Source organism: Python bivittatus, unplaced genomic scaffold, assembly GCF_059951505.1.
Source record: "Python bivittatus isolate LINGU-HERP-01145 unplaced genomic scaffold, Pbiv_v1 ctg000700_np1212, whole genome shotgun sequence".
Taxonomy (NCBI): domain Eukaryota; kingdom Metazoa; phylum Chordata; class Lepidosauria; order Squamata; family Pythonidae; genus Python; species Python bivittatus.
The window spans coordinates 101,353,055-101,636,976 of NW_028277098.1; the positions used below are offsets into that span (position 1 = coordinate 101,353,055).

Here is a 283,922-nt window from a genome sequence, read left to right on the forward strand (position 1 = left end):
CTGCTTATTTAACCTATATGCAGAGTACATCATGAGAAATGCCAGGCTGGAAGAATCACAAGCCGGAATTAAGATTGCAGGGAGAATCATCAACAACCTCAGATATGCGGACGATACCACCCTAATGGCAGAAAGTGAAGAAGAACTAAAGAGCCTCTTGATGAGGGTGAAAGAGGAGAGTGCGAAAGCTGGCTTGAAACTCAATATTAAAAAAACTAAGATCATGGCATCTGGACCCATCAATTCCTGGCAAATAGAACGGGTAGAAATGGAAGCAGTAACAGACTTCATTTATTTGGGCTCCAAGATCACCGCAGACGGAGACTGCAGCCATGAAATTAAAATTTTCCTTGGGAGGAAAGCTATGGCAAACCTAGATAGCATATTAAAAAGCACAGACATCACCTTGCCGACAAAGATATGGTTTTTCCAGTAGTAATGCATGGCTGTGAGAGCTGGACCATAAAGAAGGCTGAGCGCTGAAGAATTGATGCCTTTGAACTGTGGTGCTGGAGAAGACTCTTAAGAGTCCCCTGGACTGCTAGGAGGTCAAACCAGTCAAACTTAAAGGAAATCAACCCTGATTCCTCCTCATTGGAAGGATTGATAATAAAGCTCAAGTTCAGATACTTTGGTCACCTAATGCGAAGAGAGGATTCTTTGGAAAAGACCCTGATGCTGGGACAGATTGAAGGCAAAAGCAGAAGGGGACGGCAGAGGATGAGATGGTTAGGTAGCATCATTGAAGCAATGAGCATGAAACTGAGCAAACTCAGGGAGGCAGTAAAGGATAGGAAGGCCTGGCGCGATATGGTTCATGGGGTCACGAAGAGTCGGACACGACTTAACGACTGAACAACAACAACAATATTGTAAATATTCTATAATATCCAACGCGACCCTAACATTGTCTCTTAAGCAATGTCTTTTACGCAAAAATCCACATTGATCATGATGAATAAATTCCTGCAAAATTGTTTTTAACCATTCTGCCAACACTGGAGCAAATATTTTATAACCATTGTTCAACAATGAAATTGGTCTATAATTCTTAATTAAAAGAGGATCCTGTCCTTTAGGTAGAAGCGCAATGTTAGCTTCCTTCCATGAGTCAGGCATTGCCGCACCCAATAATATAGAGTTCATCAATCTTTTAAAAGGTAAAAGAATCTCATCTTCAAAACATTTATAACATATTGCAGGTAACCTATCAGGTCCTGGTGCTTTTCCCAGTTTGGTTCTCTGGATAGCTTCAACTATTTCAAAAATAGTTATAGGACTGTTCAATATTAATTTCTGTGGCTGTGAAAGTTTTGGTAAATTTGCTTGTTCAAATATTCATCAACCTTTTCTAAAGAAATTTCTTGTTTTCTATATAAGTTAGAAAAGGAATTGTGAAATGCTTTTTTAATTTTTTCATTGTCCAATAGTTCCACATTTCCTTCTTAAATTTTAGAAATCATTTCCTTGTCTCTCTCTTTCCTTAATTTGTATGCTAACCACCTTCCTGGTTTATTTCCAAATTCAAAGTGTCTCTGTTTAGCATATCTTAACTTCATTTCAATTTCTTTCACAGTCAACACTGAAATTGTTGATGTAGTAACTTAAGTTGATAAACAATATTATTATCAGATGGTTTTTTTCTGGAGTTCCTTTTCCTTCAACTTAATCTGATCTAAAATCATTTGTAATTTTTGTTGAGACTTTTTCTTAAGAATACGATTACGATAAATAAAATTTCCCCCCATCACCGCTTTACTGGTATCCCACACTGTTTTTAAAGCCACACCTTTATCTAGATTGATCTCAAAAAAGTCCTTTAGTTTCTTCTTACAGTCCTCCACAACATTTTCTTTTTGCAAAATAGATTCATTCAACCTCCACCTAAAAGACCTAGTAAATTTGTTAATTTTCATGCTTACAGGATTATGGTTTGAGAAAATCTTTGGTAAAATATCCACTATAGAAATTTTATTTGCCAAGTCCATTGAAACCCATATCATATCAATTCTTGAAAAAAATCTATGTGTCTCTGAATAAAAAGTAAAATCTTTTGCCAGTCCATTTTGATATCTCCACGAGTCCATCAGTACCAAATTATCCATTAAATCAAAACAGGACTTTGGTAATTTTCCTTGCTTGGTTTTAATTTGCTTTTCAGATGTTCTATCAAGTAATGGTGAAGCAACTCCACTCCAATCTCCCATCAGACACCAACTTTGGTACGAGAAAGCTGACAATTCATTCAAAAGCTGCATAAAAATTTTGCTCTTGTCATTCGGAGCATATATTCCCACAACAATCATTTTAGGTCCACGAATCTCCACTTCAACAACTACATATCTACCATAATAATCTGTTAACAATAAATGTGATTTCAAGTAATTTTTAACACATTCCTGGCCCAAATTCTTATTTACCAAATATTTTGTATCTTTCTTCTTTATATGTGTTTCTTGCAAACAAATTACATCATATTTCAATTTATTCAAATAGCGAAAGACCTTTTTTCTTTTCTGTGGAGCATTTGCCCCATTTATATTCCATGTACAACATTTCAAAGCCATCTCTATGCAGGTGGTTCCTTGGTTCAGAGCATATATTCCCACAACAACCATTTTAGGTCCAGGAATCTCCAGCAACTACATATCGACCATAATCATCTGTTAACAATAAACGTGGTTTCAAGTAATTTTTAACATATAATCCAATTCCATTTATTTTCTTCAAATTGGCTGAAACACATTCCTATCCCAAATTCTTATTTATCAAATATTTTTTATCTTTCTTCTTTATATGTGTTTCTTGCAAACAAATTACAGTGGTACCTCTAGTTACGAACACCCCTCCTTACGAATTTTTCGAGATACGACCAGCTCCAGCCCCAAAAATTTACATGTTGCGAACCGCCTCAAGATACGAACTGGATCCGTGGCAATTTTCCCTCCCGTTCCACGTGGTCCGCGGCCTTTTTCCGCCCATGCCACGTGGTCCGCGGCCATATTTCCGCCCTGCCGTGTGGTCCGCGGCCGTTTTTCCGCCCCTGACGCGTGGTCCGCGGCCGTTTTTCCGCCCCGATGCGTGGTCCGCGGACGCCAGAACAGATTAACAGTAATTACATTGAACATTATGGGAAAATTTGCCTCGTGTTGCGACCAATTCGAGTTGCAACCAGAGTCACGGAACAGATTAAATTAGTAACTCGAGGTACCACTGTACATCATATTTCAATTTATTCTAATAGTGAAAGACCTTTTTTCTTTTCTGTGGAGCATTTGCCCCATTTATAATCCATGTAAGACATTTCAAAGCCATCTTTATGCAGACGATTCACCACAGTCTTGAGGAATGACAGCTGTCTCTTCCCCGTATGTAACCACATCCGTTTGCTTAATTCCAGATGTATCCTGTTCCAAGTTGGTTCCAAATCTAGCTAAAAAGTCCTTAGCCTTAGAAATCAAAGTTAATTTCAATCTTTGTTGGTGGTAGGAAAAACTTATCCCTTCCAGTTTTTCCCAACGACAGGGAATTTTGTTTTTTTTTAAAACATTTGTCGGAAATGCATATTTTTTTCTCTTCCTTAAAATCCTTACTGCTATTTCTTTGAGGACCATTATATCCATACTCTCAATGTTAGGTATAGAGTCAAAGTGCGCCTCCAAAACCAAATCCCTTGTGTTTCTCCTAGAAAACTGTACCAGCACATCTCTTGGCTTACCATGTACAATTGCATATCTGGAGTTTATACGAAAAACTTTTTCTATCTCGTCTGACATTTTATCTTCTTCCCAGTCAGTTAGTTCCTCTATGACACATGTAATCATATCTGTTAAGTTTTCTTCTTTAACTTCAGGGATTCCCCAAAGCCTCAGCCAAAACCCTTTATCTCTCGACTCCAATAATGCAATTTTGTCCAGCAATTTTTCCCTTTCATTTTCCAGCAAGTCAACTCTATCATTAAGATTTTTAGTCCCTCCTTCTAATTCCTTTTCCATTATTTCAATTTCCTGATCAATTTTTTGATCTAACTTTTTTTCAAGTTCAAGAAACTTTAAATCAAGTGCTTGAGTAACACTTTGGGTGATCATTTGTGTTGTTTTTTTTAAAGTATATTCTTCAAACATACCTTTTATCCAATCAACCTCACCAGAGCCACATCTTGTTAACTTTCTGATGGCCATTATCTTTATTTCTGTCTTCTTTTTTCCCCCTTACTTGGAAGGTGAGTGGAGAAGGCTATTCCTTCCTTTCAATAATCCAGTAGTCCAAATATAATACTTTCGCTCCCTCTTTGGTCCAAGATAGTATTCCCAGCAATCAAATGTAACCAGATATCCACAACTAGAAACAAAGCAGAGGGGGAGGAAGTCAAGAGCCAATGACAGCTTAGGAAAATCGGCGGACCAAAACTTTCCCCCAGCGTCTAAAAATAAATCGCTCCTACTCCACAGGAAACCACTTATATAAAAATCTTCCTTTTCAAAAACAAAGGTAAGGTGTACGCAGAAACATCATCTCCTGAAAATATACAAAACTTTCTACAGCACTTTAAAGCTTCTGAGTTGCGTGCTCCTATTTCAATCTTTCCAATCCAGTATAATGCACTTAGAAATCCCCCAAAAATAATGAAAAGCCAAGCAAGAGAAGAAGTATTTCTGTAATGGGGATAGCCTCCTTACATTCTTTGAATAATAAACAACAAAGGTGATTTTAGAAGTGGGGGGGGCGGAAGTAGTGTCTGTTTAAGGAGGCTTTAAACACGGCTCCGACAAGCTGTTCCACCCGCTTCCCAGCTGGTCGCTCACTGTCTGGTCGCATCCGACGAACGTTTGATAAGCTATAGCCGTCCGGAAGAGAAGAGGTACAATTCAAGGCTTCTCCCTGCCCGGAGAGAAAATTCTCGGAAAAAATTCTATCACGCTTATAATTTTGGCTTCAGTGAAGCTCCAGCTGGAATTAACCTTCCCCCATCCTTCCTCCACCGGAAGTCCAAAATCTCTATTTGCTGATCTTCATTGTTTCAGGTTCTGCTAAGAAACATGGCCATCCCATGGTGACCACCCATGGGATGGATGGATGCACTGAAGGCATCTTCATGCACTGGGGTCTTCATGTGGTGCCTCTAAACCGGCTGACATAATTTATATGGTTAGGACCTTTCCCATTGTGATGCATGTAGTGGGTGGGTGGCTGGCTCGATGAGGTCTCCTCACGTTGTCCTGAATTCCTGATGGCTTTATGGATACGTTCATGTACCTTTCTTGGTGAGAGTATGGAATTGGCTTGCCACTGCCTTCTTCCAAGGTATTTTTTGACTTCCCAGTCTCTCCTCCATCCATGTGATTTCCTGGGGATAGTGGAGGTGGTTCCATCCATGACCTAACCATGTCCAACCCTGTTGATTTTCCTGAGATCAGACAAGGTCATGAGGTGCCTCCTGGTCACTTCATGGAGATATCCTTCTACTTTCCCTGGCACAGTATTGTTATTGTTATTGTAAGAATGAGTTTTGCAGGATTTTTTGGGACCCCTCAAAAAATGACCTTCCAGCTAATGTGTTTTCTCCTACTTTCTTGTAGGTACAAATTCCACTCTGTAAGGTAAATCTACTTTTCTCTTTTAATCAGAAAGCTGGTTGATTCGGGAATATGAATAAAGTAGAGGCCATCACAACCTGGTGTACTCCAGGTTCACTGGGCAACAATTTCCGTCAGTCTCAGCCCCCGGGACCCACAGCTAGTTCCCTGGATGGTAACAAACCGGGCTAATGTTCAGCTAATGTTTGGAGTGTAAAACTTGTTTGTTGACATTGGCTAATGTTGTTTTATAAAAGCAAAATCTGGCCTTTTCACAATCTGCAAATCACTCTGGATTTCTGGCAAGGAAGGTTGAGCAGACAGGAGGGCACCAAACATTATCAGCGTTCACACATGTTAGCTGTAAAGTCGGGTTAACAAGCATCCTTGTTGCATTCACAACACATGCTACAAAAAGGAGGAGGAGGAGGAGAGGAAGAAAAAGAGGTGGAAGAGGAGGGGAGGGGAGGGGAGGGGAGGGGAGGGGAGGGGAAGGGAGCAGAAGCAGGAGGAAGAAGAAAAGCTCATTATGGCTTAACATAACAGCTTGGGACAGACGTCCTGCTATGATAAAGGATGAACCCCAAACTAAGCAAAAGTTTATCTACCATATAGTGCGAATGTAAAAACTGCTGTTAAGAAAAACAGTAAAACCGTGATAGGAAAGAGGATGAGAAGACAAGGCTTCCAAGGCCCCCGGTTTCAGCTCGTGTTGATCAGTCTCCAGGCTGATGGGATGAAACCGTCTTACAACTAGGAGAGTGTTTCAACCACCTGAGATAAAAGAAGCAAGAAATAATGTGAGCCAAGAGACAAAACCGCAGGAAATGTATTGAGAGCCTAAGATTCTAGGCGTCTCTTCTCCTGCTTGTCAAGCGTGAAGCAGCAAAACTGTTACTCTAATTTCCCTTTATCTGGTGAAAAGAACTCCCAGCGTCTGCTGATTACTTTTGGACTTAACAGATTATGATTAAATGCGTAGAATGATAGGAAATTGCATTTAATGCCAAGGGCAAACATTAGATTAATAATTGAGCTATCTGATCAACCCTCTTAAGAGAAAGGAGAAAGGATCCCTCAGATAAACCCAGATTAAAATAGGAAGTTTAAAGTAAAACCATATGAGATTTCTTCCTTCCCCGTGTTTCACGTTGACCGTGTAGCAATCTCTTAAGGTAGGTTGCTCAGAAAAAGAGCCCAGAAGTGCCTCTATGGCTGGTCCAAAGGTTTTTGTTGAGAAATGGCTGAAGGCAAACTTAAACCCCCGTCTCCCCCACCATAAATCAAGAGTAAGGAACCTGTAGCTTTGAAAAATTAAAAAGTGAGTGTGTGAGATTTGCTATTTTCTCTTTGGTGATCGGAGTTTTTGGTCCCACCTTTAGGTTTCATGCATCTGAGAAGGCTCCTGGACTGATGAATCAGGAACGCTGAGCTAAATTTCTTGAGCTGCTGGGCAGAAATAATAATTTCAGAGGTCATCTCTTCAGCCTCAAATGCCTAACTTTGATCATTTACTTTCATCCTGAGTCGATGCAGTTTTTTGGACTGGGACAGAGAATCAGCCTAGATAAGTGGGTCATCATCCTGTGGTTACTGGTGTTATTTTTTGAAGGATCACTGTATTAAAATAGGAAAAATAACCCTCATTATTCCAAGAAAATAAACCTTTTTAGCGCTGCAGACCTCTAAGAGGTGGTACAAAGTTGTTTCTTAAGCGTTCTGTCTGTACCCTTAAGAGTTGACTTCCTTCAGCACTGAACCTGCAATGTTTTGAAAGCTGTTTTTGCACTCTACCCTCCGCCAGAGATTCTGTCTAGTAGGTGTAAGCTAATAAAGAGCAGAGCAATTCCAGAGCTGTCTCGTGGAGTTTCTTGGGCTGAACCTGACAGCAATCTCGCCAGACTCACTCTAACTCCCAAAGTCCGCAAGTAAACACTACGAATTCCTTATTGTGGTGCCAGTCTCATCCTCTTTGAGTTCACACGCTCAGTCTGTGGGCTGAGGAGATGCTTCTCCCCATGACCTTGAACCTCCTCATCCAAGTCCTCCATCACAGGAAGCATTCTAAGAAAAGAAAAATAATTCAGAGCTGCAGCCTAGGGCTTTAGAGGGAAGGACGCCCACCTGCTAAATGGGTGTGTCCTTCCAGCCCCCGCCCACTGTGGCTGCCATTTTGTGAAAGTGTTCACCATATGACCTTAAAACTCACCAAGTGGCAACTGATCCCCAAACTCCCCCAGACTAGGTAGAGTTGATGGGCACTGGGCACTTCCCTCCATCTCCACTGCTCTTTCACGGACCTCTGAGTTGGTGGGATGCAGGCAAAAATAGGTTTGGCTGGGATGCGGGCAAGGCTTGCAAGATGCCTAGTTGACCCTTGGAATGGAGGAAAAGTTAAAGAGTGTTATTAGGTGCGAGCCAATAAAGGAACTGAACTGCACTGGATTGCCTCGTTGCTCTTCTTGGGCTGACCCTGACAGGGAGACTCTGTTGGCTTCAGGGCTTCTGCTCCACGAGTGGCCGGCTGTGAGATCCTGTTCCTGAAGTTGGGCTCGCGAGAACAGCTGGGACTGGTGCTGCTCTACCAGCCTCCCTGCTGGGCATCAACCCCCCTGCCTGAGTTCTGGAGGCGGACTTGGGTTGGCGGTGGAGACCCCCAGGCTGATGGTTCTGGGGACTTTAATCTGCCGTCCCTGGGACGTGCCTCGGAGGCAGCCCCGGGGTTCATGGCCACCATGGCAGCCATGGGCCTGTCCCAGATTATTTGCGACCCGACTCGGGACAGTGGCCTCACACTGGACCTGGTTTCTTGTCCGAGCAGAGGCAATGTGATCTGAAGGGGGAATTACAGCTGCCCCCTTGTCATGGTCCGAACATGCCCGGGTGGCCTTGAGATTCTCCTATGCTACCCCGCTCCACAGGGAGGCAGGCCCATTCGATTGGTCGCCCCTGGCAACTGATGGACCCGATGGGGTCCCCGAGGGAGCTGGGGGCTATACCCGAGGAGCTGCTGCATGGTCCAGACCCTGGCCACCAGATGGAATAGGAAGGTGGCCGAGGCCTTGGATAAAACGCGCCCGTGCCGCCTTTCTTGACCCACCGAGCCCGATACTCCCCATGGTTCACGGAGGAGTTGAGGGGTCTGAAAATTATTAAGAGATGTCTAGAGGGCCACTGGAGGAAAACAAGGACTGAATCCAACTGAACACAGGCGAGAGCCGCCATTAAGGCCTACCTTGTGGCGGTGAATATTTCTCTGCTCTTATGCATCCGCAGAATGCCGCCCAGCGGCCCTGTTTAAGGTCACCTGATCCCTTTTGGGAAAGGGGGGCCCAGTGACCCACCCACGGGACCTCACAGAGGGGTTTTCTGGGCATCTGGAGGATAAAATCGCTTGGATCGTTCCCAGTTGGATGCCAAGCGTGTGGCATGGCCTGTGGAGATGGATGCCTGGGGTACGGACCTGCCCTGTTATCTGGGAACAGTTTGATCCTGTTGGACCTGAGGAAGTGGGCAGGGTCCTCTGGCCTGTAAATGCCACCAGCTGCCCATTAGATCCAGGTATTCAAACCTACTATGGTGTGTTGCTCGGGTAAAAGGCAAAGGTGTGGTGCAATTTTGTGTTGATAAAGGGAAGTTGTAACTTGGCCGGAAAGGAGTTGATTGCACAATTAGGACTTAAGATTACTGGGGAAGATGGGGAAATCGCAGTGAAATTACTGGAATTGAGAATAGAGAGTCAGGAACAAGTAGATCCAAAATCCTCTCCTGCAGGAAAAGGGAGAAGAGCTTTTCCAGATCGGGGAGTCCCAACGCTGGAGGCTGCGAAAGCCGTGTTTGATTATCCTGAAAGCCCTTGTGCCACTCCTCAACGTCTCCAGGAGCCCGCCTTAGCTGTTTCCGAGTGCGTGGAGCCTGTGTTTGATAACGCCCTCTGTCCCGGTGAAAGCTCAAACCCTCGGGAAACAACCTTCCGCTGGACTAGCTGCGCTTTATCTTTGATGCCTCGTATCCACACGTGGCCAGGTGGTTTAAGGAGACCGCAGAGCCTCCGCACACTCTGAGGCTGATGGCGAAGCCAACAGCAGATCATCTGCCTACTGGAAACACGGTCTCTTTCAAGGGGGATGACCACAACCCCAGATCACTGGCCAGGGCCGTCCCAAATAGAGTTGGGCTCTTCTTGAATTCCTGGGGCAAAAAACCCCAGCCCAGTATATCTGGGTCTTTTGTGCCATCTGAGGATCTTCCCACTCAAAAGCAAACAATTTCTGGCTTCCCTCTCCCAGCGAGATGCAGGAAAGGCATCCTTTAGATCCAAAACTGGAAACTGCCCCAGAGGCTGGTATAGTTGTCAGCAACGTATAGGAGTTAGGCAGCAAGGAGTATTGCAAGGAGATGCCCCTGGACCGATGAGCCCATGTTCCAGGAATTTGTCGTCTTCCAACAACACGGATACCCACGCAGCTCTATCAAAAGTGCCTGACCACTCAATTTATTACAACACAACCCACACAAGCCATGAAAAGGATCACGCTGCCATACATCAGAAACGCCTCAGAAACTACCAATAGGCTATTACAGCCACATGGCAACTCCGTAGCGCACAAACCAGCTAAAGCTAAATACTACGTTGTTGCAACAGCGGATGTCCAGTAAGTAGGCACACCTTGTGGTAAGATGCATGCACCTTTTATTCCCTGTGCAGGAGCGAAAAGACCCTCCTGCATTTCCCCATTGGTTAGGCACTCAGGAGTTTGCAACCTATCCAATACGCCTAATACAAGTCACGGACGTCCCGCCTTAGTTTACATCTCCCATTACCCTTATTTTAGAAGCCCCTTTCCCATATTCATTTCCTTCCTTCTATGGCAGTTTCGACATTAGCAGTACGTGCTCAGCGAGGTGGTTTCAGATCTTGTGCAACTATTACAAAACCAACTCAGGTCGGTTCAGAGACTCACGTACACGAGTTCCCTTACACATTACCACATCTTCTGCATTTCAGCTCTTCTTATTATTTTAAGCAGTCAGGTACTACTTTATGCTAAGATCCCCCTATGCAATTGAGGACTAGTAACTTGATTGTGTCATTCTATTTGCTTTGCTTAGAAAATCAGGGGCCTGGGAGATCCCCTTTTACTACTAGTTGCTCATTAGAGTTTATTTTAAAGCATATACTGTCAAATTAGTTTACCTGCGAAAAAAACACTTTTATCATTTCTCACATGCCCAATCCCTGATTAGAGGCAAATGCCACTCACCCTCGCCTCTCTGCTGCCGTTTCCAGCCGTCACCCGTCCACCCAGCCACTCTCTGCCTCCGTCCCTTGCAATGACCCCTTGGGCTCTCGGTTTCTCGCTTCCAGAGACCACTCTGGCGTTCGGCTACACCACACTCTTGAGGGGACCGAACAAAGTGTTCAGGGCGCACCTTCCCATCGATACTGTACTGGTGTTGAAGTCCGAGAGGTCTCCTGGCTGGCTCGCCAAACTCCTGGACCCAAAACGGGGTTCTTAGCCCGGAGACGACTGCCAATAACTTCGCCGGACCCGAGAAACTCTTTAGAGTAAATTCCTTTATTGGTGCGCCACAGTAAAGGGGATGCCTCTATCTAAAGAGGCTCCCTGAACACAAAGAGATCAGGGTTTTTATACATTTTGCTTCAAGGAGATATAACATTTAGAGATTACTGATGGTTCAAGAAGTTCTTCATCACCTTAACTGGGATTTCCCTTTGATCTTTTCTCTGCAGTGGACCCATCCCCATATCCTTTGTTTCCTCAAGAGATTTCAACTGCAGGTGAATATGGTTAATAGGTTACCACGGTTAGATGTAGCTGGATACTGAGGGGAGACGCGCCCGCTGCTGCGAACGGGAATTAGCAGGTGCCCCAGCAAGGGCCAGCCCTGGATTTTGGACCCTTGGGGGAAAGGTGTCTCCCATTGCCCCCTCCGAAGGGCCAGGTGAACAGGCAGGAGCGGCCGGGAAGGGCACCAGAGCACTGAGCTTTGGGAGGGCCAATGGTGGTCCCTGGCTTGGTGTGGGCCGTGGGATGGACCGAGGAAACGTGCACGTTGACACCTGTTCCTTGCATTCTGGATGGCGGCTTCAGGGCTTCTGGCGACGCTTTGTTTAAGGGCTGCCCGCACCTGCACCTCACCCAAGCTCCTGGCCTGGCCTGGTCTTCTTCTTCGCCATCTCCCTTTGGGGTGGCCTCCATCTCATCCCCCAGCCAGCAGTGAGGCCGGCTTCGGTCTCCCCCTGGCTGCCTCGGTATTCACTAGCCTTTTCTCTCTTCCTCCTACGCCATCTAAGGCAGCCTCAGAGTGGGTGAAAGTGGCTGGTCGTTGTCCGTCCCGTTCCCTTGGGGTGAAGTTGGGGGACTCTAGTGGTTGTGAAAGGTCAGCGTGAAAAAGCTGTGGGAAAGTTTATTTGGCTTCTGGGTCTGGGGACCTGTGTGTGAGTGCCGCAGCCGTGCCTGGCTCCAGATTTGTGGAGGACAGGCAGGCTGCCCATGGTGGGCCTCCCCACGCCCCAATTCACAGAGGGCCTCCAGGAACACGGCCGTGTGGTCCAACCATCTTCCACTCTTCTGCAAGTATGTCCAATGGATGTGAAGCTGCTTTAATTTTAAGCCTGATTAGTTTTCATGTGGTTTAGTGTACTGTGAGAATCCGGTCTCTATCTAGCTTTTCCTTCAGTAGCTTCTTTCCCAAAGTGACCTTTTGTTAGCATCCCCCAAAACTACATTCTCTTCTCTCTCTCTCCCACACATACACACCGCACATCTTGGGAACGGCTGGGAGGACATCAGGAATCAGCTGGCCCAGAGCTTCTAATTTTGAATTAGAATACTGAATTCTGTTGATTTTTATTGATTTTTATTGTTGAATATTGATGATTGCCCAGAGTCTCCCCACAGTGAGATAGGTGATGACAAATATGAAATATAAATGAAAAATAAAAAGAAATTAGAGATGATTTCTGGAAATTGCCCAAGTTTAGAAGAAGGAAAGGAGACTTCCTCTTTTGCTTCTTCTGCTGAAGGAAAGATATAGTGGGGGCAAGACACGAATTAACTGCAGACATTTCTCCTGCCGCTATCAGCATGGCTATCTTGAGGTCCTTCTTGGGAACCCCTGATCCGCTTCAGCTGCTGTATCTCCTCCTTCTGCGGGATTTGGGTGAGTGTTGGCATTTGAAATCAGGCAGGGTCCATTCTCAGATTTACAGCTGGAATAAAATCCTGCAAGATTTAAGGCTGCTTAAAACCTGCCGTGCTGCTCTGAACAGTGAGACGAGCAGATTTCCCAGCAAAGGTCAGTCCCAGATGCTGAATTTGGGGAGGAGGAGATGTCTCCCATTGCCTCCCACCCCAGGTGGTAGGAGAACAAAGGAGAAGAGCATCGGAGCTCTGAGGTTCTGGAGATCAACTGGGGCCACCTGGTTTGATGCAGTCCTTGGAGTGGGGACCCTGGAAGTCATTCACCACCTGGAGTGAAGTTTTCTTCCTGGGATCCAGCATTTTGCGGCTAGCTGAGAAGGAGGGTTAAAGCAGCCCCACCCTCTCCTTAATTGGAGAGTTTCTTTTATAAACAGGGAACTGAAAACAAGCAGGTCGGGGTTACGCATATATGGCGTTGTGGCGTTCCGTGTGCCAGAGAAACAGCCTTCAGGCTATCTTAGCAACAGACCTTATTTACCGTACAACATCAGTCCGCACCTTGCTCTGTCATGCACCCACCGCACCCCACAGGTGTGAGTACTTATTACCCAGAGCTAGTGACTTCACACTAAAATAAAATTTTACTTCAGAGTATACTCTAACAATGTGAATGTGTGGAGGAACAGAGTCGAGCCCCGAGGATGGGAGATGGTGAAACCTCAAGAAATCCTTCTTGGCAGAAGCAGCAGACAGCTTGAGATGATGACCGGCCGGTGGCCGATCCAGCAACGCACCACCGGCAGAAGCAGGCGTCCTTCTTGGCTGCAGAGGACCAAGCTCTGCCTCGAGAGAGAGCACTTGGTCCTTAACTGCAGATCAAGTTCATTCAGAAGAGCACTGAAACCTTGTGGACGGCCCAGGGCTGTCGGGCCAGCTTAAAGCCAAGGGAGGGCTTCAGCACAGCCCACCAACGGAGCCCCTCGGTGCTGGACTGGCAAGGCAGGAAGTGCTGAAGGCGAAGTAAGAGATTAAACATCCGTTTTCTTCCAGGCCATCCCCCCGGCTGGACCCCGCAGCTTTGCCAGAGGACAGTCATAGGCAGGGGCCAGGCGGGGGGCACCGGGCAGGACAGCAGGATCATCAGCAGATGTTGCTCATTCCCCCTCTGGAAATGGCTGAGGGGCTGTTCCCTGGGCTGAGGGGGGCAATTCTCGCCTTGAACTCTGCAGCACCTCACAAAGTCCTTCTCTTTACCGGCATCAAAACTTCCCTCGTTGAGACTCAGTGGGTGACCCAAATTTTTGCCTTGTGACGGGGGGGGGGGGGGAGGGAAACATCGCTAGAACATGCATGATGTTCTTCCATGCCAACATGTCTCTCTTTAGCCTCCATCCAAGCGGTAGCTTTGGTGCATGGCAGAAGTATTCTCCCCCCCACCCTTTAAAAATTGGGTCTCTGGTTTTGGGGAGGTTTTTTGCACCTTTCCCAAATGTGAAATCTGCATCTCCATATCTATATCACCGTGAGTGAGTTGGGCAGCCATATAAATTACTTTAATTAATTAATTAAATATGTATATCTATATATCTAACTACATCTCTATATCGATCTCTATCTGTGTCTCTATCTCCATATCGGAAACTGAAACAGATATATAGCACATTCCCACCTGGCCTTTGCTTTAGGAAAGACGGCTTGGGGGCTGTCTCCAGAAAGTGCTCCATGTGGTCTTGGGAAGCGGTGAAGGAAGGGAGACCAGAACATAAACCGGGCCCTGATGGAGCACCTGCTCCCCCAGCCCATCTCGTCCAGCAGCCTGTTCTCCCCGTGGCCCACCAACTGTCCAACGAAGCCCAGCAGATGAAACTCCCACTGCCCCCCCGGCTGAGAGCCATGGGTCCCCAGGACTTGCAGCAATTGATCCAAGATAATCAGCTATTGCTTATGGCTTAGGCCCTTAAGCGGAAAAAATACATAACTAAAGCATTCCTATTATTATTTATTTTGTTCATTTACTAACATTTTTAAACTGCCCAGTAGCTGAAGCTCTCGACATGGCTTACAGTAAAACACGCTAAAAAGGTACAAGGTGAATAAAAGCAAATTAAATGTAAAACTAACATACCGCCTGTATACCACTAAAACTCTCCTGCCTGTAACATTCACCTGGGCTAAACGGTGTGTCGTAACGCAACAGTTTTTGAATTAATGTACCTCAGATGGGCTAACTTTCAAATGGTTTGCATTCAGGAAATGCAAGTAATTCTGTTCTCTAAAGGGGCACCACCCATTCTTCTGTCTCAAGAAGAGCAGTGACCACTTTCTAGAGAAAACCTAGTATAGAAGTGTCTCTTTCTGTTTCAGTTGTTGGAGGACAGAACGTGGAGATAACCCAACGTCCGGAATCCCTGTCAGTGACAGCCGGAGAGACCCTCAATCTGACGTGTATCCTGACTGGGGAGAATCCACCAGGAGCAGTGCGGTGGTACAAAGGCCTGGACAGAAGCCAACCTCCCATTTACAGTGATAAAGAAGGAGCTCTGAACCGGGGGGTGAGGGTCTTCCCAGGTTCAAGCACAGACTTCAGCATCTCCATCCAAAACATCCTCCCTGAAGATGCTGGGACCTACTACTGCGTGAAGGTCACGACAGGGAACCCAGAGAGACAGCTGGCTTCGGGGAAAGGCACCGTGGTCTCTATGATTGGTAGGTGGCACCCCAACTTGATTTCCAGGGAGACGTGGGAGTAAATCACATGTTTGGGGCAAATTCCCTGGTTAAAGCTGAGTCTCTCTGACCAAAAGCAGTCTTGGAGACTCCGGTATGGTCTATGAGGGACCGTCAGTTGATGTCTCCCTCCTTCCTCTCTCAGCCAGGCCATCCCAGCCTTTGCTCCGTGGCCCTCCAGGCAGAATTGAGGCAGGGTCTCGGGCCTCTTTCAACTGCTCCTCAGAGGGATTCTCCCCCCGAGAGATCACAGTCACCTGGTTGAAGGATGGGAAGGAAATAGAGGAGGCCCAGACCAAGATTCTGGATTCTGGTGAACAGCAGAACATCTCGTACCGAGTGGAGAGCACGGTGGAAGTGCTGCTCGGGAGAGGAGATGTGAGGTCACAGCTGACCTGCCAGATCCAGCACAGCTCCTTGGAGGCTCCCCTCCAGCAGGACTTTCCACTTGGTGATATCCTAACAGGTAGGTGAGCTCTGGTCGTGGAGAAGGACGAGGCCACGGAGTCTGGATGTGGCCGAGGTCCCCCGATGGCAGAGGAATGGCTACAGCCAGGCCCCACTTCTAGCCCCCTCAGTCATGGAAGCCCACCTAGACCAGCCATTCTTTCTCAGCACAAGGGGCCTCACAGGGCTGATGTTGTGGGGAGCAGCCCTTTAGGAAAGCAGCCAGGATCTTTCTCGGGCACTTGGGTCAAGCACAGTAGAGTTCCAAACGGGTGAACTCACTTATTTTCCCAATGCTGCAGTCCCAGGCCAGGCCCAGTTGGTCTTCCAGCCCCTTCCGCACGTAGGAGCCATGAGTTGGAAGCTCTTCTGACTGATCTCTTTGTCTCTCTTTGCTCAGTTAGCCCCACATGGGTCTTTGAAAGCCCACTTTACCCTTTCTGGCTGAATACCACTGGGCTGGTCTATTGCCGCATGGAATATTTTTATCCTGATGATGCCAAAATCGAGTTGTTTTGGAGTGATATCCCAAGGAAAAAAGGAAAGGTTGACCCGATCACCCTGAATTCTGATGGGACATATTCCCTTGCGGCTTCCCTGGTGGTGATGGCCACGAAAGATAGAAATGGCTCAAAGATCACTTGCGTGGCTCAGCATAACTCCCAGCCTGCGCACAGTGGAACAACGACACTGTTCATCGAGATGCCACCTGAATACAACAGAAGTTTCGAAGGGAGTCCAACAAGTAAGTATGGACTTTTAGAATAATTCTTCAGAGTTTTTTTTTACCCCCGCACCTCTTTTTCTGCTTCATTCCTCTTTGATCTTTTGGTCTTTTCTTGATTTGACGACAACATGCATCTCTTAGATTGCTCTAAAATACTGTAGTGAGGGGTCTGTTGCTCCAGGATTCAGCCCAGGTGCTGTGTGCAGAAGATCTAGGACCAGGGCAAGAGGTCCTGCCTTGGCACAGGTGAGTGTGGAGACCCACAGAGATGACCTTGAAGAAACTATGTGAAAACAGTTAGCAAAACAGGAAGAAAACCGTAGAAAGGAATACAGACTAGCTCCCCTTAAATATTTTGAAAAATAAGAGGGAGGGAAGGAGAACACTCTCAAACCTTTCAAGGTCAGCCGAGTCAGAAAACAGACTCTACAAGTAGTACTGGAACTCTGCTTTTCTGAGATAGGCTAGAGCGGTGTTTCTCAACATGGGCAACTTTAAGAGGTGTGGAGTTAAGTCGCCCAGATTGAAAAACACTGAGCTAGAGTAACAGACCCTTGAGAGCTTGAGAGCATTTTCCATCTCTCCCTCCCTCTTAAGCTCCAGAGAGTTAAGATGGAGCTAACCTGAGTTTCTTTCTAATGTTCTCTTCTCTTCCTTGGGTTTAAATCATGTTTTGCTAACTGTCAAATTCCTTCCCCAAGGTCATTTCCATGGAACTCTATCCTGAGACTGTGAAACACAGTCTCTTGTGTTTACTTTATCCCTCTTCCTTCCTTTCAGAGAGAAATCTGGAGGTCTTTCCCTGATTCATTCTTCTTTATAAAACTCAAGTTTGTGCTACAGGTGACATGCAAGTACGTGAAAATGTGGGGAAACAGGCCACGGGGTGTTCCAAGGGCCAAATCGGAACAGGTTCTGTTGGGTTTCACTGATCTTCTATTTCTGTGGTTCTTCTTCTGGTGGCCTGATAATCTGTTGTTTACAGTACTCTTAAAATCAATATAGTCAGAGGCGATGTCAAAAGAAGTCAAGGTAGTGGCCCGTGAAGGGGGACGTTTCGCAATTGGACATTTGTGGCTGCCATCTAGACTTTCTTGAGCCTCCTTGCCGAAACCCCTGAGGACAGCATTCGTTTCGGTTTTATTCCACCAAGCCGCTTTGGATATTTCTCTTCTTTTATTCTGTGAGCTGCCCAGAGTTGTGATGGACGGGTGTGGTCTATATATTTCAACAAATGCATTTCATAAATAAACGCTAGCCGACTTAGAGGACAGCTCTTCTCTACCCTAAACTGAACCCATACGGTCTTTCTGCAGAACCAACCATTCTAATCGTTGCTGTGGTGGTTAGTGCACTCCTGGTTGTTTGGTGATTGCGGTTACCTACCTCGTCTACTCAAGACACGGCAAAGGTAAAAATCTGTATTTGCTTTTTTTTTTATCAAGACTTTTATTAAGACATAATAAAACTAATACAACATTTTATAAAAATTCTCTTTCAAATTATAATTGAACGTAAATTTCAAACCTTCGTTCCACATATTTTCCCATTGTTCCAACATGATACTGTACTCAAAGTTTTTAGCCCATTTAATCATACATTCCTTGACTTGTTCATCTTCTACGTTCATCTGTAACAACATCTTACACATTTTAGCAATAACATGCTCATCATTTATACCGAGTTGAGTCTCACAATAAGATATTTCATTCACAAATCTATAATTCTTTTTATCCATTTAAAACTTAAAATGTTCAAAGAATTGCATATGAGTAAACCAGTGACATATAAAACCTTCTAATTCTAACTGTTCTCTTGTTTTAAAACCTGATTCACCCTCCTCAAAATTTAATAAATCTTTCTATTTTAACCACTTCATTTCTCCCACATTTTCTCTTCTAGTAAATGCTTCCTGAGGTAACAACCACAAAGATACATTAGGAGACAGTCTTACCTTATATTTATTCCAGATCCGCAGTAAGGCATTCCTCATATAACGGTTCTTAAAATCCTTACTAACTTTTACTTTATCATACCACAAACAGGCATGCCACCCGAATCTTAATTCATGACCTTCAAGTAGTAATAATTCTTTATTCTCCACGGTTATCCACTCCTTCATCCAAAGCGAACAACAAGCATCAAAATACAGTTTTAAGTTAGGCAGACCCAAGCCTCCTCGTTCCTTAGCATCTTGTAACAATTTATATTTAATTCTCGGTTTTTTGCCTTGCCAAATAAAATTAGATATATCTCTCTGCCACTTTTTAAATGGTAGATCTGTAGTCAAAACTGGTATAGTCTGAAAAAGAAATAACATCCCAGGCAAAACATTCATTTTCATCACTGAAATTCTCCCCATGAGAGACAATTGTAATTTTTCCCACGTTACCAAATCTTTTTTCATTTCATTCCAAATTTTGCCATAGTTATTCTGGAACAACACACTATTTTTAGTAGATAGAATCACCCCCAAACATCTCACCATTTTTTCAGCCCGGAAACCTGTCTCCCTCATCAACAAATCCTGATCAGGCAGGGTCATGTTTTTAATTAACATTTTTGGTTTCTGTTTATTTTTAAACCCGCCAGTGAGCCAAATTCCTTCAGGTTCTTTGTCAAGTGCTCAGCAGATACCAGAGGGTCTAGTAATAGCAAAACTAAATCATCAGCCAAAGCCCTCAGTTTAAAAACCTCTTGTTTAATCTTTAAGCCGTTTATTTGTCCATCCCTTCTAATGTCTCTATTAAGAACTTTGAGCACCAAAATAAAGAGCAGAGGCGAAAAAGGGCAAGCTTGTCTTGTTCCTTTCTGTATATGGCATGATTCAGTTAATTCCTCATTCAGAATAATAGTAGCCTTCTGAGGCGTATAAATTGACTTTATTCCCTGTATAAAATGTTCTCCAAAGTCCATACTTTCCAAAACTTTAAACCTAATCACCCAATTCAAATTATCAAAAGCTTTCTCTGCATCCAAAAAAGTAAGAGCCGTTCGACATTCATTATGATATTGTAACCCCTTCATGCATCGCTGCCTGGTCGTGGCAAAGGGGCTTGCGCAACTCAGTGAAGCCATGAGCTATGCTGTGCAGGGCCACCCAAGACGGACAGGTCATGACAGAGAGTTCTGACAAAATGTGTTCCACTGGAGAAGGAAATGGCAACCCACTCCGGTATCCTTGCCAAGAGAACCCCATGGACAATGTTAAAAGGCTAAAAGATATGATGCCGGAAGATGAGCCCCTCAGGTTGGGAGGTGTCCAATATGCTACTGGGGAAGAGTGGAGGGCGATTCCAAGTAGCTCCAGAAAGAGTGAAGCGGCTGGGCCAAAGCCGAAAGGATGTTCAGCTATGGATGTATCTGGAAGCGAAAAGAAGGTCCGATGCTATAAAGAACAATATTGTATAGGAACCTGGAATGTAAGACCTATGAACCAAGGCAAGCTGGATGTGGTCCAACATGAGATGACAAGATTGAACATCGACATCCTGGGAATCAGTGAATTGAAATGGACGGGAATGGGTGAATTTAATTCAGGCGACCCTTATGTCTAATACTATGGGCAAGAAACCCTTAGAAGAAATGAAGTAGCACTCATAGTCAATAAGAGAGTGGGAAAGGCAGTAATGGGGTACAACTTCAAAAACGACAGAATGAACTCAGTGTGAATCCAAGGCAAACCATCCAACATCACAGTAATCCAAGTCTATGCCCCAGCCACTGAAGCCGAAGAAGCTGAAGTAGACCTACACAACCTTCTAGAACTAGCACCAAAAAAAGATGTCCTTTTCATCATAGGGGATTGGAATGCTGAAGTAGGTAGTCAAGGAATAATCAGAATAACAGGCAAGTCTGGCTTTGGAGTACAAAATGAAGCAGGGCAAAGGATAATAGACGTCTGTCAAGAGAACAAGCTGGTCATAGCAAACACTCTTTTCCAACAACACAAGAGAGGACTCTACATGTGGACATCACCAGATGGTTAATCATCTGTTAACAATAAACGTGGTTTCAAGTAATTTTTAACATATAATTGAATTCCATTTATTTTCTTCAAATTGGCTGAACAACATTCCTGTCACAAATTCTTATTTATCAAATATTTTTTATCTTTCTTCTTTACATGTGTTTCTTGCAAACAAATTACAGTGGTACCTCTAGTTACGAAGGCCCCTCCTTATGAATTTTTCGAGATACGACCAGCTCCAGCCCCAAAAATTTACCTCATGTTGTGAACCGCCTCGAAATACGAACCGGATCCGTGGCCATTTTCCCTCCCGTGACACGTGGTCCGCGGCCTTTTTCCGCCCATGCCACGTGGTCCGCGGCCATATTTCCGCCCTGCCGTGTGGTCCGCGGCCGTTTTTCCGCCCCTGACGCGTGGTCCGCGGCCGTTTTTCCGCCCCTGATGCGTGGTCCGCGGACGCCAGAACAGATTAACAGTAATTACATTGAACATTATGGGAAAATTTGCCTCGTGTTGCGACCAATTCGAGTTGCAACCAGAGTCACGGAACAGATTAAATTAGTAACTCGAGGTACCACTGTACATCATATTTCAATTTATTCTAATAGTGAAAGACCTTTTTTCTTTTCTGTGGAGCATTTGCCCCATTTATAATCCATGTACGACATTTCAAAGCCATCTTTATGCAGACGATTCACCACAGTTTTGAGGAATGACAGCTGTCTCTTCCCCGTATGTAACCACATCCGTTTGCTTAATTCCAGATGTAACCTGTTCCAAGTTGGTTCCAAATCTAGCTAAAAAGTCCTTAGCCTTAGAAATCAAAGTTAATTTCAATCTTTGTTGGTGGTAGGAAAAACTTATCCCTTCCAGTTTTTCCCAACGACAGGGAATTTTGTTTTTTTTCAAAACATTTGTCGGAAATGCATATTTTTTTCTCTTCCTTAAAATCCTTACTGCTATTTCTTTGAGGACCATTATATCCATACTCTCAATGTTAGGTTTAGAGTCAAAGTGCGCCTCCAAAACCAAATCCCTTGTGTTTCTCCTAGAAAACTGTACCAGCACATCTCTTGGCTTACCATGTACAATTGCATATCTGGAGTTTATACGAAAAACTTTTTCTATCTCGTCTGACATTTTATCTTCTTCCCAGTCAGTTAGTTCCTCTATGACACACGTAATCATATCTGTTAAGTTTTCTTCTTTAACTTCAGGGATTCCCCAAAGCCTCAGCCAAAACCCTTTATCTCTCGACTCCAATAATGCAATTTTGTCCAGCAATTTTTCCCTTTCATTTTCCAGCAAGTCAACTCTATCATTAAGATTTTTAGTCCCTCCTTCTAATTTCTTCTCCATTATTTCAATTTCCTGATCAATTTTTTGATCTAACTTTTTTTCAAGTTCAAGAAACTTTAAATCAAGTGCTTGAGTAACACTTTGGGTGATCATTTGTGTTGTTTTTTTTAAAGTATATTCTTCAAACATACCTTTTATCCAATCAACCTCACCAGAGCCACATCTTGTTAACTTTCTGATGGCCATTATCTTTATTTCTTTTTTTTTCCCCCTTACTTGGAAGGTGAGAGGAAAAGGCTATTCCTTCCTTTCAATAATCCAGTAGTCCAAATAAAATACTTTCGCTCCCTCTTGTGGTCCAAGATAGTATTCCCAACAATCAAATGTAACCAGATATCCACAACTAGAAACAAAGCAGAGGGGGAGGAAGTCAAGAGCCAATCACAGCTTAGGAAAATCGGCAGACCAAAACTTTCCCACAGCGTCTAAAAATAAACCGCTTCAACTCCACAGAAAACCACTTATATAAAAATCTTCCTTTTCAAGAACAAAGGTAAGGTGTACATAGAAACATCATCTCCTGAAAATATACAAAACTTTCTACAGCACTTTAGAGCTTCTGAGTTGCGTGCTCATATTTCAATCTTTCCAATCCAGTATAACGCACTTAGAAATCCCCCCCCAAAAATTAAAAGCCCGGCAAGAGAACAAGTATTTCTGTAATGGGGATAGCCTCCTTACATTCTTTGAATAATAAACAAAGGTGATTTTAGAAGTGGGGGGGCCGGAAGTAGTGTCTCTTTAAGGAGGCTTTAAACACGTCTCCGACAAGCTGTTCCACCCACTTCCCAGCTTGTCGCTCACTGTCCGGTCGCATCCGACGAACGTTCGATAAGCTATAGCCATCTGGAAGAGAAGAGGTACAGTTCAAGGCTTCTCCCTGCCCGGAGTTTGCTTCGTGTCTCGGAAAAAATTCTACCACGCTTATAATTTCGGCTTCAGCAAGGCTACAGCCGGAACTAACCTTCCGCCATCCTTCCTCCACCGGAAGTCCAAAATCTCTATTTGCTGATCTTCGTTGTTTCAGGTTCTGCTAAGAAACATGGCCATCCCATGGTGACCACCCATGGGATGGATGGATGCACTGAAGGCATCTTCATGCACTGGGGTCTTCATGTGGTGTCTCTAAACCTGCTGACATGATTTATATGGTTAGGACCTTTTCCATTGTCATGCATATAGTGGGTGGGTGGCTGGCTCGATGAGGTCTCCTCACATTGTCCTGAATTCCTGATGGCTTCATGGATATGTTCATGTACTTTTCTTGGTGAAAGTATGGAAGTGCCTTGCCACTGCCTTCTTCCAAGGTATTTTTTGACTTCCCAGTCTCTCCTCCATCCGTGTGATTTCCTGGGGGAAGTGGAGTGGTTCCATCCATGTCCTAACCATGTCCAACCCTGTTGCTTTTCCTGACATCAGCCAAGGTCATGAGGTGCCCCCTAGTCACTTCATGGAGATATCCTTCTACTTTCCCTGGCACAGTATTGTTATTGTTATTGTTATTGTTATTGTAAGAATGAGTTTGGCAGGATTTTTTGGGACCCCTCAAAAAATGACCTTCAGCTAATGTGTTTTCTCCTACTTTCTTGTAGGTAAAGACTCCACTCTGTAAGGTAAATCTACTTTTCTCTTTTAATCCAAAAGCTGGTTGATTCGGGAATATGAATAAAGTAGAGGCCATCACAACCTGGTGTACTCCAGTTTCCGTCAGTCTCAGCCCCCGGGACCCACAGCTAGTTCCCTGGATGATACCAAACCGGGCTAATGTTCGGCTAATGTTTGGAGTGTAAAACTTGTTTGTTGACATTGGCTAATGTTTTATAAAAGCAAAATCTGGCCTTTTCACAATCTGCAAATCACTCTGGATTTTTTGCAAGGAAGGTTGAGCAGACAGGAGGGAACCAAACATTATCAGCATTCACACAACATGTTAGCTGTAAAGTTGGGTTAACAAGCATCCTTGTTGCATTCACAACACATGCTACAAAAAGGAGGAGGAGGAGGAGAAAAAGAAGAAGAAGGGGAAGAGGAGGGGAAGGGAAGGGAGCAGGAGCAGGAGGAAGAGGAAAAGCTCATTATGGCTTAACAGAACAGCTTGGGACAGACGTCCTGCTATGATAAAGAATGAACCCCAAACTAAGCAAAAGTTTATCTAGCATATAGTGCGAATGTAAAAACTGCTGTTAAGAAAAACAGTAAAATCGTGATAGGAAAGGGGATGAGAAGACAAGGCTTCCAAGGCCCCCAGTTTCAGCTCGTATTGATAAGTCTCCAGGCTGATGGGATGAAACCATCTTACAACTAGGAGAGTGTTTCAACCACCTGAGATTAAAGAAGCAAGAAATAATGTGAGCCAAGAGACAAAAACCACAGGAAATGTATTGAAGAGCCTAAGATTCTAGGCGTCTCTTCTCCTGCTTGTCAAGCGTGAAGCAGCAAAACTGTTACTCTAATTTCCCTTTATCTGGTGAAAAGAATCTGTGCGTCTGCTGATTACTTTTGGACCTAACAGATGATAACTAAATGTGTAGAATGATAGGAAATTCCATTTAATGCCAAGGGCAAACATTAGATTAATAATTGAGCTATCTGATCAGCCCTCTTAAGAGAAAGGAGAAAGGATCCCTCAGATAAACCCAGATTAAAATAGGAAGTTTAAAGTAAAACCATATGTGATTTCTTCCTTCCCCGTGTTTCATGTTGACCGTGTAGCAATCTCTTAAGGTAGGTTGCTCAGAAAAAGAGCCCAGAACTGCCTCTATGGCTGGTCCAAAGGTTTTTGTTGAGAAATGGCTGAAGGCAAACTTAAACCCTCGTCTCCCCCACCATAAATCAAGAGTAAGGATCCTGTAGCTTTGAAAAATGAAAAAGTGAGTGTGTGAGATTTGCTGTTTACTCTTTGGTGATCGGAGTTTTTGGTCCCATCTTTAGGGTTCATGCATCTGAGAAGTCTCCTGGACTGACGAATCATGAACGCTGAGCTAAATTTCTTGAGCTGCTGGGCAGAAATAATAATTTCAGAGGTCATCTCTTCAGCCTCAAATGCCTAACTTTGATCATTTACTTTCATCCTGAGTCGATGCAGTTTTTTGGACTGGGACAGAGAATCAGCCTAGATAAGTGGGTCATCATCCTGTGGTTACTGGTGTTATTTTTTGAAGGATCACTGTATTAAAATAGGAAAAATAACCCTCATTATTCCAAGAAAATAAACCGTTTTAGCGCTGCAGACCTCTAAGAGGTGGTACAAAGTTGTTTCTTAGGCCTTCTGTCTGTACCCTTAAGAGTTGACTTCCTTCAGCACTGAACCTGCAACGTTTTGAAAGCTGTTTTTGCACTCTACCTTCCACTATAAAAACATAATGGCCATATTCACACTAAAAAACTCAATTTCAAGGGCCAGGTAGACTTCACAACCCAGGAAGCAGCAGCCCCAACATAATGTGAGAAGGACTAAATTGGCTTAAAATGTCATGGCTCACTTTTTGAGACCATAATTCAGACCTTTTATGGGCTTTTTGGCAGTTTGGATCGACCCAAATGCCAGAAAAGGCAACCCATTCTGAAAATGCAGACCAAAGCAAATTTTGTAACCTGCTGAACTTTACAAAGTGGTCGGGAAGGAGACCTAAAATGCCATTATGTGAAGGACGGGCCACGTCAGGCCATATTAAAACCCACAGTCATATAGAAATATTCTTGGTGAAATCCTGGGGCTTAAGTCTAAGTGGAGACAGCAAAGCGTTACACAGATTGGAGGAGGCTAATTTTAAAAAATAAGCTGGGAAAAATGGCTGGTCCTTTGCTTGATGTATTTGTTCATTTTTTATGAGATGCCACCCACTCCGTTAATAGTTCAGGCAGCTTACAGAAATAAAAACAGAACTATGCAATGCAGTGCCATTTTTTTTTAAGTAGGTACAGAAATACAACTGAAACTGATCTTCTTTAAAAATAGAACAGTATAAAAAAGGCAAACGATTAAAATACAATTAAGACGTCTTGATAAATGAGGCCGCTTGGAGCCCCATCTCTGGGCTGTGGCAGCCATCTTGACTTTTTTGACTCCCCTCTCTGAGGACACCCCTGGATCCAGAGGAAGCGCCGGTATTGGCAGGTCATACAACGCACAACATCACACAACAAATTCTGCCTCTTTGGACTTGTAACGCCATGCAGGTGAAGAGAGACGGATTTTGTGTTGTGACAACACAACACATGTTTGTGTTTTGGTGTCACCGTGGGGGTAAATGCAACCAGGGCTGCCTTTCGCTGAATCTTGTTAGCTAAATCCGCCCCTCACCTTAAACCGAGTTCCTCAAACCATGGTGTTTGTACCCTGCGGGGGACCCTAACCAAACCCAACAGGCTAAAATTCACCCAATGCACCACACCCCCCACATACACCCACATCGAAACCAAAGATAAAACTTAAGCCAATCTTTGCATGTCCTACCGAGTGGAGAGCCCGGTGCAAGTGCTGCTCGGGCAAGGAGACGTGAGGCCGCAGCTGACCTGCCAGATCCAACACAGCTCCTTGGAGGCTCCGCTCCAGCAGGACCTTCCACTTGGTGCTGTCCTAAGAGGTAGGTGAGCTCTGGGTCACAGAGAAGGACAAGGCTACGGAGTCTGGATGTAGCTGAGGTCCCCCAATGGCAGAAGTAATGGCTCCAGGCAGGCCCCAGTTCAAGAAAAAAGGAAAGGTTGGCTGGAGGACCCAGAATTCTGACAGGACATCTTCCCTCAACAGTTCCCTTGAGGTGATGGCCACCAAAGACAGGAACCCCTCACTGTTCACTTGAATGGTACAGCGTAACTCCCAGGCTCTGGTCCATGCAACAACAACACTGTTCATTGCGATGCAACTTCTTCTGAGGATTTGCTGACCCTCACCCTGCAGGTTGTTCCTGTCTTTTTCAGATTTTTTTTTTTACACGATGTGAAATTAGGCATCATTAATTCCCTCTTCTAAATAGTTCCCACTGTCTTTGTGATCCTTTCCACACTAAAAGCGGAGCTGATCTCGACTCCAAGGAATTTTTTTCTTTCGCATCAAACACGATCATATAAAATAAACCAGACAACTAGTTCTTACAATGGGGCAAAAAAGTATTTAGTCAGCCACCAATTGTGCACGTTCTCCCACTTAAAAGATGAGAGAGGCCTGTAATTTTCATCATAGGTATACCTCAACTATGAGAGACAAAATGAGAAAAAAAATGAGAAAAAAAAATCCAGAAAATCACATTGTCTGATTTTTAAAGAATTTATTTGCAAATCATGGTGGAAAATAAGTATTTGGTCACCTACAAACAAGCAAGATGTCTGGCTCTCACAGACCTGTAACTACTTCTTTAAGAGGCTCCTCTGTCCTCCACTTGTTACCTGTAGTAATGGCACCTGTTTGACCTTGTTATCAGTATAAAAGACACCTGTCCACAACCTCAAACAGTCACACTCCAAAGTCCACTATGGCCAAGACCAAAGAGCTGTATTAAAATAGGAAAAATAAACTTCATTATTCCAAGAAAATAAAACTTTTTAGCGCTGCAGACCTCTAAGAGGTGGTACAAAGTTTTTTCTTAAGCCTTCTGTCTGTACCCTTAAGAGTTGACTTCCTTCAGCACTGAACCTGCAATGTTTTGAAAGCTGTTTTTGCACTCTACCCTCCGCCAGAGATTCTGTCTAGTAGGTGCCAGCTAATAAAGAGCAGAGCAATTCCAGAGCTGTCTCGTGGAGTTTCTTGGGCTGAACCTGACATCAATCTCGCCAGACTCACTCTAACTCCCAAAGTCCACAACCAAACACTACGAATTCCTTACTGTGGTGCCAGTCTCATCCTCTTTGCGTTCACACGCTCAGACTGTGGGCTGAGGAGATGCTTCTCCCCATGACCTTGAACCTCCTCATCCAAGTCCTCCATCACAGGAAGCATTATAAGAAAAGAAGAATTCAGAGCTGCAGCCTAGGGCTTTAGAGGGAAGGACGCCCACCTGCTAAATGGGTGTGTCCTTCCAGCCTCTGCCCACTGTGGCTGCCATTTTGTGAAAGATGTCAAGTTGAGCCTTGGAATGGAGGAAAAGTTAAAGAGTATGAATTAATGAACAAAGTTTAAAAAAAAAAGAGAGAAGAAAATCAATAGATTGCCCACCTGTAAAAGAAAGAGAGAGGAGGATGAGGCATCAGACTGAATGAAGATGGCTGATCTTATGCAGTGGAGTTGATATGAAATTCACTATACTGTAAAATATGATCCACCATCTCAGGATCGGTACCGTGAGAGGGGCAAAATCTTTGAGAGATGGGCATTTTCTGAAATCTACCCTATAGCATATTTGATGGTGCCACATTTCATCTGGCTTTTGAAAGGGCTCTTCTGTATTTGTTTAAATATAAGCTATGCAAATATTTAGGGAGTTGAAAAACAGATCTGTGGTTAATTCTAAAAGTTACAGGTGAACATGATACTTTGGCTGTAGCTGTTAATTCCTGTCCTGGATTATCCCCCAGTCTTTGTTTGATACAATGAATGCGGATGACATACCTCTGGAGAATAAATAATCAGGATCCATGCCAATCTTCCTTCCTTCCTTCCTTCCTTCCTTCCTTCCTTCCTTCCTTCCTTCCTTCCTTCCTTCCTTCCTTCCTTCCTTCCTTCCTTCTTTAATTTCTCCCTGCCCATCTCCTGGGGGCTCACACAAAACATTAAATCCATAAATATCAATAAATACATAAAACATAAGAAATTAAACAAAACATTACTAAAAAAGAAGGAGAAAGTCCAAGAAGATGAAGGATCTGGGACTGAAGACAGCAGGCCTCTATGGGGCTAGCCATCCCCACACTTGATGTCTTCCCTCCCTGCCCCAGGCCAAGTGGCAGAACCAGGTCTTCAAAGCCCTCCGGAAGGCCAGGAGTGAGGGGGCCAATTGCACCTCCGGGGGTGGAATATTCCAAAGAGGGGGGGCTACCGCAGAGAAGGCCTTATCTTTTGAGTCACCTGTTTAAAGCACATATCTGCAAAGGGTTCATCTGGGATCCCCAGAAGCTGCCTTCCTTGTTTTGAAAAGATATATTTGCAACCAAAACTTAATAGTCCTTAATCAAGCCTTTTTTTCAAAGGGCATGGCCCAGTTTGCAAGAGAAAAAAAGAATTTGGAACACAGCTTGGGACACTTAGAAGAGATCGTAGAAATTTGACCTGCAAGTGTGCTATGAGATTATTAGCAACGTGATCCAAATTGAAGCTCCATTTAAAATTTGAGATGCGAGAATTGATCCAAGATAATCAGCTATTGCTTATGGCTTATGCCCTTAAGCAGAAAAAAAAATCAGGAAAGCAACACAATTTAAGAAAGATGGATGGATGGATGGATGGATGGATGGATGGATGGATGGATGGATGGATGGATTCCAAGACAGGGACTGGGAGCAAACACCGGCTGCTTCGCTAGGCTAGACGAGGCAAGCCGAAGGTGAAACCAAGGGGCTGAGCAGCACAGCTGGTTTAGGTTTTCACCTGGCTGCCCTGGGGGTTGCTTGGCACCAGTTTGCCAGGAGTTGGGGTGCCTTGGCCCTGCAAACTTCGTGGCAAGCAGTCTGAGGTGAACAGCCTGACCTGGAATGGCGCAGTGGGTGGCTCCAGCCAGGCCCCGCAGGGAGTGCAGCAAGTACAGGAGGCGGCCTGAATCACCGACCGGTGCCCAGCGGAGCTCAACGGAGGGTGGGGGAGCTCAGCAGAGGTTGGCAGAACAGGGCTGCACAGCTGAGCGGCTCAACGGGGGTTGTGGTGAGAGACCCCGATCCTAAAGGTACAGCGCAGTGGGCGTCCCAGATTGAGTGCCATGGCGAGTGTCTTGGGGTGCCAGGTCGTGCCTGGCAGAGCCTGGTGGAGGCTGGTATGGCTCGGCACAGGCTGGCAGGAGCTCATCGGACGCTGACGGAGCCGGCCTATACACCCAAGCACCGCAGCGAACAACAGAGCCAGTGGCCTGAGACGAGCGCTGGGGCCCTGGTCTGCAGCGGCCTGGAGAACAGCCGAAGTAGGGCCGGGTGGCTTCAAACAACCGAAGGTTTACTGGACTGGTGCTAGAGCAACGGTGGTACCGCAAACGGGACGGGGGCAATAGCCGAAGAATTGGCGGCGACGGCCCAAGGCCTGCAAATCAGCCAGAGCCTGGGTCTGAGGTGCAACCTGAGGGGTGGCCTAGGTGGTCAACTCAGCCGGCCGCTATAGCCTCTGCAGAGAGGGCAGAGGTGGGTAGGGGTCCCACCTGGGTGTGAGAGTTTGGGTGCCCTTCTCTGGGGTGAGAGACAGGGAGGGAGCCCAATGGTGAATGCATAGAATGTGAATGAGGGGTGAGTGACGTGAGGATGCTCGCCCCCCCCCAGTGAAAGTCGGGGAGGGAGGGGAAGTAGACTGGGTACCCCCTCCCAGTAGCAGCTGACATCTGGGAGTCTCTCTTGGCCTTCAGGGCGCTGCTCCACAAGTGGCCGATTGTGAGATCCTGTTCCTGAAGTTGGGCTCGCGAGAACAGCTGGGATTGGTGCTGCTCTACCAGCCACCCTGCTGGGCATCACCCTCCCTGCCTCACCTCTGGAGGCCAACTTGAGGCTGCCGGTGGAGATGCCCAGGCTGATGGTTCTGGGGATTTTAATCTGCCGTCCCTGGGACGTGCCTCGGAGGCAGCCCCGGGGTTCATGGCCACCATGGCAGCCATGGGCCTGTCCCAGGTTATTCAAAAACCGACTCAGGACAGTGGCCTCACACCGGACCTGGTTTCCTTGTCCAAGCAGAGGCAATGTGATCTGAAAGGGGAATTACACTTGCCCCCTTGTCATGGTCCGATCATGCCCAGGTGGCCTTGAGATTGGGGCCACAGGGAGGCAGGCCCATTCGATTGGTCGCCCCAGGCAACTGATCGGCCCAATGGGGTCCCGGAGGGAGCTGGGGGCTATACCCGAGGAGCTGCTGCATGGTCCATGGAGACCCTGGCCGCCTCCTGGAATAGGAAGGTGGTCGAGGCCTTGGACAAATCGCGCCCGTGCGGCCCCTCTTGACCCATCGAGACCGATACTCCCCATTGTTCACGGAGGAGTTGAGGGGTCTGAAAAGGATTAAGAGACATCTAGAGCACCACTGGAGGAAAACAAGGACCGAATCCAACTGAACACAGGCGAGAGCCGCCATTAAGGCCTACCTTGTGGCAGTGAATATTTCTCCGCTCTTATGCATCCGCAGAATCCCGCCCAGCAGCCCTGTTTAAGGTCACCTGATCCCTTTTGGGAAAGGGGGGGCCAGTGACCCACCCACGGGGCCTCACAGAGGGGTTTTCTGGGCATTTGGCGGATAAAATCACTTGGATCGTTCCCAGTTGGATGCCAAGCGTGTGGCATGGCCTGTGGAGATGGATGCCTGGGGTACGGACCTGCCCTGTTATCTGGGAACAGTTTGATCCTGTTGGACCTGAGGAAGTGGGCAGGGTCCTCCGGGCTGTAAATGCCACCAGCTGCCATCTAGATCCAGCTGGTGAAGGCGGCTGAGGAGGTGACGTGTGGGTGGGTCTGGGCGATGGTGAATTCTCTCTTGAGGGAGGGAGTGCTTCCAGCAGCCTTTAAAGAGGCACTGGCACACCCACTCCTCAAGAAACCATCACTGGATCTCACCGTACTGGATAATTTTCCTCCAGTCCAGAAAGTGGTGGGGTTGCAGCTCCAGAGGATCCTCGTTGAAACGGATTATCTGCACCCTTTTCAGCTGGGTTTCTGGCCCGGATACCGACGGAGGGACCCTAGGAAGTCACAGGTACGTGATGGGTAATAAAGGATCAAAGAGGAGGGACGCCTCCCTGGGAAAAGGGAAGGAACAAAAGGCAAAGGGAGAGGAACCCCACGTTCCAGAGGATGCTCCCTTGGGGAGAATGTTAAAATATTGGGACTCATTCTCCTTCACCAGGAATAAAGATAACGAGAAAATGATAAGGTACTGTGCACAAATTTGGCCTACGTATAAAATCTTGGGAGGGTGGGTATGGCCACCCTATGGGACTGATGATCTCTCTATATGCCAGGCATTAAATGTAACTATTAATGAAGCTAAGGTAGGGACTGAGGAATCTCATGATGGGCAGCTTGGGTTAGGCAAAACTGAGAATAAATTAGTGAAAATGAATGCCTGGGATGCCTCAGATAATCTGCCTCCATACCCGGGGGCCCGGGTGACTCAGGCGTGAGCGGGCCGGTCCCAACAGCTCCTGACTTGCCAGGAGAAACCAAACAACTAACGGAACAAAATGAGGAAATGGCAAGTAAAATGAGGCGAGGGTTGGAGGGGGATTTTCACCAATGGGAGTTAGACTCAGGAGCCCTGTGATGTTGTGGCAGGTTTCGGCAGGTCCCTTTGGGGGCGCGAGGATGTGCTTTTGTGGAAGCTCCTTTAGCCGGGGCTGAGGTGAGGCAATTTAAAAGGGAAATCCGAAATTAATAGAAGATCCAGTAGAAACTGGTAAACAGGTGGATCAGTTCCTGGGTCCGGCAGAGTATTCGTGGAAAGAGCTGAATGCGGTATTTAGTATCTTGTTCTCGGGGGAAGGACTAACTATGATGAGAGAGAGAGCTGGGGCTTTGTGGAAGCAGGACAGCCAGGGGGGTAATCTTCAGAGGAATATCCCAAACACAGATCCACAAAGGGATGCCAATCATGATGGGGACGCGGATAGGATCAGAGCCTATCGAGTGGATATGATTAGAGGAATGAAGACTGCAGGGCCCCAAGCTTTAACCATTAAAAAGCGCTGGAAGTGGAACAAAAATAGGAAGAGGCCCTTTCAGACTGGTTGGAAAGACTGAAGGGGCAAATCCAAAAATATGGGCACTTAGATCCCGAAAAGCAGGGGCACAGATGGTGTTGAAATATCAATTTGTGGGGAAAGCTTGGGAAGATATTAGGAATACATTGCAGAAGATGGACAATTGGGAGGGAAGGACTGTGGATGAATTGTTAAGGGGAACACAGAAAGTGTTTGTCAAGAGGGATGAAGAAACAGAAAAGGAAGGTTAAGACGATGGTACAAGTGTTGCAGAAGGAAGGAAAAGGGTATGGGCAGAGGGAAGAAGGAGCAGGAGTAGGCAGTACGGGGAGGGGGAGACCTCCTTTCCAGGCGAAGGGAGCAAGGAGAGAGGAAGGAAAAGGAAGAGGAGGGCTAGAGAATCGCAGATCACGTCTGGGACGAAATCAATGTCCCATGTGTAAGGAGGAAGGGCGTTGGAAGCGGGAATGCCTGAGGGGATGCAACTTGGGAAAGGGGAAATAAAAGCTCAAGGGGTGGGGTGGGGGGAATGTGCTAACGGCAAAGGTATTCAAACCTACTAGGGTGTGTTGCTTGGGTAAGGAGGCAAAGGTGTGGTGCAATTTTGTGTTGGTAAAGGGAAGTTCTAACTTGGCCGGAAAGGAGTTGATTGCACAATTAGGACTTAAGATTACTGGGGAAGATGGGGAAATCGCAGTGAAATTACTGGAATTGAGAATAGAGAGTCAGGAACAAGTAGATCCTAAATCCTCTCCTGCAGGAAAAGGGAGAAGAGCTTTTCCAGATCGGGGAGTCCCAACGCTGGAGCCTGCGAAAGCCGTGTTTGATTATCCTGAAAGCCCTTGTGCCACTCCTCAACGTCTCCAGGAGCCCGCCTTAGCTGTTTCCGAGTGCGTGGAGCCTGTGTTTGATAACGCCCTCTGTCCCGGTGAAAGCTCAAACCCTCGGGAAACAACCTTCCGCTGGACTAGCTGCGCTTTATCTTAGATGCCTCGTATCCACACGTGGCCAGGTGGTTTAAGGAGACCGCAGAGCCTCCGCACACTCTGAGGCTGATGGCGAAGCCAACAGCAGATCATCTGCCTACTGGAAACACGGTCTCTTTCAAGGGGGATGACCACAACCCCAGATCACTGGCCAGGGCCATCCCAAATAGAGTTGGGCTCTTCTTGAATCCCTGGGGCAAAAAACCCCAGCCCAGTATATCTGGGTCTTTTGTGCCATCTGAGGATCTTCCCACTCAAAAGCAAACAATTTCTGGCTTCCCTCTCCCAGCGAGATGCAGGAAAGGCATCCTTTAGATCCAAAACTGGAAACCGCCCCAGAGGCTGGTATAGTTGTCAGCAACGTATAGGGGTTAGGCAGCAAGGAGTATTGCAAGGAGACGCCCCTGGACCGATGAGCCCATGTTCCAGGAATTTGTCGTCTTCCAACAAAATGGATACCCATGCAGCTTTATCAAAAGTGCCTGACTCACTTTTTATTACAACACAACCAACACAAGCTCAATTTATTACAACACAGCCAACACAAGCTATGAAAAGGATCACACTGCCATACCTCAGAAACGTCTCAGAAACTACCAATAGCGTATTAAAACCCCATGGCAACTCCGTAGCACACAAACCAGCTAAAGCCCTCCAGAACATCTTAAGCAAACCAAAAGACCCAGTAGCCCAAGCAGAAGAAACAGGAGTCATCTACAACACACAGTGTAAGGACTGTGACAACCACTATATAGGAGAGACAGGCAGAAGACTAGCAGCGCGCATCCACGAGCACCAACTAGCAGTCAGAAGACATGACAAAAACTCCTTAATCTCCCAACACATGGACAGACTTAGCCATAGGTTAAACTAGGAAACTGCCAACATCTGAGACCAAGCAAAATCCAAAAATGCAAAGAGTTCTTGGAAGCTTGGTATTCAGACAACGCAGCCTTGAACAGGCACATAGAGATAACCAACATCTACCCGCTTTTCAGAGAAAGACAAAAAAACAAAAGACTGGAGCATCTCCTCACCAGCAATCCTCACCCAGATAAGCAGAGATTAGTACCAAGATTACTACCAGACATACAAGCAGGACACAATACCTTACTCAAGGAACTACCAGAGGAAAAAGTAGAGCAAAACCAAACCCACCCCCCCACCATCACTGGTAGGGTCCCTTTCCAGTAAAGGGGTAGGACATTCAGGTACATACAAAAACCGATGGGTCACTTTCTTTTTACCAGTTTGACATTCCACAGCTTGCAGCGGGGGTGAGGGTGGGGGTGGGGGGCAAAATTAGGCAATAGGGCAAAAATGCACCTCCCTCCCCCCTCTGCTGAGGTTGCATAGGTCTTCTTGAGAGAAGTTACCGCTTTTTCCTACCAGTAGCAATGGAAGGAAATAATGTTACAAGGGAAAACATGTGAAATGCAGATTTTAATTAAAAAAAGAAACACTTAAAAGTCCAGCCTATCGACTGCCACCACCTTTCTTTTTCCACATTGGAGGGGGAAGCAGGTTCCCCCATTCCCAACACGCTAACCCTACACTCACCCTTCACAAACCCTCTTACAACATACCATGTGCTGCTGCTGCGTCTTCTTTTCCTTTTTGCTTCCATCCACAAGCATTTTCTGATGCCTTTCAAAAGACCACCTTGTCCGTTTGCACTCCATCTTCTGTCACCGTGCCCAACCCTTCTACTTTCACTGAGACCCATTTCCAGCTCAAAGCAGTTCAAACAGACTTCAGTCTTCTTCTACTTAAGGTTGCCACTTCCTGACCACTGGAGCTCTTCTGTGCCTTTACATGGAGAGGAGACCTCCTCTCCTCTGACCCAGAGTTCGATCAAAGGGCCCCAGAATCCCAGATCTATTGGAGGATTCTTGCTAGAGGTGGTAGCTAATAAACATTGCTGGACTGAATTTACATGGTCTCTTGGAGTTCCTTGGGCTAGGCCTGACATCAATCTTCCCGGACTCCAACCCCAGCTCCCAAGTAATGCCAGCCACAACACTGTGAATTCCTCAGGGGGGTGCCAGCCTCATCCTCCTCTCTCTCCCTCTCGCCTCAGGAGACGGAAGAAAATGTTTTCCTCCCTGAGTCTGGCCTTCATAATTCCATTCCATCACAAAATAGGAGTTGGGTGAGACAGTCAGCTACATCGACTTTCCCCACATCCCCGTGTCCTGCAAGGTTATGCTGCTGAACACACAGGGGAATTTTCCCTATGATTTGAGCTTTCTTAGTCACTGGCCCATCTATGATGGGAGGCGAGGCTTTCAGTGGGTCTAGCATTCGCTTATAGATCCGAAAGTAGTTTCTGATTTTTCCAGCAGGTGGACCTCTTCCCTCAAAAGCAAGTTTGGCTGTGGAATTATACCACCACTGAGGTGGGGTGGGGAAAGCCCGGTGAATCTCAGTTGGCATGGGCAAACATACCCAACAATCATTTGCCACCTTAGGGTTGCCTTGTTTAAGCAAACTATAAGAAAGATTCAGAGTCTGGTCTATCTAGGTGTTTCTTTTAAGGGAACTAGTAAACTTCTTGGTGTCTTGTCGATTTGGCACCCTTGGAATCCTCAAGGTAGGGTGCGGTTTTGGCTTCAGGACTCTGCCTAAATGAGGAGACTTACCAGCCTCAATATCAGTGAGCAAAGACAATCCAATTACCAGTGAGCATAAAACAAGGTTTTTCAGACAAGCATTGCGGTGCCTTTCCTCAAGGATCAAGGGCATTAAGGCAGGTGTTCTTCCTAAAATAGAGATTAGACCCATTCTAAAGAAAAACAGAACAACAGAGTCACAGAACTACAAAATAAAGAAAGATCGTCTGGCAGGGATTCCCAAAAGAGTCCAGTTCACATCAGTCAGGAGGCGACAAGTCTCTGGGGGATGTTTGAGGACGGTGCAATCTGAGCCTCAGGCCTTCCAGCTGCCGGGCTTGCCACTCTGGAGAAGGGGGCTTGTGGACCTCCTTAACACGGGAACCATGTACCCACGCTTTCGCACCTTCAACTTTCACGGCTGTCGGGGTGCTGAGCAAAACTTGTTTTGGCGATGACCACTTTGGCTCGACACTGGAGGGCGACAGTTCCTTAATTAGGACCCATTCTCCTGGTTCGGCAAGCGGTGGCTGTTCGGTAGCAGGAGGTAATGCAGCCTGTGCCTGTTTTGAAATAGAAGACAATACCTGCACCAGATGAAGCAAACACTGAGTGATGTTTTTCTCTCCTGTGTCACTATTCTTGAGGTCTTGGGACACAAAGGGTCTCCCATACATCATTTCAAAGGGGGACAGGGCCAGCGTCCCCTTGGGGAGGGCCCTGATGCGGGTAAGAGCTATGGGCAAGACCTCGGGCCAAGGCAAATGGGTCTCCTGACAAAGCTTGGCCACATGTGTCTTCAGAGTCCTGTTCATTCGCTCCACTTTAGCAGAAGCCTGGGGCCGATAACTAGAGTGCAGATGCCATGGGATTTGGAGGAAGCGGCTGACCCCTTGAGTGACCTGAGAGGTAAAATGCCGACCGTTATCTGATTCTAATCCCATGGGAACACCGAACCTGCGGATAATGATGTTTACAAGGGCTTGCACCACCTCTCTAGCCTTTTGGGTGGTTGTGGGGATTGCTTCTGGCCATCCTGTAAAAAGGTCTACAAAAACAAGAAGGTTGTGCTTGGCTCCACTCTTAGGCATTTCGGTGAAATCTACTTGCCAGGCTTCTCCAGGAAATCGGGCAGTTCTTAGACGCCTGGGAGGTGTGGCTCTTCCTCCACGAGGGTTGTTTCGCTGGCACACTTAACACTGCATGACTACCTGTTTGCATGTGGGTGTGTAATTAAAACTGGTAATGAATCAAGATTAGATATTTAGATATTGGTCCCTTCATCTCCTTACTGCTTTCCTCCTTTGCTCCTTCCGCTGAGGAAAGGTCTTGCAGGGCGCGGTGCAAAGGAGCCCAGATGCCTCTCCGGCAGTGATCGGCATGGCTGCCCTGAGGCCCTTCCTGGGGATCCCCAGTCCGCTTCGGCTGCTGCTGCTGCTGCTGCTCGTGCGGGGCCTGGGTGAGTGTTTGCATCTGAGGCGAGGCTGGTGCCGCTGCTCGGACCTCCAGCTGGAAGGTGGATGTTGAGGGGAGACACGCCCCACTGCTGCAAACGGGGGATTAGCAGGTGCCCCAGCAAGGGCCAGCCCTGGATTTTGGACCCTTGGGGGAAAGGTGTCTCCCATTGCCCCCCCCCCCCGAAGGGCCAGGTGAACAGGCAGGAGCAGCCGGGAAGGGCACCAGAGCACTGAGCTTTGGGAGGGCCAACGGTAGTCCCTGGCTTGGTGTGGGACGAGGAAATGTGCACGTTGACACCTTTTCCTTGCATTCTGGATGGTGGCTTCAGGGCTTCTGGCGACACTTTGTTAATGGGCTGCCCGCACCTGCACCTCTCCCAAGCTCCTGGCCTGGCCTGGTCTTCTTCTTCGCCATCTCCCTTTGGGGTGGCCTCCATCTCATCCCCCAGCCAGCAGTGAGGCCGGCTTCGGTCTCCCTTGGCTGCCTCGGTGTTCACTAGCCTTTTCTCTCTTCCTCCTACGCCATCTAAGGCAGCCTCAGGATGGGTGAAAGTGGCTGGTCGTTGTCCGTCCCGTTCCCTTGGGGTGAAGTTGGGGGACTGCAGTGACTGGGCACAGAAGCAGTAAAAGCAGGAGGAGAATCAGCCATGGGGCTGCCCATTTCATGCCAATCTTCAACTCAGCAGCAGGGAAAGGACCTCAGGCAGAATCTGGCTCCTTCATGACTGTCTTAATCCGCTAACCTTCAGTCTGCTGTTCAGATCTGCAGCTGAGGCGAGGGATGCAGCAAGTCCCCAAAAGGAGACCTGGTCTGCAGCAGCCTGGAGAACAGCTGAAGTAGGGCCGGGTCGCTTCAAACTGAAACCTTATAAAAAAGGGCTCCCAGTTTCTCTCATCTTTTATTTCCTTACATTTGGAAGCCAGAGGGATGACAAGGAAGCTGACGTTCATGAACCTTCACGCATTTGCCTCATTTCTGTTACGTGGAAGGCTCTAGGCAGACGTCCTGTCTCCTTAAGTGTTGAGGCCATAAGGATTCGGGTGGAGGTGACCCCGGTCTGCTAGCCTTCAGAACAACCTGCAGCCGCTCTGGCGATCCCCCTGCAGTCTAGGAAACAATCAAGCAATAAAACCCCGAACTCTGACTAGCAAGCAGTTGGTCATCGGGAAGATAGGTTTTCCCCAGTAATAAGGAGGATCCCAGCCTTATGCCACTTTCAGCCAATCGTTTGTTAATTGCTGTATCTCTGTGTAAGGAATGTGTATAAATTCTTCTTCTTTGGGTGTGACCGAGGCTCTTCTCTGCCTTAAGGGGAGACCCCAGCTGACTCTATTGGCTCACTTTCAATAACACTTTAAAATCTCAGCTGGTACTTTCGTGTCGATCTTCTGCTGGACTGAATCCTAACTGGGGAGAGTCAGAAACTCAAATCTGGCTAACAAAAATGGGGGCTTGTCTGGGGTTTCTTTAAGTGTCCGGTGATCCTGAAAGGGGGGAGGCCCTTTGGGGCCCGGTGACCCCTAAGGGATCCACAAAGGGGAGATCTGACGATTCCTGCCTGGGAATTTCCCTTGAGCTGCACCAGAACGGGTGAGTACATTCGAGTACTCCAAGCAGGTTTTTCCAGTTGAAAGGAAAAACCGGGCGGTCCGGTTGAAAGGAACGGGGTGTGTGCCTATTGTCTTGCCTCCCGGGGGCGACCAGGACTGCTCAGCGAACGGGGAATAGATGCCCCAATTTTGGCACGAGGTCTGAGACCAACGACTGCCAGAGTTGAAAGCCAGTGTGCTCCGTTCGCCACTAGCTTGTCCCGTCCTGCTGCGAGTGACGGTCCGCGTGTGTGAGTGAAAGCGAGCGGGACCCGTGGAGAAAAGTCCTAGCGCTAGGTGTGCGGAAGACTTCTGGCATGGGCAGCTGTGCCAGTAAGCCACACCCTCACAGGGGGACGCCTCTCGGGTGTGTAATTAAAAATTGGCGAGCTCTGGGAGATTCCCGGTCTGGAATGACGAAAGAGAGATTAATTTATCTTTGTAACAAAGATTGGCCATCTCAAAAGGAAATTTTCCCTCCGTGGCCGTGGCCGGAGGAGGGAAGCTTAGAGGCAGAGACCATTGGGGCGCTGATTGATTGGTGCAGACTAACTCCAGGCAAAATAGAAAGAGGGAGAGGGAGGGGCAGGGGCCGAGGAGGAAGGCCCTCCCTAAGAAGAGATCAGTGCAGGATCTGCAAAAGGACGGGGCACTGGGGGAGACACTGCCCAGAAAAGGGAAGAGGCGCCCAGCTAACCCTTGGAACTGAAGACAGCGCCTGACGGGGTCCCGGGGCCTTTGCTTTACCACCTGGGGACCCCGTGGTTAATAGACACCGGCACCACGTATTCTGTTTTGAGCTAAACCCCCCCAAACAGAACCCACTTTGTCATTGACAAAAGGGAAAACAGTAGTTGATGCCTCGGGGAGAAAGGAGAGGGTGGCCTCGATGGAGTCTGTGCCCATAGAAGTAAACGGAAGAAGGCTGGAGCACCAGTTCCTTTATATGGACAAATGCCCTGCCAGTCTTTTGGGGCGAGACTTATGGATGAAATTACAAGCAAAAATTCTCTGAGTTCTCTGAGGATGGCTGTACTGTCCAATTTGGGAATCCAGAGGCATGCAATTTTATTTTGACACTTAAAAGCCAGCCGTGCTCAACTGGATTAGATGAAATTGTAGATCAGGTTGTCTGGAGATTTATTTATCTATCATCCATCCATCCATCCTCTCTTCATCCCTTTCAGTGCCTTGGCCAACCCTGGTTGTGTTGGGTCCTGGTGAGAAAGTACAGGTGGGAATGTGTGCAGAGTTAGCTTAGTGTAAGAAAATCAATGAGGCTTTACTATTCCTCTGATTTCACTCATGTTCTGTGTGTTTTTATTTAAAGATCCTTCAGTTGAGCTGGGGGGTCTCTGCACCCCTTGCACATGTGAATGGATATAATTCTCTAATTCTCTTATAATTTTTCTAATTATAATTGGGGGTTCGACCAAAAGACCTCCAAGGTCCCTTCCAGCGCTATGATTCTGTGATTCTGTGATTCTGTGATTCTATTCTCCACCTCGACACCAGAAATGGGCTTCCTTTTCCTTCCATCCACACCCAGATCTCAGGCTAAGAGAAATCCAGGGATCCCTTGAAACTGGAAAGCAAGGGGAGAGACCAGGGCTCTCGTTTCCTTACAAGGCAGTGAGTGAGGGGGTCTAGCTATAAGTTGGGCAGACTCCATAAGAATCCAGGTCTGTCAAATTCTCCTGCCCCGGGCACTGCTCTGGAACAGTGCTTTGAGGCTTCCTTGATCGGGTTGGGTGTGATCACAGTTCTGGGCAAGGGATCCACGTTCAACACAAGACACCTCGTTTGAGGAGGTGCTGAGATGGCGTGAGAGAGCTGTAACTGCAGCCTGGGCTCCTCTTTCTCAGGCGTGAAGGCCCAGGACCCAAAGGTGCGGCAGTCCCCGGAATCTGTTCAGGTACTAATCGGAGAAGACCTCCACCTGGAGTGCCTGGTGTCTGAGCAACTCCAAGCCGGTCCTGTGAAATGGTTCTTGGGGGAAGGTCCCAGCAGAAGCTCATCTACGCAGACAAGCAAACTCCTGGACTCAATCAAAGAATAAAGAGGAAATCCCCAAGTTCCTGCCCAGATTTCACTATCTTCATCGACAATGTTACTCTGGAAGGTGCAGGGACATATTACTGCGTGAAGGAGAAGAAAAGCACGGGGCACAGCAAGGACTGGCTCAAAGGACGTGGGACTCTAGTGGTTGTGAAAGGTCAGCGTGAAAAAGCTGTGGGGAAGTTTGTTTATTTGGCTTCTGGGTCTGGGGACCTGTGTGTGAGTGCCGCAGCCACGCCTGGCTCCAGATTTGTGGACTGCAGGCAGGCTGCCCACTGTGGGCCTCCCCATACCCCTATTCACACAGGGCCTCCAGGAACACGGCCATGTGGTCGAACCATCTTCCACTCTTCTGCAAGTATGTCGAATGGATGTGAAGCTGGTTTAGTTTTAAACCTGATTAGTTTTCATGTGGTTTAGTGTATTGTGAGAATCCGGTCTCTATCTAGCTTTTCTTTCAGTAGCTTCTTTCCCAAAGTGACCTTTTGTTAGCATCACCCAAAACTACATTCTCTTCTCTCTCTCACACACATACACATCGCACACCTTGGGAATGGCTGGGAGGACATAAGGAATAAGCTGGCCCAGAGTCTCTAATTTTTTGGATGATAGGAGGAGACCAGCCACTGAATACTGCTGATTTTTACTGATTTTTATTGATGAATATTGATGATTGCCCAGAGTCTCCCCACAGTGAGATAGGTGATGACTGTCGTGCAGAGTGCAAATCACAAACACTCCGGTTTGTGCAGAGCGCAGCAAAAACTCCAGGAAAAGTTATCCAGGAAAGGGTTATCACAATGCAATGTCCATTTCTTGTTTCCCAAAGAAATCCAGTCAGAAAATATATACTAACTGGTGTTTATTGATAAAAATGCAAAATTCCATAAAATGCAAATATCATACAAAATATAAAGAAAAACACATCTTCTCATGTAATGTAGCGTCCAAGACTTATTAGCAACACAAGCTTAACAAAATCTCTAGCTACAAACTCTTAGAGAAGAGGTACACTACTTGATAATTTGTTACAACTACGTAGCCCATAAAACCTACATAGTGGCTAACACTAAAACAACTAACAACTACTCAGAGAGGCTGAACATTTTCCTCCCCTTGTATTATAGCTCTATGCCACCCCCACTGGGTAACTAGCATACACACGCCAATAGGTGGTAGTAAATAGCACAATACACAACACACAATAACAGGTGTTTTTCACATGATCTCTGTAGCCAGAATATTATTTGTTATTGTTGTAAAGATAACGGGATGAATCCTTTCCCATGAGAAAGAAAATCCTGACAATGACAAACATGAAAAATAAATGAAAAATAAAAAGAAATTAGAGATGATTTCTGGAAATTGCCCAAGTTTAGAAGGAAATGAGACTTCCTCTTTTGCTTCTTCTGCTGAAGGAAAGATCTAGTGGGGGCAAGACACGAATTAACTGCAGACATTTCTCCTGCCGCTATCAGCATGGCTATCTTGAGGTCCTTCTTGGGAATCCCTGGTCCTCTTCAGCTGCTGTATCTCCTCATTCTGCGGAATTTGGGTGAGTGTTGGCATTTGAAATCAGGCAGGGTCCATTCTCAGATTTACAGCTGGAATAAAATCCTGCAAGATTTAAGGCTGCTTAAAGCCTGCTGTGCTGTTCTGAACAGTGAGACGAGCGGATTTGCCAGCAAAGGTCAGACCCAGATGCTGAATTTGGGGAGGAGGAGATTTCTCCCATTGCCTCCCACCCCAGGTGGTAGGAGAACAAAGGAGAAGAGCATCGGAGCTCTGAGGTTCTGGAGATCAACTGGGCCACCTGGTTTGATGCAGTCCTCAGACCTGGGACCCTGGAAGTCATTCACCACCTGGAGTGATGTTTTCTTCCTGGGATCCAGCATTTTGCGGCTAGCTGAGAAGGAGGGTTAAAGCAGCCCCACCCTCTCCTTAATTGGAGAGTTTCTTTTATAAACAGGGAACTGAAAACAAGCAGGTCGGGGTTACGCATATATGGCGTTGTGGCGTTCCGGGTGCCAGAGAAACAGCCTTCAGGCTATCTTAGCAACAGACCTTATTTACCGTACAACATCAGTCCGCACCTTGCTCTGTCATGCACCCACCGCACCCCACAGGTGTGAGTACTTATTACCCAGAGCTAGTGACTTCACACTAAAATAAAATTTTACTTCTGACTCTGACACCCCTCCAAATTTTCTTTAGTGTGAATCAAACCCGTCATGTCCCAGTGTTTTTGTTTAGATAAAGGTTTTGTCCTAACATCTGCTATGTTATACTCTGACATACAATATTCCAATCGTATTAATCCCTTCTTCACTGCCTGCTGCACATTACAATATTTAATATCTACATATTTACTCCTTGTCTGTACTCCTTCAGTTGTCGCCATAGTGATCCACGTTTCTGAATCCTCATACCCTGTAATAGGAACAAGCATAGGTACATTTAGATCTTTAAACGATTGAGTATAGCATATAAGATCATTACGTGCATCGGACAAGGGAGGATATTCGGCTTCTGCTGTGGACGCTGCCACTGCGTTCTGTTTTCTTATTCTCCACTGTTGTAAATTTCACTATAATTCCTGTTGTCGACTAAGTCAAAACGCTTCTCTGAGATCCTAGTGCTTTGTTTCTGAATAGGATACCGTTTGGATTTTGCTGTCTTACAAATACCGCAATCCAAATACGTCTTGCATTGCTTCAGCTTTAAACGCTCCCTTACATCAGGCATTTCAGCAGCGGTTCTAAAATGAGCGTGCCCCAGCCTCCTACGTATTAGATGTATACACCCATCACCAGCCGGCTTATTGCTAAACAGTGTCCGTACTGTTATCTGGCTACCTGCATGCGCTAGCACTGTACACATTTTGTTCCTTATTATGCCCCGCGCACATATCTTACCATTCATCTCACCGGCGCATCCTGTACCTTTAAATGAAACCGAGTAGCCTTCCTGAGTAAACATGACACCCTCAGCAAGTTATACTCTAGTGTAGGTACATATGAAACACCCTCAAGAGTCCTGTTTAAGCTAGGGACGTGCACTGAACCGTGTCCATGCACGGGTGTCCTCTTACCATCTGCTAAACTGACATACTGTTGAGTCACAGGTTGAAAAGAAACAAAATCTTCCTTTCTGTTGGAAAGGTGCCGTCCCGCTCCGCTATCAAGCAGCTTTGCAATCTCTGTGAAGATGTGTTCTAGAGCCGCACTTAAAACACCTTCTCACAGCAAACACACCCTCCGTTTCTTTGCTGCACGCTGGTGCCTTTAACCCCTTCACACTTGGCTTTCTACCGTTGCTCTCCTGCGCTCTCTCTGTCCGTCTCTGTTCTTCCTCAGGCAGAGGACCAACAAGGTGATATAGGGTAAGCTGTCGTTCAGGCATCGACTCTAAGCTTGTAATTAACACAGTCCAAGAGTCATCTAACGAACTCAAGATTCTGTAGACTTTGTTTGCCTCGGATATTTGCATTCCTCGCTCCCGTAGCTCCGCAAACAAGCTTTGCATGGTGTGCAAATGCTCCGATAAGCGCTCCCCCTCCTGCAGACATTTCATGTACAAACGACGTGTCAAAGCAATCTTAGTAGCAGCTGTCTCACGAACATGCAGCCGCCTTAACATAGTCCAACGTTCAGCAGCAGTCTGTAGACCACCAACATGCAGCAACTGGCTATCTTCCAACCCCAAGATAATACACGACCGGGCTTTTTCTTCAGCCCTTAGCTGCCTGTTATCAGGATGTGCTGGGGGATTACTCACTGCTTCCCAGAGATTCTCCCTTCGAAGATACGTCTCCATTTTCACACACCAAGACGTGTAGTTCCGCTCATTGAGATGATTTCCACCACTCACGGCACACACGGCCTCAGCCTCCATGTCTTCTGCTGGTACTTACAACGTGTTGACTTCACCAGCAAACAGGTCTGCACAAACTCACGGAGTAAACACCATCCACTGGGCCCATAACCTGTCGGGGTTTCGCATATATCGTGTTGTGGCGTTCCATGTGCCAGAGAAACAGCCTTCAGGCTATCTTAGCAACAGACCTTGTTTACTGTACAGTATTTACAATACTTACAAACATCAGTCAGCCACTTAACCAGAGAGTGCCTCCAGAGAACATCCCCTGAGAGCATCTCTCTAAATACCCAACACTGCACTGATCATATGCCTTGCTCTGTCATCCACCCACCGGACCCCACAGGTGTGAGTACTTATTACCCAGAGCTAATTCCTTGACACTAAAATAAAATTTTACTTCAGAGTATACTCTGACAATGTGGATGTGTGGAGGAACAGAGTCGAGCCCCGAGGATGGGAGATGATGAAACCTCAAGAAATCCTTCTTGGCTAAACAGCGGACAGCTTGAGATGGTGACCGGCCGGTGGCCGATCCAGCAACGCACCACCAGCAGAAGCAGGCATCCTTCTTGGCTGCAGAGGACCAAGCTCTGCCTCGAGAGAGAGCACTTGGTTCTTAAGTGCAGATCTAGTTCATTCAGAAGAGCACTGAAACCTTGTGGAGGGCCCAGGGCTGTCCGGGCCAGTTTAAAGCCAAGGGAGGGCTTCAGCCCAGCCCACCAACGGAGCCCCTCGGTGCTGGACTGGCAAGGCAGGAAGTGCTGAAGGCGAAGTAAGAGATTAATCCATCCATTTTCTTCCAGGCCATCCCCCCGGCTGGACCCCACAGCTTTGCCAGAGGACAGTCATAGGCAGGGCCAGGCGGGGGGCACCGGGCAGGACAGCAGGATCATCAGCAGACGTTGCTCATTCCCCCTCTGGAAATGGCTGAGGGGCTGTTGCCTGGGCTGAGGGGGCAATTCTCGCCTTTGAACTCTGCAGCGCCTCACAAAGTCCTTCTCTTTACCGGCATCGAAACTTCCCTCGTTGAGACTCAGTGAGTGACCCACCTTCTGGCCTTGTGAGAGAGGGCGAAACATCACTAGAACATGCATGATGTTCCTCAAGGCCAACGTGTCTCTCTTTAGCCTCCATCCAAGCGGTAGCTTTGGTGCATGGCAGAAGTATTCTTCCCCCCACCCTTTAAAATTTGGGTCTCTGGTTTTGGGGAGGTTTTTTGCACCTTTCCCAAATGTGAAATCTGCATCTCCATATCTACAGTCAGGTCCAGAAATATTGGGACATCGACACAATTCTAACATCTTTGGCTCTATACACCACCACAATGGATTTGGAATGAAACAAACACAATGTGCCTTAACTGCAGACTGTCAGCTTTAATTTGAGGGTATGTACATCCAACTCAGGTGAACGGTGTAGGAATTACAACAGTTTGCATATGTGCCTCCCACTTGTTAAGGGACCAAAAGTAATGGGACAGAATAATAATCATACATCAAACTTTCCCTTTTTAATACTTGGTTGCAAATCCATTGCAGTCAATCACAGCCTGAAGTCTGGAACGCATAGACATCACCAGACGCTGGGTTTCATCCCTGGTGATGCTCTGCCAGGCCTCTACTGCAACTGTCTTCAGTTCCTGCTTGTTCTTGGGGCATTTTCCCTTCAGTTTTGTCTTCAGCAAGTGAAATGCATGCTCAATGGGATTCAGGTCAGGTGATTGACTTGGCCATTGCATAACATTCCACTTCTGTCCCTTCAAAAACTCTTTGGTTGCTTTTGCAGTATGCTTTGGGTCATTGTCCATCTGTACTGTGAAGCGCCGTCCAATGAGTTCTGCAGCATTTGGCTGATGTGAGCAGATAATATTGCCCGAAACACTGCAGAATTCATCCTGCTGCTTTTGTCAGCAGTCACATCATCAATAAATACAAGAGAACCAGTTCCATTGGCAGCCATACATGCCCACGCCATGACACTACCACCACCATGCTTCACTGATGAGGTGGTATGCTTAGGATCATGAGCAGTTCCTTTCCTTCTCCATACTCTTCTCTTCCCATCACTCTGGTACAAGTTGATCTTGGTCTCATCTGTCCATAGGATGTTGTTCCAGAACTGTGAAGGCGTTTTTAGATGTCGTTTGGCAAACTCTAATCTGGCCTTCCTGTTTTTGAGGCTCACCAATGGTTTACATCTTGTGGTGAACCCTCTGTATTCACTCTGGTGAAGTCTTCTTTTGATTGTTGACTTTGACACACATACACCTACCTCCTGGAGAGTGTTCTTGATCTGGCCAACTGTTGTGAAGGGTGTTTTCTTCACCAGGGAACGAATTCTTCGGTCATCCACCACAGTTGTTTTCCGTTGTCTCCCGGGTCTTTTGGTGTTGCTGAGCTCACCGGTGCCTTCCTTCTTTTTGAGAATGTTCCAAACAGTTGTTTTGGCCACGCCTAATGTTCTTGCTATCTCTCTGATGGGTTTGTTTTGTTTCTTCAGCCTAATGATGGCTTGCTTCACTGATAGTGACAGCTCTTTGGATCTCATCTTGAGAGTTGACAGCAACAGATTCCACATGCAAATAGCACACTTGAAATGAACTCTGGGCCTTTTATCTGCACATTGTAATTGGGGTACTGAGGGGATATCACACACCTGGCCATGGAACAGCTGAGAAGCCAATTGTCCCATTATTTTTGGTCCCTTACCAAGTGGGAGGCACATATGCAAACTGTTGTAATTCCTACACCGTTCACCTGAGTTGGATGTACATACCCTCAAATTAAAGCTGACAGTCTGCAGTTAACGCACATTGTGTTTGTTTCATTCCAAATCCATTGTGGTGGTGTATAGAGCCAAAGATGTTAGAATTGTGTCGATGTCCCAATATTTCTGGACCTGACTGTATATCACCGTGAGTGAGTTGGGCAGCCATATAAATTACTTTGATTAATTAATTAAATATGTATATCTATATATCTAACTACATCTCTATATCGATCACTATCTGTGTCTCTATCTCCATATCGGAAACTGAAAGAGATATACAGCACATTCCCACCTGGCCTTCGCTTTAGGAAAGACGGCTTGGGGGCTGTCTCCAGAAAGTGCTCCATGTGGTCTTGGGCAGCGGTGAAGGAAGGGAGACCAGAACATACAGCAGGCCCTGATGGAGCACCTGCTCCCCCAGCCCATCTCGTCCAGCAACCTGTTCTCCCAGGGGCCCACCAACTGCCCAACAAAGCCCATTGGTCTACCAGCAGATGGCACTCCCACTGCCCCCCCGGCTGAGAGTCATGGGTCCCCAGGACTTGCAGCAATTGATCCAAGATAATCAGCCATTCTTATGGCTTAGGCCCTTAAGCAGAAAAAAATACATAACCAAAGAATTTCTATTATTATTTTTTTTGTTCATTTATTAACTTTTTTAAACTGCCCAGTAGCTGAAGCTCTCGAGATGGCTTACAGTAAAACACGCTAAAGAGGTAGAAGGGGAATAAAAGCAAATGAAATGTAAAACTAACATACCGCCTGTATACCACTAAAACTCTCCTGCCTGTAACATTCACCTGGGCTAAACGGTGTGTCGTAACGCAACAGTTTTTGAATTAATGTACCTCAGATGGGCTAACTTTCAAATGGTTTGCATTCAGGAAATGCAAGTAATTCTGTTCTCTAAAGGGGCACCACCCATTCTTCTGTCTCAAGAAGAGCAGTGACCACTTTCTAGAGAAAACCTAGTATAGAAGTGTCTCTTTCTGTTTCAGTTGTTGGAGGACAGAACGTGGAGATAACGCAACGTCCGGAATCCCTGTCAGTGACAGCCGGAGAGACCCTCAATCTGACGTGTACCCTGACTGGGGAGAATCCACCAGGAGCAGTGCGGTGGTACAAAGGCCTGGACAGAAGCCAACCTCCCATTTACAGTGATAAAGAAGGAGCTCCGAACCGGGGGGTGAGGGTCATCCCAGGATCAAGCACAGACTTCAGCATCTCCATCCGAAACATCCTCCCTGAAGATGCTGGGACCTACTACTGCGTGAAGGTCACGACAGAGAACCCAGAGAGACAGCTGGCTTCGGGGAAAGGCACCGTGGTCTCTGTGATCGGTACGTGGCACCCCAACTTGATTTCCAGGGATGGAGAAACATCCACCCCAGTCAATCGAGAGAGACGTGGGGCTAAATCACATGTTTGGGGCAAATTCCCTGCACAAAGCTGAGTCTCTCCGACCAAAAGCAGTCTTGGAGACTTGGGTATGGTCTATGTGGGACTGTCAGTTGATGTCTCCCTCCTTCCTCTCTCAGCCAGGCCATCCCAGCCTTTGCTCCGTGGCCCCCCAGGCAGAATCACAGGGTCTCGGGCCTCTTTCAACTGCTCCTCAGAGGGATTCTCCCCTCGAGAGATCACAGTCACCTGGTTGAAGGATGGGAAGGAAATAGAGGGGGCCCAGACCAGGATTCTGGATTCTGGTGAACAGCAGAACATCTCGTACCGAGTGGAGAGCACGGTGGAAGTGCTGCTCGGGAAAGGAGACATAAGGTCGCAGCTGACCTGCCAGATCCAGCACACCTCCTTGGAGGCTCCCCTCCAGCAGGACTTTCCACTTGGTGATATCCTAACAGGTAGGTGAGCTCTGGTCGTGGAGAAGGACGAGGCCACGGAGTCTGGATGTGGCCGAGGTCCCCCGATGGCAGAGGAATGGCTACAGCCAGGCCCCACTTCTAGCCCCCTCAGTCATGGAAGCCCACCTAGACCAGCCATTCTTTCTCAGCACAAGGGGCCTCACAGGGCTGTTGTTGTGGGGAGCAGCCCTTTAGGAAGGCAGCCAAGATCTTTTCCCGGGTACTTGGGTCAAGCACAGTAGAGTTCCAAATGGGTGAACTCACTTATTTTCCCAGTGCTGCAGTCCCAGGCCAGGCCCAGTTGGTCTTCCAGCCCCTTCCGCACATAGGAGCCATAAGTTGGAAGCCCTTCTGACTGATCTCTTTGTCTCTCTTTGCTCAGTTACCCCCTCAGTGCACTTTCTCAGCTTCATATCTTCCCATGTCCCGCTGAACACCACTGGGCTGGTCCTTTGCAGCATGGAAAATTTTTATCCTGATGATGCCAAATTGGAGCTGTTTAACACGGGTACCCCAAGGAAAAAAGGAAAGGTTGGCCCGAGCACCCTGAATTCTGATGGGACATATTCCCTTGCGGCTTCCCTGGTGGTGGTGGCCACCGAAGACAGAAATGCCTCAAACATCACTTGCATGGCTCAGCATAACTCCCGCCCTCTGGCCAATTTCACTAGAACACTGCTCATTGAACACAACAAAAGTTCGGAAGGGAATCCAACAAGTAAGTGTGGACTTTTAGAATAATTCTTCAGTGTTTTTTTACCCCCGCCCCCCTTTTTCTGCTTCATTCCACTTTGATCTTTTGGTCTTCTCTTGATTTGATGACACCATGCATCTCTTAGATTGCTCTAAAATACTGTAGTGAGGGTTCTGTTGCTCCAGGATTCAGCCCAGATGCTGTGTGCAGAAGATCTAGGACCAGGGCAAGAGGTCCTGCCTTGGCACAGGTGAGTGTGGAGACCCACAGAGATGACCTTGAAGAAACTATGTGAAAACAATTAGCAAAACAGGAAGAAAACTGTAGAAAGGAATACAGACTAGCTCCCCTTAAACATTCTGGAAAATAAGAGGGAGGGAAGGAGAACACTCTCAAACCTTTCAAGGTCAGCCGAGTCAGAAAACAGACTCTACAAGTAGTACTGGAACTCTGCTTTTCTGTGATAGGCTAGAGCGGTGTTTCTCAACATGGGCAACTTTAAGAGGTGTGGAGTTAAGTCGCCCAGATTGAAAAACACTGAGCTAGAGTAACAGACCCTTGAGAGCTTGAGAGCATTTTCCATCTCTCCCTCCCTCTTAAGCTCCAGAGAGTTACGATGGAGCTAACCCGAGTTTCTTTCTAATGTTCTCTTCTCTTCCTTGGGTTTAAATCATGTTTTGCTAACTGTCAAATTCCTCCCCCAAGGTCATTTCCATGGAACTCTATCCTGAGACTGTGAAACACAGTCTCTTGTGTTTTCTTTATCCCTCTTCCTTCCTTTCAGAGAGAAATCTGGAGGTCTTTCCCTGATTCATTCTTCTTTATAAAACTCAAGTTTGTGCTACAGGTGACATGCAAGTCCTGAAAATGTGGGAAAACAGGCCACGGGGTGGTCCAAGGGCCAAATCGGAACAGGTTCTGTTGGGTTTCACTGATCTTCTATTTCTGTGGTTCTTCTTCTGGTGTCCTGTTAATCTATTGTGTACAGTACTCTTAAAATCAAGATAGTCAGAGGCGATGTCAAAAGAAGTCAAGGTAGCGGCCCTTGAAGGGGGACGTTTCGCAATTGGACATTTGTGGCTGCCATCTAGACTTTCTTGAGCCTCCTTGGCGAAGCCCCTGAGGACAGCCTTTGTTTGGGTTTTATTCCACCAAGCAGCTTTGGATATTTCTCTTGTTTTATTCTGTGAGCTGCCCAGAGTTGTGATGGACGGGGGTGGTCTATATATTTCAACAAATGCATTTCATAAATAAATGCTGGCCGACTTAGAGGACAGCTCTTCTCTACCCTAACCTGAACCCATACGATCTTTCTGCAGAACCAACCATTCTAATCGTTGCTGTGGTGGTTAGTGCACTCCTGGTTGTTTGGTGATTGCGGTTATCTACCTCGTCTACTCAAGACACAGAAAAGGTAAAAATCTGTATTTGCTTTTTTTATCAAGACTTTTATTAAGATATGTAAAAAGTACAATTAAAATACAAATCGGAAACTACAAAAGAGAGATAATGCACATTATTTCTATCAACACAAACCATCTAATCATTAAATCCCACAATCAAAGCTTCATTTTTTCCCAACCCAAGCACGTAATCTAGGAAGGGTTGCCACGAGGAGACAAATTTAGGAACAGTATTATCTCTTATTAAAGCTGTTAGCTCCACCATTTGAGCCAAGTCCATTAGTTTAATAATCCACTCTTCCACTGTAGTCATTTATGAATCTTTCCATCTTTGCGCATATAACAGTCTTGCAGCTGTGATCATATATAGAAGCAAAGATCCATATTGTTTCTCCAATCCTTTCTCCATTAAACCCAGTAGGAACTATTCTGGGTTTTTTTGAATATTCACTTTAAGAATCTTTTGAATAGCAATGCATATCTGGTCCCAAAATTGTTTAGCCTTTTCACAAGTCCACCAAAGATGATAAAAGGTCCCATCGTCCTGTGAACATTTCCAACAAACATTTGTTATACCAGTATACATTTCTGATAACTTATCAGGAGTTAAATACCAGCAGTACATCATTTTATAAAAATTCTCTTTCAAATTATAATTCAATGTAAATTTCAAACCTTTGTTCCACATATTTTCCCATTGTTCCAACATCATACTGTACTCAAAGTTTTTAGCCCATTTAATCATACATTCCTTGACTTGTTCATCTTCTAACTTCATCTGTAACAACATCTTATACATTTTAGCAATAATATGCTCATCAATTATACTGAGTTGAGTCTGAAAATAAGGCATTTCATTCACAAATCTATAATTCTTTTTATCCATTTAAAACTTAAAATGTTCAAAGAATTGCATATGAGTAAAACAGTGACATATAAAACCTTCTAATTCTAACTGTTCTCTTGTTTTAAAACCTGGTTCACCCTCCTCAAAATTTAATAAATCTTTCTATTTTAACCACTTCATTTCTCCCACGTTTTCTCTTCTAGTAAATGCTTCCTGAGGTGACAACCACAAAGGTACATTAGGAGACAGTCTTACCTTATATTTATTCCAGATCCGTAGTAAGGCATTCCTCATATAACGGTTCTTAAAATCCTTACTAACTTTAACTTTATCATACCACAAACAGGCATGCCACCCGAATCTTGATTCATGACCTTCAAGTAGTAATAATTCTTTATTCTCCACGGTTAATCACTCCTTCATCCAAAGCGAACAACAAGCGTCAAAAGACAGTTTTAAGTTAGGCAGACCCAAGCCTCCTCGTTCCTTGGCATCTTGTAACAATTTATATTTAATTCTCGGTTTTTTGCCTTGCCAAATGAAATTAGATATATCTCTCTGCCACTTTTTAAACGGTAGATCTGTAGTCAAAACTGGTATAGTCTGAAAAAGAAACAACATCCCAGGCAAAACATTCATTTTAAGCACTGAAATTCTCCCCATGAGAGACAATTGTAATTTTTCCCATCTTACCAAATCTTTTTTCATTTCATTCCAAATTTTGCCATAGTTATTCTGGAACAACACACTATTTTTAGTAGATAGAATCACCCCCAAACATCTCACCATTTTTTCAGCCTGGAAACCCATCTCGCTCATCAACAAATCTTGATCAGGCAGGGTCATGTTTTCAATTAACATTTTTAGTTTCTGTTTATTTATTCTGAAACCCGCCAGTGAGCCAAATTCCTTCAGGTTCTTCGTCAAGTGCTCGGCAGATACCAGAGGGTCTTGTAATAGCAGAACTAAATCATCAGCCAAAGCCCTCAGTTTAAAAACCTCTTGTTTAATCTTTAAGCCCTTTATTTGTCCATCCCTTCTAATGTCTCTATTAAGAACTTTGAGCACCAAAATAAAGAGCAGAGGCGAAAAAGGGCAAGCTTGTCTTGTTCCTTTCTGTATATGGCATGATTCAGTTAATTCCTCATTCACAATAATAGTAGCCTTCTGAGACGTATAAATTGACTTTATTCCCTGTATAAAATGTTCTCCAAAGTCCATACTTTCCAAAACTTTAAACCTAATCACCCAATTCAAATTATCAAAAGCTTTCTCTGCATCCAAAAAAGTAAGAGCCGTTCGACATTCATTATGATATTGTAACCCCTTCATGCATCGCTGCCTGGTCGTGGCAAAGGGGCTTGCGCAACTCAGTGAAGCCATGAGCTATGCCGTGCAGGGCCACCCAAGACGGACAGGTCACGATAGAGAGTTCTGACAAAATGTGTTCCACTGGAGAAGGAAATGGCAACCCACTCCGGTATCCTTGCCAAGAAAACCCCATGGACAATGTCAAAAGTCTAAAAGATGTGATGCCGGACCATGAGCCCCTCAGGTTGGGAGGTGTCCAATATGCTACTGGGGAAGAGTGGAGGGCGATTCCAAGTAGCTCCAGAAAGAGTGAAGCGGCTGGGCCAAAGGCGAAAGGATGTTCAGCTGTGGATGTATCTGGAAGCAAAAAAGAAGGTCCGATGCTGTAAAGAACAATATTATATAGGAACATGGAATGTAAGATCTATGAACCAAGGCAAGCGGGATGTCTCCCTCCTTCCCTAACCCTAACGCAAAGAAGAACTGTACAAGAAAGATCTTAATGTCCCATCCTGGTGTGATCACTGACCTTGAGCTGGACATCCTAGAGAGTGAAGTCAAGTGGGCCTTAGGAAGCATTACTAACAACAAAGCTAGCGGAAATGACAGTATTCCGGCTATTTAAAATACTAAAAGATGATGCTGTTAAAGTGCTGCACTCAATATGCCAGCAAGTTTGGAAAACACAACAGTGGCCACGGGATTGGAAAAGGTCAGTTTATGTTCCAATTCCAAAGAAGGGCAATGCCAAAGAATGCTCAAACTATCGCACAATTGCACTCATTTCACATGCTAGCAAGGTTATGCTCAAAATCCTACAAGCTAGGCTTCAGCAGTACGTGAACCGAGAACTACCGGATGTATAGGCTGGGTTTTGAAGAGGCAGAAGAACTAGAGATGAAATTGCCAACATTCGCTGGATCATGGAGAAAGCACGAGAGTTTCAGAAAAATATCTACTTCTGCTTCATTGACTATGCAAAAGCCTTCGATTGTGTGGATCACAACAAACTGTGGCAAATTTTTAAAGAGATGGGGGTACCAGACCACGTTACCTGTCTCCTGAGAAATCTGTATGCAGGCCAAGAAGCAACAGTTAGAACCGGTCATGGAACAACCGATTGGTTCAAAATAGGGAAAGGTGTACGACAAGGCTGTATACTGTCACCCTGCTTATTTAACCTATATGCAGAGTACATCATGAGAAATGCCAGGCTGGAAGAATCACAAGCTGGAATTAAGATTGTAGGGAGAATCATCAACAACCTCAGATATGCAGACAATACCACCCTAGTGGCAGAAAGTGAAGAAGAACTAAAGACCCTCTTGATGAGGGTGAAAGAGGAGAGTGCAAAAGCTGGCTTGAAACTCAATATTAAAAAAACTAAGATCATGGCATCTGGACCCATCAATTCCTGGCAAATAGAAGGGGTAGAAATGGAAGCAGTAACAGACTTCATTTATTTGGGCTCCAAGATCACCGCAGACTGAGACTGCAGCCATGAAATTAAAAGACGCTTGCTCCTTGGGAGGAAAGCTATGGCAAACCTAGACACCATATTAAAAAGCAGAGACATCACCTTGCCGACAAAGATATGGTTTTTCCAGTAGTAATGCATGGCTGTGAGAGCTGGACCATAAAGAAGGCTGAGCGCTGAAGAATTGATGCCTTTGAACTGTGGTGCTGGAGAAGACTCTTAAGAGTCCCCTGGACTGCTAGGAGGTCAAACCAGTCAATCTTAAAGGAAATCAACCCTGACTGCTGATTGGAAGGATTGATAATGAAGCTTAAGCTCAGATACTTTGGTCACCTAATGCGAAGAGAGGACTCTTTGGAAGAGACCCTGATGCTGGGAAAGATTGAAAGCAAAAGAAGAATGGGATGGCAGAGGAATTAACCTTCCGCCATCATTCCTCCACCAGAAGTCCAAAATCTGTATTTGCTGATCTTCGTTCTTTCAGGTTCTGCTAAGAAATGTGGCCATCCCAGGGTGACCACCCATGGGATGGATGGATGCACTGAAGGCATCTTCATGCACTGGGGTCTTCATGTGGTGCCTCTAAACCTGCTGACATAATTTATATGGTTAGGAGCTTTCCTAACCATATAAATGGGTGGGTGGCTGGGTTGATGAGGTCTCCTCACGTTGTCCTGAATTCCTGATGGCTTCATGGATACGTTCATGTACTTTTCTTGGCGAAAGTATGGAAGTGGCTTGCCACTGCCTTCTTCCAAGGTATTTTTTGACTTCCCAGTCTCTCCTCCATCCATGTGATTTCCTGGGGGAAGTGGAGTGGTTCCATCCATGTCCTAACCATGTCCAACCCTGTTGTTTTTCCTGATATCAGACAAGGTCATGAGGTGTCTCCTGGTCACTTCATGGAGATATCCTTCTACTTTCCCTGGCACAGTATTGTTATTGTTATTGTAAGAATGAGTTTTGCAGGATTTTTTGGGACCTCTCAAAAAATGACCTTCCAGCTAATGTGTTTTCTCCTACTTTCTTGTAGGTAAAGACTTCACTCTGTAAAGTAAATCTACTTTTCTCTTTTAATCAGAAAGCTGGTGGATTCGGGAATATGAATAAAGTAGAGGCCATCACAACCTGGTGTACTCCAGTTTCCGTCAGTCTCAGCCCCCGGACCCACAGCTAGTTCCCTGGATGATACCAAACCGGGCTAATGTTCGGCTAATGTTTGGAGTGTAAAACTTGTTTGTTGACATTGGCTAATGTTTTATAAAAGCAAAATCTGGCCTTTTCACAATCTGCAAATCACTCTGGATTTTTTGCAAGGAAGGTTGAGCAGACAGGAGGGAACCAAACATTATCAGCATTCACACAACATGTTAGCTGTAAAGTTGGGTTAACAAGCATCCTTGTTGCATTCACAACACATGCTACAAAAAGGAGGAGGAGGAGGAGAAAAAGAAGAAGAAGGGGAAGAGGAGGGGAAGGGAAGGGAGCAGGAGCAGGAGGAAGAAGAAAAGCTCATTATGGCTTAACAGAACAGCTTGGGACAGACGTCCTGCTATGATAAAGAATGAACCCCAAACTAAGCAAAAGTTTATCTAGCATATAGTGCGAATGTAAAAACTGCTGTTAAGAAAAACAGTAAAATCGTGATAGGAAAGGGGATTAGAAGACAAGGCTTCCAAGGCCCCCAGTTTCAGCTCGTATTGATCAGTCTCCAGGCTGATGGGATGAAACCATCTTACAACTAGGAGAGTGTTTCAACCACCTGAGATTAAAGAAGCAAGAAATAATGTGAGCCAAGAGACAAAAACCACAGGAAATGTATTGAAGAGCCTAAGATTCTAGGCGTCTCTTCTCCTGCTTGTCAAGCGTGAAGCAGCAAAACTGTTACTCTAATTTCCCTTTATCTGGTGAAAAGAATCTGTGCGTCTGCTGATTACTTTTGGACCTAACAGATGATAACTAAATGTGTAGAATGATAGGAAATTCCATTTAATGCCAAGGGCAAACATTAGATTAATAATTGAGCTATCTGATCAGCCCTCTTAAGAGAAAGGAGAAAGGATCCCTCAGATAAACCCAGATTAAAATAGGAAGTTTAAAGTAAAACCATATGTGATTTCTTCCTTCCCCGTGTTTCATGTTGACCGTGTAGCAATCTCTTAAGGTAGGTTGCTCAGAAAAAGAGCCCAGAACTGCCTCTATGGCTGGTCCAAAGGTTTTTGTTGAGAAATGGCTGAAGGCAAACTTAAACCCTCGTCTCCCCCACCATAAATCAAGAGTAAGGATCCTGTAGCTTTGAAAAATGAAAAAGTGAGTGTGTGAGATTTGCTGTTTACTCTTTGGTGATCGGAGTTTTTGGTCCCATCTTTAGGGTTCATGCATCTGAGAAGTCTCCTGGACTGACGAATCATGAACGCTGAGCTAAATTTCTTGAGCTGCTGGGCAGAAATAATAATTTCAGAGGTCATCTCTTCAGCCTCAAATGCCTAACTTTGATCATTTACTTTCATCCTGAGTCGATGCAGTTTTTTGGACTGGGACAGAGAATCAGCCTAGATAAGTGGGTCATCATCCTGTGGTTACTGGTGTTATTTTTTGAAGGATCACTGTATTAAAATAGGAAAAATAACCCTCATTATTCCAAGAAAATAAACCTTTTTAGCGCTGCAGACCTCTAAGAGGTGGTACAAAGTTGTTTCTTAGGCCTTCTGTCTGTACCCTTAAGAGTTGACTTCCTTCAGCACTGAACCTGCAACGTTTTGAAAGCTGTTTTTGCACTCTACCTTCCACTATAAAAACATAATGGCCATATTCACACTAAAAAACTCAATTTCAAGGGCCAGGTAGACTTCACAACCCAGGAAGCAGCAGCCCCAACATAATGTGAGAAGGACTAAATTGGCTTAAAATGTCATGGCTCACTTTTTGAGACCATAATTCAGACCTTTTATGGGCTTTTTGGCAGTTTGGATCGACCCAAATGCCAGAAAAGGCAACCCATTCTGAAAATGCAGACCAAAGCAAATTTTGTAACCTGCTGAACTTTACAAAGTGGTCGGGAAGGAGACCTAAAATGCCATTATGTGAAGGACGGGCCACGTCAGGCCATATTAAAACCCACAGTCATATAGAAATATTCTTGGTGAAATCCTGGGGCTTAAGTCTAAGTGGAGACAGCAAAGCGTTACACAGATTGGAGGAGGCTAATTTTAAAAAATAAGCTGGGAAAAATGGCTGGTCCTTTGCTTGATGTATTTGTTCATTTTTTATGAGATGCCACCCACTCCATTAATAGTTCAGGCAGCTTACAGAAATAAAAACAGAACTATGCAATGCAGTGCCATTTTTTTTTAAGTAGGTACAGAAATACAACTGAAACTGATCTTCTTTAAAAATAGAACAGTATAAAAAAGGCAAACGATTAAAATACAATTAAGACGTCTTGATAAATGAGGCCGCTTGGAGCCCCATCTCTGGGCTGTGGCAGCCATCTTGACTTTTTTGACTCCCCTCTCTGAGGACACCCCTGGATCCAGAGGAAGCGCCGGTATTGGCAGGTCATACAACGCACAACATCACACAACAAATTCTGCCTCTTTGGACTTGTAACGCCATGCAGGTGAAGAGAGACGGATTTTGTGTTGTGACAACACAACACATGTTTGTGTTTTGGTGTCACCGTGGGGGTAAATGCAACCAGGGCTGCCTTTCGCTGAATCTTGTTAGCTAAATCCGCCCCTCACCTTAAACCGAGTTCCTCAAACCATGGTGTTTGTACCCTGCGGGGGACCCTAACCAAACCCAACAGGCTAAGATTCACCCAATGCACCACACCCCCCACATACACCCACATCGAAACCAAAGATAAAACTTAAGCCAATCTTTGCATGTCCTACCGAGTGGAGAGCCCGGTGCAAGTGCTGCTCGGGCAAGGAGACGTGAGGCCGCAGCTGACCTGCCAGATCCAACACAGCTCCTTGGAGGCTCCGCTCCAGCAGGACCTTCCACTTGGTGCTGTCCTAAGAGGTAGGTGAGCTCTGGGTCACAGAGAAGGACAAGGCTACGGAGTCTGGATGTAGCTGAGGTCCCCCAATGGCAGAAGTAATGGCTCCAGGCAGGCCCCAGTTCAAGAAAAAAGGAAAGGTTGGCTGGAGGACCCAGAATTCTGACAGGACATCTTCCCTCAACAGTTCCCTTGAGGTGATGGCCACCAAAGACAGGAACCCCTCACTGTTCACTTGAATGGTACAGCGTAACTCCCAGGCTCTGGTCCATGCAACAACAACACTGTTCATTGCGATGCAACTTCTTCTGAGGATTTGCTGACCCTCACCCTGCAGGTTGTTCCTGTCTTTTTCAGATTTTTTTTTTTACACGATGTGAAATTAGGCATCATTAATTCCCTCTTCTAAATAGTTCCCACTGTCTTTGTGATCCTTTCCACACTAAAAGCGGAGCTGATCTCGACTCCAAGGAATTTTTTTCTTTCGCATCAAACACGATCATATAAAATAAACCAGACAACTAGTTCTTAAGTGAAATTGTCTTACTCTACTCTTAAACAAGACCGTCTTTATTAAAGTCCAGTATCTTAAAACTTTCAAGTATACTACGTTTTAAGATAATGGACTTTAATAAAGAAGGGCTTGTTACATAGAGAGCCCCTTTCCAGGAGTCGGCATTTCACATATTTGGATTTTCTACTGTGTTAAACCATTCTGGAATGAGGTTGGAATCATAAAAGTGGGAGAAAGAGAGACAGAGAGAGGAAAGAAAAGGTGTGAAATCTTTGGAAGCAATTTATGGATTTAGAAGGAAGCAATTTCTCCTTACTAGTGAAGATCCCTGCATGAGTCAGTTTCTGATAGGGAAGGGATAATGCATGCCAGTCTCTTCTTCTGAAAATGATGGCCTCGGTGTTCCTCCACATTTCCTGCTCTCTTCATCTGTCACCAAGCCCATTTTTCAACCATCATGAGATGCCACCATTGGTATTCTTGGGAGTGAACAATAAAATTAAACACTTTATACACACACACACACACACACACACACACCCTATTTCAAGGAATGAAAGATGTCGTCCTTAGATGTAAGCCTATATAGGAAGCATTCTAAGAAACAAAGAATAATTCAGAGCTGCAGCCTAGGGCTTCAGAGGGAAGGACGCCCACCTGCTAAATGGGTGTGTCCTTCCAGCCCCTGCCCACTGTGGCTGCCATTTTGTGAAAGTGCTCACCATATGACCTCAAAACTCGCCAAGTGGCAACTGATCCCCAAACTCCCCCAGACTAGGTAGAGGTCATGGGCACTGGGCACTTCCCTCCATGCTCTTTCACAGATCTCTGAGTTGGTGGGATGCGGGCAAAAATAGGTTTGGGTGGGATGCGGGCAAGGCTTGCAAGATGCCAAGTTGAGGCGTGGAATGGAGGAAAAGTTAACAAGTATGAATTAATGAACAAAGTTTAGAAAAAAGAGAGAGAAGAAAATCAATACATTGCCCACCTGTGAAAGAAAGAGAGAGGAGGATGAGGCACCAGACTGAATGAAGATGGCTGATCTTACGCAGTGGAGTTGATATGAAATTCACAATACAGTAAAATATGATCCACCAGCTCAGGATCGGTACCGTGAGAGGGGCAAAATCTTTGAGAAATGGGAATTTTTTGAAATCTACCATAGAGCATATTTGATGGCAACACATTTCATCTGGCTTTTGAAAAGGCTGTTCTGTATTTGTTTAAATATAAGCTATGCAAATATTTAGGGAGTTGAAAAATAGGTCTGTAGTTAATTCCAAAAGTTACAGGTGAACAAGGTACTTTGGCTGTAGCCGTTAATTCCTGTCCTGGATTATCCCCCAGTCTTTGTTTGATACGATGAATGCTGATGACATGCCCCTGGAGAACAAATAATCAGGATCCCTGCCAATCTGCCTTATTTTCTGAGTCCTCGGCTTAAACCACAGATCTACAAGGAGTCATTTGGGATCTCCAGAAGTTGTCCTTCCTTGTTTTTAAAAAGATATATTTGCAACCAAAACTTAACCGTGCTTAATCAAGCGATTGTTTTCGAAGGGCATGGACCAGTTTGCAAGACAGAAACAGAATTTGGAGCACAGCTTGGGACACTTAAAAGGGATCGTAGATATTTCACCTGCAAGCGTGCTATGCCATTATTAGCTATGTGATCCAAATTGAAACTCCATATAAAATTTGAGATGTGAGAATTAATCCAAGATAATCAGGTATTGCTTATGGCTTATGCCCTTAACCAGGAAAAACAGATCAGGAAAGCAAGATAATTTAAGATAAATAAAAGGGTTCCAAGACAGCGACTGGGAGCAAACGCCGGCTGCTTCGCTAGGCTAGACGAGGCAAACCGAAGGTGAAACCAAGGGGCTGAGCAACGCAGCTGGGTTAGGTTTTCACCTTGCTATCCTGGGGGCTCCTTGGCACCAGTCTGACAGGACTTGGGGTGCCTTGGCCCCATGAACTTCATGGCAAGCAGTCTGAGGTGAGCAGCCCAAAGGCAAATGGCACACCGGGTGGTTCCAGCCGGGCTCTGCAGTGGGTGCGGCAAGTGAAGCAAGTGGCCTGAATCACCAAGTAGTGCCCAGCGGAGCTCAGCAGAAGTTGGGGGAGCTCAATGGAAGCTGGGGGAGCTCGGCAAAGTTGGCAGAACGGGGCTGCACAGCTGAGCGGCTCAACGGGGTGTGGCGAGTGGCCCCGATCCTAAAGATACAGCACAGCGGGCGTCCCGGATTGAGTGGCATGGCGAGTGGCTTGGGGTGCCGGGTCGCACCCAGTGGACCCTAGTGGAGGCTGGTGTGACTCGGCAGAGGCTGGCAGGAGGTCCTCGGAGGCTGACGGAGCCAGGCTGCACAGCTGAGCACTACAGCGAACAACAGAGCCAGTGACCTGAGATGAGCGATGGGGGGCCTGGTCTCCAGCGGCCTGGAGAACAACTGAAGTAGGGCCAGGTAGCTTCAAATGACTGAAAGTTTACCAGACTGGCTCTGGAGCAACAGTGGTGCCTCGAATGGGATGGGGACAATAGCCAAAGAATTGGCGATGGCCCAAGGCCTGGAAATCGGCCAGAGCCTGGGTCTGAGGTGCAACCTGAGGGGCAGCTTAGGTGGTCAACTCAGCCGGCCTCTAGAGCCTATGCAGAGAGGACAGAGGTGGGTGGAGGTCCCTCCTGCATGTGAGAGTTGGGGTGCTCTTCCCTAGGGTGAGAGACTGAGAGATCTTTCTCTAACCAAACAAGTCAATTTTGCCACCTCTGCTAGTTCCATCATCTTCACCAACCATTTCTCCACTGCAGGTGTTCCAGAACCTCCCCATTTTTGTTCTTCTAGTTGTCCCGCAGCAGTGATCTAATAAAAAAATTCTGCCACGGATTTTTTCTAGTTGTCTGTCCATTAATCCCAACAAAACAAGTTCTGGTTTCAGCTGTATCTTAGTCTTTAAAATCTTTGTATAAGGACAGGTACACCTCATTTAACGACCATTCGTTCAGCGACCGTTCAAAGTGGTGTTGGAGCTGAACAAGTGGTACTTATGACCGGTCCTCAAAGTTCCAGCCATCGCAGCACCCCCACGGTCATGTGATCATGATCTGGGCACTTGGCAACTGTCTCACACTTACGACGGTTGCAGCGTCCCACGGTCACATGATCACCATTTGCAACTTTTCCTGTTGGCTTCCCACAAGCCAAGTCAACTCCAGCAGAGCCATCTTTGTGAGCTCAGGAATTATCTGTTATATTAGGTGAAAACAAGGCCAGGCACACAAAGAGGAAACAAGAAACCACAACAGGAGGCGAGTGAGTTATACCGAAAGATTCTGGTAACTGCCGCAGATCACAGGAGGACACAACTAATTTCTCTATCACCTAAGCTCCTGTAGAAACAACTCATGTCTGAATCTTCTCAGCAACAAGTCATTGCATAAGACAAAGTGAAGCCAAGAAAGGAATGGAGCTATTTCTGTGCTGGACCACACTCTCCCCTCGCCTTGTGTGTGGGGGCTGGCTACAGTATGTGGTAAGAAAGTGCAGGGATGAATGTTTGTGGAACTAGCTTTGCTTCAAATCAATATGGCTTTGTTGCTGCTCTGGTTTCACGCAGGTCCTGCATCTCTTTGTCTAAAGAAGCTTTAGATAAAGGTTTATTCTGTCTTGAGAATCTCTTCACCTGTGGACAGTGTGGATGATGTCTTACCACTCTCTGCCTGTTCCACCATCCCTGTTTCTCCAGTCACAATTTTTTTTCTCTTCCCCTTGGTTGAACTTAGGTATTTTGGATAAACAATCCAAAATTGGGCAAATGGTCCAAGTTAGAAGAAGGAAATGAGGGTTCCTCTTTTGCTCCTTCTGCTGAAGGAAGTCTTGCGGAGCAAGACATGAAGTAACCCCAGACGTCTCTCCTGCAGCAATCGGCATGGCTGCCTTGAGGTCCTTCTTGGGAATCCCTAGTCTGCTTCAGCTGCTGTTCCTCCTGCTTGTGCGAGACCTGAGTGAGTGTTTGCATCTGAAATCAGGATAGTGCTATTGTTCAGATTTCCAGCTGGAAGATGGATATTAAGGGAAGATGTGTTCCGCTGCTATGAACAGGGAGATTAGCAGATTCCCCAGCAAGGGCCAGCTCTGGATTTTGGATCCTTTGGGGTAAAGATTTCTTCCTTTGGCCCCTCCCTGAATGGCCAGGTGAACATGCAGGAATAGTCAGGAAGAGCATCAGAGCACTGAGATTTGGGGAGGGCCAATGGTGGTCCCTGGTTCGGTGTGGGCCTTCGGATGCATCGAGGAAAACTACACATTGACACTTGTTCCTTTCATTCTGGATAGCGGCTTCAGGGCTTCTGATGACCCTTTGTTTAAGGGCTGCCCACACCTGCACCTCACCCAAACACATGTCCTGGCCTGATCTGCTTCTTTGCCATCTCCCTTTGAGGTGGCCTTCATCTCATCCCCGAGCCAGGAGTGAGGCTGGCTTTGGTCTCCCTTGGTTGTCTCGGTGTTCATGGAGCCTTTTCTCTCTTCCTCCCACACCATCTAAGGCAGCCTCAAGGTGGGTAAAAGTGGCTGGTCATTGTCCGTCCCATTCCCTTGGAGTGAAGTTTGGGGACTGCAGTGATGGGGCACACAAGCAATAAAAGCAGGAGGAGAATCAGCCATGGGGCTGCCCATTTCATGCCAATCTAACTGTCTGCCATGGACAACTCTTCAACTCAGCCATGGGGGAAGGCTCCCAGGCAGAATCTGGCTCCTTTGTGACTGTGTTAATCCGCTAACCTTCAGTCTGCTGTTCAGATCTGCTTTAGTGATGGGTTTGGCACTGTCAGGCTCAGCCCAAGAAACTCAGCGGGACAATTCAGGAGCAGTTCAGTTACTTTATTAGCTTACACCTACTAGACAGAATCCGGCCAGACTAACTCTAACCCCCAACGACAGCAACTAAACACTCTGCATTCCTTAGGGTGGTGCCAGTCTCATCCTCTTAGTTTTCACATGCTCAGGCTGTAGGCTGAGGAGATGCTTGAGATTCCTCTCTGACTCCCTATGATCTTGGACCTCCTCACTCAAGTCTTCCACCACAGGCACTCGGTGCACTTGATGTGTGCTGGGAATGGGCAGAATGACGGGAGGGGGGTGCCAGGAATGGAGATTTATTTATTTATTTATCTATCATCCATCCATCCATCCATCCATCCATCCATCCATCCATCCATCCATCCTCCCTTCGTCCCTTTCTGTACCTTGGCAACCCTGGTTGTGTTGGATCCCGGTGAGAAAGTACAGTTGGGAATGTGTGCAGAGCTAGCTTAGCTTAAGAAAGTCAACGAGGCTTTACTGTTCCTCTTATTTCACTCATGTTCTGTGAGTCTTTATTTAAAGAACCTTCAGTTGAGCTGGGGGGTCTCTGCACCCCTTGCAAATGTGAATGCATATAATTCTCTTATTCTCGTGTCTCCTCTCATAATTTTTATAATTATAATTGGGGGTTCGACCAAAAGACCTCCAAGGTCCCTTCCAGCACTATGATCCTGTGATTCTGTGATTCTATTCTCCACCTCGACACCAGAAATGGGCTTCCTTTCCCTTCCACCCACACCCAGATCACAGGCTAAGAGAAATCCAGGGATCCCTTGAAACTGGAAAGCAAGGGGGAGAGACCAGGGCTCTTGTTTCCTTACAAGGCAGTGAATGAAGGGGGTCTAGCTATAAGTTGGGCAGATTCCATAAGAATCCAGTCTGTCAAATTCTCCTGCCCTGGTCACTGCTCTGGAACAGTGCTTTGAAGTTTTCTTGATCGGGTTGGATATGATCACAGTTCTGGGCAAGGCATCCACATTCCACACAGGACACCTCATTTGAGGAAGGGTTGGGATGGCATGAGAGAGCTGTAACTGCAGTCTGGTTCCTCTTTCTCAGGAGTTAAGGCCCAGGACACAAAGGTGTCCCGGGTTCCTCTTTCTCAGGAGCTTAGGCCCAGGACACAAAGGTGCGGCACTCCCTGGAGTCTGTTCAGGTACTAATAGGAGAAGACCTCCACCTGGAGTGCCTGGTGTCTGAGCAACTCCAACCCGGTCCTGTGAAATGGTTCCTCCGGGAAGATCCCCAGGGGAAGCTCATTTACGCAGATAAGCAAACTCCTGGAAATGATCAAAGAATAAAGAGGAAATCCCCAAGTTCCTGCCCAGATTTCACTATCTTCATCCACAATGTTACTCTGGAAGATGCAGGGACATATTACTGCATGAAGGAGAAGAAAAGCACGGGGCACAGCAAGGACTGGTTCAAAGGACGTGGGACTCTAGTGGTTGTGAAAGGTCAGCGTGAAAAAGCTGTGGGAGAAGTTTATTTTTTTGGCTTCTGGGTCTGGGGACCTGTGTGTTAGTGCTGCAGCCATGCCTGGCTCCATATTTGTGGACTGCAGACAGGCTGCCCACTGTGGGCCTCCCCATACCCCAGTTCACACGGGGCCTCCAGGAACACAGCCGTGTGGTCCAACCATCTTCCACTCTTCTGCAAGTATGTCGAATGGATGTGAAGCTGCTTTACTTTTAAGCCTGATTAGTTTTCATGTGGTTTAGTGTACTGTGAGAATCCAGTCTCTATCTAGCTTTTCCTTCAGTAGCTTCTTTCCCAAAGTGACCTTTTGTTAGCATCACCCAAAACTACATTCTCTTCTCTCTCTCACACATACACATCTCACACCTTGGGAATGGCTGGGAGGACATCAGGAATCAGCTGGCCTTGAGATTCTAGTTTTTTGGATGACAGAAGGAGATCAGCCACTGAATATTATTGATTTTTATTGATTTTTATTGATTTTTACTAATTTTTATTGCTGAATATTGATGATTGCTCAGAGTCACCCCACAGTAAGATAGGCGGTGATAAATATGAAATATAAATTAAAAATTAAAAAAAAATAGAGATGATTTCTAGAAATTGCCCAACTTTAGAAGAAGGAAACAAAGTTCCTCTTTTTCTCCTTCTGCTGAGAGAAAGATCTTGCTATTCTTCCTTCTTCTGCGGGATCTGGGTGAGTGAGACATTTAAAGTCCGGCAGGTTCCATTCTCAGATTTACAGCTGGAATAAAATCCTGCAAGATTTAAGGCTGCTTAAAACCTGCTATGCTGATCTGAACAGTGAGATGAGAAGATTTGCCAGCAAAGGTCAGTCCCAGCTGCAGAATTTGGAGAGGAGAAGATTTCTCCCATTGCTTCCCACCCCAAGTGGTAGGAGAACAAAGGAGAAGAGCATCGGAGCTCTGAGGTTCTGGAGATCAACTGGGGCCACCTGGTTTGATGCAGTCCTTGGAGTGGGGACCCTGGAAGTCATTCACCACCTGGAGTGATGTTTTCTTCCTGGGATCCAGCATTTTGGGGCTACCTGAGAAGGAGGGTTAAAACAGCCCCACCCTCTCCTTAATTGGAGAGTTTGCTTTATAAAAAGGGAACTGAGAGCAAGCAGGTATGTGGATGTGTGGAGGAAAAGAGTTTTGCCCCGAGGATGGGAGATGGTGAAACCTCAAGAAATCCTTATTGGCAGAAGCAGCAGACAGCTTGAGACGGAGACCAGCTGGTGGCTGATCCATCAGCTCACGGAAGGCAGAAGTGGGCTTCCTTTCTGGGTGCAAAGGAGCAAGGTCTGCCTTGAGAGAGAGCACTCGGTTCTTAAATGCAGATCAAGTTCATTCAGAAGAGCACTGAAACCTTGTGGAGGGCCCAGGGCTGTCCAGGCCAGCTTAAAGCCAAGGGAGGGCTTCAGCACAGCCCACCAACGGAGCCCCTCGGTGCTGGACTGGCAAGGCAGGAAGTGCTGAAGGCGAAGTAAGAGATTAAAACATCCATTTCCTTCCAGGCCATCCCCCCAGCCAGACCCCGCAGTTTTGTCAGAGGACAGTCATAGGCAGGGGCCAGGCGGGGGGCACCGGGCAGGACGGCAGGATCATCAGCAGACGTTGCTCATTCCCCCTCTGGAAATGGCTGAGGGGCTGTTGCTTGGGCTGAGGGGGGCAATTCTCGCCCTTGAACTCTGCAGCGCCTAACAAAGTCCTTCTGTTTACCGGCATTGAAACTTCCCCCGTTGAGACTTAGTGGGTGACCCCACTTCTGGCCTTGTGAGAGACGGAGGGAAACATCCCTGGAACATGCATGATGTTCTTCCACATCAACATGTCTCTCTTTAGCCTCCATCCAAGCAGTAGCTTTAGTGCATGGCAAAAGTATTCTCCCTTCCCGCTTTTAAAACTTGGGTTTCTGGTTTTGGGGAGGATTTTTTTCCACCTTTCCCAACTGTAAAATTTCCATATCTATATCACCGTGAGTGAGTTGGGCAGCCATATAAATTACTTTAATTAATTAATTAAATATGTATATCTATATACATATCTAACTACATCTCTATATCGATCTCTATCTGTGTCTCTATCTCCATATCGGAAACTGAAAGAGATATACAGCACATTCCCACCTGGCCTTCACTTTAGGAAAGACGGCTTGGGGGCTGTCTCCAGAAAGTGCTCCATGTGGTCTTGGGAAGCGGTGAAGGAAGGGAGACCAGAACATACCCCAGGCCCTGATGGAGCACCTCCTCCCCCGGCCCATTTCGTCCAGCAGCCTGTTCTCCCAGGGGCCCACCAACTGCCAATGAAGCCCACTGGTCTCCCAGAAGATGGCACTCCCACCGCCATCCAGGCTGAGAGTCATGGATCTCCAAGGCTTGCAGCAATTGATCCAAGATAATCAGCTGTTGCTTATGGCTTACACCCTTAAGCGGAAAAAAAGAAAATCAGGAAACCAAGTTATTTGAGATTAACATAAATGTATGCCAAAGTCCAGTGACAGAGCTCACTTCTGAGGGAATGCAAACACAGTCTTAGCAGTTCCGTATCAAAATTCATCGCAATATAGAGCTGCCAAAAACAGGGGTGGGGGTGGGGGTGGGGGCTCCTACATAAGTAAAGGGTTCTTTATTATTTATTGTGTTCATTTATGAACCTTTTTAAACTGCCCAGTAGCTGAAGCTCTTGGGATGGTTTACAGGAAAACACACTAAAAAGGTACAAGGTGAATAAAAGCAAATGAAATGCACCACCTATGTACTATTAAAACTCTTCTGTCTATAACATTCAGCTGGGCAAAACGGTGTGTTGTAAGGCAACAGTTTTTGAATTAATGTACCTGAAATGGGTTAACTTACAGAATGCATCCAAAATCCAGGACCCACGACTCCCGTGGGATTGAAATTTGGCAAAGTTGTGACCATTTCAGCACCACCGCGCCTTCCAACTACACTTCCCAGAAACCCATGGGTTGCATGGTTCAGGGGAAGATGGGATGGGCATATCCCTGCCCGCTTTCCCGCTTGCCTCTGGCCCCTGCACCCAATTGGCTGGCGGGAAGGCCCAAAATGGGCGAAGGGCGATTGGCTGCTTTGAAACCGAGGCCAAAATTTGGCATCCCTTAACGGCAGTGGACGCTGGGGGAAGGATGAGGGAGCGAGTCGGATGCCTGCTGGGGAGGCACAGCTGGCTGCAGGGCACCGATGGTTGACGGGTGAGCCCTCTTCCTCCCTCAGGGACATGGCAGGATGGGGAGTGGGGGTGCAGTTTTCCTCACAGTTTGCTGCACCCTTGCTTCCCCCCCCCCTCAGCAAAATGGTGGGCAGTTCCACAAGTCAGCCAAGGAGCAGGAGGAGTGATTTCCGATGCTCCCCGCCAGTTTCCCACAAGGAAAGTCAATGGGGAAGCCAGCAGGAAGTTGCTCTCGCTCCCCCCGCTTTTTGTCCTGGGTCATTCTGTCCCTCTGCTTCAGTAAGGAAATATCTCTGAAAGGATGAGCCTTTCATGACTGGTCTAGTATGAACTAGGCAGCTGCAAGGCGGTCATTCAGAAATGGCCAGGAGTCCTAGAGCATTGATCCCGGAGTCCAGAAGGTTTGCATTCAGGAAATGCAAGTAATTCTGTTCTCCAAAGGGGCACCACCTGTTCTTCTCTCTAAAGAAGAGCGGTGACCACTTTCTAGAGAAAACCTAATATAAAAGTGTCTCTTTTTGATTCAGTTGTTGGAGGACAGAACCTGGAGATAACCCAACGTCCGGAATCCCTGTCAGTGACAGCTAGAGACACCCTCAATCTGACATGTACCCTGACTGGGGAGAATCCACCAGGAGCAGTGCGGTGGTACAAAGGCCTGAACAGAAGCCAACCTCCCGTTTTCAGTGATAAAGAAAGAGCTTCGAACCGGGGGGTGAGGGTCGTCCCAGGATCAAGCACAGACTTCAGCATCTCCATCCGAAACATCCTCCCTGAAGATGCTGGGACCTACTACTGCGTGAAGTTCAGGGCAGGCAACCCAGAGAGACCGCTGGCTTCGGGGAAAGGCACTGTGGTCTCTGTGATCGGTACGTTGCACCCCAACTTGATTTCCAGGGATGTTTGGGGCAAATTCCCTGCACGAAGCTGAGTCTCTTTGACCAAAAGCAGTTTTGGAGACTCTGCTATGGTCTATGTGCGACTGTCAGTTGACGTCTCCCCCCTTCCTCTCTCAGCCAGGCCATCCCAGCCTTTGCTTCGTGGCCCCCCAGGCAGAATCGGGGTAGGGTCTCGGGCCTCTTTCAACTGCTCCTCAGAGGGATTCTCCCCCCGAGAGATCACAGTCACCTGGTTGAAGGATGGGAAGAAAATAGAGGAGGCCCAGACCAAGATTCTGGATTCTGGTGCACAGCAGAGCATCTCGTACCGAGTGGAGAGCACGGTGGAAGTGCTGCTCGGGCAGGGAGACGTGAAGTCGCAGCTGACCTGCCAGATCCAGCACAGCTCCTTGGAGGCTCCCCTCCAGCAGGACTTTCCACTTCATGATATCCTAAGAGGTAGGTGAGCTCTGGGTCCCAGAGAAGGACGAGGCCACAGAGTCTGGAGTGGTTGAGATCCCCCAATGGCAGAGGAATGGTTCCAGGCAGGCCCCGCCTAGCCCCCCCAGCCATGGAAGTCCACCTAGACCAGCCATTCTTTCTCAGCACAAGGGGCCTCACAGGGCTGTTGTTGTGGGGAGCAGCCCTTTAGGAAGGCAGCCAGGATCTTTCCCCGGGCACTTGGGTCAAGTGCAGTAGACTTCCCAACGGGTGAGATGTATTTTAATCCTGATTGTCGCTGAATTGTTTTAGCTTCCTTTAGCAGTATATGTTATTTTTCCTTTGTATTTTTGCTCAGTGATTTTGCATGCTGCCCAGAGTCACATTATTTGAGTTGGGTGGCCAAAGATGTGTAATAGAAAGTTGGGGGTGAGGGGAGCAGTTGACATCCAAACGAATGGCAGGAGAGAAATCTACGCAACACACCTGAAATAAACACATGAGGACAGAGCTGAGATTTGCTGAAAACTGGAGGGAGTTCCTTATTTCTTTCCTTTTTCATTGTGTTAAGTTCAGGTCTTGGGTCTCCTGCCCCCAAACAGTGGAAAAGGAAGCCCTGAATTTCACCAACAAGGGTTCTGTTCAGAGAACTGACTCACTTCTTTCCCCAAGGCCGCAGTCCCAGGCCAGGCCCAGTTGGTCTTCCAGCCCCTTCCGCACGCAGGAGCCATGAGTCAGAAGCGCCTCTGACGGATCTCTTTGTCTCTCTTTGCTCAGTTCCCCCCAATTTACACCTTGTTGCTGACCCACCTTCCCCTGTCCCGCTGAACACCACTGTGACGGTCACTTGCAGCATGGAAAATTTTTATCCTGATAATGCCAACATGGAGCTGTTTAGCAAGGATACCCCAAGCAAAAAAGGAAAGGTTGTCCAGAAGACCCGGAAGTCCGACGGGACATCTTCCCTGAAGAAGTACTGGGAGGTGCTGGCCACCAAAGACAGGAACTCCTCACTCTTCACTTGTGTGGTTCAACATAACTCCCAGCCTCTGGTCAATGCAACAGCAACATTGTTCATTGTGATGCAACCTGAAGGAAGTAAGTATGGACCTTCAGAACGTTTCTTCTGAGGGTTTGCTGACCCTCACCCTGCAGGTTGTTCCTTTGTTTTTCAGATTTTTTTTTTCACTATATGAAATTAGGCATCATTATTTCCCTCTTCTAAATAGTTCCCACTTTCTTTGTGACCCTTTCCACACTAAAAGCGGAGCTGATCTCAACTCCAGGGAATTTTTTTCTTTAGCATCAAACATGATCATATAAAATAAACTGGACAACTAGTTCCTAACTTAAATTGTCTTACTCTACGCTTAATCAAGCCCTTCTTTATTAAAGTCCACTATCTTAAAACTTTCAAGTATACTACATTTTAAGATATTGGACCTTAATAAAGAAGGGCTTGTTGTAAGGTTTACCCTGTTCGTCTCAGAGAAACTCTCGTGACACGTGTGTTCAGCAAAGAAGTTTACTCAAGCGTAATGTAGTAAGTACAGACAAAGCCAGGACTGGATTGGCACCTTTTACAATACAATTTATAGTTCCCCCGTTCCCGTGCTTAGCCCCTGTTGCTTGGTTACAGATTACCCCCAGTAATCCCCCCCTTTACTCAAATGGCAGATTCAGTCCAGCTCTTTCGTGTTCTTGATTGGTTTCTATCGATGGCATTGTTGTTGTATTTGTTGGGTCTTTCTGTTGCTGACAAAGCCGGGAGTTCCCAATCACATGCTGATTGCTTTACCTCTAATCCGCTGCTCTCCCCTTTGTCTGCAGCGCCCGAGGCAAATTGGCGTTGACACAAAGTATCCGCTTGCAGATTAGTTAAGCAGCCCCAGCTGGCCCACTAATCAGTTCGCGGTTTCCCACTTCTCCTTTTCCTTTGCTAGCACTTGAGTGGTGAAACTGATTAAGCACGGCTGGGCAAGTTCCTAGCCGTGCCGCACCGGCTGAATCTGACACTTGTTACATAGAGAGCCCCTTATACATAATCAGGTATTGCTTATGCCTTATGCCCTTAAGCAGGAAAAAAGAAAAGAAAAGAAAATCAGGAAAGCAAGATAATTTAAGATAAATAAATTAAAAAAATTTTTAAAAAGGATTCCAAGACAACGACCAGGAGCAAACGCCCACTGCCTCGCTAGGCTAGACAAGGCAAGCCAAAGGTGAAACCAAGGGGCTGAGCAACGCAGCTGAGTTTGGTTTTTACCTGGCTGCCCTGGGGTCTCCTTGGCACCAATGTGCCAGGAGTTGGGGTGCCTTGGCCCTGCAAACTTTGTGGCAAGCAGTCTGAGGTGAGCAGCCCGAAGTGGAATGGCGCAGTGGGTGGTTCCAGTTGGTCGGCACAGTGAGCGCCGCAAGTGCAGTAGGAGGCCTGAATCAGCGAGCGGTGCCCAAGGGAGCTCAACAGAGGCTGGGGGAGCTCAGTGGAGGTTGGCAGAACCAGGATGCACAGCTGAGCGATGCAACAGGGGGTGTGGCAAGTGCCCCCGATCCTAAAGATACAACGCAGCGGGCGTCCTGGGTTGAGCGGTGCAGCGAGTGGCTTGGGGTGCTCGGTTCCGCCCGGCAGAGCCTGGTGGAAGATGCTGTGACTCATCGGAGGCTGACAGAGCCAGGCTGCACAGCTGAGTGGCACAGCAAACAGAGCCAGCGACCTGGGATGAGCGATGCAGCAAGTCCCCCGAAGGGAGGCCTGGTCTGCAGCAGCCTGGAGAACAGCCGAAGTAGGTCTGGGTCACTTCAAATGACGGAAGGTTTACAGGACTGGTGCTAGAGCAACGGTGGTACCTCGAATGGGACTGGGGGCCATAGCCAAAGAATTGGCAGCGACAGCCCAAGGCCTGGAAATCGGCTACAGCCTGGGTCTGAGGTGCAACCTGAGGGGCAGCCTAAGTGGTCAACTCAGCCAGCCCCTATAGCCTATGCAGAGAGGGCAGAGGTGGATAGGGGTCCCACCTGGGTGTGAGAGTTTGGGTGCCCTTCCCTAGGGAGGGAGCCCAAGGGTGAATGCATAGAGTGTGAATGAGGGGGTGAGTGTTGTGAGGATACTCACCCCCCAGTGAGAGTCGGGGAGGGAGGGGAAGTAGACTGGGTACCCCCTGCCAGTAGCGGTTGTCATCCGGGAGTCTCTGTTGGCCTTCAGGGGTTCTGCTCCACAAGTGGCCGGTTGTGAGACCCTGTTCCTGAAGTTGGGCTTGTGAGAACAGCTGGGATTGGTGCTGCTCTACCACCCTCCCTGCTGGGTATCACCCTCCCTGCCTGAGCTCTGGAGGCCGACTCGGGGCTGGCAGTGGAGTCCCCCAGGCTGATGGTTCACCTCCTTCCTCCAAGGCTGGTCCCAATCAGTGTTGACAGAGAGCGAGAGGTCCAGCCCGCGGCCCCTCCTTTGTGCCCCAAAGATGGCACATGTTACCCCTTTGCTGCGTGATCTGCATTGGGTCCCAGTTTGCTTCTGGGTCCAATTCAAGGTGTTGGTTGTCACCTTTAAAGCCCTACATGGCATGGGACCGGGTAACCTGAGGGACCATCTCACCCCCATTATATCCACCCAGTCAGGCAGAGAGGGTATGCTGCAGACCCTGTCAATGAAAGAATGTCAACTGGTGGGCTCCAATAAGAGAGCCTTCTCTGCAGTGGCCCCCACCCTATGGAATACCTTTCCCCAGAGGCGAGGCAGGCCCCAACTCTCTTGTCCTTCGGGAAGAAAATCAGGTATGTGGATGTGTGGAGGAAAAGAGTCAAGCCCCAAGGATGGGAGATGGTGAAACCACAAGAAATCCTTAGTTGTCGGAATCAGCAGACAGCTTGAGATGGTGACCAGCTAGTGGCCGATCCAGCAACTCATGGCGGGCAGAAACTGACTTCCTTTCTGGGTGCAAAGGAGCAAGCTCTGCCTTGAAAGAGAGCACTTGGTTCTTAAATGCAGATCTAGTTCATTCAAAAGAGCACTAAAACCTTGTGGAGGGCCCAGGGCTGTCCAGGTCAACTTAAGGTCAAGGGAGGGCCTCAGCACAGCCCACCACTGGTGCCCCTTGGTGCTGGACTGGCAAGGCAGGAAGTGCTGAAGGCGAAGTAAGAGATTAAACCATCCGTTTTCTTCCAGTGCATCCCCCTGGCCAGACCCCGCAGCTTTGGCAGAGGACAGTCATAGACAGGGGCCAGGCGGGGGGTAGCGGGCAGGACGGCAGGATCATCATCAGACGTTGTTCATTCCCCCTCTGGAAATGGCTGAGGGGCTGTTGCCTGGGCTGAGGGGGGCAATTCTTGCCCTTGAACTCTGCAGCACCTCACAAAGTCCTTCTTCTCTTTACCGGCATCAAAACTTCCCCCCTTGAGACTCAGTGGGTGACCCAACTTCTGGCCTTCTGAGAGAGGGGTGAAAACATCCTTGGAACATGCATGATGTTCTTCCACACCAGCATGTCTCTCTTTAGCCTCCATCCAAGCGGTGGCTTTAGGGCATGGCAGGAGTATTCTCCCCCCCCATTTCAAAATTGGGGTTTTCTGATTTTGGGGGGGTTTGTTTGCACCTCTCCCAATTGTAAAATCTCCCTCTCCATATCTATATCACCCTGAGTGAGTTGGGCCACCATATAAATTGCATAAATAAATAAATAAATAAATAAATAAATAAAATGTATATCAATATCTATCTATATTTCTATATTTATATCTCTATCTCTGTTCTATCTCTATATCAGAAACTGAAAGAGGTATATAGCCTGTTCCCACCTGGCCTTTGCTTTAGGGAAGATTGTTTGGGGGCTCGGGGGCTGTGTCCTAAAAGTGCTCCATGTGGTCTGGTGAAGTGGTGAAGGAAAGGGAGACTAGAACATACACCAGGCCCTGATGGAGCACCTCTTCCCCCGGCCCATCTCGTCCAGCAGCCTGTTCTCCTCGTGGCCCACCAACTGCCCAACGAAGCCCACTGGTCTCCCAGTAGATGGCACTCCCACCGCCATCCAGGCTGACAGCCAAGTATCCCCCAGACTTTTAGCAATTGATCCAAGATAATCAGCTGTTGCTTATGGCTTAGGCCCTTAAGAGGAAAAAAAGAAAATCAGAAAACCAAGTTATTTAAGATTAAGATAAATGTATGCCAAAGTCCAGTGACAGAGCTCAGTTCTGAGGGAATGCAAACACAATCTTAGCAGTTCATAGCTACATAGAGTTGCCAAAAACAGGGTTAGAGGGGCTCACACATAAGTAAAGGGTTCCTATTATTATTTATTTCGTTGATTTACTGAAATTTTTAAACTGCCGAGTAGCTGAAACTCTTGGGATGGCTTACAATAGAACACACTAAAAAGGTACAAGGTGAATAAAAGCAAATGAAATGTAAAACTAACATACCACCTGTATACCACTAAAACTCTCCTGTCTGTAACATTCACCTGGGCAAAATGGTGTGTCGTAGGGCGACAGTTTTTGAATTAATGTCCCTCAAATGGGCTAACTTACAGAATGCAACCAAAATCCAGGACCCATGACTCCTGTGGGATTGAAATTTGGCAAAATTGTGACTGCTTCAGCACCACTGCGCATTCTGAGTACACTTCCCAGAAACCCATGGGTTCTGTGGTTCAGGGGAAGATGGGATGGGCATATCCCTGCCCACTTTCCCAATTGCCTCTGGCCCCTGGCCCCAATCAGCTGGCAGGAAGGCCCAACAGGTGAGTGGTGATTGGCTGCTTTGAAACCAAGGCCAACATTTGGAATCTCTTAACAGCAGTGGACGCTGGGGGAAAGACGAGGGAGCGAGTCGGATGCCCTCTTGGGAGGCACAGCTGGCTGCAGGGCACTGGTGGTTGGCAGGTGAGCCCCCTTCCTCCCTGGAGGGATGGGCCCCTTAGGGACATGGCAGGAGGGCCCTTGGTTCCACACACACCCCCACAAGCAAAGTGGCAAGAGTGAATTCCAACACTCCCCGCCAGCTTCCCACAAGGAAAGTCAATGGGGGAGCCGGCAGGAAGTTGCTCCCACTCCCCCTGCTTTTTTGCCCTGGGTCATTCTTGTCCTCTGCTTAGTTAAGGAAATATCTCCGAAAGGATGAGCCAGCAGGTCACAGGTGGTCTAACATGAACTAGGCAGCTTCAAGGTGGTCATTCAGAAATGGCCAGGAGTCCTAGAGCATTGATCCCAGAGTCCAGGAGGTTTATATTCACGAAATGCAAGTAATTCTGTTCTCCGAAGGGGCACCACCCGTTCTTCTCTCTCAAGAAGACCGGTGACCACTTTCTAGAGAAAACCTAGTATAAAAGTGTCTCTTTTTGTTTCAGTTGTTGGAGGACAGAATGTGGAGATAATGCAACGTCCAGAATCCCTGTCGGTGACAGCTGGAGAGACCCTCAATCTGACATGTACCCTGACTGGGGGGAATCCACCAGGAGGAGTGAGGTGGTACAAAGACCTGGACAGAAGCCAACCTCCCATTATCAGTGATAAAGAAAGAGCTTCGAACCGGGGGATGAGGGTCGTCCCAGGATCAAACACAGACTTCAGCATCTCCATCCGAAACATCCTCCCTGAAGATGCTGGGACCTACTACTGTGTGAAGTTCAGGGCAGGCAACCCAGAGAGACAGCTGGCTTCGGGGAAAGGCACCGTGGTCTCTGTGATTGGTAGGTGGCACCCCAACTTGATTTCCAGGGATGGAAGGAGATCCACCCCAGTCAACCGAGAGACCTGTGGGTGTAAATCACATGTTTGGGACAAATTCCCTGCACGAAGCTGAGTCTCTCCAACCAAAAGCAGTCTTGGAGACTCAGGTATGATCTATGTGGGACTGTAAGTTGATGTGTCCCTCCTTCGTCTCTCAGCCAGGCTCCGTGGCCCCCCAGGCAGAATCACGACAGGGTCTCGGGCCTCTTTCCACTTCTCCGCAGAGGGATTCTCCCCCCAAGAGATCACAGTCACCTGGTTGAAGGACAGGAAGGAAATAGAGGAGGCCTTAAAGGGATCTTAAAATTTCACCTGCAATTGTGCTCTGTTATTATTAACACATGTGAACCAAATTGAAACTCCATATAAAATCTGAGATGCAGTTTTGGCATTAAAAACATTTATTGCTGCAGGAACAAATCTTCTTCCTTCTGAGTAAAAATATTAAAGTAACGCCATCATAGTAGATTTGGCTTTTCAGAAGTATTGCTTACAATGACGTTGCCAGCTTAGAGCACTGTTTAAATAAAATGCCCAGAAAACAAAAATTCTCTATTTCTGTTATTAAATGATCTTGAATTTTCCAGATGTGCTTTTTAACCTTTTTTTCAAAAACCAAAAATTTAGTTTTATCACAGTTAATTTGTAACTGATTTTCTTGGCAATACCTCACTAGCGCCTCAAGTAGGTGCTCCAGCCCCAATCTACTGTGCGGACGAAGAACAGCGTCATCTGCATATGACAAAGCACAAATTTTATTTTTGGTAATGGTGAACGTCGGTCCTCAGCCTGAAGTAAGGTGGTCTCCAGGTCACTGAGACAGATGTTAAATAGCGCAGGGGCCAGGATGCAACCTTGTCTCACTCCCTTCTTCATCGTAATATCGTCGTAGGTGCCCCTGTTCAGGTGCATCCGACGTGCATTATATAGTCTCAACGTAGTACTTGTTTTAGGTATGTATGACACCTGTCAGAAACCAAATTCTACAATTTAGCTCCAAGTTCGGTTCTTCTAGGAATCAAAAGTGGCTTTATTGAGACTAAACCAAAACGATCCGCTGTCTTTTCCCCACAGGCTCACAGGGGCAGTCCACCTTTGGCCTCTGGATGGGGCTTTTCCTGAACAAAATAGGAGTGGCTCTTTTCCTCCTCGGCCTTTTCCGAATCAAGGAGCGCCGATGCTGTGTTGCCAGATCTTTTGCTGGATCTTCCCAAGAAGTGAGACAGGCTGAAAGTTCAATTTAAGAACTCCTGTTCCCGACAATGTTCAGGATGAGAAAGGACCTGGCCAGGAAATGAATAATAATGTTATCAAAATGCTTGTATAATGTTTCGCTCTCCGAACCATATAGCGTGAGAACCATACGAAACCAAGACTGAGATATAAAAATTCAAGCTCACCGTGTTTTGCCATATCTGTGACTCCAATGAACCTATATTAAAACATAAATACTGATTCTTTATTTAAAAAAGAAAACCAAGCAAGAAAATGGGAGTAATTGTTCTTTCGATGGGCATTTAAAGGATGATTCAGAAAAAAATAAAAAGTATTTGGTGACGGAAGTTATAAATGAGCAAATATAAAAATAACACAATTGCGGGGTGTAGACAGGCTTCTCTAATAGTAAGAAGTGATATAAGATGATAAATGTCCACGTTCAATACTTGTGTCTAAGCTATTTGTATAGACAGATATAATTTAACAGAACTTACGTCACTCTATAATTTATGTAATGGTACAAAGAAAGATATGGTGAGGCTTTCCGGTACTTTACTGTATTTAATTATTTGAATTAATTGTCTATGTCAGTGTTTCTCCATCTCTGCAACTTTAAGATGGGTGGACGTCAGCTCCCTTTTTCTCAAACGACACCCAGAATCACTTTTTCCACCCAGAGACACTTTTTCGTGAGATGAGCGGTATCCAAAGTTGAAATATAAATAAATAAATAAATAAACAAATAAACAAATAAACAAATAAACAAATAAACAAATAAATCTCCATCTGTCTCTTCTACTTTTGGACACTACTCTAAATTTAGAATCCCAGACTCTCTGTGTGTATTCTTCCTTAGTCACTCTTCTGTGGGACAGAAGAGACAGACAATTGGTCTAACTTTAGAAGAAGGAAATGAGACTTCCTCTTTTGCTCCTTCTGCTGAAGGAAAGATCTGGTGGGGGCAAGACATGAATTAACTCCAGACATTTCTCCTGCTGCTATCAGCATGGCTGCCTTGAGGTCCTTCTCGGGAATCCCTGGTCCTCTTCAGCTGCTGTTCCTCCTCCTTCTGCGGGATCTGGGTGAGTGTTGGCATTTGAAATCAGGCAGGGTCCGTTCTCAGATTTATACCTGGAATAAAATTCAGTGCACGATGAATATGAAGGCTGCTTAAAACCTGCTGTGCTGCTCTGAACAGGGAGACAAGCCGATTTCCCAGCAAAGGTCAGTCCCAGATGCGGAATTTGGGGAGGAGGAGATTTCTCCCATTGCCTCCCAGCCCAAGTGGTAGGAAAACAAACGAGAAGAGCATCAGAGGTTCTGGAGATCAACTGGGGCCACCTGGTTTGATGCCGTCCTTGGAGCAAGGACTGTGGGAGTCATTCACCACCTGGAGTGAGCCGGCATCTTTTCTTCCTGGGATCCAGAGCTTTGGGGTTACCTGAGAAGGTGGGTTAAAACAGCCCCACCCCCTCCTTAATTGGAGAGTTTGTTGCGTTCACGAAATGCAAGTAATTCTGTTCTCCGAAGGGGCACCACCCATTCTTCTGTCTCAAGAACAACAGTGACCACTTTCTAGAGAAAACCTAGTATAGAAGTGTCTCTTTTTGTTTCAGTTGTTGGAGGACAGAACGTGGAGATAACCCAATGTCCGGAATCCCTGTCAGTGACAGCCGGAGAGACCCCCACTCTAATGTGTACCCTGACTGGGGAGAATCTGCCAGGAGCAGTGCGGTGGTACAAAGGCCTGGACGGAAGGCAACCTCCCATTTACAGTGATAAAGAAAGAGCTTCGAACCGGGGGGTGAGGGTCGTCCCAGGATCAAGCACAGACTTCAGCATCTCCATCCGAAACATCCTCCCTGAAGATGCTGGGACCTACTACTGCGTGAAGTTCAGGGCAGGCAACCCAGAGAGACAGCTGGCTTCGGGGAAAGGCACCGTGGTCTTTCTGATCGGTAGGTGGCACCCCAACTTGATTTCCAGGGATGGAGGGAGATCTACCCCAGTCAATCGAGAGAGACGTGGGGCTAAATCAGATGTCTGGGGCAAATTCCCTGCACAAATGAGTCTCTCTGACCAAAAGCAGTCTTGGAGACTCGGGTATGGTCTATGAGGGACTGTCAGTTGATGTCTCCCCCCTTCCTCTCTCAGCCAGGCCATCCCAGCCTTTGCTCCGTGGCCCCCCAGGCAGAATCAGGGCAGGGTCTCGGGCCTCTTTCAACTGCTCCTCAGAGGGATTCTCCCCCCGAGAGATCACAGTCACCTGGTTGAAGGATGGGAAGAAAATAGAGGGGGCCCAGACCAAGATTCTGGATTCTGGTGCACAGCAGAGCACCTCGTACCGAGTGGAGAGCACGGTGGAAGTGCTGCTCGGGAAAGGAGACATAAGGTCGCAGCTGACCTGCCAGATCCACCACAGCTCCTTGGAGGCTCCCCTCCAGCAGGACTTTCCACTTTGTGATATCCTAACAGGTAGGTGAGCTCTGGGTCTCAGTGAAGGACGAGGCCACGGAGTCTGGATGTGGCCAAGGTCCCTGGATGACAGAGGAATGGCTCCAGCCAGGCCCCACTTCTAGCCCCCCCAGTCATGGAAGTCCACCTAGACCAGCCATTCTTTCTCAGCACAAGGGGCCTCACAGGACTGTTGTTGTGGGGAGCAGCCCTTTAGGAAGGCAGCCAGGATCTTTCCCCGGGCACTTGGGTCAAGTGCAGTAGACTTCCCAACTGGTGAGATATATTTTAATCCTGATTGTCACTGAATTGTTTTAGCTTCCTTTAGCAGTATATGTTATTTTTCATTTGTATTTTTGCTCAGTGATTTTGTGTGATACCCAGAGTCACATTATTTGAGTTGGGTGGCCAAATATGTGTAAGTGAAAGCCAAAATGGAGTTGTTTAGCAAGGATACCCCAAGCAAAAAAGGAAAGGTTGTCCAGAAGACCCGGACGTCCGATGGGACATTTTCCCTGAAGAGGTACCGGGAGGTGATGGCCACCAAAGACAGGAACTCCTCACTCTTCACTTGCAGGGTTCAACATAACTCCCAGCCTCTGGTCAATGCAACAGCAACATTGTTCATTGCGATGCAACCTGAAGGAAGGAAGTATGGACCTTCAGAACGTTTCTTCTGAGGGTTTGCTGACGCACACCTTGCAAGTTGTTCCTGTCTTTTTCAGATTTTTTTTTTTTACACGATGTGAAATTAGGCATCATTATTTCCCTCTTCTAAATAGTTCCCACTGTCTTTGTGATCCTTCCCACACTAAAAGCGGAGCTGATCTCGACTCCAGGGAATTTTTTTCTTTAGCATCAAACACGATCATATAAAATAAACGGGTCAACTAGTTCCTAACTTAAAACATCTGGCTCTACTCTTAATCAAGCCCTTCTTTATTAAAGTCCAGTATCTTAAAACTTTCAAGTACAGGAATACCTCAGTTCACGAATGCTTCTGTTCACGAACAGATCGGTTCGCGAACAGCAGCATTCGCAAACTTTTGCTTCCATTCACGAACTCCGCATCAGGTGACGAACACGACCCGCGGCCATCTTCCCTGCTCTGACACGTGGTCGTCGCTTCCTCTAGGCGAGATCATGGTCCTTATGGAGGGGGACTCTCCCTCCAAACAATAACCGCCTCCCCACCCACCTTCCTGTCCTCCATGCCAGAAGTCGCCTCAAGCAAGGTTAGTGTTCTCTCTTTTCATACTGTACTGTACTGTACTTTGTGTCATATTTTTGTGGTTTAAAAAAAACAATACATATGGTTCAGAACAGATTAACCTTATTTACATTGAACCTTATGGGGAAATTTGATTTGGTTCGCGACCAATTCAGTTCGCGACCAGAATCGTGGAACAAATTAAGTTTGTGAACCGAGGTACCACTGTATAGTACGTTTTAAGACATTGGACCTTAATAGAGAAGGGCTTGTTATATAGAGCGCCTCTTTCCAGGAGTCGGCAGTAGAGATTTTTCTACAGCTTCACTCTCTTCTGGATCTGAATTGGAGCAATTGTGCTGGTGGGGAATGGGACCCCTTCTGGACCAGGTGATCTGTTGAATCCCAGGGCTGTGCAGATGTGGGAGATCCTGGCCTGCCTGTAGGGTGAATCCATTCAGTGGCCCCACTCACACAGCACCCTGACCGGGTCACAGGAGGTGGGTATCTACTGGTGGCTGGACCATATGATCTTCCCAGGTTAAAGCTCTATTCACACAACACGTCAAGCTGAGTGAGGTTTAACCTTCATTACTTTTTTCTGGCTTGTTCTGAGAACCCGGACTATTTTCTAGGGTTTATCTCTCTCAGGAGCTTGCTTCTCAAAGTCACTTTGGGGTGGTAGCAGCACCCAAGACCGAATCCGTACACGCTCACAGCTTTCACTTCTCTCTTAGGAAATCTGAGGGAAGGTTAACAGGCAAGGTGGGGTGGGGATTACAGTCGGTTCGATGAACCAGGCAGGCCTGCTGACATGCTCATTCAAGGACTGGAAGAGCTGGGCATCTAGAAATGGCTGGACTGCTTGATCTTCCAAGCCAATGGCGCATATGATTGCTTGGATCCGTGTTTGGTGTCATTCAGCATGCTTGGATGGCCCAGAATTTTCCCCAAATCCCATCTGGCCTTTTGCTTAGAAGTTTGCTCCCAAAGACACCTTTAGGCACTCACACACAGACATCCCCCACTCCTCTCAGGAAAACCTTGTAGGTGGACTGGGGTCCTCAATGTTTTGGATGACCCTGGAAGACCAACCAAAGACTGTAAACCTCTGCTTTAGAGATGATTCCTATCACCCTTTTGACCAAAATGAAAAGCCTGCAGAAGGAGAAGCTACAACAAGCTCCCAGTCTATCAGAGCGGTGTAAAAAGTCCACCTTCCCTTAAACTATCAGATACCAATGTTCTACCTCCATGTTCGGGGTGTTACATGACTTCCATCACCACCACCCCATTGCCGCCAGTCTGCCCATTCTATAGAATCGATAGATCTCTTCCTGCAATCACTGAGCACCAGGACCTAGATAGCTCCTAGAGCTGCTGCACTGTATACAGTCATCTGAAGTGCAAGGACCTGTGAATTGGAGTCCTGGTAGAGGATTTGAACCCCAAACCATGAGAACAAACTAGCAAGGGAATTAATTGATCCCAAAGACAGCCTAAGGACAGTTTGGTGTAATGGTTGAGGTGTGGGACTAAAAACCAGGAGACTGTGAGTTCTACATCTCTCTTTGGCATGAAACCTGGTTGGGTGGCTTTGGGCTAGTTCTTTCTCAGACTAACCCATTTCACAGGGAGGTTCGTGGAGGTGGGAGCATAGATATCTACACCACAAAAGGAAAGGTGGGATATAAATCTAGTAACAATAAAAGGGAGCTACAAGTCATCCTGGAAATTGTCACCTCCCCATTTCCCTGTCCAGAAGGAGGGAATTTGGGATGAGAAGATTTCCAATTAAAATAATGGCCCTCCTTAGGAGGACGAAGCAGCAAGGGAGGGAAAGTTTGGGTCTGCAAGAAACCTCTGTCTGCACCCTTGAAAGACTCAATCTGGAATTAGAGAAGGAAAAAGCACTCTGGATACCTGGGAAGGTGCTATTTCACAGCTCCCAGAGATCTAGAACTGTGGAGAAGACTCTGAGGCCCACCTTGGAGGATGAAGTGAGAATTCCTCTTTCACTTCTTCTGCAGAGGGAAAGAGTTAGAGCGGAGAGAGGTGAAGCAAACACAGAAATCATGGTGGAGGTCTCCTTCTTGGTTGACTTCAGCCTCTTCTTGAACAATCTCCCTCTGTATCTTTTACTTTTGGACATTACTGTAAATTTAGAATTCCAGACTCTCTCTGTGTATTCTTCCTTAGTTACTCTCCTATGTAGCAACAGTCCAAAACTGTTGGTCCAACTTTAGAAGAAGGAAATGAGAGTTCCTCTTTTGCTCCTTCTACAAAAGGAAATGCCTTGGGTGGGGCAAGAAATGAAGTAGCCCCAGATGTCTCTCCTGCTACTATCTATGCTACTATCGGCATGGCTGCCTGGAGGTCCTTCTTGGGAATCCCTGGTCTGCTTCAGCTGCTGCTCCTCCCACTTGTGCAAGACCTGAGTGAGTGTTCACATCTGAAATCAAGCTAATGCCATTGTTCAGATTCCCAGATGAAAGATGGATATTAAGGGAAGACACGCTCTGCTGCTCTGACCAGGGAGATTAGCAGATTCCCCAGCAAGGTCCAGCTCTGGATTTTGGATGTTTTGGGGTAAAGATGACACAGAGCTGGGGGGAATTGCTAACACTTTGCAAGATAGATTCAAGATTCAGAAGGCTCCTGACAGACTTGAGCATTGGACCCTATCCAACAAGATGCAGTTTAGTGGAGAGAAAAGTCAGGTCCTGCACTTAGGCAGGAAAAACCAGATGCACAGGTACAGGATAGGCAGCACCTGGCTCAACAGTAGTGCCTATGAGAGGGATCTAGGTGTCCTGATGGGCCACCACTTAAGGATGAGTCAGCTTTGTGCTGCAGCTGCCAAAAAAGTCAACACAGTCCTGGGCTGCATCAACAGAGGGATAGTATCACGTTCAAGGGAAATGATAGTACTGCTCTAGACCGCACTGGTGAGGCTACATTTGGAATTCTGCATCCAGTTCTGGTCCCCACCATACAAAAAGATGCTGAGGCCCTAGAAAGAGTGCAGAGAAGAGCAACAAAGATGATAAGGGGCATGGAGGTTAAGTCTTATGAAGAACCGCTAAAGGAACTAGGTATGTTGTGCTTAACAAAGAGAAGACTGAGGGAAGACAGAATAGTCTTCCAGTCCTTGAAGGGCTGCCCCAGGGAAGAGGGCATTGATTTATTCTCCATAGCACCTGAGGGTAGGACAAGAAGCAATGGGTGGAAGCTCGTCAGAGGGAGATCCAAACAAGAAATACTGTAAGGAGGAATTTCCTGACCATGAGAACTATTCAGCAGTGGAACAGCTTGCCTCCCGGACTTGTGGGTGCTCCATCGCTGGAGGTTTTCAAGCAAAGATTGGACAGTCATTTGTCCAAGATGGTATGAGGACTCCTGCCCTGGACGGGGGTTGGAGTAGAAGACCTCCAAGGTCCCTTCCAACCCTATGATTCTATTCTTCTCTGATTCTATGAAAGATTTCTTCCATTGGCCCCTCCCTGAATGGTGAACAAGCAGGAACAGCCAGGGAGAGCATCAGAGCACTGAGGTTTGGGGAGGGCCAATGGTGGTCCCTGGTTTGGTTTGGTGTGGGCCTTGGGATTCATTGAGGAAAAGTACATGTTGACACTTGTTCCTTGCATTTTGGATAACAGCTTCAGTGCTTCTGATGATGCTTTGTTTAAGGGCTGCCCACACCTACACCTCACCCAAACACATGTCCTGGCCTGATCTTCTTCACCATCTCCCTTTGAGGTGGCCTTCATCTCATCCCCAACCCAGGAGTGAGGCTGGCTTTGGACTCCCTTGACTGTCTCTGTGTTCATGTAGCCTTGTCTCTCTTATTCCCACACCATCTAAGGGCAGCTTTCAAAGTGGGTAAAATCAGCTGGTTGTTATCTCTCCTGTTCCCTTGGTGGGAAGTCACAGAATTCAAGGACAGGGAACAGAGGCAAATGAGGTAGGTTAGAGGCTGGCAGTGTGGATAACAAATTTCACGCTCATACAGTTTTCTGCCAGCTCAGAATAAGGAGGAAGCACTTCAGCTGAACTGTGGGGAAAGCCTCAGCAGGATCCTCACACCTCACTTTGAGGTTCTTCCTCAAGGCTTCACTAATGTGCTACCCTCTGATGGACAAGCCCTCTTTGCTGCAGTAACGAGGGCAGGAAGTGGTTAGCTCTGTTGCTTTATGCCACCTCACTTACAGTCAGTCCTTTGAGGTCAACCAGATGAGGCCACAGATACCACCAAAACTCCAGAATGCTATTGATCTCGGCTCCAAGAACAGAATCTGGAGAGCCTGGCGGTGTTTCCCCATCCCTTCCTCTTATACCAGAGAGTCAAAGCAGGGCATCTTGAGTTTCTTTCTCATGCTGGTGCGGTTTCCAGGGCTGAGCTCACATTTAGGTAGTCGTCTCTGCAGGTCATTTCTGTGCAATCAGAGACAACTCTAAGTGGTTTTCAGTTCAAAATCATGCAGCATAAAATTCTGAAGACTAAAACAATATGGTGATCATCATAATGTAACATAATCAAAATAGTACAATATAATAATGATATATTAACATTCATTCAGTGGTCTCCAAAAGAATAACCACCTTGAGAAGGGGGGTTTTGTGCTTCTGGGGGGAGGTTGTTGCCTAGGAGAGCCCCCCCCCCCCCGAGAATGCCTGAGTACCCACACATTAGTTCTCCTGACACTGGAAGAGAGAAGAGGGGTGCCTAGCAGGCACGCCATCCTTTCACACAGAGTAGCAGTATTTTCCTGAACTGATCTTCCTGATGTTACCCATATCCAAGCCCTACATGGCCTTACTGGTAATAATCAGCCCCACTGGCCCACAGATGGGAACCACTGAGGTTCCTGTAGCAATGGTGTTACATGACATTCTAGTCATTCTAGGACTGACATGCATGACAATATTTGCAGCTATGTTTTGTACCAGCTGAAGTATCTGGATAGTGTTTAAGGGCAGCCCCAAGTAGACCAAACTACAGTAATCCAACTGAGAGTGATAAGGGCATGATGAGTGTCCTTGGTGTCCTTGCTCCAGGAAAGGCCACAAGAGGGGCACCAACCTCAGCTGGGCAAATGCCCTCCTGGGTACAATCAGTACTTGCTCCTCCAGCAAGAGTCCCAAGTCAGGAAGACCCTCCAGCAAGAGCCTGCTTCTTCAGGAGGAGCACAAACCCATCCAGAATCAAAGCTGGCATGGTCAGAGTGTTGACTGGTTCTGAGTTCGCAGCCACTCTGTTGTGTTGGGGTTCAGTTGAAGCCCCTTTCTCCCTATGTAGGCCCTGATGGATTCCAGCCACTGGAACAGGCATCCCAGTTCATCTGTTTAACCGCTTTTCAAGTTCCCTGTCTCACGCAGACAGCCAGCAGCTTAGCAAACTAGTGATTTTATTTGAACACTATGACAATAAACTCATGAAATAATGCAATCTAGTGATATGTACAAGTGAATTATCTACAAAACCAATATGTTCTTCTATGTATGTACAGAATAATATAAGGAATCGAGTCTTAACATAACTTAATTCCCCCCTCCCTTTTTGCTTATAACCTATTACTGCTCCTTGTCCCCTCCTTATTCAGTTACTGACACTGAGTTTTCTCCCACCTGTCCTGCTGCCAAACAGAATCCTTTATGCACAAACTGTAATGGACAGATGGAATAACCTTGAGAAACAGGAGGAAGAGCTGCAACCAAGACAATGGTCAGATAAAAGAAACCTGAGTCCTGGGCAGAGCTGTAACCTGAGAAAGCGTCTCAGACGTGACCCTCCCTAGTTCACATGAAGATAAGGGGGGCGGGGGGAAGCACATTCAGACTTGCCAGATTCTGTCACCATAAACTTATAAATAAGAGTGGTCTTGGCTGGCATGACTTTGGTTTCCTAGTGTGGACCACCTTGAAGGGCTGACACAAACTCCCATTGTCCAGCATCTTTTATTGTAAACCACCCAGAGTCGCTTCCTCATGAGATGGGTGGTGTCTAAATATGAAATATAAATAAATAAATAAATCTGCTTCATCATACAACAGGTCTGTAATCTCCAGACTTAGCAGGCTGGGTTCTTTCTTCATTCCACTCCACTCCACTCCAACCAGCTGATGTCCTCTCCAGCAGCATGTCCTGCAGCATCTGAAATATATCCCCCACACACACCCCAACACGCTTTTCCGTTCTCCTTCTATCTTCTATATCTAGGTCACGTACATGCCATTATGCAGATGAATTCTAGCATTTTTTCCTCTTTTCTGCATACATACTCTTGGTCATCTGCCTTCTCTAACAAAACAGTCTGTAGCCTTGGTACAGACCCAATGGCTTTGAACAGAAGAGGGTCTCTGTAGCTCAGGGCTGAACAGAAGAGTCCTTGGTGCTCCCTGAGCTTGGCTGTTGTCTTGTAGACATCTCATTACCCAGCTAGGGAACATCATCAGGGCAACAGAGTGTGGAGTTTGCTCTCTGTTTATATACAGTAGCTTGCACTGCCACTGATGGTGGGGGTGTGGTTTTCTCCTTGGTAGTTCCTTGATTAGGGTATTGTTTTCTGCTTGATTTTTGTCTGGCGTTAATTCCTGTTTATCTGGACATTGGCTGCTGGAGAGGATGTGTTCTGGTCTTTTTGTTTCCTCCTTAGCATTTTGTTGTCTCTTTTGAATGGCGTGTAAATGTGGTTTATCTCTATGTGCCTGTTGATGGCTGCCTTGTCTGAATGCCAAGCTTTCAGGAATTCCCTCACATTTTTGGACTTAGCTTGGTCTAAGATGCTGTTTCCCAGTTGAAACTGTGGTTGACTCTGTCCATGTTGTGAGATTAAGGAGTTTTCATCGTGTCTTCTGACTGCTAGTTGGTACTCGTGGATGCACTCTGCCAGCCTTCTGCCTGTCTGTCCTACATAGTGGCTGTTACAGTCCCTACACTGTATGTTGTGGATGACTCGTTTTTCCTTCTTGCGGTACTGGGTCTTTTGGTTTGCTTAAGATGTTCTGGAGGGCTTTAGCTGGTTTGTGTGCTACGGTGATGCCGTGTGGTTGTAACAGTCTGTTGGTGGTTTCTGAGATGTTTCTGATGTATGGCAGTGTGATCCTTTTCATAGCTTGTGTGGGTTGTGTTGTAGTAGGTTTAGTGGGCAGGTACTTTTTCATAAAGTTGCATTGGTATCCATTTTGTCAGAAGATGTTGTATAGGCAGTCTGTTTCTCCTTTTTTTGCTGTTCTAGGTTTCTGCAGTGTGTTTGTGCTTGTCTGAATCATGTTCTTACACAGCTCCTCTTGTGGGAGGTTGGATTGTTACTTTGGTAATGGAGCACTTGGTTAGTGTGGGTTGTTTCTCGATAGAGCTGCATTTCTAATTTGCTGTCATTTCCTCTGCTGATGATATTAAGGAAGGGTAGTGCGTTGTTTTCTTCTCTTGTGAAACATTTGGGAGTGAATCACATGTCCCATGCAGCTCCAGTTGAGGAAGCTTGATGGCTGTAACCTAAAGTAACCCAGATCAATGCCACAAAGTCACAAGAAGAATGGCAGAGAAGAAAAAGGGGATGCGATCTTCCAATGGGTTCCCACTCAAAATCTCTTTCCTCCTCCAGGGTGCAGTAGTGACATCTAGTACCTTAAAAGGCAAAATCAACCTTCTCTGATGTGGCTTCCTTTTGCTATTTTGATCTACTGTACAACTCTCATCACTGGCCTTTCTCTGTGGGTTGTGACTTTTAGAGGACAGCCAGTTGGAAAAGACTGGGCCTCAGCCTATGTGTTTAAAGTTTAGCTCTCAAAATTATTTCAGATTAAAAAATTGGGAAAAAATAATCAGGTCCTCCTGCTTCTGGGAGATTTGTTGTATAAGAATAATTCTCCATGGGTTTTGGGGTTCCTGACTCTTGGTAGGAGGGAACGTCATTTGATGTCTCCCTCTTTTCTCTCTCAGCCAGTCCATCCCAGCCTTTGCTTCATGGCCCCCCAGGAAGAATCAGGGTGGGGTCTCAGGCCTCTTTCAATTGTTCCGCGGAGGGATTCTCCTCCCAAAATATCACAGTCACCTGGTCAAAGAATGGGAAAAGAATTCAGGGTGCCCAGACCAAGATTCTGAATTCTGGTGAAAAGCAGAGTACCTCGTACCGAGTGGAGAGCATGGTGGAAGTGCTCCTCAGGCAAGAAGACATGAGGTCGCAGCTTACCTGCCAGATCCAACACAGCTCCTTGGAGGCTCCCCTCCAGAAGGGTTTTCGACTTGGTGCTATCCTAAGAGGTAGGTGAGCTCTGGGTCACAGAGAAGGACGAGGCCACGGAGTCTGGACGTGGCCAAGGTCCCCCGATGGCAGAGGAATGGCTCAAGGCAGGCCAGGCTCTATTCTCCCCAGCCATGAAAGCCAACTTAGGCCAGACACTCTTTTTCAACCCAAGCTATCTCACAGGGTGGTGGCTGTAGGGAGCAATGGTGGGTGGGAGAGCACTTTGTATGCTGCCCTGAGCATTGAATGAATGGCAAAACAGAAGCCTAACAACCACCTTTAAAATAAATAAATGAATAAAAGAAGGCAGGGCTGAGGTTTGCTGAAGTTTGGTTGTGGTTCCTAATTCCTTTGTGTTTTTAATAGCATTAAGTTCAAATTTTGTGTGGGAAAATTTGCAAAACCAAGCCCTAGGTTTCACAAACACAATGGGTGGGTTCACAGAACACACTTATCTGGCCAGTTGAAGACCCAACAGTTGCATTCACTCAACAAGCTGACCTTGATAACTTTTAACCTCAATTATTTCTGTCTGTTGGCTTCTTTGTTTTTGATGAGATATGTGTACCTGGCCCATTTCGTCAGTTTCCAGTGCACTGTATTGTCTGAACCCGGAAAGGATAAGGATGTTGTAAGAATGTAGCCGGTCAAGGATTCCAAGAGCTGCAGAAATAAAGGGCTGAGGCCACCAGTTGGTCATCCTAGATCTGAGGGGAAATAATTGTCTTGCCACCAGGTTGGATAGTTTTTAATTGATATTTTTATGGCTTTGGGAGAAAATAATGCTATGTCCTGATGGAAAAAGACAAGGCTCCCTCCATCCCATTTTGACAGGAAGAGCCGCAGTTAAAGCCTTCCTGCTCCATGCAGTTGGAAATCTTGCACATTCAAGACACCATTGGCTGACGTGCTGCTACTGTGTCCAGATGAAGCTGGTCCAGTCTCCCTGGGTATCTCACCAAAGGCAAAAGGAAGCTGGGGCAGGGGCAAGGAATCAGTAAGAAGTGGGGGCAGACCCATGTTTCCTTCCATTTGTACAATTTCTTTGGCTGCCTGGGTTTGAGAAGCTCTTAAGCTGGTGGAACTCCATAGATGACATCAACTTCAGTTGAAAGTGCAATGCTTTGTACCTGAGAGAAAACAGCTCCTTGGCCCTCCAGCAGCCAGAGAGGGCATCCTCCCCTCCAGAGTAGCTTAGCTAGGGAGACAGGTCATCAACGTCTGCCCTGGGGCCACATCTAACCCTCGGACTCATTTTAATGAGTTGAAATTAGTTTGGCTATCAGATGGGAGCTCTCTGTCCCTTTCAACTTGTTTGGGAGAGAGAGGAGAAAGAGAATGGATACAACCCCCAGACAACTTGCTTTTAGCATGTGAATGCTTGATGCCTGAAGGAATACAGGGTCAAAAAAGATTTGGCACCCAGAAGCCAGGTACTAAAAAATTGGCCACTGCTCCTCCCAGAACCAGAGGTTTCTGGAGCAGGCAGAAATTCCACCAGGGCAGCTTCCTTTATCAAAGCAGAATTATGCCTCCAGGATGTGGCCTGAAATTCAAACTTGGAAAGCAAGTGGCCACATTCAGCTTCCCCAGACAACTTGGGGACCCTTCAAATATGTAGGTTTGGAGGAGGTCTGATTGGGGAAGCTTCAGTTATTCTGCCTGGAAATATGTAGGTTTTAATGATGAAGGCAGGTGGAGGATAAACTGAAAATATACCACTATTGGCTTGTCATATGTTCTTGAGGACATTTTTGGCTATGGGCTTTGACCCACGTTATAAAGATGAGTCTCTTTGGATTGATGCTACAATCCAAAGCCAGACCCAGTTGATCTTCCAGCCCCTTCTGTGTGCAGAAGCCTTGACTCTAAAGCTTTTGACTGACCTCTTTGGTTTTGTTTGCTCAGTTCCCCCCAGAGTGCACGTTGACACCAGCCCACCTTCCCCAGTCCAGGTGAACACCACCGTGATGGTCACTTGCAATGCAGAAAAATTTTATCCAGAGGATGCAAAAATTGAGTTCTTTACCAAGAATCCCAGTACAAAAGGAAAGGTTGACCCTATGACCTTGAATTCAGATGGGACGTCCTCCCTTAAGGGTCACATGAAGGTGATAGCCACTGAAGATAGGAACTCCTCACTGTTCACTTGCCTAGTCAAACATAATTCGCGTCCAGCAATCAAGAAAACAGCAACACTGTTCATCAGGACAAAGCTTGAAGAAAGTAAGTTTGGCCTTCAGAATTTTTCTTCCTTCTCATCTCATCTCAGTCCAGGTTGACCCTTTCTATCTGTTGTTGACTCGTATGCACAGCAAGTAATGGACTTACATCACATTGCTCTAATGAAGAGTTCCTACTTGCATCATGAGATTCTCCACACTTCAAGACTTGATTTCAATTCCAGACACTAATCTCTTTGGTGTAAGGAGAATGCTCTATAAACAAAGTAATAGTCCTTAGTATATGATTGTTTAAATTTCCTTATTAAACTTGACTTAAGCTAACGTTTTAAAGTACAGGTCCTTAATAAAGAACATCATATTCGATATAGAACCCCTTCCCAGACTCAATCTTTCACACATTTTGGGTTTTCTATGGTATTTTCTCTTCCTTTCTCCTTCATCCAAAGTCCTGCTGATGTGCTGCACTGCAGATGCCAGTGTGTCAACTGTCCAAGTATCTAAAGCCATTTTGGACTTGTGTCAGAATCATAAAAATGAGAGAGGTGTGAAATTTCTTGAAGACCACTTCTGGTCTTGAAAACCATGAAGTTCCTGCATGAGTCAGTTTCTGACAGTTGAGGGACAATCTAACCCAGTGTCTCTCAGCCTTGGCAGCTTGAAGAAGTGTGGACTTCAACTCCCAGAATTCCCCAGCCAGCCAAACTGGCTGGGGAATTCTGGAAGATGAAGTCCACGCATCTTCAAGTTGTCAAGGTTGAGAAGCACCAGTCTAACCATTCTCCTGCACTAACATTCTTGGCTCCAATGTTAAATTGCATTATCTTTTTCTCTTTTTGTGACCAGGCCCAACTTTCAACAGAGGTGCCATCAGCGGTACCCTGTGGGCATGACAGCTTTACTTTACTTTAAAGGCCCTGGTTTCACTGAGGAAGAGAGAGGACAACTTTTGACTGCATTGCTTATTCTCTAAATGGTCATTTTCCCCCCTTTACCTGAGTAGGGGCACCGGTAGGCAACCTTTTGGAAAACAGAGGCAGAGTTTCGGTGATTCTATTTCTTCAAAAATTCTTTAGGAACATTCCTTTTGTGGTGCTGGCTGCAGTCAGTGACTTAAAATCTCTTCTGCTATCAGTTTATTCAGATCACTGATGCTGGAGTTTTGCTTTCCAGTTGTTTGATTCACTAAATTTCCTTGAGATTAAAAAAAAAAGGGGGGGGAAGCACACCTTGGATCCCTGCAGTGATTCCTTAAACATAAATGCACTGGTGGACACTAGCTTCCAAGCTTCATGCCTTCATAAATTAGATTCTGACATTTTAAAATAAACAAAGAGGAAGCAACTATGGGAGCCACCAACCTCGGAAGGAAGCTCTATTAGTAATAGCGGTCAAGAAAAAAGATCAAGTCAGTCATGAATGCTGGGACAATGTTAAAAAACAGTAAGGCTCCAGGTGTTTGGAAGAATTCTGACCAAAAGACTGTACGAGGTCACAAAACTGAAGTGCTGGACAGCTTTATGGTGGGCAAAGGGTATGCACTCCAGATTTTTGCTCCTCAGAAGTGCAAATGATGCTGTGTTGTTCTCAGAGAATCCCAATTTGGAGCAAATGTTAGATATATTGTATGATGCAATGGAGATTATGGCTCTGTTAAGTAATCTAAGATCAAAGCGGTTATGTATGACAGGGAAAATGAAGTGAACCACTGCAAGCTTTACAGATAGACCTCGCTTAACAACCACAATTGGGACCAGAATTTAGGTTGCTAAGCGAATCATCGTGTGACCGGACCCAATTTTATGACTTTTTTTGCAACGGTCGTTAAGCGAATCACTGTTGTTAAGCAAATCACGCAGTTCCCCACTGATTTTGCTTGCCAGAAGCCAGCTAGGAAGCTTGCAAATGGTGATCACATGACCCCAGGACGCTGCAACTGTTCTAAGTTCGAGCTGGTTGCCAAGTGCCCAGATCACAATCACGATAGCAGGGGCACTGCAACAGTTGTAACTTTGGGCACCAGTCGTAAATCACTTTTAGCACTGTTATAACTTTGAATGGTTGCTAAATGAATGGTCGTTAAGCGAGGACCACGCGTACATAAATGATGAAAGCCTAGAGCAAGCCAATGTAGTTAAAAATGCAGCATTTTTCCATAAGGAAAGGAAGCTACAATACTAACAGAGAATCTTCCAGCTTTGTTACAAATAAATCAAAACGATCCACTGTCTTTTCTCCACAGGCTCACAGCAACAGTCCACCTTTGATCTCTGGACAGGTGGTCTCTGGATGGGGCTTTTCCTGAACAAAATAGGACTGGTTCTTTTCCTCCTTGGCCTTTTCCAAATCAAGGAGCGCCGATGCTGCATTGCCAGACCTTTTGGCAGATCTTCCCAAGAAGTGAGACAGGCTGAAAGTTCAACTTGAGAGCACCTATTTCTGACAACTTTCAGGATGAGAAAGGACCTGGCCAGGGAATCAAGAATAATGTCATTTAAAAAAAATTGTACAATGCTTCTTTCTGCAAAAATCCTTGTCATTTATAAATGAATAGAACCCAAGAGAGAAAAATCAACTCTGCATCTTTTTGTCATACCCAGGACTCCAAAGTTAAATTAATCCATCTTAAAATTTAAATACTTAAAAAAGAGCGAGCTGAATTACTATTAACCTTGGTTCTTTTTAATGCATACAAACCAAAAAATTAAGTTACGGGATCTACCAAGAGTATCCTGGACCTCAGGGGCTTTCGATACCACTGACCACAGTATCCTTCTGGACTGACTTTGGGATGGGAGTGGGAGGCACTGTTTTGCAGTCTTTCTCCTTTCTCCGTAGCTGGTTTCAGTCAGCACTGGTCGGGGGGTGGGAAGAGGTCGAGCCCTAGGCCCCTGCAGTGGGGTTCCTCTGGGTTTGGGTCTCTCCCCTCTTAACATCTACAGTGGGGCAAAAAAGTATTTAGTCAGCCACCAGTTGTGCAAGTTCTCCCACTTAAAAAGATGAGAGAGGCCTGTAATTTTCATCATAGGTATACCTCAACTATGAGAGACAAAATGGGGGGAAAAATCCAGAAAATCACATTGTCTGATTTTTAAAGAATTTATTTGCAAATCATGGTGGAAAATGAGTATTTGGTCAATATCAAAAGTTCATCTCAATACTTTGTTATATATCCTTTGTTGGCAATGACAGAGGTCAAACGTTTTCTGTAAGTCTTCACAAGGTTTTCACACACTGTTGCTGGTATTTTGGCCCTTTCCTCCATGCAGATCTCCTCTAGAGCAGTGATGTTTTGGGGCTGTCGCTGGGCAACATGGACTTTCAACTCCCTCCAAAGGTTTTCCATGGGGTTGAGATCTGGAGACTGGCTAGGCCACTCCAGGACCTTGAAATGCTTCTTACGAAGCCACTCCTTCGTTGCCCGGGCGGTGTGTTTGGGATCATTGTCATGCTGAAAGACCCAGCCACGTTTCATCTTCAATGCCCTTGCTGATGGAAGGAGGTGTTCACTCCAAATCTCACAATACATGGCCCCATTCATTCTTTCCTTTACATGGATCAGTCATTCTGGTCCCTTTGCAGAAAAACAGCCCCAAAGCATGATGTTTCCACCCCCATGCTTCACAGTAGGTATGGTGTTCTTTGGATGCAACTCAGCATTCTCTCTCCTCCAAATACGACGAGTTGAGTTTAGACCAAAACGTTCTACTTTGGTTTCATCTGACCATATGACATTCTCCCAATCCTCTTCTGGATCATCCAAATGCTCTCTAGCAAACTTCAGATGGGCCCGGACATGTACTGGCTTAAGCAGGGGGACACGTCTGGCACTGCAGGATTCGAGTCCCTGGCGGCATAGTGTGTTACTGATGGTAGCCTTTGTTACTTTGGTCCCAGCTCTCTGCAGGTCATTCACTAGGTCCCCCCGTGTGGTTCTGGGATTTTTGCTCACCGTTCTTGTGATCATTTTGACCCCATGGGGTGAGATCTTGCATGGAGCCCCAGATCGAGGGAGAATATCAGTGGTCTTGTATGTCTTCCATTTTCTAATTATTGCTCCCACAGTTGATTTCTTCACACCAAGCTGCTTGCCTATTGCAGATTCAGTCTTCTCAGCCTGGTGCAGGTCTACAATTTTGTTTCTGGTATCCTTCAACAGCTCTTTGGTCTTGGCCATAGTGGATTTTGGAGTGTGACTGTTTGAGGTTGTGGACAGGTGTCTTTTATACTGATAACAAGGTCAAACAGGTGCCATTACTACAGGTAACGAGTGGAGGACAGAGGAGCCTCAAAGAAGTAGTTTCAGGTCTGTGAGAGCCAGACATCTTGCTTGTTTGTAGGTGACCAATTACTTATTTTCCACCATGATTTGCAAATAAATTCTTTAAAAATCAGACAATGTGATTTTCGGGATTTTTTTTCCCATTTTGTCTCTCATAGTTGAGGTATACCTATGATGAAAATTACAGGCCTCTCTCATCTTTTTAAGTGGGAGAACTTGCACAATTGGTGGCTGACTAAATACTTTTTTGCCCCACTGTATGTGAAACCTCTGGGTGAGGTCATTCAACTCCACAGGGTACAGTATCTCAGTACACTAACGATAGCCAGCTATACATCTCTACTCCTGGCCAGGCAGGTGATGCTGTTGTGTTGCTGACTGAGTGCCTGGAGCCTGTGGGGGTCTTGATGGGGAGGAACCAACTTCAACTCAATCCCAAGATGGAGTGGCCTTGGGTTTCTGGTCCACCAAGGCCTGGTGATCTGTCATTTTTGACTCTGGACAGGGTAGCACTTCCCTAGACTGAGCTGGTGTGCAACTTGGGGGTCCTCCTGGACTCAGATTCGCCTTGTGTGCCAGTCGTGCTCTTTCCTGGACTTAGAGGCCTTGCTCATGGCCACTCATGCCTCAGTCACTTCCCGTTTGGATTACTGCAAGGCACTTTACATGGGGCTGCCCTTGAAGACCACTCAGAAGCTACAACTGATCCAGAACACAGCAGTGCAAACAGCACTGGGTGTTTCTAGGTTTGCCCACATTACACCTCTGTTGCATGAGCATCTGGGCAACAAACAGCCATTCAGCGATGACAGGGACTTAATGTACCAAAGTCCCTTCTTCTGTTCCAGAAGGCACAGTCCCAGATTTTCCTACAGCTTCTCATCTCTTCTGAATCTGAACTGGAGCAATTCTGCTAGTGGGGAATGGGACAACATGTTGAATCCCAGAGCTATGCAGGTAAGGGGAGACTCTGGCCTGCCTGGTCCCCTTTGCCACTGAATGGAGCTTCCCCCATAGGGTGAACACACCCAGTGACCCTGCTCACACAATGTCCTGATTGGGTCACAGGAAGTGGGCATCTACAACTGGCCAGACCACACGACCTTCCAAGGTTATAGCTGTATTCACATAACATGTGAAGCTGGGCAAGCATTAACCTTGACTAATTTTTTCCTGGCTTAGTGTGTAGCCACAACTCAGTCTGTCCTCTAGGTTCTCTCTCTGATGACCTGAGATTTTATTATCCAAGAGACCTAGTTCTCTCCAGGATTTCAGATCCCCAAGAAAAGCCCTGTTACCTCACCCTCTCAGGTATGTTTGGTGCTCAGGCCCTCTCAATGGTGCTTGTCAAGGAAGTAAGGCTAGTTCCACCTCTGTTGATTTTCCACCAGGAAGTAAAGGCATCTTTGTGCAGGCAAGCTTGGGGCATTTATGCTAAAAAAAACTAGGTGGATGCAGATTTCTAAAAAAAAAAAAAAATTGGGTTCTTACATTCTTGTTGATCTTGATTTCCTCAAAGTTTGGTGGAAAGATGGTACTAGTTTAATAAAATACAGGGCTTTGGCAAAACTCTGCATGCAAAGAATCATGGAGGGCAAAGAACACCAAACAAGCTCACTTGCTAGGAATGACTGGTGAGCCTCATTCTTTTCATTTCTAACCCAATCCTGTGCATGTCTACTCAAAGTAAGTACCAGGAAAATATACTAAGGGCCGTAATTGCAAGAAATTACGAATGCTTCCAACTCTGTATTGACAATGGCAGAAGCTTACCACAGATATCTTCCTAGATACATAACCATGGTGCCTGTTCAAAGCAAAATGGGTTAAAAAAAAAATGAAAATGGCCAAACACAACCTCTCAGGTAATTTGGAGAAACCACTGAAGCTACAGAATGGGCAGAGAAATGCCAACCCTTACCCATGTATGTAGCATTTTTTTTATCCCCAGGTCCAACAACATGGACCAGGGGCCCATGAACTACAAGTCTGATGTGGCAGCTGTAGGGCCGGCCCCCACCATCGAGCAGGCAGGGACCGAATTTGACACGGCTGCACTTGGAGGTCGTGGAAGAGGGGAAAGCAACTCCTGACTGCAGAGGTGACAATTTTAGCCTAGCAACTGGAGCCTCAGAGAGCAGAACTTGCCATCAGGAGGGCGTGTTCTGAAATATACCACACCCTTCAACTGGCTCATTAACACTTGTGCATGCATGCCTGCCTGCCTTCAAGTCAGTCTTGACTCTTGATGACTGTCTGGAAAAGTCCCTGCAATTTTCTAAGCAAGATTATCAGAAGCACTTTGCCCCTGCCTTTTTCCTAGGGCCAAGAGGGACTGGCCCAAAACTGCCCAGCTGGCTTTGCACCCAAGGCAGAACTAGAACTCACGGTCACAGAGTTCTGATTTTCTATCAACACGTTAGCCTTCCTTGTTTCATGCATCCGAAAGAGCACTCAGGGACAATCCCTGAAAGATGCCAGATGAGATGCTTCAACACTTCCTAATTCATTGTGCCAGATATCAAAACTGACCCCAGAACCCTAGAATCTTGCAGGCAATTGTCTAAGACCAAAGCATTCCTTGTTTCCTTGCCACTCACCTCTGCAGAGATAAAAACAAGGCAGCTGGAGCCATGTGATGTGCACAACATCAGCTATCTTAATCCAAAGTCTTCCACAATAGATGGAAATTCAGCTTCCTTTAGAGAAAAAGATGATGGGAAAATGTAAAGGAGCATTCTTTCCTTAATTGACGCTCATTCCTTCTTTCGTCAGTTCAGTTCCATAAGCCAATATTTATCTGTAAATCTTCATCATGACTCTACTCTTCACATTATCTGCTTACCTTGTGTTTGTTACCACTGGTCTTGAAGGTGCCACAACCCATGCCCAGATGCCACCAAGCTCCTTGGTCTGGCTTGAGAAATCTCACACCCATTTCCATGAAGCCATTTTTGTATCAGAACAATGACTTTCACTGCATCAGCACCAACTTCATTTCCTAAAGTCCATTCAACCAATCCTGCTCCATGTCTGATTTTTCCTTCATCAACCCATCCCCAGCTTCCCAATTTTAGATTGCCAGTAGCCTGGGAAGGCAATGGTCTGCAACCCATATTTGATTCTAAATAAAGGCAGCAATGCAGTTTGATTGGAGGAAGACTAATTCCTATGCGTTTGAGGTTTACTGACTCTCATGAGAGCTCTCTGTCTTTCAAAAAGCTTTTTGTTTTTATGAGCCAGTCAGGCAAAGGCCTAGAAAATGCCTTTTACAACATGCCATGCTTCTTTTGAGGTTAGAGTGATGTGTAAACCTAGTCTATTCAGTCATTAAATGGTGACAATGCACCATACAATGCAGAAAACGGTCATTCCATAACTATACCATGCATGTTACGTGAATGGAGCCACTAGACAGCAGTTTTGGCAAGAATTGCAGGCACAAGCTTCAATATTGAAAAATAAACAGCTAAAGTGGCATGATGGAGAATTATATTCACATTAAATTGCACAGATATTTGATTAGTACTATGTTGAGCTACAGAGGCTCCAAGGATGCTAATTTCTACTTTTCTAAAACTAGAGATTCATGGCAAATCAGAAATTATTGTCGAGACAGTATTCAAGGTAGAGGATACAGGGAAAGAAAAACTGCTTAGACCAGTGTTGTCCAAACTTGGCCACTTTAAGATGAGTGGACTTCAACTCCCAGAATTCCCCAGCCAGCCTGGCAGGGAATTCTGGGAGTTGGTCCATTCATCTTAAAGTGGCCAAGTTTGGACAACACTGGCTTCAACAAACAGAAGAGGGCTGGTTGTCTATCTCCTACAGCAAGGGTCGGGAACCTTTTTGTCTGAGAGAGCCATGAACACCACATATTTTAAAATGTAATTCCGTGAGAGCCATACAATATGTTTAAAACTAAATACAAGTAAATGTGTGCATTTTATGTAAGACCAACACTTTTAAAGGAGGTTAGGCCCAAGCCAGGGGCTCGATTTTCGGCCACTGGTGGAAAGTGGCACCATGCCTGAAATATGTCTCGTACCTCGTTGGGGCCACAAACAGGGGGCCAGCCCAAGATGAGGACTCACCCAACAGAGCAGGGGCAGCGGAAGCAGGATGCAAAGCGGTGCACCCGGATCGCATTCGCGTGGGCCGCCGACGGGAGCTAGGCCGAAGCCGGGGCCTCGATTTGCAGCTGCCTGTGGAGGACGATGCGGCTCCAGGCCCGTTCGGCCGCGGATGCTGCGGGGCAAGGTAGGGTGAGTCCCAAGGATGCCAGATGCGCTGCGGAGGAGGGCGTGGCCTGCGCTCGGCGGATAGAAGACGTTTCTAAGCCTTACCCCGTTATTTTTTTTATTAAAGATTTGGCAGCGAGCCAGATGCAGCCATCAAAAGAGCCACATCTGGCTCGCGAGCCATAGGTTCCCAACCCCTGTCCTACAGTATCTGTCCAGCCAATTTCAGAGGATTGGCACACTCCAACTTCCTTTGATTAAACAATGCCATCTATCAGGACCCCAGAAGTGCGCCTTCTCTGGCATAGCAGCCACTCTCTGGAACAAGATTCCCCCAGTGATCCAGATGGCCTTCACCCTGCTGGTGTTCAGAAGAGCCTTGAAGACCCGCTCTTTGCCCAGGCCTTTGGTGAGGGTGATCAAAGCCCCCTTCTGGGTAACATGCGTTTGCTTTGGCTGTTGCCCAGTTTGTGCTGTCTTTGTTTTTATCACTGTTTATTTTACAGTTATTTCTATGAACTGTCCAGAAGTAAGTAAGTAGCTAGCAAGGGTCCAGTGTGGGATCCTGCTGGAGACTTTCCACCCTGTCTGCGCAATAGCACACATGCAGAGGAACAGATACAAATGTCTGCAGAAAAACTATCCCCAGAACCCATAAAGAATTCTGAGGCCCATGAACTACAGATATTACTTTGGCAGCTGTTTGGACCAATGCCCACCATGAAAAGGTGAGCAATGAATTTGACACAACTGCAGAGACTTCCCCCAGACAAATCAACTCACAGCTGAGGGAGCAGAGAGAAAACAGGATGAGCTGCAAGAGAATTCTGAAGCAAGAAAGCCCCTTTACCTCTCTGTGTCAGACTGCATCATCGCGTTCTTCTCATCTTCAGTCCCTGCCCCAAGCAGCCCTGGAGACATCACCTACTTAGGAACTTGCTCTGGCCTCAAGTCAAAATGCTAGAAGATAACCATTTAAAAATTAACATCCCACGCAAAAGAAACATACCATTCCACAATTCTGTGGCAGGAAAGGTGTGTGCAGTATTATTATTACCCTGCCTCCCTCCCTACCCTGAAAGAGGTAAATCGGAGGAATAGGTTACCGCACAGAGGGGTTCCTTCCCCTTCGCTGGAGGTTTTCCAACAGAGGCTGCTGGGTCGTCCTCTAGCAGGGACGGGGTAGTGAATCCTGCAGGGTGCAGGGGCTGGTCTTGATGACCTCTGAGGCCCCTTCTAACCCACTCGAGCACTCACAGGGCATGTGGGGGGGGGCTCTGCGCGAGGCATTCCCCCCCCCAAATCCCTTTTCGCCCAGCGGGCTGCCGGTGATCCTCAACGCTGGGCTAACCCGCCTTGGCAAGGGCGGAGAAGCCGAGCCTGGCGGCCAGCCCCGTCGCCAAGGCCGAACGGGGAGCATCCGGGCCCGCAGACTCCATCCCCCATCATCATCATCATCATCATCATCATCGCCGTCGCCCTCGTGAGGATGATGATCCGCGTGAGGGATCCAGAGACCCTGCCCTGGGCCGACCCCAACCCCACCGGCGGCCCTGCCCAGCCCCGCGCTTACCGGGGCTTCCGTGGCCCAAACGCCTTTAAAGCCTTCGGTTCTCCGCCAGGCTCTTCGCCTCCCTCGGCCGCCATGCTGCTCGGCCCACCACGCTCTCCTCGCCCTCAGAGGAGCCGGAAACGGGTCTGACGCATAAACCCTCATTTCCTCCTCAACCGGAAAGCGCTTCGCTTTCTCAATCGGCCGACGGAAGGGGAGTGGCCGGAAATGCCTTCGACGCCATCTTTCCTAAAGGCATTGCCGCTCATCCTTCAGAGGCAGTGGTCTTGGGCGCCCGATTGCCCAACAAAGGGCCCCTTTGCCGAAAAGAAACGCAGTGAGGGGATAGTAACAGCCGAACTCTTGTCTCCGCCATGAATGGTGCTCTGCTCTGTTGGACTGGCTCGTTACCTCAGTATTAGTCAGCAGTCAATGTGGGATAGACGTGCGGCTCTTCTATTTTCTTATCTCTATGGTCTTTTCCCCGCCCACGTAGACGGGCCAATCCGCGATTCGGCGTCCGTAGCGCGTTGCTAGGCAACTGCTCTAGGGGCGGGCCTTGCGGGACCGTATATATAGCCAGAAGCCGCCATTTTCTCATTCAGTTGCCAAATCGCTGAGTGGGGGTTATATTCCGGAGCCTCATAACCTCGAGGAGGAATTTATGGGAATTTACTTGCGCCGCGAGTTCGTGAGACGTGGGGCACCACGTTAAAACGGCGGGAACCCACCCTGGTTCTTTCCAGGTGTCCGGGACTGCAGTTCCCATCACCCTCAGCCGGCCTAGCCCTCCATGCCGGGCGCTCCGCGAAGGCCAGAGGAAGGTGGGAGCTGCTGGGGGGCTTCCAGGGCGAGCCCCAGCCGCCCCCGCCCCGCAGGGAGCCCAGGTGGGCCTGCTGGGAGTTTAGGGGCCGAGCAGAGAAGACGGGCGGCCTTCGCGCGGGGCGGTCTGGGCGGGGGCGGGACTAGATGACCTCGGCGACCTCCTGCCGCGCGCGCGCCGCTGCCCTGGCGCGTCTCTGCCCCCTGCTGGGAAGAGCGGGAGCTGCAGCCGCCTGGCGGGCATGGCAGGAAACGCGACCAGCTTCGTTTTTGCAGCTGCCGCTGTTGCTGCTCCCTCTTCTGGCCTCGCCTGGCAGGTGCAGCCCGTTCGCTGGCGTTTGTGTGCACGGGAGCTGCTTTGGGGCTTGTTATCTATCAGATCCGTGTCCTCTTATTTTGTTACTTGTTTCTTGCAATTGATATATATGTCAATTGAGTTACGTTTTAATTTGGGGGGGTTGTGTTTTAATTTTCTTTCTTCCCTAGCGTTTTTCCCGCAGGTGCAGAGTCCGTTTGTACTTTAGTGAGGGAAGCCCCCTTTGCATGATGTGGGCTGGCTTTTCTTTGCTCCTATCCAGTTTTTTGTCGCCCTCGCCATCTTTGGTTCTTCCATTTTTGTCTCTTACTGTATTTTTTTTCTTGTTTTTAATGTTTTAGTTGTGTATCGCCCAGAGTCGCTGGGAGGCCTACAAATGAGACAAATAAACTGATTGTTCTTTGATTGAGCTATATTTGTTTTTATTTTTATCATTTAATTAATAAGCATCATTTAGCTGATTTACACAGCTGCCCTTTTGGCACACCATCCAGGGCAGCGAAGAAGTATTCATTCATTGCTTGTCTGCCAGTCTGTACCATAGAACAAGTTCAAGCAATGTTGGGTTCAAGTCTTGACTCTGCTGCACCTTCTTTCTCCCCTTCTTATGCTCCAGTGAATCCGGGGTGGGGGGGGCAGTGTATCTCTGAGCTGCTTCCTAGTGTTATCTTATTGCTCTGGACTTTAAAAAGTGTTTCAGCCCTTTTGGCCTAGGGAAGGGCTCTTGCATATTTCCGTCAGTCATCTTCATTTCTCTGCACAGAAATTGCTGAGGAATTTATTGCTGGAGAATTCTGGGAGTTGAAGTCCACACCTCTTAAAGTTGCCAAGGTTGCACTGCTCTACAGCGGAGTTCTCAGCGTCACCTGACTTAATAGCTGGGTTTGCAGAGGAGACTGGACAAGGCTAAATGGGATTGTTAACTTGCAATTCAGTAGACTGTGGAAAAGGTTTTTTTTAATTAAAAAAAAAATAGTAGGAAGCTGACAAGCTGGAAACTAATTGCATATACAAGAATGCCTGTGCACCCCGGCGTTCCTTGAAAATAAAAATGACAGGTATCTGTAGCCAATTTTTTTTTTTCTTGAAAATTTATTTCCATGTCTAGGGGGAAAAAACCAGTAGCTGTCTGTATTCATATGTATTTCACCAGGTCACTTACAAATCTAGCCTACTTCATTCACAGTGTGCAAAATGTGGATTTTGAGGTTCCTTGGTTGGACTTTTGGGGCTGAGTGCGTTGTACAGACTTGACCCTTTGGGGAGTTTACTATTCAGTGTGTTGCAAGAGTTGACAAAAGAGGCAGGTGAGTAACCAAGCTCAGTGTGTTGTGTGAACACATTTTAAATATCCTTAGGAGCTTCCAGTAAAATGGAGGGTGCCGGGTTTTTTTTTTTTTTTTAATTGGCACTTGATGACTCAAAAGTAGCCACTGTGGCAATCATTTTGTGCTTGTGGCTACAAAAAGTTCTCAGTATCCCAGACAGCAATGAAACCCGCCCCCATGCCTCCCCTGGTCACATTCTGGAGCCCCACATTCAGTTCCTACAATCTCAGCCTGCCCCTTCTTCCAGGATGAGTTGTGGGGAGAACCAGGGGCAGGATACAAATTCAATAAACAGTTGAAAAGCAAGAATGAACTCAAGCCGTGCCATTATGGAAGATTTGTTTTAACATCATCTGAATTGTGGGAGTTCATTTATTTCTCAGAAAAAGCACATGCAATTCAGTTGCTGGCATTTACCCAATATACTTATTTTATTATTGAATTAGCTCATTTTCTGGGCTCAAACAATACACTGGAGTGTAAACTATCAAAACGGGAAGGATGTTCAAAATATACTAAGCCACCAAGAAAAAAAAAACCTAACCAAGGTCATCCCTGACTAAGTTTAGCCTGTTAGACAAATGCAGTGGCTAAGCCTTGACTTCATCTTGTGTGAGCAGAGCTGGTGAGTGCTTGAAAAGTGGCAACCCCATGGAGTCTGGGAAAGAGAAATATCTTTAATAATGCTGGGGGATTCTGGGAGCTGAGATTCACACATCTAGAGTTAGTTGCCCAAGCTGGGAAGCGTTGACTCAAACCCCGGCTATAATTTTGGTGCCGTCTGTTTACCATCAGTCCAAAAACCTACACAAGGAACTTGGTTGCTTCGACTTAAACAAAAAAAGCACCCATAGAACCACCAGAATTTCCTTTTTACTGAAAAACTCTAATCAGAGGACATAAATTCCAAAGATTTCAGAGGACGCTATTAGATTGCAAGCAAGTAGCCTGAAATTCTAGCTTTGACTCCCGTTTCCAAAAATGACCAAGCAGACGCCTTCATGTTTTGCTTTAATACAAAGTGGTGGCATCACAGCTCCAAAGGGTCCTGGAGGAAACGGATTATCTGGACCCTTTCCAGTCAGGTTTCAGGCCCGGCTATGGAATGGAAACGGCATTGGTCGCACTTATGATCTCTGGCGGGAGCGGGATGGTGGAAGTGCGACCATCCTTGCTCTCTCAGTGGCTTTCGACACCGTCGACCACGGTATCCTATTGGGACAGCTCAGGGAATTGGGGGCGGGCGGCATGGTCTTGTGCTGGTTCACCTCCTTTCTTCGGGGCCAATCCTAGTCAGTGGTGATAGGGGGCAAGAGGTCCAATCCTCGGCCCCTCCTTTGTGGGGTGCCGCAGGGCTTGGTTCTCTCTCTGCTCCTTTTCAACATCTACATGAAACCGCTGGGCAAGATCATCCGTCATCATGGGGTGAGGTATCATCAATACACTGATGATACGCAGCTATACATCTCCATCCCTGGTGAAGTAAGTGATGCCATGGCTACCCTTTCGCAGTGCCTGGAGGCTGTGAGGGTCTGGATGGGGAACAGGAGGCTCCGGCTGAACCCTGGCAAGACCGAGTGGCTGTGGGTTAATGGCTCCTCTGTATCCGGGACTTTGTCATCTTTGGTGCTGGATGGGGTGGCGCTGCCCCAGACAGACCCAGTGCGTAATCTGGGGGTCCTCCTAGACTCACGGCTCCTGCTTGAAGAGCAGGTGGCAGCCGTGGCAAGGAGGGCCTTTGCCCACCTTCGGCTGGTGCACCAGTTACGCCCCTTCTTGGATCAGGAGGCTCTCCAGTCAGTTATTCATGCTTCCAGGTCCAATTCGAGGTGTTGGTTTTCACCTTTAAAGCCCTACATGGCCTGGGACCAGGTTACCTGAGGGACCGCCTCTCCCCCATGACTTCAACCCGTCCCACCCGATCACACAGAGAGGGCATGCTCCGGACCCCCTCGGTGAAAGAACTTCGACTGGCGGGGTCCAGAGGGTGGGCTTCTCTGCTGTAGCCCCCGCCCTTTGGAACATTCTGCCCCCGGAGGTGCGATTGGCCCCCTCACTCCTGGCCTTCCGGAGGGATTTGAAGACCTGGTTCTGCCACTTGGCCTGGGGTGGGGAGGGAATACCTCAAGCAGGGGGATGGCTAGCCCCATAGAGGCCTGGCATTTGCTGCTCTGAACCACTGGCCTTCTAGACTCTTTCCTTTTTTAGTAATTGTGTGTAGAGGTTTTTAATTGTATATTTATTTATTGTTTTTAACAAGTTGTGAGCTGCCCAGAATCCCCCATTGGGCGGAGATGGGCAGGGATAAATTTAATATATAAATAAATAAAAATAAATAATACAAAGCACTTTGGACTTTCAGCCAATGTTAGGGACGTGTGTATGGAGGCCAGCCTTCCATCAATCTGTCACATTCAGAGTAGCCCGGCATCCCATTGCATTCCCACAAGGAATGAGCAAATACTGGAGAAAGATGGCAGGCAAGGGGGGAAAAAAAAGGGATTTCAAGCCCCAGGGTTTTATGGAAGCCTGGCATGTTTTGGAAATACTGCTTTCTCAAGAGCAGTCTTCTAACAGATCTGTAAGCTAGTTGAATGGCTCCCCTTTTTGCTGCCATAAGGATAAGTTCAGCAAGTAGAAACTCGTGCACCGTGGGCACATGGTACAAATGCTTGGGAAGGAGACAGGAAAAATGATGGATTAAAATGGAAGGGTGGGATCAAATGGAAGAGGCTAATGGGCACGTCCTTGAAAGAGCTCCAGTTATTATCAGAGGTGGGTCAAGATGGCCCAGGCTTGTCCAGGCACTCACCAGGAGTCAAGCCAGACTCAAAAGCAGTAAACGAAAAGAGCTGGACTCGCTCGGTGTGGCAAGGCAGAAAAAAAGTGAGCCATGCTTAGTACATTTGGGGTGATTGCAGTTGCTAAAGCTTTCCTTGACCTGATTTCACACGTTACGTGAATGTTGACAGAGAGATCCGAGACAAGCAGCATGGGTGGTGACAACCAATTGTGGAAACTCATTCAAAACAGCAGGCGTGTGCCAAGCTGCCTACCATCAATCCAAGAACATCCTGGCCAGTCCAACCCACTCCAGATAGGCTGGACTGCATCTCACAGCACACTCCACCCAGCACATTCCATTCCCGGGCTTAGTGAGGTGTAACCCAACACATCTGGGTGGCACCAGCTTGGCAAACATTATGTAAATGGGCAGGTTTTCACGCCCAACACCAATTCCCTGTAGAAATGAAAAAGCAAAAGCTTGAATTTAAACCCAGTCAGCATCACAGCTGAAACCCAGAAGGTAACCTGACCCCTTTTTGAAGTATGGGAGGGTTCACACAACCACCCTTAACCAGTCACTGGCTGAAACAGGAGAGAGAAAACTATAGAGATGGCTAGCTTATACGTATGATACATTTCTTTTTGTTTTGTACCACCTCAGTTTCAGGATACTTGGAGCCCAAGCAGCTTTAGCTCGCGGAATGATGATTAACTGCAGTTTATCTGAAGAAGGATCATGTGCTTAGACATCTCCAAGCAACTTCCAGGCCTCTGTAATGGAGACATCAGCAGCTTCGTAATCTCCAAATCTTTTGGTGGCAGTCACTATAATCCTTCGCCAATGGCCATGCTTCTTCAAGTCACTGGGAGTTCTACACTGACAAATATCCACAACAGTGTTTCTCAACCTCGGCAACTTCAAGATACATGGACTTCAACTTCCAGAATTCCCCAGCCAGCCATCTGTAAAGTTGCCAAGGTTGAGAAATCCTGAACTACAGGATATATCAAGCGGCTATTTTCATACAAGGTCGCCTCTGCTTTTGTCTTTTCAGCCCATATACAGCTTTGCAGTTGTGACTGTTTTCAGCCACAGGTAACTTAGAGTGAGAAAGATCACGGCGCAGGAAAGCCGAGCAGACCGCCCAAGTTCCAGGTTCGCTAAAGGAGGTCTCTTTACCCTTCCACAACCGGAGTTCAAGGTAGAGGACAGCATCAAGACACCGGGGCATACGGACGCCATGTTTGCCCATGTGCATTTGCAGCACAAAATTCAACTTCAGCTGCGGGAACTTAGGAACTTATCCAGCCGTCCTCCCCTGGGGCATCTCCCAGCCACGTGGACTTCAACTCTCACAACTGCCACTGCCAACAATTCTGGGTGTGGAAATCCACACATCTGGAAGGCACCAAGTTTGGGGGATGCACAAACGAGGCTGGTCCGTGTCCCAGAAAAAACAGGAACTGCATTACAAACCTCCCACCTTCAGCGAAGGCAGTTTTCTTCCTCTCGGCCTCTTCCGAAGGGCCCTCTCGACTCATCATCTGAGCCCGGCTCCACGTCAAGACAATTGTGAAACCTCTTGGGAGCATTTGGCCAAGTAAATATTGTTACTGTACATTATTACTGTCGTTTTATTCTCTTTAAAATCCCTGACAGCCTCCCCCCACCCCCGAGCCCCTCCAAAGCGAGGTAGGGATAAATCATGCAAACAAGATAAAAATAAGGAATTCCGTGAGTAGGATGGAAGAGCGGAGAGGGAAAGCTAATTTTAAGATTTTCATAATGCCATCCATCTTCCAAAATGTAGTGCCCCCTAGGTCCGTTGGATTCCGACTCCCACACTCCCCAGCCTGGACCTGAAGTCCTACACAAACAGACGGAGATGTTCCCTTTGTTATCTGTTCCCAAATGTGTAAAAAGCCAAGTGCCACATTCAGCAACCAGCAAGGAAAGACATGTAAAAACAGGTTTTCAGTCCTAGAAGTCAAAATCCATCACCCTGCTAGTTTTTAGAGTATGAACTGACTAGAGGGTGAGATGCGGTTTTCTTTCAATGATTTTATTTTTAAAAAAATTAAAGACCTCCATGGCACAACTTCTCAGCACAATTAAGGGTTAGTTTAAACAGTGACACTACAATTTCATCCAGGTAAATCCAAGGCGGAGGGGTGGGGGGAACAACCCAAATCTAAATTTCAACAGAATTAAAAAAAGATCACTTCAAACAAGATCTTAAAAAAAAAAAAAAAAAGTCAAATTTGCAATTAGGACTATTTATACTGGCTTTTTTTTCTCTCTTCCGGCCATCTAACACAATGCAAAACCCCCCCAAGAAAAGAAAATCCCCAGGAAGTGCTGAGAAATTTAAAAAAAGTGTTCTGATACAACGTATACAGATGAGGTAATTTACAACACAGATGTTGTTACAATCTGCAGGTTTCCTTGGTGCCTCCCTGTTTGGGCAGCAAGGCCAGGATAAGCACCGGGAAGAAAGTTTAGATCGGTGTTTCTCAACCTCAGCAACTTTAAGATGCGTGGACTTCAACTCCCAGAATTCCCCAGCCAGCCTGGCTGGCTGGGGAATTCTGGGAGTTGAAGTCCACGCATCTTAAAGTTGCCGAGGTTGAGAAACACTGGTTTAGATCACTCCCTGAACCAAATGTTTCCATCTCGCCTTCTCGCATAAGGTTTGATGGATCCTGCCCCCCCCTTCCAATCCTCGCCACCTTGCACCCGGCACCCCCTGGTCCTGGAAAGCAGCTGAGGGCACGCAACTCTTCCGCCCCACTCGCCAAATTCAAGGATTGTACAAAGAGACCGAAGGGTGAGTCGATCGCCTGCTCAAGAGCCCTACGGAGGGCCTGTCCCAGTGCAAATCTAGGCACGCCTGTTCCGTGGCTGTCCCGCCAGGTTTCACGCCAGCTCAAGGGCATGGCTACCCGCCGCGGGCCATTCCTGCCAGCGGGGATCCAGAAGTCATTGCTCATCAGCAACGCACCTTTCCAAGGAGAGGGAGGGAGGGAGGGGCAACCGGTCAGGGTCCCACGCTATCACTTCCTGCACCGGCACCCAGGTCCGATCCCGCCAAACGAAGGCCGTTGGAGCGAAACAGGAAGGAGCACACCCGCAGGAATTCCGACAGCGGAAGTTGCATATATTATTAAACTCAAGTGATTGAGGCTCCCAAGAGAAGTGGGGCGGGTAGGAACGCGCCTCTTGTAGTGGTGCTCAGACAGAGGTATCCCGGAGATGCAGAGGGGCTGATGGGCGTCCGGGCTCTGCCCGAGGCCCACTCCGGTGGCGAACGGCAGCCCTCGGTGGCTCGGAGGGCCTCCCCTCCTGCCCTCTGCTGCCCCCTATCTTGAAATCCCAGTGCTGCGAAAGGAAAACGCATGCCGAGGATCCCTTCCGGCGACACTTTGGCTTGCGAGATGCTTCTTGTAAGGCTTCTTAGCGCGGGTCGCAATTGCAACCGGATCCGGCAAGAGCAGCAGCCTTGGCCCCCTGCCCTCCCCCCGGGTCCCAAGCCCTAGTTCCGGGGTTAGAGGCTGCAAGCGGTGTAAAAACATGTGACACTGACCCAGGGAGAACCTCTGCGCAGGCAACTTTAAGCCTAACCTTTGATAAATTAAAAAAAAAAAAAAAGTTTATTTACAGCAAGGAATTCCGACATAGGATATTTCAGCATAGGAAGAGCGAGACTGATTTACATATATAGGTGTGTGCGTGTCTGTGGGGTGTGTGTAAACAGACACACAACACACACACACAGGGAGGACATTGTCCTCCACAATGATGCTCTCTTACAAGGTTGCCTATTTTTTTCACACCCTCTTTGAAACAGTCACAGTCTGCTTGCACTTTCCGCCACCTTCCTCTAAGGTAAAGTAAGTAACACACACAGACACACGCACACACCAGCATCTCTCACCACATGGCACATGGAGAAAAAAGGGTGAGTGGGCAGGACAGGTGAATGCCCCACATCGGTTTGTTTTTTTTTCCCAGGATCCAACCTGTCAGAAGTTTGAGATGTTTTTAAGAAAGATGGGTGAAAAATTATTTTCCAGAATTCCCAATCTGGGTGAGCAGCTGCAGAGGAAATCACGGGGATAGCTTTGTGGTGGGCCGGATACCTTTTTTTGGAGATAACGATGAGGTGCCTTCACATGACGAACCTCACAGGCTTCTGACTGCGATGAGAAGCGTAAGAATCGATTCTTACAGGAAAGCTACCATTTTGACCTTTCTGCCTTATAAAGAGGAGCTGCTTCCGCTGCGCTGCAGAACACGGTGGCCTCCAAGACCGGGGTCCCCTCCTGCTGGCTTCTCAAGGCTGGAACTCAACAGTTCCCCAAAGGGGTGGGCGGGCGATGGAAACACCACGTTCCCCTCCACGGGGCATCGATTAGGCGAAGGGACAAGAAACCAAGATGAGGAAGAGCCGGCGCCCTCACTCTGGATCTTAAAGGGGGACTCGGCAGTGGCGGGCAGGGCGGGAAAGAACGGTCTGCGAAACGCTCCGTCGGTGGATTTCGTCAGGGATTCCTCTGAGTTACAAAAAGTTCAAGTAAAAAAGGCGGGAGGGGGAATTCAGCATGAGAAGATTCATCCATATCTATATATCCACAGAGAGAGAGAGATATACATATGGATGGCACGACTGAAGGACTATTAATCCACAAGCAACAGTTCAGACACAGCTCCTCCCTTCTCCCCCCACGTTGGCTACAAGTGGCTGCGGGGGATGGAGGAGGACCCTCAGCCCCAAGGTGGCTCCAGTCCAGCATCTGGGAGAGGGGGCATCCTTTACTGCTGAGCCCCTGCGGCAGCTGGCACCGGCATTCCCAGCGGGTTGGCAGCAGCAATCACCGGGGAGCCTGCCAGAGGTCCGAGGGGGGAAGACGTTGCCACTGAAGGAATTCCTGCTGGGGAGAAAAGGAGAAGATCAGCCGTCCAGAGAGGCCGCTTTTCCCCCAGAAGAGCCCAAAGAGCACAGCAGAATGGCTGACAGTAGAACAAGCCCGTTTCAGAGGCCAGCCAGGGCAGACCCACCTGACAGCATGCCAGTGCTGCTAACGGGCGTGCTGCTCCCTGGCAGGCTGGCTGAGCTCATCCGAGTCTGGTCCTTCACAATTGGGTCTAGGAAGACAAGAAGGAGACAGTGCCCCCTGCATGAGAGCGCCAAGGCCTTCGGCGAATGCAAAATACACCCCCGTGGCAGGGTGCAGCTTCGCCACTCTGGTACCTCAGCTTCCGAGATGTGCTTCTGGCCTTGAGATGGTGGGGGGGGGGGGGAGCTGAGTAAGCTTAATGCAATGGGCATTCCACCTGCTTAGCTAGAAACGCCAGGCACACGACTCAAAGAAGCTACTTAGTGCAGCCTTCAATAGCCCAGAGCCCTCCAAATGTGCTGGACTACAAATCCCAACATCCTTAGCCAGCTCGGCGACAATAGTTGATCCTGTAGCCTAACCCATTTAGGAGGCCTTCACTGAAGAAAAGTGTAAAAATCCCCCAGCATTTCTGCTTTTCAAACGGTTGGGGCTACAGAAGACACAACCCGGAGTCTTCAGTTTTAAAACAGACACCGCTGCCTATGCCAGAGAACTTGAAACGCTGACAAGAACTTCAGAAATCAGTTGGGCACCATTTCAGAGGCCTGAGAATGTACTGGTTTCTGAAATTTACACCTAGACCTTGCTTGGGGCACTCAGTGTGGTTCGGGGTGAGTGGCAGTCTTATCAAACAGGCAGAAGCGCCTGGAGTGGGCAGTCCCTCACAAAGCCAGCCCCCGTGGCCATGGAAGCTTGGCAGGTGACCCTCAGCCCCTTGAACTGCACCTGGAGGGCCACTGGCCACCAGGGAAGCCTGCAGAGCAGCAGCAACATTATATGGGCATAACGAGGTATCACGTTATGGACCAGTTGCAGCTTCCAAGCGGTCCTCAAGAGCAGCCCCATGTAGAGGGCTTCGGAGTAATCCAGACAAGAGACGAGCAGGGCCTTCCAATCCAGGAATGGGCGTAACTGGTGCCTAAGCTACGTTTGTGCAAAATCATCCTATCCACAGCTGCCATCTGCTCTTCACTAGGAGCCATGAGTCTAGGCGGACCTCCAAACTGTACACTGGCTCTGTCTAGGACAATGTGACCCCATCCAGAATCAAACATGGAACGCCTCCAGATCCAGGTGGCCCCCAAATCCACAGCCACTTAAGTCTTTCTAGGATTACTAGATCTGGTTCCTCCCCATCCAACCCTTAAGTCTCACACTACAGAGCTTATTTTTATCTATCTCTGCAATTAACTCCAGGTCTGATTTCAGATGTTACAGTATTTGGCCAACGTTAACTTGTTAGAAGAAAAGGACCCAACCCTGTCGTCGTAAGAAGGAGTAAGTCGCCTGGTGCAGCATCTGGGATGCTGGGCTCAAGGATTATTCTGAAAGCACACCAAGATGTACTATTTCCTGCCTCCCCCCATCCTCCAGATCACTATCCCTTGGAAGGACGCCTTGCTGGGGGCCTGGAGGGTCAGACTCACAGAAGTAAGGGTGCTCCATGGCTTCTCTTGCGGTGAGTCGGGACTGGTGATCGTATCGCAACAACTTGTCTAGGAAATCTAAGGCTTCAGGACTGACCAAGTGCTGATTCTCACTGTGGACAAAACGTTCCCATCGTTTTCGTGAGTGCCTGTGAGAGAGGGAACAAATGCAACCAAACATATCGTGTTTCACCTCTGATAGGCACACAAATGTTTCTTCACCTCAGCTGTCACCCTTGTGTATGGGAAGGAGAACAAGGTATCCAGCTTATTCCTTTTTGGTAACACTTGAGCTACCATGCAAAGCCCCTTAGAGTAATTTCTCCACAGTGTTGCTCTACTGATGCAAATAAATATAAGCAACACCCCAAAGGAAGACAGAATATTTGCCAAAATTTGCAGTGACCATTTGATCCCTTAGACAACCCTACTTCAACTACTATCCACAAAGTTTGGCATTTTCAAAGGTGCTGAAAACCACACAGATACAGATGTCCCGAACTATAACATATCTGTGCCGTTTCCACTCCCCTCCCTTCCACACACAATTTGTGGAACGTGGGCTGGCCTCCTTGTTTTACCCTACCAATTTCCTCCTACCTGCCCAAGATATCGTTGAAACGGGGGTCAAGCTCAATGTTGTATTTGTCAATATAGTCGTATAGATCTTCGGTTCCCAACACCTTGGCTATTCTCACCAACTGTGAACAGACAACGGGAGATGGTGGGTGGTGTGCCATGGCCAAGAGATTCAGTAATCAGAAGTCTCTAGCTGAAACCTCCCTGGGCAAGATTTTCCCAAGTGTAAACATGCAGGATATTGAACAACCTGATTTTAAATATATCCTCTGCATATACACCTGTAGTCACCAGGAACCAAGCTCCGTTCAAGACTATCCTTATATTTTCCAGGGTTGGCTTAGAACGGTGCACAGTCCAGCCACTGTGGGTGTGACTCATGGTTTGTCATGAAACATGCCTGTTTATTTCTTTGATTTATATCTCAACTTTATCACACTCCCACCTCCTGTTTTCCCCACAACAGCCCTGTGAAGTGGGTTGGACTGAGAGGGAGTTACGGCCCAAAGTCACCCAGCCAGCTTTCATGCCAAAGGCAGGGCTCAAACTTGAGGTCTTCCAGTTTCTAGCCCAGCACCTTAGCCACTATACCAAACCGGCTCTAGGTTGTTGTGCAAACCCCCGCCAATTGAGGTTTATTCAATAAGCCACAGCTAAACCCTCTGCAACATATCCAGCTGTGTAAGCCAGGCCAAATTATGCTGAAGGAACCCAAAAAGCCACACGCAGAAATGAGCATTTTCACCTACAGGTATCAGACCCACAGACACCCATTCAAATGCTGCACTGACAATGGTATGAAGCAGCCTCAGAGGAGAACGTTCCATGGGTCTGTCTGTCTGCCCATCCCTTGCCAAGGTGGACATCATGCTGAATGTTCAGGCCCTGGGTTCTGGCTTGTCGCACTCTCACCTGATCATAGTTATCATGACCGTGGAAAAAGGGCTCCTTCCGAAAGATCATGCTGGCTAGCATGCACCCTAAACTCCACATGTCCAGACTGTAGTCGTACATCTGTAGGAGACGAAAGGAAGCCCGTCAGCCTGGCTCGCTTGCAGACCAACGAGGAGAATGCCCAACTAGGATGGGCTAAGTTCTCACGGAGAAGTGAACAGTCTGCACCACACAGCAAGAAGCCTCCGTAATTTTTGCGCTTACTCAGAAATATAACGCAATGCAATGACGCAGTAATCACGTCCAATATTTATGGCAGGGTTTCAGTGAACTGAAGAGGACAACCTGTGGGGTGGGGGAAAGTCAAGATGGAGGCCATCACTGTGTGATTAAAGCCCTGCCCCATCTTGACTTTGGGGGGGGGGCTGTGGACGTTCCAGTGAAGCCACTTCCTGCACCTGCCAAGATAGATTTTAGGAATCCCTTTCAGGGGGGTGGGGGAGTCCTGTCTGCTTTTCCAGTGTAGCCTGTCACATGCCTTGTCTGATAAAAGCTGCGCATCCCTAACCAGCGATGAGACCCAACTGTTCCTTCTCTTTAGATACTTGAAGGAGAAAGTAAATGAAAGACAAAGGATGAGTCCGAAAGAGCATCATCAGAGCCACCTACTCCCAGTCCTTCCGGCCACAGCTCCCCCAGCTGAGCCGTGGGCCACTTCGTAAACCAGCCATCGTAGGGGAAACTGTGCCGTCCGAAGAAAAATAAGGCAGAAACTGCCTCTCCCCACCTTGGGAGTACCAAGCAAGGGTTTTCTGAAGGAGGGAGAAGCTGCCACCAGAGACTAACTGAAGGTGTCCAACAGCTGCCTGGGGCAACAAAGAGCAGGCCCACCCTGCTGAGGATATCATTCTTTTTTCATTTTACTTTCCTTCCTGTGTTCTACTGGAGCAGCCCAACTGCTGGTTCCGGCCATCCCTTTCCCCCAGAATCATGGTTGTCCCACACCAAGACCGCAATTACCTGATAGTCTACAAGGAGCTCCGGCCCTTTGAAGTATCTGGAAGCCACGCGGACGTTGTATTCCTGACCAGGATGATAGAATTCAGCCAAGCCCCAATCTATTAGCCTCAGCTAAAAACAAAAGGAGAAGTTAAGGGGGAGGGAGAAAATGCTTTTTCTTGGTCAGCAACTTTCAGGGACTCTGCCAGTCTTATGTTGGAAGAGACAACAAAATCAGAAGTAAATGAAACGAAGAAAAGCTGTAAGATTCAACTGAGCAGAAACAAGTAATAATTGAAGACAGCTCAGATATGAAACAGCCACGGTTAAAAGACACAACTGAACTATTGAAGAGATTAAAGCAAGTATAAGAGTAATTTTTTGTTTAACACCAGGAACTAGGTTCAAAACTATGAAGAGCAATGTTGCTTGATTAAAAAAACCAAAAGCAATTAATAGCTTTGCCTCAAAACTCCCAGATGAATAACAACAGCCAAGCAGGCTGCTGCGAGAATCAAATAAAGTACAACAGACAAGTACAACCCACCCCAGCCTCTACATCGTGACCTCACCCTCAAGCCATTCAACGTTTTTGCTGTAAACTGCTGTGAGCCAATTTGCTGAAATCAGTGGTAGGCACGTTATTGAATAAAAGAAGTATTTTAAGTTCTATCGTTGTGATAAGCTGAAGTTTGAGTAGCTAAGCTTAAAAGCCAAGCATACTTCTTAAATTAAGGGGAATGAATGTTCCTGAAAGATTATCTTCCCCACAATATGACACCACCAGGGGCATATTCTGGCATTTATTCTCATCTCCCCATCACTCACTATAAGGTCCGCCAGGCCTGGGTGAACTCTGGAATTTGCCCCAGAATGTGCAGGGTGCCCATGACAGATGCCCAGGGTGTCTCTGCTAGATGAAGCAATACCACCTAGAAGATGCTCATAATACGTCAAGTCCAAAAGCCAAAACCACTTTTGCGCAGACTAAATCTACCACATTTCCCTTTTCTTCTTTTTTCCTAATCTGTTTTTAGCAAGACCTGGCCCACAGTGTAAGTGGCAAAATGTATCAGCCTGCTGAAGGATTTTTTGTGGAATCGGAGAGGGGAAAGGGTGTGAACAGTCAGGGTCTGCCGGTCCTTACCTTTCGATGCTCGTGGTCAATCATGACGTTGTGAGGTTTGACGTCTCTGTGCATGATCCCCATACTGTGGCAATAGTCCAGAGCCTGGAGAAGAGAAAGACACCCCAATGACACCCACAAGAGCAGCGTCAGAAAGGGGATTTCATATATGAACGTCGTATCACATAAAACAAATCCTAGAGCAGAACAAATTAACAAGATAGACTACAAGATGGCCAGAGATGAAGATCTTCTCAGACCAAATCAGAAGGTAGGTTAAATGAAAAAGATCTTTGGTTGGAGCTGAAAAGGGAAGAGATCAAATGAACCACTTCCCAGGGTCATCTGCACAACTGCAATGAAAGAGCCACTTCTGATCAGGCAGACTGAAAAATTAAATTTTGGTACAACGGATGAAGCCTCTCCAGCCGTGTATTTTGAAGGCCTTAATTTTTAGATGCACTCAGGAGCTAACCTTGTGATGGATTACAACGCACAGGTTGACATTCTGAACAAGGCCAGCCCAAAAGCCAGAATCCTTTGTTCAAAGTGCCAGGTGATCAAAACTTTTAAATTTATCAGACTCACAGACATCTAAGATATCCAGTTCAAAGAGATGTTAGGATGAACATTTCACCTGAAACCTAACTCAGTAAAAAATGAGTTGAAAGTCCCGTATTTCTATGCCAGGCTAGCATCTCCATACAGTGGCATTCTTCTCTTGTCTTTAGATCTTTTACAGACCCTAACCAGATATTTGATAAAAATGAAGAGGTCCCGATCTTTTTATATCATAAACCCAAATATCTGGCACACTTTTGCTCTTTATAAAGCCTTGCTATTCCTCTGTGCATGTTTCTGGATTACTGCTATTAAACTACAACAAGAACTTTATATTTGGCAAAAAAGTACTTGATAATCAGCATTCTGATTTTTTCTTCTTACATGTTAAGTACATAAGCCCCCAAGAGGCTTTCCAGCCTAAAGGGGATTCACTCGCCCAGTCCAGGGCTGGACACTAGGCAACCAGGGACCTGGAAAAGCCACAACCACCTGGTACAGCCACAGAAGCTCTGCCTCATGTCCCAACAGTACATGTAACTCACAAGGAGGTGCTTGTGCAGAGCAAGACGGCATACACTGAGTGCAAGTCAGTCGTATCCTGGAGCTAGACTCTCAGACTGACCCAAAATTGGAAGTCACAGATTCGGAATTGACCTCTTCACTGTGATTCTGGCCACAGCAGGATTCCTTGGGCCTCTGTTTGCAAGTGATATGGATGAATCCTCTCCAACCATCTTACCAAGATTTCAAGTTTGCCACTGTCAACATACCACTCTTGGTGGTGGTGACCAGCATCTTAGTCGACCCGGCCTGTATCTTCTGATGCCTCATTGATTACCATGTTCACTGTTGCTAAGCCAACAAGGGTGCCACCAAGTGCATTAAGGTGACATAATGAAATGGACTGGGGGCAAATGGGAAAAGACAGCCCTGTTAGCAAATACCTGAGGATCACACCTATTTATTTTCACTTAAAAGTGCTGGTTCCGATGGGCAAGACAAACCAAGCATCACCACCTTACATTGTTTCACGTTCCCTCTCACACTGGACTAAAGCAAACTTCTGCAGCTTCCCCACTGAAATTCCTTCCCGAATTCCCAACTCAATCCTGCTAATATATATAGCTTTATTTTCTACATTTCCTCTGACTACCATTAGCCATCCCCTTGGCTGTTATCACTGACAAATTACAAAGCCTATGTTTTGTTTTGGTTCTCTGCATTGCACTCCATTTCCTACCGTCTCCACCATCTTTACACTACAGGTAGTCCTTGTTCAGCGACCACACTCGGGACCAGCAACTCAGTCGTTAAGTGAAGCAGTTGCTAAGCGAAACCGTGACTGTGCTTATGATCTGACTTCAGCTTTCTTTTGCTTTACAGATCTGCAAAGGTCATCAATGTGAGGATTGGTCACAAAGTTACTTTTTCATCACTGTCGTAACTGTGAACAGTCACTAGACAAGGCAGTCGCTAAAAGAGGACTACCTGTAACAGCATAGATATTAAAGGAATGATGAGAGTGGCTGAATAATTTAGCAGAGAAGGAGCTATAATGTATTTTGGGAGGGAGGAGGAATTAAGCAGGTCCTGTGGACTTATCTTTAACGTCTTGTTTTAAAGTATTCAAGCAGAAGATAAGTGGCAAATTTATCTTTATTTTTTACAATTATTTCAATTTTGAGGTCACTCAACTCCTAAGTGACTCTGGGAGCTTATAGATAAAAATTAAAACAAAATGCATCAAGAGGAGAAGAAAAAAAAGACAGCTACCCAGAACCAAAAGTCAAAAAGCCAGTAACCAACCAAAGGAGCTAAATGCCCATTCTAACCCAGGGCCTGGGAGAACAAGAAGGCAAGAGAACAAGATCTTAAGCCAGTGTTTCTCAAGCAATGTGGACTTCAACTCCCAGAATTCCCCAGCCAACATGGGGAATTCTGGGAGTTGAAGTCCACACATCTTAAAGTTGCAAAGGTTGAGAAACACTGTCTTAATCAGTTTACGAAAGGTCAGAAGGATGGATTATAAAGTTAAAATAGTGGCAACTCTTAAGAGAACTCCTGCTACTCCTAAATTCTATCGGTTACAATGCTATTAAGCAGTGATAGCAGTTCATACAAAAAGAAAAAAAGAAGTTCTGAAGCAAGAGAGATCTTGATCCATCTAGTCAGGTTATGTTAACCTGAAGAAAGCTGCTTAATTCCTCAGCCAAAGAAAGACATTATGAGGGATTAAAGCCTTCAGGCTCCACAACTGCTGACAGCTCCTTCTCAGCCACTTTTTGGACCCTCTCAAACCCTTAACAAAAGTCAACTCACCTTCAAGATTTCGTACATGTAGAACCGAATGTCATAGTCTGTTAACGTTTGATATAATTGCTGTGGGAAATTAACACAACATGGTCAACGTTAATAGAGCTGCAACCTTCCAATTTCTAATCTAACAAGGAAGTTACTAAGAGCTGGTAGGATTTGTTTCCCTAATTTCACTGTATGTATGTATTCATTCCAGTCCCTTGTGCAGCTCTAGGTGGCTTAAAATCTACAGTTAAAAACATTCACTGAATTGGTTACTGTCCTAATTTAAAATCTTCCTGTCCAAATCCCTGTAGAAGAGAACTGTCTTCACCAGTTTTCCGAGTGAGAGGGCTGCAGTGCAAATGCCTCTGACTCCCAGCCCAATTTCTTAACAGAGTGGGCACTGGACACCCAGCATCTTCTCCTGGCTAGATTATGGAGGGTGAGAGGATTTTACGTGGAAGAAGATGGTCTAGGAGAGAACAAGGATCCAAGCTGTGTATTAAAACTTCATTACACAGGAAAGAGCATCTATAGCAATCAATCTCCAGAGCCACCACAGATGTTACTCGGGCACATGCTGGTTGGGGAATTGCTCTACGCTTACAGTACTGTACGTTCTCCTCTTATTTCTATCCAAATATCTTTCCTCTTTCTGGAGAAGTGTCTGTTTTTGATAAAGTGCACCTTGTTAACTCTCCCCAACTTGTTGGCTGACTTGCTTGGGATACTCCCCAACATCTCTCCCTTGCAATATGGGATTGTGGGGTAGGAAGAAAAAGGAGGGGAGAGGGAAAACGATGTGTGCAACCCCACCAGAGGATGTGTAATGTATATTGGGTGAGGGGTCTCAACCTTTTCTCCAAGGACCCTGTCACCGAGTGGGTGACTAGAGTGCCTGTAAGGCAAAAAGGACTGATGGCATCCACAGGACCCCAAATTACACCTTAAAAAAAATAGTCACATGAGACTGTCTTGCCTAGTGAAATTTTAGTGTTCTGGCCCGAAAATTCAAAAATGGCAAAACAGGAAGAGGTTTGGGGCATTTGTCAAAAATGATTTTGATGCCGTCTACCTGCAGTATCCTCATAGACCAGAGGTGGAAAACCAATGACAGAAATATAATAGAAGCTGCCAAGTGGCCTTCTGTGTGCATAACAAGTTGGTGGTCTTCTCACCTATTTGAAAAAAAAATCACTTTATCTAGCGGAAGTAGCTGAGCAGGACAGGACCCACTGCATCAAAAATGTTTTAAGTTCTTATGTCTCTGTCATTAAAATATATTTTTACTCAATCTATTCACAACTAAAACCAGAACATGGGAGTCCTCCAAAAAGCAAAAGATCTTTGATGGGCTACCAGCTTCACCATCACCACCTTGCACCCCACGTCCCCATCAAAGCTTGTTTGCTCCCCACCCCACCCCTTTAAGCAGGCTTCCAAGAAATTAAAAACTTGGCACGCTCTGATGGGTGAAAAACGGTACCTTAAAATCTGTGTTGTTCACGTGTTCAAACACCAAGGCGGGGGTCCGTGACTAGAAGGAGGAAGAAAGGAGGTCAGTCACCTGGGGTTCTTCAAATGCATTATTTATCAGGCCACATTAAAGGCTGCTGAGAGACCAACTGCCAGCCGACATTTCTAGAGGCCAGGAAAAGGTTGGGGGGAGGCTGCACTACCGAGAGAAGCTCATCTAATTCCAAGGCCTCGATCTGATTAAGCAGTTCAGAACAGGCTTGGTGGAAAAAACAGAAGCGAAACAGGAGATGAATTTGCATTTTAGTATCCTGTGACCAAAAATGCCTGAACTGCTGAGCTACCTGATGAATACAAAGTCCTGGAGGTTCTCCAGTTTGGTTATTATTCGAAATGACAAAAGTAGTGTGTATTTGTAAACAACTTTGCCTGTCCTCCCCACCCCTAGCTTAGAATGTCGGGAGAGCTGTTGGCAACTCGCAAGCTATACTCCGTGCATCTGATGAACCTGATTGAGGTTACACAAAAGTTGGTGTGAAAATAAATAGGTTAGTCCTTAAGATACCACAAGACTGTTTTCATGGGAGAAGACTATGATGGCCACACCTCCAGAAACACAACAGTCTGGCACTTCAGAAACCATCTTTCCTGGAAAGGCATCTAAGCTACAAATGCTGCGGAATGTTATTCCCTTCCACAGTTCCTCCAAAAACTGTCGTCGAAAGTAGTGAGCCATGCAATTTGGATACATAGCTTCAAGCCGTCATGCACACACGGAAGTCCATCTAAGACAGGCACATTGGACACACCCCTAAAAATCCTGCGGTTTTGGATCTCAAAACAAATACCTGTTTTGATGTAATTTCCTCTACCCCCCGTGCCCCCCTCAAAACATACTAGCTGCTGGATCAGGTCAAAACCCAGTCAAGTCTACAGTCAGATCCCATCTATGACCAGCCAAATTAGGAAACTGAGTGTGTCTCCACCACCCGTTTGCCTCCAGGATCTGCTACTCAGTGGGAGATTCCCTGGAGAAGCCGGTTCCACTGAGCAATCCAAACAGCCACCCTGACCACTTTGGACCATGTACTCATGGGGCTGTTTGACTCGGCCCATCCACAAGCCACCCACCAAAATGACTCACCACAGGATCCTTCACTATATCTGCAAGGGTAATAATGTTGGGGCCACCTCGCAGGTTCTCCAGGATTTTGATTTCTCGCTTGATTTTCTTCTTTTTCACCGGCTGACAAAAGGGACATACCAGTTAGCCATAACATGCAAAGCGCCAGGACGGAAAAAACACTACAGCTGGAACCAGTGCTTCTTACTGGCTCAGCTTACTGAGTATATTTGGGTAAAAAAAAGGTTGCAGAGTTTTTAATTTTGCCACCAGAAATTGCTGACTGCCATTATGTGCAGAACCAAATACTGTGCCTTTTGGGAAAAGAATGTGTATATAAACTCAAAGCAGAGATAAACAGGAATCCGTAGCAGGAGAAACTAAGGGGAAAAGCAGCTGAAGCTGGGTGGAGTTGTTAAACAAAGGATACTAAAGGCATAATTGCAAACAATTCCATTGAGGGGCAAAACCGAGTGCCAAAGAAAAAGCTATTCCTGCTACACAAGCATGAAAATAAAAAGGAGATGGAGAGAGAAATACAGCTGTATATGTGAGGGTGAATATGGGTCCCAGGCATGCTGCAAGAGACATCCACCTTGCACACACTAACATGTTGGAAAGGGTATTTTAGAGATTTGTGGGGGAACAAAAGCAGTATGTCAAAAAGTGGAACTGAAATTACTGCTGTGAACGTGATTGTCCAAGAAAGAAATGATGAAAAGGAAGTCATAAAAATGGTGTGAGAGTGTTCAAAAAACGTTAAGGCTGCTGGTAAACCTGGGGGAATGTTAAAATATGGGTGCAGTTGGCTAAGAGAGTGAAAAGGTTTGCAGCAAAGGCTTGATAGATTTTTTATAATGCAAGAAGGAATACTGATCTGCAAATCAATGTATCAAGACGACGTTAGTTGGGTTAGACCAGAAAAACTGAGTAACTACAGGTTATATACATCAGTGGCAAAAAAGTGGAGCAAGTCAAAGCATTTAATTGTTTATTACAGATGGAAAAATGAAGAAATGTTAAGATGTGCAAATACTGGTAGAAAGTAGTGGGGTATGTGGTCCTTTGTGAGGAATGTTTGTCAAAAGAAGCAAAAATGGCTGTGTAGGAGAGCAGGACTCCCCCACTTTGTTATACGGAAGTGAGAGCTGGGTATTTCAAGGGAAACATAAATGTTGAATGCAGAAGAATTGGGGAAGCAAGAGGCAGGATTAAGAATGAATGGGTGCTGAACAAACTTGGATGGGATACTAAAGTATGAAAGGAGGGTATTCGTTTGTTCACACACAAAGAACGAATATGGACTGAACTGCAAAACATATTTATGAAGGAAGAGTGAATGGGTTGAGAGGAAGGGGAAGATCAAGAAAGTTGTGCTTGGATGGATCCATTTATTGCTTATTTATTGCTTCTATTTATTGTTTTAACTGTTGGGTTTTAATCTTTGTATGCCACCCAGAGTCACTGTTGTGAGAAGGGTGGCCATGCAAATTATTTAAATAAATAAATAAATCCTGAAAATGAGAGAAGTGAGGGCATGTAGTAGAAGCAAGGAGGACGTGCAAGGATAGAAATATATAGCTGTACTTTGCTATTATGGTGTTATTATTGTTTATTGTTATTGCTATGCTGGGTGGCTACATAAGCCTATAATATTAATATTAATATAAATATAAATATAAATATAAATATAAATATAAATATAAATATAATATAATATAATATAATATAATATAATATAATATAATATAATATAATATAATATAAAGACGTCGGGCTAAGCTAGATTTAACTATGTTTCCTTGTTTTTGTCTTCTCTCGTAATCTCTTTGACTTACAATTTCTGTGCGTTGCCCAAAAGGAAACAGCATAATTGGTACCCACTGTATGTAAGTATAAGACCAAATCATCAGGAAAGAATGCAGGCAGGTTAACCCAGACCTGGGCAAATGGTATTAGGAAAGCTAAAGTTCAGAATGGCAAGAAAAGTAAGAAAAAGGGACTTCTTACAATATAAAAAATAGAGTAGGATCAGTATACCAGCCCCTCGATGGAGACAGAAAAGTGCTAACAGACATAAAAAGTTGTATTCTACCCCAGCCTTCTTCAATAAGAGAGTCTGGGTGCCGTACCTTTTGACTCTCAAGGGCAGGGCAAGACAGAAGACCAGAAGCTGTAAAGACAGAATTTAGTAGGAATATGGAATGTAAGGATCATGAACGTGACAAAGCTCGACAGAGTGAAATATGAGATGAATCAACTCTACATGGACTTCTTAGGCATCAGCAAATTAAAAGCATTGGAACTGGACACTTTCAGTCAGAAGACTGTACCATTTGCTATGCAGAACATGAAAAACAGACAGAAGGGTGTTGCTTCGATAGTCAGGAAGGATATAGCAAGGACAATGCTTGAATACGATCCAATCAGTAACCAAATAATATCAATTAGACTTCACAGACAAGTCTACTATGACTATTATCCAAAGGTAGGCTTCAACCACTGGTACAGAAGAGGGGGTTGATGAGGGTTATTCTCAAGTTCAATTTGAAACAGACAGAACATGCAAGCAAGAAATGCTGCTTGTGGTTGGAGACTGGAATGCCAAAGCTGGAAATAGTAAGGAGAAAAACGTAGTTGGACTGCATGGCCTAGGAAACAAAAAATGAAAGATAATGACTTATCAATTTCTCCCAATCCAATTATTTTTTCATTGCTAGTTCTCAAACCTCCAAAATGACACAGACATGGGCATCACCAGATGGAGTACACAGAAATCAAACTGACTTCTGACAATCAGTACAAGGAGGTGGAAGAGCTCACTTATAGCACCAAAGATGTTGCCAGGGACTGAACTGCACGTGTGCAAGTTCCATGTCAAGCTAAAATGGAAAAAGAAAGCAAACCAGTTTTCACAATATAATCTTGACCATATTCCCACTATTTTTAAGGAGGGCATCAGGAATTACTTTGAAATCCTGAACCTCGCTGATAGGGAATCAATCATTGTGCAATGAAATCAAAAGAAGGTGCTAAGGATGAATGTGAAAAGAGAATGCCAGAGACCTGTTACAATGACATCTGTAACAATACTGGAGGTGGAAACACACAGAAAAACAGGAAAAACTTCCAAAAGATCTTCAAACTCAGAAGGAGGTTCCAATCTCAAATTGATATGATAAAGGACACCACTGTATAGATAGCAACTGAATCCAAGATGATCAAGCAAAGGTAAAAGGATTACACTGAACATCTGCACATTAGAAATGTCAATATCCAAGATATCCTAGAAGATATTCCCCACTTACAGGAACCTCTAGTATTAAAAGATGAAATTACATCAGCGTTCTAGTCATTACGAAGTCAGAAGGCTACAGGAACCGATGGAATATCTACAGAAATATAGCAAGCGACAGAAGAATCTGTAAAAGTTCTAGCCAAACAATGCCAACAAATCTGGAGAACACCACAGAGGCCAACAGATTGGAAGAGGTCAATCTACATGCCTATAACAAAGAAAGAAGACTTAACAGAGTGTGCAAACGCCTGTCTAATATCCTTAATTTCACATGCTAGCAAAATAATGGTTAGGATCATCTAATACAGATTAGAGCCTACATGGAAAGGGAGATGCCAGAAGTTCAAATTAATTTTAGAAGCGGCTGAGGAACAAAAGGCATTATTGCTGATGCAAGCTGGATAATTGAGAAAGCAAAGAATACCAAAACATGTGCTTCATTGGCACATAAATAAAAGGGCTCTGACTGTGTCAACCATGCTAAGCTGTGAAATACTGAAATGATGGATAGTTCCTGCCTTTTAGGATCAACTATCAACAGTGAAGGAACTAGCAATCAAGAAAAATACTGATTAGCAGTGACATGTCTTTGTAGGTATAAGATCAGAATCGTGCAAGCCATGGTCTTCCCTGTGACACTCTACAGTGGCGAAAGTTGGACTTCGAAGAAGCAGGATAAGAATACTGATGCTTTTGAATCTTGGTGTTGGAGAAGACTCCTGAGAATACCATGGACAGCCAAGAAAGCAAACAAGTGGCTAGTAAAACAAATCAATCCAGAGGCACAAATGACCGCTCTCAAATTATCATATTTTGGACACATTATGAAAAGACTCAGCAAAGTCTATAAGGTAGAAGGAAGGAAAGAGAAGAGAATGACCCCCACCAGGGTGGATGGAATCAAATACAGCAGTGATGGATAGATGCATCATTAGAAGACCTCCAGGACCAGCTTGGGGACAGATCATCCTGGAGAAAATCTATTTCTGAGATTGGCAAAAGCTGACATTGGCCTGATGGTATATGATCATGAATCACACATACACAAAGGGCAATTCCTATGCTGGGCTTCAATTAGTTCTGAGATTAATATCTGAGAAGTATCAGTAAGACAATTCAGGAAGTTTACTTTGGGGAGCTCTGAGTTTTCTTCACTCAAAAACAATACCTCCCATGGCAATAGAGTTGTGAAATGAGTAGAAATTCAAAAACAGTTTGCAATACCCTGGAAGTCAGCTGTTTGAGAGAAAAACAAGGAAAAACCCCACTGGCCATGGCACCTTGAGCTCTTTGGAGCTGGGCCCTTAGGAGTTAATCATCCCATAATCCCTAATTAATGAAGTCAAAGAAGTACAAAAGAAGAGTCCTTTTCTCAATTCAATAGTGCAAAGAGTTTGTTTTCTTCTGCGCAAATATGATTTATGAACTGTTCCCTAGACCTCTTTTCCAGTAGAACAGGCCACCGTAACCATTTTAAAAAACTTGCACATGGATTCACATCACAAGAATATGAAGTGTCAGCTAACCAAGCAGCAAATGTAAAACCTTCTTGCCAGGCAGCTATTAAGTCTGGGAGAAAAAGTAGGACAGGCCATCTCTTTCATCATCTCCTTGAACATGGGCAAAAGAAAATGCCTTTTTTTTTAAAAGATAAAGTTTTAAGCTCGGCTAATATTTGTGCTGCCACATTCAGTTGTATTAGCTGCTTGTCTACAATCAGGACTGTTCTGACTGGCACAACCCCTTTGCACATGTATGTACATTCACCACATCCTACTTAAAATAATTCCTTGAGGCTTTTTCTGAGTCATTCACTGAGAAATATGTTTACATTTGATTAAAATCTGCTTAAGCTCCACCTTAACTTTCTAAAGGGATGAGATGCATATCTTTATTCCACTGCTGTTAACCTTCATAACGTTTAGCTTATATCTTCTATGGTCCCATTCTTAGCATACAGTACACAATTCACAGTAAAACCCTTTGTCTACTCTTTTGTAAACATTTATCTAAGATGCCACAGAGACAGAGCAGTCAACTGGCCATGACCTTGCATATATTCTCTGGTGTGATTCTATTATAAGGAGGACTAAAAATCTGAATACAGCTGAAATGACTTGGATGAATTTTGTAAAACCTTTCCCTTTGCACAGCAGTCTCACCTTCAGAATTTTAACAACTACTTTTTCATTATTTGTGATGTTGATGGCTTCAAAGACTTCACTATATTTGCCCCGGCCCAATTTCCGAACTAGCTGATAGTCGTCCTGATTCCTGTAAAGACAAAGCCAACAGAGGAGATTATGCAAGGGGAAAAGAACCAAATTCTTCACCATCTAAAAGCGCTCCCGTGCTGAAAGTAACCATTCAAACATTGTAGGAGGAGAGGTCTGTTAGTCTGTGGTGGCAAAAAATCAGGAGGAGTTTGGTAGCACCTTTTCTGACTAACACATCTTATTCAAAGGCAGAAGCTTTCATATAGCCATTCAGATTATTTACAAAGGTGGACACATTAGTATATTGTTAGAAAAGTCTAGCCCTTCTCCTGAAAGGATGTGTCTGATAAAAAGGAAAGTGAAGACCAACTATTCTGGTTATTTCTGGAGATAATCACATTGGAGGAACTGAATACTTCATTTATTTTAAAGCTGCGTGGAACACACTGAAGTTCAAACTTTCCCACTGTAAAATACATTGATCATTCCAAATTACCAAGCAGGTGGTTCTGACTTTAATGGGAATCATCAAACCTCAAAGCGTCATGCAACACAGAGGTTAGAACAGCCAGTTTGGAGCTTGGATCATTTTTAATAAGACCTAAACCTGCCCATTTCAGTGTTGGAACACTTTCAAAGACTTTGGAACACCTGTTTGGAGGTCAGAATGAGACTTTAGGGGTCAGCATGTTTCAAGTTTGGCCCACTTTTAATTCCTTGTTATCCTTGCACTTCCTCCGTTCTCTCCCCACTGTCAAAATATAGACAAAAGCTCTAGCTTTTATGCTTAGGGTAAAATAGCATGTGCATTGGTAGCATAGCACTAGCCACATGATAATAAGGCATCACAGAAAATCAGCACTGGCCATTCCAGGCCAATATTGGCTAAAATAACAGGGAGAGCTTTTGCACAATATAGAGATTAATGCACAGAGTCACTGGGAGTCAGGCAGGATACAAATTTAATAAATAAACAATTTTTTAAAAGCACAGGGCTAGGACCCAGAGACCAGGAGCAAGACACAGCTTCAGCCGTGGAAGCTGATTAGCTGATTTGGAGCTAGTCACAACCTCTCAGCCTAACCTACTTCACACTGCTGTGGTGGGGTGATAAAAATGGAGGTGGGAGTGCTATGTAGGTTGCCTTGACTCCTGGTGGAAAGAGAAGATATACCTAACAAATAATGTGTAAATAAGGACTTCCTTTTAATAGAGAAGACAGGCAGTGAACTCAGTCTTTTTTTTTCATTCTTCAGCAGCCACCAAATCACTCTTTGATCAATTTTATTTCATGATTTACTTGCTTTGAAAGATCCCAGATTCTCCACTACACATGTGACTTACTTTATTTATTTATTTATTTATTTATTTATTTATTTAGCAAATTTACATGGCTGCCCAACTCACACACAGTGACTCTCAATCTTAGTCCCAAGGCCTGGAAATAGAGGGATGAATGCTTTCAACTATGTGATGGGTCATTTCAACATTTGTGGGAAATGACACTGGGTAAGTGTAGAACCTACCCATGTTACAAGAGCTTTGTTACCAAAAAGCAAAACAAGCCACGTCTAGGCCAGGAAATTAACAAGGACACTTACCCCCATTCCACGACATGTGACTCATAATCCCAGTACTCCCGTGGTCTGTGTGTATTTACATCTGTGTAAACTCTGGCCCTGCTTGGCACAGGTCCCGACATGTCGGAAAGATTGGCAGGTTGAGCTAGGCTGCAGATCTGGCCTTTGCACCCCTTCCAACTTCAGGCCCAATCACAGGAACCACCTCAGATGGGACTCTGGATTTTCTTACTGTGAATACAAAGTGCAAGGATGCTGAAGAAAAGAATCAACCCCTCAAGCTACAATAGGTAACCACATAGGTTCTATACCCTGATTGGCTTTTAACACTTGGAAGCTCTACATAACAAGGCACAAGCTTGTCCTTAAAGGGGAGGATTGTATTCTGCATAAGGAAGTGAACAGTTTCTACCATTTAGAGAAAACAAGAGGTCTAGTGCTAAATCTTCATGTCATGCATCTCAGAGCAGACCGAAAGTACATAAATAGATGTTTGCAGATATTTTTTTCAGTCTCCCAGCAGTGGCAACCATCCAAATTTGACACTCCCTACCCTATGCAGGAATTGCAGTAACACGTGTACCACTCAGGCAGCATCAAGGGACAGCTGGTAATGCTCTGAGGTTTGACCCCGCAAGCTGAGCATTTTACTCATCCTTACTCACAGCCAGAATGTGATTCCTCCAGTCCCATTCTGCAATACCCAGAGCTCTGCCAAAATGTGATAGTATAAGTTAATTTTGGCAGCACATCGTACTCTCTTTCTGGGACATTATAAACCCTACAGAAGCTTAACTGGGGATGTGCAAAATGTTCTGTTTTTCTTCCAAATCACATTGATCTGGGTGCTTTGAGGGTGGGATGAAAGATTTCTGGGAACAAATGGCCCACTTCCTTTTCTGTACAGGGATCGTTCACACTATGGCACGATCCATCCTGAGAACAAGACGATTTGCACGTGCCTGCTTAATATTCATACATTAGGGTTTAAAAAAAAAAAACCACCTAACGAGCCCCAATTGAGAAAGCAAGCTGAACCACCCAATCCTGCTCGCTCTGCTGACCTCCACTAGCCGGGACCCCTACAGCTTCCCCCCCCCATCCCAATTCAACCACAGAGTTCAACATTTCACCTTAGGCATATACAGTAATGGCTGGGAGAACAAGAGCTAAGTTGCTAAATGATTTTTAACATATTTGCTTTTCATCCACAAAAGCTGCTTTCCTGCTCAAGGAAGCAGCAGCTTTCAAAATCCCACAGAAATCTCACAGAATGTAGACAACTGCAGTAGGAACCACAGATGAGCAATGTAAAAATGCACCTTCTTCCCCAGCAGTGGAAATAGAACCAACTGCACTTATGAGTGACCCTGAGAAATGGAACTTTTGCTGGGCATCCAATGGCAAACGCGAGGCAGCCGATGCCCTGGAAAGTCCATTCCCCAGGGTGGCTGATCCTGCCAAAACTATGAGACATGGAAGTAAGGTGGAGCAGCGCCACCCAAAAGCTCCTATGAGGTGCCTCATGTCAGGCAATGAAAGTTTCCACCCATCCAGCCACATATAAGAGAAGAACATATATTAATGTGTTGCTTTTAATGAATAAATCACAGTGGCAGCATATGAATCTACAAAAAAAACACAGCCTTCTGCCACCCCTCAAGAAAATGTGTGACTCTGGTTTTTAACCACCATTTTAAAATGTCAGTATGTTGGTTTATATTTGGGAATTTGTATTGGTCTGTATTTTAAGGCTGCCTTATCAGCGTCTATGATTTTTCGTGTTCTATTTTTGTTACTCTTCTTTTTCATACAGCTCCCCCTTGGAAGGTAACCTGCTGTCTGCAAAGCTATCTCCCTCCCTGGTATCTGTTAGGTGTTCACTATCACGTCTTTTAGGTACCTACTCAAAACTGCCCAAGTCTTACCCATGTGAAGACAAGGGATTACATGTACCTGGTTTCATTTCCCTTTTCCCTTCCTTGTTTTAAGAGTGTTTTAATTTACTGAAATTTTATTGTTGCATTTTGGTACATCATCAAGCTATTTCTTCTGAGGTAAGCAACATTATGTAAAGCGCAGAAAGGAAATAAGGAGTAATGTTCCAAAGAAATCAAAAGCATGTGATTTAAAAAGAAGGAAATATTGTGAAATCTACTTTCCATTTGATGCCACTGTCATCCGATGGGCCCATGGATATTGACCACTCCTAGGCAACAGGACTTTGGCCAACCGAGACTTTGACATAAACCTTTTTTAGAAAGATAGAAAAGGTGCAGGCTGGGCTATCAGCTTAGCTGTAGACATGTCAAATTCAGAATTCCCTGCTAATGGCCACAGTGAATCATGCCCTCATTTCCTTGTACTTAAACTACTGCAATGCACTTTAGATGGAGCTGCCCTTGAACACAACCCAGAAGGTGCAATTGGTTCAAAATGCAACAGCCTGACTGCTGAGGGGAGAAGGTAGGTTCAGAGATTTAACACCTCTGCTGAATTTGCGGCTGCAAATTCTTCTTCTGAGTCCAATTCAATGCGCTAGTTTTAATCCTCAAAAATGTACATCTACTTGCAGCACCAGTGCACTTGACCAGAATCTACACCCCCACCCCCACCCCCATCCCCTCCCTATGTAGTCACCGTAGATAGACTGTTCTGGGTCTTTATGGATTACATGAAGTAAGAGAAGCTGGCATTTTACAAAGTTGAGAAAATGTAGGCGTTTGGCATGGATGATAGAACTGGGCTGTTTATATCATTTTTATTTCTATTGATAGTTCTACTGTTGTTGTTGTTGTTAATTGCCCTGAATGGTGAGAAGTTAGGGCGATACAAAACTACTGCAATAAAAACAACTTAAGTGCAGTCAAAGCCCAGCTTTACTACAAGCATTCTCACACTTTTCTATGCAAGCTAGGATCTGTAATCTAGAGGCTACTTTGCAAGCCAGTAAACTGTTGTCTGCATCACATCAGCCAGGAGGCACGCTCACTCAGGATACCTGCATTCTAGCAATTTTAATATTGTCATTTCTGTACGATTTCAAGATTTATTATGTGGAAAGCAATATCAATAAATAGCCTGGAATTTTAGTATACTATTTATTGTTTATGTTGACAGCTGTCTTAAGTAAATATTCTGAAAGAGGAAAAAATAAGCTTGATTTAAAAACTGTTACTTGCTTTTTTGAAACCAACTTGCCTGCTAGCTGCAAATGATCAAAATAAAAAACAGATTTCCTATGAATATTATAAAATCACTTCAAAAGGAACATGGAAAGATAAATCTATTTCTGCTTTAAGTCCATAAGAGCCCTTATGCGCTCACATAAAACGCAAAATGCACTTACTTTTTTTCTCATCCAATAAGTGGTCCTGCCCCCCTTGAGAATTCACCCATACGTTATACGGGGCCATGTTGAATTACCATGGGCTCAGAAGGGTTTCTACATCATGCCACTCTCACTTCCATTCCACCCCTCACCTGCACTTTGGACCTAGCAACTGACTGACTCAGATGCTCTTGGATTTCTTTATTCGCTCAGTCAATGAAGTTCTAAAGGAAATTATCCATTAGTAAAACATTTTTAAGGAAAAAGGAACTAGAATCTGCAAGAGCTCTGACTCCACTTCTCTAGCATCAGCAACACTCAGGACCCTTTTCAGTCATTTCTAAAGCACATTAAGTTCTACATATAAAGGAGGGATACACGTACTAAGTCAATACCTATCTACATCTTCGCCAGGGCCAGAGGGCAATTCTCCTGAGTTACTAGGATTAATGACACATTAAAACAGCATCTTTAAGTTTCTTCCTAAAACAATCATCTTTTTATCCCTGGCATCAAGGAAACAGGTAACAATGCTTGGGGGGTCTGCCACTTAACCACGGGTGGTTTATTTATTTTTCAAATTTATATATGCCACCCATTTCACTGTACAAGTGTTTCCTAAAACACTGTTGGTGGTCTTGTAAATTCAAAATGGGCATTGCACAGATTTTGCTTGAAGAAATGGAAATAGGGATTTTTGCTCTTCATCCTGGAGGACCCTAGTCATTTGTTTCCAAATCAGATAAGAGGAACCCAGAGCATCAGGCTGGCTCTGTTAAGCTATGTTGCTAAAATCGAAGGCAGATCAGGCCTAATGTTTACCACCACAAAACAGATTAAGAGATGGGGAGGAGGCAAGAGCCTAGTCAGTCTCATAGAGAAGATAATTCCCTGAAAACCAATTCTTCGTGGGACGCTGAAATTCACATAAGCATTTGAACTTCCCCCTATACGTTACACAGAAGATATGAAACAGTTCCGTTATTATATACCACGCATTTCCATTTCTGGGTATGGATCTGAAAAAGAAATTAGTCTCGTAATATGGTACAGAAATTAAAAGCGAACTCTGTATTTGCTCAGAGGTGTTTTATGACAAAGGTAATAGGAAACCAACATTGTCTAGATGTTTCTGCCATCATTGCAGACAACCATCCAGAATCTATGGAGCATGTGTTTGATTTAGTCTCTGGTTTCTTCGTTTTGTAATCATGCGCTTTTTGTTTTCTTCTTGCAAATAACAGACCTCTGTGAAATAGGGAATATTCCACACCACTACAGAATAGTGTTAACATTTAAAAACAGTTCTCACAAAGGGCATAAAATATTTTGAGCTCCCTCAAACCAACATGCATACCTTGATTGGTACAAAAAGGTGACAGTAACTCCCAGTTTTCAGAAGACATTAATCTGGAAACCACATCTTTCAGGGGATAGGGGAGGAAATTTGACCTTTCTCAGCAATACTCGGTGTCTCTGGGTGAAAGCAAATGAACAATTCTCCTCTCTTACATTGCCCTACTTCTCTTCCAGCACCTTCACTTTCTGTATCTTGCGGGGCTGCCGGTTTGCAGTGGGCAGAGAGGGGTGCCTGCAGTCTGCAGAGGAGTGACAAAGTTCTTTGTGCACCACCAAGCTTCTGCGGCAAAGAAACATCTGGGAGGGCCTGATCTGCAGAACAAGAATCGGCCAACACGGTGGATGCTTCTGTGGGACCCAAGTTGTTTCTTAACCTCAATAACTCTGCCTCTGGGGCTTTAAATGTGGTACCCACTGGCCCCATCAACTCTCCTTTCCCCCTTTTAAACATTTTACTTAAAGTCTCCCACACTAAAGCAGTACAGATAGCCCATAAACAAATAAGCAAGGAAGCTCAAATCTTTGTTTTCCGGGAAGTCAGAGTCATTACTGAGGCAATAAAGGCAGCAAGATGTTTCTTTCTAAAGAGTAGAAAGAAACCGTATGGTGCAAAGAGAACAAAAATGGATGAGAGACAGTGCTGTACCACCTTCTCTTGGACATGCAGAGGGAATCTAGATGCAGAAGGAAGGATGTCTAGATGGCATGTTTCAGGGTCATGCAGAATGTGGTTCTCAGATAATGTGAGATTATGTACTGTGCAAGTTATTCTCTGAATTCAGGTTTGGGGACAAGTTGCTTATCATTTAACTTCAATCAGTCAACTTTCTGTAAAATGTCTAGGGTGTTGTGTGGCAGGTGCCGGTCTGTTTGAATTCCAAAGTCCCAGAGCCCTTGAGCTTCTTCATTTTCTATGACTTTGTCTGCTTTGTGGCCCCACCAGTTCTTGCTTGCAGTCAAATGGTATTTCTTGCAGATCTTCCAATGCACCACCGTTGCTACTTTGTCATGCCTGTAGTCAGTCTGTGCGACCTTCTTGCAGCAGCTGACTAGGTGGTCCACTGATCTTCAGCTTCTTTGCAGAGGCGGCATTTTCTGTCTTCTCAATTCTGGCTTTGTATGCATTTTTTCTTAAAGCTTGGTCTTGTGCAGCCAGAATTAGTCCCTCTCTCTCTTTCTTCAACTTTCCTGCTTTTAGCCATTGCCAGGTCTTGTTATCTGCTTTGCCTGCTAGTTTTTTTGTATTGGCCATGTAATACTTTGTCTTGCCATATCTCTTTTCTATTCTTCATTTGGTCTTTCTGGTAGGCCAGTTTGATCTCTTTGGCATTCAGTAAGCCTTCATGGTGTACCAGCTTCAGTGCATCTTCTTCACTGCCCTTCAGATATTTTTCCAACGCCCTTTTCTTCTTCTTCAGCTGTCTAGTGTACTTGCAACATTCCATGCCCGCCTATGTTCCTTGGCAAGTAGAGTCTGCCAACGTCACTGTGTGGATGAAGGGCATGATTCACTGACGTTGTTTTTCTGGTCTTCCTATCCAGGGCTTCTAGTTCAGCTGGAGTCTAGTCCACTATTCCAGCTACGTATCTAATGACTGAAATTGCCCAGACGTTAACTGTCTTGATGGTATTTCCTCCACTGAGTTTGAACTTTAAGATCTTCTTCACTCTCGTGATGTATTCACTAGTAACCTTCTTCTTGACTTCAAATGTGCTTGATGTTGTCAGCCTGAAGAATGCCCGGGTATTCGTAGTGATCTTCATCCAGACTCTTGATGTTATTTCCATAAGGCATCTTGATTCCGTCAGTTTTCACTATTTTCCCCCTGCTGATGGTCAGGGTGGCACATTTGTCCAGTCCAAACTCCATCACAATATCTTGGGTGTATATTCGGACAGTGTTGAGCAGCGATTCTATTTCAGATGGTGTTTTTCCATATAGCTTCAGATCGCCCATGTAAAGGAGGTGGGATAACCTGGCAGATGTTTTTGATATTTGATAGCCATGGCCTGACTTGTTCAGTACTGTTGACAGAGGAATCAATTTTATTATTATTGCACTGGTTGGAGCTCCCTGGTCTAGACATCCCGTGCACGGCTTCATAATGAAGTACTCATGTGGGTTAAAACTGTCTCAGAGGCACTTACTCTCTTGTAGGTTATATCCTCCTGAGAGCAAAAGGAGCTTAGCAACGAGACCTTGTTTGTTTGTTTGTTTATTTATTTATTTCCACAACTCATATGCTGCTTCAATCTAGCCAACTCTAAGTGGCCTACAAAATTGAACTGGTACAATCAGACATAAATCGCACTGGTACAATCAGACATAAATAAAACAAAGCAGTAACATCTCTGTTAATTTTCAGTATTACTCCCATAGTCCCACTTCCTTACCCAAGATAGCATTCTACATTTTATTCATTCCTCACAGGCTCATAATAAATGGGCATAATATGGGGAGAAAGGCATTCCTTGTAAGCCGCAGAGACTCAGCAGGAGTCAAATCAGTCCCCTGAAGAGGAGCAGGACTCCTTCACATACTCTTTGCTTCTGAAACTCTGCACTGGAACTCATTCCTATGGACCTTTCGTTATGCCAAGATTTGGGAGGTTTGAGAAGGGAGGAAATCCATTAATCTTTGATGCTGCTTTAATTACATCTCAGCTGGTTTGTCACTGTTATTGAGATGGCTTCTTTAAAGATGCCTTCATGGTTCTAATGCTTTTAATTTGTCTCATACGTATTTTATTACTCTAAAAGCTTTGTGCCACCATGGGGAGCTTCAGCGAGCAGAAAGATAAGAATGGTTTTAAAAATGCTGCTACCAAGAGCCTCTGAAACTCAGTGTGGTGCTAGAGATAGGACGTCATGGTGACAATAGTCAGGGAGAAAACACAACCAAGGAAACGTCAAATTATACCAACTAAGCGAGAGATGGATGAAGTATTGGCAAAGAGTAGTTTCATTTTCATCACCTTTGCCAGTTTGACATCTTGTGTTGGATTACAGTGCCCATACAGTAAATACCAGCTACCATGGCTGGGGATTATGGGGGCAAGAGTCTGATACATCTGAAGAACAACAGACCCAAGGAAAGCTGATTTGGGGAAAGCAACATCAGTCAGTGGTATCAGCAAAGAAGAAGAGGCATGAAGCAGCTGTCCTTTTATGTATGTTGGTTCATCATCTTGACTCCCCTTATTCCACCACATTCTCCACAATTTTACTGAGGGGAAGGGAGTCAGGCAGGTGTACAAACTGAATGCAACAGACAATGAAGCATTGTTCTTGGAAAATCAGGCACATGATTGGACTCTGAAAAAAAAGCAAGATTTTGCCTGCTAAACCCTGTGAAAGCCTTTGGCAGTCCAACCCCTGATGCTGGAAATTTTTTCTGACAAGAGAACTATCTCCACTTCCCAGAAAAGCCATTTCTTTTTAAAAGTGTGGGCTGAATGGCACAGTTATTAGGTGGCTCCACAGCTGGCTTGAAAACTGTATTCAAAGAATGCTTGTCAAACTGGAAGGAGATATTGAACGGGATGCCCAAAGGTTCAGTCTTAAATCGTTGACTCTTCAACATGTTTAGTATCGACTTGGACAAAGAGGTGGAAGAAATGCTTATCCAATTGGCAGGGAACAGAAAACTGGTCGGCAAAGCTATTATTCCAGACTGAAATGAAAATCCCAGTGATCTGGTTATTCTCCAAAAAGGGGCTGAACAGAACAAAACAAATGGTAATATTTATTTGTGGCATGCACATGCCAGCTTCCTCTGAGAGCTACGGTAGCTTCACCGAGCATTTCCCTACCAGACACAAAAGTTCCTTTGTCCCAGTTGGGAGATGGGGAAATAGTTGATTTAATAATAACATGCATAATAAGGATCTGAAAATTTAGTGGCCACAAGCCATGCAACATGGCGACAAAAAAGATTACAGTAATTCAGTTCTTGGCTGCACCACGGGTGGTATAATTTCTAAACTACAGGAAAGTTCCATTGTGTTCTCTACTGATCAAATTCCATCTTGTCCAATGTATCTAGTTCTGGATGCCATAGTCAATGATAATTAGGGGACTGAAAAATCTTACGTGGAGAGATTATGGGAGCTGGGGTCTTTAACTTTGAGAAAAGACAGCTGGGGGGAGACATATCACAGCATTTTTCAAGCGCCTGAATGGATGGCACACCAAGGCACAGCTATTCTCTTAGTATCGCAGGGCACAATACCCCAAATTAGGGCTTAAGATACAGAAAAGCAGATTTTGAGTTGAGCATTAGGGGGAAAAAAGCTTGTTAGAGAAAGAGCAGGTCTACAGTACAACTAATGACCCAGAGAGTTAGCAGGCTCTCCTTTGTCAAAAGGGCTCAGGCAGAGAGAAATGCTTTAATCTGTCTAGCATTCTTTGGATCCTAATCTATGTCACATTACTCTGGTAAGCCAATACAATCAGAGTAGAAAAGACTATAAAAAGGATAAAGATACTTGGAATTCCTAAACACTCACACAAAACATTTACTCTATTTTTCAACCAAACTGGATTTCCCACTTCTTAACTTTCAGTTTGACCAGCCGATATCAAACTGGCCATTCTTTCTGAAGTACAACTGACGTGTCAAACCCACGCATGACACGATGTGGTGTGACTTCCACCTTGCCTATCTCAGCCTGAAAACTGTCCATGCAGTTCCTTACCTTGAAACCTAACCCTACATTTTGAAGAACATCTTCTGAAGCTAAGGAACATCTTGTCCGTGTAAAGCTACAGGTCTGGCAAGCAGGAGCCCTCATTCAGAGCTCACAAAGCGTTCTAGCTTAGAAACTGAGGCCCTCAAAACGAAGCAGCATCTCAGACAGGCATGCCACTCTTGTTAAGCTTAGACCACCACCTCTTTTTCGATACTGGTAAAAATAATATTTGCTGGGCTTTCACGTCACACCAAGCCATAAAGGTCTGTCCTATTAGCATGTTGCATTAACACTGTAGGGTATCGACCTGGTCTTACTGTGATACAGTATGTGAATTCAACAAAATCAATTTCAATATTAATTTAAAATAAATTAATCTAAATTAAAACAGGTTACTCACATCTTATTCATTTATTTTCTCCTTTCCCAATATGTTATTTAACTAAAATAACTTTAGCCAAGGTATAAAATGGTGGATCATACAAGAACCAAGTATGAAAATGGATTATCAACCATAGGATTCGTGCACATTTGCTCATCTCCCCCCTCCCGCCCCCTCCCCTTAGCAGTATCCTTGCAGCTCTCTTGTTTCCCATAATGGAAAACTAGGGATTTGCAACCTGACTGCTGGGACCAGGATAAAAAGCTAAAGCCCTCTCTGGTCACCATCTCAACAATCGTAAACATACAAAGGCCCTGGTGATGGGAAGGACAGAACTGTGCTTTGACAGATAGGCTGAATAATGGATGATGGAGCACACAGCTTCTGGAAATAAAAAGCATCTGCTACAGCTGGACACTCTCAGTTTCAAGCCAGAGAACAGGAAATGGGAAGTACAATGAAAGAGCAGCAGTTAATCTGTAATTGCTTCAAAAATAAAAAAATCACAGCCATCCAACCAAAAGAGAAAGGTTTTTGGGTACCTGGCATAGGATCCAGAAACAGGAAGCATTCTCACCACAACCTCTCCCCCCAACCCCAACATCCACTCCAAGAAACTGGCAATCAATCAACCAATTATTCTTCTTGCTGCTCAGCGAGGATGACAGAGTAGAATCCATTCTATGACCAAAACAATGCTGATATTTATTTCTTTATTTGCTGGTCTGCTTGTTTTATCTTTTTTCTAGTGACAACTTTTGAATTCTGCAGCAGCTGGCAATACAAGCATAAAACCAGAATTAACCAAATCTATTAAAATAAAAATGTAAACCATCAGAAACTTGTTCAAAAAAGATACACTCACTGAACCAACAATCCAGTCAATTTAACAGGGAGCATATCCACAGAATCAGTGGATTGGATTGAGGTCGCTTCAAACTGCATGTGTCTTTTTCTGGAGTTGCAATCAACTATTATTCCAAGATCTTTTTCACAAGTACCATCATTAAGCCTAGCATCCACCATCCTATACTTGTGTTTTTAACTTCTTTTTTTCCCCAGTTATCTGCAAGCATCTACAGTAAATGGTCAATTTTGAGTCACCTACAATTTCTGCATAGAGGACATCAATGAGTTGAGCAGGAAAAATTACATAATAGAAGTCAATCCCTCACATATCCCAAGCAGTGCGGGGCTTTAACACTAATAGCCAGCCCTTTCTATTCAGCCCTGAGAAAAAACTGGCAACCAATGTAAGTCTTCCACATGGTGTGATCTGATCTTTTTGACTCCTTCCCAAAACCCAACCAGGCTGCAAAATGCTATATTAATTGATGCGTCCAAGCTGGATACAAGGGCGGCCCCACGTGGAGCGCATTTCAGCAGTCAAGCTCAGAGGTTCCAGCATATACCACCATAGATGCAACCCATCATAAAGAAACATAGGGACTAGGTCTGCAAGCCACTGGCTAGGAAACGCTTCAACCTGTTCCTTGCCTGGCATTTGAATCCAATTTCCCATTTCTGTCAAAACTAAGAAAAGTCTTAGGACATCTTTCTGCAGCCATGATACTTTTGGAGATGTTAGAATACAAGTAATACCCACTTGTGGAAGTAATGAAAGTTGTTAATTCAAAACAAATCAAGGATTGGGGAAAGTTATTTTATGAAACTGGACACATTTCATAATCAGTCATTTCCAATTGTTTACTGTCTGTTACTAACCAGACCATATTTACAAGGTGGCTGGAGTTACCAAACCAGCTGCCTGGATATAAGCTGTTCATTTTGAGCCCTTGGATAGTGGCTAAATGTAACAGTAGGTTACAGGTACTCTTGGACCTCAAAGCTATACTACAGTTCATTTCTATAGAAAAGAATCCGGATATTTTAATTTCATATATTTTCATGCAAGCAAAATCTAAACTAAGAAAAAAAATATGATAATTCATTATTTAAATGCAAATAGCATGCCTCACCAATAACATTAAGATAGCAAGAGTACCAAACTAAATTCTAAAATAGCAGTAGTCAGCTTCCTGAAGATTAACCCCTTGGAGAATAGAAAGAAGTTGAGGAGGTACCTAAAAAAGTAAAACGAGATGTCAAATCAACAGTCCTGAAAGAGAATGCTCTGAAATTACAACACTGCCAATGAGAAGGCCCTCCAATCAGCTTATCGCTTTCCTCCGGTCAAGACAGAATGGATTCCCAAAGAATGAATGATAAGAATAATTCCAAGCCCTTGCAAATTAATGCAAGAGCAGATAATCCTTCAGATCTCCAGTGGCACGGATTGGCTGGTTTCATGTATAAATGCTTAAGACTAGGCCCCAACAACTTTTGGTTGGCATTATTTGCCAACCAATAATTTCTTGCCATCAAAGGCAGAATGAGATTAAAGTAAACTCTGTTCTTCTTTCTAGATCTTAGCTCACAGTAGTGGAGGGGAGTAAAAACAACCCCCCTGTTTGGAAAAACTGAGTCTGGGGTGAGGGACAGGGTAGTGGACTGTCCTATCTCAATTCTCATCACCAGATCTGGATTCCAATGGGCCTCAAAGCAAGCCACCTCACTTCTGCCAAAGGTCCTACCAGCCCAGAGAAAGACTACAGAGTGCCATCTTTTTTCTCCCCAGGCGTGTAAGAGACACAATGGAATATGTTGCTTTACTTTTTCCTGTAATTCTAGGTTCACCAACACTTGGCTTTCCTCTCAGCTGTAGCAAGAGGACACACAAAATGATTAAATCCTGCCAGAAACTGAAGGCAGTCAAGCCAAGATGATATTTAAGGAATAAAAATGAATTTTTCCAAAGATAACTGCTACCCATCTTAAGGACGCTGCCTTGACTAAAGCACTCAATACCAATTAATCAAAATACCCTAAAATATTTAGGGTTCAACTTTCAACAAAAGCAGTTTCCTAGGAGTCTGTTTACAAACTGATATTCATGCCTAAAAAATTCCTTAAGACAATAAATGAACACCTCCTACAAAAGTATTTAGCCAGCAAAATCTTTCCTCTCTTGTGTGACAATGCTTATTTCTCCCACTACTTGGTAATAACTAGGAAAATTTCTGATTTCCATTGTTCCAATGTACAAATATTAGCCACCATGTGTGTGATGTTCATTCTTGACAGAATTCCAAATGTCAAAAAGGGGGTTGCTTTTAGCATTACATCAAGACCAATCTTAGTATTATTTTTTAATTTCAGGCCAATTTATTTTGGCTTCCAGGATGTCTGATATAAAGATGCCACTCAGTTCAGAACAGATCACACCCAAGGCCTGCTATTCTTGTTCAACAACAGGGCTAAGATTTCATTTTGAACCGCAAAATCCACATCGACAATCTTGGAATCGCAATCTATGATCTACACTTTTCACCATACATGGCCTATTTCTTAAAAGCTTAGGTAACATGATGGAAAAGAGGACAAGGTACCTGCGCTACAACTGTCATCCAAGGGCATTTGGGGATACTGTAGAGAGCTAAGAAAATGCACCTGACAAACTTTTATCTCCTTCACAACCAGAAGAAAGTTATGTATTTCTTTTACTGGGTTTTCATGGCACTCCAATTATAACTGACCCATTCTGGTTCCCCTTTTGATTCAGTTCTCCTCTGCTGTATAAAATTATGGTAATGACGCTCATATACCTTAATTTAGATCAGGGTGTGAACTATCTGTCAGTTCTTAACCACCACTGAAGGTCAATAATCCAATTATATTCCTCAAATGGTTGGGACTACAATCCCCATTAGGAGCAGTCAACTGAAGACTGGGAAAGCCTGGCCTAGATTTTCCTAAAAAGGCAGAGGTGCAATAAGTAGAAAATGCTAATTTCCTTCTCTCCTTCCATGCAAAGTCTCAACAAAAGTAGACAAATATTTTTGTATCTAATTTATTTGACACTTATGTTTTAATACATCACCTCCCACCTTTGGAATGGAAGAAGCGATAAACCCAACTAAATATAAAGCCATTTTCAAAAAAAAAAAATTTAGAAACTATCCTTCCCATTATTCTATCTCCATGAGCAGTTTTCTGAATTTGCACTATAATAAGTGGTTGCAAAGAGGGTGCTGCGTCATCTCTCCACCTCTCTGCCTAGTGTGAAAAGCATCTCTTGGAAAGATGCAAACTATCTTGACTCATCTCAGAGGGAACTTCACACTCACCCTATTTTTCATACTTTATGATCAGCAGTGACAAATAATTGAGGAACACCTAGTGAGACCATGCCATATTTGTACTTAAATGCAAGAACAAATACAACTCGAATGGAAGAGAACAAAAATGCCATAAACAAATGCCAACCTTTAAGCCAAGGCCATGTATCCCACCAGAACCTAGTTTCTGTTCTTGCAAATTTATTTTGGGATCTCTTAATGATTCCACTGCTGACCGACTACAGGTGGTCCTCATTTAGCGACCACGATTGGGACTGGCAACTTGGTTGTTAAGTGAACCAGTTGCTAAGTAAAACTGCAACTGTGCTTATGGTCTTATTCAGCTTTCCTTTGCTTTACAGACCTCCAATGGTCATAAATGTGAGGACTGGTCATAAAGTTACTTTTTCATTATAGTCATAACTGCAAACAGTCACTAAATGAGGCAGTTGCTAAATGAGGACTATCTGTAACCACAATGTAAACAAGCGTCACAGCTTCCATAAGCCTTCTCCCATCCCCTTTGCTCCACTTCCATTGTCACACTGGGCCATCCCAATCAATATTGCTGTATCTCTTCTCTAAATTTGGAATCCTTAGAAGAAAGTTGGATTCAAGGAATTCATGCAGAGTTAATCCATACAATATAATGAAGAATTCTGGAGCTCCAAAATGCAAACATTAGATTTGCAGTAGACTCAAGCACAGCCTTGCAATTACCTACTCACCAGGGAAAAGCAATTCTTCACATGTGATTAATTCACAACAGGTAACCTGTAGGCCAGGCCTTCATGCTTCACTCAGATATTTAACATTTACTACTATTTCATTATTGCACTTTTTATTATCTTATTGGGTACCCTACCTCCAATTTTTTGGCACAAACTTTTTTTTAACTGAAGTGTGCCTTTTTGTTTTCTTTAAAAAAAAACATGGACTCAAAAACATAGTAAACTGCATGAAATAAACTATGTAAAATTCATCATCTCATGAAAAGAAGCCATTCTCAATGGCAACGTACAACGTACAACGCACGCCAATCCTGGCTCCAGTGGCAAGTCTTGGAAAAACTGATAAAGCAGAAAAAGAGTTCAACAGATTTTAGAAAACTTCCCCCATTTCTTAAATGGTAATTTTACAAACTGGGTTTATGTGCAGCTCAAGCCTGAACTGGTCCACAAAGAAGGACCTTGTAAAGCTGAGACTGTTTGGGGGCACTCCGCTGTGAGGACAATGGGTTCAAATCAGGAAACTGAACAGGCATTGCCATCAGCAACAAAACAGAAAGCGTTGCTTGGGACCTAACCTCTTTCTGTACAAATAACATAAGAAGCTGAATACCTATTATTCCATGGCTTGCACTTCCCTTTGCTTGGCTGCGCAGATTAAGGTTATGCTTACTTTGAAATGAGCCTACAGAAGAGCACAGTTGTTGCTATTTGTCTGACAGTTTGAAGATTTCTAGAATACAACAACGCTTTTATAAAATTCATCAGTGCAGTCATATCTGATCTGAATTGACCTGTAAACGTGAAATGTCTTTAATGCTCATGATTCTTAAATATTTGAGGCAGATAATGGAAGCACTATATTTTTCTAGTTAATGAATGTTCAGTCAGGATATTAACAGGGCCCAGATTCTAATCTGAACTGGAATATGGACAGCTCAGATGTGACTCAACATCACTTTCTTTTTTTTAAAAAGCAGGTGCCAGATGCTGGCAAGATAAAGACTTAATATTGCCATCTCTTCCAAAAGGGATGGGCTGGAATGTTAGATATGACTCCACTCTAAAATAGCCAAGGAAGAGACAGATGCAGACAAATGCAAGGACTGTTTCTGAATATAATGTTAACCAAGATGTTTAAAAAATTGTTTGCAGAGCAAATCATAATGGTCTAGTTCATATAAATGCTAGATAATGGGCAGGAGAAAAACCACATTATGAAGTGTAAAGCAGGCCAATGAAGAGTTTTCCTCATCTTACTTAATCCAGAGGAAGAAAAACTCCTCCTTCCTTTCCAAGGATTTGAGAGGGAAAAGCAGGAAAAGGTAGGACCCTTGTTCTGTTAATTGATTAATAATAAAGAGAAGGCCAATTATTTTGCTTTTCCTACTACAACAATGAACAAATCTGAAATAACCCAAAGAATTACATAAGCAAAAATACTTTCAATTCTTAAGGTAAACTTACCCTCACCAATTAAAAATGTCTTCCATAATAAAACAAACGGGTTTCTAGCTGATTCACAATTAACATTTGCCACAGTATAAAGTCCATGATCAAACAGACAACAGTAAAGGCAAAGACGATGATAAGAACTAGGAGAATCCTGATAGAGAATTAGGCCACTAAACCAGGCATTTGTACATGCAGCTGAATATGAGATCTCTATCAATAAACTGTCAATTTAGGAAGAAGAGGGAGGAGTCTCCCAAGACAGCGAGATCACACTTTTATAAAAACCAAAAACTACCATGGACAGAAGGAACCACTCTCTCCACAGTAGTGATGGGGAAGAGGAAGCCATACTAGAAACAGATAAAAAGGGTCGAGATGTAGCAAGATGTATTCTAAACTGTACCATAAAAGGTTATATTCTCCCACCTCAGAAATCTCCCTAAGTAACACACACCATAGGGCAACTGCTCATATCTACCACTGTTACTTCTCTACTATACAGCTTAAGGACAACAAATATAGGCACCTTCTACATATTGATACAGAACTGTAGGAAGAAAAACTACACAATGTCTAAACAGGTGGCACCAGTATTTTTTGGGAAGCTCCCTCACTCCTATAAAGGACTAATATTAGAAAAGCAGTGGGATGTGACTCTACAAGTTTCACTGTGGTCCCTCATAACCAGGAACATTTCTCCACAAAGATTAAGGAGGAGGCAGCACCTCAGGAAATGCAGAAACTATGCATGAAGGTAAATTAAGAATAAGAGGCAAATGTTATGCCCTCATTGCAAGTATAAGGGAAGAAACAGCTTCATTAAAAGAAGCAGCATAACATTTTTACTTAAATAACAGGTACAATCCATTTGAAAAGCCTCCATAAGTTTTAGGTACAAGAATACTTTCCAAACTATTATGCTTAACCATTTTAATCCCACAGAATTCCTTTGCAATGACTAGCTGGCTCTTGAAGACTGCTGACTGCAGGATGGAGTGAAGAACCCCGGAATACATTCAACCAGTAGTAAGGGAGAAAAAGATTCTCAAATACACAAACCTTCTGCATCTGGACGGCACAAAGGAATATTTTTCTCCCCAGAAGATGGTCAATAACTTTTTACTGCCATGACAAGGTAGAAAGCCATCAAAATGACTGAGAAACTGTAAGAAGGATGGAGATATCTCAACCCCTACTAAACAAGCAAGATGAGATGGGCTGTATCCATGGTTCCCAGAAGCTTCTAGCTGTCCACTGTTGGAAACAGGACATTTGAGTAAAACACTTCAGTGCAGTGCAGCAAGATCATTTTTTCATGTCCCTACTATGGACAGGGGAACAAAAGTCAGCAATCCCTTCTCACCAAACATTACAGGAGGCAGCTATTTATCTCTTAAGTGCGCTACCTGGAAGAAACTTAAAGTAGAAAACAACCTTAGGAAAAACTACCCCCAGGCAAAAGGTCTTCTTACTTGTAGATTAATATCCATGATTAAAACCACCCATAATTATTTCTAGCTGCCAGACACTGGAACCCCTCTGCTCCTTTACAAGACACTGAGTTAATTACCCGAAAACCTAAGGGAAAACACATCCTTCCTCTCCAACACAGAAAAAGATGCCTTGTACAGAGCCCAAGGGGCAGAGATCCTGGGCAGGAGCAGAAAAACACGTGTCATATGCCCTGCACCCCATCATCCACCAAGACCTGAGCCCCATCATCCACCCAGACCCAACCCAATTCTCCCCTCTGGGATAACAGCCCCTCCAACAGGCACGGAAGCCACCTATGACGACCCCCCACCCCGAAAGAGACTGCTTGGAGGACGCACTGCAGACCTCACCAGCAGCCTCCCCTCACCCTCCCCATTTCCACGACAGTGTAACACGGCCAACGGGTTGCAGGGTTCCCCCCCCTCCTCTCGAGCAAGACGCCAGGATCCCAGTATTGCTGCAGGAGCCAAGACCCGAGGAATGAATGGAGGAGCAGGCAGGCGGACCGCCCCCCCCCGCCTTAGGGAGGGAAGAACCTCAGAATTCGGATTAAGATCCGCCACCACCGATGTTTATTTATACGATGGGGGTCCTTGCTCCCCCCTGCCCAGAAAGCCCCCCAGCAGACTTCCTTCGCAACAGGGGTGTGTCCCTCAGCGCCCCACCCCGACAAGAGGGACCCTCCCTCCCCAACCCGCCTGCAAGGGACCCACCGGCCCCCCACTCCGTCCTCTCATGGGGGGAGGGGTTAATTTGACGCCTCTGGAGGGCGCCAGGTTGGGGAAGGACCACCCAAATGGGGGAGGGGAGGAAAGGCCCACCCCAAAGGAGCCTCGCCTCAACGGGGTGCAAGAGCAACGCCCCACTAACGGACCCCTCTTCCCTCCATGTCTCTGCCCCCCCGCTCCTCCCTTCCTAGAGACTACAGTCGCGGGGGAGGGGGCGAGGCGCCCGCCGCCCAATTCATCGCCGCCCCTCAGCCAAAGAGGTTTCATTTGGGTTGCAGAAGGGGTCCCTCCTGCCCAGCTCCCCCCTCCGCCCGTCGCCTCCTCGCCGTTACCTGAGCAGCCCCCGGCCGCCCGACCGTCCACCCGCCTCACCGGCCTCACACAGACAATATGGCGGCGGCACAAGGCTCGGCCGCCACCGCAGGGCCCAAAGCGAGGCTGGCCGGAAGCGGAAGCTTCTCGCTCTCCTCCTCCCATGGTCGCTCTCGCCCTCGGTCTCTATGCCTTCCGCCTTCCGCTCTGAATTCTGGGAGATGGAGTTTGTTGAGAGGCAGAGGCTGCCTTTGGCGTCCCTGGGGATTAGTAAAGATTGAAGTGGACGGGCCACACTCGTAGTAGAAGTAGTAGTAGTAGTATCAGTATCCCACCTTTTATCTATCTATCTCTATCTATCTATCTATCTATCATCTCTCATCCACAGCCAGCTCCTGCAAGTGCCATGGTCTTGTGACATCTGGACAGAATGGCTGGGGATGATGGGAGTTGTAATCAACACAAAGGAAAAGCATCAAGATTTTGAAAGGAGAGCCCTTGTGAACTCTCTCAGCTTCCTTCCACAACCTCAGTTGTTGTTGTAGTTATTATGGTTGGTTGCACAGTCAGCCAGATGTTTAGACTGGATTTGGCATTTTTATCTTCACCATCACCATCATCATTATTAAAATGTATATGCTGCCCAATTCCCAATGACTGAGGCAGGTTGTGCTGATCATGCAAAAATAGGAGGGTCTTTCAGATGGTCACTCGTGCCCTGGTCACCTTGAGGCTTGGCTACTGCAATGCACTCTACATGGGGCTGCCCTTGAAGACCACCCCGAAGCTTCCACTGGTCCAGAATGTGGCAACGTGGGCAGTGATGGGCATACCTCTGCTTCGCAAGCCACACTGGTTGCCAGTTTGCTTCCAGGTGTGATTCAAGGTGCTGGTCACTACCCATAAAGCCCTCCATGGCACAGGGCCTGGTTCTTTGAGAGACCGCCTGGTCTCCCATGACATCTGCCCAGCCTATTCGATCCTGCAGGGTTGGCGCGCTCTGGGTTCCTTCAATTAAACAATGCCATCTATTGGGATCCCGAAAGTGCACTTTCTCTGTTGCAGCGCCTGGGACAAGGTTCCCCCCGAGATCCAGCTGGCCCCCACTCTGCTCTCGTTTGGAAGAGCCTTGAAGACCCGGCTCTTCACCCGGCCTTTGGCGAGGGACAGGGAGACCCTCGCTTCATCGCACTTCCCATCTTTTATCTTTATTTTTTATGCTTTATTGCAATTTCTTTGATTCCTGTGAGCCACCCAGGCCTGTTGAGAGTCAGGCAGCATACAGGTTTATACATTAATTATTATTATGAAAAAAACCCAAATCATTTGGAAGTACTGAAAGGCTTTCCTTAGATCAACCCACATCGTCCAATTTGGGGGCAGCTTTTTTCCCGAAATCATCTGTCAAAGATTGGCTTTAAAAGAAGAAAACTGGGTGGGTGAGAATGGGATTGTTGGGAAGAAGAAACAAGCACGTGATAGTTTGCATGTATTCATATATTACATTTGTATATTATTTGCATTGCCCTATTAAATACAAAATGTTTAAGTCGCCATCTGTTTCTATCAGTAGATGGCATTCCCAGGCCCCAGCCTTCCTGCATCGGGGAGACGAGAAATTAAATTGGACATGCATCTCTAAATATAGACTCCTCTGCCTTAGGTAGGGCTATCAGATCTGAGCTTCAGGATCGAAGCTGAGAAATTCATTACCCCAACAGGCCAAACAGAAACGAGAATGGGGAGCTTTCAGCTCAGGGTCCTAATCAACACCGTGAGTGCCCGCGATAGAAAGGCTGAAGGTGCAGTAGCAAACCATCTGGCCGCTGATGGCATTATCATGTCATTGGCGTTCCCCAACTCGGTGCCCAGGAGTTGTGCTGGGACTACAGCTCCCAGAATTCCCAGCCAGACTGTGGAAGCAGGGAAGAGACCGAGCAGTTCCGTCTTGACTCAGAAGTCAGCAATAATGGATTCTGAACACTGATTTTCCACTAGGATTGGCTCAAGCGCTATGCCAGTGTTTCTCAACCTCAGCAGTCACATGTATATTTGTGTCTCCGAGTCCGGGTTGACTCCTGGCAACCGCCTGGATAAGTCTCTGCAGTTTTCTTGGCACGATTTCGGAAATGGTTTGCTGTTCTGCTTCCTAGGGCTGAGAGAGCCTACCTTAAATATATTGAGTCACAAATCATGCAAAATAGGGTCGCATTTGCAAATCGAGTGAGCCACCCAATCAGCATTTTCCACTAGAGGGCATTTTAACTCTACCCACGCTTCTTCTCCACGCTGAATTCTCAGCCATCGCCAATAAAATGCTGAAATGCATGTTAGATTCCAATTTCTCGTCCTGAATAACAGTGCTTTGTTATGGAAATGTATGCAGTCAACCCAGCCAAAACAATGGCATTTCTGTTGGAAAAGCATGGCGCTCCTATAACCCGAGAAGCAGATTTTTTTTTTTAAAAAAATGTTATTGGTAAAGATTACCAAAGCATAGTTTTGAGCTGGCTTGGTATAGAGTGCAAGGACTGGTTAAGCGAACCTACAAAATTTTAGTGCATACATTTAAATTTTGAGTTTTGAAGCTACTTTCCAGTTTTCGTGATAAGATACTGTTCTGCTTATTTGGAAAATACTAACCTACTCTTGATTCAACCTTCTTTCTAGGAAAAAAGCAAGTGGGCCAATACCAAGCAGGAATGAAACGTCTGCAATCAAACAACCAAGCTCAGAGGGCACCAAGGACTCCATAGGGTGTATGAATACCTTACTAAAATAACTTTCTAGCTCTTTCAGAGTACCACAATAGAAACACAAAGGATGCCTATGACGATTTAAACACTAAAACGATATGTATTTTGGAAGGACAGGACTAAGTGGGCTCTTAGTCACAAAAGCTTCCTTAAATCTGTGTGCCTATTTAAAGTCCACAAAGGAACAATGGGATAATTGAGCGACCTGGGACTAAGCTGAAAGCAAGCAGAGATATGGTTTAGCATAGCCAACGTTCCCCTCCATCCCCACTAGGTGACAGCACCGAGCCATTCTGCCTGATGTTGAAGCTAAGCAGAAGGATGGGAGATCACCAAATCCCAGGGTTGTTGTTACACGAGGCTGCTGAAAAATATCTCAGAACAATAATTTGGCACACCAAATGTTGCCAAGAAGTTTACATGGTCATGCGTATGGAGTCAATCTCTATTTTAGCGTTTTTCCCCCAGCCTCCAGATGTGTGGACTTCATTCAATACTCTGCATGGCCATGCTGGGTGGGAAAAGGGTAGGTTACACATCTGGAGGGACTGTACATGGTATGCAAACCCATAACTTTCTTTACATGTGATCAGCCCTCTCTAACTTTGATGCCTTCAGACTCTAACTCCCCTTATCCCCAGTCATAATTCTCTCTCTTGGAGTTAGGAGTTGTCCAAGACCTCTGGAAGGTATGAGGTTGGAGAAGATTGTATCGGAGGACCCTCTCCTGGGGCGAGGAGTTGTTCTTGGAGTTACGGAGGGATACAAATATTGTAACATGGTGATCGGCCAGTTGCTTCTGGAAAGATCATCACCATCTTCAGCTGTTCCCCACCAGTATCTCAGCCACCAGTATACTATCAGCCCTTCAAGGTAGGCCAGGTCAGGAAACATATGCTTCAAGGATCCCAGAAATGCTACTTTATTGTAATAGGGTATAAGAACAGAATCTTGAAAGCCGGCTAGAGTTTCCCTCTGACCTCTCTTAAATTTAATAGATTCAAAGTGGAGTTATTCTGAGTTCCTTCCCATGCCTTCCTCTGTCCCAAAACTATGTTTTCTCCTGTTTTGCCTTAGCTGTTCCTGCATACCAAGATTATCTTTACATTCCTCAACACCAGTGTTCCTCATCCTTAGCAACTTTACGATGAGTGGACTTCAACTCCCAGAATTCCCCAGCCAGCCATACTGGCTGGGGAATTCTGGGAGTTGAAGTCCACTCATCGTAAAGTTGCCAAGGTTGAAAAACATTGCTCTACACATATTTAGGCATGTACCTCTGCTCCAGAAAGACCTTAAATGCTTTTTGTATAAATAAATCACTCTGGTTGCATGGACTTGTATGGGGTTGATGTTGGATCTGTATGAGGCCATCAAGCCTGTGGGGGATTTGGAAGAGCTAAAGACTCCCTTGAACTGAGTTGAATGGGCAATTCCATAGAGACGTTAATGTGGTTTTCTAGGGAACTCTACAGAAGCCGGACGCCCTTGCTTTCTTCTGCCATATGTTTCTGACTCCCCAGTGTAACCTGCAATTCTGGGATTTGGTGGAAAAGCCAGCATTTAAAATGTTCCAGCTTGGGATACACTAATCATATCTACACGGAGGCTCCTGGACAAGAATCCTATTTTGACTCAAAAGTCTGAAAAAGGGTATGTGCTCATGTTTTTGTGCAACTCGACGGGCACGTAGCAAGTTGGATCCACTTGCTTCAAGATGAAGGATCAGCCGGCTTTTGACAGACATGTTTTTTTTTTCATCGTAACAGGAACACTTTGCACAAATAGATCGTTTCTTAGCATCCTAGACCAGGCTGTGTTCTTATTTCACTGCTGGTTTCAGAGTTTCTTGGAGGGGGGGCCCTTCGTGGCAGGGGTGTCCACAGGGTCAAGAAAGTCAAGAAGGCAGCTGTGATGTTGCGATCTACGCTCCATCTGTGTTTTATATGTGTCACACCTAAAAAACAGGCAGAGCTTCAATCACACCATTGTGGCTGCCATCTTGACTTTCTTGACCACACCTTGAGGACCCCTCTGGCCCTGGAATAGCTCTTCCATCTTTTCATTGCCTTAATTGCCCATTTCCTTATCTTCTCCTCTGGATCCAGCCTGCCCCATTGCTTTGAACCAGGGAGGAACATGATGTAATGGTCTGTGGGAACGACCTTGGGAGACAGGAGGAAGAGCCGTAGCCTAGCCAATGTCATGCAAAAGGTATCTCAGCCCACAGAAGGAAAAGGGATGTGGGAAGCATTTCAGAAGGGACCCTCCCTAGTTTTATGGAGAGTAAAAGAAAAGGAAGGGAGAAATACTTTCAGGCTTGCAAGATTCTGTTACTGTAACCTTACAATAAAGGTAGTGTCAGTACTCATGGTTGGTGCTTCTGGTCTGGACTACCTCGAAGGGCTGACATATCCCCAAAGGGCTACAAGCACTTCTCAACACAGTGTGTTGAATATTGACAGTATTTCTATTATCTAAGAAACATTTAAAAAGTGTAGTGTAAGCCCAAAGTAGGCTCATAAAGCTTTTGGAAGACCAAGAAAGCCCCCTCCCCCACCATTCTAGAAAAAACAGGGAAAAGCAGAACATTGCAGTCCTTGAGCATGATACGGTACCGCGCATTTGGCAACTTTGCTCCATGACCCAAATGTTAACCCAGGTGTAAAAAATGTTTCTTGTCTAGGAAAAGGAGTGCTGTGCCTGACATGGTTTGCTCCTTTGTTACTAGCAAAATGGAGGAAGGAGGAGCCCAAATGGGAGGGCATCAAACCTCGAGAAACATCAAACAGACCTCCTCTCTTTGGTCTGTTTGGAATCTGAACAAGTTCCCTGGGCACTGAGCCCCAAAGAGTGTTAACGCTGGTGTGTAGAGGTCAAGCAAAGAGTACACCCTTGCAAAGTTGAGTCCTTTGGAAGTAAATGAGTCTCAGGTGCATGCTAGGTAACACAGCCAAACCCTGCACAAGCGTACCCATGGCTCACTAGATGACTCACTGGGAGCAACATTTGTGATCAGCACCCATGTCTTCCTGCACCATGACCTCTCTCGACCGCTTTTTTGCCAAACTCTTCCATTATAATGCTGACTTCTGACTCCCAGATCAGATTCAGTTGTTCTTTTGCTTATGGATCTTTGCCAAACATGGGCCAACTAAAATTCATGAATTCTTCTTCACCAGACTTCTGGCCATTGGGACTGAGTCCCTCACTGGACTGTGAGGTTCAGCAAGGGACTGGTTGACGCCAGACCCTGGGGCCAATCCTGCCATAGACTTTTCTTCCTCAGAAGGCGGGCGAAACAAGGCTCCTCCAGTTCGCACCCCCAAATCCCCAACAAGGCACTGCAAGGAGGAGACAAACATCTCAGCCGTTCATCAAAAGCTGCTCTCGGCCACGCCAGAGGAAGGACGCGGACTGCGGGACGGCACAGAACGCAGAAGCTCAGATCTGCGGATGGGTTTCCCACCCAAACCTGCTGCATGGGATTGGGGGTTCCAGATTAAAAACAGGTTTTGGTTGGTTGTTTTAACCCAGCACCTTACTTTGGAAGGACCCTGGTAGCTGGAGAAGGGCAGGCCAGGGAGCCAATAGGGCATGTGTTAGGGAAGGTAGCGCCAATCACTCCAGCGTCCTTCCTGGCGTAGTCGAAGGTAGCGCTGGAAGAACGGGACACAATGGAAAAGAAAAACTTGTCCCGAGCCAACCATCTTGGAGAGGCCCAGTGGAAAAGCTGAATCGCTCGGCTTGCTTTCACCTTGTTTTCCAGCTTCACCAGGAGCCTCGCCCGCCGTCTGACGACAGTGGCTGCTTCCCTGCCCTGGCCAGGGGTCACGGCTTTGGGTAAATGAGCAGATAATCTTTGGCTCGCAGGGTCCGCGTCTCTCTCGGCTCGATCTTCCTTGCATTGTATGGCTCCAAGTCATTGAGGAAACCTTTCGGCCCTCACTGCTACCGAGTGGCCCCTGGGGGGAAACCCAGCCCCCTTCCCCCCATTGTCAGAATCCTGGCTGTATCCTTGCTCTAAAAATAGACCGCGTTATCAAGTGATTGTTCCGACACCTCCAGCAAGAGGGATTGACGTGGGTCCAGGGACGGAGAAACAGGAGGGTCCGGGAGCCGCTGAAAATCCTTCTGCAGGGTCGAAGGCAACCGGGCCCCTTCCAGACCCACGGGGACTGCAGCTCAGGGGTTTCTCAGCCTGCCTGAATCCCAGTCCCCATCTGGGAGCCAGGTGTGGTGAACACGCAAACCGTCATCCCAAAACGGAGAGGCGTGGAAACGGGGTCCTGGTTTCCCTAGGCTACTTTGCTGGCAGTGGGGTTCTGCTGGGCACAGAACGTGCAGAAGGAATGCAGAAATAGTTAGGATGGCTTTTGTAAGTTCAAATTTGGACCCAGAGGAGGAATAAGGTGCTTTGCACTAGAAACAGGTTGGGAAGCTAGATAGGACCTGAAAGTTGCTGTCTTGGATCTCATGCAAGAAAAACAGCTTTGCTCTGGACTGTAAAAAGAGACTGGCTCCCATCAGATCTCCTTGTCCATTTATACAGAAATCATTTCTTATCAAAGTGTCTACGGTGCTTCTTCTCCGGCCAGTGCAAACGTAGTCTCGTTCTTACTCCGAAATTTCCTACCATTTGGAAAGTTGAGGACGGCTTACTTTTATGACACCCCCGTGATACTGCTCAGAGTTACTTGATTAAGATGGGCGGACATATACATCAGCAGGACAAATAAATAAATAAATCATTGGGCTTAGAAGAAATGGACAAGGAGCATCTTTTTTCTTTTATAATATTTTATTGAGATTTTAAAGATACATATTAAGATGTACCTTTTAAAGATACATCTGTTCTTCTTGAGGACCACAACTGTGCAATTGCTTCAGCTGTTCCTGCAAAGCTGAATCGGGGGTAACGGCATCTTGGCCACGTTCACACCACCCATGTTCGTAGATCCAGTCAAGATAAAACATGCAGGATCTGCTGAGGTTGGTTAGCATTAAACCGTCTAGACTTTGGGTGGCTTGAGGTATTGTGGAGCCTCAGGCCACTGTCTTACTCTCTGGCTCAATGTATGGTGTGATCCTTGATAATGAGAGAATTCTGTAACCCAGTTAAGTGTCTTTTGGGAATGCTTCCACCATCGGTGGCCTCCTCCACTGGCTACGAGGGGAGAGGCACTCAAAGGGCTGTGCTCACACAACACACTAAACCCTATCCCCTTTTTATGTGTGTGGCCTCCAAGTCAGTTTTGACTCATGATGACTGCCTGGATAAGTCCTTGTGGTTTTCTTGGCAAGATTTTTTGGAAGTGGTTTGGCATCGCCTCCTTCCTAGGGCTGAGAGAGAGAGACTGGCAAAGTCACCCAGCTGGCTTTGTACCCAAGGCAGGACTAGAACTCAGGGCCTCCCAGTTTCTAGCCTGGGGCCTTCACCACTGCATCAAATTGGTTCTAACCCTAAGCTAACCAAACACACTTGGTGTGTTCACCTAATGTGCTACACCCAAATAAATAAACCATATTGTGGCTTATCGGAATGGCTAACACGTTAAGATATTTGGGTTTCCACATGTGGATTGGTTGAGTGATGGATTGATTATGTGCCATTAAATTAGTGTTTTGACCACATGGATAGAGTTTCTCCAGGATGATCTGTCCCCAACCTGGTCCTCCAGGTCTCCGAGTGGTGCCCCCTTCACTGCTGTAATCGACTCCTTCCACCTCGAACCACAGACTACTCAACACGATGTGAGTCCGGTAGCTTCTGCAAGCACAACCAGCCTATCTCAGATCTGCCTCCTGTCGCGCCAGTCTTAATTCCAGAAGCTTTTGAATAGGGGCGAGTGGGTGGCTGCGTTATCACATTTTTCCTTCTTCTGAAAACAAGAGTAGGAAAAATGACCCACTTTATAATCACACAGCTGTTCAAAAGAATGTTTTGAATTTACACTTTTCAGACTTTCTTGAAAGTGTCCTTTGTTCACAGACATTATCTGCAGGGCTGGAACAAGAATCAGAATCAACTCTACCAATGATAACAGCAAAACTTTCTTGTTGGCGGTGCTGGAACTATCAATAGAGGAATACAAAACACATCTTCCTGTCATTTTCATGGCAATACTACAGAAGTGGCCCGCCACTGCCTTCTCCTGGGGTTGTTTTTCAAACTTCCCAGTCTGGACTACAGCCCTGGTGGTCTCCTGTCCAAGTTCTAACCAGGCTTAGTTTTTTTCAAGATCAAATAAAGTTGGCTAGAGACTGCCATCTAGCTGGGCAAAGGTAAAATTACTGTTCAACCCAGCTCAATTCCTGAATGACAGTTTGCCCTTGGTTTGTTTTCCTCCCTAGGATCTTTTTAGCTCCTCAATCTAGTTTACAAGCCTAGGTCTTCCTGGTGGTCTCCCATCCATACACTATCCACTCTCACTCCTCCTTATTTGCGTGGGCAGGGGGTGATCAGCCAAGTTCAGCTGGTGTGGCCGCTGTTTCCTTTTATGAGCCAGCGTATTTGCCATCTCTTGGACCCATTCAGCTGTGTGGGGGGAACAGAAACATCAGCACAGTAGCTTGTATTTCGAAGTAGAAGGCATAAGAGGGCAGATGCTGAAACTCCGCCCCCCAACAAAAAATATGGGGGGGAGAGGAGAGAGGATACTCCAGTTGCTCTTAGGAAATAATTTGGGGACATCATTAGAAACAATGTCCCTCTGGAACCTGATAACCCACTGTTAGCCTCCCAGAAGGCCCTTAAAACATAGATTTTTCACCAGCCTTGGGGATCCCAAGGAGAGCCTGCCAGGTGGCTCTTTGAGATTAAGCGATGTTTGCTCTCCCACTTGCTTGGGTTTTATCTGTTCATTTTATCTGTTTACTTTACCTGTTTGCTTGTTTCTTTTATTTTTGATTGGTTTTAGATCGTCAGGGAATTTCTAACTGTTACTGCGTTGTCGCGTGTTTGTGAGATGGGCGGCTATATCAATATGCTGGATAAATAAATAGAAGCTCAGACGCTTGGAGCAATTCTTTTACGGACAACACTGGACTTAGGAGTTAAAAGACACTGATGAGAAATCACAACCACTTCGACACAACAAACTGATTTCCTACTGGCACCTGAGATACATATTCGCACCTCTGTTTTCAGCTCCCAGCAGAACACACAAGCGCGTGGATTCGACGGGTGGAACAGGCGTCCGCTCGAGGTCAGGCTGCCCCACTCAGATCACGCCTTCCAAAAGCACTGAAGACCAGGCTGGAATTCTTATACCAGCTGTTGTTTTAGTCTTCACTGTGGGTTGTGCCCGTCTTATATACAGTATGTGGGTGCTGCTGATGTATCATTGGATGGCAAGCTGTTGTGAGTCTGTTGGATTCAGAGGGAGGGAGGGAAGGAAGGAAGGAAGGAAGGAAGGAAGGAAGGAGGAAGGAAGGAGGGAGGGAGGGAGGGAGGGAGGGAGGAAGGAAGGAAGGAAGGAAGGAAGGAAGGAGGGAGGGAGGGAGGGAGGGAGGGAGGGAGGGAGGGAAGGAAGGAAGGAAGGAAGGAAGGAAGGAAGGAAGGAAGGAAGGAAGGAAGGTAGGATGGAAGGAAGGAAGGAAGGAAGGAAGGAAGATTTTGGTGAGGGAGGAAGGGAGGAAGGGAGGAAGGAAGGAAGGAAGGAAGGAAGGAAGGAAGGAAGGAAGGAAGGAAGGAAGGAGGGAGGGAGGGAGGGAGGGAGGGAAGGAAGGAAGAGGGAGGGAGGGAGGGAGGGAGGAAGGAAGGAAGGAAGGAAGGAAGGAAGGAAGGAAGGAAGGAAGGAAGGAAGGAAGGAAGGAAGGAAGGAAGGAAGGAAGACCAACTTTTTACATTTCCTAGGATCCTAGAATTGAAATGTATCCATTTCATCCTACAGCCTTTAACTGGATGGATCTGTTTTTACTGCTCGCATCCTGGGCTTGTCGGAGGCAGCCCCTCGCCTAAACATTGCCCGTCTGCATTCAGTGCAGTGCGAATCAGCTCCGGCCAGGAAGGGAGGGTGAGTGTGCAAGGGGTTGAGGCCTGGGGTGGACGCGCAGATGAGTTTCCCCTTGTTTTCTTCTTCTGCCCAAAGGTAGAAGCTGTTTTTAAGAAGTGGAGGCCAGGTGACCTTCAAGTCCAGGCTGAGTAGACCCCAGAGGCTTTCCTGGACAGCTCAAGCAGGAATCCAGCCAACCCAGGCGCTAATTGTCTCTCTGCTGTGCATTTCTCCGGGTCGGATTTAATGAGCGCTGAATGCAAATATTACAACTTCCCCTCCTTTGCTCTGGTTTACGTAGGCAGCCCCCGGCAGGGCATTGTCCTATTGTTTTCCGAGGGAAGCTACGGTTGGAAATTAACCTGCTTTTCACCCCTAGCAGTAGGTTTCACACCCTGTCCCTTCTGGGGATTGGAAGAAGAACGGAGGAGGAAGAAAAGCAAGTGAACTCTTGGAGCAGTGTTTCTCAACCCTGGCAACTTGAAGATGTGTGGACTTCAACTCCCAGAATTCCCTAGCCAGCATGGCTGGTTGGGGAATTCTGGGAGTTGAAGTCCACACATCTTCAGGTTGCCAGGGTTGAGAAACACTGTCTTGGAGGGATCACGGAGAAGCAGGTTGTCAAATTCCCTGCATTTTCATTTGGGCTTTTCCTCGTCTTCTCTCCAGCCGTGTTTCTTACCTGGATCGTGAAGATGTTTGTTTTAATTCATTTTTATTCCGACAGGCTAAATCTTTTCTCACTGCCCATTGCCAAGCCTACAGAGGTTTCCATGGGGCACGTGAAGCCCGCGTTTTTTAAAAGTGCGCATTCAACTCCCCCCCTTCCCGTTTTTAAGAAGTATTTTCACAGGGGAGAGAAAGCAGATGTGTTGAACGCAGGCGGTTACCCCATCTAACCACACTTTTGGCCATAAGGGAAAGAAGGAAAATGATCAGCCGCAAAAGCGTGGTGGCGTCCTTTTTTCTCTCCTCCTCCCAGATTTTTGCAAGTCCCGGAGTCAAGCCGGGTGGCATCTTTGGCCAGGAACACTGCTTGGCACTGACTGGCAGCCAGATCAGCCCATCAGAATAAAAAACCAGAGCACTGGCTTGGGGAAAACCATCTGTCCTGAATTTTGGGAAAGTAGCTTAATTTTTTTTATTTTTTCACACAATTGCGGCTTTCTATGTCCCAAGGCACAACTAGAACTTCCATGTTCCCCAGCAGTCTACCTCTCTGAGCCAGCTGTCCTCCAAACTATTCAAAATACCCACACAAGTCAAGGACTATGGTTAAGGTTGCTGGGTGCCCCTTTTATTGGCCATCCTTGCCTCCATGGATGTGGGCACCATCTGCTTAACCAGGTTTGTTGAATTAATCCATTTCCTGGGATTTGTGCACCACCACAAGTCATCTGCTAGCAAAACAGAGCAGGATCATACACCCTAACTAAAGCCCTGAAAAAACCCTAACTAAAGTTAACACTGTATTGTCCAAAAATGTCTGCCAGGTCTTGTCCTCCCCAGGCTAAATGTGTTGTGTGAACGCAACCTCCAGGGGTCCATCCGGAACTAGCTGTTTTAAAATAAAATCAAAACACGGGTTTCAAAAGCCAGATTTTGGATTTTATTATCCACCTGTAGTTCTATATCCATCGTTGAGGAAGGTCAGGATGAGGTTAAATAAAGACAATACATCTTTCTGGGATTATTATACGAATAGGCAGACCCAAAAAAGTATTTTGGACCATTTCAAGTCCTGTGACTGCTGTGAAACTACATTTCCTTGTGACTGTAAGTCCTTTAAGCAGAATAATGTATTGAGTTGGAAACCTCTGAAAATGTTTCATTCTGATCTCACCCCAAATCAGGTTTGGCAGATCATGTAGTTTAGAACAGTGTTTCTCAATCTTATCAACTTTAAGATGTGTGGACTTCAACTCCCAGAATTCCCCAGCCAGCATAGCTGGGAGTTGAAGTCCACACATCTTAAAGTTGATAAGACTGAGAAACTCTTGTTTAGAATGAAATCAAGCTTTGGATTTCCAGACAAACCACAAGCAAACCAAGGTTATGGCTGATATGGAAATGTCCCCATCCTCCTCCTGCCTTGAATTTCCTCCCGTCTCCTTCATTCTGCTGCTGCTGAATTGATCTGTTGCTCATCAACTCAGGCATTGCAACCAGTCAGGATGGCGCACACAAGAATTAATTGCATGGTTATCTTTTTTCTTTTCCTTTTTTGCACCAGGCATTTGACAGAGAGGGATCGATTAAGTAGTGAACTCAGAAATTGCTGGTTCAGCGTCTCCTGAAGCCCTTAATGCTATACTAGTAGACTAGCTTATGTGACTTTTGTGGGGATTCTAGTGGGAACGAATGCACAATGCATTTCTTTATTTCCTTTTTTAGATTTCTATCCTGCCTTTGAGCCAGGAGCAAAGGCTGTGTACCTACAGCTCCCTCCTTCCATTTTCCCCCAGAACAACAACCTTGCAAGGTAGGTCAATGGGTGGGTGAATATGGACTAGAGCCCAAATCTCCCTGCTCCTAGTCCAAATCTAAACCACTACACCCCTCTGCCTCTCTTCTTGCTTGTTCACTAAGTACAATGATGTGCAACCTCCAGAGCAATGCTTCCCAACCTGAGCAACTTGAAGACATGAAGACTTCAATTCCCAGAATCCTTCAGCCTGCATGGCAATTGAGAGAATTCTGGGAGTTGAAGTATACACACCTGGGAGATGCCCAGGTTGGAAATGTTCCTTTGAAGCAGTGTTTCTCAACTTCAGAAACTTTGAGCTGTGTGGACTTCAACTCCCAGAATTCCTCAGCCAGCAAGCTGGCTAGGGAATTCTGGGAGTTGGAGTCCACACTTCTTCAAGTTGCTGAGGTTCAGAAACACTGTTTTAGGGTTGTACGGCTACTGATAAGAAAAAGCTCCCAGCCTTGCAGAAACACTCTTAATATAATATTTAATTCTAGGTTGATAAATCCTACAATCAGTGAATCAAATTGGGGGGGGGGTTGATTTGGGACATCAGTGTTGGAATCAGTCTTCCAATCATCTGGTATCCCCAGGTATTGGCCACGTGCTGGCCATTTGGAGAGAAAGATTTGCCTTGCTGCGTGCCTAGACCCGAGTCCTTCTCATCTCCCTTTGCAGCCCAGGATCGTAGATCTCGGGGGTTAAACATTTCAAGAGCCTAAAATATTTGGGAGGAGAAAGCTATAAAAAGAATGCTGAAAACATCACTGGAACGTTTAAAAAAAACGAAGAGAAGACAAAGACGAAGACAGCTGTGTTTCGGGATCCAGTTCCCAGGTGATGTCAGGACTGGACCTCGGCCAACCTCGGCCCCACCGAGACTGTCTTTCTGGGTTCAGCACAGAGTGTTTTTCCTTCCTGAGACTTGGGGACACCTTCCTGTCTCAGAGAAGGCAGCCAAGCCCTGGTCAAGGTTTCTGCAGAGCAGGAAAAACGAGGGAGGGAGGGAGGGAGAATCAGCCAGGGACAGAAAAACACATAAAGATGGAATGGTCTGGCACCTTTGGGGAGCTGCCAAAAAGAATGCAGCGTGTGTGATTTTCTTTTTCTTTCTTTTTCTTTCTTTCTTTCTTTCTTTCTCTCCCTCCCTCCTTCCATCCTACCTATCAAAATCCCTTCCTTCCTTCCTTCCTTCCTTCCTTCCTTCCTTCCTTCCTTCCTTCCTTCCTTCCTTCCTTCCTTCCTCCCTCCCTCCCTCCCTCCCTTCTTTCCCAAAATCTTCCTTCCTTCCTCCCTCCCTCAGCATCTGGCTATCCCTTAAAAAATGTCCCGTTACATATATCCGCACCAGTCTGTCCACATTCATACTTAACCAGGTCAGATAACAAGGTAGAGGCCACACTGATACCACCTGCTACAACTGGGTTACTTTTGTCACGTAACCTGATGGGCAAACTGTGTCTGTTTGGCTAAGTTTGGTTGTGTCCTTGACAAACCGCCAGAGGTGGGTCAGTGAATCCCAGCCGTAGCAGACCTGTGCTTAAACAGAGGCAAATACCTGCGTGGCATCAGATAGTGCTTTAAAGACCGCAGCATCTATTCAAGAACCAGCCCTAAAGTCGGTCCTGCTTATTTGAGAAGCTCACGGGGCCTCTGAGGACACCGGCGGTCACCAGCGGCTAGGCCAGCATCTCCTAAAAAGACCTGCTTGCATTTCCACCGCCAAGCCTCGGTTCCTTCAGAGAAAACAAGCCCTGCTCTTAAACGTCCTGGGATATTTATTTACAGAACACGAGAACTGTTCCCAGTCTCCTCCAGTAAAGTCCAGTGGCTGGAATCTGGTGTTTTCAAGTCTCTCACGGCTGTTTATTGGGGTCTGGGACAGATTAGACACAGTGAGAACAAACCGCTCCCCACCCACCCGTCCCCACCTGGGACTTTCGCTCACAGCTGCACGGCGCAGTCAGTGCCATAAATCAAAGCCCAAGGGGAGGGGGGGCAGCCCAGTTGGAGGCAGGGAACTGGGAAAGAGATCCGGCAGGACCCAGGGTGCTCCGCATTCGAGCCGGGGGCAAAACTAACATTCTTTCTGCTCTTCCGGGGAAAGTCGTTCTGCTCAGCCATGCTCTGCACAGCTTGTGAGTCAACATGGGTTGTGGGAGGTTTGGCGCATAGGCCGGAGGACGTCTGGAGAGAGGTTGGTTCTGGAGAAGGAACGTCATCAGGTTAGGCCCTTGTTTAAATTTTGCACAGCGCTAGAACTCCACACTGCCCAGGGAAATTGGGTAGAGTCTGATCCAGCGCAGAGAAAATGCCTGCTTCCTTAACCTGATTACTGAATGAATCCACTGGTGGATTTGCACGATGCCCTGGATCACCAGCCATAGCAGGAGGGGGCCAGAGTCCTGCAACAGCCTCCAGTCACCCTCTGGGTCACCCAAAGTATTGCTTCTCCTCCCAGACCACCTTCTCAGGGCAGCACACGTCATCCGATCGCCAGTTCTGGTTCCGGATGCCATTCAAGTATCTCTTAGGCCTAGCATCTCTCCCCTGCAATGCCAGCCGTGACCACTAGTCCAGTTTTCCCAAGTCTCTTTCCTGCCACCTGGTGCCCATATAGAAGTTTGCAGCCCAAAGTTTGCAGCAAGGAGAGAAGAGAGACAAGGAAGAGAGAGGCAGGGGCAACTGGTGGGGGAGCCTCCCTGGTGGGGGAGCCACCGTTGCACTCTCCTCCTCCTTTTGCATCGCTCTTCCTCGATGGCTTCCATTGGAGTCCTGTGCCTGGCAGCCCAGATACAATGGTGTTCCGTATCAGTCAGTCTGTCCATCTGTCTGTCTATCTCGGAGGGCGGTCATGGGGAAGAGGGTGGGGAGTCATTCTCTGTAGTGCCCAAAAGTGGGGCAAGAATCAATGGGGGGAAGCTTTACCCAGAGAGATCCAAACTTGAAATCAAGAGGAATTTCCTGATTGCGAGAAATCAGCTGCTTAACTGCTATTGGACCACACCTGTTAAAAATTCAATAAGTCCAATGGAAGAAATTTAACATGATAACTTTATATTTTGCAAATGAAGCTTGGCTGGGGAAAATGTCTGACCCCACCTTGTCTCCCATGTCGATACAACAAAAACCACAAGGGTTGATTGTCGTGTTTTAGAAACAGCGAGTCAGATGCATGAAGGGAAAAGTCACCCTCAAAAATTCACTGCACGGTCAGGTCCCGGGAAGTGTTTACAGTCCACCATCAATTGTATTTTTTTTTTAATTATCATAGGCTGCCTTGAGCAGGTACGCAAACAGAAATGTAATAAATAATAAAATAAATTTCTCTAAGGCAGACTTTCAAGATTCCCCAATAATGCACTGGGTGTAGAAATGAGTTCAGCCTTCTTGAGCACACCTGGATTTAATCCAAGAAGATTCACTGCATTTGTAGTATGGCCATCCTTAAAAAGATTTCTGCTAAGATTTTTAAGCAAATATTTATTGGTCAATCTCAAAAGTATTTTGTCAGGGAGTCAACACTGAAAATATGAAATATAATAACTGCCACGTTGTCTTCACGCCAACCCAGCAAGCAGAAGATACATCCAAGATATTTTGCCCATTGCCTGCAAGACAACAAAAGGCCCTTGGATGGGAGTGTGCAAACATATAAATTCATTTAAATCCCCTTGATCAATGACAGAAGTGTTGTGAGTTGACAACGTCTTAGGAAATAGCATTTGATCAAATCGATTGAATGAAAGGAAGGGAAGGACATGCATCAATGGGGAGGAGGGCCAAAATTGGCAAGATGGCAGGCAGAGCATCACGATGCAACCCCATCTTTTTTGTGTATGCGTCATGGTGGGATGGGGTTGAATTGTGACCTGCTATCTGCCATTTTCCGATGTTGACCCTACGTGCACCTGTCAGCCCCATGAGGTAGACCAGACCAGGAGCTCAACCCCACTAGAAGGCTAAAACTACTTTGATTGAGTTTGGGTATAATAACAGAATCTTGCAAGTTGGACTGTGCTGGACTGCCTCCCCCTTCTTATATTCCTCTGAATTAGGAGAGTGTCTGCCCAATCCACTTCTGAATGTTATCTCCTTCTGGACTTAAAGATGTTTTAACCCCTTTTTCCTAGGGAATGGCTCCTGCATATTTTCATCAAAATTATCTTCCTTACTTGCTACATACACACCCACACACTCTGGTGTGTTGCATGAATCTTCCTGGGTGTAACACAATATTTCTCAACCTTGGCCACTTGAAGATGGATGGACTCCAACTCCCAGAATTCCCCAGCCAGCATGGCTGCCTGAGGAATTCTGGGAGTTGGAGTCCACCCATCTGAAAGCAGCCAAGGTTGAGAAACACTGCTCTAACCCCACCTATCAGTGAATCCAGAATTAGGAAGGAGAATAAAGTGATCCACAGGCATCTGTGGGGGGCAAGTAACATACAAGGAATGACATAATCAGATGTCCTGATACAAGCCCTTATTGCAGCATTGGAGTGATTACATCACTATTTTTATAGTAACTTTATTAAAAATGACAACAAGAAAGATAAAAACTAACACAAACTAGAAAAAGAATAAACAGAAAAAATAGAAAGTGCAGAAAAGAAAAAATAGGAAGAAAAATAGAAAAGAAGGAAAAAATAAGAATATAGTAAAGTAAGAGAAAATCAATGTATAAAGAAATGACTTTCCCCTTCATCACAAGTATAAACAATGTGAGTAACTTATCACCTTGAGTGATTATATCATTACGTGTGTCATCAATCTGACACTATCACAGTTTGCTGCAGACCCTGAATACTGAAGCTGGCAACTCAGTTCAATTATTTCTTGCTGCATTCAACCATGAACCAAACCCAGTTTGTACAATATGCTAAGATACGAAAAAGCCAACCAAGTTTAACACTAACCAACCTGAGCTTATTATGTGAATGCGTTTGCTAGATGACCTGACCTGGTTAAGCATGTGTGAATCCATCAACCCGGTGACAGATATCCAGAAAACGAAATTTTTTAAAAGAAAATGCCCAGAATGTTCCCATTTTAGTGTGCTAATTTATCTAACTAATCTATGTCAAGAATGTATACATGGCTAGTGATGGTTGACAGAAAAACATTAGAAGACAGCGTATCTCTTTGCAACTATCGGTCAAGCATAAATGTGTTTGATTAAGAATAATTCCGTAACATTAGATGAGAATAAATACGAAAGGGAATATTTTTCAGCTCTCTGAAAAGAACAGCTGAAGTCCTCCTTTGTGGGATTTGGAAATTTGGATGTGCCTTGATGGAGAAGTATCTTAATGATGCGATCAGGGGAAGGTTACGTTATGCCCACCCCCTTCTGTAAAGCTGTGATCCTGGAACAGAGTTGTAAAAAGAGAGAAAGCCATTCTTTGCTGGAGAGGATGCTAAAAGATAATATTCTGCCTTGAAGACACCAGGAGGCAAACATGCTTGGGAAACTGAGTTAGGGGGTACTTCGAAAACTTGAGGGGTACCTTGCAACAGGTAAGCAAAAGCTTCGTTAAGACAGAATCACAGCACGTCACTTTTGAATCCAGGTAAGAACTATAAACAGCAGATGATCTATTAATTTAAAAACGTGGGGTTGACCAGTGTAAAACCATCTCCAAAACGGTCAGTAAATGTGCGGCGTTGGCAGTATGCACATACTAGAGTTAATCCATCCTACATTGCAGTGTTTCTCAACTTTAAGATGGGTGGACTTCAACTCCCAGAATTCCCCAGCCAGCCATGCTGGCTGGGGAATTCTGGGAGTTGAAGTCCACCCATCTTAAAGTTGGCCAGGTTGAGAAACATGGCTATATTGGACAACAATGCAAGACTGGTTTATTTGGGTGCCTTGAAAAAACACCTTTGGGGAAAGGGAAACAGGCCAGGCCAGGCCATTTTTGCAAACATGGAATGGAAGCAGAACGATACCTCCCTCGTCCCTCACGCAGTCTTTGCCTGTCCCACACAAGACGCCGTAGCCTCTTGGCTCCCCAACATCTTGGAGAACATCTACTGTGGAGCCTGGAAAGGGAAGATTCCAAGCCACGCTGTGGAAACCTCCAGTCTCTAAAAGGGACGGGGTATGTTGATTGAAACAGGAATCCAAACTTCCTGGCTGGACAGCTGGACTTCTGAGTCATCCAGGGCTACTCACTTACTCTCACCTCCTTGCACCTTTCCCAGATGGATCCCCAGCCTGGCTCCTTCCCTGACTGCAAGCTTTAAACACTGGCCGTTGCATGCTCCTCGGAGGAAGAAAGCAGATCATCCAGAGCGGTTGCTAATACGGCCCATCACCTCAAGGATTTCCTGCTGGAAAATCTCCCTGGTGGGTCTATTTTTTCTCCTGCGACGCTGAAAATAAAACGGTTGAATTAGCTATTCAGTAACGTTAACAAACAAGGAAGCATGGTTGAAAGGAGGGATCTAGGCCACCAAAAAGCAGGCTTTCGAGCCAGCAATAAGCGTAACCCGATAAAATCAGAAACAGTTGGGATTTCTTGCAAGAGTCTCAGCTTGCAAGAAATCCCAACAGTTCCAATCTGTATTTCTAAAGCAATTCAAACCAGTAGTTGCAGAGGCAAAATGTTAAAAGTGAGGCCAAGAAAACATTGCTGGAAAGCTCACACCAAAAAAACAGAGGCAAAGGACCATGTTCTCAAATTACCCCAAAATGTGGACTTCAGTGGTCCAAACCCCCTTGGACCAGAAGGTACTACAATCGGGTGACCCAGTTGATCAGACAGATCCACCATCCTTCTTCTAAGGCCCCTTTTCAAGTTGCCAACGTGGGCAGACATCAGCAGCCCTTGGATCAGGATGTTCCACAGGTCAGGTATTCTGGCTGCATGTGCACGGCAGGCTTCACTGCAGTAATGAATAAATGCATGTTCTGGGTTTGCACAACGCAGTGCGTCATAAACCATCATAAATCTGTAGAGGCAGGTGACCTGGATGGAAGCATTCAAGAGCCCTTTCCTAGGCCAGTGTTTTTCAAACTCAGCAACTTGAAGATGTGTGGACTTCTGAGTTGAAGTCCACACATCTTCAAGTTGCTGAGTTTGAAAAACACTGGCCTAGACAAAAGAGCTAAAGTGTCTAAGCTGGTTTTCAGAGCTATTCCTCTGTTAACAAAGATGGTATAAAATAGCCTTCTGTTTTCACCTCCTTTCTCCCAGAAATAACAGGCCAACCTACTCCCTTATCTCCCTGGAACGTTTCTCCATGTAAGGATACGGGGTTGCATTGTCCTGCCGGAGAAGGACTGAGAACAAACAAGGGGAAATGATGAAGAATCACACAGGGATGAGAGGGGGAAAAAAAAATCTTTATTTTTAAGCCCGCTGAATAAGGAAATAACATTACAACGGTGACCTCATAGATTAGCAATAGAGTTCAGTCTTCCAGCCCAGCCCTTTTCCAACTTTCCCTTCGTCTTTTGCGGGTCTTGCAACTCCAGATCCAAACTATCAGAAGGAATCTGGCAGGGCTTTTCCCGACGAACGCGTTTTATTTGACGGCAGAAGCCCTTTTGCAACGAAAGCCTTTGAATAAAGCGTGTTCGTCGGGAAACTGCTGCCCAACTCCTGATTTTTTGCCACCGTAGATCAACTCAGCTCTCCTCCTACAAACTCCCGTTCCAAGAATCCCTCAGTCAGCATGGCCAGCAGCTGGGGGGTTCGGGGAACGGCTTCAGAGAATGTTGGAAGTTGCAGAGCGAACATCTGGAGCTCGGTCTCAAGACTGTCCTTTCAAAGAGAGGCTAGAGATCCAAGCCAGGAGTGCTGGCACTTTTCCTGTCCCCCCGGCCGGCTCCGGCCTCCTGCTCCGGCCACCCTCCCCGGAACAGGCGAAGGTCTCTTAGAGGCTCAACCAAAGTCCGTGGCAGGGCTACGTAGTCCCTCTGTTGCAGCCCCGGTTCCTGGTCGCAATCCAACGCAGGGACAGCTTCCATCCGGCTCAGTCTCCTCCGAGTCCATACGGCAGAGCCCCGCTTGTAAGTGGGGCTTTCAACCCACCAGCATCAGGTTCCATTACCCCCAACTGCCCCAGTCAGGAAGACAAAATCCAGTTGTCCGCGGCACGGATCCCCCTTGGCTGGCCTTCGTAGACAGAGAGCTGCCCTCAGCTCACCTCCGTAGCATCTTCACGTGGTTCCCCCCTCTCGCCTTCAAGCAACCGCTCCCACCAAGCTCCCTCCGACTGCCCTACAAAGAAGGAGAAAACGTTGAGTAGCCTGTTCCACAAACCTGCCATGCAGTCCTGCATTGTCCTCATGGCTCCGCACAGGTGGCACGCCGCCTTTCCTATTGCTGAATAAATCTCAACAAGGGAGGGTCAAGGCCTGGATGAGAGACCACTAGGAAATCTCAGGACGGTGGGCTAGACTGGGAAGTTGAAAACACATCCCAGGAGACAAGGGGAAACCACTTGCATATCAACACATCCACTAAAACTCCCCAAGAGTTGAGTGGAACATCATGGAAATTTTACCTTCGCTATTTTGAGGGCATATGCCAATCTGGCATGGGGAAAATATAGGGAGGAAAGCGGCCTGGTGGAGGTTTTGCTAACCCTCATCTGCTATCCTGGGTCCAAGTGGGTGGGAAGGGGCAAAGCAATGATTATTTTTCTATAGGGACAAAATCGGTGGGTTCATGCAACATCTTACGCCTAGATTAACAAAATAGAATTCCTACATTTGCAGGACTTATTATGCCTCCCCAAATAAAGTGCTTTATGACTAAATGTGATGGCCTGGGTTCCCACAACACGATGAACCAGAAACTTCCCATCCTTTTTGCTGGCTCAGTCCCTGTACAGACCCAGCCCATCCGCTCCAAAGATTTTGGCAAGGAGTGCTTATAATATCCAAGTGTCTCCCTGAGATGGAAAATTCTGCAACTCTCCAGTGCGCAGGGATTGAGTTCACACATTGCCCTCAATCCTAACTGGCTTTGCCTGTTGGAGACAGTGTGTTAAGTGGATCCAGAAAAAAATGGTTAATGCAATGTGTGAACCCAAGCCATAGCGGCTTACAGAAATCACCGTTAAAGCACACCACATCATAACATAAAGAACAAATCCAGCTGGTTAGTTCTGTCCAAGCATTGTAGCTTGTCAATTATTAAATCTTTGTAACTTGAACGGGCTCCATCACATTATCCTACAATTAACCAAACTATGGTCTACGGAAGTGTTTCTCCACCTCGGCAACTTTAAGATGTCTGGACTTCAGCTCCCAGAATTCCCCAGTTCTTGGAGGCAAAGCCAGTATAACTGAGGCTGCGTTCAGAAAACATGCTTAATTCAATCGTTAACATGCTTAATGATTGAATTAACCCATTTCCTGGGTTCACATGAAGCACTGAACCATCAGCATACCAACTGGTCCAAGTGCGTAAGATTAAACAGCACGTGGCTACTTTATGGCTCAACGTGGTATGTGAATACAGGTAATTCATTTTATGTGGTTTGGGCTTTAACACACGTACCACCGTTTCATTTTCTTTGGCCAGGAAGGAAATAATTGGGTGTACAAGGAATTAATGCTTGGAAACTGTAGCTTGTAGCCAGCAAGTTCTTTCCAGCGTGGGAGACTCCTGGTGAAGGAGAGGAGGAGAAAAGAGGGTGGGGTTTTCAAAGAAGGCCAGTTAATAATTATGTTCTCATGACCAGCTAAGCCAAAAGTCCACTTGTCAATCACGTAGGCATCAGTGTAACCTTCCACTGTTCAACCTGGCCAAGTCCAAGAAAGGCACCATTTTGGATTTCCAGACTAGTCTTGGTCGGGGGCTAGATAATGCTGGTAGATCTCCAAAAGCTAAGTGGGATCAAATCTGGTTAGTACTCAGATGGGGGGTGACCAAGGAAGTCTACAGCTGCAGGCTAGGCTGGGGAGAAGAAAAGAAATATCTTGGAAAAAGGCAGTGGCAAACCACTTCTGAAGGGCTGCTAAGAAAGCATCACAGATGTGTCCCTCAACCAGAGATGTGTCCTTTACCACAGCGAAGCTCAGCTTGAAGGAGTCGTGACTTCATCTTGGCTGCAAGCCCTGGATTCTGCAAACCCAAAATGGGTTTCCCATTGGCCTGGGAAAGACTGGCCAGTCCCACATCACTCATGGGTTTCGCAACTGATGAAGATATGTGTCAGGTTCGGTCAGCACGAGGTTTCAGGGAAGCACGGGCTGCAGGGAAGCTCGCAACCAGACCACGCGGAATCCACCGGCGGTAGCTAGCGGGGAAAAGAGGAACCGAAAGCGCCGCTAATTAACGAGCCACCTGCGGCCAGCTAAACAGGAAAACCGCAGCGGAAGCATTTAATTACGAAACTGATAACGGCGCGAGCAAGCAAGGAACGGGGCCGCAGGGCAGCGAAACAAGATCGCAACGCAGCACAGAACCCGCGGGTCTGCACGTAGCAGGGAGGGGCCAACCCAGCCGGAGGGGGACTGGCAATCAAGGACAATGGACTCTGACCGACCCTGCCATCATGAACGATCAGGGGGACATTGGGGGGCCTAATTGCCCACAGCCGCAACGCGATCACGAGGCGGGAAAAGCGCGGGAAGGGGGAATATAACAAGTGATGCAATTGTACCAAGCCAGTCCTGGCTTTGCTTGTGACTACTACGTTACGCATGAGTAAACCTTCTTTGTGAACCACACGTGTCACGAGAGTTTCTCTGTCGAACGGGGCAAATCTCACATAAAGCCAGGACTCACCGTCAGCGCTACCCGGTACCACCGAGGAGCGTTTTCTTTCTCAATACAGGCATGACCAGCGACGAGGAATCCGTGGGTCAGCTGGAGCGCGAGGGATCCAGGCTCGCGGAAGGGCGGTCGGAGCCGCCCGGGAGCGACGGGGCAGCGGCCAGGGCCGGGCGCACTCCATCCGAGCGGTGGTCGATGGGCGTGAATCAAGGACCAGACGATTCGGGCGTTACGATGAACCGGGGTTCGGGGTTCCGGAACCGAGAGTGGAGCGAGAAATTCGCCCGACTAGAGGAGAGAGTCGAGCGACGCCTAGACGCCGTGGAGGCGATGCTCCAGACCCTACTGCAGAGGGTGGGGCCACCGGCGGTAAACGAGGAGGCGAGCGACAGGGGGGGCGGTCCGACACCCCCGCCGGCACCACCCACGGCGCCCCGGTCGGAGGACCAACGGGCGGCAGACGCCCTGAGACTTCGAGGTATCACTGGGAAGTTCTCAGGGGACCCCGAACAGCTGCCGCACTTTCTGACGCACGTCAGGGGGTTCATGCAGAGGGGTGGTCACCTATTCGCTAGAGACGAGGACAGGGTATCCTACGTGGCCGAGCTGCTAGATGGCCAAGCCGCCAGCTGGGTGATCGGGCTGTACGATGCCAACGCGGCGGAACTACGGAGTTTCCCGGACTTCATGCAGGCGCTCCGGGACAGATTCGAGGACACATTGAGCGCCAAGCGGGCGGAGGACGACATCCTACAATTCAGGCAGCGGGGCAAATCGGTATCGGAATATGCCCTGGAGTTCCGGAGGTTGGCCGAGAAGCTCGCGGACTGGCCGGAGTCCCTGAAGGTGAAGTATTTTAAGAGGGGACTCAACCCAGAGATCCTGGAACGGGCACTGGGGCGGGACGACCCGGCCACAGTGAAGGATTGGATCTGGCTGGCCGGAACGGCGGAATCGGCGTGGCGGCAGATCCAACAGAGCACAAGACGACGGGACCAGACGAGGGACCGGCCGAGGGAGAGGACCCCGAGGAGAGACGGAGCGGTCGACGGCAGTCCACCGGGAGGCGAGAGGCGACCAGAGCCCCGAATCTGTGTTTCCGGTGCGGAGGCAGAGGCCACCGAGCGGCGCAGTGCCCGACGGAGCGGGGAAGGCGCCCCACCACGGCCCGAAGTCAAAACCCCGCGTGCGAACGGGAAAAGGACCGGTGACCGACCGCGGAAGGGGCAGTGGCGGCGGTGACCGAGAAAGGACGCGGGGGTGGTCGACCCCGGAGACAGCATCCTCCGGAGAGGACTCGGAGCCGGCGGGAAACGAGGCGCGCTCGCACTGAACGGCGTCCCAGTGCGAGCAGGGGAGTCGAGGCGCGCGGACCCAATAGGAGACGAGGACTGCCCACCGTTCCGGGTGAGGATACACGTCCGGGGGTGAGATCCGGAGGGGAGGCGCAGCTACGGGCGCTACTGGACTCGGGCTGCACCCACTGCTTGATGCACCCAGCGGTGGTCTCGGGGCTCGGGCTACAGCTGAGGCGCCTCCGGGAACCCATTTCATTCAGCCAGTTAGATGGCACGCTGGCAGGGGGGGGACCAGCTCAGTATTACACCGAGCCGGTCCAGATGACGATCGGGAGTCACCGGGAAGAACTGAGGTTCGTGGTGGTCCCGGTGGCCGACTACGCGGTGGTACTCGGCTTGGCGTGGCTGCGGCGGCGGAACCCACGAGTCGACTGGACGGCGGAGGCAGTGCGGTTCGGGGTCGACAGGCCGGCGAGGGGCGAGAGCAGAGGGGACCGAGCCGTGGAGACGGAGGCAGCCGCAACCACCGGCGGACAAGCGGAGGGTCCGGGACACCGGGAGACGGGACGAGAGCAGATGGGGCCCGAGACCCGGGCGGCGACAGCAGCAGCAGCAGCAGCAGCAGCGCCGGGACCCCGGAGACCCGCCACGATCCCGAGGCGAGGGGAGGCAGCGGCGACTGGCGAGGCAACCGTAAAGCGAGGGGCCGGGCCCGGGGAACCCCCGACGGGCGGCGGAATCCCGAGGCAGTATCGAGACCTGGCGGCAGCGTTCGGGGAGAAGGAGTCTGACCAGCTCCCACCACACCGGCCCAGTGATTGCGCCATCGAGCTAGAGCCAGGAGCGACCCTGCCTAAGCCAAAAATGTACTCCCTGTCGAGGAGGGAGATGGGAGCCCTGCGCGAGTTCATAGACAAGAACCTAGCACGGGGATTCATCCAACCCGCGAAGTCACCATTAGCGGCCCCGGTGTTATTCCGGGAGAAGAAGGACGGCTCGCTCCGTATGTGCGTAGACTACCGGGGGCTGAACGCAATCAGCACGGAGTACAAATACCCCCTCCCCCTGATGAAGGACTTGATGTCGCATCTGTCGAAGGGGAGGGTGTTCACAAAACTGGACTTGCGCGAAGCCTACTTCAGAGTTAGGATCCGCGCAAAAGATGAGTGGAAGACGGCGTTCAACACCCCGCTCGGAAGCTACCAGTTTTCCGTGATGCCGTTCGGATTAAAGGGGCCCCGGGGGTATTTATGCAGCTAATTAATGAGGTGCTGCACGACCTACTCTACCGGGGCGTCCTGGTCTACCTGGACGACATCCTCATCTACACCGAGACCCTGGCGGAGCACGTGAGCCTAGTGCGCACGGTGCTCCAGAGACTACTGAAGGCACAGCTGTACGCAAAGCTCTCAAAATGCGAGTTCCATCGAGAGCAACTAGACTACCTCGGCTACCGAATATCCAGCCGGGGAATTGAGATGGACCCGGCGAAAGTAAGGGATGTCCTGGGCTGGGAAGCGCCGCGAACCCGGAGGCAACTCCAAAGCTTCCTAGGGTTTGCGAACTTCTATCGTCAGTTCATCCCGAACTTCGCCCAAATCGCCCTTCCCCTAACCGACCTGCTAAAAACCAAGGGCACTGGGAAACCCCCCAAGCCCAGCATGGCACTCGCGTGGACTGCAGAATGCCAGGGGGCGTTTGAGGAACTAAAACAGCGGTTCACCGCGGAGCCGATCCTGCGCCATCCCGACCCAGACCAGCGGTTTATAATCCAAGTGGATGCATCAGACGTGGCAACGGGAGCAGTCCTGCTCCAACCCATCCCAGAGAGATCCATCCACCCGTGCGCCTACGCCTCCCGCAAATTCACCGAGACGGAGAGGAGGTGGATGGTGTGGGAGAAAGAGGCGTACGCGGTCAAGTGGGCGCTGGCCACGTGGAGGCATCTACTGGAGGGGGCAACTGAACCGTTCGAGGTGTGGACGGACCATAAGAACCTCGAGGCCCTAAAGACCCCGCGTAAGCTATCCCCCAAACGGGCACGGTGGTCCCAATACTTCGGGAGGTTCAGGTTCACACTGAAACACATCCCCGGGAAGCGCAACTTCTTAGCGGATGGACTGTCTCGCATGCCCCAACACGCCAGCCTACGGGAGGAGATCGTGGACTCCGTCATCCCCGCCAGCAGGCTGGCTGCAAAGGCGGTGACCCGAAGCCAGACCAAGGGGGAGCGACGGGACGCGGCGTCTGAAGTAAGGCAAGGGTTCGCGGAGGCAGCAGAGCGGGACAGTTGGCTCAAGCAGAACCGAGAGGCGCTAATCGGCCGAGAGGGGTTGTGGTGGCACGAAGGAAAGCTGTACGTGCCCGAGGGTTGCCGACGGGAGGTCATGGAGAGAGCCCACGACAGCCGGAGCGCGGGGCATTACGGCTTCGTAAAGACGCTCCACTTAATCCGGAGGCAGTTTTGGTGGCCCACGCTCCGGAAGGACGTGGAGGCGTACTCGGGGGGTTGCCCGGTGTGCGCAACGGCGAAAGGAGCCAAAGGCAAACCTAGAGGCCTACTCCAGCCGGTAGCGGAACCCGACGGCCCTTGGCAAGAGGTCGCCATGGACTTCATAGTGGAGCTCCCGGAGAGTAAGGGGAAGACCGCCATTTGGGTGGTCACGGACTTATTCTCCAAACAAGCGCACTTTGTAGCGTGCCGGCGAGTCCCCACGGCCGAGGGGCTGGCGAAACTGTTCGTGCAACATGTCTACCGACTCCACGGCGCACCTCGACGTATCGTCAGCGATCGGGGCGGCAACTTCATCGCGCGGTTCTGGCGGGAGTTCCTGAAGCGGGTGGGGACGAAACAAGCCCTATCCTCCGCGGCGCACCCGCAGACGGACGGAGCCACGGAACGCCTGAACGGGGGCTCGAACAGTACCTGCGCTGCTACGTGGGGCACCAACAGGACGATTGGGCGGAGCTACTACCATTCGCGGAGGTGGCATACAACAACGCCGTCCACAAGAGCACCGGGTTCTCTCCGTTCAAAGTAGCCACCGGGAGAGACTTCGTCCCCATGCCGGAGCTGCCTCAGCCGGAATCCCAGATCAACTCCCTGGACGCCTGGTTCGCCCAAATCGACGAGACCCGGCGAGCGGCGCACGCGGCATTGCAAAGAGCCAAAGCCGACTACAAGAAGCACGCGGACCGCAAGAGGCTCCCCGAGGAAAAGTGGAAAGTGGGGGACCAGGTGTATCTGTCAACCAAAAACCTAAAGACGCACCAGGCATCGAAAAAACTCAGCCCGAGGTTTGTGGGGCCGTTCCCCATTTCGGAGATCATCAATCCGGTGACCGTCAGGCTGACGCTCCCGAAAAGCCTCGGGAAGATCCACCCGGTGTTCCATTGCAGCCTGCTAAAGTTGCACCAGCCGGGGAACGCCTGGCACAAGGCGGAGGGAGCACCACCACCCATCATGGTCGGGGGGGAGCAGCATTTCGAAATCAACCGGATACTGGACGCCCGGAGGCACAAGGGGCAGACCCAGCTCCTAGTGCAATGGAAACATTTCCCCAAGTCCCACAGCGAATGGGTGAGTAAAGCCCACATAAGGGCGCCGGACCTAGTGCGGGACTTTTACAGTAAATACCCCGGGAAGCCGAAATAGGACCGAGGGGGGGAGTTGTCGTCAGGGGGGCGGCATGTCAGGTTCGGTCAGCACGAGGTTTCAGGGAAGCACGGGCTGCAGGGAAGCTCGCAACCAGACCACGCGGAATCCACCGGCGGTAGCTAGCGGGGAAAAGAGGAACCGAAAGCGCCGCTAATTAACGAGCCACCTGCGGCCAGCTAAACAGGAAAACCGCAGCGGAAGCATTTAATTACGAAACTGATAACGGCGCGAGCAAGCAAGGAACGGGGCCGCAGGGCAGCGAAACAAGATCGCAACGCAGCACAGAACCCGCGGGTCTGCACGTAGCAGGGAGGGGCCAACCCAGCCGGAGGGGGACTGGCAATCAAGGACAATGGACTCTGACCGACCCTGCCATCATGAACGATCAGGGGGGACATTGGGGGGCCTAATTGCCCACAGCCGCAACGCGATCACGAGGCGGGAAAAAGCGCGGGAAGGGGGGAATATAACAAGTGATGCAATTGTACCAAGCCAGTCCTGGCTTTGCTTGTGACTACTACGTTACGCATGAGTAAACCTTCTTTGTGAACCACACGTGTCACGAGAGTTTCTCTGTCGAACGGGGCAAATCTCACAATATGAAGCCAAGCTTCTTCCCCATAAATACCAATATATTTTATTTGTATCAAGCAAAACCGTGTTAGAAGACCAAGAGCCAATTGGTGTGCACAGGACAATTCAGCCTAAGAAATTCCAATGATAATGCAAACAATCCATACAATTAACAGGTTGTATACACACAATGTACTTAACCTAGCTATTGAATGTTTGCCTGGGTTCATGCAATACACTGAATCATAAACTAACTAAACAGGCTTGATTTGCACCACATGCTAAGTCACAAAAAATCCTGGCTCAGCAAGGTGAAGACTAACCAACGTAGCCACGTTGTGTCATGCAACTAGCAAGTCTAAGTGATTTGGCTAAGTGTATTGTGTGAATATACCCAGTTAGTTTTGATCCAGCCCATCTGATATTAACTGCAGTACAAGCAAAACGGCAGGTCTTCCTTACGTCTTGCTCACAAAGACAGACATCTTCACACATCCTGGCTCCCTTCCCCAGTGGCCTTCCCAGTCCTGTAGTCCTTGGTATACTGTACCTACAGCTCCCTAATTTGGGCAGCAAAGCTCCTGGTGTCCAAAGATGGTGGTAACCAGCAGGTTTATTGCCATCCACAGCACATCAAGATTTCTGCAGCCTGGATTTCATAGCCCTAGGTCCACTACAGTCTCCTTCAGCCCTCACTTTGGGCTTGAAGAAGCATTATCTCAAGGCTGGTAGCATTAACTTGTGCAGACTGTCCATTCTCCTGGCTGTTGTCTTTTACTGCTTTCTTTTCCAGAAGTGAAATCCAAGTTGTAGGGAAACAGAAGCCTTTTCAGCCCACCTGGATGGAAACACCCTAAAGAACTACAGTAAAGCCACCATCTGAGTTCACATGACACCTGATTTTGATTATATGCTATCAAGTCATTGTTGACTCTTAGCGACCACAAAGATAGATTTTCTCCATGATGATCTGGACCTTCAGGTCTTCCAACGGTGCCCCCATCGCCACTGTAACTGAGTCCATCCACCTTGCTCCTGGTCATCCTTCTCTTTCCTTCCACTCTTCTCAACATCATGAACTTCTCAAAGAAGCTGGGTCTTCACACTGACTCATTGATCATCTGCCTTCAAGTCAGTGTCAACTCTTAGTGACCATATAGATTTTCTCCATGATGATCAGTCCCTAACCTGGTCCTTCAGGTCTTCCAACAGTGCCATCACGACTGTAACTGAGTCCATCCATCTTATTGCTGGTCATCCTCTTCTTTTCTTTCCTCCCATCTTTCCCAACATGACACCTCGACTCAGCTAAAATGGGGCTGGCTGCCTTTGAGTGCAATCTGTTGTGTCAACCAAGCCATATGATGGTCTGAAGTGTTGCCCTATATGAACCAAGTAATGGTATTTCCTTAATCCAGATTTAGTGTTTTGTGAAGACCCAGCTGTCCCAATTAGTCCACACCTCCTAGAGACATCTCCTTCAAGCTCCTTGTAACAGATCCTAGTTGGACAATTATGGGATTCCAACCATGGATGGTGCCCAAAGGAGCCAGTTAGGAGGGACAAACTCCTTTTTCAGCTCTCTATTGTCTTCTCCAGTCTTCTCCCCCACTAAGGTCATCTGGATGGGTTGGAACCGCAACACCCACAATCCTCAGCTAGTATGACCAGCCTGTATCCTAAGCAGGGCTCTTTCCCGGTTAGGCAACACCAGAGAGTAGATTGGAAGACTTCTTCATGCAAAGGAGATGCTGAATCTTCATAAGCAATTGCACCTTTCCTTCAACTATGGTGCAGAGTATATGGGTTGTGTGTGTATGAACATGCCTGCATCTTAGTGGCTCAGAGGCCAAAGAGAAGCCAGAAGATCAGGGTCCAGACTTTCCTCCATCTTTTCCTGGGTCCAGCTGGTGATTTCCCCAAAGTTTGCCACAGCAAAGGTTGTGATGTCATCAGAGTCCAGAACAGCCTGGAATCCCAGCTGACTCCAGTTCAGCTGAGGTCCTTGTCCAGTTGCTTTCCGGGGGGGGGGGGCTTATTTAAAAAGCCACGTCCCTCGTCCCACAAGATTTTCAATCGAGCCCAGCTGGAAAAACACCACTGCAGACAGCAAATTAAGCCTATCGTTGCAGTTATGAGGAACTCTGCGCTTAGCCCAAGGCTCCCTCCCTGTAGAAGAATACCAAGTTCCTTTAGAGGAAATTAAAGCCTTGAGCTTTTCTCAGTTCCGCCACGGATCTCCACAAACAGGTCTCCAGCCTCTTCCTGCAGCTGTCCAAGCCCCTGGTGGACGGCGCTGCTGAAATACTGGAGCAAAATAAAAATACTGCATTAAATATGTTCCATTAAATACATGGTTTGGTAGCTATGGAAAAACTGCAAAGGTCCACAGCATTGCCACATTGAAAGCCCTTTATAGCATAGGACCTGGAGATCTTCAGCTTTGCTTTCTCCTAAATTGATTCTGCCCATCCAAAAGATCTGTTACAAGGGACTCTCTTGATCCCTTTGCTCAGAGATTGCCATCTTCAGAGGCCTGGGGGGTGCATCTTCAATTGCTCCCCCCCGTGACCTGGACAGAGCCTGACCTGCTAGCTCTGAAAAAGGCCAGTTAAAACTTGCTTTTTCAACAGGTTTTGGGGTTGGGAACGTCGCTCCCTCCCATAATCTGGAGTTTAATGAAAGTAGAGTTTTATTATCTCTGGCATTGTATGGTATACTACATTGCTATTTCTGGTTTAGATTTTGTACTTTTTAACCCTCTTTACATACATAGAGTAAGCAAGCCATTCAAAGTTGGTTCTGATCGGAATGGAGTTTAAGTCCTGCAAATAAATAGCCGAGAGGCAGTTGGATGTTGTGGTTAAGGCACCAGGCTAGAAACTGGCAGACCACGAGTTCTAGTCCTGCCTTGGGCGCAAAGCCAGCTGGGCGACCTTGGGCCGGACCTTCTCTCTCAGCCCGAGGAAGCAGAATGGCAAGCCGCTTCCGAAATCTTGCCAAGAAAACCGCAGGGACTAATCTAGGCAGTCATCAGGAGTCAACACTGAGTCAAAGGCGCACACACACACGCGCACACAAAATAGGGGTGCAGATAGGCAGACCTGGGTTTATAAAACATGCTTAACCAGGTCAGTGAAAGGCATATTGACTGTATTCACACAACATAAGAAGCCTGCAAAGTTTTAAGCTTGGTTAGTTGTTGTTTTTGGTGGGGACGCCTTAGATATTGCATAAACCGTGTTAGTTTACAGTTCAATGCATTGTGCAAACCCCGAAAATGGGTTGATTCAGTAACCAGATGAAGCATGTTGTATGAATTCAGCCAGACGGGTATTTTAAGCTCCAGCAGGTCAAAAGCACTTGCTATATATACCTCCCCTCCTCCAATCACACACCCCTCCCTAACCAACAGAAGACCTTGGGGCTTTTCATCTGGTGATTTCATTGCTGGGCGATTCTGCAACTCTCGGAGGCAGATTTAAAAAACAAAAAAAGTCAGAATTGTTGCAAAAAGGTCTCCTCTCCAGCACAAAGTTGTGAGGTACTGGATCCTAGAGGTCATCCAGTCCAGCCTGAGGCTCAGTCCAGGATCCACTACAGCATCTTTGACAGATGACTATTGGAACTCACTCATACTGGCCTGTATCTCCCAGTTTTGCAGCTGGAGTTTGGGGCCGCCAAGATAGGGCAAATAATTGATTCTACCTTGATCAATTAAGGGGGGCAGTTCCCTATGGACCTAGGTTTCCTCTGGAGCCCAGGATGGCCCGTTTCCGTGCCCATCTCTCCACAGGACAGCCGTGTGCCTCCTAAGGCCTAGCCAGACGAAGCTGCAAAAAAGATCCCCCAGGATCTGCCCTGGTGTCTCCAGGCGAAAGAATCTCAGCGAAGAGACTTAGATCTCCTCCCATCATTGAGAACACTGGTTTGGGCCAGCTTCCTCAACAACTCCCATGTTCCCCACCTGACAGTCCTCAGCCCCAGCTGGAGCCAGTGCGTGCCAGCGGTGGCCAACCAGTCAGTATCCCCTTAGCCCAGTGTTTTTCAAATTTGACAACTTGAAGATGTGTGGACTTCAACTCCCAGAATTCCCCAGCCAGCATGGCTGGCTGGGGAATTCTGGGAGTTGAAGTCCACACATCTTCAAGTTGCCACGGTTGAAAAGCACTGCCTTAGCTAGTCTACCACCACCTTAGCTAGTCCTTAGCTAGTCTACCACCACCTAGTCTACCACCACCTGTTTGCACCTGCAAACAGACCAATCCAGCAATTCAGGCATGCAGGACTTTTTATCCTCCAGAGTCTGCAGCATTTTCATTCCTGACTGCAGAAAAACCATTCTGCCTAATGTTCGGTACCTGAGACGCAACGTTTAATGTCTTGCCCTGGCCGCCGCTGCAAATCCGCCGGAGCAATCGCCGTCCAGCACCAGCCTTCCATCCCCCAACCGCGGAGCCACGTTCCCCGCCACCGGTTTCTTTTTCTCGAGTTTTGCAGCTTAACTTTCAAGGCAGCCCCTTTTCCACGTTGAGGCATGCAAGACCATTTCTCTAGCACTAGTTGAAGAAGGCCTCGCTCAAGAGCTTGGGCTTCACTTCAGAGTTCACCGATAAAGGGAGAAAGAACGGTTAAGAACAGGATCTGCTCGGAAATCCAGCTGGCATAGGAGGAATGGATGGTGAAGAGGTCGGAATTGGCAGACGTGGCAAAACCGACCCGCCTGGTCAGGGACGGAACAATAAGTCGTTTTTTTAAAAGACTGGAAATCTTTTATGGACCTTTTGCTGAAAGTAGAAAAGAAGGAGATGATGATTTATGGATCTGATGATTGAAAAAGGATGAAATAAGAGGCTGAAGGGATTTCTGTAATACCAAAGAGGGAGGTGGGATAATGAGTTTGTTTATACCTGTTCAAAACAAAGTCAGAAGTCCGTCCATCCTTCCTTCCCTCCCTTTCTTCCTCCTCCCCTCCCCCCTTCCTTCTTTCCTTCCCAAAATCAATCAATCAATCAATCAATCAAACTTCCTTCCTTCCTTCTCAAAATCAAACTTCCTTCCTTCCTTCCTTCCTTCCTTCCTTCTCAAAATCAATCTTCCCTCCTTCCTTCCTTCCTTCCCAAAATCATCCTTCCTTTCCTTTCCTTTCCTTTCCTTTCCTTTCCTTTCCTTTCCTTTCCTACATTCCTTTTTTTCTTTCTCTTTTTTTCTTTCTCTTTTCTCTTATTTTCTTTAGATCTTTTACTTACGGAAAAACTTTCAATAAAAATTATTTTAAAAATAGAAATCCAGCTGGCCAAATGCATCTCTGTGTAATTAGGGTTTGTGCCCTGCTTTGGATCTGGTTCCAAAAAGGTGCAAAAGTAGCCCTTTGGTATGACTCTTTAAAGCGGCCCCGTCTTCTCCTGGGATTGCGCAACACCTTTGTGTGAGATCCTTGGAAAAGATGGGGCTGCTTTAAATAGTTGGGGGCAGGTTTTACATCTGCTTTTCAGAACTGAATCCGAAACACACCATCCTAACTGTAACCTGAGCCAGCATAGAGAGTGTTCCAGAAAAAACAATCAGATATCTTGTAGCATCTCAAATAACGACAAGTTATTGCCCCAAAGTGCATATTGCAATGAATGCTCCAGATCCCCATAAGACCCCTTGTTGATCTACATGGAATAATAATTTATTAAATTTACATGCCTCCTGACTCCCAGCGCCTTTGGGCCGTTTATGTCATCAAGGCTGTGGTAATTGCAACTTTCCATTTCATGTACTTATTTATATCTTCTTCACTTTGTTTGTTTTAACAGCAGCAATATACCTTTCCAGGTTAAAAGTTAGCTTTGGGAGAAAGGGCAACCTAATTTTTTCTGCAAAAAATTAGCTTTTGCAGAGGGCAGAAAGCGACCGCAATCTTGAACTTCATTACAGTATTTTACTACTGCTTCAGAATTTAATAGGTTATCTGAGCCCTTTTAAATTAGGCATTTGGCTGCAGCTCGTCATCACAATGGAAAAAACGCTAAGGGCTTCTGCTTCAAATCTGAAATTCTCTGAGGCTGCATTATTTTTTTATTCAACGAGACATCCAGTCAGGAGGAATGGCACGTATTACAATTAGCGCAGACGGGTCCAAATGTGTAAAATGCCAAATTCCCTCTGCCACGGTGCCCCTTCTCTGTTTCGCTGTTGTAGGTTTCCCCTAACCTGGAAGGGCTCAACATTTAACCTGCAGCTTTTTCATGCAAAGTATGAATAAGAGTATGCAAGGAAGGGTCCTTTACATTTACCCACCCGCCTCCACAAAACATAAAATATAAAAAAAGAAGACAATCTTAGTTCCCGGGGAGGACCAGTGACCTGAGCAAGGGAAAAAAATTCAATCAGTAACCGAATTTAATTTGTGCTCGGGGTTAGAAAGAACCTGACCCTACTCAAAACCAGTTTCATAGCATATATTCCATACAAAGCCCAGGTGTAGAAAGATGCAAGCTTGCTGTCCAAAGTTTACGCCAAATCTGGAAAGGATTAAGACAGGAGTGAAATGGTTTATCTGCCCTGTACGTACAGCCTTAATGCCACATGGAGAGGCTGAATCCAACCATCACGCTTGATCAGTTCAGTGAGAAACCTAATAACTGCATTGTCACATTAAATGTGGTTAGGGTTAACCCTGGTTAGTTTTTTGTAACTTCATGTGTAAAATCCACTCTGGTTAGTTTATGGTTGAATGAATGGGATGGATCCAGATAATGGGCTAATTCAGTAACCAGGAAAGTTTGTGTGAAAATGGCCAGTGGGTTTGCAGGAATCATACCCTTTCGGATTTCTAAAAAAGCAGGAATATTCCAGATATTTCTTCCCCCACTCACTCTATGTAAGACCTGGACTCCACGTGTATCGATTGACTGAATATGTGCCGTCAAGTCAGCGTGGACTCTTAGCGACCACGTAGATTTACTCCACCAATAATCCACGTGGGTGAACCTGTTCTAACTTGGGCACGTATTTAAAAAACTTTGCATTAGGAAGTGTAATTCAGCACCAAGAGACTGATCTCCAGAGGCCTCACTTTAACCATCTGCCGAATGGAACCAACCCTGTTATCCTCCCGGTCTGAAGGCTTCCAACCAAGTAGCAAATGAAAAGCAGAGGGATCGGGTCACGGGGTTTGCTTCCACTCACCTTAGTCCCAACACCTTTCTGCAATATCAGTGTTTGCAACCCTTAACCAGCATATAAAATGTTGCTGGTCTGAAACCTGGCAGATGTGTTTGCCAGCCAGCATGGATGGTGGTTAAAAAGTGTTGGGCTAGAAGCAGTGAGATCCTGGTTCTGGGCCTTGCTCAGCCACAGTAGTGCTCCGGGGGACTTTGGGGCAGTCATTGTGTCTCAACCCAACCTATCTCCCAAAACGGTTGTTGTGGGGAAAACGAAATCTTGCACTGTATCTAGCACAAACTGAAGATACTGCTATATGTATAGTTCTGTCTAACCCAGTGTTTCTCAACCTTGGCAACTTTAAGACATGTGGACTTCAACTCCCAGAATTCCCCAGGCAGGCTGGGGAATTCTGGGAGTTGAAGTCCACATGTCTTAAAGTTGCCAAGGTTGAGAAACACTGGTCCAACCCAAGGTTGCAAGGAAGGAAGAGGGTCTCTTTCATGCAAAGAGTTTGTAATCCATGAAAACGCAGCTCATATTGAATTTGTTAGTCTTCAGAGGAGCACCAGACCCTTCGGCTGTGTTCATGCAATAGGCTTAACAAGGGTTACTGAAACATCTGTTTTCAGGCTAATGCAATATAAGCACCCATGAACTGGTTTGCAGAATGCTAAGCCACAGAAAAAGAAACCAAGGTTAGCCCTAACCAAGCTTTGTCAGTTATGCAAAAGCAGACGCTACGTTAAGCAGGCTTTACGTTGTCTGCCGCAGCCTCGCTTCTGTAAACGGTTTCTAAAGGAGGCAATCTCTAAAAAGGCTTCAGGTGATCTAAGTCCCAGTTGTACAAAATCCCATTCCATTTCTAGAGAGGACTATTTTTAAACTGCCCCAAAGAACTACAGTAGTTCATTGGCACCACAGAGCTGGAAAAGGCAAAACGCAAGTGATCGCAAGCTTCGTTCGCTAAAAAGATCCTCCATTACAGGGGCAGTTGACCTTGGCATGCCAGACAATACAGCAAAGAGAACACAAAGCAGAATGGAAACGGAGCACTCACTTACATGGAGATTGCTCTAACTTAGCAAAGATACTCTAGAACAGTGTTTCTCGAGCTTGGCAACTTGAAGAGGCGTGGACTTCAACTCCCAGAATTCCCCAGCCAGCAACGCTGGCTGGGGAATTCTGGGAGTTGAAGTCCACGCCTCTTCAAGTTGCCAAGCTCGAGAAACACTGCTCTACATTGTAAATCTTGGTTAGCAGTGACAGAGCAAGAAACTACAATGAATCTAGACTTCCAGCAATGGGTGGGATGCGGGAGAAAAAGGGCTGCATTTTTATCTAAACGGCCATAATTCTGAATATATAAAGGCACATTTTGACATTTGCCTTTGCAGCAGCGAGTGCACAAAGTCGCTTTATCTTTCAGCCTTCACTGACCCAACCAGCAAGACACACTATTGAACAAACATTCAGCGCCTTTCGGGGCCCGGAAATTAGTCTCTTTCCAAACCAGAGCGGTTGCATTTCACACCATCGTTTTAATCCAGCCAGGAAACAGCTTAATAGACGCTGTTGCATATGTTAAAATCTTAGTTATTGATAACTTTGCTTTCTTTTAGTGGTTTAGCCTCTTGGGCTAACCTTGTATCACCCAAAATTGTATTGCGGAAACCCAGAAAACAGGCTAATTGATTACCTAGGTTATAAGTGTTGTGCAAATGCAGGCAAATGCCGTTTCGCGTCCTGATCTGATCCCATTATTAGCTTTCCACTCGGTTGATACCATTTCCATGATACGGGAAAATAAATCAACCTACAGATGGTTTTTTGGGTTAGATTCAGAATCTAGGTTCAAATCTCGGTTAGATTCAGGGAGGCATTTCCCTTTCCAGGGTTTTGTTTCTCATCCAGCGTCAAACCAACTAATTTAACCAGGTTTACAGCAGCAGAACAAATTGCTCTTGATCCGCAAGGCAGAGCAACCGCCTCCGTTGCGATGCTGACCGCTGTAAACTCGCCAGGGTCTTGCCAAAATGGCCTGAAAGATTTCGGGTTACAAGAGAGACCGAGCAGAAAGGGAAGGAGACAAAGTCCTTGAAGCCTGAGATCAAAGCCCATTCTCCACACCAAGGGCCTGGATTACAACTCCCATCGGCCCCAGCCTTCTCCCTACACGACAAAACGAGTTGTAGTCCAACGCTGCTGGAGGACACGAAGGATGGACTGAAGTCTCATTCATCGGTGCATGTCCTTCAACCCCAAATAGGTGAGCCTTTCTAGGAAATGAGTGGTTGAACTATTCAAAATGTTCCTACTGGGAAAAAACAACTTGTCAAAGTTTTGACCTGGTTTGATGCAGACTAGGGAGAACCAGGTTAAAGCTTCTACCTGGCCACAGAGAGCAGTGGGTAACGGAGCCAGTCAACAGTTGTGTTCCTCCACACTTAACCAGATGATCGAATTAACTCGTTCTTCACCATTTGCAGAGGACATTGAATCATATATGCATCAAACGGGCTGGGTGTACACGCCAGGCTAAGCCATCAGGAAAAAAAAGTTTTGGAATTTGACTGTTTATCAGGAATTAGGGGGGTGATGGCTAAAAGAATATACTGAGAAGTTGGAAATGTGGTATTGCTCCATGGTTGTTGAAAATGTGTGATCTATTTGTTTTGGGAAAGGCAGTATTTTCTGCAAATCAAAAGACACGGTAATGTGTGTGACTATGGCAGAGACTCTGTTTTACAATATTTTGTACTGATCAGATTATAGTAGTGTATTCATTAATAAACCAGTGATTATTCATAAGTATAAAATATAAGAGACTTTTTCTCCTTTCTTTGCTTGGTTTGCATTTTTAGTTTGTTTTGGGTTGTCCCCTTTCTATTTTTAAAGATTAAAATTTAATTGGTAATTTGGTAATTGCCTAAAATAAATAAACCAACCAACGTTAACACAAACACCCCACCCTTTAGAACAGTGTCTCTCAACCTTGGCGACTTCAAGCTGTGTGGACTTCAACTCCCAGAATTCCCAGCCAGCCATGCTGGCTGGGGAATTCTGGGAGTTGAAGTTCACAGAGCTTGAAGTTGCCAAGGTTGAGAAACATTGCTTAGAACAACCTCCCACCGAAGATCCAGATGGTCCCTCTGCTCGAGTGTTAAGAAGTCCTTAAAAACAGAACAATTTAAAAGGGTATTTGAGGCTGGCATCTGTTCTCCACTTCCCATTTCATTTTATTTATTTACATTTCTGTAAGCTGTATCTATTTTAGTTCGATTCTGTTTGATATAGGCTTTACAGATTTCTCTAGTTTCGGCTTTTATATGGATTTACTGTTTGTTATTATTGTACATGGGATTTTAATCATACAGAACCCTGAGTCTGTGTAAAATATGGCCTATAAATATAGATTAAACCAAGGTACTCCATAGGTTTGGAACTCACCAAATTAAGCCTGTTGCATGAATAGAGCCGCCCTCTCTCAGCTCCACCTACCTCACAAGGTTGTTTTTGAAGGGACAAAACGAGCAGACAGTACACAGAAAGGCCTCTCTGCAACACTCAAGTTGCTGCACTCAAAATCGTGGGGCCTCTTCAGTGCCAACCCAACATAAGGGAGGAAGCTCCAAGATTTGTCTGCTGCCCAGGACACTTTCCAAACCTCCTCAAATTCACACAACCCACAAGAGACCCAATATAGGGATAAGAAGTATGAATTTTACAATGCTTTGGATTCAGTCCCAAAAGGCTGCTTTGGAGCAGATGGGGTGGAAGCACAGCCCAGTCTACAGCTCTTTAAAACAGCTTTTTCCCCGGATCGCGTGGTAATCCCATGAAAAGACACAGCTGCTTTAAAGAGCTGCAGATGAGGGATGTGTTCATGCTCTAAAGCAGTGTTTTTCAACTTTGGCAACCTGAAGATGCATGGACTTCAACTCCCAGAATTCCCCAGCCAGCATGGCTGGCTGGGGAATTCTGGGAGTTGAAGTCCACGCATCTTCAAGTTGCCAAGGTTGAAAAGCACTGCTGTAAAGAATCTTTTTGGACTAGCCTGAAGCACTGCACAGCCCAGATAAGTCGCCCAAATGTTAACATCTGTCCTGCAACCTGACCCTGAGCAAGTGAATTCTTCCTGGCCAAAATCAGAAAGGGAACAATCATCTCCTTAGCTCTTGTTCCCTTTGAGTGACCTCATGGAGCTCTTGAAACCAGGGAAGCTGGCACAAAGCTTTGCCATGCAAAAACAAGGGAGGAATACAGAATAAGCCAGGTTGTGATGGTGGCCTTGGAAGCTGCCTTAAACCAAGCTCAATGTTGGCATTGATTGGTCACTATCAGCTCAGATCTGTCACATCCAGTGGGAGGGAGCCCTGCAAAGAATATTTACATGCCATGGAAAGAGCACCAGTATGGTCTAGTGCAGTGTTTTTCAACCTTAGCCACTTTAAGATGTGTGGACTTCAACTCCCAGAATTCCCCAGCCAGCAAAGAATTCTGGGAGTTGAAGTCCACACATCTTAAAGTGGCTACAGTTGAGAAACACTGGTCTAGTGGTGAAGGCCCCAGGCTAGAAAGCAGGAGACGGTGACTTCTAGTCCCACCTTAGGCATGAAAGCCAACTGGGTGACTTTGGGCCAGTCCCTCTCTCAGCCCAGCCCACCTCACAGACTTGTTGTTGTGGTGAAAATAGGAGGAGGAAGGAGTATTAGGTCTTTTCGCTGCCTTGAGTTATTTATAAAAATAAGAAAGGCGGGATAAAAAAAAAATCTAAAAAAAAAGAAGAAACATCCTCTCGTTGCTCTGCCCCAAGGCCACTGCAGGCTGTTTTTAGTGATTTTGAATTCCAGCATCGCCCTCTCTAGAAGGAGACGAGATCTCTTGATTCCTTTTCTCGACTGCCCTAAACATGCAGGCGAATAACCCAGCTGTTCCCTTGCACAGAAAGGTCTTACAACATGACCTGTCTCTACTTCGCCAAGTTTTTTAAGCAAGTTTTCCCTGCTTTCTGCAATCCCTCTCCCAGGAAAAAAAAAAAAAAAAATGAAGGGAACAGCTTAGCAATCATCCTTTCTCATGAGCCCCACGTGGTTAACCTTAGGGCTTGGTTACTCAGGAGCTGAAACCCAGCCCTTTTACTTCCAGCTTACTTTCACCATCCTCCGTGGTGAAGGACTGGCGTTCTTGGATATAGAACTGCAGATCAGAAAGCTCTGGCAATTCCAAAAAATCATCCTTTGCAAGCAACATTATATTATTCCCCTGATTAAGAGGTAACCCTTCAAAACATGTTGCTGCCTAGTAAAAGTTTCCCTTGTGCCATTTTTCCTCCTGGCTCTGCCAGGGCACCAAGCCACAGCTCCTGCTGGTAACCAGTTGAGACCCCACTCCATCCGCTGTGCTCCAGATGGAAACCATCACGACATGCATTAATTTCCACTATCAGCTCTTCTTTGCAAGCCCTACTCTGTCATTTGAGGGTGTTAAACTAGTTAGTTTCAATTTACAGCTGAAGTAGCAAATCACATTAAGCCACATTTTTCAGTGACGATGGGCTCATGCATTGCCCTAAGGCATTCAGTGGTTTGTCTGTTTTTAGTTAACTACCATGTGTAGGCCCAAACATTTGTTTTTTCCCCTCTCCTCTTTGGCAAAAGTGGAGTTGTGTGCACGTAAAGAAAAAAACACGGGCCCCGCAAGCCAACATCGCTTGAACATTCTAAGGGAAACTTTCTTCAACATCTCTCTCTCTCCAGACATCAGCACGAGGCCTTTTTCTGGCATATACAACGTACCTCTTTCTACACCCACATTTGATCCACCCAACCCTTCCTCTGTTTGGCATGTGGGAAAGGAATTTGCATCAAAATTTATGTCAGTGCAATATAGGCTAAAGTATTTGGCACGCGAGGTAGAGGCTGCATCTAAAAAACAAAACAGATTACTAACAGGATCCGATCAAAGTTCCAGCCACTTGCACGTCGCACAAAAACTAAGATTACTGTGAAAAAGTTGCAGCAGCCATTCCTAACTTGCTGCCTTTCAGATACTTTGGACAAACCCCATAACCCCATGCTGTGGTGTCTGGGAGTCGTCCAACCCCGTTGTAGGATCTCTCTCCAGTAAGGAAATTCTCGGACTCTTCAAAAGGCCACCAATATTGCTGTTTGCTCATTACAGAAAACTGAGCTTGACCCCCAGGTCCGTGAGGTGCACCCTCTACTTCACTCCCTGTTTTGCCAATGGGAGTGCCAGTCAGAGGGGCTGAGTGGAAAGAGGCGAGGATTGCACCGAACAAACAAGGTTTGATTTCTCACAGGCGAAGGAACACTGCCTTCGGAAGGGCCACACTTAACTCTTGAATGAGAGCATTTCCTGGAGATGCACAGAATGTTGACCCAATATCTACCCAAACAATGGGGTTTGCACGACACACCAAGGGTGACACTAATCAGACTGAGAACATTGTGCACACTAGGTCTGCAACCTGGTTAAAGAGGCTGCGTGAACACTACCAGACACTCTTAGTCTTGATTTAGTAGATGCAGGCCTGGGGAAGATGTATTGTTCTCTGTCTAGGGCAGTGTTTCTCAACCTTGGCAACTTTAAGCTGTGTGGACTTCAATTCCCAGAACTCCCCAGCCAGCCCTGCTGGCTGGGGAGTTCTGGGAGTTGAAGTCCACACAGCTTAAAGTTGCCAAGGTTGAGAAGCACTAGCCTAGGGCCTCTGTTTTGATTTTTGTTGTCCACACTATAAGATTATTTTAGGCTGAGCTGTCCACTTGATTTGATGTTTTATCTGTTCTTATGGATTTTCCACTTTTGTACGCTGCCCAGCATCCATGGGAATGGGCGGCTCATAAATCCAAGTACATAAAGGAATAAATTTATGTACTTATCCTATTTATATAGCCACCCATCTCAACTAAAAGCGACTCGTACCCATGACTGAGCAACAGGAAACAGCCCTTCCGTGCGTGGTCCAGAATCCCCCTTCCCTCTCCATTAATTATCACTTCTACGAGTCCATTTCAGGATGAACCCAACGAAGTAAAGCCTGTGTTAGAAAACATAAAATAAGGACCCGGCTTGCATTTTTCCCCCTCCTCTCCTCCTGGCAAGCTTCTTTGTATTCCTTTTAGCCCCAGGCACCCTACAGCTTGTTGCCCCCATGTTTCAAAGGGACAGGCTCCTCTGCGAAGAAGTCCAAACGCCCAGCATGTTGGCAACCCCAGTGGCCAACTCTTACTCTAAGTGTCAGGTGCTGGACTAGGGTTAGGGAGGTCCAGGTTCAAGCGCCCACCAGGCCGCTGAGCTCTCTGGGGAGTGGGGTTGGGGGGGGCTCGGGGCCAGTTCCTCTTCCAGGCGACTCCACCTTGCAGGGCTGTTGTGGTGGTGGAAATAAAGCGAGCAGGATGCCCTCCTGCACTTTCAGCGGGGAGAGCTGAAGGCCAGCGGGCTAAAGTAGCAGCAGCAGCAGCGGCGGCGGCGCGAGCATGCACAGAGCGCTCGGGCGCTTCGCCCCCGGCGCGGCACTCACCCCTTTGCGCTGGTTGCTGAGGCAGAAGGTGCAGATGGAGCGCGGCGGGCCGCCCGGGCCGCCCTCGCCCTTGGCGCCGCAGAGGGCACGGAAGCAGGGCTGCCCGTCCTGGCAGCCCTCGCCCAGCAGCAGGACGTTGGCCAGGTGCGAGATGTAGCTGGAGGCCAGGCGCAGCGTCTCGATCTTGGAGAGCTTGCGGTCCACCGGCTCGGTGGGGATCAGCGTGCGGAGCGCGGTGAAGGCCGTGTTCACGCTCTGCGTCCGGTCCCGCTCGCGGGCGTTGGCGGCCTGACGCTGCTTCACCACCACCACCGGCCCGTGCCCGCCCGGCCGCCCGCCCTTCCGCCGGCCCTCGCAGCAGCCGTACGAGCGGTCCGAGGCGTCGCTCTCGCTGCGGTTCTCCTCGTCCTCCTCCGACAAGAGGCTCAGCTCCGGGTACAGCACGTGGGCGGCCACGGGCCCCAGCACGGTGAAGGCCATGGCTGCCCCCGCAAGGGGGCTGAGGGGGCCGCCCAGCCGCCGCACGGAGCGCAAGGCAGAAGCGCGCTGCGCTCCGCGGAGGACGATGCTCGGCGCCCGACAGCCAGCTCTGTGGGAACCCGCGGACCCGCTCGCTATATATGCCTCTGGGCGGGGCGCGGCGCCCGGGCCAGAATCCCAACCGGCCAATGGGGAGCCCCGGCATCCCCCGGCTGGCCAATGGGGCGGCGGCGCTGCTCCGGCCTCGGAAATTGAAAGCCCCGCGCCAGAAGTCCGAGCCAGCGCTGGCCGCTCGGCCTGGGCACGTGGCGTGGCGCTTTGACAGGCGCTCGGGCGAGACGCCGCGCAGGGGAGAGCGAGCCTGCCGGGGCCGGTCGGGGATCGGGGGTCGGCGGCCTGCAGCAGCGGCGCGCCCCCCGCCTTGGACCGTGCTTTGTTCAGACGAGAGGCCGGGTACACGTGTCTGTCCTGCTCGGTCAAGCAGCAAAGGAAGGCTAGAGGCTGATATGGGAGAGGATAGTCTAGACAGTGTTTCTCAACCTTGGCAGCTTGAAGAGGTGTGGACTTCGACTCCCAGAATTCCCCAGCCAGCCTTGCTGGCTGGGGAATTCTGGGAGTCGAAGTCCACACCTCTTCAAGCTGCCACGGTTGAGAAACACTGGCCGAGGAAGACCTGGGGCTTCCTATTTATTTCTGTAGTTGCATATAAGTCACTTTTCTGGACCAAACCCACAGGAAACAGGACTTGGTTTTATCACATGAATAAGAGACTGTTAGACATATTCACACTTTACACCTTGACCTGTGTACGGAATCAATCCATTTCCTGAATTTGACAAATATTCACCCAACACGCTAAGCTTGGTTCCACGTAGTCTGTGAATCCTGGAAAGGGCTTAATTCAGTAACTGGGTTTAGCATGTTGTGTGAATGCAACCACTGTTCCGGTGAGTTTGTGTGAACCATTCCATGGGGTTAAACCAGAAGGGGCTACTTCGTTTTCTTTTCTTTTTTTGCTTTGGTTCAGCATGTTGTGTGAATGCTGTGGCAGAAAAATGAGACGGCCGCATTATTTCCTGAAAAAACGGTTGATGAAAGCCAAGAGTTTTTTCTCTAACTGAGCTCAACTTCTGGTGACTGGTTTTTTTACGTCCATCTTCTTTTCTTGACAATATGAAAATAGTTCGCCACAGCCTTCTTCTAGGATCTGTTTTGGGCTTCCTGGTCTAGCCGACGGGCCTGGGTCTCCTGGTGGTCTCCCATCCCAGGACTTACCACATGTCCCAATCCTGCTTAGCTTTGGCTGTCTAGTTGCTACTGGGAGAATCCCTTTCATAAACCCAGCTTTGGCCGATGAAAACTGCAGTCTTAACTAACTCAAGAGCTATTGAGTCGGGGGACCCCTTGTCGGCCGCAGTGCTTCGAGGGGGACAGAGGAATATTCGGCTTGCTTTGAAATGGCAGAAGGAAAAGCAATGACTGGCTTGCTCAGAGCAGAGCAGAAAAGCCAAACTGTCACCTTTATCTGATCTGAACCTACAGCACTGTTTCTCAACCTCGGGAACTTTAAGAGGTGTGGACTTCAACTCCCAGAATTCCCCAGCCAGCTTTGCTGGCTGGGGAATTCTGGGAGTTGAAGTCCACACCTCTTAAAGTTCCCGAGGTTGAGAAACACTGAGTTAGAACAAGGATCAGAAACCATCTGTGCCACACACACTCAGTGGAGAAAGGAATAGGCCTCTGATCCTGAGCATCTTCCCTCTGCACCCCTCTCCCCAATACACTGAGCGCATTCACATGACGCACCTAACCCAGGTTCCTGAATTAACCCATTTTCTGGGTATGGGCAGGACCTAGAACCAGAAATGAAAGAAGGGGCTGGCTTGCCACTGGATAACACACGTTCCCCAAAATCTGCCCAAGGTTAACACTAACCGAGCTTAGCATCTTAGACCAAAACGTCTGCTAGGTCTGTCGGAATGAGCCCAACTGCTGATGGTCGGCTTCAGGGAGCAACGAGGGATGAGAAGAAAGCAGGGGTGTCTATGGGAAGAAAAAGTCAGGAGAATGGTCACCACCATGCATTTGAAGCCCTGTCCCTTTTTTGCACAGGTCAGGGGCTTTGAATGGATCACCATCCTTTTGATATTTTGATCCCATTCTTGCAGACCATTCAATGTTGTTTTGAAGCAAACAGATGCCGGGTTTATCATGATAAATAAACCTAATGCCTTGATTTGAACGTGATCGTCTTCTGGAAATTCCTGCTGAAAAGTCAGAATTGGTACAATACAGGTAGGTCGCGATCAGCGCGAGTTCGAATAATGCGATATTCGATTTAGTGTGAATTGTAAATTGATACCAAGTCATGTTTAATGTGACCCAAATTCATTTAATGCAAGGGTAGCCTATGCGCAATTGAGGCTAGTCCATGTGCAGTTGCAGTTGGGCTTTTATTTTTTATATTTTTCAAATGTTGTGTTGTGTTTTTTTAATTGATTTTTTTTTATTGATTATGTACCATCAAGTCATTTTTGACTCCTAGAGACCACATAGATACATTTTCTCCATGGTGATCTGCCCCTAACCTGGTCTTTCAGGGGTTACATTATGCAAAAGTTTACATTACATTATGCAAAAAAAATTCCCAAGATGTTGATATGCAAAATGTTAAATCCTTTCTTCGGTTCCATATATATACAGATTTTTAAAGAGGAACTAATATAAAGTAAGAAAAAGAAAAGAAAAAGAAAGAAATCAAACAGAAAGGTAAAAGTGCAAGAAAGGGGGGGGGAAAGGAAAAGAAAAATAGAAAAGAAAGAAAATAGATACAAAGAAGTAGCTTCCGGACTTCTTCACAGCAGTTATAAGTACAATTATACATTTACCTCTTACTCTGTGGTTACAACATAACCCTCTTCTTTCTATAATCTATCCTGTCTAATCATGAAAACCATAAATTATGAGTTCACTTTTTTCTGTTTTCCGCAAAAAGTCCATCAGGGGTTTCCAGTCAGCAATAAACTCAGATATTGTCTTTTCTCTGACCAAGAAGTCAATTTGGCCATCTCAGCAAGTCCCGTCATCTTCGCCAACCATTCCTCCATTGTGGGGAGTGCCGAATCTTTCCATCTCTGCGCATATAACAATCTCACTGCAGTTGCCATGTACAAAACCAAAGTTCCATGATTTTTTTCCAACTGTTCATCCATCAGTTCCAAGAAGAAGACTTCAGTCGTATATTAATCTTTAAAATCCCCTGAATGAGTGTATGTATTTGAATCCAGAGCTTTCTAGCTTTTTTACACATCCACCAAACATGATAAAATGTCCCTTCTTCTTGTTCACATTTCCAACATAAATTTGAAGGGCCTTTATACATTTTAGACAATTTCTCTGGTGACATATACCAATGGTACATCGTTTTATAAAAATTCTCCTTAAGATTATAACATAGTGTATATTTCAATCCTTTCAACCACATATTTTCCCATTGTTCCATCTGTATATTTTAGCCAAAATTTTTAGCGCACTTTATCATACATTCTTTCACTCCTTCTTTTTCTGTTTCTAATTTCAATAAAAGTTTATACATTTTAGCAATTACATGTTCATCATTTGTTCACAATTCTATTTCACATTTAGTCTTACAATGTACGAAACCATAAATTTGTCTACTTTAAATCTTTCTCATAATTGTAAATGAGAGAACCATTGACACGATTGGGATTTTAGACGCTGCTCATCTGTGTGTGCAAAATGGAGAAAAGGAAGATTCTGTCAGATCAAGTTTAAAAAAGAGGAGACTCGTCATTACATTACAGCAAAAATTTTACATAATTAAATGACACGAACGTGGTCATAGCAACACTAAAATAGGACGAGACAGTGGAATGCCTGAGTCTACAGTAGGATTTTTTTTTTGCCTTTATTTTGGTTTCTAGAGCTACTCCGTGACTTGCCTAACTGTAAATTTAAATTATAAGAATATTCTTTTTATCCTTTACTGTAACATTTTATTAATATACATATCAAAATTTATGTTTAAAAATTTTCATTGCCTGTTTCCATCAAACTGGAACCAATTACCCTATTTTCCATAGAAATATCCCTTCGGATAGTGTGAATTCAAATAATGCGACCGCTTCACGGGATTCGTTAACCGCATTAATGAAGACCTACCTGTAGCCCTTATTGCAACACATTCCCCCCAAAACTGGTTTTTAACAGACCTCCTGAGCTGTCCCAACCAGGGGTTCTCGGGCAAGGCATTTTCACCCAAGCCAGCGGCACTCTGCCGTTTAAGCTAATGTGGTGCAAACAGAGAAGTCTTCCTGGAAAAGGCGTTCTTTAAAGACTTCTAAAACTTTTGGAAGTGTTTGGGGCTGCAGCTCAGAATATTTGAGAAATTGCAGCTTCTAGAATTATACTTGCAGAAAGCCAAGTTGAGAATGGCTGACCTTGTCTGCATTCACACAACATGCTTTACTTGGCTGCAAAGTATAAACTCAGCAAATAGGCTGGGCTTGTGTAACTGACTAAGCCCCCCACCCCAGTATTAACCAAAGTTAACCCTAACCAAGTTTGGCACGCATAAGAGGAAGCATTTGGTCCTGAACACACCAGTTAAATGGGTTAAAAGCGAACCAACCCATCTTATTAAGCTATAATCAGGTTGGTTTGGCTTGGCTTACCATGTTGTATGAACACAGGATTTGTGGTTTGTTAATCACGGTGGACTCAGTGGCTGATCAAAGCATCCCTTTTGCTTGTTCTAGGAATGTTTGGAAAAAGCATGATCGCTTTCACACAATGCATGGAAAATGAATTAATCCATTTTCAGGGTTCATGCAATATTCATTAACTAATCAATCAGGGGCATCTCTGGAGTGGGGGGTCAAAAAAGTTCAGATGGCACCCAGGACTGTACAATCAAAGGTTTAAAGGGCTTCAATCACCTACACCATTTTGATTTTTTTTTTTAATACTCCCCATCCCCTAGATCTCCCAATGATTTGGAGGCAACAGCACAACAAAACCCACAGGGTTAATACTTTTCAAACTTAGTCTGTTGTGAGAATGAGGCTCGTTAGAGTTGAACCGACCTCTTCAAGCATGGAGGGGAAGTCAGTTTAATCATCAGTGCAGTAAAATGATTTCACTTCGGGGACAGGAGTGCCCCTTAAATCCAAATTTATGGCTTCTACATCATTACATAATTGACATAAATGGCAAATTGTTTGTGGTTAAACCTCGGCTTAAAATGCAAATTCTTGATTGAATTGGCACTAGTCTAAACCAGTGTTTCTCAACCTTGGCAGCTTTAAGCCGGGTGGACTTCAACTCCCAGAATTCCCCAGCCAGCCTTGCTGGCTGGGGAATTCTGGGAATTGAAGTCCACCTGGCTTAAAGCTGCCAAGGTTGAGAAACACTGGTCTATTATACAGGGATGATGCAGACTAAACAAAAAAATTGGTCTGTTGTATCAGAAGTCTCCCAAACGGAGGTCTGTTAAATTAAGACTTTGCTGTATCGGTTTTCCATCCTGGGGAAGAGGCTATCCAGAAGCTGCAATGGCACGTGAGGGTGACTTTGGAAGACGGGGGGAAGAGATGCCTCCCAGGGAACAATCAGATGAAAGAGAAAGGAGCTCATAACAGGATAACGGACAGAGAAAGAAACTCAGGAAGGACCCGCCTAACTGCTCAAGCGGTAAATAGGGAAGGCGAGAGATTTGCGCTTCCAGACTTGCAAGATTCTGTTAATGCATCCTTACAATAAAGTAGAATTAGTTCATCTGTCTTGTTTCCTGTCCGGTTTACCCTGGAGGGCTGACCGAAGCCCACCGCCACGGAAAACTTCATTACGTTTTCCTTTCAGACTTTGTTTGGAGAAGTATGTAGGGTTTCCTTCCCCCAGCATTTCAGCCGTGCATAACACAAGTATTGCATAGACTCGTGGATAAGCCAAGGCTTTTAGGTGCCAAAATGAACTAAAAAATTGGGTTTGGCTTATCTGCCGATGGGCTTATCCACAGGTATATACGGTAATACTTTTTTAAAGTACCCATATATCCCATATATGAGTATATATATACTTCATTTTTTAACCAAAAGACCATGAAAAATGTGGGTCGGCTCATCCACAGGAGCATTTTTCATGGCATTTGGGTGAAAAAATTGAGGGTCGGCTGATCCACGGATGGGCTCATCCACAAGTGTATACAGGAGTGTGTTCTTGCAAGTCGAAGTTTTGGCCCAGTCTCCTGCCCTGGTGTAGAGGACAGAGGGAATGGCCTCGAAGGACAGGAGGAAGAGCTGCTACCAAAACAGCGGTCAGATAAAAGACATTTGAGTCCAAGGCAGAAACATAATTTGAAAAGGCGTCTCAGGGTTGACCTCCCTAATTCTCAAGAAGATAGGCAGGAGAAGCGCATTCAGACTTGCAGGATGCTGTTACAATAGCTTTACAATAAAAGTAGCGTTGACCTCCATGGCATTCGTTTCCTAGTCTGGTCTACCTTGAAGGGCTGACACCTGCCTATAGTTTCATGGAGGGATCCGAATATCTAACCAATATCATTAGACAGAACGATGCCAAACCCACATCTCCTTCTCTATTTCCTCCCGGTACCTAAATTCCACCTTGGCATTCTCAGGCAGTGAATCTCCCGCAGACCATCCCAAACTCGCTGGCCCCAACTCGGCTGGGTCACGGCGTCCCTTGCCTCGGTTGCCGACCTCCACGCGGAAGGAAGCCCCACGGCGTGTTCGGTCTGCTTTCCTTGGCTCCCTGCCTTCTTGCTGAGCGCTCAGCTCGCAGGGCTGGGGGAGAGCAGCTAAGGCTGAGGTGAGAAGCGAGAGCAGAAGACGACTGAATATCTCCGGCAGACAGGAAAGGAAACCTCAGGGCAATAACTCATCGTCTCAGGAAGTCAGAAAGGGGCAAACTTTCCCCCTTGTGTGCCGGCTGCAGGAGATGATTTGACCTCCTGACGGCAGCCGGTGGGTTTCTGCTCTGCTCAGGCTGGAACGGATCCGGTGAACCCCGAGTGGATTTGTCTTCTCTTTCCTTGCAAGAAAATAATTCATTTTTCCCAGGGCTGGCAAAAAAAAAAAAAGGGGGGGGGAAGGGGGGAAAGAAAAAAACAAACCAGCCGTTCCAAGTCAGACACATTAGGAAGGACTCTTCGCAGATGATCCAGGAGAAAGACGGAAAGAGCAAAGGAAAGGAAGGATTTCAAATAACATTTGAGAGGCTGGTTTCCAAAATGGGAGCTGAGACCCCCAACCCATCTTCTCGGTCCTCCAATTCGCACGCTGCCCCTTCAAGTGGCCAAGGTTGAGAAACACTGATGTAGACTATGTCTGCCTTGGTGCCTGGCCTAAGCCATGATCTCCACTCTTATAGTATGCTGGGGCTGCGCACTTCATTGCAACAAAAACATGGACTGCTTTTTAGGTTTGGATTTTCCTCCTCCTCCTCGGCCCCGTTCATGATGACCCACACATGCCTCGAAGCCCCATTTCCTTTGAACGGCACGGTCTCACCTGCCGTTTTTAAGTGGAAACCTTCCAGCAAGCAGCAGGGAGAGACCCTCGTCTGTTGGCCCTCAGGTTTGGGAAGGGGGGGGGGCTGTTGCCCAAGGCCCTGCTGGAGCCCAGGCAGATGGCCAGAGGTTACAGACATCCATCTTTCTTTCTCCCTGCAGCTCGAACGGGAGAGTTAAAGCTCTGTTCCGCAGGCCGGTGCTGTCCAGATGTGGGGGGATGTCAGTTTTCCAGATTCCCCAGCTAGCAGGTCAGATTAGTGGGAGGTTCCTCCCCCCTCCACTCCCTCTTTTCCTACAAGCACTACTCGCATTGTAGGAGGAGAACCGCATTCGTTCATGTAGCCAGAATCAGAAGGAACCCGGTAGCGCCGTTTCACGTTTCCGACGTGGTTAGCGTGCAAAGGTGCACCGAACCGCCGGAGCATAAATGCTGCTTGCAGCCCAGAATTAAAGGCATGCTACAGTGTGTGCATACGCATCGTTAGGTTCCTTCAGGGTGCTAAGCTGTGATCTGTTTAACCATGGATTGTTGGACCAAGCACAGTAGAGTTCGCACAACACCAAAGGAAGGCTCATTCTGCCAAAAGGAGCCTTTTAGCCCGGCAGAGAGAGAAAGAGCTTGTTATGGGAATCTGGAACGGGAAGCTCTACCTTTGCATTTAATGACAGGCCTCATGAGGGCTAGCCACTTAATTATTTTCATCTGGAAACCGAGCTTCCCAGGAAACGACCGACGGTTGAACAAACTCTCCCCGCAGCTTCATCAGCCCGGGGAGTTTGGCTACCCGACCTTTTCCTGCTCCATCCAAATCTCGCTCCCCCCCAGCCTGCCGCCCCCCAAATGTGTTTGCTAAGGGGTCTCATCAACAGGGACACCCTACTGGGCTGAGACTTGGAGATGCAAAGAGGGGCCTGCGCTTTCTGACAACCAGCGTGACGGATAAGCTAGAAGTGTGTATTCAGGTGCAACGGCTTCAAGCATGTGGGTACCATCTGACGGGGAAGAGGCCTACAGAGAAAGGGAGAGGAAGCAATGCCGGCCAGTCGCATTGCAGGATTTCAGCAGCCGTGGCCTCTCTCCTGCGCCTTTCGAGATGGATCTTCCAGTTCTGTTTTTGTCTTTTATTAAGCAAGAAAACAGCCACAAAGAGCCCTTGCCTCTTGTACAACTTCAACGGGTCCTATCGTCTTGCTAATAATAAGACCCGTTAAAGTACAAATGTCAAATCTTTCGAGGTCCTACGCACATTCACCAAGCATAGGATTGGAATGAATATTTATTTATCCAACTGACTCCAATTCACTCTGCCCATGCTAGAAAGGATGCAAAGGGAAATTTTAAAGCATTCCCCGAGCGGGCAGGAAATAAAGCTGCCTGGAAGGAGATTTAGAACGGGGGGGGGGGGGGGAGGACTTTTTCACCCAGTGCAGAATTCACCTGAGTGAAATGTGGTCCTCTGACCTGGATGGGTCAACAAGGGGACAGGTGTTTGAAGGATATTTGAAAGTCCTCCAGATACCACTTCAAGGATCGGTTGTGTCTGCAGAGACGGTCAAAACAGAACCTAAGCAAAGTCACCCCAGAGACGCCTCTGTCGGCTTCAACTTCACCTCTTCCTGGGGAGAAGTTCCAGGGAGTTGGTTCATTCATGGCACGAAGCTCTAATGTGTTCTGGTTTTGGTCTGGCCTAAACTGCACCAGCCTCCTGGAACACCTGGAAAATTTTCCTTTTCACAGGTTGATGGGGACCAGGAACCACGTTTAATCATGTTCTGCTGGTTCCAGGGGGTTGAGTTTTCCTTTACAGCTTGCCGACCCCATGCTCTGATTATTAACTGCCCCGAATCCGTGACTTGGGGCCATCTAAACATTCTGCAAATAAATAAGCCCTCACCTTGGGTTCATAAAGGAGCATGAATCTTCCACAGCCTTGAATTGGGCTTCCCCGTTTGGCAAACGTTTGCTGGCATCTGGGGTCAGAGGCACCAACGGTAGCCTGGAAAAGTCGAACGGGGTCTCTGCGGGGTAAAGATCAGACCGGGATCCCCCTCCCCGGCCGTGTACGGTTTGCAACCCCCACCTTGCGGGGATCTTTTATCCGGGAGGTGATCCTTAAGTGTAAGTAAATAAACAGAAAGCAGATGGAAAGCACCAGCGGTGCGGCTATTCCCAGCTCCCGGGGGTCTCGTTACCCCCCTTGTAACCAAGACAAATGGATTCCAGACCCTGCCGTGTTAAACGCCGGCCACATGTGTCCACCCCAGGACGCTGCCTGCTTGACCTCCCCAGCCCCTATGGAAAGAGCATTGCCCTTTCTGGGAGTGGAGAGGGGCCTGGGCGACTCCCCCCCCCCAGCACCCAGCCTGGTGGCCTCTTTTACGAGGCACATGTTGTCCTTTGGGTTAATTTCCCCAAAGTCTTTGATGGCTGATGTCAGATATTAACACCGCAGTGGGGGCAAGACCTCTTGCAGCAGGGCCCTACAACTTTTCATGCCAGGCTTCCCTGGAGCAGGGAGTGGGGGGGGGAGGGAGGAGGTTGCCAGGTCATGCTTTCCTTCCTCCCCCCCACCCCAGAACGGGGTATTTTCTTTTCTTGGCCTGGTGAGACGAAACCCATCGCTTACGGTTAGACTGGTGGGTGTTCTGCAGCTTCCCAAGGGTTGCATACAGAATGCAGGGACTGCTGTTTTCAGGCCACTGGATTAACCTGGTTACTGAATTATCCCTGTTTTCTGGGTTTGAAAAATGCACTGGTTCTTCAGCTGGGGGTAATTACCCCCAGGGGTAATCTGGGCATCTCCTGGGGGTCATGGAACCATTGGTAATTGCTGGTTTGGGCGTTGAGGATCCAGTTAGGGACTGCCAAGATGCTTGTGTAAAACCAGTCTTTTTTGGGGGTGGGGAGCGGATAATAATATTATTTGGGACTGGGGAAAGGAGTAATTGGGTCAAACGGTTTGAGGACTACTGGCCTAATGGATTGAACCAGAAGCCAAGCAAACAAACATGGTCAGGCTTCAAAAAAACCAACCACGCAACCCTGTTTAAAACTAACCAAACATGGCACGTTATACAAATACAATTGCTAAGCTTTTAACTGACCTGGTTCGGTGTGTCGTGCAAGCAGACAATGCCTTCAGCTTTTTCAAAGTTTCCAGTCCCTAGGCATGGGAACATCGCTGCAAATGGGGCTTGGCGCATGAGGGTAGTTTCACAGGGATCGTCTGTCCACGGATGCCGGAGGGTAGCTAAAAACAGACCTGCGTGTTGTTTTTATGGTGAGGGTAATTCAGTGAGAGGGTTGCTACCCCTTCCCTTCTGTTCAAGCTCTGAATATTTCTGCAAAAAAGCAGATTCAATGGCACAATGCCAAAGGTCAAGGGACTTTGTGCACACCTTCTTGATTTGCCAAAAGAGCTTCACCAAAACCAAAATTGAGATTATCTCGCCGTCAGAATTACTTTGCACAGAGCAAAGCACAGTTGCTACGGCCTCAAGAACAGTTGTAGTTGCTGCCTTATGGAAAAATGGATGCTCCAAGGGGAAGCTGGACCGGCCCTCTGCCCGGGGCGCTTTAATTTGGACCCTGCAAGGGACCCCTTTTCACTTCTAGGGTGGTTGTAGTCTCCTTTTTAAAATTAGTTCTCAGAGAGAAGGCGCTTTCAAAATACAGTATCACTCAATTGCCATGAAGTTTTCATGGCTGGGATGTGGCTGATTCATTTAGTTCTAATTTATTCAGGACAAGCTTGGATTCAATTAGCGTGTTTATTCTGTGGCGGCCAAAAGGGGTCTGTGCTCCTTCTGCCTTCCAGCATTTAGGCATCCAGCAGTCTGCAGCCTCCGTGGCTTCCCTGTTTTCCATTTAATCCCAAATAAAGGTTTTTAGAGTGCACATGCGAGCAACCAAGGGGTTTCAAATGAGGGAAAGGTACAGTCACAGAAAATTGACAACATCGACAGTTGCACCATCTTTCACTGCCTGCAATGAAGTCTGTTCAGAACCGCCGCTGAGAAAAAATTGAAATAAATTCTCCAGCCTCCAAAAGAATATGGTAGGAAAAAAGAGGGAGAAATTACTTTTACGCAGGAAGGAAACTGCAAAGCTGATCCTGACACAGCCTCAGTTGCAGAAGAAGCAGATTTTTTTCACGGCAGGCGTCTTCTGACGCACTGACCTCAGGTATTCTGCCTGCATGGAAGTGACACGCCTGCATCCCGTGTAATTTAAACTCTGTGTTGGGTCAAAGAGCAGGACGGGCAGAAGCAATCAAGGATGGCCGTGAAGCACCCACTCCCCCCACCCCATGCCAACCAGACCCCTCCCAGCAACAGGATAAAGATGCAATAAATGCAGCCGTCTTCCCCTACTGTCTGAGTCCACCCCTCCTACACCTGGTATTCAAAGTTATACTACTTTTGGATATGGAGGCTCCATTGAACCATTCATCCTAATCATTTTTGACAGAATCCTTACTTGACATGAACTTTCTCATTTCCTTTAAAGTCAGCTCAGTTTACAAATTCCAGAAACTCTGATTTGGGAAAGGAGTAAGAGGGAGAGGGAGAGGGAGGGAGGGGGGAGGAAGAGGAGAGGGAGATGGAGAGGGAGAAGGAGAGAAGGGAGGGAGGGAGGGAGGGAGGGGGAGGAGGAGAGGAAGAGGAGGAAGGGAGGGAGGGGGAAAGAAAGAAGGAAGGAAGGAAGGAAGGAAGGAAGGAAGGAAGGAAGGAAGGAAGGACGGAAGGACGGAAGGACGGAAGGACGGAAGGACGGAAGGAAGGAAGGAAATGTCTGTTTAATCTTTGTACAGCACATGTATTATTCCCCCAAGCTACAAGGCAGCCGATGGACATGAAGTCTTCGTTAATATTGTAACCATAATAACCTTGTGCAACAGTTAGATCAGGAGGCACCTAGTTTGTGGGGAATACAGGGTCTCATAAAAAGTGGGGGGGGGAGGAGAGAGAGCTGGGGCCGCACCAGCAGCTCTGTGCACCTGCAAGACCCCAGAGGAGACTCGTCTGCCTTCGCTTCCCTACCGCATCATCCCCCAGAAGTGCCCCTCGCTCACCAGCCCGGCAGCCTGAACCAGGCAGGGGAGCCCCCCGGATCTGAAAGCAGCCGGGCCGAGGAGGGACTGGTGGGGAGCGAGCAGCCCCAGACCCACAGGTCCCCTCCTGAATCTCCAGGGAGGGCTTTTTTCTCGATGCACGGCGGATCTCAGGCCCGGGACGTGTGTTGCTGGAGCTTGGTGAAAAGGTGCTGTGGGAAAGCCACACCCGTGAAATGCGAAACGCAAGCCAGCTCTGCGTGGAAACAGGACCCTGGCAAGCAATCTCCAACGGCAAGTCCAAATTCATGCCCACGTTATGCCGGATCGTCCGGGCAGTCCTTAACCCTTCTGTCACCTCCTGAACCAAATTGCGCCACTGCAATGAAACGTGGCTTAATTAGTCATTTATTGGGCTGGTTTATATCTCGCCTTTTGTACAGGAGCTCAAAGCGATATGCAGAATATTCCCCCTTCCTATGAGTTGGGCTGGGCTGGGCTGAGGGTGAGGGGGTGAAGGGGCACCAGAACCAGCGATTTCCCTGATCTGGGTCCGGCACCATCATCATTACATCTTGGGTGGAGAGGGAGTCCCCCAGGGAGCCCCCATAGCTGGGGGGCCTGGGCCCTGGGTGTTCCCAGTCTTAGTCCAACACCTTCACCACAACCCCACACTGGCTTTCTGCTGGGAGAACAGAAATGTGTAAATATACTGTATATTTGAAAGATGATTCGATACATCTGGCCAATCGTGACTGGGTTTGGGAGAGGAGACCACCGGGAACTTCCAGGGCCGTTGGCCAGTCTGGGAAATTTAAAGACATCCTGGAGGAACAAAATGCCAACCCCTTCCATATTGCTGCTAGATGTCAGCCCTCCAAAGTAGACCAAACGTGGAAACCAAAGACAGGCAAGCTAATACAGTACTACTTTTATTGTAAGGTTATAGTAACAGAACCTTGCAAATCTGAATGTGCTTCCCCCCCCCCCCTTTATCTTCATGAGAACTAGGGAGGGTCAATTCTGAGACGCTTTCTCAGATTACATTTCTGCCCCGGACTCACATTTCTCTTATCTGATCCTTGTCTTGGTTGCGGCTCTTCCTCCTGTTCCTCCAGGTTATTCCTTCTTCCCATTACATCAAGAAAATGATACAGGGGAGAGATTCTTTAGGAATTCTGCTCAGCCTGAAGGGGACTCAGCTATGGTTTAAATAGTAACAAAGCAGCATTGCAGGAAAACCACATTAACAATTTTAACTATTTAGCAGTTAAAACCAGTCCTTGTCCAAAAAGGAAACACACCCTGGATGCTTACCTGCTTTTACCTAGACCCTAAATTTTAACAAACAGGGAGGGAGAAGTCTGCAGGACACGCCTTCTGCGGTCCTATCCAGCCCTTTGCCAACAGCGACCGTAAGAAGCATCTGCATGTTTTTGGGTGTAATGAAGTAACATGCGGCGTCTCCACGTGCGCTTTGCTGTCCCACCATACGGCACCTGTGCGTGTTTGTGCCAATGTGTGCAATGGGAATAATGGGACAGGTACATACGTGTCACATGACACGTGGCAGGGAGGGGGCTTAGAATGGAGCAGTGTGCCCCTCCCCCAGGGAAGATTTCGAGAATTTTTTCCAAATTTTTTTTCTTGGCAGCCTCCAGCTGGAGCCAGCCCATTTTCAAACTCAATCATTTTTTCGTTGGCTTCTCCTATCGTGCCTTATTGGGGCAAGCTTTTGATCCTGCAGTCATCTTGACTTTGTTTGACCCCCTTGCTCCTTGGTTTAGATCAGCTTTTTTCCAACTTGGCCCCTTTAAGAGATGTGGACTTCAACTCCCAGAATTCCCCTGCTGGCTGGGGAATTCCTGGAGTTGAAGTCCACATCTCTTAAAGTTGCCCAGGTTGAGAAACATGGCTCTACAATATCCTCAAAGCGTTGCCTGTTTGACTCCCATCGCTTGATCAAACTCAGCCAGGATAAGATTACTGCGAGTTGATCCCTAAATTGATCTAATCCTATTCTCAGCTCATCTTTGCTGGAGACCCCATCTTGTAGGGGCGAATTCCACAGATACGTCTATGTACCCTTTCCATACAGCAAGATATTCCAACCAGGGAAGAACGCTGGTGGGATATCTGCAGGGGGGGAAAAGGGGGGTGGCTGGCATTATTAATCTTGCACGGGGTGGGGGGCTCCTGTCAGTCTGCCCACCTGTCTCCCCTCTGCTAGCCTGACCTGGAAGGGCTCGGAGGACCCCCAACTGACAGATGACCTCCAACCCATTTGTTCCAGGGGAGAACAAAGGTGTTTGCGGGATTCCCCCGTTCTTCTTAATCTTGCACGGTTTATGCACAGTCCGGGCCTCTGGTCGGAACTTGGGGAGATTTCCTCCGAAGACAGGCGTGTAATTTTTCCCAGGTTTGCTCCTGCTAGGAGCTGAATTAGCCAGCATCCATTCCATTCCATTCCAGGCCAGCAAATCTTGCCTCCTGTAGTTGCAACAAGCATTGTCCGGTTTTAAGGCCGTCAATGACCTGGAGGGTCAGAAGTCCTGCTGATGAACTTCACTCATATTCTGAGTCCACAACGTCCCATCGATCCATGGAAAAGGCTGGGGCCTGGAGCAATCCACGTTCCGCCCTCGCCCAGTATTTATTTATTCATGTTATTTATTAAACCCATTTATATAGCCGCCCATCTCACCACAGGGGACTCTGGGCAGCGTACCACAGAGCTCAACACGGTCAAGAAATGCATTAAAAATATGAAAATCAAAATAGAATAGAGAATAAAAGGATGTTCACAATAAGGGAGCCACCTCACTAATAGGCTGGGTTTGTTAGCAAATCCCCCCTCTGAAAACTTGGCCGTTCTGCATTTGCAGAACATGGATCGTTACCCATCCCGAAGGCAGGACTCAAAATTGTGGGTGAAAACTGCTGAGAAACTAAGTCTCATTCTGTCCCCCTAACCAACCTCAAAGGGGTGTAGTTAGGGGGATAAAATGAGCAGTGCCTCTCTGCAAACCGCTACTGGTGGAAAAGCAGGACATTCGTGTAAGAAAAGTCTCAGCAGCAGCAGAATCCAGGCCACCTGAGCCAATCTTGAAGGAGGAGGAGGATCACACCTGGCTTGGGTGTGGATGGGAGACCACTAGGAAATCCCAAGGACTAGGAAGTTGGAAAAAATAACCACAGAAAAGGCAAACCACTTCGGCACTGTTGCGAAGAAAGCTGCCTGGCCTTGTCCGTGGAGTTACCCACAATCCAACTGGAGGCTGGACTTCATCTACCAGAAGTGGACGCACCGACCCGTGGAGATGCCCAGAAGCTGCTGTTTCCCCTTTGCCGACGGCAGCCTTGGTCTCTGTTTGGTTCCCCCTGCTAAAATGGCTGTCAGGGAGACCCCTCCCTGGTCCCTGTAAAAGGAAACTTTAAAGCACGCCACAATTCTTTAAACAAATTTATTATTCTCCCGGGAGGTGCAGCCAGGGGTCTTCCCCTCCAGGAGTGCCTGTGGTGCTTCCTCTGCGGGGCCGGACGCTTTGATGCCGCACGGCCAGGCCCACGGCTTCGGCCGTTCAAAGGGAAGGAGCCGAGCCGTCTCCCTCCTTCTCTTCCGCTCTGGCGACTGCCCGGAGGAAGTGGCTCGTTCTCTGCGTTAGCTTGTGGGAAACCGCTGGGCCAGCGCAAGCTTTGGGGCCTTTCTCGAGATCTGGGATTTGCAACGCAGCGCCCGGGGGCTCGCACTGGTCCCACGGTCAACTCCTCCGCTGCCTGTCCCCTCCCGTCTCAAGAACGTTTAAAAGGACTCTGCCCATTTTGGGATTTATTCTTCCTCCTGGGCTCAGAAGCCTCGGATTAAACCAACCAGCCTAGTTCAGACGTCAGGCTGGGCTGAGCTTTAGCTGAGTAAACCTATAATAAATCATGGTTTCCATCTGGATTAAAGCACTTCCCCTGAACTATACCGTAACTCAGGCGCCAGATTCAGACATCATGCTAGAACCGGCACAGGTGTTCCTGCATCATACAAGGATGCTCACTGGCGATTTTTGCACAGAATGCTAAGGCATAATATTTCATTACAAATTAAAGCTGGTTTTTCTCCCACTGCAATCCAGAAGACTCTCGTTGGCAGGTCACATAGATACGGTTTGTTTAGCTTTAACTTAGCCAAGTTTATTCAGTAAACCAAGGTTAAGCTAGGTGTCTGAACTCAATGATATGGCTAAGTGACTCCCACTGGGCTTCTTCAAAGCATGTCAAGGCAATGGTTGCATTCCCACAACATGCTAATCCACCCTGTACCCAAGTTTGTTTCAGCCCAGTTTAGCATGTTTTGAGAAAAACGAGTTGTTTCTTTTGTTCCGGAGAGGACCAACTGGCGTATTAAAATCCCAAAACTGGTGCCCTTGTTTGGCCAAACTTTTTCTAGCCAAGGCTGGGCTGTTGCCAGCTTGTTAAGTGTGCCATGCAAATGCAGTCACAACACAGGTGGTTTTGCTTTGGCTTGGCCCACTGTGTGAACCCAACAACTGTAGATGACAAAGATGGCTTGTTCAGACAGGCCCACCTGGCTCAGCAGAAAGCCAATTTTTGGATCCTGGCCTGACTTGCATCCAGGGCATAGCCAGGCACAGAGCACAGCCATGTGCCTCTTGTCATCACCACAAAGTGCATCGTTGGCATCATTTGCACAGTGACGTCAGGGCACGCAGGACCTCAGCGTGCCATCTTCTGGGGCTCAGATCCACAGCGCTCCCCTCCTTAGTCCAACGTCTTTGATACAAGGAGGGGTTACTTTTTTTAAGGCCAACCATCCAGAGGTCAATGAGATCTCAGTTCAGAGCCAGTCTTTTGGAAATGGAACTGGGAAGCACCCGCTCCGGATTTTCCATCTTGGCAGGGAGAGGGTGCCATCTGCTGGACTTTTTGTCCAGAAAGGGGCTTCTTTTACCCCCTGCCCCCCCTCCATCCCAGGGCTGCTAGGACCACAGCCTGCCTGCACTAAACTCTCTCATCTAAATTCAAACATTTTGTGGGGCCCCAAAGAGACATCTTCCGTGCGAGAGCGCCCAGTCATCCCCGCCACTCCGTCTTCTGCTTCAAACCCTGGATCTCCTCTCCAAACAAACCTTTGCTAGCATTAACTTGGGGGCCCGTCCTTTGGTGGAGGCTTATGGTGACCCTCCCATCCTCTGGCTGTGGAACATTACGGGCACTCACCCAGAGGTCAATCCAAAGGCTTGTGTTTGGGGTGCAAAGGGGGCCTCTCCCCCACCCCCTCTTCTGCTTGGCTGGGTTCACACAACACACACACCTGGGGCTACTCAAGCTGTGCACCACACCCGTCTTGGCCAGGGCTAACCTTGGTTAGTGCTATCATTTAGCACAGGGTTCCTCAACCGTGGCAACTTTAAGACGGGCGGACTTCAACTCCCAGAATTCCCCAGCCAGCACGGGAATTCTGATGTTGATGAGGGTCAGCCCAAGAACGGCGACGAGGCAATCCACTGCAGTTCTGTTCCTTTATTAGCCCGCACCTAATAGACAGAATCTCGCCAGACTCAACTTATCTACAGCTACTATAGAATATACCCCGTGAGGCTCTAGGGAGGAGCCAGCCTCATCCTCTTCGTCTTCCCACATTCCTGCTGCGGGCCGAGGCGGCGCTTGCCCCGGAGTGTCTCTCCCCCCTCCTGACAACCTTGCAGTTCCATTCCAGAATCTTCCCCGCTCGTGCCATCCATTACAGGTAGTCCTCTTTTAACGACCACAATAGGGACCAGAAAATTAGTTGTTAAGTGGGGTGGTTATTAAGCGAGTCATGCCCGATTTTATGACCTTTTTTGTAGTGGTCATTAAGTGAATCACATGGTTCCCCATTGATTTTGCTTGCTGGAAGCCGGCTGGGAAGGTCACAAGACCCCGGAACGCTGTAACTGTCGTGTGAGCTGTTGCCAAGCGCCCGGATTGCGATCATGTAACCGCAGGGGTGCTACGGCACTTTAAGTGCATGGACCAGCTGTAAGTCCCTTTGTTCAGCACCGCTGTAACTTCGGTCACTAAACGAATGGTTGTTAAGTGAGGACTACCTATAATCCACCTACCTATCCCAGGAGACTTAATTTTCCATGCTATTATTTATTTTATTTTACCCGCAATGCCTTGCGAACTGATGGATAGTCTCTGCAGAAGCTTCCTTCTGGCCTTCTGCTGGCTCTTGGGGCTGATTTTGAGGAAGGGGGTGGGAGGAGGGGAGATTTTGAAGGGGGCACCACCAAAACATCGTTGTTGCCCTTCCCAGCTACAAGCGGAAGCCCTGGCCTTATTCAATCATTTCAGAAATATATATTATCCCCAAATTTGCAAACCTACAAAATAAACAGAATCAGCAAGTTTGGAAATAGTGTAAAATATTTTTTTAAAAAAAGAATACATGTTGTGATTGACCTACATCCAAAAGGAAAAGCAAGCTGAGATTAAACGGGGTATTTGGGAGTAGCTTCCGAGTTCTCAGTGCTGTGGTTCAACCCTGAGAGTGCCTTGTATTCTCAGCTCCCTTGCAAACTTCCTTCCTGCACGCTGAAAGCTTCCTAGATTTAAATCCCAGATTTCCTTGGGGAACTCAGGCAGGTAGACACGGCAGTCCCTTCTCCCATTTTCCCCCAAGAAGCAGCCTGCGAGGTAAGTCTGGAGTTGACCAAGAGCTCCCAAACCTGGCCTTGGAAAATCCAAAGGACCTCTAGATGTCAGCAGAGAGCGAGGGTTTCTCTGTGCCTCTTTGCTGCCATCTAGCCTTCGCTGTTGTGCAGTGCAATGTCCTCTGATTCTCCACTCTTCGCTCATCGCCTTCCCCACCCTGTGCCTTTCTGACCAGGTTGGGCTACAACTCCCATCTCCCCCAGTCTGCACGGCCACAAAGGTAGACCATTCTACTTGTGTGATTTAACACCAAGTGCCAGCTTAGCCCTTTCTCATCTCAGTTCCCAAACAAGCAGGAACCAACCCCCCCATAAACTGAGTAGGCCGTCCCTCTCACGGCTCAGGGCTCTTATAGGCTGGGCCATCCTACGTCCAACCAAGATGCGGAAGGGATAACACCAGGCCGCTAGTCCTCATTGTTGAACGTCTGGCAAAGGAGAGAAAGACCAGTCCTTGTCTCCGTTCCAAGATTCAGAGGGCCCAAGGATGCTCTGGAATCGGGTGGCCGGGAAAAAGCCTATCGCAAATCGGGGAGGGAAGAGCCCAGGTAGGTACGCAGGTCGCTGAGCGTAGACCGGATGATTTTAGCTGGAATGGTCTCCTTGTTCAAACGCTTGTACGCCGCGTAACGGTGACAGCCTCCGAAGGAGTAGAAGTAATCTCCCCCTTCTCTACCTTTGATCCAGAGAACATCAATTGGGGGAACCTGGTCAGGATCCTCCTAAAAAGAAAAGAAAGAAAGGACAAGAGATAAGTTCATTGTGAATGAATGAATGTCTGCCTTCTCACTTGGCCAGTGTTTCTCAACCTCAACAACTTTTAAGATGGGTGGACTTCAACTCCCAGAATTCCCCAGCCAGCATGGCTGGCTGGGGAATTCTGGGAGTTGAAGTCCACCCGTCTTAAAGCCGCTGAGATTGAGGAACGCTGCTTTAAACACTCAGGTTAAATTCACACCACAGGCTTAACGGGATCCATGGCCCATGTGTCACTGCTGCTCTGTGAACTGCCCATTTGGTTGGAGGTTCTGTTCAAGGGGTCGGTAAACTCCTTCGTGGCAAAGGGCCTGGTGAACGGAAGGACTGCTTCTCTCTTCGGAGTTTCTGCCCGTTATTGCCAGTCAGCATTTGCGGGCCGGATACCAAAGGACAACGGTCTCTTCTGGCAGGACGAGTCCAGGTTTATTAACTGGGTCCAGATTTTACTGTGTGGGGAGATCCCTCCTCAATCAGCCACGGGGAGGGCGAGTAACGGCTAGGAAAGTCCAGCACGGCATCTGCTGGGGCAACGGCCACTTTCGCTGGGCAGGTTTTATAGTCCTTCAAGCGCTGGCCCCCAGCGCTGGAACTGCTTACTTTGGGCATCTGCAAAGGAGGGTTCATCTTTATTTATTTGTTTATTCATTATTAGTTTGGGCATCTGCAAAGGCAGGTTTATTTTTATTCATTCATTCATTCATTCATTCATTCATTCATTTTTAATTTAGCCATCCACAAAGGCAGGTTTATTTATTATTTACTTATTTGTTTATTATGAGTTTAGGCATCTGCAAAGGAAGGGTTTTTGCCTGCCTGCCTGCCTGCCTGCCTGCCTATCTATCTATTAGTTTAGGTACCCGCAAAGGAAGCTTTATTTTTATTTATTTATTTACTTATTAGTTTAGGCACCTGCAAAGGAAGGGATTGATTGATTGATTGATTTAGGTACCCGCAAACGAAGGTTTATTTTTATTTATTTCCTTATCATTAAATTTTTATGCCGCCCATCTCCCCCAGATTTTAATTTATTGATTTACATTTCAAATTTGTCACTGCCCATCTGACCGCAAAGCGACTCTGGGCGGTTTATGTTCAGAAGAATACATGTGAATTAAAACAGAATAAATACAAATTAAAATATGTTAAAGTACAACAACATCCCTACATAAAAAAATAAATAGCTTCCAAGGAACTGATGTTAACTAGAAGTTATGAGACTCGGGGAGACCCCAGGGTTGGTTATATTCCTTCTCGCCCCACATGAGTTGGCTGAGCCAACTTTCCTTTATATATTAATGAGGATTAGCTTTATTGTTAAGTGTCCAGCACAATGTTTCTCAACCTTGTCAACTTTAAGATGGGTGGACTTCAACTCCCAGAATTCCCCAGCCAGCACAGCTGGCTGGGGAATTCTGGGAGTTGAAGTCCATCCATCTTAAAGTTGACAAGGTTGAGAAACACTGGCCTAGCAGGTATCGGGGAGCGAGTTAAGGCAAAAACAGGAAATAATTATCTAATGGGACAGGGAGTTTGTTATCCCCCAGCGCACCCCAAGCAAAGAAACAAGGTCCCGCTTTAGGAATCAAGTAGGAAGAGCTACCTTGCTGAAGCAGCCTCTCTTCCTAGCATTAATTTAAAAAATTAGGTCAGGCACAGGATACCCGTCTAGTAACATCGGGCAGCGTGGGGGCACTCCACGCCCCTTCGATTCATCAATGCCGTCAGTCGGGGTGGCACCAGGAGATCCATAGGATCTCCCCCCTTAATAATGTCCAAAAAGTCCTTACAAACCCAGCTGTGGTTGCAGGCAAGATGGTTTTTCCTGGGTGTATTGTGTCGGGGGGTTTTTCCCACCTGTAAATGATTTTTTCCTCTATTTTACGGTTCTTGGCTTTTCAAAGGGCACATCGCCAAGAGTGGTTTGGAGCCAGGCGGCCTCTAAATTTAATTAATCCATTAATTAAGAAAAGTAACAAGTCACACTGGCACTGTGGCACTGTGCAAACCCAGTGGGGCAGCTTTTAGGAAAAGTGGCTCTTGCAAGAAAAAAAAAATACTGGGGATAGAAAGTTGCTGAAAGAGCAAGGTCTTTCATAAGCCCCGCCCCCCCCGCTGATTGGCCAGGGAGGCCAACAGGACAGGGTGCTGCAGCCAATGGGGAAGGAGCTTGTGACAGAATGAAGCCTTGCCAGTTCTCTCTGCCCATTGAGGGCCAGGCACTTCCGGGAGGAAGGAGGCGGGACTCTCCATTCACAAAGGCTGCTTTAGAATGTAACCACATGATGCAGAACTGCAATAGGGGGATTTCTAGAATCCGGGAGATGGCGAGTTCTAGTCCTACCTTGGCCACAAAGCCATCTGGGGGACTCTGGGCCAGTCCTTCTCCCTCAGCCCTGGGAAGGAGTCAACAGCAGACCACTTCGGAAAAAATGCCAGCCCTGCGAGGTAGACCAGACTAGGAAACCAAAGACACACAAGCTGATACTACTTTTATTATAAGGTTATATAACAGAATCTTCCAAGTCTGAATGGGCCTCTCCCCTTCCTGCCTTTACATTCAGAAGAATGAGGGAGGGTCCAGCCTGAGACGTTTTCTCAAATTCCATTTTTGCTTTGGACTCAAATTTCTTTTATCTGACTGCCGTTTCGGCTGCGGCTGTTCCTCCTGTCCTACAAGGTTACTCTCTCAGCCCATGACAAAAACTTGCCAAGAAAACCGCAGTTGGCAGGAATCAAGTGTGACTCAAAAGCACACCCAGAAAAAGTTAGGGTCGCTCAATAATAAGGTGGCACTTTGTATATGGTCAGAGGCTTTCTACAAATGCTTGATATAGTCTAGATTACTCTGTGGTTCAACACATTGGAAGGATCCTGGCCCCCTCTGTTGTAGGAAGCAGGCTATTACCCTGACACGACATGCTGTATGAACATAATAATTATTATGCTTAAATGGGTTGTGTGAACCCAGCCACTGTCCCTGACAACGTTAGTAACCTAGGTTCCAATGGGGTACTCGCACGGATCGTTTTGGGATTCAAGCTCAACTTGGAAGCCTATCTTACTTTGATGCCAGCAGGGGGCAGCATCTCACCAGCCTTAGCTGATCTTGAACCGCCAAAGAGGTCAGAGCTGGCTAGTCCTGGGATGGGAGGCCACCAGGAAATCTCAGAACTGTAGACTCGACTGGAGGGCGAGACAAGATCTGTAAGAAGACAACCCTACTCTGAAACGTTGCTAAGAAAGCAGCATGGCCCTGTCCAGGAAGTCCCTGGCAGTCAAGCTCAACTCAAAGACCTTTTCTCCTCTAACTATGTTGGGAACAAAACTCTTGGATTTCCGCAGCAGCCTTGGGCCCTGCTGGCTGGGGATCTGGGAGTGTACCCCCAAGGCTGCCTTGGGGACCCCAGTGACACTCTGTAATGGGAAGAAGGAATAACCTTGAGGAGCGGGAGGAAGAGCCACAGGCAACGGTCAGATAAAAGAAACCTGAGTCCAGGGCAGAAATGTAATTTGAGAAAGCGTCTCACAGAGGACCCTCCTTATTCTCATGCAGATAAGGGGAGGGAGGGGGAGGCGCATTCGGACTCGCCAAACCCTGTTCCTTCTGTATAAGCTTGTGGGTCTTTGGTTTCCACGTCTGGTCTACCTTGGAGGGCTGACACGCACGTTGCTGCCGACAGGACTTCGTCGAGTCCGAGAGGCGGAGAAATGTAGGAACCGGGGAAACACTGAAAAGCACGGGGGGGGGGGCGAAAGCAACGCCGGGAGACGGGAGGGAGCGTTAACAGGGCCGTCCCAGGGAAGCGGTCGGAGCGATCGCGAGGTTAACCAACCCCCTCCTCTGGATGGCCGTCGCCGCCCACTGCCGGGCACCCCTGGGCGCCACAGCAGCGGAGGGACGCTGAACCCCAACGGCGAACAGAAGCCCGAGCCGCGTCCTGACGCAGGGTGGCGGGAGCCGGCCCTACCTGGACGGTGCGCATGAGGCTCTCCACTTTACTCTCCTCCAGGACCGGCGGGATGGGTCTGATGATCACCCGCAGGGGCACCTCGTGGACGTCGGGGACGTTGTCCGAGTGGATGCTGCGGCCGCCTTCGCCGTCCATGGCGCTCCAGCGCCGCCCCCGGCCGCGGTCACCGCGTGGCGCCCCTTCCCACCACCTCCGCGCCACTCCCGCAGCTCCTCGCATCCCCGGCGGTGCCCAACGCGCGTATTAAAGCCCCCGGACGTTGGGCCGGAGCGTGCCACTCCCGGTGGCCGCGGGGGGGGGGCGGACGAGCCCCGCCGAGTGTTTCCCCGGCGCCCTCCGCGCACCCCCTTTCCAGCTTCACTGCGGGGGCTCCATCCCGAGAGCCAACCCGGGGCGCCGCGGACGGAGCCGGCCGGGGGCAAGGCGTCCGGACGCTCGGAACAGCTCAGTCCCCCTCCGCTCGCCCTCCGAGTGGAAGGAGCCGAGTCGTGAGTCACCCGCGCACGTGTGCACCGCCTCTCCTGGGCTGGGCTTCCCCGGCTCCTTTTGCTGAGTCACGGGGAGGCAGCGGAAAAAAGCCGGGGCCGCTGGACTCCGCCCCGCACCCTGTGGGCGACCCGGGGGGAAGGGGGCGTCCCCCGTGGAGCCCAACCTGGGCAACTGAAGCAAAGATCCCGCATCTTTGCAAGACCTTTGGTCCTGGATGCTCTTGGGAGCGTGAGAACCCGCTCGCAAAGCCCCGCAGGGAGGCACCGGCGCCCTTTGCTTCTGGGTGGGCCCCTTTCAGACGGTTCTCATTAACCTTGGTCTGTTTTCCTGGGTCCTCTTAGGTATGGTGTGAAGGCGAACCCCGGGCAACGGGTGGATTCGTTAACCCGGGTCAGCTGCCTGGGAGGCCGGCGGGCGGTAATCTGGAGCCCTGCCGAAATGCATTAGACTGCAGGGGTCGGGGTGGATGGGGAGGATGGGGACTGTAGTCCAGGACATTGCTCAGATGGGTATCTTCACTTTCTGGCCTGTTCCAGGAGCCAGATCGCATCCCTCTGTTTTGGGGTGTTTCTTGATTATATTTAAAGAAGGGATCTGCAGATCTCAAGAAAGACCCTCATTTTACTTGCTAGTGAGAAGAAATATTTCAAGTGGAAGATAGCATATAGCTCAGTGTTTCTCAAGCTTGGCCTCTTGAAGATGGGTGGACTTCAACTCCCAGAATTCCCCAGCCAGCATGGCTGGCTGGGGAATTCTGGGAGTTGAAGTCCACCCATCTTCAAGCGGCCAAGCTTGAGAAACACTGATATAGTTATATAGATACACACGTGCTGTTTGGGGCACGAACTTAACCTTTCCCATTTTGTCAGCCGCCCAGAGTGGCTGGGCCTTGGGCGGCATATAACTTTAATTAATATCTGCACAGACCATGGATGTGCGGGTAGTGCCCAGTTTAAGAACGGGTTCCGTTCCCAAGATTGGTCCTTAAGTCGAATTTGTACGTAAGCCAGAACAGTAGGATTGTATAATAGTGTAGAAGTCATATTGTGCAATGAACTTGAACCATTGTGTATTTAACTCGAATCATTGTGTATTTAACTCAAGTTTTGCTGCAGTAGGCTCTGTTCTTAACTATGGGGCATCTTTAATTGGGGCATTCTTAACCTGGGACTACCTGTATACATCTATTGGCACAGCCTGTAAGGTCAGTTCAGCTGGTTAGCTGGGCTAGAGGGGAACTAATTAATCAGCAAAATTGGAGGCACCAAGGAAGCTTTTCCCTCCGCCAGCCTGTCCCCACAGCACTTCCCCAGGTGTTGCAAGGGGTTATATCCCTGGAGAGATGGACTTGGAGAATTCTGGGAGTTGAAGTCCACTGATCTTAAAGCATGCTGGCTAAGGAATTCTGGGAGTTGGAGTCCACACAGCTCAGAGTTGCCGAGGTTGAGAAACACCACGATAATTTATGTTCATTATTCTGTGTCCCCCACTCTGGAAAAGATCTCGATCTTCTGTGCTGCATCCCTGCAGGAATTGGAAAATACACAGCCTCACAAATGCTGTGTTTTAAAACCCTGCTCTTCCAGCTTCATGACCGATGTTTGTCAAAGGTGGCTGGTCACTTCTGTAACGTCCCAGGGACCTTTTCCTCTTCTTGCTACAGAGCCGCGCTTGCAAAACTCTTCCTCATTTTTTCACTCTTGAGTCAGGAGCCCCACCTTGGTATTGTAAGAGCTGGAATGGACTTAAAAATGCCATTTTCTTGATGGAAGGCGAGGCCTTACAACAGAGCTCAACTGTGGTCTGGGTCTGGATTGCGGGAAGTCAGTGTTATCGAACCAAACCCCGCATTGATTGAGGCGTTAAGGAGCTAACTGGAAGCATCTCCTTGCCGTTGGAGCCTGAAGACGGGGGAGAGACGGCTCAGGAGTGGCAAAACTTCAGAATTGCTCTAGAACAGGCTTTCTCAGCAACTTTAAGATGGGTGGACTTCAACTCCCAGAATTCCCCAGCCAGCCATGCTGGCTGGGGAATTCTGGGAGTTGAAGTCCACCCATCTTAAAGTTGCCAAGGTTAGAAACACTGCCCTAGAGGAAGCCTGTGGCTGGCCAAGCCCAGGTCAGTCATGTAATGTGAGCTGAAGGATCTCATTCCTTCGTCCAGGTGAGCATCATGTGCCTTGTGGAACCTTCCCTTTGCTACCCTGCTTTGGTGCATGAGAAAGTGTGGAGGGGGGAGAGAAACCTCTTCCATTTCCCCCCCTTTTTCCCCTTCAATTTTCCATTCCCCCCCCCTCCTATCCTCATCTTTACAACAGTTTTTCCAGCGGATAATGTACGGTGTGATTCATGAGCCCAATGAAATTGGGCAGCTGTTGTTAACCGCTCTGCCACAGTGATTTTCTGCAGCGTCGCAACCCTGTTGTCTGTTGCAGTTGAAGCTCACGGGGTCCTTTGGAGCGTGCATCCCAGATCGGTTGGATTTGGGCTGCAAACTTCTTCATCACAAGATGGCAGCAAAGAGAAGCCAAAATCTCCAACTCTTTCCTGCCCTCTAGTGAACAACCAGAGCGTTGCACCTAAGAGCCAGTAGCCCTGGTTGAGCACTTCAAAAATGCAAAATGTTGGATCCGTTTAGTTAAAATGCAAAAAAAAAAAAATAATTTTTTTATCCTGCCCCATCTGATTCTGTGCAGGTGACTCCCAGCACACCAGATAACATCAAACACATCTCTGAGCCAGAAGAAAGCCACATGTCTCTGCATCAGGGAGTGGATGAGATAGTGTCCAAGGGCTCTCTCTTTTTCTCCTTTGGAATGTCTAACATTTAGCACGTGGTTAGTCCTTGGATGGGAGACCACCAGGAAATCCCACAGGCGGAGTCTCGCCAAGAAAGTCAGAAGACATTCCACAAGGCGGCAACAGCAAGCCACTTTGGTATCGTTGAATGTAATGTGTCTCTGGTCTTAGAAATAGTAAAGCTATCATAAGTGCTAGTTTTTAATACATTAAATAGGAATAATTCTTTGTCAAAACATATCCCATTACATTTATAATCTAATCTTCAAATCCCCAGGCAAGCTTCACCCCACCTGCATTTTGCAAGTAGCCCATCAATGGTTTCCATTCTTTAAGGTAATAGTTATTTGAGTTTTCTTTTAATAAGCAAGTCAGTTTATCATTTTCTGCCATTTCCATCAGTTTTAACAACCATTCTTGTATTGTTGGTAGTGTCTGGGTTTTCCAAAATTGTGCATAAAGAAGTCTTGCTGTGGTAATCATGTATTGAGTAATTCTAATAACTTCCCTCTTAACCCTTGGACCGTTGCGGCTTTCTTTGGCCCCGATCCCCCGTTCCCTCCGAAAGACAAACGGACACAACCACGTAGCAGAAAAAAAGGCCCTTTATTATCCCTGAATTGCATTACAATACTGCAGGTACTTTCACATCAGGAAGACCTGTATTAACCTGTGATCCGCCCAGTCCAACATCTGGCTGGCTGGGGTAGGGTGGGGGGGAAGCTAAATCATGCAGAGAAAATTATTGCTATCGTATCTTATTTACAGTCTAAACACCGAAAGGGAACTGGGGTACCGTCCCAAGTGCAAAAACTACAGGCAGGAAACCGGGAGCTCTGGTCTGGACAGGGAGGCTCCCAGCCTGTCGTTGCCCGCGGGGAAGAGTTCGTCAAGGAAATCGTATCCATGGCACGGTTGCGGTGCCTCGCGTGTCCGTCTGGGCACTCGCGTGTCATGAATCCCAGAAGCTGTGCCGGAGGGGATGCGGCGACACGCGGACCTCCGATGCCGGCCCTGCGTGCTTCCGCGTTGTGCTGTCTGCGCCCCAGTCGTGTGAAGGAATGTGGCGCTGGCCTTGAGGAGGGGCGGGAGAGGGGAAACGGCTGCTGGGCCCTGGGGAAGTGGGAAGCGGGAGAGGCAGACTCGGGGCAGCCCCGCCTCGACCTTGTCCTTTCAAAGGGGCAGGGAAGGTTTCAGATGGGGTGATTCTGTGAATATACCCTTTTTATTACGCTATGATATTATATTATGCGGGGCTGACACCTGGGACTTGTCGAGAGGGAATAAAAACACCCGGCATTCTTTCTGGGAAGAGTTAAAGCTGCTGAATCTCAGCAGGATAAAGGGAGACCTCTGTCCGTGGCTGCGTTCACACAACGTGCTCAAGCACGTGGGTTACAGAGCTGGTAACGATCAGCTCAACAAGCTAAGGCTGGTTAGGGTTAACTGGAGCTGAGTTTCCTCTCCCTACCTGTGCAGCATCCTGTTTGTTTAGGTTCGGTACATTGTGCAACTCCTGAAAATGGTTTAATGCAGCAACCTGGTTAAGGGTGCTGCGTCAGAACAGTTGTCTGCAGTTGGTCGTTGCGTTTTCTTCTCAAGGGCTGCATCTGACACACCGTTTTAGTCTTGGCTTTCCCAAACACGGTTGCTGTGTTCGTACAACATACAAAACCTGAACGAGTCTGCGGCTTAATATGATGGCCTGGTTCATGTTCCACGGTGAGGCCATAGCTCAATTCCCCCAACCCGTCGAACTGCATACAAACTGCCTGACCCCATTTGATCCCAGGCTAGTGTGTTGTGTGAACTCAGCTACGGGTTGAAGGGCTGGGAGGGCAAAAGCCTTGTGTGCGGCTGACACTATATTTGGGGAGGGGGGAATAACAGGAATACAAAAATGAGTACAGTGACTGCATTCACACAACGTGCTTAACCTGATCCGTTAAAGACCCTGCAGATAAATTTGCATAACCGGTAGGTTGGGGAGCTAAACCTTGGCTAGGCTTTTGTGGCGTAGTGCATTGCTGAAACCCGGCCCGTGTGGGGGAGCCAGGGTGGTGAAGAAGTGGGATCGTGATGGGGGTTTGGGTCCAGTGTCGGTCATGGAAACAGCTGGCTGGTTGACTTTGGGCCAGTCACTCCTCCTTACCCTAAGCCACCTTGCAGGGTGGTGGTTGTGGAGTAAATTGAAGGAGGTAGCATCATGACACCGCCTTGAGCTCTGTACAAAAAGCAGAATATAAATCTAATAAAGAAAAGTTTAGCTAATTGGTTCTTTGTACTGTCTAAACCAGTGTTTGTAAGCTTGGCAGCTTGAAGAGGTGTGGACTTCAACTCCCAGAATTCCCCAGCCAGCATGGCTGGCTGGGGAATTCTGGGAGTTGAAGTCCACACCTCTTCAAGCTGCCAAGCTTACAAACCCTGGTCTAAACACAGAAAATGAGTGAACTCAGGAATAAGCAAAATGTTTTATGTGAACCCAGTGGGGTGGGATGGGGGTGGGCGCTAAAAAAGGGGGAAGAGAGAAATAAAAACTGGGATGAAAGGAGAAAAAATGGAAAAGGAGGAGGGAATGTTGCAGTTGAGAGAAAATGAGCAAGTCAAGTTCGGAAAGTTGGAGGTGGGGGGGGTCAAAAAAGTCCAGATGGCTCCTATGTGACTGAACCCTTCTAAAATGCCTTGTGCACGTAAAATGGAGTTGGGCTTCAACCACATCAGCATGGCCACCATCTTGACTTTTTTACCTCCTCCTCCCACCCCCCGTGGACGACCCTGAGTTTAGAAAGATGGATGCCGGGGGGAAAAGGGTAACGGATGATCCGCAGAGGAATTGGATTGAATGGACAAGCGCAGCGTGGAAGAGAATGGGCAAAAAACCTCTGTAGCTCAGGGTTGAATTGTGGAGTCCTTGGTACTCTCTGAGCCTGGTGGTTTTCTTGCAGACGTTTCATGACCCAACTAGGGAACATCATCAGTGCTAGTGGGTGTGGGGTTTTCTCCCTGTTTATATATAGTAGCTTGTCTTGCCAGTGTTGGTGGGGGTGCATTTTTTTTTTCCAGGTAGTTTCTTGATTTACTTGATTGTTTGTCTGGTGTTAATTGTCTTGGTGTTGGTAACAAAAAGACCAGAACACCTCCTCGCCAGCAATCAACACCCAGATAAGCAGGGATTAGCACCAGACAAACAGTCAAGCAGTAAACAGCAGCCTAATCTAGGAACTACCAAGGAGAAAACAATTCCCCCCCAACACTGGCAGGGCCAGCCACAGTATATAAACAGAGAGCAAACCCCACTCCCTTCTAGCACTGAAGACGTTACCTAGCCGGGTAATGAAACGTCTACGAGAAAACAACCAAGCTCAGAGAGCTCCAAGGACTCCGCAATTAGCCACAAGCTTGGCTTTTTACTGGGACTGGTGGCCCTGGGCCTCAGGCCCAGGGGGCCCCCCATCCAATGTATGATTTAACATTTGCAAATCTCAGATGGGTTGATGCTTTTCATTCCATGCAATTAAGCTAAGCGGGGCAAATAGAATCTGAAGAATTGCTGCAGTAATTTGGATTTCTCCATCCACGGTTTACCGGGCTGCTGATTTCAGAATCGCAGAGATAACAAGGCTTTTGTGACAGGGGAGTGCAGGTGTGTGTGTGCAAATGGAAATTCCCCTTCACGCTTCCCAGAATCTTCCAAAGATTTTGGGAAGGGAGGAAGAGGGCAGTGCGGAGTAAGAGGCAGCATTGAGGAGATGCAGGAAAAACTGGGCTGTGTAGAGATTGTTTGAAATGAAAGTGGGACCTAATTGCCTGTCTTAAATGGGTGAAAACCAGAGGACTGTCAGCGTGGGGTTGCACATCCTGCAACCGAACTTGGACCAGGATGGAGAATCACAGCCAGGCTGTGTCATCCAAACCTTGCTTTGGATGCTCGTGGCACATGACTCTCTGCCCAATAAAATGTGGGCGCCTATCCCCCCAAAGACTCAAGGACTCCAAGATCCTTTCTTTCTCTCTTCCTTCCCCTGCTTCTGCAGTGAACGTGTGAATGGGGCTCCTGACCCACTCGGGACAGGGGCGGTGCGATCCAGCGAGGCTGCCCCTTCTTGGCTTGGCATTTCCATGGCCGGTGAACTCCTACAACTTTGGCCTTTGGGTCCGAGGTAGAAAACAAGCATGGATGTCTCCAGATGTGGAAGAGGTGCCTTTGTTCCGAGGAGTTCGTGCGCGTCACCGGAAGATGACCGAGGCCATGTCGCTGCTGCTGTCGGCGAATGCTGGAAAATTCAGGGGTGCCCAACAGTCGGAAGCTTCGAAAGCAGGAAACATTATGATAAATTGCATAGAAAGAGCTGGCTATCTCTCTTGTTACTTCCAACTGCAGCCAGAGATAACCAGAAGAGCGGATGGTTCGCCAGGAAGACAGACGTTTATTGCAGAGGACCTGATCAGCCATTGCACAGCCTGAACCCCAATCTTGTCAGAGGGGGCGACGCTGCGGACACCCCAAACATGACTTTCCCTCACTCACCAAGAGTCATTTGTTCGTTCTGCTTCCCAAGGTATTTGCAAATTTAATGAAGTGGGAATAGGTCCCTCTCTAATTCGTAAGCTGCAGACCCAACTCCCCGATTTTGGACTTTGGGTAATAGTTCATTGAAGTAATGTTTGTTGGCTTGTGTTGATATTGGCTTGTGGACAGCCTTAAGTCCACCCTTAGCCCTGAAAATGTGCTGAGTGCATTTCTTTCAGACCTACTTCACAGACCTCGCAGAGTTGTTGCTGTGGCAACAAAATGGAGATTCCCCCGATAAATCACGTTTAAGCTCTTGGAAAGCTATAGGCCCAACGTACTGGTGAGGTAATGTCTTTAAGTGATTGCGTGTATTGCATACATCAAAACGTCATAAGCTGAGTCCGCTGCCTTTGGAGATCTTCCTTGACCCTCATCAGACCCTGATGGTGCTTGCCAGCAACTAGGACCCCCCTCTGGATGGCCTAGACCTGAAGGTGGTTTGTAGAGATGTTGGTTCCCATGATATCTGCACAATGTTTTCGCCCTGGTTAGGAATAAGTGAGAGTATCTTCCAGGGGAGCGGGTTGAATACGGTGGTGGAGAGAAAAAGAAGTACCAAGAGAAGAGAATATGTGCAGCTCAGGGTTGAACTGTGGAGTCCTTGAGGTTCTCTGAGCTTGGCTGTTTGCTTGCAGACGTTTCGTTACCCAGCTAGGTAACATCTTCAGTGCTTGAAGGGAGTGGGGTTTGCTCCCTGTTTATACACAGCAGCTTGCCCGGCCAGTGTTGGGGGGGAGTTGTTTTCTCCTTGGTAGTTCCTAGATTAGGCTGCTGTTTACTGCTTGACTGTTTGTCTGGTGCTAATCCCTGCTTATCTGGGTGTTGATTGCTGGCAAGGAGGTATTCTGGTCGTTTTGTTTCCTTTTTATTGTCTCTCTTGAATGGTGTGTAAATGTTGTTTATCTCTGTGCCTGTTGATGGCTGATTTGTCCATACCAAGCTTCCAGGAATTCCCTTGCGTGGTTCTGGATTTAGCTTGGTCTACGATGCTGACAGTTTCCCAGCTGGAGCTGCGGTTAAGTCTGTCCATGTGTTGTGAGATTAAGGAGTTTTCATCATGTCTTCTGACTGCTAGTTGGTGTTCATGGATGCGCTCTGCCAGTCTTCTAGCAGAGAAGTAGAGAAGTAATTCCTTGGAGGTTTCCGGTTTATGTATGGATCTGTTGGCATCTTAACTGAAGCTTCTCTTCCTTCTCCAGTGCCTCTGCAGTATGGCATAGTGCAGTGTTGTGCAAACTTGGCCACTTTAAGATGAGTGGACTTCAACTCCCAGAATTCCCCAGCCAGCATGGCTGGCTGGGGAATTCTGGGAGTTGAAGTCCACTCATCTTAAAGTGGCCAAGTTTGCACAACACTGGCATAGTGCTAGGAGAAAGTTCGTGCGGTGGTGGCAGGGGGCAGCCTTAACATGGGGAAAGGACGTGGTTCAATTCTCCCCATCGTGGCTAAAAGTTCTCCAGGAGAACGACCGGGGAGATCTGTCCCTTGAAAGATGCAGCGGTCTGGAGCAGAAAGTCATGGTTCAGTTGGACTCCAGATTTGTCTTTGTTAAGGCAGGTTCCTGTGCTCTGGCCGCACAGGCGTTCAAAAGAAAACACATCCTCCCCACAGTTTAGCATTGGCAGAAGTCAATCAGTGATCCCTGTTTTAAATCTCTGCCTGTCTTGGAGAGGAAAAGACAAAAATCCACCACGCAGATCTGTATCTCGTGCCAGTCGCAGCCAGTTCCCTTCTAACTAGAATGCATGCAAAGGAAACTCCGTTCCCCTCCACCCACCCGCCCCCTTATGAATTGGCAAACAATAAATAGGATAAATAGGATAAATTAGAACATTTAAATAGATAATTCCTAAGCTTATGGCAGCAGTGGCTCTTCTGGCTCGCTCAGATTTACAAAGAAAATTTGCCAGAGGAAAAAGGTGGACTATGATGTAGTGGTCAGGTAAAAACTCAACTTTCTCACCCACAAGAGGGGCTTAAATGCTGGTCCTGTGCCTGTACCTCAAGCTGATGTACTGAAGTTTAACCCAGCCAATTGTTTGTCACTGTGGTTGCAAGAAGGCTTCAACCTGCTTCCTAAAAAGAGGGGGCAGCTGCACGCTCAAAGTGCAGGAGTTAGGTTTGCCACAGAGTTGTGCAAAAGTGTTGCTCCCCAACTTGGTGCCCTGGATGTGTTGGACAACAGCTGCCATCAGCCCCAGCTGGAAAGGATGGGAACTGTGATAGCTGGACAGAATGAGCGTTAGAGTGTGGTGTATCCTGGGGACAGCAGGTTGGGGACAGCTGAGCAATGCCATGGACCCATCAACGTGTCCTTTTTCATGAATGTCTGGAAAGGGGTCCTTCAGGCTGAGGTTCTTGGGCTTCTCCTGGGGATCAACCAAGAGATATTGACTATAGAGACCGAGCTGTCCTGAAGATCCTTTCCCAAGCCATCTGCCAGGCAGATCCAGAGCTTCTTTGCTCATGTGGCACCTCAAGAACACTGGTTGAGTCTTGAGACTGTGCCTCAGTCCTTGGGTCTCTGCAGGCTTTCCATGAATGGTGCTCAGCGTTTCCTTAATTGGCTTGGTGCTCTTCAGCTGTGGTGGACTTCCGTAATTCACCTTCAGTGAAGTCCAACCCATCTGAAAATCCAAGCCACTTGCAGGAAGTGGCCATTAGCTACCCATGTGAGAAAGCACTTTGTACAACTGTGGGGAGGGAGGATTTTTGAACCCCTGGCTTTCCACCCAAAGCCATACACTCCTTATTTTAAGGATTGGACACCCACTGGCTGGGCTCCTCTGGCCTGCTTGCCCAGGGTTAAGTGACCCCTAGTTTATTCAGTTAATCCAATTTTCTGATTTGACCAGCACATCACCCCATAAATGAACCATGGGTGGTGAGTTTGCACAAACATGCTGGACTAAAATGAGCTAGTTTGGGGCTCACCAAAACAGGCTACTTTACACAGCCACTTGTTTGAGAAAATCCAGAACCAGAGACCGATCCTTTGCTTTTCCTATTCCATATTTTGTGCAGGGATCAAAGAATCACAAAATAATACACAATGACCTGTGCTCAGAATGAGTGAGGAGCTGCTGTCCGGCTCCTCTAAATTGTTTCTCTGATCTGCTAGGTCTGTTTAAAACCAGGCCTATTTCTAATGCCCATGTGGACTAGAAGTCCAAACCGGATAGGAGGTGGGTCCAGCTGGACACCCAGACAGCATTCAGGAGGGTAGCTGCTCCTAGCTGAATCCAAGGTTGATCTTACCTAGACTGAGAAGCTAAGCAAGTTTGGACCTGATTAGTATTGGATAAGAGACCACAAGGAAATCTCCGGGCTGTAGACTTGACAAGTCAAAACCAAACCACTCCCATACGGTCACCCAGAAAACCACAGGGACATGTCCATGACCCTGAGGAGTCAGGCTTGCTCTGAGTGAGACTTCATTTGGGTTGCTCTGCTGGCTTGTTCTTGTGGGGCTTTGAAAAACCTAAGCTGGATCAGGTCAGATTCATGTGGATGGGAGACCACCAGAAGAAAGCGGCGGCCAACCACTTCCACACGGCAGCCAAGGAAACTGCCTGGATGTGTCCTTGAGGACATCAGGAGTCAAGCTTGACCCAAAGGAGACTTTTTACTTGTCTTACTTTAGATCGAAGATAGTATTCTTGCTTCACTGTCAGGGTTTGAGTCCTCAAGGGCTGACAAGTCTTCCCTGTGTATGATAGCCCACCTTTTTCCTCTCTGGCATCCCCTAGATCAGTGTTTCTCAATCTTAGCAACTTTAAGATACGTGGACTTCAACTCCCAGAATTCCCTAGCCAGCAAAGCTGGCTGGGGAATCCTGGGTGTTGGAGTCCACACATCTTAAAGTTGCTAAGGTTGAGAAACATCACCCTAGATAGATAAGGACTAAAATGCCCAGAATGCCCATTTCACAGAGCTGTTGGCAGGGGTGTCTTGGGGAGGGCGGTCAAAAAAGTCAAGATGGCAGGTGCCATCAAAGCCCACCCCCTTTAAAAGACAAGTTGCCTGTGCAGTGCCCATAAAAAGGAGTGGGGCTCTGATTGTGCTTCCCATCTGGACTTTTTTGACCCCTTCCCCAGCACATCCCTGGCCATTGGCTTGGAGCTCTGGGACCTCTAAAGGACATCATGCCGTCTTAGGGCCTCCTAAGCATTATAACCATGGTTGTGTCCACCAGAAAAGCCACTATTTTTATACATACGCACACACACACACACACACACACACACACACACATTTTCTTCTCAGACCCTTCTTCCACAAGCCTTCCCAGTTCTTACAGGGGAGGTAATGCTGTGTTTCTCAACCGCAGCAACCTTAAGATGCGTGGACTTCAATTCCCAGAATTCCCCAGCCAGCATAGCTGGCTGGGGAATTCTGGGAGTTGAAGTCCACCCATCTTAAAGTTGCTGAGGTTGTGGAACACTGCGGTAGACCCCTCCTGGTTTTCAAAACCTGGTTGAGCTTGATTCCTGACCCACCCAGCCTGGCTTCATCAATTGAACAGCTACTCTCTGCAGGGTCTCCTTGTGCAATAGAACAACACCAGCTTTTGTTCTGTCCCCGAACAGTTTCCCGTGCTGACCGATGGTGTTCTTCCCAAGAAAAGGCAGAAGGAGGAGCAGCATTAAATAAATATGGGAATAAATTAAGGAATAAATATGCCCAAGGGGCCCCCCGTGTTCCAAAAGAGAGGTACATCCGTTCCTTCTTTCGCTCACTCCGAGTGTGTCAAAAGGAGTCAAAAGTTTCTCGCAGTGTGTGAAGACAAGCAGGGATCAGGTGAGGAGCCCCTTGGAGAGACCTTCCTGTGAGCAAAATGGGTGTTATTGCTTCAGTTGAGTTGAAGGAGGGAGAAAAGGAGGTCAGAAAGAGATCGGGCTTAGTGGTCTAGTTTTGATCTCTTTCCAAAACTCCTCCTAGCTGGATTCACACAACGCGCTAAACCCGAAGTCAGATTTAACCAACACAGTTGCTGCGTTCACACAGTACGCTGGGCCCAAACAAACCATCTTAGGGCTTCGCACACCTGCCTGAGATGGGAGATGTATTCCCAGTACAGGTTGGACCTGAAACCGCCAGCCCCATTGCAGCCTAGTCCGGGGTATCGTGCGAATCCAGCCAACGATGGCTTTCACGCAACATGCTGAGCCCGGTTTTTGAATCCATCCGTGGTCTGGGCTTGCACAACCCTTGAAACCGTAAACGAATCCACGGGCAGGGTGCGGATCGCCCTCTGGCCCCTGCCCGCGTGCGCACAGCAATTAAGCAAAGCTAAATACCAACCAAACGTAGCGTGCTGGGCAAACGATCTACCGAGTCTTGGCTCAGCTGGGTGAAGTGGGTTGTGTGAGCCCAGCCGCTGTGTTTTAGGAAGAGATTTCTCTGCGGTTGCAGTGCCCGGCTTCTGTCGGAGGACCTCCGCCCCACAACGCCACGCCCACGGTTCCTGCCCCGTTGTGGCGTGGAAACAAACCCCGGGACTCTGGAGGAGGCTGCGGGCGGGCGGGCGGGCGAGCGACCCTCCCTGCGCCTGCCTGGGGTCAGTTCCCCGCCGGGCAGGCGTGCTCCGGCCCCTTGAAGCAGGCGGACTCGTAGTGTTTGTGGAGGTAGGATTTGAGGGCAAAGGTCTTCTGGCACTGCTTGCAGCGGTAGTGCTTATGGGCCGAGTGGGTCTGCATGTGGGCGCGCAGGTTGGAGCGGTCGGCGAAGGCCTTTCCGCAGTGGGAGCAGCCAAAGGGCTTCTCCCCCGTGTGGGAGCGCATGTGTCCCTGAAGCAGCCACGGCCGGCTGAAGGCCTTGCCGCAGACCGCGCACTTGTGTTTGAGGTTGTGCGTCAGCAGGTGCATGGCCAGGGCGGGCATGGAGACGTAGGCTTTGCTGCACGTCGGGCACTTGCGGGCCATCTGGCTATCCAGGCTGCGGTGCGTCTGCTTGTGCCGGCTGAGGTTCGAGGAGGTGGCGTAGGTCTTGCCGCACTCGGGGCAGGCGTGGCGGTGGCCCCCGCGCCGAGGGCCCTCGCCCCGCCGGCGGGACCGCCCGTCGATGAAGAAGGCATCCATCGAGTAGCTCTCGGTGACGGCCGCTTCGCCCTGGAAGTAGTGGGACGAGAGGCTGGACTGGGGGCTCTCGGGGTCGCTGTAGTCCTCCTGGATCGGGGTGTAAATGGGGTCGGAAGAGGCCCCGTGGCGGTCCGCTTTCTTCTTCTCATCCTTGTAACCTGAGGGGGGGAGGCAGGCGGAGAGATACCCTGCAACGGAGACAGGCGCCCGGAAAACGGTCAGTGCATTGAAAGTGAACGGAGGGGTCGGCCCTTTGAGGCAGGCCAGGCCCGCAAACCGACTTCACTAGTTTGTCTGGAACTCCACTGTATTGATCTAAGCCAGTGTTTCTCAACCTCGGCCACTTGAAGACGCGTGGACGTCAATGCCCAGAATTCCCCAGCCAGGATGTGGACTTCAGCTCCCAGAATTCCCCAGCCAGCACCACTTGGATTTAATCCTATGCATATTTACATTCAGAATAAATTTGGGGGATATTACCTCTGATTAAAAAAAAACAGAAAACCCTCAAATCAAAGGTTTTGGTTACCAGTAAGGGTGAAAGTCACATTCTGTGTGCCATGCAGATGCTACAGCGTTGTTATCATTAATATCAGCATCTTCACACAGGGCTGTGGATACTTGGGTTCAGATCTCATCTAGCATAACGTTGGCAGGAGGGCCAGGTGTGAGTTGTGTTTTCCTTGCAAGGCTGTTGTGCGAATGAAACTGGAGAGCGCATCTCCTTGAGCTTCATGGGTGTTGAAGTCCACCCATCTTCAAGTGGCCAAGGTTGAGAAACACGGCTAGAGAAGATAAATTCACCCCTTCTTCCCTGGGACAGCCCTTCAACTACTGGACTGCTGACCCTGACTCTTCTCTTCTCTAGACTTTACAGCAATAGCTGTTTCACCAAGAAGAATCTGGAACGGAGGCAGGGTTAGAAATTGATGGTGCGGATCTTATTACGAATCAACCATATTTGAGCCAAAGCAGGAGTAACTGTGGACGCTCTTTGATGGAAGACCCTTCTGGAGCAAAACAGCCTGTTGACTCTGTCTTGCACTGAACTTGATATAATGATACAGTACTGGGCACATGAGAGGCAGAGCATACAGCCTTAATGATAGATAGATAGATAGATAGATAGATAGATAGATAGATAGATAGATAGATAGATAGATAGATGGATGGATGGATGGATGGATGGATGGATGGATGGATGGATGGATGGATGGATGGATGGATGGATGGATGGGGCTTTGGTCTATTGTGTGAAGTGCCAACTGCCAAGATATCCAGGACATGCAGACCCGCCTGGCAATGTCACTGCAGATCTTGTTGTAAGGTGCCCCACCTCCACCAACAGGGAGGAGGTGGTAGGAAGATGCCATACACTTTGTGAAGATGGAAAGGCTCCGTGCCAGCTTGGCACATGAGAAGCCTCTCCGTTATGGAAACTCAGGCATGGTACTTCACAAGCTACATACATGAACTTACACTTTCCCGATGAACTCTATTAATGCTTGCACCCCTCTGTTACAACTGCAGACATGGCTTAAGGGCAAGAGTTGTAGAAGTGGACCCTTGGTACCCTCTGAGCTTGGCTGTTTTCTTGCAGGCGTTTCATGACCGGACTAGGTAACATCATCAGGGCTAGAAGGGAGTGGGGTTTGCTCCCTGTTTATACACAGCAGCTTGCCCAGCCAGTGTTGTGGGGGGGAGTGGTTTTCTCCTTGATAGTTCCTTGATTAGGGTATTGTTTACAGACACACAGAAATAAACCACATTTATACACCATTCAGAAAAGACAATAAATAAAGCTAAGAAGGAAAAAAGACCAGAACAGATCCTCTCCAGCAGCCTACACCCAGATAAGCAGGGACTGACACCAGACCAACAATCAGGCAGAAAACAGCAGGCTGGCTGGGAATTCTGGGAGTTGAAGTCCAGACACCTTCAGGTTCCCAAGGTTGAGAAACGCTGCAGTAATGGCTGTGCTGCAGAACAAGGCTTGCTCCCCGCCTTAAGAGGCTGAGATGATCCAATATGTTCTTAAGGCGGAAGCAGCTCGGATCATGAAACCAAATCCTAAATCAATGTGATGCTCACTGAAACGTTGGTCATAAAATGAGTAAGGTGGGGTTTTTTTGGCCCCGCAGGATGGCTGCCAAATGAACCCCTGGCTGTGTAATGAAGTCACCCGGAGAGCAACTCAAGTTGAGGTTGGCTTGACCTGCTGATTCTTTTCAACCCAGCACCAGGTTAGAAAGAAATGAGGCCGAGGTCAAGACCGGCTGACCGTCCGCAGGACAGCTCTCCCAACCCTGAACGGGACCAAATCAGGTGAGGGGTGGAGGGGCGAAGCCAATAAGAAAAAGGACTGAAGTTGAAAATGGTTGGATCTGGTTGGGGGCAGTGGAGGAAACCCACCCCCCAATTTCCCCAAAGCATCCCTGGGGAGGGGCGGTTGGGCCACGGCTCAGTTTGCTGCTGACTCCTCCATTCTAAGCCCTCCTCGCTCCAGGTCACATGACTCGGTGCACAAGATCCGTGCTTCCCCATGCACACACACGCATAAACCCACAAGCCACAGAAAGGGGGACAGCAGGTAGCAGCATCTTGCTGACTTTCTTTGGTCTTGGAATCTAAAACAGGATTGGGGCCCGCCTGGATGGGAGGAATTGGATGGGAGATCACAAGGAAACCCCAACACGGTAGGTCGACTGGGAAGTTTTCAAAAAAAAATCCCAGAGACCACGGCTAATCGCTTTGTAGGGCTGCCAAGAAAACTTCAGGATGTGTCTGTGAAGTCGTCATGGGTAGAGCTTTGCTTCCATGGGACTTTAGTTTTTAAAGTCTAGGAGAGACAGAGGTGGGCTGAACTTGGAAAACTAGGCTCTGCAGGCCAGAGAAGTCTCAGATCCTGGGAAAGGACGCATTCAGGTTGCAGGCCAGGGCTAGGTGTGCACCCCTGGGTGCTTTTGTTACAGTCTTACTGAGTAGTGCCTGGATTGGAGACCACTAGGAAATCAACAACCGTGGTCTATACTGGGAACTCAAGAAACACCCCAGAAGAAAATAATGGCAGTCTCCTTCCCTTTTGTTGTCAATGGAAAGGCTTTCTTGTGCGTGCGTGCATGTACACACACACACACACACACACCAGTCTTACCGATGCTCTCCTCCTCTTCCCCCAGGAATCTTTTTGTCAACAATCTGAAAGTATTAATATCTGTCCCCCTCTCCTTGCCTTTTTTTAATTGTAATTTTTTTTTTTAATTACTGTTTTTTAAAAAAACTTACTGTGAGCCACCCAGAGTCGCATCTTGTGAGATGGGGCTATATAAATATGATGAATAAATAAAGTGGATAAAAGGGGAATCTTGCCACCTTTTCTATCAGCTCCCAGCTGGGGAGGGCCTCACTCCTCCTGCATGTACCCTGAGGTCTGGTTACCCACAGAAATCCTGCCCTGAGCAGGGGGCTGGACTACATGGCCCCTAAGCCACCATCAACCAACCGTCTTGGGGTTCTGGTCCCTCCCAGGAGCAGGGACCGGTTGTTGTATCATAAGCGAATGCAGGAAACGAAAAAGCTCCCAGCGATTTGTCCCGGGTGGCGTGCAGACTTTCATTTCTGAAATGTCGGGGAGGATGCTATTTTTATCTGGCGAATTCAGCAGAAGTTGACATATTCCTAGGACATCTGTCTCTGCTGATCTGGCCTTCTGAGCGGAGATGGGATCCAATCCCGTTGGAAAATCTGCAGAGCAAACTTGCAAAGCGTTTTCCTGTGATCGCAACACAGGAAGCAAGGCAGAAGTTACATTATCGTCTCTGCACTGGGTAACAGCGCGTTTCCTCCCTGCCGCCTCTCAGAACAGGGCCCGGCCATCCAGACCGGCTGTTGGTCATGGCCAAGTGGTCGCTAGACGGCCCGAAGACATCAGCCACCCCTTTCCACCTGTCCCCAATATGGAAGTGTCAAAGATAAACTACTCCTGAAGGGGGAGGTTCCACATACCTGGGACAAGGGGACAGTCTCCAAGAAATTCTTGGCCCCCTCTGGGGTAAGGGTTCCTCAATCTCCTCCTGCTTTAATGGCTGGGGATTCTGGGGACTGTAGTCTCAGCATAGCTGGGGGTTTAGATGGATGGGGTGGGCTCTGCCCTGTCTTCTCTCTCCCCTTTGTGTTTGCAGGGCAGTTGAACAAGGTCATTCTCACCCTGGGCTAAACTAGACAGGCCAGTGGTGTTTCGCTGCCCAGCCTGAACTTGGAGGCCCCATTTAGCCAACATGCTTAATATGGGGGAATAAACTGAACATCTGGAATGTGGTGTTGGATGGACACTGGTTGACCTGTCCTCCCACCCTCAGTGCCTCCAAAAGAGATTGAAATGGGCATCCTAGAATATTATTTAGGATTTTCACTTTATAAGCCAACAAAGTTTATCCTCTTCAGTTGTCTAAGATAAGAGAGAGCCATCAGTAGGGACAGAATGTCTTATGTTCCCTGAAATCCTTGGCTGGGGCGTCCACAGGGTATGGTCCAAAGCCTTGATTGCACCATTGCAGCCGCCATCTTGACTTCTTTGACCCTACCTTGCGGACGCCCCAGGCTGCACCCTCAGAGGCCCTCCTCCAAACACCTTGGAACTGTAATTTTGAGTATACCAAAAGGAAAGCATCATTAAATCCAGGAGCCCATCACATCAACAGGATCTGATCACATGTCAAACGAAATCAAAGGGAACGCTTCTCCTGTTCCTGGGTGGCCTCTGTAAGTAGGCTCATAGAAGGCCAACGTGGCTCTCGGAGCCCCCCAAAGAGATTGGGCTGAAGACTGAAACAGAAGAACCCGGCTGGGTTAGACCAAAAGTTGGGTTGCCCTGCCTGGGTTGCAAAGATCCAGATCACCTCCAGTTGGCATCTAATAAGAACTTCCACATCTCTTTGTTGCCCTCTAATGACCACCTAGAGCAGTGTTGTTCAACGTTGGCCACTTGAAGATGGGTGGACTTCAACGCCCAGAATTCCCCAGCCAGGCTGGGGAATTCTGGGCGTTGAAGTCCACCCATCTTCAAGTGACCAACGTTGAACAACACTCATCTTGATGTTACAGTCTATATAAGGTAGCCCTACCAAAGGTTTAGATACTCCAGCATCCCACGGCCAGCAGTGGCCACCTGGGGGTTTCAAAGACGGCCACCATTTGGATCCATTCTACCCCCTCCCAATTTATGCCACCCCCTGTCTCCTCCCCATCAGGCCAGGAAGATCTCCCCCCCGCCCCCCGATCCTTAGAGGCAGCATTGGCTCCCAATACCCACCTCTCCCCCTATTTCCCTTATCCAGGTCTCCAGCCCTCTTTCCAACACCGTGACCCCAGCTGAGCATGATGGGGCGGGAGTGCAGTCCCCCCACATCTGGAAGGCCATGCAGTGGGACGGGGGGGGAGGATGACTTTTCTCCTTTCTCTACAGGGAGAGAATATCCTTGAAGAGGGATGAGTTTATAAAGGAAAGGGTGGCGGGGGGTGGGGGGGAAATGCACATGTCTTGGCTCTGTTTTCAACACCCAGCAAGAGTGCCTGTTCCCTGCCCCCTTGTTTCCTTGCTGGAATATTGATTGTGTTTTAAAAAGCCCTGAAAGAGCACGGAAAAAATAACTCACCCTATTTTTATTCTCTCCCTTTGCAATTTCTGATAGATTGCGGAGGGAGTTTCCCCCCCAACCCACCTTGGATTATGTTCTTTTGGCAGGTAGGAAATTTAAGGGGATTAACAGCCCAAACCACCCATTCCCAAAGGATCTTCCAGGCTCCGCTGCAGAGATTTCATTCACCTCCCTCCTTCTTTTGCTCTCATTCCTCCTTATTTACCAAGTACAATCACACTCCTGGCAGGAAAATGCACTGCTCTGCAATTTTTCACACTTTCTCTGGAATGCCTAGCAAGGTTATCGCCAAGGGGAGAGCCACAGCAACGCAGCTGAAAAGCTACCGGGCCCTGGCAGGTTTGTTCCAATCTGGAGCATGCAAACCATTTCATGCAAAGCTGCCTCCATCTCAGGAACGAAGCCCCCAGTGTGCATCTGTGTGTGTGTGTGTGTGTGTGAGAAGAATTTTTATGGCCGTTCTGTGCTGAATGGCCAGGTGGGCCCATCATCCCCAGCCAAAAGGCAGGCCAGTGACCACAGGACAGGGGAATGAGTTTCTAACCATGGGCTGCATATCCCATTGGGCATTTAGCTGAATTAATGCTGATTTTTTTTTCTTGTGGCCAAATGCTGGGAGGCATGGATAACCAGGCACAAATCCATTCTTCTCCATGGGGTCTCCCAACTCGTGAAGAGGGCTGGGCTAGACGATTCCTTGTGAGACTGTAGTCAACCCAGGACCGCAGAATGAACCGAATGACGTTGTGGCGCCCACTTGCTGTGTCAAAATCTGGGTAGGTGGCAAAAACAGACATATGGGCCTGGAGAAAGGGAGGCATAATACGTTCTTCTTGTCCCAGGAGCTGAGATAATATCCTTGGATTTTCAGAATTGCTCCATGCAGGGGTCAATGCGATATCTAATTTCTGCATCATAGGCTATTTCTCCCCCAGCATTTGTGGAATGAGCAAGCTTTTTCCCCCCCTTTTCCTCCTTGTGCATATGCCCTGTCCTTCCCTTGGGTGAAAAGGCTTGCTTTGGGGAGGGGTTAAGCATGAAATCTGCAAATACTGGCTCCGGCCTCCCCCTTAGTCTTGCTCCGGGCTCCTGAGGTGGCCTTCCCAGCTTGCCAGCTCACTGACCTCCAGCTCGCTGACCTCCATTTTTTAATTGGCATTTCAAGAAGCTTTAGCTTCTCAAGGGGAGCCCATCTCTTCTCCTGCAGAACATGCCAGCCAAAGTGTTATGCTTGGCTTAGCTCTTCAAATCATGATAAAAGAGCTCCAGAGCCCAAGGCAGGTATTTCAGAATGAAGGCAGTGTTTCTCAACCTTGGCCACTTGAAGATGTGTGGACTTCGACTCCCAGAATTCCCCAGCCAGCATGGGGAAGTGGCCAAGGTTGAGAAACACTGAATTAAGGAGAGATTGGGAGTGGACAGGGAGGAGGAACGAACTGGTTGGAAGTCCAGGGTGGGAGAATGCTTTAAAGCTGTGGTTCATTCATTCATCCTTTCCTTTCCAGCCACACAGCTCCTTAGTCCCTACGCAAAAACACGACTTTGATTGCTCCTTAATAGCATCCTTTAGGAGTTAGGCACTTATCCCCAGAGTGAGAATCTATCCCAGAGGAAATCCAGCTAGGACAGGTTGGAAGATCCTTTTCCTGCTGTTGGCAGAATACTGCTTCTGAATATGGAGGCTTCATTAAGCCAGGGCAGGTAATAGTAGAGAAAGCTTTTCCTTCCTTATGGACCCAACTGTCCTAAATGCAGTGCTTTCCGATGCATTGGGTGACAGTTTTCCTCACTCTTCTCCAGCAATGCAGACCCAGCTAGGGAGCAGTTATTGTCCCCAACAGCAGGTTTTCCTTTGGAGAACCAGCAGCAGCTTTGAAAGGGGGAAATGTCATAACTCTGGCCCGAAAGGAAAAATTACAGTAGTTCAGCAGCTCTCCCAACTCTGCTGCTGTCATCGATAAATCCCCAGACCTGCATTGCATAGCTGCACACAGCAACACACTGAACAGGTCAGTTCACAAACCAAATGTCTGCGTGAGCCCACCTCGCTCAGCTTGGTTAATTTCAGCCAAGCTGGTTTATTTCGTGGCTTAGTGAACGATCTGCAAGGCCTGCCTGGGGAGTTAGTTTAGAGTTGGACGGATTGCGCAAAGCCGGAAAAGGTTTATCCTCCTGCATCACGAGGTCGAAAGCGTGGGGTTTCACGGCCTTTTTAAAGGAAGCTTTTTAAAAATGCCAGGGATATTTTGCATTTGAAGGCAGCTTTTCAGCAGAGAGGGGGTCTATCTCATGAAATGGTAAGCTCCTTCTAATAAAGAGAGTGCAGTGGTGATCTGTCTCCAACGCTGAAAGTATTTGAGAAGCTGGACGGGTCATCTGTGTAGCAACCCATATCCGGGGGGCTGGATATGGGTTGCCAGGCCCTTCCAATTCTAAAATCCTAGGCCCTACACATCATGATTTTGCACCCGATCTATGCAAAGGCCTTCTTTGTTTGGCATCATCCTTTGTTCTTCTCCTTGGGGCAAAAGATTGCTGGTCTCTGGCCAACATCTGAGTCTCCAGAGGGGGGCACTGAGAAAGGAATAAGCATGGAGAGGCAACTACGTTAACCCTCTCCAGAAGAGAGACCAGGATGTAACGCAAGGGCTGCTGGTATTACTCATTTCTCAGTTGGCAGCTGGGGGGGGGAGGAGGCCAAACGGCTCCAGAGGTTGACCCCCGTGGCGGCTGTCCCCAGTGATGTGCTGAAAAATGAGTCATTTCTTCAAGGTTATCCAGCGAGTTTTATAACTCTGGAGGGGGCCAACCCAGCTTGCTCTTCTCTGCACCCCTCTGGCCTCTGTAAGCACATTTTGTGCTGGAGGCAACAATATTATCTGGCGTGAAAAGACAGCACACACGCACACACGTGTACAGGATACACGGTCGATCTGCACTGAAAGTGCTGAGAAGAACCCTTACAAATGTTGAAAGGCAGCACATTTGACAGACCCTTCTCTGAATCTCTACCCCAGTGTTTCTCAACCTTGGCAACTTTAAGATGTGTGGACTTCAACTCCCAGAATTCCCCAGCCAGCCTTGGAATTCTGGGAGTTGAAGTCCACTCATCTTAAAATTGCCAAGGTTAAGAAACACTGCTCTACTCTTTCCTGAGTATTTTCCCTATGGGAGAAAGAAAGGTTTTGAGACCCTTGTCTACCAGAAACATTGCTCTAAGGTGGAGTTGGGGGACTGAGGGGTTCCCCTTTTTCCAGCCCTCAGGACCACTATCAGGGTGATTGCCAAAAACGAATGATATGCTTTTCTTCCTCTTCGGAAGGAGAAAGAGTGGGAAACTGTAGGCTAAGCACTAAAAGAGCTTAAGCACAGTTTAAAAAGACGCACACATGCCCCCAGTGCCCATTCACAGCCTAGCCTCGCCCACCTGAGAATCAGGCGTCATCCATTTTACGGCCTTCTGATTGTCCCCAAAGATAAATACAGTTCTTGGCCATAAACAGGTGGCTGTAAAGGGTCTCCTGTGGGGGAAGAAGCAGATGGATTCACTCTGATCCTAAGAGAGGATGAATTCTAGTTTTTGGACACCATCTGGAGATGGTGCCCTCTAAATATGGTGGACTTAATGCTTGCCTTACCAGTCCAGTGGGATCTGTAGTCCAACACTTTTGAAACAAACCAGGTTAGAAGGCTACCTGAAGGCACCTTGGAGGCCAGTAGTCCAAAGGGAACTAACTGGGCAACATTTCTGGGGTAGCAGATTATCTGTTTCTTCCCCCCCCCCAAATTTGTGCATTCATTCATTCATTCATTCATTCATTCATTCATTCATTCATTCATTCATTCATTCATTTTATATGAAATGCCTGGCTGCCTGGCTCACAGTCCATATCTGGGCAACTAGCATCTCATTAAAAGCTAAAGACAAAACCATCAAGACAAAAACTAAAAACACGTCACATCCAAGGCCACTCACAATTCTGCACAATTGAACTCCTTAACAACAACAAAGGGCTGACCTAAAACTCTGGCCCAACGCCCAAGGGTCTTCCGTGCCTTACAAAAGGCCAAGAGGTTTGGGCCATCTGGATCTTGAAGAGAACCCGGTTCCATGGGGCAGGGGCACCAACAAAGAAGGTGTGCCTCTGGAGTCCCTTCAGGGGACCCCGTTGGATCTTTTGGGACAGGCAGAAATCATTGGAGACACACAGTCCTGCAAATAACCCAGCTATGTGCCATATAGGCTTTATGGGTGATAACCACCACCTTGAATTGCATCTGGAAGCTTGCTGGGAAAAAGTGCAGCTCACAGAGTAGTGATGTTACATGGGCATACCTGGGTGTGCCCATAACGACTGGGCTGTTGCGTTTGTTGCAACTTAGAGTCATCTTCAAGGGCAGTCCTATGTAAAGCACATTGCAGTAATCTAGACAGGAGGTGACCAAGGTGTGAATGACCATTAGCAGGGCTTCCCCATCCAGGAACGGTCACAAACTGATGACAAGAGGGATTTGTAGAAAGGTTCTCCTAGTCATGCTGCTACCTGCTCTTCAAGCAGAAGTCGTGAGTCCAGGAGGACCCCCAAGTTGTGCCTCAACTCTGACTGGGGAAGTGACCCTCCAGGCAGGGTTAAGATGGGAAATCTCCCAGTCCCAGGGGACTTAAAACCCATAGCCACTCAGTCTTGCCAGGGTTGAGCCAATGTCTATTCTCCCCCCTCTACGCCCCACAATCTCTACTGAGAAAGAACCTTGACAGCATCACTTGGCTGGTCCAGGGTAGAGATGTATAACTAGGTATCATCAGCATTTTGATGATACCCACCGTGTGCCAACAGATGACCTCGCCCAGCAGCTTCATGTAGATGTTAAATAAGAGCAGGGAAGGAATAGAGCTCTGAGTCACCCCACAAAGCAGGGGCTTAGGGTTGGAGCTCTTCCCCCCACACCACCACCTAATGGAGCCAGCTCCAGAGGGAGGAGAACCACCCCAACGTTGTGTCCTCTGCTCCCAACTGAGCCAGCCCAGAAGGATGCTATGATTAATGGTACTGAAGGCCACTGAGAGATCAGGGAGGGCCAAGATGCCTGCTCCCCCCCCCCCAATTCTTGCCAGAGATCATCCTAAAGTGGTAAGATAATTGGTCTGGCTTGGGGGATCATGCTACATGTCTCCATCATCCCTGCAAATTATTTCATAGCAAGAACTATTTTCCATCGGGAGAAATTTCCCAAGGTCGGCTGTGAGGAAGTGCAGGAAAAGCACATTTCCAAAGCTAAGGGTTGCCCTGGGAATTGGGCTCCCGACGAGGCTGGTGTTTTAACAGGACACGGCAGCTGCTCCTTGAAGCCGATGGATTTTTCGGTTCCTTCGTGCTGTCTCTGAATGCAACACACGTACAAAACAGGTGGGACTTTGATCACACCCTCTCGGCTGCCCTCTTGGCCTTTTTGACTGCACCCTGCAGACACCCCTAAAGGAGATAAAGAAGCCCCAAAGGTGGAGGGACCAAGAGTGCAATGCTAACCGCAGAAGGTAGAAGCTTTTTTCAAAACACTCATCTGCAGGTGCTCGTAATACGAGACAGGATATATTTATGGGGTTGCGGGGGATCTTAAGTAAACATTTACATTTATTTATATTTCAAATTTAGATACCGCCCATCTCACAAAAAGTGACTCTTGGAAGGCACACCAGCATTGCTCGTGCAATTAACCTAATGAACCAACTGACCAGCTTTCTGTGTTCATACAATACATTGGAGTATAAACTACCCCAGTGGACTATTTTCACACAATACTCTAAGCTCCAAATAAACCTTCAACCAAGGTTAACCCTAACCCATGTGTGAATGCCATAATTCGTATAGCTAATAACTAACTCATAATAATAACTAATAACTAACTGGGTTAAGTGGGCCATGTAAACATAGCTCCTGCTTTTCAAAGAATCAGTTGCTTTGAATTCATCAAATCAAGCTTTTGGGGTTTGTTTTTTTTACAATGCCAGATAAAATTTGTGGAGTTTGATGCATCCTACGTTGCTTAATCGTTCATTGGCAGCGGTGATGGAACCTGGTCTCACCACTCCTAATCCAGCACGTCCCCACCACCCCATACCTTTTCTCAACAAGTGATTGGAGGATATTAAGATAAATGTCCACATTACCACCATTTCAGTAACTGTGTTGAACTTGTTTGGAGAAGCAGGGCCAGGTTCGAAGAATTGCTAAACCTAATTTTGAGCCATTCACAAAGGAGTTTCACGCAAACTAGACATGGGTGAAGTGGGCCAGGTAGTTTGTGGTAGGAACCCTACTATTGTTTTAGCCATAATACGCAGGTGCAAGGCTTCAGCCATAATATGATCCCTTTGTCTGGGTGAAGCATGTGGTGGGTGGACATAGCAAGGGTGTTTGATTAACCTGGATTTAGCGTGTTGTGGGGAAAAATGGAATTTTCCTCCTTCATGGGGTATTTTAGAGCAAAACAGGAGGAGAAAGAGGCAGAGATCCTTGGAGGTGGTTTGGGGCATGGGGAGTGGCCCAAAATGTAATATATAAATAATATGGAAGGAAGGATAAGCTGGATTTTATTCACATGCTACAGTGGTCACTTACTGCTAATGGAGAGTTGTTCTCATTCACTGTTGTTCCTTCCCTTCCCTTCCCTTCCCTTCCCTTCCCTTCCCTTCCCTCCCCTCCCCTCCCCTCCCCTCCCCTCTCCTCTCCTCTCCTCCCCTTCCCCTTCCCCTTCCCCTTCCCCTTCCCCTTCCCCTTCCCCTTCCCCTTCCCCTTCCCCTTCTCTTCCATGCTCCTCTTCCCTGGGGAACGAAATCTGTATGGTCTGGCCTTTTCCTTCCGCCATTCCTCACCCAACCGCTCCTATCCACCCCAACTAAGACAAGGAAGAGATTTCTCTCCGTGTGAGTTATCTTTGCTTTGCCTTGTTCCCAAGCAGGGTGGAAAGAGCCCTCTGCTTTCCTGACACCCCCTCTTCATGTTCTCCTGCCCAGCTCGGTGGAAGGAAAAGGGGTAAATGAAGCCCAATAAACACTATAAGAAAGCCTTATAGAATTGATGACCTGTGTGAATGCTATGAGGGCTGCATATTTAGGTTAATATTGTCATTATTGTGCTGTGACAAAACGTGAAGACCCTTGCCCTAGAAACCTGTGGAAGTGTTGCACAGGTACTGTACTGAAGAACATACCATAACACTGTGAACCCTGGCAGTTCTACAGCATGCACCTGTTGGATGCCACCAATCTGTGGAATTGCAGGCATGGAGTCCGAGAGCAAGAGTTTGGGACGTTCTAGGTCACTACGTTCTGTGACCTGGTGCGCACATTATGCTAAGCCTTAATACAGTTTGCTTTGGGTTGCTGGCTGGGGAATTCTGGGAGTTGAAGTCCACACATCTTAAAGTTGCCAAGGTGGAGAAACACTGGGTTAAGGTAAGGAGGGGTTAAGGTAGCTACATCTTTTAGCTGCAGATGAAATGCAACCCCTTGCTCAATTGGAGCCACTGCAAAATAAATTTATTTTTTAGATTTGTACCCTTTTTCCTCACTCATTTCAGCACTCAAGAGCTTAAACTTAGACCACAAACATTTAAAACCAAAGGACTTTCCTCATTTCATTTATCCTCACATTAACCCTGTCTGGAAGTTTAAGCTGAAAGAATAGAAGTTTCAGGATCAGGACTTGGCTACATTCATACACCACTCTTAATCTGGTTATTGTCTTAACCCATTTTCTAGATCTGCACAACACTTTGAACCATGAACTAACCAAGCAGGCTGAATTTGCACAACACCCTCACGAAAACAACTAAGCGAGGTTAACAAAAACCACAGTCTACATCTTAGGCAAACACCGCCTTTACCTGACCTGGTTAAGTATGTTGTTTGAACACAGCCAGAGGCTCACTAGCCCAGGTTATCCAATGAGCTTTTGGCTGAGTGGAGAAAATGATAGAGTTTTGGTTGTTTCGTCCTTTGCTATCCTAGCTTAGTGGGTGCGCAACTCTTGTTCACCTTGGACGAATACGCTCACTTTGTCCCCCCGCTGTTCAAGGAGATGCAGTGATGGTTGGCGCCTCAAATCTTCAGTGTTGCAGCGTCTTATTTTTCTTTCTGTCCCCCCCCCCCAACTCTGTTGAAAACCTTCAGTCCATAATCCAAGAGTGGGGGGAAATCTCATGCAGGTGACTGAGCAAAGCTTCCAGGAATTTGAGGGTGGGACTTGAAAGGCCCCCTCCCAGCAGTTCCCTTCTTTCTTGTCTCCTCTCCAGATCCTGTCATTTGAAGAAGCCAGACTTTGAGTCTTCCACTTCCTGTTCTCCATGGTTGCCCCAGAATTCCCCCCAAACCCTGTTTCTTTTCGTGTGAGAAAATGAAGTCAAAGACACGTGTCTTTGAGAGCAAGAGAGAGAAAGACCCATAACCTGCCCAGTTGACACCTTTCCTTCTGTTGCTATTATGCAAATGAGGGCTGGGGGGGACATCACCCCCCTCCCAAGTTCTTGTGAGGCACACCTATATGCCTACTACTGAAATAGGAATGGGTGACAACTACAGTCATGCTAGTCTGTGGATCATTATTAACCTGGTTTTCTTCAACCCATTTTCTCTGTTCACATAGAGCATCAATTTGTCACACATCTGGCTAAGCTGCCCCCTCCTCCTGCACAAAGGAAACTATTCAAGGTTAAAATTAGGCTGAGCTTAAATTAGCTGGTTTTGTGAATGCAGCTGCTGGGTTTGTAACTGACCTGGTTAAGTATGACACGAGGACACAGTTTCTACATCTTCAGTGCCATGAAGAGGTGTTGGACTACGATCCCCGTGTTTCTGTGGATGCTGGGAATTGTAGATCTTTTTAGATCTTAATAGCTCTACAAAGTACCCAATTTGGGAAGACATTTCTGAGATTCCAACTTCCATGAAATAACACACTTTGGCAACATTGCTTAGGCAAATTAATTTCTTCCTTTCTAGCACTTGGGGCAATCCTCTTAATGAGCAAACTACATAAAAAACGCCGGTTCCATACTTAGAAGACACACACACAGCAGGAAGACGCAGGAGTTCCCCAAGACTGGCATGCTTGCTGTTGCAAAATGGGAGCTTAAAAGGTCTCCCCAAGTCAACATCTTGACCTGGATCAAGGGCCTGGAAACTAGGCCCAGGAGCCCGAATTGGCCACGCTCACACAGCACATCAAATCGGCTTGCTAAAGGTACCAGTTCTCCAGCTTTTTCCCATAAACCATGCATGGGGTTTGCACGATACATTGAGCTAACAACCATAACCACAACCAAGGTTAATACTAACCCAGCTTAGCATGCTTGTGAATGCAGCTGTAGGAGACTTGGTTAAGGGTGCTGTGGGAACAAAGCCAGTCTATGTGTGTTTGGGGCGGGGGGGGGCAGCAGCAGGGGTTGTCCAGACCCCTGGATGTGGTTTTTTTCAGACCTAAAATTAGGAGGCAGGTGGCCAAGGAGAAAAGACGCTCTTGGTTCCCTGCGGAGGAAGAGATGTTCTCTCTCTTTGTAGGGGAGATGACTGAAAACCCTGAACTGCCCGTGGTCCCCTCCAGAGAAAACAAGAGCACCCCACTATGGACAGGGGACAAATCCCAGCCTTTCTTGCACCTTTCTTCCCCCCGCCCTCGGGAGGGGAACAGCATTGGCTGTGTTCACACAGCACCCTTCACCCGAATTAACACATTTTAAAAGGTTCACCTAGATCCTGAGCCACAAACTAACCAGCGGGGCTGGTCTTGCAGCCGCTCACCAATCTTAGCACATTGCAGGAAGGCAGTTGCTAGTTTGGCATCCTCTTGCGTGTTGTGTGAATACTGACTTTCACAACCATGGCTCCTGTTGAGCAGCCCCGCTATTTCTCTATTTTCTCGTGCTCTCCTGAAATGGGACACTTTCCAAGACCCCCCCCCCCACTTAATTAAACCAAAGAGCAAAGCCAATGCTATTCTAATTTACTCCAGGGGCTCCCCCTGCTTTGTCCAGATTCACAGCGGCCAGATCGTGGGAGATCATCCAGCCATTGCCTTGCACGACGTGACTTGTAGTCAATCACATCAGGGGGAGATGGACTCAGGAAAGGCTCCCTTGTGCTCGGAGGCAACGTACCTTAAACCCCACGGCCTGAGAGGTTTCCCCCTCCTTAAGGGATGAGTTCCCACAACACTCTGAACCCTGGATTATCCACACGGGCTATGGGGTGTCGGGTGGAATGCACAGACCTTTCCCGCACCAGCCGGTTCAACGTGCCCGGGGGATTTTCCTCGGACCGCGTTTTATAACCTGGAGTGGGGTGGGGTGGGGGGCACAAGAGCCTCTCCTGCACACATTGCAGGGAAAAAAGGTCGCTCCGTTTGGAAGACCCCTAACCGCGGGAAGAGACATCGTGACCAAACCCAACCCGTCCTCCTCACCAGAGCCGGGAGAAAGTGACGGAGTCCCCGCCTTTACCAAGCGATCCACGGCCGTGCGGAGCCTCGGTGCAAATGCAACAGGACTCGCCTTCCCGAACCCGTAACAGCCCCCGGCCCCCTCCCACCCCCACTGCCGCCGCCCCCGCCCCCGAGCGTCCCCGAGGCGCCGGCTGCGGCTTACCGTCCTTCGGCCCGGGGTCGCCGGCTCTCCCGGGTCCCGCCCACCCGGGGTACGAAGTTTCCAGCGGCGGGTAAGGCGGGGTGGCGGGCGCCGGCCCGGGCTGGAAGGCGTCCGCTTTGATCTTCTTCACCAGGAAGGAGCGAGGCATGGCGCGCGCTGGCGGAGCCCAGTCCGGATCAGCACTTCGGACAGCTCCGCAGCGGCTCCCCGAGTGGGCGGGGCGGAGCGGAGGCGCGCGGGAGGGGCGGGGAAGGGGAGGAGCAGGAGGGGCGGAGGGGGAGGGGGAGGGGGCGCGGGCTGCGGGGAATCGCTGAGGTCAGCAACACGCTCCGGCTCTCCCCCCGCCCGTCTTCAAACGGGACTCGGCAGCGCGCGGGGGCTGGGGCGCGGCGGGGGGCGCCTCAGCCCTTTCATCCGTCAACTCTCCCCCAGGACCTGCGGCGAGGGAGGCGGGGGGGAGGCCCCGCTGAGCCGGAGGGGACGGGGGATGGGGGATAGGACGCATGTGGGGGGCGAGGGGAGCGAAAGGCGGGAGGGAGAAAGTGGCAGAGCAAAAGGGGGGCGGGTTTGGCGGGGAGGGGAGGGGAGGGGAGGGAGTATTCCCCGGCCCATCTGCTTGACACTGCGGCACTCACAGGCACAGTCCCGCGCTCGCCCCAGGGGGCGCGAGGCCGAGGTCCCAACCTAGCGGCACTTCCTCCATCTTCTTCCCTCTCCCCCAGATCCCCCCCCCCCAGAGGAACCCGCGCGTTGCCAGCACATGGCAAGGACGGGACGCTCCGCGGGGCCCACGAAGGCCCACAGGAGCTGTCCGCTGGAGGACGGGGGAGGGGGGGGCGGGCAGCCCGGCGCAAGTCGGCCGTCCGGAGTTTGGAGCAGGGAGGAGCCCGGTGCCCCTCCGTCCCTCCGTCCCCCCTCTTCTCTGCCCAGGGCTCCCGATGAGGCGGGGTCCCCCCTTGGCAGCTCTCCGGCACCCCTCTTCGCCCAAATTCCTCGGCCTCCCCCTCCCTCCCCCCAGGGTCCCTCTCCCATTCGGGAGTCCTTTTTCTCCACGCGAAGGGTTGATTAACTCTTGCGCCCTCCCCTTCTCTGGGTCCAGCCAAAGGCAGAACAATGGAGACACGTGTCTGAGGACGGCGGGGGGGGGGGGGGAGGAGAGGAAGAGAACGGGGAGGGGGAAAGGATTCCCCCTTTCTCGCTCCCTTGCATCCTCTCTCTCTCCCTTCCTCCCCCCCCCCCCCCCGCCCTTTCTTTGTCTCGGTGCAAAACCCCGGAATGGTTTAAGAGCCAAGAATATGACTATGAATTCTTGAACCTGATCTTAGGGGCTGGGGTTCTTCCCTGGAGGGGGTTCAGAAAACGGTGGGCGACCTTTGGAGAGGCAGGTGGAGAAAAGGGAGAAGCTGTGGTTTTGAGGGCCCCCTTTATGTGGGACTGAAGGGGAGACCTCCTTGAGTTGCCACATTCCTATTCCTGGCAAGGATACAGATGTGGTTTGCCCTTTCCCTTTTCCTGGAATTTTCTTTCTTTTTTTCTCCCAGCTTCCTAAGCTAGCCTACAAGTGAGGGATTCCCTAGTGGTCTCCCCTCCAAATCCCAACCAGTGCCAACCCTACTTAGGTTCATTGAGATCAGCCCAGGCTAGTCAGCTCCTGCCACCTGCTGAGTCTTTGAAGCAGCTGAAAGTTTGTTAGTGGCTTGAGCTGTGAGATCAAGACACAGGAGATCACGATCCAGCCCCCACCTGGGTTGGAAGAGGATTATTACCATTTTCGGCAAGGCCCTAAGGTTTGAGCCCCTTCAGGCATGGCTGTAGAATTGCCGTTTTTATTCTTTCTGTTGGAAAGAAATTGCATACAGTAAAAGGGTCAAGATTTGGTCTTCCTGTCCACCAGCAAGAAAACTCTGCCAAATATAGAATTAAATCAAACTTTTGGGAAGGGAGGGGAGAAGTCAACAAAAGAAAGATTGAGTTAAAAAATGGGCCAGATTAGACTCGGGATCAGGGAGAAAAATCCCCCCTCCCAATTCCCCAAAAGCATCTCGGGGGGGGGGGGGGGCGGTAGTTGGGCATCGGCTCAAGATGTTGCCGACTCTTCCATTCTAAGCCCCCTCCAAGTCACATGACCCAGAATGGAATTGCTGTGAAACGTCCTATCTTTTTAATGGGACACAGAAAAATAACAAAATATGGGAGAGCATAGTCGAACTATTTCCTTAGAATAATGTTAATTACGTTTAACCCCACTTAACTTCATTTTTGTCCTGCCTCCTCCATCTATCTGCGCATGTTACTAATAGGACACATCATATACATGTAAAAAAGGGGTGGCTGCCAAATTAACTTTTTTTGCCCCCCTGTGGACACTCCTGCCTTCATTGCTAGGCACCCTGGCCAGAAAAACAGGGGCTTTGTTAGGATTTGAACCCACATTATTAACTGACTGGAGGTAGGTCCGTCCATCCTTCCACCCTCCCTCCCTCCCCCATTTTAACTCTAAGTTAAATCCAAGCCCACCCCCAGGCCAGTGGCCCCTGAAAACTTTTCCCCATCTTCTCCATCAACTCTTTTTTCAGTCCTGCCCCCCAAATTTGACTGTTGGGCTTTTGCAATCATCTATCAGTGCCAGCTTGGATTGGTTCCCTCTGAAATCTACCAAGCCCTGCCAGCCCAGCTACAGAATGAATTCTGCCCTCTGCATCTTTGGAAAATCCATTTCGTCTGCCCACAAGAAAAAGGAAATGCTGTGGGTTTCTCTAGCAGCCTGTGCTGCTATTCTCAGACTGATGTTCTTTTGGAAAGGAGCTGCAAATCATCTTCTTTAACCAATGAAACGACCTTTCCAAATTTAGAGTCCCTTATTCCTCGTCTAGACAGCAGTGGGACACAGGGGACAGTTTAAAAAAGGGGCTTTGCTAGACGTTCAAAGGAAAATTCTGGCGTGAATCCTTCAGTTCATTATAAAGCAACTTTTCCTGATGGACCCTCAGCCTGTTCTCTGCTGATGTTGTGGAACTGCCTGTCCCTCACTGTTTCTGTCCACCCTCCCAGTTGTAGCAGGGCAGGCCTGCTCTGGGTCCCTTCCATCAAAGATGGCATTGTTGGACCCTGGAGCTGTGTCTTCTCTGAGGCAGCACCTGCTTTGCGAAGCATCCTCCTCTTGGAGAGTGGATGGCTCTGATCCTGTTGGCCTTTTACAAGGCATTAAAGACCCGGCTGTTCCCCCAGGCATTTGGGCCAGGAAGTTGGGCTAGCTCTGCTAGTGATGTGGTTTTTATGATTTGGGGTTCGCGGTTTTAACCTTGGGCCTTCTGTCCTACTTTGGAGACATGATCCAAAGACGAGCTCTTTGGAGAAGACTTTAATCTGGGAAAGGTGGAAGGAAAGAGAAGAGGAAGACCAACAGCAAGGTGGATGGACTCAGTTACAGTGGAGATGGGGGCACCATTGGAAGACCTGAAGGACCAGGCTGGGGATAAATCATCATGGAGAAAATCTATCTATGTGGTTGCTAGGAGTCGACAATGACTTGATGGCACATCAATCAATCAGTCAATGCGAAGACCCAACTCTCTGGAGAAGGCTCTGATGCTAGGAAAGGTGGAAGGAAAGAGAAGAAGAGGATGACCAGCAGCGAGGGGGATGGACTCAGTTACAGTGGAGATGGGGGCACCACTGGAAGACCTGAAGGACCAGGCTGGGGACAGATCCTTCTGGAGAAAATCTATCTATGTGGTTGCTAAGAGTCAACAATGACTTGATGGCATGTCGTCGTCATCGTCGTTGTCATCGTCATCATCATTCTGGGTTATATGCTGTGGTCATTTTAATCCTTGCGCACCACCCATCTCATAGCAGTGACTCTGCTGTTGGATTGTCTTTGGAGTACATGGGTAGGTGAGCCTTTCAGGAAATCACAGGGCTGTAAGCTAGAATGAGAAATAAAGGAGAAGCTTTCCTGAAGGCAGTGGCCAAGAACTTCCATATTGTTGCCAAGGACAGTACTTGGGCATATTCATGGCATGACCAGGAACTCAACTAAACAGAGCGATAGTGACAGAGACAGAGACAGAGACAGAGATAGACCATTATATCTGAGATCCGATTATAGTTATTTTTATTCGCATTATAACCTTGCTCTATCCTTGCAAACTTATATTCCAGAACAAGTTTTGATTTATTCCCTGAACTTTCCTTTTGAAACCATACAGAGCTTCTTGCCCAAAAATTCAGCCAGGCTGACTGGCAGCCGTTTCTTCACTGTGTGAGCAGATTCAGTCTGTTACTTAACTTGTGAATGTTGATGCAGCCTTGGCCACACCACCTAAGTCCACGGCGAGGCCATGATTTATTATTAACATTATTAGTACTTATAATCAGCAGCTGTTTTCCTGCAAGGGGCTTTGGAAGCATTCTCTAACTGAAAAGGCCTCAGACAGTAGAATACTAACACTGATATCTCAGTTCTTTTTTGCAGATGTGTGAAGTCCAACCAGTAAATTGAGTAGGAACTTAAATTTTATATGCTAAAATAAATTTTGTATAAATTCATATCAGGTAGTTCCATGATTGGGGGAATGTCTCTTTTAAAACAACACACACCCACACACATTCATACCAATCTTCTTCCGGGCTAGAATTTGGATGGGAGACCACCAAGAAACCCCAAATTGTAAGTTTGGTTGAAGGAAAAAAAAATCCTGAAAAAAGGCAACAGAAAATCAGTTCTGGTGCCATAAAGTTCACATCCGTGAAATCACCAGGATTCCAACTTGATGTGAGGAGACTTTATTTGTTCAGCGTGGGAGGCAGCATGTGGCTAACCTTGTCTGACCTTGAAAAGCTTAAACAGGATCAGACCTGGCTAGTCCTTAGATGGGAGGCCACTGGGAAATCACAGGATCGTAGGTGAAGTAGTGGGAATCACTTCTGGGTGGTCCCCAAGAAAAGGGCTTAGTCATGTCTATGAAAGTCACCAGACATCAAGTGGCTCGAAGGAGGCTTTAGAAACGACCACGAGAAGCCACCAGCTAACCAGTTAATCATGTTGAGTTATGTAGGGCCAGAGAGCTGAAGCCATATGCAATTAACCTATGCATTTATCTTTGGGGAAGACTGGATTTTGGTCTTGAATAGCTTTGTTGTGCAAAAGCAGCATTTGCCCCTCAGCTTGTTCACTGGGCGACCTGAACGGGTGCTTCCTAACCCAGTGTTTCTCAACCGTGGGAACTTTAAGATGGGTGGACTTCAACTCCCAGAATTCCCCAGCCAGCATGGGGCCAGCATGGGGCCAGCATGGCTGGCTGGGGAATTCTGGGAGTTGAAGTCCACCCATCTTAAAGTTCCCACGGTTGAGAAACACTGCCCTAACCTGTTGCTTTTCTCATTCCCTTGTTGTAAGACAGCCTTCCAAGAACAGCCCAAAACCTTGAGGATCTCATATCCGATCCAACTCCCAAGAGAAGAAACCTGACCCCCCAGCTGGGTCAAATTCAAGGGCCCCAGTCTTCTGGCTCCAGAGGTGGAGGGTTGACTTCCAAGGCTGACTCCCTGAAATGCCACTGGACAGGATTTTCCTCCAAAGCCTTCGGTCTCAAAAGGTTGAGAAGATTTGGTTTTTTCCAAGGCCTTGTTGTTGGGGGATAGGGGAAAGAAGACCCTTCCTCTCCCCAGTTGATGGATCTGGCAGTGAGTTCTTTTCCTTGGAGACGTTTGGCGGCTGCCTCAGCAGAATGCTGGAGGGTTTACTCATGTCCTCATTGTGCCAATCTCCATGCCCGCGGTCTTGTGCCACGGCTCTTTCCTGGCTGCAGGGTAATAAGAGAGGTAATTAAGTGTAAAAGACAAGGTGGGGATTAGGGAGAAGGAGAGAGGGAGAAAGTTGGAGGGTGGGGGAGAAAAAAGGAGAGGCCCCCCTCTCTTTTCAAAACCAGAGGACTGAGATAATATATGCTAATAACGGGCAATCAGAAGCGCTCGGCAGAGTAAATAGTGGGGCGGTAAGAAGTCTGCATAGGCAGCCCCCTCCCCAGGACACACAAAGAGATTCCCCCCTTCAGGCACACACTCGCACTCACACACAAGACATGCACATATGGAAGGGAGGCAAAGAATGCCAGCTTCTGCTGCTAAGCTGGGAGTGATCCCAAAAATGTATGGGGTTCAGGGCAGCTGAATGAAAATGGCCCGCCTTGGGTGGATCTGGTAGTCCCCCAGTTTCTACCACCAGTAGCCCCCCAGTTATTACAACCGGGGGGGGGGGGGGAAAGGAAGGCTGCACTCAGGAAAAAGCACAGATGCAGAGACCACGCAGCACAGGCCCGATTGGGTGCGTGGAAAAGGATGGAGCAGAAACGGTGAGTTGGAGGCACCGATTCATGAGCGGCACTCATGCCAGGGTTCACCCCAGGAGCGTGTGCAGCAAGGGGGTCCAAAAAGTCGAGATGGCAGGCCCCGCCATGTTACGGATGCACAACGATGCATGTGGAAAAGGGATGGGCTTCGATTACATGGTGGTAAATGGCCACTATCTCAACTTTTTTGACCTCTCTGTAGACCCCCCAGCTGACCCCATGCTCTTAAGGTGATACCTGAAATTAATCCATTTTTCTAGGGTTCTGGAAAAACCGGGCTGGGGACAGATCGTCGTGGCAAAAATCTATCTACGTGGTCACTAAGAGTTGACAACAGCTTGATGACACATAATCAGTCAATCATGCAAGAGATGGAAGGGTCAGCCTGGGCCACCCAAATATGGGAAGCCTTAAATAACTAACCAAGGTCAACCGCAGCCTAGCTTAGCATCTGGTGCAAAGGTTGTTACTCAGTCCTTACCTGGATTGGTTGAATGTGTTGGGTGAACCTGTCCCATACTGCTTGCTTTTCTATTGTCTGTGGTGCCATTTATATCAATGCTAATAATACTAATAATAATGCTGCACCCTCAATGTACACAGACTTCTACAGGGCTCCCAAGGAAAAAATCCAGGTTCCTCCCTCCCACCATTTGGGCTGTTAAAAGAAAAAGAGGCAAGAAAAGGCAAGATGAAAGAGAATTAAAGGAAACAAATGAAGGATGTAAACCAGCGCGGCTATGTTTCTAAGCACCAAGTGGTCCCCTTTTCGGCAAAGGTAGCTCCCATCCTTGTGGCTTGTTGATTCTGATGTCTCGAGAGAAGGCAGCTAAACATTTGGTAATCTCTCTCCCCAAGTGGACTGGGCCCTGGCTAGGGATGATGGGAGTTGGAGTCCCATACTTGTGGAAGGCACAGTGGGGAGGGCTGTATTGTTTGCTAGAAGCGGCACTGCCCTTAAGTCAGTCATCTGGAACAGTGTTTCTCAACCTTGGGAACTTTAAGATGGGTGGACTTCAACTCCCAGAATTCCCCAGCCAGCAAGGTTGAAGTCCACCCATCTTAAAGTTCCCAAGGTTGAGAAACACTGATCTGAAGAATCCACAATTAGCCTTTAAGGTTTTCTTAGACCTCTGGCAGAACATCGCTGTTCTTCTCCAGGCTCTGCCACTCCAGATCTGTTCAGGAGCCCTTCTTGGAGCGAAACCAGACGAATGTTCTGCCTCTCCTGCCAACTTAAAACTCTAGGGGCGAGGCCCTAACCCAGGGTTTGGCAGGCTCCATACCGCACATGACCCCAAGCCAAACAAATGATGGGATGGCTTACTAGGCCGGGTACGAATGTGCTTGAAGAGCAATGCCAAGGTTGGACAGAGCCCTTCACCTACGCCCTTTCTTCCACACCCTCCAAGAAGTGCAAGCTCTCTCTTCCCGAACGAAGCTTGAATCCACAGGCTATCCACAGCTCAGCAGGAGCCCTGAAGCTTTTCTTTGCATTTCCCCCCCCCCCCCCAGCCCCCTCCACTGGTCTCCATCAGATGGACAGGCTTTTTGGAAATCTCTGTTCCTCACCGTGGGCTGGGGTAAACAAAGCCCCCCCAACTTGACCCTCCTCGGCCAAAGGCCATGAGGAAGGTCTCCCGCGGAGCCAGCCGAAGGAATTGATCCTCCGATCAATTAAGCAGCTGGAGCTTTGCAAGTCTGGGTTGGTGGCTGAAGCAGGATCCCACGGTCCTATTTCAGAGGAATCACACAAGACGCTGAACCTGGGGGTTGAATCCATCCAGTTTGGAGTTTTGCACAACACACTCATAAGCCTAGCAAACGAGCCGCATTTGCTTGACACAGAAGCTAGAAAGGAAAAAAAAAAATCTAGACAAGGTGAATGAATTACGCTACGTCACAGATCATTCTACATATTACCAGGGAAAATGTAGACTTTCACTTTGGTTGTCTTACGGATTTTGTTCATGTGAATTGTGTTTTGATGGGGAGTAGAATCTCTTGCTGGTTTTGTGGTTTTAGTGACTGGAAATTGGTTGGCTTTTAGGACTTCAATCACAAGACAAAGTGAATATCAGATATGTCCGCGGGGTGTGGTCAAAAAAGTCAAGATGGCAACCCCAGTGGTGGGATCAAAACTTTGATTGCATCATTGGGGTTACCATCTTGATTGAGGCACATCAAAACCAGGCAGAGCTTTGATCACAACATTTTAGTGGTTGAAAACTGCCGAGAGTCCTGTGGCAGGTTATAAATATAACAAACACATACATAAATACATTTTATTCTGTAAAGCCTTTATAGCTACTGGCCTCGAGTTTCTGATGTTTTCTTTGTCCCTTGAAGTACCCTGTTTGTTACTCATCTTGCTGAAAGTTGAAAGGTACATTATGAATAAGTTATCATCACCACCACCACAAATGGCTAAACCTACTTGCCACAGAAGCAATGATCTGGAACCTGGTGATCCAGCCTGTTGGCTTCATGTATGGTTCAGCGTGTAATGCAAGTCAGAAAATAAGTTAAATCATCCACCAGGTTAAATGAGTTGTGTGAATGTGGCCCGAGTTTCATTGGGGTGTTGGTGTGCATGTCTTCTTCCCAGGTAGCTGGATCTAAGAATGCAACTCCAATTGGCTTGCAATCAATCAATACTGACTGACACTGGGAGGCTCCACAGCTAAAGATGCCATTGCCAGGCTTTGAAACCCGAGCCAAGCTGTAATTTTTCATATGACCTAATGCAAAAATGATTATTAAATACCTGAGGAGTAATTACACTAACAGCTTTTGATGAATCAATCTTAATTTTAGTTTCATTTAAATTAAGTCAGACTCTTTATCTCAGCCTTCTCCCATACCCAACCTTTTGGAGTGCATCCCCCCCAGCCCCCAGCCCTAGATTCTTTTGAAGAGGCCATTTGATGAACCAAAAATAGGATATTTACAATGTTCTGCCTTCTTCTAAGAACAACCGCTGGATATTTTCTCTGCCACTACAGAGACGTCAATTAAGATCACTTTCTGCAGGCGTAAAGCTGGAATTTGAATCAAGCAAAGAATTCCCATGGTTTGGAATGTTTTGTCATTGCCATCTATTATCAGAAGGAGAAACTGAAGAAGAGAAGAAAAGTCCCAAGGTTGGGTTGGGCCAAAAGCCCAACCTGGTCTGTATTCTTTGTGGTCAATCAAGAAGCTTACGGATGGAAACAGGTGGCTTTCCTCCATTTTTACTTCTTGGCAGCTGGGGTTTCAGATAAGCTATCTGAGATTCCAAGGAGAGTCAGAGTTGTCATGGTTTCTCCATAAATCCATGATCCAGTCCTCTTTTAAAGTCATCAAAGTTGGTGGCCCTCCGCAGAGCCGATGGCAGCGAATTCCACAGGTTCGCTCCACATTATGTCAAGGAGTCGGTTCTTTTCCTACAAGGGGTACAGTACAGTCCATAGCTGAGTTTATAGCAAGAGGTATCCATTTAAAAAAAGAGATCTTTCTCAGGTCAGTCTTCTTCCCAGATCTCCATCTTAATTAACTGGATCATTATTGTGATCAATCGAGTTCTTGACTGTAACTTCTCTCCTACATATTTTGCTCCTGAGAATGATGTTTATGCAAAATTATCCTGCCTGCCTTTCCACCGTCAACCCATCCATCGCTCTTCTTGGTTGACCATATTAGGTCAACTGCCTTTGCTGCTGTTTGTTTTGGGTAGCAACCAAGGTGCTAGTCCTCACCCATCAAGCCTTAAAGAGCCCCAGTCTAAGACAGTGGTGAAAATCTTTCCTCCAGCAGGAAGCCCATAAAATAATGAGATCTGTTCCACCAGCCCAGTGAGATGTCCTGACATTGGGCAACTAGCCAAGCAGTGAGGACCAGCCCAAGAGGGGAGGGGAATTTCTGAAAAGACTTCCAAAGAAATTCGGCATATTATGCTTTGAAATACTTAAGCATGGGACTCGCTGGAGGAAAATGGGACCCAGCTGATTTCATCCAGGAGGGATTGCAATTATTCAGCCCAGCCTCCTCTGCTGTCCAAAAATGCCATCATGGCTACTCACGAAGCCTTCAGTGATGAAGTTGGATTAGTCCCAAATTGCAAGCTTGATCTTTTAGGGAAAATGCAAAGCAGCCTAAAGAATAAGGCAGAATTGGAAAGAGCCACTGAAGGCTTGGAGTCTAACCCCCTTTGCTCAGTGCAGAAATCCACATTAAGCCTTTCCTGACAGATGGTTGCCCATCCTCTGGTTGAACGGGAGCCCAGCACCTCTCTGAGTAATTGGTTCCATCCTAATTACTTCTACAGAGAGGAAGCTCTTCCTAGCATTCAGGAGAATCCTCCTTTCCTGCGACTTTTTTCCGTATCCTGGACCTGCTGCTGGTGGGACCTAACCATGCAAGGAGGGTGTGGTCAAAATGCCAAGATGATGGCCACAAGGATCCAGCTGAAGGTCTGTCTGCTTTTTATGTATCAGGTTTTCCCTGACCTTCATTATCCCCTTGGATGGAGCACGGCATAATGTAACATCCATATATTTCTCTCTGAGAGCTTAAAGACAGGTGGACTGTATATACCAGTCTGATAGACCCTCCAGAAACTTTAAAAGGTCTCATATTCTCCTCCACTCATATTTCTAGGCCCATCTTCAAGAAATTTAACCACAGATGAACCCCTAATTTCTCAGGGCTGAGATCCAGCTTCTCAGCCTTCTCCTGGTCCATGACTGATTTCAAACACTAATTCAGTCCTGAACCTGCTGAAATTCAGCTGAATCGACAAACTGATTCTTGAGTTCTCTGCAGATGCCTCCTGGATGGATCCATTCTTCCAGTGATCTCGGCTGGGGGTCTGAATGAAGAGGGGGTCCCCCTTCGATTGGGGAAGATATGGAGTCACCTCAAGGGCTAAACTAGATCAGAATGGCATTGAGTTATTTATTTATTTGATTTCTATAATTGCCCATCTCACCATTGCGACTCTTACAACATTTAGAGACAATGCTAACCACACAATATAAAACCTAAACAACAGCTGAGGAGCCAAACCAATTTAGGCAAATAACAAACGCATCAAGGGCTCTAACTAACATTCTTGTGGTTCGGTACTTCTGTTTTCAGCAGGAATGTTGTGTTCTGAATCCAGGTTTAGGGCCCGAGGCCTTGATTTCAAACTCACCCCCCTCCGTCCTCAGCAAGAGTGTAGGTCTGTGGGATGACCTTGGGAGACAGGAGGAAGAGATGCAGACTGGACCACTGGCATGTAAAAGGTGGCTCAGCCCACAGCAAGACAGAAGGTGTGGGAAACGTTTCAGAAGGGACCCTCCCTAGTTTTCCGGAGAGTAAAAGAAGAGGAGAGGGGAGAAAGGCTTTCAGTCTTGCAAGATTCTATTGGTGTAACCTTACAGTAAAGATAGAGCTAGTACTCCTGGTTGTGCTTCTTGTCAGGGCTAACAAAGAGATTCTGAACCTCCTGATTCCATTCCACTCTACCTTTTATGAACTGGAGGCCAAGCTCAACTGCAGAGCAACCCCTTTGCAAGCCCTGCTACTCCAACTGCATAGGTCAGTGTTTCTCAACCTTGGGAACTTTAAGATGTGTGGACTTCAACTCCCAGAATTCCCCAGCCAGCAAGTCCACACATCTTAAAGTTCCCAAGGTTGAGAAACAGTGGTAGGTCCTGGCGATTTGAGGGATTCCAGTGGTTTCTGCCTGCCCGGTTCATTCAGGCAGAGTGGATGTGCTCCAGGTCCCCTCAATGACACGTTGTTCTCTTGTGGGTCCAAGGAAGTGTGTCTCTGCTCTGTCGCAGGTCCTGCCCTCTGGAACAGCATCCCTTCCAGACATATGCATGGCCTCCATTCTCCAAGGGTTCCAGAGGTCCCTTCAGACACGGCTGTGCTCCCAGGCCTGGGCTGGGGTGTCTCTGGAGCCCCTGAGCCTTACTCTGAAGGCTGTTTTAATCCAGGCGGTCATGTGGCTTGAGCTGCGTTTTTAACTTATGCATGGCACCTATCATGAGCCTCCCAGAGTCTTTCTGGAGCTGGGCAGCCTTAACCAATCTAATAAAAGCAAGCAAATCAGTCAATTAATCGATAGGAAGGAAGGAATATTTCCATGCGCCATGCAAAAGCCACCGATCGCTTCTTTCTTTCCTTGGCTCCTCTGTCCTGGGGGAGTTGCCTGTGCAAACAGATGGATGGAAGGGGAAAGTGGGGGCGGGGGGCTGCCCGGGATGTGCGCAGAGGGGGAGGGGAGCCTGCCTTGTTCTCGGAGCCCCCCACAAAGAGCAAGCCTATCTGCCTCCAGTCTCAGCCTCCTCGGCTGGCAGTTTGTCTTCTCCCCCCTTATCACCACGAACAGGCCCCGAGCCCAACACATTCAGGCTTGCACAATAGCCAGTTGGCTGCTGGAGGTGCTAAGATTAATTGCCCAGAGAACTGGAGTGTGAGATCAAGCTGCCATGTGTGTGCTCGTGGTGGTGCAGCGGGGCTGGGGGGAGGGAAGGGGAAGGGGGCAGCATAATGAAGTGTGCAAAAGTTAATTTGAACTTCGACGTGCCGCTTGTCAAAAGGGGCCAAGGAGAAAACACGGGCTTTTGTGGCATCAGTTGAAAGGGCTTCCAGTAGTAGGGATGGAGTGTGGAGCTTTTGATAGGACCTGAAGAGAGGGGCCTCCAAGATGCCCCCCGTTCGCCTGGTGTCGGTTTCACACCTGGCTTTGAAAAAGGGGCAGAGGGGGGCTTCTGGTTTGGAAGGCAGTCTATAAATCCTCAAATCCATCCATCACATTTGTGGGCTTTTCTTCTTCTCCTCTCATTACGTTTTGCACCGGGGAATCATCCGTGACATTGACCCATGGGGAAGATTCATGGGGAGGACCAAGCCGTGAAGCTCCAGCTGCGTTCGCCCACTGCCTAACCAGGTTACCCAGTTATCTCATGAGCTGGATTCTTCAAAGATACTGAACCATAAACCAACCGAATGGGAATGATTTCCACAACATGCTAACTGATGAATAAACCCACCATAAAATACTCTCGTCGAGATGAAACTTCATGACAATTGGCAAAGGCTTCACTGGACCTGATGAACCATGTTGTGGGTGAACACAACCAGCCTGGTGACGTCCTATCCTGTAGCTGAGCCTTCTCTAACCAGAGGTCCTCCAGAGCTGTTGAGCTACAACATCCATCACTTCCCAAGACAGCATGGCCATGTTGTTATACTAATCCCATCACTGAGCTTCTCCTGTAGAAGGAAGCAAGGAAGGTAACAAGAAAGACCTCCATTCTGTCCTTGAGATTCTGGAATATTTCTTCCAATTGGAACCACTAATATCCAGAAGAAGGTTGAAATGCTAAAAGAAAAATACTTGCAAGTAGCAGGTGATGTTTTTACTCGTGGTTTGTTTGGCTTTTACCCCGCTTTGGTTTCCAGGAGATGTCCATAAAGCCTATTGTTATGACCTACTCACAATATCTAGCTCAATTTCTGCCTTAGCGTCTTCATCTGATCATCTTCTGAGGACCAGGAGAAGAAAACTGTCCAGCAGTCTCAAAGTTCAACCCTCTGAGGAAAGGGCATCCATCAGTGTACCTCCACTGACATCCGGAGAAATCAGGAGTCTGGTAGCACCTTTTCTGACTAACACATTTTACTGAAAAGCATAAGTGTCTGTGACTCCATAGACTAACAACGGTCTCCTCCTACAACGATATTAGCAGAGTCTACTTGACTCAAGCGTAGACAAGATGACTCCATCAAGCCCTTGGGAGCTCAGATGTTAGAAGAGGGCCTACACAGAAGACCCACACTTCACAGGAAAAAGCATAAAACCATCTGAGGGCAACCCAGTGCTGTAGCAACATCTAGACCCTTATATGGAGGACATCTGCTCTTGGGTGTGGTTAATAAGTCCTCTGTCTACTGGAGCAGTTGGGGCTGATCCCTGGATTGCCTTTCATGGTCTTATCTCTATGACTTCTAACCTGCTTCATCTCTACTGAGAAAGGCAGTTCTAGGGATTAGCTTGTACCAGCAACAGCCAGGACCAACTGGGAGTTGATTATGCCTCCATGCTGAGTTGGGCTCTGTGTCTTCTCTGGATAGTAAAAGTCCTTAGAGCAGTGTTTCTCAACCTTGGTAACTTGAAGATGGGTGGACTTCAACTCTCAGAGCCAGCTGGGGAATTCTGGGAATTGAAGTCCACCCATCTTCAAGTTGCCAAGGTTGAGAAACTCTGACTTAGAGAGACAGGTTTCAAGCCTTCAGAGGTCCATCTTGCCAGTGTCTTTCCCCAAATCTTGACCAGGTGTGCAGCCTTCCACCTGCACAGGCTCCATGGAGAAGATGAATCACTGCACCCAAGTTTGCTGGGCCCCACCCCCTGGTTGGGTTTGGGCTTGGAGGTTATCAAAAGCTGCATGGCAGTGGTTCCCAATCGATGATCTGAGAATTGATCAGTTAATTGATTACCGGCATTTCCAGGCTGCTCGCTCCAACTGGCTCTGAGAGATGTACCATAAATATTTAAATTTGTTTGTCCCTTGGTTGTCTTTTATCAGTTGTTTGTCCTGTTCCAATGGTTAACTGACCCTCAGGAGACTGCCCAATGTCAGAAGACCTTAGTGTTCTCATTCAAAATCTTGCACAATCGTGGAGGAGGCTTTCAGAATCTTGGGAGACTGAAGAAGCTGATAAGATTTGAACCACGTGAATATTTCAAAACTAATTTTTAATTCAATTTGGGCCTCTGAATTGGAAGTTCAGATAGGTCATGGAACCTTCAGGAGCTGCATTGCTGACCCCTCACCCCCTCCAGCTTCTCTGATGGACCTCAAAAGCTTTCAGGCGTGACAGAGCGGCTCGCATAAAGATTAGAAACCTTGGCCATAGCCATAAGAGACATGGAGGCAATCTGGCTGAATAATTCTGTGCCATCAACTCAGTGTTGGCTCTTAGCGACCACATAGGACAGTCTGTCCTCAACCTGGTCCTTCAGCACTGTAACTGAGTCCATCCCCCTTGCTGCTGGTTGTCCTCTTCTTCTCTTCCCTTCTTTCCCAGTATTAGAGCCTTTTCCAGAGAGTTGGGTCTTTGCATTGATTGATTGATTGATTGATTGATTGATTGATTGATTGATTATGTGCTACGAAGTTGGTGTCATCTCTTAGCAACCAGACATAGATCTTCTGTCCCCAGCCTGGTCCTTTGGGTCTCCCAACGGTGTCACCATCACCCCCGTAACTGAGTCCATCCTCCTTGTTGCTGGTCCTCCTCTTCCTCTCTTTCCTTCCACTTTTCCAGCATTGTGGACTTCTCAAGAAAGGATCAATAGCTCAATAAGATCCCAACCTGGGCATCAAGCAAAGAGGAATTATCAACCTCATGCAGAAGCCATTCTTCCAGAAATAGCGGTGCTTTTACAAATAGTCCTGCTGTGCATGCCGGTGACTCGATGCTTAGCACTTTTATTAGAGGAGGCTGATTGTAGACCCCTTGCTGCTCCCTGGGAGGAGGAACCGAAGCGGGTTGGCAAACAGGCAGGAGACCGGGACAATGTCTCAGAAAACTGTGCGGTTCTTCCTTCTCTCGCAATCAATGCTGAATCCCTGGCTAAGAGCAGAGAGGACACGTGCTTAGCCTGAAAGGTTTAAATGCTTTTAATTACTGGTCAGATCACTGTCTGCGTATATTTTAATGTTTTTAATCAGTTGCCCTGCACGTTTTCCAAATCTCCCCCTTGGTGGGGAAGCAGCCTTAAAAAGGAGGAAGATCAAGGAGCTGATTCCAACGTCACTCTGCAGGGAGGGACAACAGGAAGAAGCAGCGCAGAAGGGGGGGGGTCAGCAGGGCATGGTCAAAAAAGTCAAGATGGTGGCTGTGACGGCCACCATCTTGACTTTTTTGACCAGTTCCTGGTGGTGGGGAAGCAGCCCCTGATTTGAACAGAGCAGGTGGACAAGAACATTGACAGGATCAATTCAGAGTCCTCAAAAGTCCAAGCGCAGGATCTTTTAAAAGAATTTTGTGGCATTTTTTGCCCCGTACGCTAAGCCTGGTTAGAGTTAACCTCGGTTAGGTTGCATTTTGTGCACCTTATTTATTCTTCGGTTAGTGTGTGGACTCGGAAGAGGGGTGAATTCGATAAAGGACCTGTTGTGAGAGTGTGGTTGAAAGAAAGAATCACTCTCTGGGGTGTCCATGGGGCTGGGATGGGGGTGAGGGTGCTCAAAGCAGGCAAGACGGTGGATGCTGTTGTACAGTACAGTGGTACCTCTACTTACGAACTTAATCTGTTCCGTGACTCTGATCGCAAGTCGAGGTGGTCGCAAGTCGAAGTAAATTTTCCCATAAGGTTCAATGTAATTACCGTTAATCCATTCCGGCGTCCGTGGACCATGCGTCAGGGGCGGAAAAACGGCCGTGGACCACGCGTCAGGGGTGGAAAAATGGCCACTGACCATGCATCAGGGGCGGGAGAACGGCTGCGGACCACGCGGCAGGGCGGAAAAATGCCCGCGGACCACGTGTCAGGGGCGGAAAAATGGCCACGGACCACGTGGAATGGGCGGAAAATGGCCGTGGACCACGTGGCATGGGCGGAAAATGGCCGTGGATCTGGTTCGTAAGTCGAGGCGAGTTCGTAAGTAGAGGTAAATTTTTGGGGCCGGAGCTGGTCATATCTCAAAAAATTCGTAAGTAGGGGCGTTCGTACCACTATATGGTTCCCTTCAGATTCTCCATCAACAGCACCAACAGCAGCATTTGAGGCCAAATGAACTCATTGGTAGGAGAAGCATAAGATTTTTATTTGGTGTGGACTTATATTTTAGTGTGCTACAAGACTTACTTTTCCCCACAACAACAATCCTGTGAGGTAGGTTTGGGGTTACCAGATATCTGAAAGGCAAAGGAGGACCCGGGCGATTGGAAAGGAGGACAAATGGGGGGGAAGGAGGACACGCTCACGGTTTAACTTTCTTGGCATCCACAACAAAAATCACAGCGAAAAACTGCAAAAAATTGTACTTAAGCCTACATGTATGGAAAATGACTTTTCCCCTCATCAGAGAGACTGTTTTTTCAATCGCAGTATTTTCCAACAAATCTTTATATTCAAGAACACAGCGATAACATAGAACCCACAGTGGCACACTTTCCAAATTTCGCCGTAGACACGTTTGGCGAGCCGTGGGATCCATAGACTACAGGGATCCTAGATCTGAAGGGGCTGGACTGGGGCCGATGGCTGGAATCGGGAAATCAATTAAATAACGCAAATCCAGGCAGTCCGGTCTGTCGACGGACGAGGGAGAGAGAGAAGCAGGCAATTACAAGGTCACAATTCGTGAAAGTTGGAATGACTAGAGATGTGAAAACAGTCCAAAAAAGAGAAGACACCAGAAAGCCGGGCAATACTTGATTTTAAGGCTATGCTGGACATCTGATAGCCCTAGGTAGGCTGAGCTGGGAGAAAAAGACTGGGCAAAACCACCCAGGGATTTTCTTAATCCAGCCACTTTTCCGCTATCCCATCGTGGCTCTTGGGATGAGGCGGAGGAACCAACCCCAAATCCCACATGAGCTTCCACGGCTAAGGATGGATTAGAACCCGGGTCTCCTGACTTCTGGTGCTTGGCCAAAGACGGAGGGTGTCTCCCAGAATCCCCCAGGTTGCTTCAGTGGCTGAGGGGGGACTAGAACCCAGGTTTCACCAACCCTAGTCTGTGTTAAATAGCCACGACATCGCACTGATTCTAAATCATAGTCCTCTCTGAAAGGTCTCCAAGAACCTCCACAGACATCAGGAGCTAGAGTTTGCTAGCTCTAAACTCTAGCTTTGTTTGCATGACGCACAACGCGGGCAATTGCATTTTTGCTTCCTGGGCTGTGCAAACCTAGGCCTGGGGGATAATTCATGGTTTAGTGGCCCATATGAATCTGGGAAACTGGGTTAAGCGACTAATTAGATTAGGAGACCCAGGGTGGGATAAAGGTTAAGGGTTGGTCTAGCAATGGGAAAACCTGGGTTGAAGTTGCGTCACATCCATGGAAATTCACCAGGGGACTTTGGGCAGTCTCTTTTGCCCCAGCCTACCTTACGGGGTTGTTGTGCTCAGTGTTAAAATGAAAGGAGATCCCTGCATAAGCTGCCTTTTGCTCCTGGAGGAGGGTAGAAATCCTAAGAAGAACAACAGCAGCTGTTCACCCAGTACACTGACCATACCTTCATCACGTTGCTGGATTTGTATAACTTGCTAAACTGTGAGGTGGGTACAAAGGCAGTCTTTGGGGTTATGGGTGACTTGTGAAGATCTTGGATGCACGGCGGGGGAGGGGGGGGCGCAAAAGGATGCTAGATGGCACCGTGTCCAGCTCAACTTGAGATCCAGCGCCAGGCCATGGATGAAGACGAAGACTTGCCTCTAAATCTGGAAACTTCTGCGTCATTCGGCATCTTTCCTGGCCCGGCCCCCGGCCTCTAGACGGGCCAGGAAGCTTGCAAGAGCAATGAAGGAGAACCGGGCCGTTCCAGACCCCCTCGGCTGCAACACCTTTGCACCCTTTGCTGAATCTGGCACAGCTTGGGTTTGTCCTGGCCAGCTGCAGCCAGGGAGAAGCGCCTGCCCCAGAGCGAAAGCAGGATGCGCTTTGCATCTCAATGCCGCCTTCTGCTGCCAAACAAAAGGGACCCAAATTGGCATTTTATTAGCTCGGAGTTAATTATCCGCTGGCCTCTTGCATCAAAAGACGCCCAAGGTCTTCCTTCCCTCTTGAAGATGACCCCTGGTGGCCAGAGGTGGAATAGCAGCCACAACCATGCTTGAAAATGGCGAAGAACTGGGGGGGTCCTCAGGGCGTGGTCAAAAAAGTCAAAATGGTGGCCTTGACGGTGCCATGCAAACTCTGCCTCATCAGCTGTAAGTCTGCAGAGCTTCCATGGCACCATCATGGCTACCATCTTGATTTTTTTGACCATACCCAAGGATACCCTTGCAAAGAACCCCACAGGATCAGTCCAAGGGTTGATCTAACCCAGCAGTCTCTGCCCAACAGTGGCCAAGCAGGTGCATTTTGGAAGTTCACAAAGGCTTTTTTTAGCCCAACACTGGTTGGGTTCACACAACTTGTTAACTCCTAAAACTAGGTCAACAAAACATAATTGCTGTGCTCAGATTAGACTAGTATTTTTCAAACTTGGCAACTTTAAGATGGGTGGACTTCAACTCCCAGAATTCCCCAGCCAGCCATGCTGGCTGGGGAATTCTGGGAGTTGAAGTCCACCCATCTTAAAGTTACTGAGGTTGAAAAACACTGGATTAGACACTCTATTTAAAAGGAGAAAAGGAGGTCTGTGTCTTCCTCAATCTCGAGTCCCCTACTAGCGGCCTGGGAGTTTGAGGATAGTATCTGCCACACTAGACAGGATCCATGGGGCAGACTGTGCAGAGAGGCTTCAGAGACAATCCAACACAGAGTGGCCGTGTGTAAGATGCAGGCAGGAACAGCATACATTGAACAGCACAACCAAGGAGCTGGCATTGTGGGCAGGAACATCTGCACAGTGTATGGGCTAGACTTTCCCAAGTCCAGATGGTAGATTCCACAGAAGGTCGTGGAGGGCTAAGATCTGGTGGGACTTCCAGATCCAGACAGACAGGCAGGTGCTGACCAGTCAGCCAGACATCGCGGTGGTAGGCAAGGAGCAGAAGGCAGCGGTGGTGAGAGATGTAGTGGTGCCAAGGGACAGCAACATCAGGAAGAAGGAGTATGAGAAGCTGGAGAAGGACCAGGGCCTGAAGGAGGAACTAGAGAGGATGTGGAAAGTCAAGGCCAAAGGGGTCCCAGTGGTGGTGGGAGGCTCGGGGCCGCGACTCCTAAGCGGGGAGAGGGGCTCCCACAGATCCCAGGAACCCCATCCGAGCTCTCTGTCCAGAAGAGTGCAGGGCCAGGAACAGCTCAGATCCTGCGCAGGACCCTCCAACTCCCAGGCCTCTGGTGGAGGACCCAAGATTGAGGAAGACACAGTCCACCCAGAGGGGTCAGAGTGGATTTTTTCCCCCCAATCCATTCTTTTATTATAGAAATTTTTGAAGAATGCCTTTTTTTTAACAGCATAACAACTTTTCTTCTGTCATTTTCCCCAAGAAGCTTGGGAAATGAATTGTAGGTTAACATTCATAGATAGGTAAATTGATATGCAAAATTATGCAAATTAATATGTTCCAGGTTTTACACTTGGAAATCAGGTCAGCATATCTCCAGAGGTCCTCCGATGGTCCTTCAACTCTTGGGGGAGTGAGTTGCAAGCTGAGAAATTGCCCCTCTTTGGCTTAATAGAGGTGCCTAAGACACGTAGTTGAGCTCCCACAACACCATAGACCTATAAATACCAGGTCTAGTTGAGCCCAAATCCTGTGTGTCCAGTGACATCCAGGAAGCTGCTTCTTAAATCCTGCACCTAGTCCTCAAAAGTTGCTTCTCAGTGCTTAATATTTAAGGCAGAAAGAGGTAAAAGCACTCTTCAGTCGAACAGCCATCGCCATGTAACTTTTCTGGCAGCAATTTTGAAGAGGCTTGCCAAACTTTTTTTTTTTTTTTTGCTTTCCCAATCTACTTTACTGCCCTGAGATCTCCTAGTGGTCTCCCATCCAAGTACTCACCAGGCCGCCAAGTTTCCAAGCCCAGATGGGTTGGACAGGTGCTGCCCCCTGGGGAGATGATTCAGGCATGGTGCCTTGGATTCTGCAAACGGGAGGCAGACAAGGGGCTTAGTGGCCCTTAAGAGTCCAATCTCCTTCCTTGAGTTTTGCAACCGTCTGCTTTTGTGGCGGTTGCTACCTCCAATGGCATAATTCCTCAGTGATCTCTGCGTGGGGTAAAGAAATCCTTCTTTTTAAAGATCCTGAATCTTTCCGTGCTTGGTCTTAATGAGCAAGCCTGGATCTTAGGAGGGAGGAAACGCTGCCCGTTTTCTGCCAGCTGCAGAACTGATCTTCGTGCATCCTCTTTCCCTGCTCAGCCCCCTTCGCTCCCAGCTGAGAACGTCCCAGATGACCGCTGCTGTTCCTTGCAGGGCAGCTCCCCTTGCCCTGAATTATTTTATTGCTGCTTGGATATTTCTTCCAGTTTTGCAACGGCCTTTGCACGGACAGCAGCAATTTTTAAAGTACAGTCTCACTACAGGTTTATATAAAGGCCTTTCTGCACCGACACATTTATTTTCAATTCCCTTCTTAATAATGCCAAGGGTGGCATTTGCTGCTTCTGTTTTTACAGCAGCTGCATGGAGGTTTTCACTGTGAGTAGCCCCATTTCATGGGGGTTTTCATTCTCAAGGGATGTTGAAAATCTCCAGTTGTTGTGATGGCTTCAATGCACTTTTGAATTTGGAGCAGATCCACCCCAAATTTCTATTCTGCTTTCGCAAAGTCTCTTGACAACCTTTTATTCAAATCTCAGTAGTCAGATTAGATTATTCAGCAATAAAGGCAGAACAGTTTCCTCGCTCACGCACGTGCACAAACCCAGACACCTAATTATGCATCGAAACAAAATTCCAACTGCACTGCGAATAAATGTTGAAAAAACCCATTTGCACACCTGCGCGTCCAGAAATGGCAAAAATTACACCCCAGCACTTAAAGAAGCCAAGAGGAAGAATTTGGAATGAGCATTTTATTTATTTTTTTCATCAAATTTGTCACCGCCCATCTCGCGAAACGACTCCAGGCGGTTTACAACAAGACAAAAATTCATTAAGATGCAACATTAAAACAATCATAAAAATAAATAAATTTGCCAAGGAATAACAACATGGAGAGGATGCGATGAAAAAGGCAGCAGGAGTCTTGGGCTGGAAAAATGGACATAATTTTCAGCAAGTTAAGGTAATGTCCAGGTTTTTTTAAAAAAAAAAAAAGCATAAAACCCCACCACATCTAGAAACAATCCCCCCCCCCTTTCCCAATATCAGATGTGTGCATGTAGGATAAACTGTTTGAGCCCAGCTCATTATGGTAATTATTGTGATCATTTCTGCAGATTCAGCAGCTAGAACAGCGTTTCTCAGCCTTGGCAACTTGAAGATGGGTGGACTTCAATTCCCAGAATTCTCCAGCCAGCCTTGCTGGCTGGGGAATTCTGGGAATTGAAGTCCACCCATCTTCAAGTTGCCAAGGCTGAGAAACGCTGAGCTAGAATGATAAGCCTGGGTTCCTATGCCATAACCAGGAGAGTTCAAGCTGGTTGTGAGAACCCAGCCATTAGGGTTTGACCTGATCCCATCCATTGTCTTCTTGGGTGCACCAGATCACCACATTTTTTTATTTTGGAAAGGGGCTTTATTTTTTATATTTATTTTATTTTATGCAGCCGCTGTCTTTCGCTCATCAGGGTTAGCAAGTTGGGCCCACCCAGAGTGTGATGGATGGATTGATGGATGGATCGATCAAGCGTTGGAAAGCTGAAATTTGGATTTTAATTCCCAGCTTTGGGGCTAGGAATGAGTCAAGCGCCAGTCGCTGCTTCTTCCAGCTCGATCTGAGCGACGCGCAGCGATTCCTTTTCCATTTTTAATGGGAATGCTCATGTCTGGGGAGGGGGAGGGGGTGTCCCCAGGGACAGGTTTTCCTGGGGGCATTGCAGACTCCCCGGCAGCCTGGACGTTAAATGGGTCACTCAGGAGCCCCTTCTGTTTCCAGCTCCTTCTCTGTGGCGGGCTACCCCAACCTGATTGATGTTAAGGGAATGGAGGTGACACCCTGTCAAAGGATGAGTTAGTGCTGCAGAGCCCAAAGGGCTGCAGATCAGTACGTGTTTGTGTCATTCCAAGTCTCCTTAACCATAACGTTTCTGGGGAGGACAGGGCAAAATGGGTGGGGAAAGAGGCTAAGCCCCCAGGGCCTCTCTCCAAGAGGAAGAAGGAAGATGCTGGTGGAGAAAGAGAGAGGGAGAAAAATAATAATGAAAGGGGAGGTGGGGCTCGGGGGGGGGGGGAGCAATCTCTGAACAATTCAGGCTAACGGTCCAAGAGGAAGGGGCCCTGCTAAAAAGGACGTTGGAGAATTGCTACTGCTGCCCCAGAGCGATCTAGCCAGCTTCTTTGGGGAGATGGTTTCAAGCAGCTAGAAAGTGGGTGGGAATCATTTGGCAATTTAAGGTGGCAATTCGAACCACAGGGTGGCTTTCGTTTGGACTACCAAGAGGGGGCACCCGTGAGCTTGCCTTTTAAAAAGGAGAAGGAGGGAGAGAGGGAGGGAGGGGAGGATGCATTGGCTCGACCTGCAGGGTAGGTTTACACAGCAGTGAAAAGTTCCATTTTCCAGTTGGAAGACTGAGGCTGACTGCAGCTACATGCCATGATGGCCACGGAGCTATAGAAACTGGCTGGGTGAAATGACTGCTCCCAGAAACTCTGCGAGAGACCTTGTTTTGCGATTATGGCCCTCCGGAGATTGGGAAGGCCCCGGCCCTGCTGGCCCCTTGTAAGGCCCTGAAGACGCGGTTCTGTGCCCAGGCCTGGGGCCCCGAGAGGGCAAAAGCACCCGTCTCCTGGCTGTATTAGGGCTGTGCACTGTGTTGCTTTTCTCGGCGGTTCTGGGCTTTAATTTTTGTATCAATGATACAAAAATTGATTTTACTCTGTTTGTTGTTGTTCACCGCTCAGAGTCGCTTGTTGAGATAGGCAGCTTTACAAATCAGTTAAATAAATAAATAAATAAAAATAAATGTCTGTTTAATAAGTGAGGAATCAAGAATCTGGAAGACTGAAGTGGGACAGTCATATTTACATACAGTACATTCCCCATTAGATCTTACATCTCTTAAGATCAGCACTGAAAAAAGATGGTACTGACAGGCTCCCTTTGACAGTAACTCCATCTAACAGGTAGTCCTTGCTTAATGACCACAATAGGAACTGGAAAATCTGTTGTTAAATGGGGCAGTTGTTAAGCAAGTTGCGCCCAGTTTTATGACCTTTTTTGCAGCGGTCATTAAGTGAATCCCCACGGCCATTAAGTGAATCACATGGTTGTTAAGCAAATCACGCGGTTCCCCATTGATTTTGCTTGCCGGAAGCCAGCTGGGAAGGTGACAAATGGTGGTCGTGTAACCCCAGGACACTGCAACTGTCGTAAGTGTGAGCTGGTTGCCAAGGGCCCAAATCGCGATCACGTGACCATAGGGGCGCTGCAACATTTGTAAGTGCGAGGACTGGTTGTAAGTCCCTTTGTTCAGCACCATTGTTACTTCAAATGGTCACTAAACGAATGGTCGTTAAGTGAGGACTGCCTGTATTGGAAATGTTGGGTGAAATCTTATTATTTACTGCTGGCATATTTTAATGACTGAAGAGAACAGTTCAAGGAAACAATTCAGGCTTGATTTACAGACCAGGCTGTGCAGTGCTAAGTTAAACCTGCTCATTGCACGTTTCTGCATACAATTTGCAGGACCCAGTGTGGTACCAGCAAAGGACAGGATTTTCCAACTTTTCCTACCATTTGTTCTGATCTTTCAGTGAATTGTAAAAGAAATGAAACCAACTCATAAAAGTCAACCCCTTCCCTGTGGAATTTTACAGTCGCTTCTTGTTGGATTTTTACGACACGCTTGAACTGAATCCCAAATGGATTAATTTTCCAGGTTTGCACATCCAGGTAACCCAGAAAGCAAAAATGAAAACAAACTGAGGTTTGAACATACTCAGCTTTGCATCTTGTGTAGGAAGCTCCAAGGTTCGAAATTTGATCTTGTTAAGAGTGTTATATGAACACCACCATAAAAAGACTGCATTCTGTGCAAGGCTGTCTCTACACACGATCCTTAACTTGGCTGCCAAATTAATCCATTTTCTAGGTTTTTACCACCCACCAAGGAACAAAAAACCCAACAATTAGCCAAGGCTATCATTGACCAAGCTTAGCAGGCTGTTCTAACACAGGCTCTTGGTTTTCATCTGATATAGCTAAGCGTGTGGTCTGAACGCAGCTTAGTCGTCAGCGGATCAGGTTCCCTCCTAAATATCATAAGACTTGACTGCAATGCGACGTCATGTTTGTAGCACACAGAAATGGGAAGATGGCCTGGAAAAGGTTTCCCCAAGCTAGAGAGGAAGATTAGGACCACTAAATCAGTGTTTCTCAACCTTGGCCGGTTGAAGATGGGTGGACTTCAACTCCCAGAATTCCCCAGCCAGCATGTGTCCAAGATTGAGAAATACTGTGCTAAATTGAAGTGAGGACCCAGTTTCTTAAAGTTGCATTGCCACCTGGTGGAACAACTGCATAAAGCAATGTTTCTCAACCTAGTCAACTTGAAGATGTGTGGACTTCAAGTCCCAGAATTCTCCAGCCAGCCTTGCTGGCTGGGGAATTCTGGGACTTGAAGTCCACATATCTTCAAGTGCCCAAGGTTGAAAAACACTGGCACAGAAGGAATATTCAGCTTAATGAAATGGTTGTATGCAGGGAACAGAGGCACTCTGGGCATTTCAACGTTTCACCAGTGAAGTGGGGGAAAGCATGCACAGGATCTCAAGGTAGAGGGACATGTCAATGCATGGAAAGGGCAGTTGTTCCCAGACCCACCAGAGACAGGTAAGCCTATCCAGCATGGGTGGGGATAGCAAGATAACAGGGGATGGACCCACCAGGGTCCAGGCTAACTATGGTCAGGACTGAACAGTATCTGGCACAGGCCCCAAACTTTACAACCCAGCAGCATTTTCTGAAACCAGCTTCAGATTCAGATGGTATGGACCTGGGAAACAAACCTCTTAAGGCTCATCGTGACGACCTGCCCTAAGGCTGGGGAATTCTGGGAGTTGAAGTCCACACCTCTGAAAGCTGCCAAGGTTGAGAAACACTGTTTTAGTCTAATCGAGCTTGTTGTATGAACTGAGCCCCTGAAAAACTATTGAGAAAAATCACTTTCTGGGTTAAGTGCTTGAATTTTCAGTTAGGGTGCAGAGAGGAACCTTCGAGGACCCCTTATGCCAGTGTTGTCCAAACTTGGCCACTTTAAGATGCGTGGACTTCAACTCCCAGAATTCCCCAGCCAGCCATGGCTTATGCAATGTACAGATTTTAGAAAATACTTTGGGAGGGGGAAGAGGATGGACGGGGCTCTCCACTTTTTCATCTATAACCCAGTTACAACTCCTTGCCTACGTGTTGTTTTGCTGTTAGCTCACCCCGAGTGGGAGGTGACTAAACAGCCTTGTGGTGTGTGTGTGTGTAGGCGTACGTGACAATCCCAGGCACTCAGCAGGAGTTCAATTGTGCAATATCCCGGACATCCTGAAATGAAAATTCTCATTATTCACTAGAATCCTGGATGTTTCAACTTTATCAAGGCACTTTACACCGTCAGGTACACCGTGTTTTCTGTAGTTTCCTTGTTCCGTTTGGGCTGGTTGGGGTTCACCGCTGATTTTCCACACTGAAGACCTCACCAAGGGCTCTGCTCAGTCAGGCCAAGACAGCATGTGTGCAAGGTGCAGGGAGGGCACACTGATGGTGCAGACCATCACAGAGTGCAAAAACCCATTTCGAGTCTTCTGGAATCTGCATGAAAGCATTGCTGTCGAGTTTCTGTCTGGACGTGTCCAGCTCCAGACCACCTCCCTTGGGCCTTCCCTTCACTGTGGAACTGCCCCATCTGTGAAGAAGTTCTTCTTAACGTCCAGCTGGAAGGGAGATCCAGTGTTGGTCCCAAATGTGGAACTGGGTCAATGGCAAATGTAGCATCTGTGTTTGTACCTCCTGCACAGCTTATTTCAAACAGCCAGTGGGGGATCCTGATAAAGGGGCTTGACTAAGAGAGGGAGACCCAAGTTCTAGACTCCCCTCAGCCCCAGATGAGGGACTTTGGGCCAGCCCAACAGGGTTGTTGTTGTGAAAAAAAGGGGAGGAGGAAATAGGCAACTTGGAAGGCTCTTGAAGGAAAAGCAGGATATAAGTCTAACAGACAAATGAAGATCTCCTGAAGGCACTAGCTCCATCCCCATAGGATAGGCTGGCAGCAGAAGGCGGGTCTTAACCCCTGCAGCCAATCAGCATTTGCGAAGCCCTGATCAGGAGTTCTGTGATGCTTGCTTTGGCAGCCGCTCTTTCTCTCCAGCTCTATTTCTTGGAGGACTGTATGGGTAAAAGGGATCCATTGAAGGGATCTGGGCGATCCTAAAGCAGATCCTAGCACAACCGTTGGAGTTAGTTAGTTCAGCCCTGGGCATGGCTAGATCTGTTTAGGTCTGAAGTTTACCCTTGGGGATTAATTTGCTGGATTGCTTTAGGGTTCATTTATCTTTCTCATTCACTACAGCAGTGTTTCTCAACCTCAGCAACTTTAAGATGTGTGGACTTCAACTCCCAGAATTCCCCAGCCAGCCATGCTGGCTGGGGAATTCTGGGAGTTGAAGTCCACACAACTTAAAGTTGCTGAGGGTGACTTTCCTGAATTTTCTCCCCTATTTTCATTTTAGTCTATACTGAATCACAAAGTCTGTTGGAATCAAATATATCATCAAATATATTTATACTGGAAACGTAACTGATCTGTTATGAAACCATTCATAACCACAGGGCAATTTCTTCTCATCCAGCGGGAGATGCTTGATTCTTAAGTACGGCTATTTTCTCTGGGTTGCAAAAATCCGAACAGAGACTAGATGGCAGCAGAGCAGTAACTCTTTGCAGCCATCTGGTGGTCATCCAGATTTTTCTCAGCCCAGATACATCAGCCCGACCTCAGGGGACCCCGAAAGGCAACGATTTGTCTCTGAATAGAGCACAAAGTCAAGCGTGCACTCACTTGCGACCCTGCGTGCTGTCAATTAGGAGGATGTGGTCCTTCGCAGATATGCCCCTTGGCTTGCTCAGTTCTTCAACATCTTGCCTTCCTTCTCTCTAAAAGGAAGGGTGATACTTTGAGTATTGCACCCGTCTGCCTGCTGGGAGACTTTTCCCATAATGTCCTTAGCAAAGTCTCTGCTTGACTCTTGGCACGTCATGCTGGGCACTGGAAGCTGCAGAAGTCAGCCGACTTGAAGAAGTGGTAGACGTTCACCAAGGGAAACATGAGCAGAGCTCCTAGCAGAGATCCCAGCTGTTCCACCGCTCCGTACCACACAAGGGCACTCTGGCTGCAGCTGCGAAGAATCACCCCCAGCATCACCTTGACGTAAGTGAGGGTTCCGGTGAAGGACACCCACGAAATCACCTGTGGATCGAGCGAGAGAACACATGGCTGTGAAGCTCGGCAGCTGGAGATCTTGGAAGACCCCAGGGATTCTGGGGGAGACCAAGGATTCTGCAGAACACAGCTTGAAAAACTCTGGCCTAGGAGATTAACGTTGCTCAGGTTGAGAAACGCTGCCTTGAAAGAAGCTGAAACATTTAGCACAGTGTTTCTCAACCTTGGCAGCTTGAAAACGTGTGGACTTCAACTCCCAGAATTCCCCAGCCAGCAAGGGGACCCCAGCCAGCAAGGGGAATTCTGGGAGTTGAAGTCCACACGTTTTCAAGCTGCCAAGGTTGAAAAACACTGATCTAGCAGCTAAACAAATGATACATGGGAACACTTTTTAATGATGTGAATTTCACCCTTGGTCTGCCTTGAATCAGTCAATTTGATCAGCTAAAATAGCTTTCTCAGATGTTCCCAAACTGGTGCCTTCCCAATATGTCAGAACTGCAGCTCGGAAGACTCCTGCATCCATTTTCCAAGTCCATTCTGACATAATAATGCAGAAGACCATTTATTGTCTGGCCTCATCACCCCAAATTAACAAAATAACATTGCTGTATTCATATAAAATCGAGGGTTCAAATGTAAACCCTATTATAGCTCAAGGCATTGGCCGGGTTCGCCCAACATGTTTTGAGAAGGGCTGGGTTCTCCCTGGACACGGAACAACACAGCCCCCTTTTAGTCCAAGTCTGGCTCACTGTGCAAATCCAACCAACGTATTTTCAAACCATAGGAAGCGATCGAGCGGCCTACTTACAATCAGGGCGTCTCCCCAGTCGGATTGCTGTAAGAGCGGACAGGGGCTGAGCACGGCCATCACCAAGTTGTAGACCCCGAATGCAGTCCCTGCGGTTGCCAGTATGCCCAAGAACAGGAGAGACCTGGGGGAGAGAGCAGTGGGTTGTTCCTTTTGGAGAGGGGCTGAGAAGTCACCAGACCAAGCCAACCTCCAAACAAAGAATTAGTTAGAAATTACAGGAAAGATGTCAGATGGGTTTACATATCATACTAAACCATGGTTTGGTAAAGAATGATTGGGCATCTTGTGAGCCATTAAGAAACTTGAGAAAGAAATTTGAACAGACTGATATTAGCCTTTGTGATGGTATGTGGGAGTGGCCTTGGGAGACAGAAGGAAGAGCTGCAGAAAAGGCAATGGATAGATAAGAGGCAGCTGAGCCCGCAGAAGGAATGGGGGCCTGGCAAATATCTCAGAAGGGACCCTGACTAGTTTCTTGGGCTGTAAAGGCGGGGGGGGGGGAGATGCACTTTCAGACTTGCAAGATTCTGTTAACGTCAGCTTACAATAAAGCTAGAGCTGGTGCTTCTGGGTGTGCTTCTTGTCTGGACTATCTTACAAAGCTGACAACAATCTTGCAAGTCTCAAAGTACATCTCTCCCCCCTCACCTTTACAGTTTAACTAGGGAGGGCCCCTTCTGAGATGTTGCCACTCTCCCATTCCTTCCCATTCCTGCTGTGAGCTCAGCCGCCTCTTATCTGACTGTTGCCTAATCTGCGGCTTTTACTCCTGTCTCCCAAGGTCATTCCCACCTACCCTGACAGCATTTCAAGGTGGCGCCAAATTGCTCTCTCTCTCTCCCAGGCTTATCAAAGACCAAGCAAAGGTCTTAGCAATCCACAGCAGTTCAAGCACGAGAAATACAGCCTATATTGTTAGTCAATTCACCCCAAGAATGCTATTTTCAAAACAGCTGGCTTGGGTGGGAACACAAACCTGTTGGGTAGGAAGGTGGCAACAGTGCAGGCAAGAGGGTTGGCCATGGAGCTCAAGGTGGCTGTCAGATGGTAAGCCAGGTTGCCATAAGGCAAGCATGAATAGCTTTGCACAGATGGTAGGATGCCATTGGTCAGCGCGTTCATCCAAGCGACAAGGAAATAGATGAAGGCGAATTTAGAGCAAGAATACGTGACCGTGTCTGCAACTGCATCATCAACACCTTTGTTGGAGTTCTCCAGCTTGCTCTCCATGGAGCAGGTTGTGCCCCTGTTCAAGTCTGCTGGTTCCTGCTTGCCTGCAGGCATCTTCTGAACTGAGTTCAGGCTGATCTCACTGGAGCACAAGTTCTGTGTGGAAAGCTCCCACAGCTTGGACTGCCGGTTGAGGAAGAGGAAGGCGGTGAGGCAGAAGAACATCATGGCAGACAGGATGAGGAAGAAGACCAAGCTGGAGAAGTTGGCTGGGGAGTAATGTGTTTCCATAGGGAGAGGTTCACCAGTTGTGTTGACTAAGGAAGAGTTGTCAACAGTGGCATTGTGGGTTGGCGCTGTGACTTGGACACAGCTCGCAATGCCTGCTCCCTGGGCCAGGGCAAAGAGAGCTGGGATTAACCCGCTGAGTCCTTCGCCAATGAAAAAAGTGGGGATATAGCGAGGGTGGAAGTGTGCCATGAAGGGCAGGAAGGTGACGGAGGAGGTGCAGTCTACCAGCGAGAGGAAGAAGGTGAGGATGAAGAAAGCCACGCTGTGTGGTTCTCCAGCTATGGGGGTGGTGTAATGCCACAGGAAGGCCAGGAGGAAGCAGGCCACGACGCCTATGGAGACCAGCACACAGATGACCGGTGCCTCCTTCAGCAGGCCCGGTTTCAGCCTGTGCATGAGAGTGACAAAGAGAGGCCCAACATTGGCCAGCTGGATGATGATGGTGAGGTAGGAAGGGAGATACCAGCCCTCGGGCAACTCAGCCACCAGCAGAGGAAGCTCGACCCACACGCCATTGACGGCCATCCAGGAGCCGGTTCCAAAGACGCAGGCCAGCAGGTGGGTGAGCCACGCCATCGTCCCACAGAGCAGCGTCCCTGTTGGAGGAGAGGAGGAGGAAGCGAGAAGAAACGGACTTGAGCTGAGGGTTTACACCAGTGTTGTCCAAACTTGGCCACTTTAAGATGAGTGGACTTCAACTCCCAGAATTCCCCAGCCAGCCATGTCATAGCCTCCATTTTGACTTTTTTGACCCCAACGCAACCTAGCATGCACTTGTGCAAAAGATGAAGCTTGATTACGATTAACCCCGGTTTGTTTCTTTTGTGGCTTAGGGTCATGATATCAACCCATCCCATCGGGGGAGTTTATGGTTTAATGTGACAAAGCCAGAAAGTGGATTAATTCAGTGATCCGGATAAGCATATTGTGTGAACGCAGCACGAGAGCTGGAAGAAGCCCTCAGGTTTGGCTCCTATTCTGTGCAAAACTCCACATTAAAGCTTTGCCAGCTGAAGTCTGTCTGGTCCCCACTTCAACCCACCCAGGGCAGGGGGCACAACTTCATTTGGTTCCAGTGTCAAGCCACTTTGCTATCAGTAAGTTTCCCCTCATATTCTACTGGAATCTGTCTTCCTCTAACATCAAGCCACGGTTCTGTGTTGATTAATATTCAGTCAAAACCAGAGACTTTCCTTTTGGGCTTGATGGATAAACAGTTGGCAGAAACTTACAGGACTTTGTTCTTATATATGATAACAGCACCAAGAGTTTTATGTGCGTAAAGGTGAAAAGAGAAGACATTATTATCTAGGGTGGAGGAATGGATGGCGAAGCTGATCGGCTGGGCTGAGATGGCAAAATTGATGGCTTTGATTCGAGATAAGACGTCGTGCAATTTTAATGCTAAAGGAAACCTTTTTTGGGCCTCTTGCGGGAAACAGAAAAAAGTGAACTTACGTTGTATGGATTTGATGATTAGAAATAATAGGGGTTAATAGAAAGAATGGAAGTTATATTGTACATTCAGAGCAAGAGTTTGATGTCTGATGCTACTTATATCTGTTGCAAGGAGGGTCGGAAGTCAATTCTTTTTTTTCCTTTCATCTCTTCTTTTTTCTGCACTCTTGATTTTTACTATCTTTTTTTTCTAATTTCTTTCCTTCCTCCTCCTCCTCCTCCTCCTCCTCCTCCTCATTCTTGTTAGTTTTTACTGTTCTTTTAAAAAAAATAATAAAGTTATTTTAAAAAAACATGGTTTCTGTGTCCTGCATCCTAGGATGACAGGGGTCAACCTACTTCTGCCTGTCCGGTTCCCACAGAACACTATGTATGCAAACACCACCATCACGGGCATGTTTTCTCAAGGCTGAATGCTCCCAACGCCAAGCCCGTTCTGACCCTCTGCATTGCCCCTCTCTGTCCTTGTTCGGATCTGCTCAAGTGCTTCATACAAGGCAGCACCCCAAAGCAGACATGCTACATAGGATGGGGTGGTCTGACCCACGCAGAATACGATGGAACCGTTACTTCACCGATGGGTAAACACCGCCTCTGTTGATACAGCCTACATTTGGATCGGCTTTTTCGCAGCCACATCACCCTGCTTTTTCAGGTTTTCATTAGGTAGACCAGGAATTTTCAAACTTTTTGGGGCCTCTTTAAAAAAAAGGAAAAAAGTCCTGCACTCCCCCCACTCAAGAAGCAAAGCTCTAGCCCAGGGTTTCTCAACCCTGGCAACTTGAAGACGTGTGGACTTCAACCGGAAGGGGCCTTCGCTCGACCCAACTGATCTGGACAACTTTCATCCAGTCTCCAACCTCCCCTTTTTAGGGAAGGCGGTGGAGAGAGTGGTCGTGTGGCAGTTGCAGAGGACTCTGGATGATTATCTGGACCCCTTTCAGTCAAGGTCCAGGCCAGGGTTTGGGGCTGAAGGCATTGATCGCGCTCTTGGATGACCTCTGGCAGGAGCGGGATGGAGACAGTGCACCCATCCTTGCTCTTCTGGACCTCTCAGAGGCATTCAATACCATCGAACATGGCATCCTTCTGGACCAGCCTCGGGAGTTGGGGGTAGTGGTGGCACTGGGCTGACTTGGTTTTCCTCTTTCCTCCGGGGTTGATTTCAATTGGTGTGGATGGGCGGGGGGGGGGGGGAGAGATCCAGCCCATGGCCTCTATTGCGTGGGGTGCCTCAGGGCTCTGGTCTGTCTCCTCTCCTATTTAACATCTACACGAAGCCAGCGAGTGAGGTGATGCAACGGTTTGGGGTGAGGTACCATCAATATGCAGATGATACCAGATATATCTCTACCCCAGGCCCATTGAGCGATGCCGCGGAGGTCGTATCCTAGTGTCTGGAGGCTGTAGGGACCTGGGTGGGGCACAATGGGCTCCAACTCAACCCAAGCAAGATGGAGTGGCTTTGGGTATTTCATCCTTCTGGGACAATTTTCCATCTTTGGTATTGGATGGGGTGGCACTGCCCCAGACAGACCCGGTGTGCAATCTGGGGGTCTTCTTGGACTCACGGCTCCTGCTTGAAGAGCAAGTGGCAGCTGTGGCTAAGAGGGCCTTTGCACACCCTTGGGTTGTGTGCCAGTTGCACCCATTCCTGGACCGGGTGGCCCTCCTCACAGTCACTCATGCCCTCGTTACCTCCCATTGGGATTACTGCAACACACTCTACATGGGGCTGCCCTTGAAGGCCATTCGGAAGCTTCAACTGGTGCAAAATGTGGCTGCACGGGTGGTAAATGGTGCCAGATATGCGGCACGTGTAATGGAGCTGCATGGGTTACCAGTGTCTTTCCAGGTGCAATTCAAGGTGCTGGTTGTCACCTTTAAAGCCCTGCATGGCTTGGGACCGGGTTACCTAAGGGACTGTCTTCTCCAAGAGTTTCTACCCGTCCAATTCGGTCTAGTAGATGGGGATGCTACGAATCCCGTCAGCCAAAGAATGTCAGCTGGTGGGGACCAGAAGACATGTCTCCTCGGCAGTAGCCCTTGCCCTTTGGAACATCCTTCCTTTGGAGCTCAGGAGGGCCCCGATCCTGCTAGCCTTTCATAAGTCTTTAAAAACCTGGCTATGTGCCCGAGCCAGGGGTCCCAAAAGGGCCCCGTTACCTGGTTGCACTGTTGATTTTTATGTAAGTTTCATGATCATTCTCGGCTGCCTATATGTATAATTTGTAATGGTTTTGATTATTGGAATTGTTCGCCGTCCAGAGTCACTTGGAGTGAGATGGGCAGCTATAGAAATTGCATACATAAATAAATAAAAATAAATAAACTCTCAGAATTCCCCAGCCATGCTTTAAAGTCCACATGTCTTCAAGTTGCCAAGGTTGAGAAATACTGCTAGCAACAGAAACTTGGTGCGTTCAAGTCAACTTTTTTCCCCCTTAGACTCGTATAGAACTCCATCAAATTCTTGCAGACTTCTAGGGTTGCAGGAAATACAGTTTGAAAAACTCTGAGCTAGATCTTTAAGGTCATTTCCCCTTATGCTTTCCTCTAGCTTGGGTTTCAGTCATGAAAGAATAGTGAATTCAATCACTCCCCACATATTTATGTTTTCCTCCTGCTACTCCGTGAACAATTACGATCTGGAGGCAGGGCTTGGAGTGGGGTCGGGGAGGCTCAGCAGCCCGTTCCAAGTTTCTGGAGCCTGCCCGAGTGGATATATTGAAGGAAGTTTGTGCGAAACTGCACAGTCCTCAGCCAAGCTAGAACAGTTGCCCAAACCAAGAAGGCTATTTGCATTTAATGCTAAAAACAGACCTGGGCTGGTAGAGGCGACTCACACAACGTACCTTCAGTTGTGT

At 47.3% G+C, this 283,922-nt stretch overlaps 9 protein-coding genes, 2 long non-coding RNA genes and 2 other non-coding genes across 21 annotated transcripts in view; 5 read left to right on the forward strand and 8 right to left on the reverse strand.

Annotated features, from left to right (window-relative positions):
• The first annotated feature begins 12,647 nt into the window (after positions 1-12,647).
• LOC148214294 (signal-regulatory protein beta-1-like) lies at positions 12,648-15,946 on the forward strand. The gene is made up of 3 exons (XM_088154041.1): positions 12,648-12,764; positions 15,110-15,451; positions 15,618-15,946. Exons 1-3 carry the CDS (start codon positions 12,689-12,691, stop codon positions 15,944-15,946), a joined length of 747 nt encoding a protein of 248 aa, XP_088010167.1. The 5' UTR covers positions 12,648-12,688.
• A 383-nt stretch (positions 15,947-16,329) lies between these two features.
• Positions 16,330-25,156, forward strand: LOC148214295 (uncharacterized). Its single transcript, XR_015798492.1, has 4 exons — positions 16,330-16,664; positions 17,963-18,057; positions 23,568-23,588; positions 24,907-25,156. It is a non-coding gene; the product is annotated as an uncharacterized LOC148214295 (long non-coding RNA).
• A 17,763-nt stretch (positions 25,157-42,919) lies between these two features.
• On the forward strand, positions 42,920-58,578 carry LOC103055192 (signal-regulatory protein beta-1-like). 3 transcript variants are annotated; one of them, XM_088154085.1, is made up of 6 exons: positions 42,920-43,041; positions 49,133-49,474; positions 49,673-49,990; positions 50,373-50,708; positions 52,004-52,098; positions 58,094-58,578. In XM_088154085.1, the coding sequence occupies exons 1-5, from the start codon at positions 42,966-42,968 to the stop codon at positions 52,057-52,059; spliced, it is 1,128 nt and encodes a 375-aa protein (XP_088010211.1). In that variant the 5' UTR covers positions 42,920-42,965; the 3' UTR covers positions 52,060-52,098; positions 58,094-58,578. The 3 variants fall into 3 exon arrangements, with proteins under 3 accessions (XP_088010211.1, XP_088010209.1, XP_088010208.1); XM_088154083.1 differs by lacking the exon at positions 58,094-58,578 and adding an exon at positions 56,756-57,037; XM_088154082.1 differs by lacking the exon at positions 58,094-58,578 and adding an exon at positions 56,804-57,035.
• A 1,031-nt stretch (positions 58,579-59,609) lies between these two features.
• Positions 59,610-79,711, forward strand: LOC148214296 (signal-regulatory protein beta-1-like). The gene is made up of 6 exons (XM_088154042.1): positions 59,610-59,748; positions 70,302-70,643; positions 70,791-71,111; positions 71,871-72,191; positions 77,429-77,770; positions 78,885-79,711. The coding sequence occupies exons 1-6, from the start codon at positions 59,610-59,612 to the stop codon at positions 79,052-79,054; spliced, it is 1,635 nt and encodes a 544-aa protein (XP_088010168.1). The 3' UTR covers positions 79,055-79,711.
• Positions 79,712-79,979: 268 nt separating this feature from the next.
• LOC103063367 (signal-regulatory protein gamma-like) lies at positions 79,980-95,551 on the forward strand. 3 transcript variants are annotated; one of them, XM_088153383.1, is made up of 7 exons: positions 79,980-80,110; positions 80,645-80,986; positions 81,183-81,503; positions 84,981-85,130; positions 90,638-90,958; positions 92,850-93,167; positions 95,367-95,551. In XM_088153383.1, exons 1-7 carry the CDS (start codon positions 80,035-80,037, stop codon positions 95,549-95,551), a joined length of 1,713 nt encoding a protein of 570 aa, XP_088009509.1. In that variant the 5' UTR covers positions 79,980-80,034. The 3 variants fall into 3 exon arrangements, with proteins under 3 accessions (XP_088009509.1, XP_088009511.1, XP_088009510.1); XM_088153385.1 differs by lacking the exon at positions 90,638-90,958; XM_088153384.1 differs by lacking the exon at positions 84,981-85,130.
• On the reverse strand, positions 95,254-103,369 carry LOC103063609 (uncharacterized). The gene is made up of 4 exons (XR_456484.4): positions 103,221-103,369; positions 102,498-102,607; positions 100,007-100,105; positions 95,254-95,590 (listed from the first exon to the last, which is right to left on the reverse strand). It is a non-coding gene; the product is annotated as an uncharacterized LOC103063609 (long non-coding RNA).
• On the reverse strand, positions 99,328-99,463 carry LOC112541729 (small nucleolar RNA SNORA5). Its single transcript, XR_003085691.1, has one exon. It is a non-coding gene; the product is annotated as a small nucleolar RNA SNORA5 (small nucleolar RNA).
• On the reverse strand, positions 102,270-102,402 carry LOC112541728 (small nucleolar RNA SNORA5). Its single transcript, XR_003085690.1, has one exon. It is a non-coding gene; the product is annotated as a small nucleolar RNA SNORA5 (small nucleolar RNA).
• Positions 103,370-111,475: 8,106 nt separating the features above from the next.
• On the reverse strand, positions 111,476-149,954 carry CSNK2A1 (casein kinase 2 alpha 1). Of its 3 annotated transcripts, none has more exons than XM_007437078.4 (13): positions 149,832-149,954; positions 131,175-131,384; positions 129,520-129,631; positions 124,081-124,182; positions 122,947-122,997; positions 121,482-121,541; positions 118,620-118,703; positions 117,494-117,604; positions 116,492-116,593; positions 115,601-115,701; positions 115,001-115,149; positions 113,512-113,598; positions 111,476-113,381 (listed from the first exon to the last, which is right to left on the reverse strand). In XM_007437078.4, exons 2-13 carry the CDS (start codon positions 131,273-131,275, stop codon positions 113,266-113,268), a joined length of 1,176 nt encoding a protein of 391 aa, XP_007437140.1. In that variant the 5' UTR covers positions 131,276-131,384; positions 149,832-149,954; the 3' UTR covers positions 111,476-113,265. The 3 variants fall into 3 exon arrangements, with proteins under 3 accessions (XP_007437140.1, XP_015745108.1, XP_088009294.1); XM_015889622.3 differs by having other exon boundaries at positions 111,476-113,384; XM_088153168.1 differs by lacking the exon at positions 149,832-149,954 and adding an exon at positions 148,337-148,479 and having other exon boundaries at positions 111,476-113,384.
• Positions 149,955-170,369: 20,415 nt separating this feature from the next.
• TCF15 (transcription factor 15) lies at positions 170,370-194,585 on the reverse strand. The gene is made up of 2 exons (XM_007437077.3): positions 194,006-194,585; positions 170,370-171,270 (listed from the first exon to the last, which is right to left on the reverse strand). The coding sequence occupies exons 1-2, from the start codon at positions 194,483-194,485 to the stop codon at positions 171,193-171,195; spliced, it is 558 nt and encodes a 185-aa protein (XP_007437139.2). The 5' UTR covers positions 194,486-194,585; the 3' UTR covers positions 170,370-171,192.
• An 18,908-nt stretch (positions 194,586-213,493) lies between these two features.
• SRXN1 (sulfiredoxin 1) lies at positions 213,494-219,009 on the reverse strand. The gene is made up of 2 exons (XM_007442952.4): positions 218,526-219,009; positions 213,494-214,520 (listed from the first exon to the last, which is right to left on the reverse strand). Exons 1-2 carry the CDS (start codon positions 218,745-218,747, stop codon positions 214,317-214,319), a joined length of 426 nt encoding a protein of 141 aa, XP_007443014.2. The 5' UTR covers positions 218,748-219,009; the 3' UTR covers positions 213,494-214,316.
• Positions 219,010-231,949: 12,940 nt separating this feature from the next.
• SCRT2 (scratch family transcriptional repressor 2) lies at positions 231,950-248,914 on the reverse strand. Its single transcript, XM_088154077.1, has 2 exons — positions 248,767-248,914; positions 231,950-232,656 (listed from the first exon to the last, which is right to left on the reverse strand). The coding sequence occupies exons 1-2, from the start codon at positions 248,912-248,914 to the stop codon at positions 231,950-231,952; spliced, it is 855 nt and encodes a 284-aa protein (XP_088010203.1).
• A 27,627-nt stretch (positions 248,915-276,541) lies between these two features.
• The window catches only part of SLC52A3 (solute carrier family 52 member 3), an 11,757-nt gene continuing 4,376 nt past the window's right edge, over positions 276,542-283,922 (reverse strand). The window contains exons 1-4 of one of the 3 annotated variants that reach the window (XM_088153744.1): positions 283,879-283,922; positions 279,113-280,193; positions 278,134-278,257; positions 276,542-277,346 (exon numbers count right to left, since the gene is read on the reverse strand). The exon at positions 283,879-283,922 is cut by the window's right edge and continues 262 nt beyond it. In XM_088153744.1, the coding sequence (XP_088009870.1) occupies positions 277,134-277,346; positions 278,134-278,257; positions 279,113-280,173 (1,398 nt within the window). In that variant the 5' untranslated portion in view covers positions 280,174-280,193; positions 283,879-283,922 and the 3' untranslated portion in view covers positions 276,542-277,133. The remainder of the gene's footprint in view (positions 277,347-278,133; positions 278,258-279,112; positions 280,194-283,878) is intronic. The other 2 variants (XM_088153742.1, XM_088153743.1) reach the window with 2 other exon arrangements.

Coding starts and splice junctions, on each gene's coding strand:
- LOC148214294 (XM_088154041.1), top strand. CDS start 12,689: ATGGCTATCTTGAGGTCCTTCTTGGGAACCCCTGATCCGCTTCAGCTG. Junction 12,765..15,109: donor CCTCCTTCTGCGGGATTTGG/GTGAGTGTTGGC, acceptor TTTCTGTTTCAG/TTGTTGGAGGACAGAACGTG. Junction 15,452..15,617: donor CACCGTGGTCTCTATGATTG/GTAGGTGGCACC, acceptor TTCCTCTCTCAG/CCAGGCCATCCCAGCCTTTG.
- LOC103055192 (XM_088154085.1), top strand. CDS start 42,966: ATGGCTATCTTGAGGTCCTTCTTGGGAATCCCTGGTCCTCTTCAGCTG. Junction 43,042..49,132: donor CCTCATTCTGCGGAATTTGG/GTGAGTGTTGGC, acceptor TTTCTGTTTCAG/TTGTTGGAGGACAGAACGTG. Junction 50,709..52,003: donor TTCGGAAGGGAATCCAACAA/GTAAGTGTGGAC, acceptor ATCTTTCTGCAG/AACCAACCATTCTAATCGTT.
- LOC148214296 (XM_088154042.1), top strand. CDS start 59,610: ATGTCCTACCGAGTGGAGAGCCCGGTGCAAGTGCTGCTCGGGCAAGGA. Junction 59,749..70,301: donor ACTTGGTGCTGTCCTAAGAG/GTAGGTGAGCTC, acceptor TTTTTGATTCAG/TTGTTGGAGGACAGAACCTG. Junction 70,644..70,790: donor CACTGTGGTCTCTGTGATCG/GTACGTTGCACC, acceptor TTCCTCTCTCAG/CCAGGCCATCCCAGCCTTTG.
- LOC103063367 (XM_088153383.1), top strand. CDS start 80,035: ATGGCTGCCTTGAGGTCCTTCTCGGGAATCCCTGGTCCTCTTCAGCTG. Junction 80,111..80,644: donor CCTCCTTCTGCGGGATCTGG/GTGAGTGTTGGC, acceptor TTTTTGTTTCAG/TTGTTGGAGGACAGAACGTG. Junction 90,959..92,849: donor ACTTGGTGCTATCCTAAGAG/GTAGGTGAGCTC, acceptor TTGTTTGCTCAG/TTCCCCCCAGAGTGCACGTT.
- CSNK2A1 (XM_015889622.3), bottom strand. CDS start 131,275: ATGTCGGGACCTGTGCCAAGCAGGGCCAGAGTTTACACAGATGTAAAT. Junction 117,605..118,619: donor TTGACCACGAGCATCGAAAG/GTAAGGACCGGC, acceptor TTTTGTTTTTAG/CTGAGGCTAATAGATTGGGG. Junction 115,150..115,600: donor TTCAACGATATCTTGGGCAG/GTAGGAGGAAAT, acceptor CCTCTCTCACAG/GCACTCACGAAAACGATGGG.
- TCF15 (XM_007437077.3), bottom strand. CDS start 194,485: ATGGCCTTCACCGTGCTGGGGCCCGTGGCCGCCCACGTGCTGTACCCG. Junction 171,271..194,005: donor TCAGCAACCAGCGCAAAGGG/GTGAGTGCCGCG, acceptor CCTTCTTTGTAG/GGCAGTCGGAGGGAGCTTGG.
- SRXN1 (XM_007442952.4), bottom strand. CDS start 218,747: ATGCGAGGAGCTGCGGGAGTGGCGCGGAGGTGGTGGGAAGGGGCGCCA. Junction 214,521..218,525: donor GCCTCATGCGCACCGTCCAG/GTAGGGCCGGCT, acceptor TTTTCTTTTTAG/GAGGATCCTGACCAGGTTCC.
- SCRT2 (XM_088154077.1), bottom strand. CDS start 248,914: ATGCCTCGCTCCTTCCTGGTGAAGAAGATCAAAGCGGACGCCTTCCAG. Junction 232,657..248,766: donor CGACCCCGGGCCGAAGGACG/GTAAGCCGCAGC, acceptor TCTCCGTTGCAG/GGTATCTCTCCGCCTGCCTC.